The sequence below is a fragment of the Sporothrix brasiliensis genome (genome assembly GCF_000820605.1).
Source record: "Sporothrix brasiliensis 5110 chromosome Unknown Cont21, whole genome shotgun sequence".
Lineage (NCBI taxonomy): Eukaryota > Fungi > Ascomycota > Sordariomycetes > Ophiostomatales > Ophiostomataceae > Sporothrix > Sporothrix brasiliensis.
The window spans coordinates 1398049-1641841 of record NW_024467140.1 but is presented as its reverse complement, the minus strand read 5'-3'; the positions used below and the strand labels follow the sequence as shown (position 1 = coordinate 1641841).

The 243793-nt window shown below is 56.5% G+C and overlaps 69 protein-coding genes and 1 non-coding gene across 70 annotated transcripts; 40 read left to right on the top strand and 30 right to left on the bottom strand.

The window, feature by feature from the left end:
* Window positions 1–2271: 2271 nt before the first annotated feature.
* On the bottom strand, window positions 2272–2712 carry SPBR_05390 (uncharacterized protein; the record flags this gene model as incomplete). Its single annotated transcript, XM_040763667.1, has 1 exon — window positions 2272–2712. The coding sequence occupies one exon, from the start codon at window positions 2710–2712 to the stop codon at window positions 2272–2274; it is 441 nt and encodes a 146-aa protein (XP_040615506.1).
* Window positions 2713–8177: 5465 nt separating this feature from the next.
* SPBR_05048 (uncharacterized protein) lies at window positions 8178–9416 on the top strand (the record flags this gene model as incomplete). Its single annotated transcript, XM_040763325.1, has 1 exon — window positions 8178–9416. The coding sequence occupies one exon, from the start codon at window positions 8178–8180 to the stop codon at window positions 9414–9416; it is 1239 nt and encodes a 412-aa protein (XP_040615505.1).
* Window positions 9417–9873: 457 nt separating this feature from the next.
* On the top strand, window positions 9874–10539 carry SPBR_05313 (uncharacterized protein; the record flags this gene model as incomplete). Its single annotated transcript, XM_040763590.1, has 1 exon — window positions 9874–10539. The coding sequence occupies one exon, from the start codon at window positions 9874–9876 to the stop codon at window positions 10537–10539; it is 666 nt and encodes a 221-aa protein (XP_040615504.1).
* Window positions 10540–12481: 1942 nt separating this feature from the next.
* On the bottom strand, window positions 12482–13243 carry SPBR_05271 (uncharacterized protein; the record flags this gene model as incomplete). Its single annotated transcript, XM_040763548.1, has 1 exon — window positions 12482–13243. The coding sequence occupies one exon, from the start codon at window positions 13241–13243 to the stop codon at window positions 12482–12484; it is 762 nt and encodes a 253-aa protein (XP_040615503.1).
* A 2363-nt stretch (window positions 13244–15606) lies between these two features.
* SPBR_04546 (DNA polymerase zeta catalytic) lies at window positions 15607–20598 on the bottom strand (the record flags this gene model as incomplete). The annotated part of the gene is made up of 1 exon (XM_040762823.1): window positions 15607–20598. One exon carries the CDS (start codon window positions 20596–20598, stop codon window positions 15607–15609), a length of 4992 nt encoding a protein of 1663 aa, XP_040615502.1.
* Window positions 20599–21438: 840 nt separating this feature from the next.
* SPBR_04592 (uncharacterized protein) lies at window positions 21439–24903 on the top strand (the record flags this gene model as incomplete). Its single annotated transcript, XM_040762869.1, has 5 exons — window positions 21439–21461; window positions 21548–21688; window positions 21769–22241; window positions 22354–23561; window positions 23638–24903. 5 exons carry the CDS (start codon window positions 21439–21441, stop codon window positions 24901–24903), a joined length of 3111 nt encoding a protein of 1036 aa, XP_040615501.1.
* Window positions 24904–26634: 1731 nt separating this feature from the next.
* On the bottom strand, window positions 26635–28707 carry SPBR_04770 (uncharacterized protein; the record flags this gene model as incomplete). The annotated part of the gene is made up of 3 exons (XM_040763047.1): window positions 26635–26672; window positions 26733–28400; window positions 28656–28707. The coding sequence occupies 3 exons, from the start codon at window positions 28705–28707 to the stop codon at window positions 26635–26637; spliced, it is 1758 nt and encodes a 585-aa protein (XP_040615500.1).
* A 1331-nt stretch (window positions 28708–30038) lies between these two features.
* On the top strand, window positions 30039–30254 carry SPBR_05447 (uncharacterized protein; the record flags this gene model as incomplete). The annotated part of the gene is made up of 1 exon (XM_040763722.1): window positions 30039–30254. One exon carries the CDS (start codon window positions 30039–30041, stop codon window positions 30252–30254), a length of 216 nt encoding a protein of 71 aa, XP_040615499.1.
* A 49-nt stretch (window positions 30255–30303) lies between these two features.
* On the top strand, window positions 30304–30985 carry SPBR_08948 (mating type protein 1-2-1; the record flags this gene model as incomplete). Its single annotated transcript, XM_040767074.1, has 2 exons — window positions 30304–30646; window positions 30711–30985. The coding sequence occupies 2 exons, from the start codon at window positions 30304–30306 to the stop codon at window positions 30983–30985; spliced, it is 618 nt and encodes a 205-aa protein (XP_040615498.1).
* A 5941-nt stretch (window positions 30986–36926) lies between these two features.
* Window positions 36927–41534, bottom strand: SPBR_04551 (uncharacterized protein; the record flags this gene model as incomplete). The annotated part of the gene is made up of 1 exon (XM_040762828.1): window positions 36927–41534. The coding sequence occupies one exon, from the start codon at window positions 41532–41534 to the stop codon at window positions 36927–36929; it is 4608 nt and encodes a 1535-aa protein (XP_040615497.1).
* Window positions 41535–46643: 5109 nt separating this feature from the next.
* On the bottom strand, window positions 46644–47074 carry SPBR_08954 (uncharacterized protein; the record flags this gene model as incomplete). Its single annotated transcript, XM_040767080.1, has 4 exons — window positions 46644–46714; window positions 46789–46802; window positions 46869–46999; window positions 47057–47074. 4 exons carry the CDS (start codon window positions 47072–47074, stop codon window positions 46644–46646), a joined length of 234 nt encoding a protein of 77 aa, XP_040615496.1.
* A 5483-nt stretch (window positions 47075–52557) lies between these two features.
* On the top strand, window positions 52558–55529 carry SPBR_04640 (uncharacterized protein; the record flags this gene model as incomplete). The annotated part of the gene is made up of 6 exons (XM_040762917.1): window positions 52558–52588; window positions 52661–52723; window positions 52781–53426; window positions 53571–54183; window positions 54505–55191; window positions 55266–55529. The coding sequence occupies 6 exons, from the start codon at window positions 52558–52560 to the stop codon at window positions 55527–55529; spliced, it is 2304 nt and encodes a 767-aa protein (XP_040615495.1).
* A 975-nt stretch (window positions 55530–56504) lies between these two features.
* Window positions 56505–57382, bottom strand: SPBR_05223 (cytochrome c oxidase subunit 6a; the record flags this gene model as incomplete). The annotated part of the gene is made up of 4 exons (XM_040763500.1): window positions 56505–56550; window positions 56683–56850; window positions 57116–57140; window positions 57244–57382. 4 exons carry the CDS (start codon window positions 57380–57382, stop codon window positions 56505–56507), a joined length of 378 nt encoding a protein of 125 aa, XP_040615494.1.
* A 2280-nt stretch (window positions 57383–59662) lies between these two features.
* Window positions 59663–61729, top strand: SPBR_04771 (PA domain containing protein; the record flags this gene model as incomplete). Its single annotated transcript, XM_040763048.1, has 2 exons — window positions 59663–61398; window positions 61675–61729. 2 exons carry the CDS (start codon window positions 59663–59665, stop codon window positions 61727–61729), a joined length of 1791 nt encoding a protein of 596 aa, XP_040615493.1.
* A 528-nt stretch (window positions 61730–62257) lies between these two features.
* SPBR_04646 (DNA lyase) lies at window positions 62258–65183 on the bottom strand (the record flags this gene model as incomplete). Its single annotated transcript, XM_040762923.1, has 4 exons — window positions 62258–64671; window positions 64752–64884; window positions 65021–65079; window positions 65156–65183. 4 exons carry the CDS (start codon window positions 65181–65183, stop codon window positions 62258–62260), a joined length of 2634 nt encoding a protein of 877 aa, XP_040615492.1.
* Window positions 65184–66978: 1795 nt separating this feature from the next.
* SPBR_04612 (c6 zinc finger domain containing protein) lies at window positions 66979–70208 on the bottom strand (the record flags this gene model as incomplete). Its single annotated transcript, XM_040762889.1, has 2 exons — window positions 66979–69974; window positions 70067–70208. 2 exons carry the CDS (start codon window positions 70206–70208, stop codon window positions 66979–66981), a joined length of 3138 nt encoding a protein of 1045 aa, XP_040615491.1.
* A 3819-nt stretch (window positions 70209–74027) lies between these two features.
* SPBR_05032 (uncharacterized protein) lies at window positions 74028–75293 on the bottom strand (the record flags this gene model as incomplete). The annotated part of the gene is made up of 3 exons (XM_040763309.1): window positions 74028–74924; window positions 74979–75061; window positions 75197–75293. The coding sequence occupies 3 exons, from the start codon at window positions 75291–75293 to the stop codon at window positions 74028–74030; spliced, it is 1077 nt and encodes a 358-aa protein (XP_040615490.1).
* A 1041-nt stretch (window positions 75294–76334) lies between these two features.
* On the top strand, window positions 76335–77969 carry SPBR_04915 (zinc finger transcription factor; the record flags this gene model as incomplete). Its single annotated transcript, XM_040763192.1, has 1 exon — window positions 76335–77969. The coding sequence occupies one exon, from the start codon at window positions 76335–76337 to the stop codon at window positions 77967–77969; it is 1635 nt and encodes a 544-aa protein (XP_040615489.1).
* A 317-nt stretch (window positions 77970–78286) lies between these two features.
* On the top strand, window positions 78287–80796 carry SPBR_04699 (uncharacterized protein; the record flags this gene model as incomplete). The annotated part of the gene is made up of 2 exons (XM_040762976.1): window positions 78287–78404; window positions 78473–80796. The coding sequence occupies 2 exons, from the start codon at window positions 78287–78289 to the stop codon at window positions 80794–80796; spliced, it is 2442 nt and encodes an 813-aa protein (XP_040615488.1).
* Window positions 80797–81574: 778 nt separating this feature from the next.
* On the bottom strand, window positions 81575–82906 carry SPBR_05011 (uncharacterized protein; the record flags this gene model as incomplete). The annotated part of the gene is made up of 3 exons (XM_040763288.1): window positions 81575–82039; window positions 82113–82447; window positions 82513–82906. 3 exons carry the CDS (start codon window positions 82904–82906, stop codon window positions 81575–81577), a joined length of 1194 nt encoding a protein of 397 aa, XP_040615487.1.
* A 488-nt stretch (window positions 82907–83394) lies between these two features.
* On the top strand, window positions 83395–86082 carry SPBR_04674 (uncharacterized protein; the record flags this gene model as incomplete). The annotated part of the gene is made up of 4 exons (XM_040762951.1): window positions 83395–83832; window positions 83887–84552; window positions 84641–85150; window positions 85189–86082. The coding sequence occupies 4 exons, from the start codon at window positions 83395–83397 to the stop codon at window positions 86080–86082; spliced, it is 2508 nt and encodes an 835-aa protein (XP_040615486.1).
* Window positions 86083–86877: 795 nt separating this feature from the next.
* On the top strand, window positions 86878–87828 carry SPBR_05183 (uncharacterized protein; the record flags this gene model as incomplete). Its single annotated transcript, XM_040763460.1, has 1 exon — window positions 86878–87828. The coding sequence occupies one exon, from the start codon at window positions 86878–86880 to the stop codon at window positions 87826–87828; it is 951 nt and encodes a 316-aa protein (XP_040615485.1).
* A 717-nt stretch (window positions 87829–88545) lies between these two features.
* On the top strand, window positions 88546–89205 carry SPBR_05315 (uncharacterized protein; the record flags this gene model as incomplete). Its single annotated transcript, XM_040763592.1, has 1 exon — window positions 88546–89205. The coding sequence occupies one exon, from the start codon at window positions 88546–88548 to the stop codon at window positions 89203–89205; it is 660 nt and encodes a 219-aa protein (XP_040615484.1).
* Window positions 89206–90306: 1101 nt separating this feature from the next.
* SPBR_04736 (uncharacterized protein) lies at window positions 90307–92569 on the top strand (the record flags this gene model as incomplete). The annotated part of the gene is made up of 2 exons (XM_040763013.1): window positions 90307–90699; window positions 90758–92569. The coding sequence occupies 2 exons, from the start codon at window positions 90307–90309 to the stop codon at window positions 92567–92569; spliced, it is 2205 nt and encodes a 734-aa protein (XP_040615483.1).
* Window positions 92570–93213: 644 nt separating this feature from the next.
* On the bottom strand, window positions 93214–95784 carry SPBR_04687 (uncharacterized protein; the record flags this gene model as incomplete). The annotated part of the gene is made up of 2 exons (XM_040762964.1): window positions 93214–95598; window positions 95701–95784. 2 exons carry the CDS (start codon window positions 95782–95784, stop codon window positions 93214–93216), a joined length of 2469 nt encoding a protein of 822 aa, XP_040615482.1.
* Window positions 95785–96843: 1059 nt separating this feature from the next.
* On the top strand, window positions 96844–98435 carry SPBR_04931 (uncharacterized protein; the record flags this gene model as incomplete). Its single annotated transcript, XM_040763208.1, has 3 exons — window positions 96844–96976; window positions 97071–97150; window positions 97227–98435. The coding sequence occupies 3 exons, from the start codon at window positions 96844–96846 to the stop codon at window positions 98433–98435; spliced, it is 1422 nt and encodes a 473-aa protein (XP_040615481.1).
* Window positions 98436–99310: 875 nt separating this feature from the next.
* Window positions 99311–100828, top strand: SPBR_04957 (uncharacterized protein; the record flags this gene model as incomplete). Its single annotated transcript, XM_040763234.1, has 1 exon — window positions 99311–100828. One exon carries the CDS (start codon window positions 99311–99313, stop codon window positions 100826–100828), a length of 1518 nt encoding a protein of 505 aa, XP_040615480.1.
* A 1146-nt stretch (window positions 100829–101974) lies between these two features.
* Window positions 101975–104217, top strand: SPBR_04739 (uncharacterized protein; the record flags this gene model as incomplete). Its single annotated transcript, XM_040763016.1, has 2 exons — window positions 101975–102895; window positions 103003–104217. The coding sequence occupies 2 exons, from the start codon at window positions 101975–101977 to the stop codon at window positions 104215–104217; spliced, it is 2136 nt and encodes a 711-aa protein (XP_040615479.1).
* Window positions 104218–105603: 1386 nt separating this feature from the next.
* SPBR_05200 (uncharacterized protein) lies at window positions 105604–106530 on the top strand (the record flags this gene model as incomplete). Its single annotated transcript, XM_040763477.1, has 2 exons — window positions 105604–106150; window positions 106214–106530. The coding sequence occupies 2 exons, from the start codon at window positions 105604–105606 to the stop codon at window positions 106528–106530; spliced, it is 864 nt and encodes a 287-aa protein (XP_040615478.1).
* Window positions 106531–106735: 205 nt separating this feature from the next.
* Window positions 106736–107704, bottom strand: SPBR_05174 (nucleoside-diphosphate-sugar epimerase; the record flags this gene model as incomplete). The annotated part of the gene is made up of 1 exon (XM_040763451.1): window positions 106736–107704. One exon carries the CDS (start codon window positions 107702–107704, stop codon window positions 106736–106738), a length of 969 nt encoding a protein of 322 aa, XP_040615477.1.
* A 630-nt stretch (window positions 107705–108334) lies between these two features.
* On the top strand, window positions 108335–109424 carry SPBR_05124 (uncharacterized protein; the record flags this gene model as incomplete). Its single annotated transcript, XM_040763401.1, has 2 exons — window positions 108335–108387; window positions 108470–109424. The coding sequence occupies 2 exons, from the start codon at window positions 108335–108337 to the stop codon at window positions 109422–109424; spliced, it is 1008 nt and encodes a 335-aa protein (XP_040615476.1).
* A 520-nt stretch (window positions 109425–109944) lies between these two features.
* On the top strand, window positions 109945–112441 carry SPBR_04700 (uncharacterized protein; the record flags this gene model as incomplete). Its single annotated transcript, XM_040762977.1, has 2 exons — window positions 109945–110025; window positions 110261–112441. 2 exons carry the CDS (start codon window positions 109945–109947, stop codon window positions 112439–112441), a joined length of 2262 nt encoding a protein of 753 aa, XP_040615475.1.
* A 119-nt stretch (window positions 112442–112560) lies between these two features.
* On the bottom strand, window positions 112561–113654 carry SPBR_08937 (glyoxylate reductase; the record flags this gene model as incomplete). Its single annotated transcript, XM_040767063.1, has 2 exons — window positions 112561–113551; window positions 113617–113654. The coding sequence occupies 2 exons, from the start codon at window positions 113652–113654 to the stop codon at window positions 112561–112563; spliced, it is 1029 nt and encodes a 342-aa protein (XP_040615474.1).
* A 466-nt stretch (window positions 113655–114120) lies between these two features.
* SPBR_05186 (tagatose 1,6-diphosphate aldolase) lies at window positions 114121–115068 on the bottom strand (the record flags this gene model as incomplete). The annotated part of the gene is made up of 1 exon (XM_040763463.1): window positions 114121–115068. The coding sequence occupies one exon, from the start codon at window positions 115066–115068 to the stop codon at window positions 114121–114123; it is 948 nt and encodes a 315-aa protein (XP_040615473.1).
* An 872-nt stretch (window positions 115069–115940) lies between these two features.
* Window positions 115941–117862, top strand: SPBR_04818 (MFS monosaccharide transporter (Hxt8); the record flags this gene model as incomplete). The annotated part of the gene is made up of 8 exons (XM_040763095.1): window positions 115941–116000; window positions 116056–116083; window positions 116143–116824; window positions 116887–116938; window positions 117004–117013; window positions 117085–117468; window positions 117543–117648; window positions 117736–117862. 8 exons carry the CDS (start codon window positions 115941–115943, stop codon window positions 117860–117862), a joined length of 1449 nt encoding a protein of 482 aa, XP_040615472.1.
* Window positions 117863–118229: 367 nt separating this feature from the next.
* SPBR_09549 lies at window positions 118230–118301 on the bottom strand. The gene has a single exon. It is a non-coding gene; the product is annotated as a tRNA-Ala (tRNA).
* A 578-nt stretch (window positions 118302–118879) lies between these two features.
* On the top strand, window positions 118880–120085 carry SPBR_05063 (uncharacterized protein; the record flags this gene model as incomplete). Its single annotated transcript, XM_040763340.1, has 1 exon — window positions 118880–120085. The coding sequence occupies one exon, from the start codon at window positions 118880–118882 to the stop codon at window positions 120083–120085; it is 1206 nt and encodes a 401-aa protein (XP_040615471.1).
* A 1021-nt stretch (window positions 120086–121106) lies between these two features.
* Window positions 121107–121511, top strand: SPBR_05404 (uncharacterized protein; the record flags this gene model as incomplete). The annotated part of the gene is made up of 1 exon (XM_040763681.1): window positions 121107–121511. One exon carries the CDS (start codon window positions 121107–121109, stop codon window positions 121509–121511), a length of 405 nt encoding a protein of 134 aa, XP_040615470.1.
* Window positions 121512–121603: 92 nt separating this feature from the next.
* Window positions 121604–123225, top strand: SPBR_04922 (uncharacterized protein; the record flags this gene model as incomplete). The annotated part of the gene is made up of 2 exons (XM_040763199.1): window positions 121604–123026; window positions 123095–123225. The coding sequence occupies 2 exons, from the start codon at window positions 121604–121606 to the stop codon at window positions 123223–123225; spliced, it is 1554 nt and encodes a 517-aa protein (XP_040615469.1).
* A 926-nt stretch (window positions 123226–124151) lies between these two features.
* On the top strand, window positions 124152–125138 carry SPBR_05166 (uncharacterized protein; the record flags this gene model as incomplete). The annotated part of the gene is made up of 1 exon (XM_040763443.1): window positions 124152–125138. One exon carries the CDS (start codon window positions 124152–124154, stop codon window positions 125136–125138), a length of 987 nt encoding a protein of 328 aa, XP_040615468.1.
* Window positions 125139–125434: 296 nt separating this feature from the next.
* SPBR_04613 (uncharacterized protein) lies at window positions 125435–128663 on the bottom strand (the record flags this gene model as incomplete). The annotated part of the gene is made up of 2 exons (XM_040762890.1): window positions 125435–127407; window positions 127502–128663. The coding sequence occupies 2 exons, from the start codon at window positions 128661–128663 to the stop codon at window positions 125435–125437; spliced, it is 3135 nt and encodes a 1044-aa protein (XP_040615467.1).
* Window positions 128664–136067: 7404 nt separating this feature from the next.
* SPBR_04617 (uncharacterized protein) lies at window positions 136068–139289 on the top strand (the record flags this gene model as incomplete). Its single annotated transcript, XM_040762894.1, has 1 exon — window positions 136068–139289. The coding sequence occupies one exon, from the start codon at window positions 136068–136070 to the stop codon at window positions 139287–139289; it is 3222 nt and encodes a 1073-aa protein (XP_040615466.1).
* Window positions 139290–140817: 1528 nt separating this feature from the next.
* SPBR_05257 (uncharacterized protein) lies at window positions 140818–141612 on the top strand (the record flags this gene model as incomplete). The annotated part of the gene is made up of 1 exon (XM_040763534.1): window positions 140818–141612. The coding sequence occupies one exon, from the start codon at window positions 140818–140820 to the stop codon at window positions 141610–141612; it is 795 nt and encodes a 264-aa protein (XP_040615465.1).
* Window positions 141613–142084: 472 nt separating this feature from the next.
* Window positions 142085–144337, bottom strand: SPBR_04738 (uncharacterized protein; the record flags this gene model as incomplete). Its single annotated transcript, XM_040763015.1, has 1 exon — window positions 142085–144337. The coding sequence occupies one exon, from the start codon at window positions 144335–144337 to the stop codon at window positions 142085–142087; it is 2253 nt and encodes a 750-aa protein (XP_040615464.1).
* A 1889-nt stretch (window positions 144338–146226) lies between these two features.
* Window positions 146227–146821, top strand: SPBR_05338 (uncharacterized protein; the record flags this gene model as incomplete). Its single annotated transcript, XM_040763615.1, has 2 exons — window positions 146227–146436; window positions 146504–146821. The coding sequence occupies 2 exons, from the start codon at window positions 146227–146229 to the stop codon at window positions 146819–146821; spliced, it is 528 nt and encodes a 175-aa protein (XP_040615463.1).
* Window positions 146822–147370: 549 nt separating this feature from the next.
* Window positions 147371–148213, top strand: SPBR_05242 (uncharacterized protein; the record flags this gene model as incomplete). Its single annotated transcript, XM_040763519.1, has 1 exon — window positions 147371–148213. The coding sequence occupies one exon, from the start codon at window positions 147371–147373 to the stop codon at window positions 148211–148213; it is 843 nt and encodes a 280-aa protein (XP_040615462.1).
* Window positions 148214–148667: 454 nt separating this feature from the next.
* Window positions 148668–150635, bottom strand: SPBR_04797 (uncharacterized protein; the record flags this gene model as incomplete). Its single annotated transcript, XM_040763074.1, has 1 exon — window positions 148668–150635. The coding sequence occupies one exon, from the start codon at window positions 150633–150635 to the stop codon at window positions 148668–148670; it is 1968 nt and encodes a 655-aa protein (XP_040615461.1).
* Window positions 150636–152863: 2228 nt separating this feature from the next.
* On the top strand, window positions 152864–153892 carry SPBR_05150 (alpha-N-arabinofuranosidase; the record flags this gene model as incomplete). Its single annotated transcript, XM_040763427.1, has 1 exon — window positions 152864–153892. One exon carries the CDS (start codon window positions 152864–152866, stop codon window positions 153890–153892), a length of 1029 nt encoding a protein of 342 aa, XP_040615460.1.
* Window positions 153893–154310: 418 nt separating this feature from the next.
* SPBR_05193 (uncharacterized protein) lies at window positions 154311–155243 on the top strand (the record flags this gene model as incomplete). The annotated part of the gene is made up of 1 exon (XM_040763470.1): window positions 154311–155243. One exon carries the CDS (start codon window positions 154311–154313, stop codon window positions 155241–155243), a length of 933 nt encoding a protein of 310 aa, XP_040615459.1.
* Window positions 155244–155406: 163 nt separating this feature from the next.
* SPBR_08930 (uncharacterized protein) lies at window positions 155407–156771 on the bottom strand (the record flags this gene model as incomplete). Its single annotated transcript, XM_040767056.1, has 1 exon — window positions 155407–156771. One exon carries the CDS (start codon window positions 156769–156771, stop codon window positions 155407–155409), a length of 1365 nt encoding a protein of 454 aa, XP_040615458.1.
* A 50-nt stretch (window positions 156772–156821) lies between these two features.
* Window positions 156822–157435, bottom strand: SPBR_05328 (uncharacterized protein; the record flags this gene model as incomplete). The annotated part of the gene is made up of 2 exons (XM_040763605.1): window positions 156822–156963; window positions 157206–157435. 2 exons carry the CDS (start codon window positions 157433–157435, stop codon window positions 156822–156824), a joined length of 372 nt encoding a protein of 123 aa, XP_040615457.1.
* A 2184-nt stretch (window positions 157436–159619) lies between these two features.
* On the bottom strand, window positions 159620–160245 carry SPBR_05326 (glucosamine-phosphate N-acetyltransferase; the record flags this gene model as incomplete). The annotated part of the gene is made up of 2 exons (XM_040763603.1): window positions 159620–159884; window positions 159965–160245. The coding sequence occupies 2 exons, from the start codon at window positions 160243–160245 to the stop codon at window positions 159620–159622; spliced, it is 546 nt and encodes a 181-aa protein (XP_040615456.1).
* A 2280-nt stretch (window positions 160246–162525) lies between these two features.
* SPBR_04569 (uncharacterized protein) lies at window positions 162526–166515 on the top strand (the record flags this gene model as incomplete). Its single annotated transcript, XM_040762846.1, has 1 exon — window positions 162526–166515. One exon carries the CDS (start codon window positions 162526–162528, stop codon window positions 166513–166515), a length of 3990 nt encoding a protein of 1329 aa, XP_040615455.1.
* Window positions 166516–167046: 531 nt separating this feature from the next.
* On the bottom strand, window positions 167047–168166 carry SPBR_05115 (glycerol dehydrogenase; the record flags this gene model as incomplete). The annotated part of the gene is made up of 3 exons (XM_040763392.1): window positions 167047–167490; window positions 167609–168036; window positions 168109–168166. The coding sequence occupies 3 exons, from the start codon at window positions 168164–168166 to the stop codon at window positions 167047–167049; spliced, it is 930 nt and encodes a 309-aa protein (XP_040615454.1).
* A 1507-nt stretch (window positions 168167–169673) lies between these two features.
* On the bottom strand, window positions 169674–171031 carry SPBR_05005 (syntaxin 5; the record flags this gene model as incomplete). The annotated part of the gene is made up of 3 exons (XM_040763282.1): window positions 169674–170470; window positions 170546–170623; window positions 170701–171031. The coding sequence occupies 3 exons, from the start codon at window positions 171029–171031 to the stop codon at window positions 169674–169676; spliced, it is 1206 nt and encodes a 401-aa protein (XP_040615453.1).
* A 1276-nt stretch (window positions 171032–172307) lies between these two features.
* Window positions 172308–180687, bottom strand: SPBR_04531 (uncharacterized protein; the record flags this gene model as incomplete). Its single annotated transcript, XM_040762808.1, has 2 exons — window positions 172308–179881; window positions 179952–180687. 2 exons carry the CDS (start codon window positions 180685–180687, stop codon window positions 172308–172310), a joined length of 8310 nt encoding a protein of 2769 aa, XP_040615452.1.
* A 3746-nt stretch (window positions 180688–184433) lies between these two features.
* Window positions 184434–184779, top strand: SPBR_05420 (uncharacterized protein; the record flags this gene model as incomplete). The annotated part of the gene is made up of 2 exons (XM_040763696.1): window positions 184434–184472; window positions 184588–184779. The coding sequence occupies 2 exons, from the start codon at window positions 184434–184436 to the stop codon at window positions 184777–184779; spliced, it is 231 nt and encodes a 76-aa protein (XP_040615451.1).
* Window positions 184780–185816: 1037 nt separating this feature from the next.
* On the top strand, window positions 185817–187671 carry SPBR_04839 (type II pantothenate kinase; the record flags this gene model as incomplete). The annotated part of the gene is made up of 2 exons (XM_040763116.1): window positions 185817–186687; window positions 186770–187671. 2 exons carry the CDS (start codon window positions 185817–185819, stop codon window positions 187669–187671), a joined length of 1773 nt encoding a protein of 590 aa, XP_040615450.1.
* Window positions 187672–188815: 1144 nt separating this feature from the next.
* SPBR_04895 (uncharacterized protein) lies at window positions 188816–190510 on the bottom strand (the record flags this gene model as incomplete). Its single annotated transcript, XM_040763172.1, has 2 exons — window positions 188816–190019; window positions 190092–190510. 2 exons carry the CDS (start codon window positions 190508–190510, stop codon window positions 188816–188818), a joined length of 1623 nt encoding a protein of 540 aa, XP_040615449.1.
* A 5599-nt stretch (window positions 190511–196109) lies between these two features.
* On the top strand, window positions 196110–196714 carry SPBR_05335 (uncharacterized protein; the record flags this gene model as incomplete). The annotated part of the gene is made up of 2 exons (XM_040763612.1): window positions 196110–196225; window positions 196291–196714. 2 exons carry the CDS (start codon window positions 196110–196112, stop codon window positions 196712–196714), a joined length of 540 nt encoding a protein of 179 aa, XP_040615448.1.
* An 873-nt stretch (window positions 196715–197587) lies between these two features.
* SPBR_04812 (uncharacterized protein) lies at window positions 197588–199519 on the bottom strand (the record flags this gene model as incomplete). Its single annotated transcript, XM_040763089.1, has 2 exons — window positions 197588–198619; window positions 198743–199519. 2 exons carry the CDS (start codon window positions 199517–199519, stop codon window positions 197588–197590), a joined length of 1809 nt encoding a protein of 602 aa, XP_040615447.1.
* Window positions 199520–205673: 6154 nt separating this feature from the next.
* Window positions 205674–205889, top strand: SPBR_05446 (uncharacterized protein; the record flags this gene model as incomplete). Its single annotated transcript, XM_040763721.1, has 1 exon — window positions 205674–205889. The coding sequence occupies one exon, from the start codon at window positions 205674–205676 to the stop codon at window positions 205887–205889; it is 216 nt and encodes a 71-aa protein (XP_040615446.1).
* Window positions 205890–208708: 2819 nt separating this feature from the next.
* Window positions 208709–210505, bottom strand: SPBR_04853 (uncharacterized protein; the record flags this gene model as incomplete). Its single annotated transcript, XM_040763130.1, has 1 exon — window positions 208709–210505. One exon carries the CDS (start codon window positions 210503–210505, stop codon window positions 208709–208711), a length of 1797 nt encoding a protein of 598 aa, XP_040615445.1.
* A 10973-nt stretch (window positions 210506–221478) lies between these two features.
* Window positions 221479–223584, top strand: SPBR_04764 (uncharacterized protein; the record flags this gene model as incomplete). Its single annotated transcript, XM_040763041.1, has 1 exon — window positions 221479–223584. One exon carries the CDS (start codon window positions 221479–221481, stop codon window positions 223582–223584), a length of 2106 nt encoding a protein of 701 aa, XP_040615444.1.
* A 3181-nt stretch (window positions 223585–226765) lies between these two features.
* On the bottom strand, window positions 226766–227329 carry SPBR_05354 (uncharacterized protein; the record flags this gene model as incomplete). Its single annotated transcript, XM_040763631.1, has 1 exon — window positions 226766–227329. One exon carries the CDS (start codon window positions 227327–227329, stop codon window positions 226766–226768), a length of 564 nt encoding a protein of 187 aa, XP_040615443.1.
* A 41-nt stretch (window positions 227330–227370) lies between these two features.
* SPBR_05360 (uncharacterized protein) lies at window positions 227371–227913 on the bottom strand (the record flags this gene model as incomplete). The annotated part of the gene is made up of 1 exon (XM_040763637.1): window positions 227371–227913. The coding sequence occupies one exon, from the start codon at window positions 227911–227913 to the stop codon at window positions 227371–227373; it is 543 nt and encodes a 180-aa protein (XP_040615442.1).
* A 3230-nt stretch (window positions 227914–231143) lies between these two features.
* On the top strand, window positions 231144–231571 carry SPBR_05399 (uncharacterized protein; the record flags this gene model as incomplete). Its single annotated transcript, XM_040763676.1, has 2 exons — window positions 231144–231161; window positions 231257–231571. 2 exons carry the CDS (start codon window positions 231144–231146, stop codon window positions 231569–231571), a joined length of 333 nt encoding a protein of 110 aa, XP_040615441.1.
* A 4017-nt stretch (window positions 231572–235588) lies between these two features.
* On the top strand, window positions 235589–238192 carry SPBR_04683 (uncharacterized protein; the record flags this gene model as incomplete). Its single annotated transcript, XM_040762960.1, has 1 exon — window positions 235589–238192. One exon carries the CDS (start codon window positions 235589–235591, stop codon window positions 238190–238192), a length of 2604 nt encoding a protein of 867 aa, XP_040615440.1.
* A 1422-nt stretch (window positions 238193–239614) lies between these two features.
* SPBR_08939 (uncharacterized protein) lies at window positions 239615–240607 on the top strand (the record flags this gene model as incomplete). The annotated part of the gene is made up of 2 exons (XM_040767065.1): window positions 239615–239909; window positions 240570–240607. The coding sequence occupies 2 exons, from the start codon at window positions 239615–239617 to the stop codon at window positions 240605–240607; spliced, it is 333 nt and encodes a 110-aa protein (XP_040615439.1).
* A 383-nt stretch (window positions 240608–240990) lies between these two features.
* On the top strand, window positions 240991–243303 carry SPBR_04720 (uncharacterized protein; the record flags this gene model as incomplete). The annotated part of the gene is made up of 1 exon (XM_040762997.1): window positions 240991–243303. One exon carries the CDS (start codon window positions 240991–240993, stop codon window positions 243301–243303), a length of 2313 nt encoding a protein of 770 aa, XP_040615438.1.
* Between the last annotated feature and the right edge of the window lie 490 nt (window positions 243304–243793).

Below are 243793 nucleotides of genomic sequence, written 5' to 3'. Positions count from 1 at the left end.
GTGGCCTCAAAGGAACTGCCTTTGCTCAAAAACACACCTGTGCATGTTGTACCGTACTTTTACGTGGTAGCGGGAAAGGAAGTTGGAGGGTTACAGCGCGCTTGTACAAATTCGGCAACGAGCTCGTCGAAGGGACGACCCTTGTCGTTTTGCCTTGTCCGACTAATCTGGTTATGGTGGTCATGTTTTTGGACTTTCGAGAAGGCGTCCACACCCTGCAGCCAAAAAGCGAGGCGCTCCTTCCCGATAGCTTAAACAGCGTTTAAGGGGAAGAATGACCGGAGTGGTGAAGTAAAAGAACGTTCTGTGAGGCATCTCCGCGTACTCCGATACAGATGCAAATTCAGATATGTTCGAATTGTATTTAACAAACGACACGCCGGATCACGACAATACATCTTACGAGAATGATCGTTTGCCCGCATACAGAGCAATCCTGTCTCGTCTCTCACGCAGCGTATCAACAATACTTACTACAAGCAATGCCGCCTTTTGTCACTCTCCACTCGTATTGACTTCATTTTCATCTTGCTACACAATATCACGGTAGTGCATTAGGCCATGCCATATGACCACACAGTACATACTACCGCCCCTCACAATTGACGACGATGGTTGGCGGCCGGTGAGGAGATCTAGGCGCTTCCCTAACCTGACCTCGCGGGGAAAAATCATAGCATCAGCGCGAGTCGAAAGACGCTCTTTTGGTTTCTTTCATCAACACACCATATTGTGTTTCTATCGACCGTTCGTCCCTCGTGTCGATACGATGTCACGGCCCATGGTATGATCATGGGCACAAAATAAACGCCTCCTGATTCAACTCTCGACCAAGCCTTGCCGCATACGGTCAGCATCTCGCAGCTTCGCCATGAACCCGAGCAACGGGATTGATAGGAACCGCCGACGTGGACCCCAGCGATCTCCAGATGGCATACCTAGTTGCCATACCCATGATGTGCACGGGCAGATCACCCTTTGTTGTGGTCACGATGCCCTTGGCAGCCTATTGATATCAAAGTCGGAAATTTGAAAAGGATGAAGAACGAAATTACCAAATGATCACTTTTGACCAAGTCCATCTACGACTACTACCAGGCACAGCACATTGTCGGCAGTCGTTAGGCGTGCCTTCTGCGCCAAGTATCAGTTTACACGCAGTCTCGGTCTGAGACCATCCAGCCACTCGACCTACCATGCCCATGAGACCGTCATCCGCAAAGCTTCCCGAAAAGGCAAGATGAATCATTGCATTTTTGACGGTGCTGCATACAATTCGCCATATGATCATGCACAATCTGCGTCTCCTGTGGCAGTCGTGCGGCCCATTGGACGGTTTTCACTATTCTAGAAGGTCGCCCTGATAAGGACACCTTGTTCACGGTGCATTGCCGTGTGCACTGTCTTGTTTGGGTTTTTGTTCCAGAACTCTGTTGCTCCGTAGCCATTGTCCTTCTTTCTGCCCAGACAGCGACTGAGAACATCCATGTGTCGTACATTCGGCTCCCTATCCACATAAACACTGGCATGGCGAATTACACACCTAACAATTAGTTATCCCCGTATCGTGGACCCGCACTGCAAGTACTTGCGTGCCGTCTGCTCCGGATAGAATTAGGAAATACGACATACTACTCATAGTTCCACACAGGGCGTTGGGACAATTTGGTTTATGGCGACCCCGAGATGAGCACCTCTTGCCTGGAAACGGCGGTTAGCCGACTTGGCTCGGAGGAGACCTGCTCGGCCAACCGCTGAATCTCAACTGAACGAGTCTCGGGCCAAGAAATCAATGACAAAAACAATATCAAATTCTTACATTACATCTCTCTGCTCAGTTCAAAGTACGGAAGGTGGAAAATCCCGACGATCGATGTGGTCGACACCGCCAACTCCGAGATCTACAATTTACAACCCAGAAGGAGAAAGGAGAAGGACCAGCCTTTAACGTTTTGCATGACCATACCCTGTTTCTTCAACATTGCAAACGCAGCACCTACCTTGTCGGCTTGCTTTCTTCAAGTGAACTTCCGCCGATCATCACTACAAAAGTTTAAAAGGTACATGTACGTCGTATACAGGGCTTCCAGTGCTACAAACTACGGTGCACTTTCACCTTGTGCTGTTACACGTCCAGGGGCCTTGACGGCATGGTAAAACATGCGGCAAGCTGCCACGAGGGGGCCACGCGAGAGCAGGGCGGCTGGCGTCGAGAAGGCTTCTGCAGTACATCGCTGACTGCATGAGGAGCCCGCATACATGTGCAAGTCTTCATGCAAAACCAGACCCAGACTCAGACTCAGATCCAGACCCAGTCCGAGCACCGGCACGCTTGCGCGGATGCGAGTACGAGTGGAAGCGGGATGTACGGCGAGTCGTTGACCTTGTCGTTTGCATATTGTCGGTGCCGGTGATCTCGATACTGGATGTGGGCGAGGAAACGACGGAGGTGGCGACGGAGAAACTGTCTTGTGTCCATTGCATTGTCTCTGGGCTGCCAACGGTTTGGGCAGCGGCAGGAACAGCACGAGCCGCCTCCCCCGTCTGAGAGACGCCACACTCGTCCACCCAGTCCGCGTCCCAGGGCGCCTTCAGTGTCGAAAGGGGCGACAGAAGACGGCCGTCGTAGGTGAGCGGGTTCGTCGGACTGACGAGACCGTTGCCATAGTCGCAGCCGCTGCCGTTGCACCGCGAAGCCTGCATGGGCGGCATGGTATTGCGTGTTACACCGATGGAGTACACACTGCAGGCCTTGCAGCCGGTGCTGCTACCGGCGGTTACGACCCAAAGGTTGCAGGGGCGTGCCTGCATAGTGGTGAGCGGGGAGGTGCGTGTCTAGATCGTGTGAGAAACGACAAGGGGGAAGGGGAGGGGAAAAAAAAAGACAAACCACGTTACGAGATGGAGTCGACTCCTATTTTCTCGTACGGAAGAAGAATGACAAGCGAAAGAGCGAGAAAGCGAGAGGAGAAACAGCAGACTCTCGAAACTATGGAGACTGCCGAGTCCGGAGTGCAGTTTTCGTGTCTCTCGTCCTCACGATGTGAGAATGACAGTCCCGGCGTCAAAGGACAGGGGCAAGCAGAAGAAGTTGAAGAAATTAAACAGAAGCAGGGTAATGCTTAGATGACGGTGTTGGTCAATTACTCTCGCCTTCTCTTTTTTGGTTATTATCTGTCGTCTTTTCGTCTTCGTTTTATTGTCGCCTTTCCTACCCCCAGGATAGAGATAAGAACGAGATGAGCAAGTGGACGAAACCGTGCGAATGCACAGACAGACGATAATAAAAAGAAACGAAAAAGTAATGAACTCGACCTCACAAAAATGCCGTGCTTGTCTTCGTTTTCCTTCTTCTTCTAGATGTTGCTGCCCAAGTCAAAAATTGTATCCCGCAGAAAATAAGAAATATATTCAGGAAAGAAATCAAGCCGGTGGTCTATTTGTATTTGTATGGCTTTGGATGTTTCTTTGTTCTGGGTGAAAGGCATGGCCAAACAAAGGCCTTGTTGCAAAAGTTGCTCTTATGAACAAGTGAGACTGTGCTGGCCTCAACGATATACGATGTGTCAATTTTTTGGCGCACAAAGGACAAAGAAGGTTGTACAACATCCATTGTGACTGACTAGACGACATGTCGATTCAAGCAGGCCGCGGCAAAGCGAAGATCTCAAAAGAAACCCTGGAACTCAAGGGCAGCGGCAAGGCAGAAAGGACGACAAAAAAAAGCAAATTGAGGAAACACTCTGGGCAAAGACTCAAACAAAAGAGAAAAGATGTGCAAAACAGGGTGCAAACCATGAGGAACCCTAGTTGCCATGTTGAGTCAGGGAATGGACCTGTCATCCACAAAATCCCTGCACCTGCATGGAAATGGAGAATTTGAAAAAGGAAAATAGAAGAACACGGAAAAGAAAAGAATCTCACACGTGTTGCAGCGATGTCGGTATATGCCCTATGCGTAAACATGCTGGAAGAGAATCAATGCTGAGGGACCCTCGCGAGCCCTTGAAGGGCACAAAAATAAAGTCGACGTTCTCCATCGTGTTGTCATCCATACGACGCAGTGCAACGCAAGAGCACGTTGACGGGCACCGCATGGGTATTGTCGACTTGCCGGCTCGGGCAGTGATCAGCAAAGTGCATCGTTCTGTGTACGCAGGCGACCAAATGAAGGCCTCGGATCGGTTCGGGGATTTTGCACTTCGTAACGATATTTCATCCTGTCAAGGAAGGACACACGTTTTGCTCATCATCGATCGGACTCGATGGAGAGAAAATAATAACGTGGCACAGATCCAGTTACACGAATTCCAGAACTTGTACGGAGCCATACCGAACTGGTCTGTGTCTCGCCACATGCCACGTCGCATTTTGGGCGGCGGAGATATTGGGAAAGGAGTGAGGCGACTCAGGAGAATAAAACAGCGAGACGGAAATAGAGAAACAGAGTCGCCGTGTATCAAACGTCGTACGGTGTATGTCGTACGTTGAATGTCGATCGGAAGTCGGCTTCCAAATCACGTGCGACGGTCGCCACTGCCTTGGTCCCTGGTCCATGGTCACTGATCCCTGGTCAGTCAGTGCTGTGGGCGGGTCCTGCGAACTCCACTAACGTGCGGCGAAAGGGCGCTCTTCATTTCCGGGGGGCCTGGTCTCCCAATTAGACGTGCAGAATACCTCATACGGCGAGGCGCCAAACAAAACGGAAAGCACGAAAGCAAAAGCCAGGCCAAGCAGCTGCTCAAAGCTTCGTCGTGCGCAACCGAAAACACCTGACAGGCTTCAGGGAAGAGTCCCCTTATTCAGTTGACCAGGGGGACTCTCAAGGGGCGTCTCGTCCGCATCCATGTCCAGGTGCATGCAACAGGCTGTCGCGGAAGCCAGGACAAGCAAGGATGCCAGGGTTTGCTAGGGAAACCCAGGGCGTTAGAAGAGAGGCTCCGCACCGTAAAACTCTCGCTGGCAGTGCTGATTTGGGGTGGGATGAAGGGCAAGAGAGGAGCGCTGACAGCTGAAAGGCGCAAAGCTAGCCAGAGTCGTACTAAGAGGCAGGCCCAAAGTTTGCGAATAAGGAAGGAGTGTCGTAGTAAAAAAAAAAAAAAAAAAAAAAAAAAAAAACAAATCTTCGCAAAGCTGCACTACACAGCAGTATGATACACAAATTCCGAACAGCTTGGAGCTCCAGAACAACATACTCCGTATATCCGTAAATACTCTGCATCGAAAACAAGTGCTTCTCCTTCGACGCCCTAGGGATCATCTCAAGTCAACCACGAAATAAACGTCGGGACTTGGAGCGACACCGTCTGTAATCCAACGGCCGGAGAATAAAGCGCGCCATCCAGGGACGGCGCGCGTCGGCTGTCTGTGTGTCAATGGGCACTTTGGATGGCATTACTAATGTCCCTCCGGTAGTAGCCTATCCGTGTCCTGTCCGTCCACGGTGTGTCCCTTGTGCCTGTGCCCCATTTCTGTCTCCTAGAACCAAGACTCGCCCAACGAGGAAAGTCGCGCGTGTGCTCCTGGCCGTCTGCCGTGTGACTCTATTTATTATCCTGACTTCTTTGATTCTCTTTTAGACGTATCTGGCTCTACCGCACTTGTCTCATCGTGCCGTCGTGTCATCGCGTCGTCGTTGCCATCGTTGCGCTGTTTGCAGTCGTGCTTTTCGTCGCAAAGTTTACGCTACACTTCAAGTGGAGTGCACTGGTCGGTCGCCCTAATCGCCATTCACGGGCACTAAGATCAGCGGGCCCCTTTATCCAATCATCCCTAAAAACTCACCTAAATCCTCCGAAAAGTCGAAAATCTCGCACAATGTCCACTAGGGGGCCCCCTAAACTCCTCAGCGGGTTGCCCCTCAGGCCCTAAACGAAAGCTCTCGGCGCCGGCGCGTTTTCTGACGGAGACCAAAAAAAGGGAAACCATAAGTCCTACTAACTCCATACTCCCGAGCAAGCTAAATTGATATTTACGATACATCGCATCGCGATATCAACGATGGCCGAAAGTTGTGGCTCAGAGCAAGTGTGCGAGCGTATACTTGGTGCTGCCTGTGGCAGACTGCGCTGGAATTACAAAAGGGTAGTTCCCTGAAGCCTCCCGAATGTGCGCCTTTTCAGCTGACCTCTGGCGGAGAGCCGACTGAGCCAGCAAAAGGACAGAATCCTTGGACACGAGCAACATCTCGACTGCAATGGAAGTGGGCGTCGCAGGGTATTAGGAAAATGGGCAAACGGGGCGTCTCCCTGTCTGCGAGGGGGTGTGAGAGACTCGGATTGACAGCAGAAAAGCGACTGCTCGCCGAGAACAAACGAAACCAACATCGCAGCATGCACGTCTGCAGCTCTGCACACTTGAACGAGCGACACGTCACAGCTCCGCAGCCCCATCACATTGTGCGTCGTACGCTTTATGCATAACGCATCCCCCGTCCCGCGTCCCCCGTCCCGCGTCCCGCACCATGCATACAGAGGACGGAGAATGCAAGACACATTCCCACCATGGCTGCCACCCAAACCGGCCAGTGCAGCAACCAGTCCAGCGTCCCGTCCAAGGCCCCGTCCGACATTGACGAGTCAACGTGCAGCTCAGCTTTCACCCTTGCATGCATACTGCGTACATGCGTGCATGCGTGCATGCGTGCATACGAAGTACTCGTCCATCGCTACTGCAGCCACAGTGCAATGTTGCACCAGGCACACCCTTCTGTTCAGACGAGGATGGGCGAATAACGTCGCGGCATGCAAGACAGATGGGATGGCGACAGACTCGGGCGCCAAAGCATGGCCATCTCCTGAGAAGACTTTGAGAACAGGGCATCAGATCCCCTCACCAGCGTTCCAGCCTTGTCTTGTGTTGCCCGTTTGAAAACCGAAATGCATGGGGGATGGGCAAGAGAAGAGGAGGGGAAGAGGGAAGAAGAGAGGAGGAGGGAAGAAGAGAGGAAGAGGGAAGAAGAGGGGAAGAGGGAAGAAGAGGGGAAGAGGGAAGAAGAGAGGAGGAGGGAAGAAGAGAGGAGGAGGGAAGAAGAGAGGAGGAGGGAAGAAGAGAGGAAGAGGGAAGAAGAGAGGAAGAGGGAAGAAGAGAAAATCCAGAGGCAGGCAAGAGGATATGATTGAGGGGTTCAAGAGCAAAAGAGCAAGAAAGTGCGAGGAAAAAGAAAACATGCTGCATACAGCCGCTCTGGTCATATGCACTCGAGAGACCAAGGTGGGGGAGAAAGCAAGGGCAGACCAACGGGAAGGGGAAAAGAGAGACAAGGAAAGTGAAATTGACAAATGAAAAGAACAAGAACAGAAAGTGAAAAAAAAGAAAAAGAAAACAACGTGCATGATATCAACACTGGGCGGAGCGGCATGGCGGCGCGTTGCGGCGCTCTCTGCACCGACTGCATTCATTGCCCGTTTTTTAGTCGGCGATGTTCTCTTTGTGCAGCGCCGTGCAGTCGTTTTGGGGGGGGGGGGGGAGGATCAGAGTCTAGACACGGAAGAGATGCAGACAACAAAAGCAAACAACGGTCCGCGGCTCCATTGCCACGCAGTATTCTTGCTGCATGGCAGCGTCCGCAGCCCTTGTTGCTTTCTTTTTCCTTCTCGTTCGTGCCGTGTTTCGCTCGATTTCCTGTTTCCTACCTGGTCAGTCCTGTCTTCGTCTTCAGTTCTGTCTCACCTCCTGGTTCATACTGCAGCCTTCCAGCTCGTCAGTTTTCTTTCTTCTTCTCAAAGAGGGCACCGCTCGTTCGCTGATCAGATGCAGACAGAGACGGCTGTCTCAGTGCAAAAAGACCGTGCATGCTGCGCTCTGCACACTCGGCAGGCGATCTCGTAATCGAACGGTTGTCCCGATTGCATCGTGTCTGCCGATCCGCTCCTCAGCCTCATCTAATGGTTTATCGCTCCCCCAATCCAGCATCCAAGATTCTATTGTTTGTTGCGTTCTTGCTCTCCTTCCCGGAGTACTTAACTTTGGCTCCTCCCCAAACCGGCGCTTCCTGGGTATTCCAGGGTATTCCAGGGTTTTGCTCGTCCCGTCGTACCTTCCCTCGATAGCAGTTGCTTTTCAAAGCCACACACAATATTGCACGTGTCACACTCGAGTAACCCCCCCCCCATCTGTGGCTCAAGTCAGCTAACCATGGTCTAGGTAAGCGATCAACGCTACTCCGGAACACAACCATGGCCACCACGATGTTGGTCGACGACATCCCCATCGAGCGGTGCGCATACCACACCCATATTCGTGAGTGCTTCACCACCGAGATGGACCGCTACATGGCCGACCGAGAGACACGCTTCCTCGACGGCACGGCCATCAGCCACCACGATCTCGACAATGACCAGCCCGTATTCCCGGACTGCCTCAACGTGCACACGGCCGGACAGCACGACCCCCGCATGCGGACCATGGTCGAGAACTTTATGGTGGCTCGCCTCAGCATCCCCATGGGCATCGACGCGGACAGTCTGCCCGTTTTGTGCTCTGACCCGGCCACGTCCACGTCAGCGTCGCTCGATGCCATTGAGAGCGCCCGCTTGGTCATGTCCCAAAAGGTTCTGGCGAATGTCCGTGTCGACCAGTCCCACGCCGCCGTCCAAAAGGTCATCGACCTCGCCTTTGCCACCGTGTCGTACGTCAAGGCCTTGCATCGTCTGTACGACCAGGCCCGGGACCGGGACCGGAGCCGGGACCTGGACCAGGACCAGAACAGCGACCGCCGCGCCCACAGCGCGTCCAGCGCCGACCAGCGCCGCATCCTGTCGCTGCGCGGCCTGATTACCGCCTACGAAACGGAGCGCAGCGTCTTGTGTCTGGCCCGCCAACTCGTCCGAGACCACCAAAAGAACACGCAGCGCGCGCGTGTGATTGCCGCCGCCGTCGACGAGCGCATGCGCCTCTGTCGCCTCGCCCTGGCCGAGGACGAGGACGAGCAGGCCACAATCAACAAGGACGACCTGACGGCCGCCGCCATTGCCTCGCACGCCAAGTGTCTGCACGTTACCATGGCCCGGGACAATATGCGGCACCGGCAGCAGGAGGAAGAGGGCCGGGCGGCGGACAGAGAAAACGCCCCGCCCTTGAACCTGCCCATCGCGGCCCTGCTGGCGGTGCTGCGCACGGCGCCGCGGATCACCCGCCCAAGGAGACTGGTCCTGCAGAGCGAAGGCACGCAGACGTGCAGCGCGGCCACGTCCGATGCCGTGGTCAAGTACGTTGCCGCCGAGCACGCGCTGCAGGCGATGAGACAGGAGTGCCGTGTCCAGGGACTGCGCATCCCCAACATCCAGTTCCACATCTACCCCGTCCGCCACTTTGGGCGGATGGCCGTCTCGTTCTATACGAACGCACGCCCGAGCCTGGGCACGCAGACAGTACAGGCTGAGATCAAGCAAGAGGAGGACGACAAGGACTGTTGAGGCTTCAAGCACTATGGGGATCCTTCCAAGTGGCTCTGACTCAATAAAGGGTGTGCTGGAAACACCTAGGCGTGTCTTGGATATGGGTTTGGTTTTTTGTTTTCAAGTTTCAAGTTTCAAGTTTGATTTTATCTGCAGTTTTGCTTTACAAGTTGTCAAGGGTTGGCTACTACTGCCAACTCGTCTTTATTTGATTTTTATCGCCACCAAACCGATGTGCACCCCTTGTCATGAACGCAAGTAGTGATGCATGACCGGTTGGGCAGCGCATATAAAAAGAACTTGCATGAATTTGGGAGGGTGGCCAATATTGTCTCGTGGGATATTTCCAGCAGAAAAGGCAAATTATTGTTTTTGTTTTTATTTTTTTTAAAAAAAAAACCGAGGTTGCAAACCCAGCGTACAAAACACTAAGAGCAAACGAGAAAGCGCGCCCGAGGTAAGAAGCGACAAAATCATGACAAACTTGAACCCCAAGGGCCCAGACGACGATCTGGGCACCATCCACTACGCCTGGCTCGCCAACAACACCCGCGACTGGGCCGACTTTGTGCACTCCTTTGTGCGCTCCTGTGCCGCCCACCGCGACCATCGCGTCCGCCATGCACCCGCGCTCGACGGGCGCCATGGCCTCCAAGCCGCCGACACCTTCTTTGGCGACCTCCGCCTCCGCTACATTTCCGTCGTCCAAAAGGCCCAAGGCCCCTACCACCGCCCGCCCTACAAGGACATTCCCTCCATCGCGCCCCGCATGCCGCCCAGCGAGCTCGCCTTTGACCGTGCTGTCTACGACATCTTCTTTGGCGGCATCCACACCGCCCAGCGGCCCCAGCTGGTGGCCCAGCATCTGCAGCCGCACTGCGACCGCCTGCACAGCCCCTGTCCACGGCCCTCGCCGCCCGATTCGTGGACGGAGACGCCCGAGGAAAGGCGCGCCACGGCCAGCCTGCTGGCGAGCATCGAGGCCGTGGCCGGCGCCGTCGAGGAGGTGGCCCGGCGGGTGCGCAGGGCCTGCGAGGAGCACGGCATACACCCGGCGAGCGTGAGCATGGTGGGGTACGTCAGCGCCAACGGCGACGACGATGAAGATTGTGACAGCGACGAGGACTACCATTGGGTGTGAACGAGAATGAGGCAAGTTCTTTGGCGGCAAGGTGTGGTAAGTTCATAACATGGCAAGACGGCGTTGCTTTCTGGTGATTTAATTTTGAAATTAATCTGCCTTTGGTATCTTTGTTTGGACAACTCGAGAACATTTATTATTTTCGTGCATTGGACATTTGCACTTACGATGTGACTAAATTTCCCAGAGGGAAAACATACAACCTCAGTTTCAATTCGAGTTTTTTTTTTTTTAAAAAAAAAATTTTTTTTTTTCTAAGAAATTGAAAAGGCACATTTTACAAATCAGGCAAGAAAATATACAATGAAAAATAAGAAACGAAGCAAACTTATATATAAATCAAAACTATTGGTCATTTGATTTTCTTTGCTGATTTTCCGGAGCGACTGCAGGCGATCAGGACAATGGCCAGATAATGGAAGTAAACAAACCACGGGGCTTTCATTGCAGCAGCCACAATCCCAAATGCAAACAATATTAATATAACTGTATACGCTCTGGAATGAAGGGTACGCTATTTCAGAGAATAAATATAACACATTTATCGGCCTTCATTATCGGTCTCAGTTGTCATGTTGCTGCCATCGATTTTCAACATTCTTTTGTTGGCCATGAAGTGTTGGTGATTCTTCTAGCGCAGATTTAGTGACCAAGCCTGCTAGAAAGAAGCGGATTAAGCTAACGTATCCCACATGATTACATAATGTGGCTGAATACGGCGTTGTGGCTCGGTGTGCTGACTCATCCATTGTGTTGTTCACGATGCGACGTCACCACTCTCGCAATTCGCAAAGTGTGCCAAAACACTTGCCTTTTCGAGCACAGTGACAACCGTGCGTCTTAAGCACTGTCTGGCTGCAAAATCAAAATGCACGACATCATGACGTGCAGGATGCAAGACATACTTTGCAATGCGGCAGATGCGCGGGGATCGACTTTTGGAAGGCGGGACGCGCACGGGAACAACGGGAAGGGCGGGGAGGACGGGAGATGTGTTTGATGGGCAGCAGGAGACGAAATACGGGAGAGGGGAGGGGCGATGCAGAGAGAGTGTGAGGATGCGTGGCTCTGTGGCAGGAGGAATGGAATGTGCAGCACGTGGAGCCACGTTTGAATGCGACGTGGGACGGCACAAAGCGCTCGTGATGGTGGGGTGGACGGTGGAAAGTGGCATGGTTGCGAGGCGGCCGAGTAGAGAAGTAGAGTCAAGGCGGGTACAGTACCAGAGATGGATACGCCACTATGGGATCGTCGGTGTCGATTGTCTGCTCTTCGTTCCCGTGTTTTTTTTTCTTTCAAAAACGGGTAGCTGCGTAATCTTGCATTCTCATCTTGCATATCGCATCTTGCATCTTGCATCTACGATTCTCAGATTCAACTTGTCGACGGCGACCACAGCTTCCAGCATTTCTAGCCAGACACCTGCCTCGTCTTGTTTGCTACAGGTTGTCGCCTTGCATTGTTTTCTCTTGCAGAATTCATTTTTGCAAGCATCCTGGCCATTTCTCGCAGTCAAGTGAGTTTTTTGTCGAGACGGGTAACTGCGTAATCTTGCAGCTGCTTTGCATATTCCATCTTGCAGGACGAGTGTGCTCTGCACCAATCAGCGTTTTTTCAAAAGCGGCTGCCTGCCTAATCTTGCATAATTCAATTTTTCATCTTGCATATTGTGGCTGTTTCATGTTTTGCCATTTGTTTCATCTTGCCAGTGTTTCATGTTTCCTGTTGTTTCATCTGTGGACAATTTTGCATCACGGATTTCAAAGCGCAGTACTGCACCCAGTGCAGAAAACAAGAGTGATTGCAGCAAAATACCTGGGTGTTGCCACCATTGTGATTTGTATTTCATCAGGTCGTAAACTTTTTGTATATATGCAATCTATTTCCCAGAATTGAACCAAAATGACCAAGACGCTCAAACATCCAAATCGACGAAACGTGTCTAATACGAGTCCCTGTGACCCGAGATGCGGCGGAATATGTTGCTGTGCGATGGAGCCTGCTCATCGCGCCGTGTCGAGCGTCTCTCTGGGGTGCTGCGGCTGCTGTTGATTTTGTTTGCATTGTCCCTGGCCGCCAGTGCTGCATGGTTCAAGTATGCATACACACTGCTGGCCAGCACGACCAGTGTGGCCGTGCTGCTGAAAGCGTAGGCTGCTGCCAGCACACCGGCGAATGCGGCCACAGGCGTGCGAGAGACGGGGTTGCCTGGAGATTTGCCGGACGTCGGGCCGGCCACAGATGTTGCGGTAGTGACGGCCGTGATGACTGACGGGAAAAAGTAGACGACGGCGGCGGCAAGAACGGCCATTTGCAGTATCGACACGATAAACGACACCAGCACGGAGACTAGGATGGACACGGCAATAATGAGAACGGGCATCATGGGTCCCCGGAGATGGGGCCGAATGGACGCGCCGAGAGACTGCATGGTGCCGGCATGGTCGGCATAGAGCTGGCTGGCGGTGGAGTGCAGGAGGGCGAAGTGGTCGGCCGAGGCCAACGACGCGAGATTCATGTTGTTGAGGCTGAGGCTCCACGGGAAGGAGACCGCCTTGGGGGAAGATGGAGAGGCAGGCGATGTCGACAACACCGCGGCGGGTCCGAACTTGGACAGCATGGGAGCAATGTTGCTGGGGTCGATGTCGGGCGGCACGTCGAGGTCAAAGTTGTGTATTCGGGAGAAGACGCCGTTGGTGTTCATGGCGGATGTGTGGAGGAGATGGAGGTAGTGGTGATGGAAACAATGTTGGGCAGCGAGAAAAGAGGAACGAGAGAAGAGAGACGAGAGAAGAAAAAGAATGGCCCCATGCTTGATATAAAGGGCCATTCTGACATATGGACAAAGTAATACGGGACTTGGCGGCTCGGCCAGGCTCGGAAAGACCCCACGTTCGCTTTGTGGCTGTGGAGAGGCAGGCGCGAGCGATGCAGGAGGAGCGATGTAGGTACAAGACACCACAGGGACTACAGGGACTACAGGGACTACAGGGTGCAAAAGACATGCAACAATGAGGTACTACCCGGGACTTTCGATTTCTACATACACGGCCGACGGAGCTCAAAGAAAGCCCAGCTCCGAGAATAATGAAGCACCTCTGACGTAGTTGTGAAGAAGAGATAAGGGCGCAAAAGGGCCACAAAATCCAGCGAGTCACTTGAAAGACAAAAGGGACGTCAGAGACAAAAGGGTCGTGCTACCACGTTGCTATCCGAGACAGGACAAGGAACGGGCAGCCTGGAACTCTCAGGGTACAGAATACAGCTGTCGTGCAATGACAAAGGCTCGCTTGCTGTGCAGTTTCTTTGTGGTGGGAATCGATGGTAGCTTTGACTGCCTGAGTGCTTCTCAAAACCGTTCACATGGCCACAACCCTTTGTCGCTGAACGCAGGAGTCGGCGAGACAAAGAGGATAGTTACGCCAACAAAGGAACAAAGAAAGCAGAGCAAGGGCGACGCAAATGGTTCGAGGCCGACAACAAAGTACTTCTGACCCAGCGTGATCCAAAAGGACCAGAGAGAACAAAGACGAACAAAACAGTACTTTCGCAATAGCGCCTTGTCACTGAAAGCTCACCTACAGCGCCGCCCTGTAGGCGTATTTTTAGGGGATTCGTCAAGATTTTGCGCTGACCTTGTGACTGGTGACGTCGCTCCAGTAGGCGCCACAGCGCTCGTCTGGGCGCAGCAGCCTCTGTCAGCACCAGCGCCAATGCTCTTTGCCGCCCGTTTCGGCGCCCAAACTGTCAGCGTTCGCTGTCCAAACCCCAGCACACAAAGGCCTTGTGGTATACGGCGCTCTCTCGTCTTGCGCTGTCACCTTTTGTTTGACGGCTGACATAAGAAAAAGGACGACAAAGGCTGGTCTAGAACCAGAGGCCGAACATCGTGTGACTCCGCAAACATCGTCAAGAGCGACTCTCCCCGACGCCCAACCCTTACTTTCCAATGACGTCGGTCGGGGACCCTGTGAACCCTCAGGTTGTCCATAGAACCCTTTTGATTGTCTTGTCGACAATGCGGAAAACGAGCCTCAAAAAAAGGTCACGGTGATGATCACGTGACTAATATTCAGCTTGTGGTCTGTAAGTGCGCGGAGTTGGCGCTGCAAACCTCACTGTAACTCGAACACTCGACTGCTGGGAAAATACGAACGCACATGAGAAGGGAAACCATATCAGCGCATCTAGGGAAAGAAAAGAGAAGAAATGCAAATATTACAAGAAATATGAAGTGATGAAAAGTAAGACAGCTTGATCCATGGCCATAAATTGTCAAGCGCAGTAAATCTGAAAGCAATTCAAAGTCTATTCTACCTGACCGTGTCGTGCGCTCAAAACTGACGGTGATGTGACTGAGGTGTGAATGCGAGTTAACAAGCAAACTAATAAATGCTGAAATACGAAAAGAAAAGCGACGGCAACATAGGCCTCTGCCTTGAGCAATGAAGACGCTCCTTCTCATCCGTGTACAAAGTCTGTGCCATATCGTTAGTTCTTGTGTTGTTTATCGACAAATCCACCCCACAAAACTACTGGCAGTCCTTCACACGCAACAACTCTCAGGATCATGATCCATCGCCACGGACGGGACCACCTGCTCACTTACTCTTTCACTTGATTTACCACGGTCCTACCTTCTCCTCGACAGTACGGCACTCAATCGACTTCATGTCGACCTTGTGCTCATCCACACCGCTCTCCCTGCATGGGTTCATCACTTTGACCTCAACATCTCGAACGCTGGCAGCGCCTTGTCACTGTACCATAAAATCCAGAACCAAATGCTTCCCTTTTGTGCCAGACAGTCATCAATGTGCACTCACCATCAGCTGGGTCACAATAGCGTTATCTCTCACTTCGGGGTGGCTTGACAACGAATGTTTACATCAAAAGTAATTCGTACACGATATCCCAAACTCCACATACCCTTACCCGCCTGACAATGCAAACTCGCTTGGCCCATGCAAAAACCTCGTGCAATGCTGAACAAAAGCATAGACGGAAAACAAGACAAAACAAGACATACTACAACAACCCTCCTGAGCTCCAAATTGGACGACAAGGTCACCACTCGAGATCCCGCATGCCGCGTCGCGCCAGGATCGCCACCAACGGCGCCTTTGTCCGCTCGACCTTGGCCTGCACCGCCCGCTCGGCGCGCACAAAGTACACGGGGCACGCCAGGTTCTCGCACCGCACCTCGTCGCGCGGCGCCAGGCCGGCACAGCTGCGGCACCCGTCGGCCACGGCCTGGTACGCGCGCTCGGCGTCCCGCGCGCGCGTCTGCAAGTCGAGCAAGGTGCCCAGGTTGTCGCGGCCGCAGGTCTTGCAGAGGACGGGCGCCTTGTGCGCCTTGTCGTTGGCCGTCTTTGTGACCGCGCCACCTCTACCAGCACCACCACCACCGCCCATCCAGGCCGGCCACCGCCGCCGCTTGCGCCGCACGGGCTGGTCGCAGCGTGCACACCGCGCGCCCCGCAGCCACGTGTCGAGCGTCTGCTGGCCCACGTAGGCTGCGCCCACGCCGCCGCCGCCGCCGTCGGCCATCACCTGCTGCGTCGGTGCCGGGTCGGCCGTCCGCAGCGGCATGCGGGCCTTGGGCATCTCCAAGTACCAGCGCAGCACGTCGACGCCCACCAGCCGCAAGATGCGGTCCAGCGGCGGCACGAGGCTCTTCTGGATGTAGTAGTCCGAGTCGACGCGCAAGTTGCGGTTCTTGACCACGTCCTCGGGCGGCACGCACCGGTCGCGCAGCGCCATGTCCGGCGGCCCGGCCACCACCACGTAGGGGACGCGCTCCCCGTGCACCAGGGTGGCCCGCGGGTCGTGGGCCGCGCGGCGTGCGGCAACGACGGCGCCCGGTGGTGGCGCGCGATACGACGTTGGCTGGCGCACTTCTTTGGCAAAGCACAGGTCGGGAATCGAGAGCCGGTCGTTCATGACGTCGCCGAAGCGGGCCTGGACGTACGCCTTGACGCGGCTGAGGTCGGCCGTGTCAAACAGGATGCGCAGGCACTCTTCCAAAATCTTGGCCGAGGCCGGCGAGCCGTCGCGCCGGACCGTCTCGATGCCCTTGGCGTCAAAGATGGGCTCGGTCTGCTGCGGCGTATCGAACTCGTACCCCACGTACCGCTTCTTGGTGAGCAGCGCGCACGGGTGGTACACTTTCTCGAATTTCAGCCGGACCGGGTGCGGGTTGGACGCCGTCACGGCCTCGGCCATCTCGGCACCCAGCGTAAAGGCCTCCTCCCGTGTCCGGCCGGGTAGGTGAACAAACAGGCTATCCGTGTCGCCGTACACGACCTCGGCATCCCAGCGCTGCACCGAGTGGATCAGCGCAATGGCCTTGTCCAGTGTCTGCCGCCCGGTCTGGACAATGCTGTCGGCCACCTCAACACACGGCATGCGACCAGAGAACGACGCCGACGTATAGCCATATGTGACGTTGGCCAGCAGCTTGAGCGCTAGCTGCCGGTTGTTCAGCCGCTGGCGTTCGGCGATCTTGTGTGCTGCTGTTTTCTTCATGGCCGCCTTGACCATGGCCCGCGTGTCGAGGATTTCTGCCAGCATCTTGGCCAGCAACGACTGCCGCGTCCGGGCGTCAACGTACATCGTACCCGTCGGCGAGACCACGATGCCGAGCTGAGACAAGCGTTCGAGGAGTCCCAGAGGCCGTTCATATGTCGTGAAGCCCATCCGGGTGGCGGACTTTTCCTGGTGCTTGGCGATCAGGTCGGCCGTGTCACTGTCTACAAGCCCGTTGGCCTTGCTTTGGGTTGTATCGCCGCGGTCGATGTGGTTCCCGACGTTTTCGTATGCATTCGGACGTGGCGCCGGTGGTCGGCCTGCTGTTGCAGCTGACAACTTCTTCTCATGGTACAGAGGGTCCAGCCGACCAGCGTAGGTCGAGTAGCAGAGGTTGTACGCAATCATCAGACTTGGATACAAGCTGGTAAAGTCTAGCACGACGACGGGGCTGCTGTAAAAGGCGCTTCTCGGTTCCAGCACCAGCGGCGTGCACTCGGCCGCGTTCTGCTGCCCGACCTGTTCGTGGTTGGGCGATGGCATCACAAAGTTTTCCGGTTTGGCCACACGCAGCATCACCGATTCCACCTTGAACTGGGACCCGCGGTCCAGCACCGAGGCAAAGTCGACGCCGAGCACCCGAGCCTGTTCGCTGGTGCGAGATACGAGCTCGGTCGCCTCGATGAGGGCAAGTCCGATGGCAGTGCGGCGCCGGTAGTGGCGCATAAGCCGGCTAAGGTCGCCTGGCCGGCCACTCGCGGCCCAGGCGGTCAGCACTTCCGCGCGATAAAACGGCACGCGGCGTCCGAGAACGTGCCATGCCGCAGTCTCGAGCGTGTACTGCCGAAGGTCGACCATGGCGCGCATGGCCTGGTTGATCGAGAGCATGTAGCGGCCGGTGACGCCTTGGTCTTGCTCGTGGAACGGCACAACGCGCTGCTGGGGAACACGGGACAGTTCTTTCCAGAGGTCGACATCGAGCAGGGCAGCGCGTTCCTTGAGGTAGCCCCAGGAGGAGCCGATGGCCTCGTATCCAGCAAGAAGGTCGGGGTCGAGGAGGTGCACCAGTCGGATAACGAGACGGATCAGGTGCATCTCGCTATCGGCCACGTCCACGCAAAAGTCGTCGCGCAGTGATCGGCCGACAGAGATGACACCGCCGTTCTTGTCGCCAAGGTGAAGGCCGTCGATCGCGCCGTCCATGTTGATTTCGCCGCCGCCTACGCATCGCCAGAATACGCATTGAACGGCGTCTCTCTCGGGGTTTGGCAAAAAGGTGCCACGCGAATCTGCATGCACTTCCAGGCACAACGTACGCATGTCCAGTTGCAAGCCCGCCTTGGGTGTGCGGAGAGCGGCGCGTTGTTCCTGAGAGAGCTGGCTCTGCGTCATCTGCCGCTGGACCGATTCTGTTTCTAGAGACTCCTTTCGCCTGGCGGCTTCCTGTTCCTGCTGCTCGGTTTCCAGCCAAGCATTGACATCTGCTTGCGAGGGCGGGAGGAGCGCAAATTCCCATGACTTGATGGTGCCAGAACGCTGTGGTTGCTCCTTGTGGGTTTGATAAGAGACATCGATCTTTGAGCCTGGACAGGGAGAGAACGTCGGGAGGACAGGGACGAGATGTTCCGGCCCGGCATGGCTGTTCCTGTTCTTCTGAAAGTCGGATGCGTTGCTAAAGTGGGCATCTTGGTGCAGCTCCGCGTCACCGAATTTGCCAAGAGATGCCATCACGTCCTCGACAGATGGCGGACGCTGTGAAAAGAGCAGCACGTTTTCCGTCGCGCGGTAGAATGGCCCAAGGTGCTCAATGGATTCTGGTAGATTGGCATTGTCGCACACACCCGTGCCGTTGTCTGGTGATCCCGGGACGACATCGACCTCGTGTTTCTTGGTTTTGCTTTTACGGCGTGGCGTGCCCAGTTTCTCGAGCTCGTCATCGGGGGTCGAAGGGATTACAATATCCACTTCGTCCTCGTCCTCGTCCTCGTCCTCGTCCTCGTCAACGTCAACGTCAATGTCAACGTCCTCCTCCTCATACCCATCCTCACCTTCATAGTCGCCCTCGATTTCGTCTTCAGACACGATCTGCGACTGAGACAGCTTCGTTTCCGGATCGTCTCGTGCAAAAGCTGATTTGACTACTGGGAACGTTTGCGAAAGCGGACGGTGGCTGCCTTTAGCGTCGCCGGCATTCTTTCTCCACGATGGAAGCTCCTGCGATCGACGTGGTTCCAACTGTGCGTGTTGGCTGCGCAGCCATTCGTTGCTGCGCGTCGCCGTGTCGGGCGCCTTCTCGTGCTTAGCGAGAATCGAGCCGAGTTGCTGCTCAAAGTCAGGCGAAGGGGACGGACGGCTTGCATCAAGCTGCTGTGAGCTGCTCAGTCTCGCCTTCTTTGCGTAAGTACCTGGGGCATCCATGCCATTTGCAGCCGTCTCTTGGCTCTGCTTGCGACCTCGTTTCCGCTTCTTATTGTCTGACCGAGCCGACTTCGGGTAAAAGTCTTCAACGGACTGTCGAATTGTCGGCAGATCTTTTTCGAGAGGTTCTCGTACGCGCGGAGGACCTGTGTTCCGGAGTCGCTCGGCCGCAATGATGTCGGCAATCTGCTCGCGGTACTCCTCCTCGTGGATCCATGGCGAAGGCGTTCGCCGCGGGTCAGACGACGAGGCGCCGAGCTGTGCAAATGCTTCCTGGGTGCTGATCGACTCCCAGACCTTGCGCTCCTCGGCGCTCTTCTTGCCCTTCTTGTTGTACCGCGCGGCCATCTCCCGCCAGAGCGCGGCCATGCTGTACACCAGGCGCTCGTTGGGTTTGTTCGGTGTCTCGGGGAGAGTCTCGTGCTGCCAACGCTCGGGAACAGAGTGGCGGTTGCGGATGCTGAACGCAGCAACATCCACTTCCAGCGGGCAGCTTCGAACAGACGCGGCCGGCGCCCGGTACGACACGTCGGACGCTGTGGCTTCGAGCAGGTCGCAGCCGTACAGGTTGTAGTCGGTCATGAACTGGAGAAGGAACGGGATGTGCGATTCTTGGGGCATGAGCTGGGGAATGCCTCCAATGCGGCCCTTGCGCAGCATCTCGGCGACGCGAGTCATCTGGGACGGGTCGTAGAGGTAGATCTTGAGATACGGCCGAAACCCGACGTGGAACCCGTAAAAGGGGATACCACGCACAAACGTGATGGCGAGGACAGTGGCCCGGCCAGCCGCACGGTCGATGCCATTGCGCAGGGTCGCGATGATGCGGTCGGAGTCCTCGAAGCGGAAGCTGTCGTACGGAACAAAGACATAGGGAAAGACGCCGTGGATGTGGGCGCAGGCGGTCTGCCCGCTGGCCGTGGCACCGAAGACGCGGATGATGGGCACGCGCACCTCCTTGTCCGTCGCCTGGTCGGCGTCGTTGCCGCCATTCTTGCCGTCTTTGGCAGTGCTGCTGTTGTTTCTCGCGATTGGCGCGCGCGATGCTGCAAAATCGGCCTTGGACGGGGCCGCTAGACAGTAGTCGATGCAGTGGATGCGCACCTGGAACATTGTCGCGACCGACGCATTGTGTGCTGGAGGCTATGGGCAGGCTGTATCGTGGAAGGTCGTGGGTGCGTGCTGTTCCATGGCGTTGTGTTTGGGTGTTGTGTTGTGCTGACGGGTGATGCTTGAGACGTGGTTCAACAACGCGTGTAAGGCGTTTAGGCGGGACAGCCAGAAATGCGTGGAGAAACAAAACAAAGGCACAGCGCGATCGCCAATTGCCGTTTTAGGTGGCTGGCCAGGCCTTGCGGCGACTTACAGAGCCTGTGGGGAAGTTTCAGCAGCCACAGCGTCTAATGACAGCTGGTTACAGGTGGCTCTAGAGGCGCGCAGGCAATCTACAGCACGTTCCAGGCACCGACCCGTTTCGGAAGCCTGGTTTGTCCGCTCCCGTGACGTAACGTGTAAAGAGCGCGGCTCTAAGTGCCTGCCAGATTGGGCAGCTCCCGCTCTCTAGCCACCAACGCCTGTCAACGGCAGCCACGTTTTTCCGGTGGTCGGAGTAGCTGACGCCACCATTTGCGTTGCTCTACTGAGGCGGAGCTTGTCTGGTTCGAGGCAGCAGTATTCCATCCTAACCGGATCGTACCTTCCACCCCAGCCTCCCGCCAAACTCCAGCGGCCGCGACATCTCTCACCTGCCGCATTGCCGCATCGTGCTCCTTTTTGCAAGGCACGAAATTGCTGCACAGCTTCGCACGCACACTTCACAGCTTCTTGCGTGCAATTCTCCTGATCCCACGACCACCGCTCGTTTCCCGCAGTCCCCGCAGCCCCTGCGCTGTCCAAGCAAACTGCGATCGTCCGCCAGACCATCCGTCACCGCCAGGGGCACGTTCGCCCAACATGTCGACCCAGGCCCATGCAAAGTTTGTTCTCGTTGCCCATCGACTGGTGCTTGTTGCTGTCGGCTTGAAAGATGTAAACTGACCTCGTTTCTCTCTGCTTGCACCAGGACGGACCGGGAGCTCGCCGTCAACATCCAGAAAGCGACCAACCCCGAGGAGACGGCGCCGAAACGCAAGCATGTGCGCAGCTGCATTGTCTACACATGGGACAACAAGTCGTCGCTGGCCTTCTGGGCCGGCATGAAGGTGTATGTCTCTGCTGATGCGCTAGTCAGATCGATGTGAGCGCTGTCCGAAGCTAACCGTTGCTCCCGTTGCCCGTGTTTAGCCAGCCGGTCCTCGCCGACGAAGTCCAGACGTTCAAGGCCCTCATCACCGTGCACAAGGTCCTGCAGGAGGGCCACCCGATCGCGCTCAAGGAAGCCATGGCCAACCGTGGATGGGTTGAGTCGCTTGGCCGCGGCTCCGAGGGCATGCGCGGCTACGGCCCCCTGATCCACGAATACGTGCGCTACCTGCTGGCCAAGCTCGCCTTCCACCACCAGCACCCCAACTTCAACGGCACGTTCGAGTACGAGGAGTACCTGTCGCTCAAGCTGATCAACGACCCGAACGAGGGCTACGAGGTCATCTCCGACCTCATGTCCCTGCAAGACAAGATCGACACGTTCCAGAAGCTCATCTTTGCGCACTTCCGCCACTCTGCCAACGAGTGCCGCATCTCGGCCCTTGTGCCGCTCGTGCAGGAGAGCTACGGCCTGTACAAATTTGTCACGAGCATGCTGCGCGCCATGCACCAGTGTACGTGTTCCCGTGTTCTTGTGTTTTTTGTTTCTTTCAGATTTTGTTGAGGTGCCAAGGCTGCTGGTTGTTATCATTGTCTCATACTCACGTCTTCCTTCTCCTCGCACAGCGACTGGCGACGACGAAGCTCTTCAGCCCCTCCGCGAGCGCTACGATGCCGAACACTACCGCCTCGTCAAGTTCTACTACGAGTGCGCCAACCTCCGCTACCTCACATCGCTCATCAACGTCCCGAAGCTGTCGGCCGACCCTCCCAACCTCTTGGCAGACGAGGCCACCGCGCCCGCCCTCCCTGCGCGCCCCAAGCAAGAAATCGAGCGCGCCCCCTCCCCACCACCGGCCGAGCCCAAGTCCGACGAGCCCGACGAGATGTCGGAATTCTGGAAGAGCGAGCTGGAGCGCCAGAACCAGGAGTTTGCCGACCAGCAGCGCGTGCTCGAGGAGCGGGCGCAGCAGCAGGCCCTGGCGCAGCAGCAGGCCGCCCTCCGCGCCCAGCAGGAATTTGAGGAGCAGCAGCGCCTCCTGGCCGAGCAGCAGCGGCGCGAGCAAGAGGCGCTGGCGGCACAGCAGTCGCAGTGGCAGACGCAGGGCCGCCTGGCCGAGCTGGAGCGCGAGAATCTGAACGCGCGCGCCCAGTACGAGCAGGACCAGCTGCTGCTGCAGCAGTACGATGCCCGTGTCAAGGCGCTGGAGGGCGAGCTGGCGAACCAGCAGGAGAACGCGAACCGCCAGCAGGGCGCCAAGGACGACCAGATCCGCGCGCTGCAGGAGCAGGTCAACACGTGGCGGTCCAAGTACGACGCGCTCGCCAAGCTGTACGCGCAGCTGCGCCACGAGCACCTGGACCTGCTGCAGAAGTTCAAGACGGTGCAGCTCAAGGCGGCGTCGGCACAGGAGGCCGTGGACCGGCGCGAGAAGCTGGAGCGCGAGCTCAAGACGAAGAACCTGGAGCTGGCCGACATGATCCGCGAGCGCGACCGCGCCTTCCACGACCGCGACCGCCTCAAGGGCTCCAACAAGGACGACGTCGAGCGCCTGCAGCGCGAGCTGCGCATGGCGCAGGACAAGGCCGACAACCTGGAGCGGTCCAAGGGCAACGAGCTCTCGACCATGGTGTCCAAGTACCACCGGGAGCTGGCGGACCTCGAAGAGGCGCTGCGCCTGAAGACCGTGGCCCTCGACGAGGCCCGCGGCCAGCTCAGCAACGGCTCGACGGATCTCGAGCGCGCCCTGCGCGACAAAGAGGACGAACTGGCCGTCTACAAGGCCGGCATGGACCAGGCCCTCGAGGAGCTGGAGGTCCTCAAGGAGGGACAGGTGAGTGCCAATCGGCGCCATGCCTACGTATGTGTTTCATCTCATATTTTATTTGCTGACGCTCTTCTCACTTTAGTCCGCCGACCACGAAATCGACACGCTCCTCGTGGGCAAGCTGGACGACCTGATCGATGCCGTCCTCGATGCCGCCGCCGCCCGCGTCGACGACTCCCTCTACGAGCTCGACTCGACCCTCCACGCCGGCAACCCGTCTGCGCTCCCTCCCTACCTCATGTCCCAGGTCGAAAAGGCGTCGTCGGCCGCCATGGAGTGTGCCACGGCCTTCAACAACTACATTGCCGACGGCCCCAACACGCCGCCGGCGGCGCTCGCCGATCTGCCCAAGAACATCTCGACGCTCGCCAGCTCGGTGGCCGACCTCGTGCCCAGCGTCAAGGGCATTGCGCGGCGCACGACCGACGACGACAAGCTCATCAACGCCGCGCGCGTCGCCGCCCAGGCCACGGCGCGCTTCTTCCGCAATCTGCAGAGCTGGCGCCTGGACGGCCTCGACGCGATCCAGAAGACGGACGTGGTGATCAACGGCAACAACGATGTGCAGCTGACGCTGCAGGCGCTCAACAAGCTGGTGGATGTTCTCCCGCGCGGCTTCACGCTGGGCAAGGGCGGCGACCCGGGCGAGATTGTGGAGAAGGAGCTGGCCAAGGCGGCGGACGCGGTCAAGGCGGCGGCGGCGCGCCTGGCGGCGCTGCGCAACAAGCCGCGGGATCCGTTTGCGGCGTACAAGGTCGAGGTGCACGAGGCCATTCTGGACGCGGCGGGCGCGGTGACGTCGGCGGTGGCCGAGCTCGTGCGCGCGGCGGCGGCGGCGCAGGCGGACATTGTGCAGGCGGGCCGGGGCGCGCAGTCGCGGACGGCGTTTTACAAGAAGAACAACCGCTGGACCGAGGGCCTGATCTCGGCGGCCAAGGCCGTGGCGGCGTCGACCAACACGCTCATCGAGACGGCCGACGGCGTGCTGTCGAACCGCAACAGCCCCGAGCAGCTGATTGTGGCGTCCAACGACGTGGCGGCCAGCACGGCGCAGCTGGTGGCGGCGAGCCGCGTGCGCGCCGTGGGCGGCCTGGCGAGCCGCACGCAGGAGGCGCTCGAGGTGGCGAGCAAGTCGGTGGGCGCGGCGTGCCGGTCGCTGGTGCGGCAGGTGCAGTCGCTGCTGAAGCCCGAGTCGGACGAGGCGGTGGACTACTCGAAGCTGGGCTCGCACGAGTTCAAGGTGCGGGAGATGGAGCAGCAGGTCGAGATCCTGCAGCTGGAGAACGCGCTGTCGTCGGCGCGGCGGCGGCTGGGCGAGATGCGCAAGATTTCGTACCAGGAAGAGTGAAGACGGGTGGGCATTGTGCGCCCGCGTCTCTCTTCCTCACCCGCTGCGCCTCCCTGTGTTTTCGTTCTCTCGATGTTGGCCAATTATTACTTATTACATTTGACTTTTACTCTTTCAGTTGTTCATTGCTTCGATCCTTCGTTTTTACAGCTTTTTGTCTTACTGCACCGTCGCCTCAGTTTTCTCATCCCTTTCTTGTTTTCTAGGTTGTATATAGGACAGACGAAAAAAAGAGGGTGCGTTTCTTGATGCTGCCAGCACAGTATACAGGTCGTGTGCACCCATATCGCGATACACGAAACCGTGTCGATGCAATTCGACGAGCTTCTGCGGCACGTGATTTTGAACTGAGAGATCTCAACATGTCGTCAACCTTTGAGCACCCCGTCACCATGCTGTCAACTTGTGAGTCACTCTTCTGACTTGGACCGCGGTCCACCCCGTCACGGTCCACCTCGTCACCGACCACATTACCAGAGGACGACTGTGTCACTACTGCCAAGACCAAAGGAAGACCTCGATGCGCTCGTGTCCCCACACCTTCGTCGAGCTTCACCAAGGCCAATCGAGTGTGAGTGGAGACTTGCGAGCAACCAAGAGAAAGGCAGGTGGCTGGAAAGCGAGCTCCAAGAGCTTCAGAGCCTCGCGAGCGTCGTGAAAAATGTACATCGAGGTCAAGTCCCTATTGTACCTGCAGCAAGCGGAGCCTCTGGAGACGGCACTGAGGTGACACAACCTCACTTTCCTCGATTGCCCCCATTTTTATATCCTCCCCTCAATGAGCTTGCTGTTTCCCAGCCACCGCAGTTGTTGCCAAGCCACCAGGTTTTTGCACTCTCGAGTGAACGAGCGACGTAGCGAAGGAGTGGCCGATTTGCTCTTTACGGGGAAAGGTACCAGTTGATGCTGACTTGGGGGACTGGTCCTCGGACAGTGCGCCGGAAGGAGAGCGGGTGGAAAGAACCAGTGTGGTCTAGCCAGAAAACAGCAGTGGCGCAATAATGGCGGCATGCTGTTTCTACAGTGAACCTTTCAGCTGCTGTCCGCCGCAGTTTAGATGCCCTACGCTGGCTGTGGCCCACTCGAGCCACTGTAACCCCAGATCTCTAGTGGACAAGGTGGAGGCCATAGCGGAGGCGGCACACCGAATCTACGACCACGATCTGGTCCAGAGTAGAACGAGATCTGCGCACAGTCTATCTGTGAATGATGCCGGATGCTGTGCTTGCGCCCCTTTTTCGTTCGTCGATCGTGTCGACGACCTAGGCTTGATTGTTCTAGAAGGCCAAGAAGAAGAAGTACACAACGGTTCGACCAATTTAGCCTACATTCCATGTCCCACGTACCGGCGACATCGACGCAAAAGTGAGCACAGGAAATGGAAAAAGTGCCGGAGGATCTGATATTGGGTCTGAATGCCGATTGGTTGTTGCAACGACATGTCGTCAAATTAATAAAGGGAAGAAAACGTCGTCATGTTTTGTGAAATTTGTAAATTTTGAAAACCAAAATATAGAAGAAATAAAGAAGACAGAAAGAAATGAAACGCTGGCACTTGGAAAGAAAAAGTAAAAGACCCCGTCTCTGCACAAATGCAGAAATATAATATTGACAATGACAAAATCCAAAAGCAAAATAAACCAAGAGTGGAATACATTGTGTGTGCAATCTTGGCAAGAAAACACGAGTGTGCAATCCAGTTGAACAAATTGAAATAAATTACAAGAAACACTAGATCCACGGGAACTCGCTCGTGGTATCGAGACCGTCTGCCTGCTGTTAGTAACACTACTGGTTTTATAGAAATCGTTGAACATGTCTATACATACCATGACTCGTCCCCAGCTCCTCACAGAAACTCATGAAGCGGTGCATCGCCTCCGGATCCGCAAAGTCCATGTCCATGGGGGCTGCCACACCAAAGTAGTCGTCGACCTCGATGTAGTCGTCGACCTCGGGCGAGTGGAGTCCACCATGGCCCGCCGGCACCAGCGACGGTGGGGGCGGCACAGAATTGTAGCCTGCCGTGTACGCGGCGTCGTGGTTGATGGCCTGGTTGATGGTGTTGTGGTGGTCGTATGTGGGCGTGGGCAGACCGTGCGGCATGGGCGGCATGGGCTGGAGGGCGTGTGCCATGGCGTCCGGGATGGGGATGGCGGGCATCAGTGGGATGTCGTCGGCCACACCCGACATGCCCGGCAGCCCTTGCATGGCTTGCACGGTGTCCATGGCCTGGAGGTCCTCGATGGCGCGCATCGCGTTCAGGGCCTGCATGTCCTGGTAGGAGCGCATCTCTTCGTCAGAGACCACCGGCATGGGCGGCATTGGTGGAAGGCTCAGCATCGGAAGTATGCTCTGCATGGGAGACGGATGCTGCATCGGCGGGACCACCTCCATGGGCTGCGGGGCCTGCATTGAAGTCGCCGTTGGCATGGCTTGGGAAGCCGAGAGGGCAGGTTGCGGTCGTGTTGGAGGCGGTGACGGCGCTTGGGTGTAACAGACGGGTGGCTGAGGCTGTGCGGTGTCTGTAGTGGCTGTATTGTCTGCGATGTCTGTAGTGTCCGCAGTGACTGCGGTGGACGCAGCGGCAATGCCAGTCGACAAAGGCTGCAGTTCCTCCAGTTCCTGCGTGACAGCCGTCAAGGTCTTGGCCAGGTTCTCGCTGTATCCCTTTTTGAAGGAGACCGACGGACGTTCGTGTGGGAAGGGCTCGGGCGTCTTCATGTGTTTCTTGTAGCCATTGATGGCCTCGCGCCTCCTGGTTTTCTTCCTGGGGCTGATGGCGCCTTCGGGTCTCTTTCCCTTGGCTTTTTCCGATGGCTCATCGTCGGGGCCACCGTCGTGTGAAACCGCCGGATCGACGTCTTCAGGCATCGTCGGGCAGTCGCCGCCGGCCAGCGTCTCGCTGCCAATGTCCGTGCTGTCACGACGCCGCTTGCCAAGGCAGCGTCCAGACGAGCTTCTCAAGTGTCCCGAGGTTGAGGATGAGGATGGGAATGAAGCGGGCGCAGCTGCGGTGGCTGCTGCCGACGATGCTGCCAGTGACGCGCTCGCAGACGAAGCAGACAGACGCGCCACCCTGTCCATGTAGTTAGTCGCTTCGTTGTCGCTGCCCATTGTGTCCAGATGTGTCGACAGGACGCTGTTGAGGATCTCGAGACGGCCGTTGTTGGGAAATTGGCTGCTGGTAAGGGCCGAGGCATTCAGTCTTGCACTGCCGTTCGCGTCTTGGAGTGTGGTCCCGTTTGTGGTGCTGACATCGTGCACTTCGTCCGGGCGGCCGCTTCGGACCGTCGTGGACTGGTCACCGGTCGAAAGATGGTCGCCACCGACGCCGCCGCAATGACAGGATGTATCGTTGGACTCGGTGTTGTAGATGCGCTCCAGCTCTCGGTCAAGCCATTCCTTGCCGTCTTCGATAGTGGCGTTGTTGGGGCTGGCATTTCTATGTTCGGGAACAATTCTGTACTGGAGGCTGCTGAGTTCGTCGTTGTTCTCTGAGGCAACAATTGTCTCGTCATCCAAATGACCAGCCTGGCTTGCACGACGTAATATGTCCTTGACAGAACTGTCAGGAGTGTCATTACTGTCGTCTTTTCCATTGGCTCTTTGATAGGTAATGGATGATGCAGTACTGTCTGTCTCTGGCTCCAGCTCGCATCCCACCCGACTAACTTCTATTGTTTCTCTTTCACATGAGAGATCCATTAAATCAACAGCTTCTCTATGAATCAGATTGCAGCTGCTTGTACCACGTATCTCTTGGGTTGTATCCGTGCAAAAAGTGAGCGTAGGCAGCACCATAGGTTCATCTCTGCTGTCCTGGCATTCTCTATCAGCCAAAATTCCTTTTTCTAAATGCACAGCTAGGGTAAAGGGTTGCGACACATCTGTTCGCATGAGTGTTGTAGATGATTCTCCACCGCTGGAATTGGATCCTTGACGGTGAGAACTTCTCTGTCTCGGAGTTGATGGCAGTCTTGTAATTGGAGGCATTTCCAAAGTGACAAGATATGAAAGCACTTGCAAAGCAATTTCTGTCTGGCTTTAAAACGGGAGTTAGCGGAAGCCGGAGGATAAGAAATAGAATATTAGAAGAGGAGAGAAATGAGAAATCTTGCTTAAGATGTCGAGCTCTTCGATCAAGTCTGCTGTCTTGAAAGAGGTGTGAAATCCACCCTAATATGACCTCGAGTAATGTTCGGAAAGGGACAGGACAGTGGAGATTCCTAGAAGTAATGAGAAAGATGCTTGCCTATTTCAATCTAAAGAATAGGCACCCGAAGGGAATTAAAATCATCTTATAGCTGCACTGTGGGTTAGAGGATGATCGACAGACTTGTCAAATCCTTAGTCCAGAATATGTTATTGATTTCCCGATTTACCTCCAAAGAGAATGAATAGCACAGCCAAACAAATTCCAAAACGAAGCAGTTTATTTCTGCCAATAAGTCAATTTGCATTTCTTCTACTTCCCCCGGAAGTATAGAAGTTTCTGATCCTGCCACTGAACTAGCTGTTTTGCTTGCCAGATGATGTGACGTAAAAGTATAACATTTATTGGGTATCGATGCTCACGATTTGCTGTAATATGTCGACGTTGATCTAATGACTTTTCCAAGGATCCAAAGTGTTCTTTCCCAAAATTAATACTTCGAAACATATTACCTTGTCATTTGAAGATGGTATTCCTGTATGTAGAGTTGGTCTGCCCAATTTGGCAGAAATATGGGGTTTGTGAATAAACCATTTTATTTCCTCAATAGAGTACATACGCCACTAATGAATATGTACCTGGGAGTATGTACCTCACAACCCTCTCGCTGGAAACAAAGGAATCTATCCACGAGCGTATGTCTTTAAAATCTCCTGCATTTTCTCTCCCTCTTTATTTTCTCCCCTCTTCTTCTTTAACTTTCCCCCTCTTCCAGCCAATTTTTTTTTTCCAACACACTTCATTTCTTCCACGTCTTTTTCTCAACAAGAAACCTCCAACTCTAATTATTTCAAGTACTCCTTGATCATCAGTTGTCTTCACTTCTCGTCGTCGACCCATCATTCCGCTATACAAGCGAGTTCCATTTCGCCTCTTTCTAACAAACTACCAACAACGCACCCGCGCCAATCAATACGCCATGGATGTCGCACAGATGTCACCGCTGATGTTTAGCATTGACCTAAACGGTTCTGTCATCCATACTATCATTGACCCGGCTATCCTGGCTCAGTTCTGGACGAGCCTCGCCATTCAAGTCATGCCTGGAAATGACCTTGTTGGCATTCCAGGCCCTACATTTCGCATCCTTGACGACGGTGGCAAGCATTACATTGCCCATAACTTTGCTATGTAAGTTTCCGAGTCTATTTTGCATTGTTCAACGGTTAACACATTCTAACGCCATGTTCTATAGTGCTGTCGGCGAAACCATGGTCAAATTCGTGATTGATGGTAGTGGCACCCACTCAGATCGCTACTTCCTCGGCCGCGCTACTTACTTCCGCCCTGAAAACATTGTGTCTTGCGTCGGAGAGCTTGATGTTTGGGTTCCTCCTGGCTATCCTCTTCAAGATTCGACCCTGGTGTCCAGCCCTGCAGCCCCAATTTCCTCTTCCACTATTCGTCGCAATGGTCGTGGTGGTGCAATCAAGGTCCCACGCCCTCCCAATGCCTATATCCTCTATCGCAAGGATCGCCACAGAGCTGTAAAGGAGGCAAACCCAAAACTCTCAAACAATGAAATCTGTAAGTCATTGTCCTTTCGAAAATTTCAATTAACCATAGCATTTTGAAGTCTAACATGCACCAGCAATCATTCTTGGTCGTCAGTGGAATGGTGAAACTGACGAAATCCGTGTCCATTACCACAAGATGGCCGTGGATATCAAGCGCCAGGTTGAGGCCCTTCACCCTACCTACAAGTACAACCCTCGGAAATCTTCTGAGATCCGCCGCCGCGCCAAGGGCAACAACGGTGTCTACAATGTTGAGAACGTGTCAACCGCGACAACCCAGGAGACGATCCAGGAGACCAGCACCTCCATTGCTATGGCTTCGCTGCCTACTCCTCCGATGGACTTCTGAAACGACATCTGTTGTATCTCATTCGTCTCCTTCTAACGAGATGTGAATCAGAGATTATTATTCTGTGAGTAGCTATTCTGTATTATCTTTCGAACCAAAGCTGATTTGTCCCTTCTGGGTAGTTGACAGCGTTTCTCCCTTACGTATCATGGCATCTACTGCTGCTCTAAGGGCGCGAGGTTTCAGAAGATCAAAGAATCAACGAAGATATGTCAAACGAGCGATCACCAGCATTCATTGGGAAAGCTTGTTCAAATAGCCCTAAGATGATATTTTCTCATCGACCTGTGTGGTTCTCGATTGACGGCATTGACAGGACTGCGTCCGTTTTTTTCTCCTATTTCTTTTTTTCTTAATCTTTTCTAAGGTTGGCATTTTCCCTACATCATCTTTTGCCAGGTCAGGGCTTGTTTCTTTGCACTCATTAGCTATCGTCATTTCTTTTCTGTATTGCATTTTCATTTCCACACATTATGTGTGCCCGTCTGAGCACGTTTCTTCTGTCTCATCGTCTCTTACGATTTCCATTTCCCCGTCAGCAATATCCTGTAGCCGAGACTTGAATCTCGGCGCAACATATCATGTGTTTTTTCTGATTTCTTTTCTTTTGTTCAACTTTCTTTTGTGACCCTTTCTTTTCGACAGTCACTTATGGAATGGAGGAAATATGGAACATGGACGTGATGGACTTAGGGATACCTAGAATGCATGGATCCAGCATGGAAGCCACGGCAAAGTCTCGGACAACCGAGCACCAGATAATTTTCATTTTACTTTTCCAATACAGAACACATTCATCAAACAGACTGTTCTTCTTTGTAACACTCCTCGTCTACAATGAACATGCTACGAACGACAGACGACGCGGACATCCATATGGCCAAAACAGGTACTGCACACCGTTTGGAGTGTCTCCCTTTGTATTCTGTCGCGTCTGCACCACGCTGCCCTTTGTATATACAGGACTCTGTAGGAACTGGTTCGCTTTTTGTTGACGATGTGTACGGTCGTCCTCTACGCCTGTCATTGCTCTACGAGTTGCCATAGTCTGCAAGGAGAGCGACACAGCGGAAGAGGACGAGGACTTCCCCCACGTCCAGTAGGCGCTCGTCACTGGGCGCTACTGTAAACCCACTAAAACGTAGCCCTGCAGACGCCAACAGACCAACATATCCAACAGACACGCTAAAGAGCCAAAGGATGGCCGGCCGTACGACGTCTGTGTCGACTGGACGTGCTGGCCCTCTGCTAAAGGGAGAAAGGGAGAGCCGCTAAACATCGTCCCGTGCATGTTTCCATCCTTCCAATCTTTGTTCCGTTTTTGCTCTCATTTTGCTCTCTTTTTGGTCTCTTTTTGTTCTCATTTTTCTCTCTTTTTCCTCTCATCTTTGTTCCCATCTTTCTCCCGTCTTTGCTCCCATCATCTCTGGTCGTCTTCCCTCCTCGACCTGCTTCGTCTCTTCCTTTCTCAGACAATCGCCAGCCTTCTGATTTTACCTCTTTGTTTTGCCGCCACCTTTCTTCCCAGCCACCTCCCTTTTCTCTCCCCTTCTTTGCTCGCAGTCGACTTCCACTATTCCCATTTGGGGGCATGAGGCCTTCACGGTTCCCATTTGGCCCCGCTGCCTTTTCCTCTTGTGTCACCAACGCTAATCTAGCTATAGTGCTGTGTGCTTTCTCGGCACCTCGTCTGCCGGCTCGACTTCACTGTAGGTGGTTTCCCACCATTTGTCCTGCGTGGGCGCAAATATGAGCTATCTGCTCAGTTTCTCGTTCTTGTGCGTCGTACTATTTCTGAGTCTGGTCTTTTGTATCGCTTGTCACTTGTTGCCGTCGCCTGTCGCCGTCGCCTGTCGCCGTCGCCTGTCGTTTGTCACTTACGAGTATCCCTCCCACTCTCCTGGTGCCTATACCTATCCAATGTATGTCGTACCTCCTGTACGCTGTGCTTTCAGTGGTCTGTTTCCAATGTCACAGCCAGTGTTTAGCCGTCGCCTCCTCAGGCCAGCGGATATGTATTTCTGAGTGGTCTTCAAGTCGTTGCTTTCTTGATTTACGATCAATCTGCCTCAGGATGTTCTCAGCTCGTTCAACACAAACGATATGTCGTACGTTTTACACTGTACATAACACGCAGGGTCCGGGGTGCAGAACCTGTCCATCACTCCATCTGATTCCTCTGTCTCATTACATTTATAGAGATTGTGCAATTTGCGGACAAATGTCCACCAGAACGTGTCGTTTCCTGTCGCACATTGTGGTATGCTGTGCGAGGACGGCGAAGACGCGAAGCAGTAGTCCGACCCAGGATTCTATCCAGACTTCAGGATGGTCCCAAAAAAGGAACCGGTGACAGTGCCGAGCGTGTCCCCAGAGCATAGCCAGAGATCGTAGATCGGACAAGCGCAGACCAACGGCTGGTTCAAACGTCCTGTCGGCCCTTCTCTGCTCGCCGTTCAAATTCTGTTGCCTCTAATTGCATTGGGTTCTCTTAGGCAGGATTCAGATGCCCTCTTGTCTTTCAATTCTCCCCAACCACGTGCTTCGCTGCATGATTCTCATTTCGCGTCGCCTCCTCTTCTCCCTTCGTCAGCCCTGCCCTGAGATCATTAGCTCCGGGGTGAATCACCCTACTCGCAAGCGCCGGAGATATCTTGTAGAAAGTGGAAGAAACAAAGTGAGTGACACAAGCTGGGCGGCGCCTTTGTTCTCGCTGCTGAGAGCCCGGAGATGTGCTGGCAGCGACAAAGACGAACGAAAATGATGCTTATAGCTCCGGCGCTACGAGAGCGTCAGGAGAGAAATCCAAACGTCTGGATAGTGGAATCGACGTTGGTCGAGGTGTAGTGTCGAAGTTGGATGACGGAAGGAAAACAGACCGTCGAGACGAGGGAGACACAAAGATGGGAGGCGGCGATTTGCTGTTGGAGGACCACCTGCGGCCACACTGCGAGGGCCGGCCGGATGCTCGCCCTGAAGACCCAACCTCGATTCTATACTAGCACCAACACCAGCACAGCGCTTAAACCCCCTGTGACGCTTCCACTAGTCCCCCCTCCCCCGGAGGCATGCTGTTTTCAGAACGGCTGGTTTCCTAACGTTGTAGCGAGACAATCCCGTAATAGGCCCATGGCCGACAGTATGTGGAAAAATGGAGCAAGGGAAGGATCGTAAGAAGGGATACCGTCCAAATGTTGGATATATTGGGGCCTGACGGACCTGGCCCCATGCCAGAGTCCATTTTAGGCCCAACGGTCGCTGTCTCTCTGTCTGTCGCCTGCGCTATGTCGCCTGTCGTGTCTGTCGTTTCTTGTCCAGTCAGGCGTCTGCTCACTTTGTGTTAGTGGCCGGAAAGGGCAAGGAGTCCAAATAGGGTTTCCCTAGCGGGCGATCGGCGGGTTTTGGCTTCTGGGCTTGGGTGGGTTTGGTCCGTGCTGAACGTCTTAGCGCGTGCAGGGATGTGGCCTGCTGAGCTGCCGGTGGATCCACTGAAGCCGGTAAGAGGACCCCACCAAGATGGCTTCAGCTCCAGCGAGAGTCAAGAGGGCAGAAGATGGCCGCTTGAAGCACAACGACGAGCAAACTCTAGAACAGCTCTCATTTCTGAAATAGAATGTGGGTGACAACTGATATGGTGACAGACAACTGGGTGGAAAGCGACAAGAGGAGAGCAGTCAAGTTGGTCTCTGACTGCCCTGCAGGGGGTCCTTCAAGATCCCCTGCAGAAGAAGTGAAGCCCTGCTGAAAGACGACCCCGCCAATATTGCCTGCATAAAGCGGGGCTCACAAACAGGAGCTGTCTGGGCGTGTTGGTGGCCAGCAAGTGCGACAGGGGCGGGAGGAGGAAAGGCACTGGCCTGGACTGTCACTGAAACGGCCTGCTAGTGACAGCAGCAACGGCCTTGAATGGCTGGTGTAGGCGCAGTTTGACAGCATCGCGCCACTGTGGCTACTTCATATGACTTGGACAGCCGATGACGCTCATTGGAGATCCATTTGAAGGACGAGAGCGACGAAAGCGACAACAGAGGCGACAGAGGCGAGAGTGACAGAAGACGAAAGGCGACCCATCGTGCCCCTTCGTACACGCTTCATTTCATGTTGTCCTCTTTTCCTCTTTCGTCCAAAGTGGTCACTTTTCGGTCATCTCGGCCATCTCGGGCTCACACTCCTGGTATTTGCCGTCTGCTTTTGTGATCACTCGCCAAGAACATGACGTAGACAAGGGAGATGCTCTGCCGGCTCAGTTGCCAGTCGTCAGTTGGAGTCTGTCGGCTGCTGATGATAGTGCAATCTCTTGCAATCTCTCCCTTTCTATTCCCAGCAGTAGCTTAGCTTTAGCTTCAGCGCCGACTGCAACTCTTCAGCTTGGCTCCTCCCGCTGTTGGACTACATCCCTTCCGGCGGACTATTTCCCCTTCCGGCGAGTCGCCCCCAACAGGCAAAGGCACAGCAGGCACTAGAGCACCAGAGCCATAACGGAAGCAACGGCTGTCGAACGCTGTAACTGTTGTCGAATTGCCTCTTCGCCGTTGGCGAACGGCTTCGTTTCCGACCACAGAGAGTTAGTGCACTCTGTCTTCCGTACAGTGCCCGAAATCGTCTCACTCCCAGTAGCGGCCGTGCGAGGGAGGGAGCTTTCCAATGGAAGAGTGTCTGTTAGGTGTGCTCTACGCCATGAGTTGTGGCCTTCTTTGGGTCTGTCTCATAGTGGTGTATCAAGATCAAGAAAGTCACCTCTCCAGATTCACCATAGCACATTGTATCCTCCGCCTCGATTCCGGCCCGTTGGTCAGCAGACGTCGACGGTGATGTACTGTGGTAAATCCGGCCGGAGATATCTGAGTCGACAGTCCTGTGAATATGGCCTTTTATTCGCCAGAGAGCGACCTTGCGAAAGTAGTTCGTGATGGACCCAACTGAGTTGATCCACCGCAGACCACTATTTGTGCAGCCCAGTCTGGACCGAGAGAGAGGCCAGAGATCGGTACTGCATCGGCCGCTATGCGCTTGGCGGTCGCGTTGCAGAGACCAAACGCGTTTAGACATGTTTGCGAGATGGAGAAAAGAAGGTCATCCAACAGACCCGTTTCTGTTGCTCACCGTCCCAAAGTCTATGGCGTGAACCCAGGGATGGTCCTAGAAGGCTGAAGAAGATGGAAACGAGGGAGAACTCCAGACCACGGGGCTCAAACGGTGATCTTGACTGTGGCCGTTGTAACTATGAATTGATGTTGGACGGAGACAAAAGCGGAGTGGGAGTAGTAGCAGAGTTAGTGAAGTGTATTAATCACAAACGGGAAAGGATCACCTGCCTGGATATTTGCAAATGTAATTGCTGGAAACCTGAAGAATGGCTCGCGAAAAATGCATGCACATAGAAATGTCAGAGAGGAGAGATTTATTGAGTATACTAAACAAGACGAACTAAAATCAAATCAAAGTAAAATCAAAGTAAAATCAAAATCAAAGTCAAACCAAAGTCAAATCAAAATCAAATCCAAACATAGGAAATATTCCTCAAAAAGAAACAGGTCCAAAACAAATATTAAAATAGAGGAAAGGAAATACGAAGGCAAGGAGACAGGAGATACTCAACTCAAAAGTACAGGATGGGGCTCAAGACATAGGGTGAAAAGAAAATGAATCCAAACGTAAACAGTGACTGGACAGGACATTGGCAAACTCGAACATCAAGTCAAGGAAACGAACAGGATAGGAAAACAACAGGATAGGAAAACAACAGGATAGGAAAACAACAGGATAGGAAAACAACAGGATAGGAAAACAACAGGATAGGAAAACAACAGGATAGGAAAACAACAGAATAGGAAAACAACAGGATAGGAAAACAACAGAATAGGAAACAAACAGAGTAGGACAACAACAGAATAGGAAAACAAACAGAGTAGAACAACAAACACAATGTAAAGAAACAGCATCAGTACCGGTACTGATGATCCGCCCGCGGCGGCATTGGCGGCGGTGGCCAGCCACCACCACCAGAGCCGCCTCCAGGACCATGGCCGCCGTGACCACCACCACGTCCACCTTCACCACCACAACCTCCACCGCCACCACCACCACCACCACCACTACCGCTACCGTCCTCGCTGTCGTCCACGCCCTCCTCGCCGTCACACCGCGCCGGCTGCACATCCCCACACCGACGACACCACTGCGGATCCGGTGCCACCCCCCACGACGCAGGAGTCAACACCACAATGTGCCGGCGGCGGCAGCTGCACCGCCACGTCCAGTGCGGGGGCAGCGGGCGCGGGCGCCGTGGCGAGGTCGCAAAGGGCGGCGGCGGCGGCGGCGGGTTCTTGAGCGACTGGCGCGTGCGCTCCATGTAGGCGACAAAGTTGTAGCGGGCAATGTTGATCTCGTAGGCCCAGAGGGGGACGAAGTCGATCCAAAAGGAGGGCGGGCAGCGCAAGAGGAAGATGTGGGCCGGGGAGAGGGGCCCCTCCACAGGAATGGGGGGCAGAGGGCGAGGCTGCGGCGCAGGGACAGGCTCACGCACACGCACACGCACAGGAACAGGCACAGACACAGGGAGCGATGGCGTGATAGCCAGGTCGCCGACAGCACTCGCATCGCTGGCATGGGTCGACGGAAGACGCGCGTGTGCATGGACAATCGGCTCGACAGCGGCGGTGGCTGCAGCATTGGCCGTTTCCAACTCGTCATGGCCCTCATCAAGGTCGGCATCCGACACCACGGGTTCCACGGCACGCGTGTCAAGGTCGAGATCGACGCTGACGTTGACGCTGGTATCGACGTTGGTATCGACGTCGGCTTCAGCGATGGCATCCGCGATGGCATCAGGACGGTGTGCCAGCGCCATCGGTGCCGCCGTCTGCGACAGGACAGCCGCCACGTCGCCACCGGCCTCGGCATCCATCGCGGCTGACGAGCTTGTCGGATGGTTGTCGCCAGACCAGTTGTCCGTGATGGCCTGCTGCTGCTGCTGATGCTGCTTCTCGACGACGGGCCGCTGCGGGCGCGGTTCCTGGCGCACAATCGGCGTCATGGCCAGCGCGGCCATGTCGGCCAGGCGGCGTCCTTGGAGCGATCGGGCGTCGGGGAGGGCGAACGCTGTGCGTGCAGGGGCAGACGACGACAGCGGCGCCGGCGCTGACGTCGTGGAAAAGAGCGAAAGCGACCGGTTGGTGCTGCCACCAGGGGCCGAGCGCGTGGTCGAGCGAGTGGTGGAGGCCGACGACGAGCTGGCGGCCGACACAGAGGGCGGGCCGGACGCGCCAGACGCGCCAGACGACGGCAGGGATGGCGCTGCCGACGTAAAGGTCGTGGCGACGGGCGACGCTGTGGAGTCTGTCGAGCGGGAAGACGAAAAGGACGAGGACGTCAGTCCGCCAGGCGAGGGGGGGCCCGAGGAAAAGGTCGGCGGCGAGTCGGCATTGTTCGACAGGGCGGTGGGAGGCCAGGTCGGGTCGGCGCCGTCCTCCTCGTCGCTCATCTCGGCCATGTCGTCGATGTCGCCCGGCTGCTGCCCAGCCGAGGACGCACTGGCCTCAGCCCGGCGGCGCGATCGAACGGTGCGCAGCGCTCGACGAACCCGGGGTCGATTTCGGCTGGCGGGGATCCGATCTGCGCGGTTGTACGGCGGGGACGAACGGTACGACGTCGTGCGTTGGCGCCGCACGACCAGCGACGACGAAGCACGAGGGGGGCGGGACAGTGACACGGATGGAGGGGGCGGCGACGAAGACGACCGCGGCTCGCTCTGATCTGCGATCGATGCGTTGTGATCCGCGACAGGAGACGCACCAGAGGTGGGTGCATGCACGGCCGATGCCTCCTGAGGACGATGGCTGATGGAGACGACCACTTCGGGAGTGGAAGCAGCCGAGCCATGCTGTTGACCATGGGTGGTAGCGATGGGCTGCTGCTGGACTGGAAACGAGGCGGCAGGCTCCTGCTGTGCCGGGGGAGGTGGCGGTGCCGACTGCGCTGTGGGGGGCGTGTAGTACCGGTTGTGGTGGTACATGGGGTGTCGGTCCGCGCTGGGGACGTAGCCATAGATGTAGGGCTTGCTGCCGTTGACGACGAGGGGCTCGTATCGCTTGGGTGCGGGCGGATCGGCACTGCTCGAAGAAGCACCTGCATCCTCTGTAGCGGATGGGCGTTGCGAGGACGGGACAAAGGGCGCCGCCAGAGGTGAGAGGACGAAACGAGTCCGGCGCGGCGGATATGGGAAGTCTAGAGGCAGCGTCGGGAGGGGGCGGTTCACTGGCAGAGGAGGCAGGGGAGGGAGAGGGGGCATAGGTGGCTGAGGCCGTGGAGGCAGCGGAGGTCCTGGCGGTCCTGGCGGTCCTGGGGGAGGTGCTCGAGGCGCCGGCGGTGGGCCAAAGGGCGAGATGAACAGAGGCGCTGGGCGTGAAGGGCGAGTCCAAAGGGGCGCTGGACCCAGTGTGCCATGGCTGGTTCTGGTGCCGGCTTGAGTGCCAGCCAGCTCGCGCGCCACATGAGCGGCCGTTCGTCGTTGAATGCCGGCCTGCAGAGTCGCTTGCAGAGACGATGTGTGTCCGGCGGCGAAGTGAGGCGGGTGCTGTTGCGGCGGTGGCTGTGGGTACAAGCCCGGCTGGGATGCCTGGTATGGATGAGCAGGCCGCGACGGTTGCGCTGGGTGTGCTGGGTATGCTGGGTGTGCAATAGGGGCTGGCTGGACAGCATGGGCTCGAGCTGCCTGAGCGGCCAACTGGGACTGCCGTCGTCCGTCTCTCTGCACAACAGCACGAAGAGCGATGAAGGACTCGTAGAGCTGGACCGATGTGGATCGTTCTGCCGCGGGGATGCTGAAGCGGATATTGTCGTTGTTGGCAGCGGCACGCGGACGTTCCTGCTCTCGCTCGCGGCGGGCAGCCTCGTCTTCGTCTTGCGCTCTGCGGGCGCGTTCGTCTTCCGCCGCCTCGGCCGCGGCCAAGCGTGCCCGATGCCGCTGGTGCTCTTCGCTGCGTTGGCGGACGAGCAGGTCTTGCAGCCGCTCGATGTCGGCAGAGCGTCGCGCAATCTCATCGCGGTCGCGCATGGCTTGGTCCTGCTGCTGCACCACGGCTTGCTCTCGCTCTTGGGCTTGTTCATGTTCCTGAGCTTGCTCGCGTTCTTGGGCTTGCTCTCGCTCCTGGGCTTGCGCATGCTCCCGTTGCAGCTGCTGTTGGTGCTGCTCCTCCTGTTCCTCCTGTTCCTCCTGCTCCTCCTGCTCCTCCTGCTCCTCCTGCTCCTCCTGCTCCTCTTGCTCCTCTTGCTCCTCTTGCTCTTTCTGCTCCTGCTCCTGCTCATCACCCCATTCCAGGAGACTGTCCAGATCGTCGACCGGAGATCCAGTGGCTTGCAATGTCTGTGAAGACGAGGGCTCGGACGGTGCACATGACTCGACAATGTCTTTGTGTTGTGACAGAGAGTGATCGACCACCGCGCGAGGTGTCAAAGGCAGCGGCGTGGGCAGCGGCAGCGGCACGCACGGGTTCATCAGCTCGGCCGGGTCGATGCCGACCGTCTCCGTCGTGGACAGCACCATGTTGGTCGACCAGAACGCCGGCGCCTCGCTGTCGGCAAAGGGTGGAAGAGCAGCCGCGTTGGTTGTGGTCGAGCGGGACGACCGGCGCTCTGAGCGCGTGGGGCTTGCCATGGCAGCGCTGGTTCCCTGCGCGTGCCTCGCGGCCAGCTCCATAGGGCTCGACTGGTTTGCCTGGTAGTAGCGCGAGTGCTGTGGATGGTGCGGATGGAGCTCGCCGGGCACATAGTGCGGCTGCGGCTGCTGCTGGGGAGACGATGCCGCGTGCGGTGCCGGAATGGGAATGGGAATGGGCATCGAAATGGAGCCGGGGCTGCCACTGGCGGGCGCGCCAGTCGCTGGACCTGCTGCCTGGCTGGATGCCGCTGCCCTTAAAGGGCGCTGCGTGGCATAGAACTGCGCCTGCTGCAGCTCGTGCGCGCGCGCCGCGGCCGATGCAAAGGGGGGCGTGTCAAAGACGTGGCTGTCGCGCTGGAAGCCCATGAATGTGTCGCGGCCACCCGTCACAGGGAGCACTGACTGGGACGGCGAGAAGGGCAAGATGGACGCCACCGCAGTCTGTGTCGTCACGCCTGTTGTTGGGGCCGATGGGGAAGACGTCTGCAGAAGCGGACGCACACTGGGCGTGTGGGGGTGGGCGACTATGGTGGACGATGCAGCAGCGCCAGAGAAGCCGCTTCGCGACCGGTTGTGAGCTTGGAGAGCCGATGGCGGTGCTGTCCCCGCTGGGTAGTCAGAGTGGGATACAGAGCGTCGGTGGACGTTGAAGATGGCTGCTGCACTTCCACTCATGTCCGGAAGAGGGACGTCAAGATCGGGGTCGTCCATCTCAAACACCATGCCATCGTCATCGTCATTGCCGTCTTCTTCACCACCAGCCAATGCAGGGACCTGGTCCGCTGCGGAGCCGTCCTGGTCGAGGGATGCGAGTCTCGTCTCACCGGGATCCTCAAGATCACGTAGCATCACCTCGTCAAAGAACGTTTCGGGCGTGTTGCGGGATGCCATGTCGGACGTGCAAGTTGCAGGTGGCTCTGGAAACGTCTGCATAAAGGTACGTCAGCAAAAAGTTGAGAGGGTAGACAGATAAATTTGAAGCGGAAGGTCAACATAACATACCTTTGGTGCGTTGGATGCGAATGGAGGACGCCTTCGACTGACCGCCGTAAGCGAGTCCAAAAGTCGCTGAATTTGTTGAAGTCGTGATGGATATGTGAAGGCGCTGGGAAGCTCGATGAAGGCAACGACAGGACTGAAAATAGTGCTAGCTGTTGTGAACTTGGAAACAGGAGGTGCCAATACAAATATGCGAAGAAATTCAAGTTGACCGAAACTGAGCAGACGGACAACGAAAGCGAACTCACACTTGTGCAATGCGATGTGGGGTTTGTGTGTGTGTGTGTTTTTTATGTGTTTTTGAACGTTGTGTTATTTTCCAATTGTTTTTTTTTTATTGTGGTTGGTGAGAAAGGGGACGAACAAAACAAAAGAGAGTCCGAAATTGTGAAATTGCGGCGTACTGAGAAAGTCAAGTAAAAATGCAACGAACTCGATAACGCAGAAGAACAGAAAGTAAAATTTATGAAAATGTATAGGTTTTTTGTAATATTTTTTTTTGCAATATTTCTTGTTGGTGATGTAGATAAAACGCAGAGGCAATAAAGCAGTGAATACGATGAAACGATAAAGACAGAGCGTGAGCGGGGACAGAACGCAAGGACAACAAGGAAGAAAGAGAGTGTCGGACTGAGGGCTGTGGAGTCTGTGATGGATGTGGAAAGGTGATGAAAGTGGGAAGATGTGAAGGCGGAAAGATGGGGATGACATTCCGTCCTTGACATCTGTCTCGAGAGCGTGAAATCACATATACTTATATTCCAAACTACGAAAGCGTGAATCAGGTTCCGACTTGAGCACAACAAGAAAGAAAACAAGCCATGGGCACTGAAGCAAACAAAGGGGATGAGACCATCGACGACTCTTGACGGAAAGAGGCATGAGAACGTCAGGCCATGAGGAGAGGACGGGATGCAAGTCCCTTTCCACATTCAGAATGAGAAGTGAGCAGAATGGCACGGGGCGGCGCATTGAGACGGATACTGGTGACGGTTGCTGAGCGGGTTGCACATGGTCCTGTTTGTGCAAACGAAACAATACAGCGGCAAAACAAAATTCTGATGAATCATATCAGCATGGCAAACGATGCTAAATTGCAGGCAAACGCAGGCCTACAGACCGAGGGTAGAATAAAAACAGAAAAATGTAACTTAGTTTTGTACTCCACACAGAGATATGCCAGCGTCCACAAATAGACGTCCCCGGCAGCAGGGGGGAAGACCATGCCAGAGAGTTGAGGCACTCTGCACTACAGACTGCGAGCGGACGGTAATCTAGAATAAAAGCATACAGGCCCTTTTTCCACGGCATCCAGGCGGGTCGACCTTCCCGACGCTTCCCAAGTCTGTACCCAAAACATGTCTATCTGTTACCAACAGAAGGAAGACGTGAGTCAAGGGGCTGGGGGGTGGGAGAAGGAGAAACGCGGAACGTACGAGGAAGCAATAAACAGCAACAAAATAACACGAACAAGAAAAGGAAACGTTGCGAGGATGTGGGGGAATCGGTGAAGAGGACGACGGGAAGTTGCATAGGTGAAGTCATACAAGCAGCATGTAGTGGGGCGAAGTGGACGAAAAATAATGAGAAAAGGTCGACGCGGATGTGAATGCAAACAAGAAAACAGAATAAGAAGTCAAAAACAAACAAAAAAAGGGAAAATGAGAGAATAAAATAATGACAAGAAAAGAGGATGCCCATCCTGGGCCGGTAAAGAGAATCAGACCTATCAGGATCCGCGAATCACATGAGGATACGGGTTTGTAAGGAAGGTTGGACTGAACTGAGACTATTGACGGAAGCGACACGGAAACGGGAAATAAATGCAAACACTCACGACGCACACGTATACTCCCCAGAGCTGGATACGCGGCGAGCGATGATGCTGTCCTAAGAGCACAAATCTGACAACTGACAGAACCACGATGCACCCTCCTGGTCGTCGTTTCGGCCGGACTCTTGCAAAGGGAGGATGACTGACTATGGACAAGAGCCCCCTGTAACACACTGGGATGGCATGTACGTGGGTTCATGGGTGCCTGGGTGCATGTGTGCATGGGATACATCGGTTCGACTGAACTGACAGCTGATGTGGGAGGGATGTGGGAGGGAAAGACAAGACAGAACAAGACGGGGAAATAAGGCGAGGGGAGAATGCGTGCACAGGCACAGGGAAGAAGAGAGAGGAAGAAAGCAGAGCATGCAGGCGGACTAAAATCGAGAGGAGGGGAATACGACAAACGTTGTCCTACCCACCCTTTCTGCGCTTTGTAGGGAGTACAGTACGCTGGACTCCAAAGAGGAGACGAGATGAGACGAAGACAGGAAGACAGGAAGGCAGGAAGACAGGAAGACAGGAAGACAGGAAGACAGGAAGACAGGAAGACAGGTAGACAGGTAGACAGGAATACAAGCAGACAAGCAGACAAAAAGAAGGCAATCACCTCGTGCCAAGCCTTCGTTCGGGTGCAACAACAAACAGCCGGTGCGCCTTTGCAGCGTCAGCAAGGGACAAATACACAAATAAAGATAGAATGTCAAAGATAAACGGGGCGCAACGACAGAAGGAGGTGCTCTTGTAACTGGTGGGTTAACTTGGCGCTGTATCTCGTGTCGTAAAGGAGGGGAGGATCCGAAAGGTTGCGAGGTACCGCTGGTGCGTTGGTGACAGCTCCTGAAATGATGGTGGAGACGCCAGTGTATGTGAGATGGCTGTGTCTGTAAATAGAGTATGTGGGACAGAACAAAATACTGCAAACGTGAATAAGAAGGAGAAAAGAGCCTTGCCACGGTTGTGATGCCAAACAAGACTTCCATTTCGAGCTTGCTACATGAGAAACCGGCCAACGCCAGAAACGTCCCAGAGAACACACCATGCCTCGCGTGGAGTTGTCTGTTCTCCCCTGCGGCAATTTGTCTTCCTTGTGCCGTTGGGCAATCTATTTTGTGCAGGTTGTGCAACATTGTCACAAATTGAGTCGGTCAAGGAAGCCTCACGTCTGTTGTCTTTGGGCAGCAGGGGTGCTCCTCTGAAGTGGAGGGGAGGTGCAAGTTCAGGGGCTAGGTTCAAAATATGTGATGGTTGTGAAGAAGTGATTGACAAAGTAGGGCGGAACCTGAAGTGCTTGACTTTTGGAACTCCTTGAGTGCTTCGGGTTGGACAAAGCTGGAAGCATATGCGCCTGGATAGAAAAGGTCAGGATACTAGATAATAGTGAGTCGACGTTCGGATACGACGGCTTAAGTCAGGGACAAAATAATAAATGTGGGTATCAAACTGAAGGGAAATTGAAGACAAGAGACAAAAAGACATAAAAGACGAAAAAAAGAGATACATACGGGGATGCCGGCTAGGCTCGGGGTCGGACGGAATGCCGATACGAAGTGCAAACGACAGGAACAGGGCGAGTCTCTGTTGTCATTTTTTGTCGCAACGAATCATTATCATCGGAAGCGAAAAGTGCAAACGGCTTCCAATAGGACTGCACCCGGCTTCCCTCCGCGATGGCGAGGTGGTGTCATATGTGCTGGTATGGAGGGGAAAAGTCCAAAACTGAGAATCAAACGATGTGCACGAACAGTGGCCGCGGCTGAGCCCATGGCATAAGGCGGTGTGCCATAGGCGACACAAGAAAGCAAGAAAGCAAAAAAGGCAGCGTTATGTTGGTACCCGTGTCGGTTGTGCGGGCTCTGTAAGGAAACCGATGAGGGCGTTAGGAAAGATGTACGGCGTATGTCCAGAGTGGGATGCAGTTGACTTGCTTCGGAAGCGACTTGTAAAAATGAGAAATTCCCGTCTCTGGAGGTGCATGTAAACGAAACCTCAGAGACAAGTGAGACAAAACAGACAGCACAGCCTGCCGGGAACGTGCATGGAGCGAATGAGAAACCGAAAGCCACAAATGTGACGATACGGAGGCTTTATGTGACGCGAGGTGTCGAGCTCTTGACAACAATGACGAAGGGCCGCTGAAAGCCGAGTGTGGTTTTGTCATGTAAACGTTTGATTGGCCGACGACTCCCTCCGATAAAAGAAAGTAAACTGTCTTTCCTCTTTTGCGTCTTTCTGTGTTGCCAATTTGTTAACCCTCGTCTGGTCGACTGCACCAGGTCACTAGACTGACGTTGTGTTCCCCCACAGTGCAGTTCGATGACTTTCTGGTTGAAAGCGTGGGGTGGCCAAGCGTGTAGTTGGTGAAGGAGAGAAACAGGGGCTGGCTTAAGATTAGAAATGTCAGAAGATAAACATTAGCAGACAGACCAACGTCTCATGCCCAGGGCGTCCCAACCTACCATAGGGAAATGAATAAAATGAACAGTGACTTTGCCAAAGCCGGTCGGGAAAGTTTCTAAATGTAGTCAGTCGGAAGTCCATGGGCACACAACCCCATTTGTGATTCGGAATGTCGCTTTGCAAGGTGTAGTTGGCTGTTTGCAGTAATTGTTGTAACGGAAAAGCAAAAAGTTGGAATATCCAAAAAAAATAAAAAAATCACGTCTGCCTAAGATTGACCAGCTGGCTGGATATGCTGGATGCGCTGAATGTCAACAAATCCCTGCACCCAAGCGATCTCTGAACCAAGATGTTGAAAAGCGGACTACATCACCCAAATCATCGTCGCTAGTGTCTATCAAGGCCCGCCCAAAATAAAGGGTCCAAAAACGCAAAAAACTTGAGAGAAAAAAAGATACGAGTCTCCACTGTCTTCGGGAGACTGGTGCTGTAGCAGAGTAGCAATGCTGCCGTACTTGGCAAGGAGGGTCGCTTACCAAGATGCATAAAATCTTGGGAAATGGATGGGCGGTGAGGTGTGAGCCAGTTAGAGACGGTGGGTTGCGTCGCCTTTGGTGTTTTGGCCCAGCTGAACCATCGCTGGTGCATGTCTATGTTGTATTCATAAACTGCAGTTCAACTATCGAATCTAACTTTGGGATACAGCGACTTTCTGCTTGCCGCTAACCAACGACAGAGTGGGCAGTCTATCCCGCTTGCCTTGCCACTTATTTCTCGAGGCGTGATGCCATAGCCTTCCTGGCCGCGATATACGCGTTACGCCTCACTTTGCAATTGCCTGTAGAAAGGATAGAGCAGTTAGATTGTCATTGTGTTTGGATAGACGTCGTGAAGTCTGCATTTCATACATACCGCAGATATCGAATCTGTAATGGAAGGGAAGTGAGGTTAGCAAAGTAGTGTTTTGGGTTGGTGGCATATGGCTTTCGTACCTGTATTCGATCTTGACGATGGCGTCTTCTGGCATTTCGCACAGCCTAGAAAAGCACCGCTTACCGCGCTTCATGAAATCTTCACAGAAATTGTGAAATATATACTGCTCGTGACCACAGTTGAAGTCAAGCTGACAGCGAAGTTAGCCAGTGTGAGACCCGTAACACAAATTGAAGTGATGGCGTACGTAGATGACGGTGCACATGGTGACAGATTTGGAGAGATGCGGTCTTGGATAGCGAGTTTGAGAATTGTGATCGGTACTTGGTGTGGGCTCTTCTGAGAAGCGTGAATCGAGGACATAAACGGTTGCTGGATATGAACCATTTATACAGAAAAGCAGAGCGAGAATGGCCAGCGGGTTCCAAGCGCATGGCTTCCTCACCAAAAACTTTGTTGATCTGGACGATGGAGCTAGCCCAATTGTAAATTTGTCAAGGGCAGTCAAACAGGCACGCAAAGACCGCTACAGCGCTGCGTTTTCGTTCTGCTTGCCCTCTTCTCTCTCTGACTTTGAGCATACTCTCACATCTCGGATGCTCAAACGGCACTTCCGCTGAGGGTAGCATCACTAAGAAAGACTTGAAAAAAGTAAAACAGAGGTTTGGTCTCACAAATTGCATCGCATGAGCCGATAAGGTCACTGTCATCCAACGCGTGTGTCTGCGGAATGGCGACCGCCTGTTGCGGCGAGAACGAGAGCCAGAGCGAGTCGAACTGCAGATTCGATGACCGCCTCGAGAAAGTATCCAGCCGGAGGAGAAAACAAAGACATGGGTGCATCTCTGCTCTCTGCGTCTGGGTCGTGTGTTCCGGCTGTTTGTCACATTGCGTGCCGACTTGGACGGATCCACCTTGAGTGGCCGTTGGGCAAGGTGCCAAGTACCTCGCCGTCACTGGCATTAGAGACAAACATTTACTCTCCCCACAGGGCAGCATCATTTCGCGTGACAGGACTAAGGCATCTGAAAAGCAACGGCATCTGCCTGTCCTCTTTTGAATCAATAATCCCTGTCTTGTTTGTTAGTGATCCTCGCCGCACTGTGTAGTAACGGTGATTTGTTTCCTTCCCCCCTGTTCACACTATTCTGCCAATCACTGGGCTAGCAGAGGCTCGGCCCGGGTGGTGCGAAAGTAGTGTTGGTGGAGAAAAGTGTGTCCTGACGTCGCTCACTGGTGGTTTTCAAATTGAGCGTACGCACTAACCTGCGAAGGGGAAAATAGCGACTTGGCAAGGCCGTGTTGACTAAACTGATGAAGCATTGAGAGCAAACGGGGAGAAGTCGAAGGCTGGCCAGCTGAGTCGAGCCCTGCATCTGCCAGCACATCAGCCAGCTCCGAAACCCCGCGCGCCATACTCTGTAATTTTGTCGTCTGCGTGTGACGCTGGAGTCATGAACTTTATTGCAGGGGTGCAAAATTGCCTCTAGATATGCAATATGCCGTGATTATGTTTTTCTGTTCAGCTTTGCGGGCAGTTGCAGATGGCTCTCACAGCACGTCTAACTTCATAGAGAACGTGTGGCAAGAGTGAGAAAAAAAAGACCAGCGATTGGACGGAAGACGAGAGGTGCAAAGAGTGTGTGAAGGAGCCACCCACCTAGGAGATTTCTGAAAAGAGAAAGAAAAAAAAAAAAAAAAAAAAAAAAAAAAAAAAAAAAAAAGAAAAACCAACGACGGCTGCTGTGCTGGCCACACATAGCATGACACCCGGGCGTGCACTGAAGACGGGATGGCACCTGCGACTAGATGGACAAGCAGAAGCGGTGCTGCTACTTTTGTCATGGATTTGCTGTCGAAAAAAGGCTCATATGACCACTTTCGTTTGCACGCTTCGGGAGCTTGCAGGCAGAGGGGCCACCGAGTGGCAAGATAAGAACAAAAACAAAGTCCTAGCTGAGCCAGTGCCCAAGGACAAGCGGTGGACCTAACGTATTTGCAACTCGAGGCGTTTGACATGGGGCTTTGTATGACACTTGTCTGTTGGCAGAAGTACCGGTTGTACATTTTCTAGGAAATTTCTTGCAACCATCGAGTTGCTAATGGTAGAGGGTGTGAAGTTTTCCTCCGAGCTCAATTGGTTCCACAAATATTGAGGGACATAATTGCCCGGTGCTGGGAGGTAAACAAGAAACGACAGGGAGACACGATAGGAAACAGGGGTGAGTGCTGTAATGCACTGCTAGTCGTTGCAAGCTCGATCATTATTCGACCTCGTAGGGGGGTATTGAGGATGGGCCAGGTCTAAACCAACCGGGGAAGCTTGCGAGCGTCTTGAAGCAAGCAGAGGGTGGGGGACAAAGCCAGTCGATAAAGTTGGTTCATATCGGAGCCCGTATTTGCTCTCGAAAGCCCCCCTTTCCCCATGCACCCTCTCTTGCTATGTCTTGCGCTGCATATGCCTTGTTACTGGTCAGCGGAAGGCCGTCCAAGTGGAGAATGCTGTCAAGAGGAACGCTGCTCTTAAGCAGAGGTGTGGAGGCATGTTGTCCGTATGCAGTACTCGACTCTAGTGCAAGCTTGAACACACGGATGGAAAGAGTCAAAAGCCATCACGTCATCCTTTCTGGGATGCAGTCCCTTCAGGGCTATATATTGTTGCATAGAGATATGAGCGATTGTCTGTACCAGCAGTCCGACTGTCTGGGTTTCCACAAGTGGGTTTGAGAATGTTAGATGGGATGGGAACCTTATCTTTATGAGCCTCCGTAATACCTTGTGCTAACCCTTGTAGTGCCGGCACCGTGGGCTAACGGTGATTGTAAAGAAGCGTCACTTGCGGACTCCCTGTCGCGTGGAGAGGGTCTTAGCATGCAGCGCCGTTATTGTGTTGTATCGCTTGCTTCGGCCCAGCACCGCAAGCCACTAACGTGTCGTTGACTAGGTCAAAGAACCAGGTAGCAAGGGAACACGGCGCTGTGTCCTGCACTCTGCACGGGTAAAATCCGACTGCAAGCCCATTAACCAATCTGCATCTTGGAACTAAAGGATGCAAGGGGGCTGTCTCTGTCCCGGAAGAGAAGTACAGTACAAGCGCCGCAGTTCTGGGGAGCTTTTATTTTTTTCAGAAATCGTATCTCCTGCTGCGTCAAGGTTGGATAAAATTTACTTACCAGCTGTGTTCGTGTCTTCTCTTAGCTTTCCGTATATTGTGCCTCTCGCTTAAAAGTCGGTAGTATTGTGTTTTGGAGATAAGTCTTGTTCGCGGGCGAAGGAAGAAGTAAACGAAAAAGGTTGGGCAGCCTCTCGGAGCAGCCCCTATTCATCCCATAATAGTCCAGGAAAGAGCCACCCACTATGTCAAGGCAAGATATATGTGCCTCGTGCTGAATTTTACCATCGTGCCTGCCCTACAGAGTAATTTTCTGCGCCGCAGTGTGCTAATTTGCACCTTTCACCTGCTGTAAGGATGTCTGCTATGGTTACTGTGGGCTGGATTGACCTTATTGTTATTCTTTCCGTTCCTGGCCCGCCATAGTTCGTTCCTGCCAAACACTTTGTCTTCCCCCCACCACTAACACGGGAAAGAGCGACGGCTGTCTCCCCTCCCCTAGAACCCCAAACAGGAAATAGTGCTCCGCAACTGAGCTGAAAGCCACTCACTCTTTCCTCCAAACACAGACGACATCATTGAAAAGCAAAACCTCAGCTTCATTTATTTCCTGCTCGAATTTCGCCTCATTTCTTCCTCTCCACATCCCATCATATTCCCGCCATCTGGGCCCGGGTTGTTGTCTTCTTGTTGCGAGTTTTGTGTCGCATTTCTCACAATGCCCACCTCTCTTCACATCGAATGCTTCATTGGCCCCTTGACATCGCACACGCTTCGGATCATTCGCTCACATTCTTCGTTTTCACCTCTTCCTTTACCCTTGCCACGAAGCACAGCCGTGCATCTACCCGTGTGACACGCCGAAGAAGCCCAACATCAACATCTCGCCGGCCCCTCCTCCCTACCTGTTCTGTTTGCATCTAATTTGCCTCGGGCAACACAGTCCTCTCGTTGGCTGACCTGTCCTTGTTTCTTTTTCGATACCTCGTATGTGGTTTCCTATGTATGAGTTCTCTGCTTCAGAAATCATATATCACATTTTCTTCGTCATCAGGTGTCACCCCATGAGCGGTCTAGACGAATGTTGTCTTCTTACAGTCCCGTCTCTCGTTTGCATCACCTCCCTCTTCACTTTCTCGCTCTTTTCTCTGCGTCTCTCTGCGCTCCTGCATTTTCCTCCTTTCCCTCAACCTTCTCTAGCACCTCTACGCCGTTTGTGCTTTCTCGCGTTTGTTCGGATTTCCTCTTTCAGACCCTAGCACACGACTGTGTGACCCAGAGGTTCCGATAACTCCTCGGAAGACCCTAGACGTCCACGTCGAGGTGCATCCGTCGCCGTTCCTGGGTCATTTGTCACACTTCCCTTTTCCACGTCTTCTGGCCCATTCTCCCCTCCTGTCTTGTTTTTTCGACTTTCTGTGCGTTTCCCGTGGCGTTTTCCATTTTTCGTGTAGTGATCCAATTGCGTTTCTCTTCCCCTGGTGCTCGTTCTAGACCTGTTTTGGACCAACTCCCACATACCACGGGAAGCCGCCGTCCGTACGGGACCAACAAGGCGAGACATCCCTTCTGTGGTGTTCTACGGAGTACACGAGCTCTACTACTACAGCATTCGCCGAACATAATCGATCACGTTCACAAAACAACAGAGTGCCTTTGCTAATAGCTATTGTCTTTCCAGATATTGCAAATTTATCTCGTTTGATGTCTTGTTTCATGACGGTTCTGGTTGGTTTCTGTGCCAAATCAAGAGAGACAGTCTCCAAGGCTGGCTCCATCTTGGTTGACATGAACGCACACTGCTTGCTATTCATCCTGTGTCGTATTGCTGTCCTTTCTATCCTTTTCCTCTCATAAATATTGAAGGCTGACGCAGAAAACATGCTTGCTACCAAATCCTGTTCCCTTTATTGTCTACTGTTCCCACGCTTCTGTTATGCATAGGCCCCTCTCTGATTAAACCCTCTGTTATCTATTTATTTTAGGGGATCACTTGTTTCTTTTTTCTCTCCTCCTCCTTCTGGTGATTAGGCCGCAGTTGCCACACCGCCTATCCCGGCAGACAGAGCGTGATGGGAAGACAAACAAACAACACCAACGCCGCTGAACCACATCAATAGTATTCCGTCTACGCACAGTCTCTCGTCATCTAAGGTTGATGTTCTGTTGTCAATCAAGTATCTCCTAGTACGGTCATCCTTTATCAACGATATCTTAGTTCGACCACCATACTTCTCGACTTTCACTTGTTCTGTCCCACACTCTGAGCATCCGTCAAGTTGCTCGTCACGTAATTCGTTATTTACCGTGCGGCATCCGTACTCTTCCTTTCAACGTCCAGTTGGTGAGTTTATTTTTCCAATATCTGCCCCTCCTCCCCGTTGGTCATTCCCTTCTCCACTACCGAAATATCATATATCTACTTGTGGTCCCCTCACTCGCGAGTTGGGTAAATATTCTTCGGCCTTTCTTTCTTTTCTTTTTGCTCAAACTCTGCATCTCTCTGCATTCCTTCTCCAGTATTCTTTTACCTTCTTTTTTTACCCTGCTGACGATAAAAGAGCATATATACGGGTACGCCATTTCTACTCTCTTCAGAAAACAAATCCAATACAAAATCTTGCACCTTTCTCATTATGGCTGTGACCCCTGGCCAGTATAAACACAGTAACACCAACGGCTGGGTATTTCAGCCAGATGGGCACGGTGGAGGCGCGTTCACTCTGAGCCTCGGTTTAGAGAACATGGGATACACGATTCCCCTTCAGCCGGACCAAGTCGCCATCGTCAACCAAGCGTCTGGTCACGACGACGTAGTGCCCCCGGACGGATCCTCCTTGCCGCAGAATACTGCGGTAGACACCTCTGCCACATCTGCATCGAACAACAACATAAGCAACACCAGCAGCATGCCAATCAGCACTAACGCACCGGCTGCCACAACTGGCACGACTTCGTATACCATCCCGAATACGGCTTGGTCTTCGTCGCCAACATCGACATCTACAATGGCCAACTCGGCCAACCCAGCCACCACTTCTTGGTCTACCACCACCACTCTCTCGTCTGCAGTTGCCCCCCAGGTCGAACCTAAGTGGACTGATCCTGCCAAGTCCATTGACATGAAAACGAACGCATACGCCGGCGCCTTTGGTCCAGACAGCAGCTTCGAGGATGCCGCTTATCCTGAGCGCCGCCGGAAGCAGTCTAACCTACAAGACGGTGCTTGGAATGCCACTGTTGAAACAGGCGAACGGTCCGACTCCGCCATGTGGATTGATGAAACGAAAAGCACGCCGGCGGCGCCCACTGCACTCGTGGCACCCGCTTCCTTTGCCTTTCCCACGCCCACACAGATGAGCATGAGCACTGCGAATATGGGCGGTGCACCTATGGCGGCACCCATGGCGGCACCCATGGCGGCACCCATGGCAGCACCGACAATGCAGACATTTTTCGACCAGTTTCCCATAGTACAGCCTATGAATGACTCGTCACCAACCACGTCGTCCTCCACTGAGGTAACGGACATTACGGACGTGTCCTCGGGTCAGATGCACATGTCTCCACGCTTTTCATCTGGTGGCTTGGTGGAGGCGCCCGCTGCGGTCACGACTACAAGCTCAGACACTATGAACTTCACTCCCAGTGACATCACCATGTACGGATCGCTCATGGGCCACAGTGACCTGCAGGCTTATCTGCCTCCGGCAACTGCGGAGACGGCAGCCTTTGGTGCAGTACCGAGCAATATGCCCTTTGTGGGTGCCCAAGATTCCAGCGTCCTTCAGGCAGCACAATGGAACATCCCCTTTACTGTTGCACCCGCCACGAACGTCTTTGCACCCGCCACGACGCAGCCGACAATGGATCCAACCATGAATATGTCCATGGACATGGCATTCGCCAGTGCAGCGGCGAACCCCACGCCAGCATTGGTGGGTGCAGGGCATATTGGTAATGTCGGCTACGCGCCTGTGCCACAAATTGAGCCAAACTCGCACGGTAATTACGTCCCCTTTGTTCAGCAGCCCAACATGCTACAGGCACCCGCCCAGTGTGCTCCGACATCATTTGAGAGCAGTTCTGTGAACTTTCCGTGGCTGCCGGTGGCAGAGATTACGACCGTGCCCTTTCCACCTCCACTTCCTTTTGATCCTGTCGGGCCTCTCCACCCCCAGGTCCCCGTGACTCCTCAGACTCCCCAGGTTCCCAAGGCTCCCCAGGCTTCCCAGGCTTCCCAAGCTCCCCAGAGTCCCCAGGTACACAAAACCAAACCCAAGCCCAAACCCAAATCACAGCAGCCTCGACGAGTTTCTATAGTGCTTGAAGATCCCAAACCGAGCTCCAGTACGTCTGAGTCTCGCGTCGGCCAAGCCAAACGTCCACAATCCCGCCGCGTCTCGCAGTCTTCTGGGACTGTACATCCTGTGTCTGGTATTAATCGCCGGAAATCTATTCCTCCTCCTCCTCTTTTCAATGCCGTCCCCGCACCCCAGAAAAATGCTGTGCCTAGCACTGGGATCAAATTCCTGCCTCCTGTCTCTGTCCACGTGCAAACTCCGACCTCGTCGTCTCCCCAGAAGCACACTCGAGTGGTCGAGGTCGAGGGCGATGAGTCGTCTCCATTAAAGCGTGCCAAACAACAGCCATCACTCAAGGCCCAGGCATCGCCGCAGCAGACACAAACTCAACATCAAAATCAGGAGAGAGAGAAAGAGACGGAGATCTGTTACGACCTGGATGCCAATGATCAGTACGATGCCCGGATCCCTCGCTTTCCCACGGGGCCCGGTCAAGTACCGCCAACCCTCGGCCGGCCATGCGTTATTCCCACACCTGTTGGCGAGGTTCTTATCCCCTGTTTCAACGTCTACGCGGCAGAGGTGATTGCCAACTCTGACGCTACCACAACGTCCGAATATATCTTGAAAATGTCCCAAGGCCTAACTGAGCACTCCCGCCGCAACAAACAACCGCTCTCGGTCGAGAGCGAGATGGCCCGCATAGCTAAAGCGCAGAAACGGGGCGAGGCCATTGCCAAGGCCCGGGCCAAGGCCGAGGCGAGAGGTAAGGCTCAGGTTCCCCAAGTGAACGAGTCTGTAGCGACGCAAGCAACAGACGCTCAATCTTCCATGGCTCAGGACCACGCTCCATCTCCTTCTGAGCGGACCACCATTTCCCAGTCGCTGCATGGCCAGCCCAATCAGCCAATGAGCACCGCAGAGCTCAATGTTGGCCAGAATGGTACCTTTCCCATGTTTATTGTGGTGAGTCTATCTCCGCAACTAGTAACACGTATTGAACGATACTTGCGTCGACATGTTACTGACATCCTCTACAGGGGCCACAAGCAGTTCATGCGGCACCTGGCCCGCCAAATAGGCCGGCCCCTACTACTGCCAATATGGCCGGTAGTGTGGACGTTGGCACATCAGCGGCTCAGTCGTTCTCACGTCCTGTGTCCCGTGTTCCGCTGCCTGCCACTGCGATGACAGTCCGGCCACAGCTTCCTATCGGCCGAAAACCTCGTACACGGGCCTCGACCAGATTATCCACCTTGCCCAGCATTACTGGACGTGAAGCCAATGCCAGCACCGGCGCGTAGACTGGTGCTACCGAGTGAACTGTAGTGGCAGGTGAGATGCCTGGTGCATCTTTACCATTGTTTTCTTTATATTTTCCGTGTTACTTGCCCGATTCCTTATTGTTCGTCACCCCTTTTACCTGTCTCTTTTTCCTGTTTTTGTGGTTCTCTTAATTGGTTCTGTTCCAGTCTTTGCACTCTCTGTTTTGTTTTAGTGGTTTATTTTCTTTGTTCTTGCTCGCCGTTTTCCTTTTATTCTTTGTTTTCTCTGATTTTAGTATAATGCGTAACGGGTAGCTTATGATTTTCGCTATAAATAAAATATAATTTCGCTGGTCGACTCATGCTCTCCTATGTATCATAGACCATGTCTAGTTTCATACGCCTCTGTGAGGTGTTCCGCTACACAACTCATCTTCGAATGAACAAAAACATCCCGGTGTTTCCCCAGAGGCAACATAACTCAGAAAGGGTAGGCGCAGAAATCGATGCTGTCTGCAATTAAGAAACTCACAGGGCAAAGTCCTGTCCGACCAACTCACGAAGCTTCCTAAGCAAGCGTTGTACAGAGTTTAAAGTGCAGGACGGGATCGGGACGAGCTTGCAAATATACCAGTCTGGGGAACACCAGAGCACTCTATCTCGTTCGTATTCGTCGTGCGTCACTCGCCAACCGACCTCTCACAAAGCGGCAATGCCTGCCAACAGACTTGGCGAGGCGTTCTTTGTCTTTAGCAGATGCTTTGTATGGATTGATTTTCTGATGATATTAAACGACCCGTACATGTAGGGGCCTTCATGTGACGTCGTTGTGTTTGCTTGCACAGCATCCAACATGCTCTGAGCAAAGACCACCCAATACAACGCACCACTCTATGCAAAACCCTCATCTTCCCACACTCCTCACCACTGGTCGGTCAGCTTCCTCTTTCCCGCCAACATAGCACCACAGCAGTGCTACATTGGTCACTTTAGAAGCAAGCTCAAACGGCAACTTTAAGCGACCTTGTCCTTGTTGTGGTAGTTGACCTTTTCGTTCCAGCTAAACGGGAGAGTTAGTGTCAGTTCATATGGTCATCTGTCGTTCTCGTACCGTCGTCTCGACTGCTCGTCTGGTCGCTTCCTCGCCTCTGGTCTCTCGTCTTTCCACTTGTCTTCCCAACTCAATACTTACAACAAAGTCTTGTCACCATCACCCCACACGAAGTTCTTGGTGCGGATGTTCTGGTATGGGTACTCGGTGCGCTCCTCCAGAGGGGGGAGGTGCTCCCAGTGCTCCCAGTGCTCCTTATACAGGAGATAGGCGTTGTAGCCCGACGCGGCCAGGGCAGGGATGGCGACGCTGTTTTCCGGTGGTTAGCAATGGTTAAAGAAATGTGGAAGTGATATGTGAACGGTCGAGCGGCGGGATTGGTCGAAATTATCGTGAGCGCAGCACGAAATAAATGCAGCGGTTTGTCGGCGAGGGACACGTCGGTGGGATCCATATTGTTCGCAAACGATCCGCGATTCGATCACTCGGATGGTTGGACGGCTCGTTATCGGCAGGGCGGGTGACGGAGAGGGCAAGGTTGACGGCAAGGATGTAGGATATAAAGGGAGCTTACAAGATGGAGATATTCTTCCACAGGTCTAGGTATACGGTTAGCGATGCTGTGCCATTGACGTGCGCTCTTCCAGCAACAGAAGACACCCCTATTCATGCATCATGGGCCATTGCAACAGGGCTACTCACTGGTCGTCTGGGCGGCGTGCTCCTTGACGGCGCGGCGCTCGCGAACGAACGCGTTCTCGCCGGCAGCACCGGTGGTCGGCGTCGAGTACATGCGACGGGCAGCCGGGCCCGCGCGGCGGGCGATGGCAGCGCGGAGCATTGTGAATGCGATTGATACAGAGGAGTGGCGATGTGGTGTTACGTTGGGTCGTGGTTCGTTGCTGGTGAGGCAATCTTCAATGGACGAGGACGGTAAGCAGGTCAAGAGCGAAAAACCACCGGCTCTCGGGAGACGAAGCTTTTCCCGCAAAAGCACCACACTCAAGCGTACGCCAAATCAGGCCACTCCCAATACCGCGCCCCACCAACTGTACTGCGTTGTGATTGGCCAACTGACCAAGTCTTGCTCCGTACCGGAAAAACACTCGGTCCGCTCCAGCCATGGGCATCTGAAATAACGTCACTTACGCTTGGATGGGCCACTCTTGCCTGTTTTGGGACCGCTGGGCATTACGCCTTTGTTTTGCACAAGTGACCATTCAGGCGCCACCTGACGACCCATCACCAGCGCACTGGTGCTCCCTGAAGGAGCCATCCCTCAGGCGCTGTCATCAGCGTGCCCCTCTCGCGTGCCTTGATCGACATCTTTCGCAGCACCTGCCTTGTCCTGCGTTTTGCTTGACAGGTTCGTTCCTGCCGCGTGAGTCTTCTTCCGTGCCTTGCACTTGCTATTCTAGCTCTCTAGTAACTCCGTTTTGACTTCTTTTCTGCATCGTCTTGATCTTCTGATCTTCCTTTTCTTTGTCTTCTTCTTATTCTTGTCTTTCTCCCCATTTCACGTCGTAGGCTTTATGTTGCGACCCTCAGCATCCGCCCTCTCGTGCTTCTCCACGGCTGTTAGCGGGCTGTTGGTCCCCGAGATCCCACCTGTTGTCGTCTCATATTGTCTCGCCACTTTCCATATATTTGTTTTCTTTTATCTTCTTCCCTCTTGTTGCATTTTCAGCCCACTCGAATTCAGCGTGTCGTCCGACGCATATTTCCACTTGGCGGCCTTCCTTCGCCCCCGTTGGCAACGCGCGTTTTAGTCTGATAGCGCCTGCTGCGACCGGATATCTTGGCAAAATTGCTGCGCGGTGGTTCGCTTGCGTGCGTTGCCCAAGAGCCTCGTCCGCCTCGACGCCTCCTTTGATCGATATTCTCCACCGCCATCCTCCATCACCCACGTCTTATCGTCACCTTGTGCTTGTACATTTCGGCAGCGTTCAACGCCGCACCGGCCTCTTCCGTTCCTTTTCTCGTCGTCTCTCAAACAAGCCCTCGTCCAACCGACGTTTTCCGTCCAACGGCCGATGTTTTCGTGCTGCCGTTGCATGCCCTCTGCAGCGACTTAATATCGGGCTCCCGTCTTGTGCAACCGTCTGCCTCCCCAACCTCTCTTGCGAAGCGACAAACATCCTTGCCCTGTACGACAATTTCCGCAGCCGGAACCGTCCTTTTCCCCTCGCCTCTCACCGACTCGCCCTCTGTCTCCGACATCACATATCGCCACCGCTTTCCTCTCCCGTCACGCTTGCTGCCTTGTCCTGCTGTGTCGCAGCACATTTGTGTACAGCTTCTTGCATCTTGAGGTACCACGGCCAACCAGCGAGCCGCCCAGACGGATCCGTGCATGGGCATTGCCCACAGTACGACCGCAATCGAACACCTGCAGATACGGAGGGGAGGGACTGCAGCGCTGGTCTGCTTTCGTCGCTGCTCGGTGTTGGGCATCTCCCCGGCCTGACTTGAGTCTCGCTGTGTCGTGGGCGCCGCTCTAACGACGCCCATACATCGCTCACCGACATCCTTCCACCAGCTGCAGCACGGCCGGGCTTGACCAAGCCTGGGATGGTCGTACCTCGTGTTCGCTTTCGCTGCGCACCATAGAGTAAGTCGGAAACATCAAGGGAAACGAGAATGGCGAGGGGCAGGCACGACGTACCAGATGAGGGGTCGGACAGAGCCTGCATACGATTTCACTCTGTACCCCGTGGTCTATATCTGGGCCTCTGTTCTCCTGTATCTTGTGTGCTTGTGTTCTGGTCCCGCTTCCTTGTCGGCCCTGCTTTCCTGCCAGTGATTCCTTGAGTGTTGATTTTGATCTACCTACTAACACACTGTTGCTAGATTTCTGCGGCGCCTTATTGCCTCGTCTTTCACACCTACCTTGTGCATCTCGTGGCTTTACTTAGCCAGACTTTCAAACCGATCTTGATCTGTTCTCAAAACACTTCAGCGACACCAGTTGCGCATTCGACAACATTTTTCATTAGCCTCGTGTTGCGTATACGCACCCTTACACTAAGCCGTTTTTTCGTTCTTGCTTTTACTTTATACCCCAGATACGCTCTTTTTTTATTTTACTTGTCCTATTCGTTTTTGCGGATATCGCTTCACCATGGCGCTTCTTGTTCGCACCCTTTCTGCGCTGGCCGCGAGCACGGTGACAGTGTTTGTCATTGTCCGCGCCATAGCTGCCGACAGCTATCCCGTGCCCCCTCGAAATCACCGACCTCACATCTCCAGCGTCCCTGGTTTTCAGCTGTTCCCACCGAATGCTGCCATCTCTCTCACCGAGGATAACAGCACGTTCTTCCCGGCCCGGCCAGCCACCTTCGGCCCCGAGCTGCCAGAAGACGGCCTTAGCGCAGCGCTGTGGATCGGTGCGGGCTTTGGTGAAGACGGCGTCGAGCCCCAGGGCGAACTCGGTTGCAGTGACGTCCCTGGCTGGGATGGTAAGCGTGCCGCCGATGGTAACCCTGTCTTGCCTGCCGACGGCTTCTTTGACGACGGCACGGACAATTACCTGGAAGACTACTCCTCGGGAACGTACTTCCGCAACCTCCACAAGACCGTCCATGCCAAGGCGGGCGTCACGACCGGGGGTCGTGACGGCAGCCGCAAGGCCGCCGACGGCATCACCGCAGTCGGTGACGATGTCGATGTTGAAGTTGAGACTAGTGCTGCTGCAGCTGTCAATGCTGCTGGTGTCAAAGGCGACTCAGCGCCGACAGCTTCCGACTTTACTGCGGGTGCTGAGCCCTATGGCTCAGGCGGATCACGCAAAGATGTGTCCTGGAAGGACCCGAGCCGGCATGGCAAAGCAGCCAGCAAGGTGCCGCATCACAGTGATATTCAGTCTCTGCAGGAAGGAGCTGAGATTGCCGGAAAGATTGTGCTCCTTAGGAGGGGCGGCTGTGGGTTTCTGGCCAAAGTCATGTGGGCCCAACGGCGCGGTGCCGTCGGCGTGATTGTGGGCGACGACCGCAAAGGCGGGCCTCTCATCCAGATGTACGCCAGTGGGGACACCTCGTTTGTCACCATTCCGTCCGTGTTCACAGCACACACCACGGCCCATTTGTTGACAGCGCTGGTTGAAGCCGTGCAAGACGACGAGACGGGCCTTAAGAAAGCTCCTGGCATTGAAACCAAGACCAAGACCAAGACAACGACAACAGCGCCCGCGCCCGAAAAGACGGATGCTGCTGACGACAGTTGGTTCTGGAAGACCCGGCCGCGGGAGTGGGTGCTTGACGAGTACATTCCCACGTCCACGTCGACCGGCACTGGTGCCGACCCCACATCCACAGGCTCTCCCGGCAAGGGCAACGGAAAGGTGCTCTTTGTGACCATTGCACCCACACGGAGCACCCTTCCCCTCCTTGACACGCTGCTGGTTGTCATTGCCAGCCCCCTCCTGGCCATCATCGTCATTACGGGTATTTTGATCTTCATCCGTACCCACTACCGGTACCGCGCATGGCGCGCCCCCAAGGCCGTCGTCGAGCAGCTGCCTGTCCACATCTACGTGCCGCCGGGCGCAGCACCACCGGCCCCGATCGCCGTGCCTCTCGGCTCTGCCGTTGCTAGCCCACTCTCCTCGCCGGCTCGCTCACCTAGCCCGCCGACACTGGAGCCTACACTGACGACTCCGCTCTTACAGCGGCCTCGTTCGCGCACGACGACAGGCGTGCCAGGCGATGAGCGCCGTGTAACCGTGACCCTTCCCCCGGCCGAACCACACCCGCCGTCCCGGTATTTCCAGGTCGAGTGTGTGGTGTGCCTGGAAGATTATGTGGCCGGCGACCGCGTGATGAGCCTACCTTGTGGCCACGAGTTCCACGAATCTTGCATGTATGTATTTGATTTTGATTGCCCCTGCCTGATTGCTCGATATGCTTCTTTCGCCGTGCTGCTCATGCTGACATGTTCTAGCACCCCTTGGTTAACTACACGCCGGCGTACCTGTCCTATCTGCAAGGGCGATGTCGTGCGTGCAACGGCTGGCGAATCAGCATAGACAAGATGTGCCACATAGTCCGTGACACGCGCTCTGCACAACGACGCTTTCATTTTCTTGTCGTCTTTTTTTTTCTTTTTGATAATCTTTTTGCATGGACCATTTGACAGCACAGCCGGTACTGTACAGCTTGATTCCACGACATCGAGCCGTGGCTATGATTAATTATTTGTGGGATGTTTTTTTGTTTGGGGGAAATGGGTTTCTATTGTTCCGTATTTGACGATTTTCTGCCTAATGTCATCCATCAGTCATCAGACACTACGCACGGATTGGAGTACCTTTATTTTGTTATGTCATGTGTACTTTGGCCCTTCCCGCCGTTTCATTTCCTCCTTGGTTAACGTCTTATTATCAGCTCTCATGGCGTTGGAATTTTCAACTTTGGTTTATATTTTGTTCTTCAGCGTAGTCGTTTAGGCTGACTACGTCCAATAAATACAAAACACTTCTCAGCAGCAATTGAGCGTCTCCGTACCGACGACTATTCTCTCATAGTAGATGCAACGTATGGTTTATGGTAATTTTCAGGTTTTATTATATTTAAGGAGATAAATCCGTTTTTTTTTTTTTTTTTTTTTTTTTTTTTAAAGAATTGTTTTATGTATTTACTTTCAACTTTTTTAAAAGAAGATAAAAACAAGTGCATAACGGTATGTCCTTTCATTTGAATTATTGTAGTGTACAATGGTTCTACTTTGTTTCTACTTCTGGCCGGTCCGGTCGCCAGTCGCGGCACCAGACAAACGTGGTGCATTGCCACGCCGTGCCCTTTTCGCGCTTGCCCAGCGGACCCGGCGGCCGGGCACACATGTAGAACGAGCGCCCGCTGTTGACGCCGGCCTTTTTGGTCACAAATGTCTTGCAGGGCTCGCCGTGCTCGCACAACGGCGTCTGGCGCTGGCCGAGGCCCAGCCGCGACCACGACGCCTTGGCCGCGTCGAGGCTGCGGAAGGCGGCGTCGACTTCTTCGGCCGTCATCCACATGTTGTCGTCATCGTTGGCGACGGCGGTGGTGGCCGCTTCGTCGAGAGCAGAGTTGACTGCTTCTGCTTCTGTTTTCGGCGTGGCCGGCACAGCTGATTGGTTCGGGTCCCCTTTCTCTTTCTCTGTCTCTTTCTCATTCTCCTTCTGTTTGTTGTTGGCAGGCCGTGCGGTGAGAAACATATTCATGGACATTTGGATGCCCGAGGACGCCGGGGCGGACGTCTTGGCCTTTTTGGCCGGCCGGCCGGAAACAGAAGAAGACGACCGAACGGACGATGTGTTTGAGCCGCCGGTTCCACTCTGGGACTGTGACAGACTGCGACGTGTCGTGCCTGTCGGGAGAAGAGACGGAGTCGACGACTGTGATGGAGGTAGGTTTGCTTTGGGCTTCGGAGTTGACGACAGCAGCGATATGGCATCCCCAGAGTCCCCGGAGCCCCTGGAGCCATTCGTGTTATCTCCATCATTCCTTTGCTCGCGACTATTGACAACGCCAGAGTGACCACCCCAAAACGACCGGATTCGGCTTGGCTTGGATTCTGACAAGCTGCTCTCCCAAGCTGGCGGTCTTCCCATCCCGTCTTCAGAGGGAAGATCTGTCGAGTGAGAAGGCTCGTCATATCCGCGGCCAGCCGACGTCTCGCTCACATGTCCACGTTGGCTTTCGTCAGCAGCGACGTCGTCCGTCTCGGAGAGAGGCCGACTCGGCAGGGATGGCGAGACGACTGCGGATAATGTGTTTTTGTTGTTCGCATGAAGGGGAGGTGGCCGTGATCCTCGGTCGTCGCCGCGTGCTTCTGTTATGTCGCTCGGCTGCTGCGTAGAGTCTGCTGGCCCTGCAACGGATTCAGGTTTCTCGTCTTCGTCCTCCCCCTCCTCCTCCGCCGTCACGGCCACATCGTCGTCCTCAATCGTCCCCGCACCGCCATCTTCGTCGTCGGATTCGACAAGCTCGACAGCTTCTGCTTTGAGGATCGCGGGGAGCTCGGGGGCAGACGACTGCACCCCTGCGGGACCTTTTCTAGCACTGCCATTCTTTTGTGACGGATGAACGGACGACTTTGTATCTTGCGTAGCACTGGTAACCGAAGCAGTAGCGGGGGGTTTGGGTGCCTTTTGGAACATGCTCGCAATGTGTCTTCGATTGGAAAACTGCGGCATGCGACGAGCGGACTGTGGGAAACGCGTTTTCAGCAGCGCAGTGTCCTCGTCTGGTGGCAGCACATTCTGGCCGCCGACGAACCGACTAGGCGGGTTGAGATAGTCGAGACTGTAGGTTTTTCGTTTTGTGTGTGGGTCGTCCTCTTTCTCTTCACCACGGTCCTCGATTGCCGTCTGCAGCACAGCGTAGACCGGGCAGTGATCCGAGCCAAGGAGGTGCGGCTGTATGTCTGCTTCTTGCACGAGCTGCATGACCTTGGGGCTGCACATGATGAGGTCAATGCGCGACCCAAAGTTGGCCGGCCGGTGATTTTTGCGCGTGTCCCAGCAGGTAAACATACCCGTCCGCTCGGGATGCAGTTCGCGGCATGTATCGTAGAGCACAGGCGGACGCCGCGTCTCCACCGCCTCGTCGATAAAGGGCGTGCCGGTGTCGGAGACGGTACGGCTGTTGAACAGCAGCTGGCTCAGCAGTTTGGGCGCCCGCATGGTCATGTAGTTTTCGTCAAACTCTAGAGCCTCCGAGAGCATCTTGTGCCCCTGGTGGCCCCATATGCCGGCTGTGTCCAGCTGGTCGCGCATGATGTTCAGGTCACCGCACAAGACGACGTTTTTCCCGGCGGCAGCCAGGTTGCGGATGCGCACATCGAGGGCGAGCAAAAAGGTGTTGCGGTAGCCCGTGCGTTCGTGGTTGCGGCGTGCTGGGCAGTAGACGTTGATGAGGACGAAGAGAGGGAATTCGAGGATGAGGCACCGGCCTTCCGAGTCGATGACGTCGCGGCCCACGGCGGCCCTGCGCAGTTGTCTATCGGTCGGGTAGCCGCCAATCTGTTTGTCCGGTTGCGCGTCGACATACCGCGTCTGTGTGCCGGGGATCTTGAGGACGCCCGTGACGCCCTCCTCCACCCGCAGCGGAACGCACTTGCTGTCGCGGGTGTAGACGGCCACGCCCGAGTAGCCTTCATAGCATCTGTCAGTAAGATCCGTGCGTCGGAGCGGAAAGGAAAGGTACGATCGGGAAAGGGCGGTTGTATCGCACCTGTGAGGGTGTGCGGGAAGCTGTAGAATGTGTCCCAGCCGTCGACAAACACGAGATCGTCGGTCAAGCTCGCTTTGGGTGTCTTGACCTCCTGGAAACAGACAATGTCCGCCTCGAGGATGTCAAACATGGCCTGGGCCTGTCAGCATAAGGTCTGTGGTGCGGCTGTCGTAATATGAAGAGGCCAGCCAAAAGTGAGCGTGATATCAAGTCGAAGGCGATCGGACGGAGGCACAGTCGGTCATTCGGCTTGCTGTTTTGTTTCGTACCTTGAGGCTTCGGTCCTTGTTCCATGGCGAGTACTTGAACGGATTTCGAATGCCATTGACTGGGGAAAAGGCGTTAGCGGCCGCAAAGTCTAAGCAATGGGAACAACGACACCCAGCAACAGCCGTGAACCATACCATTCCATGTGACGATGCGCACCGTCATCTGCAGGTGCCGGTTAGCCGATGCGGCAGTTCACTCATGGTCCGCAGACCACACTATGGGGTAAGAGTCGTGTCCACGAGAGGGAACTCTGCTTCCCCCGGACCCCGTAAACAAAGCGGACACGGGGACAAACGTGCCTTGGCAGCATCGCATGGCAGCAGAGGCGTTACAGACAGCGGCCAGCTGGAGAGTAGACGGCGATGGGCGGCGAGGGCGGTTTCGAAGACACCATCGAGACTAGACGAGGCGGGCGTGGCCCGCAGTCTCTGGGGCTTGACGGTAACTGGTGGCCGTAGTATGTGTCTGTTTTACGTGTGTTGAGGCTTCGGGCAGTCGGTGAGATCAACAGTCGTGAACGTGTATATAAAGCAGCTACCGGAGCTCGCCGAGAAGGTGGCGAGCATTCATGGTCAGGGAATGACGTTGCGCGACTCAGACTTGATCCCCTTGCCGCGAAGTCACGTGCCAAATTTTGGGTCGTTCTCCCAAACAGACCATAAGCTGACCCCAGATCCATGCACACGTGATTTACGTCATCTCATCTGTCGACTTCATTTCACCCGGTTGTGAGAATGAGCGGCAAGACGGACGGCACGTAGGGCGGCCCAGATGGGCAGCAAACTCCACAAGCAAAACGCACTCCGCGCAGGCCAACATGGACTCGGATCCCAAAGAAGTAATACGAGATGGGACTGATAAAAAAGGACCTAGAACCCGGTTGGCAAGCCAAGGGAGAAGCGTTTTTCGACGAGTTGCGGATCCGATCGACCGTCTACGGCGTACGCTGCAGGCTCCTTGTTATCATGTGGTTGTGCATGTGGCCATTGCACTCCGCCTGTGGAGGGTGGCAGGTATGGGCCGTGACTGGTTGGGAGCCATTGGGACGGGAGTTTGTCTTGCAATTGGCCGCCGAAGATGCTTTGAACAGCGAGGAATACTGCTAAAGGATCTTGAGTGACTCCGTAATCTTAAACATGAATTAATATCAAGTGAGATGAGAAGACAGATGGACAAACAATACGCCCTTTTCTGCCCACCTTTCTCACCCCTCGGTGGATCAAACTGGCATAATACGACATGTGTTGTATTTCGTACAAAAGGGAACCAATATCCAAGACACGAAGTGGAGAAAGGCAACAGGACAACGACATTCACCTTGAAACTGAATGCTCATAACTTTGCAGAACAACCCCATAGAAAACTTCAAAAGCTTTGCGACTCTGTCAACTGTGTCCATTTTGTGTTCAAACTCGTCAAAGCACCCAAATTCCAAACCTTTAGCCATCATAATTCAAATGCTTGAAACACCTAGACACCAGACACCCAGACATTCAGACACCCTCAAATACATGACCCGGTAGTGTTGGAAACGACCCTGTGCATCCCGAGTCCGGTACTTACAAGACTTATACAAGCAAAGCAACCCAAGCCATAGGCGCGAAAAATACAAGAAAATAACACCCGCTCAGCAAATCAAAGTCATACCCTCAAGGCGCCCATTCCGCTGTCATCGAACGACAATTCACCACGGAGAGCACCAAAGTCATAAAAAGTAAGTATCCCAACGGCAAATAAGCACAATCATCATAAGCAGTGGACAACCAATTTCATCCGTTTCTCATCAAGCCCGGAAAACACGCCAATAAAACAGACAAATCAGCAAAAGTGACTACAAAAAACAGTCAGCGAATAGTAAGCGTCGCCATGGCCGCATAAGCGAAAGAAAATAACCCCCAAAAACGCAAGAAAAGGACGTCAGTCGAGCAGGAACCGAAACGACGGCATCTCGACGGCCTCACACATTCATCGCGCGGAACAGCACGGCCGCCACATTGCGCGCCATGTCCGACTTTTTGCCCAGGTACCACAGCGCCTGGATGCACTCCTCGCAGTGGCGCAGGCTTGCCCGGCAGGCCGCGCCTTCGTGGCCCAGCAGGTCCGCCTCCCGGAGGTGGACGGTGGCGGCCTTGGAAAAGGCGCGGATCAGCAGAATGGTCCACGGCTCTGTCAAGATGGTGCCCTCGCGCACGGCATGGTGGAAGTCGGGCATGCTCGGGTCCGCGTCGGCGTTGGGCATCAGCGGCGTGGCGACGCGGGCGACGTCGGCGAGCTGCAGAGCGCTGGAGCGGCGGATGCTGGCCACGGTGTGGGCCTGTTCCCGCATCGCCCGCGACGCCGCCAAGCCGAGGCGGTTGTCGTCCACCACGGCCATGACGTCGGCCAGCATGAGCGCGGCGAGGTGCCAGTGGGCCAGGATGCACACGAACCAGCCGCGGATGCGCGTGGGCACCGTGGGGTAGTGCTGGATCAGCTCGCGGTAGAAGGCGCCGTACGTGAGGTTCCAGTAGCGGTAGATCATGAGCGTCTCGCTGATGAGCTCCTCGATGGGCTGGCCCTTGGTGAGGTACGGCTTGCGCAGCATGTTCTGCAGGTAGAGCACCTGGCGGTACAGCAGCACCTTGACCGGCGCCGCGCGCGTGATGATGCTCGCCGCGTCGTCGTACGCACAGGGATAGTGGTACGGCGAGTGCGACATGCGCTCCGGGTCGTCCTGGATGAACAGGTCGATGCGCCACCGGTTGTTCTTCTTGCCCGGCTTGCTGCTGGCCGCCATATTGGCCGGGTCGGTTCCGTCGCCGTCCTTGCCTTTTCCGCTGCCGTTGCTGTACATGGCGTTCCGGATGTCCTCCATACCAATGTTGCTGCCGTCGCCGTTTTCACCAGTACCACCAGGACCGCCCGTCTCATCTGGACGAACCTCCTTGTTGGGGAACATTATGTCGTGCTCGGCAGCCTCGTGTTGGCTCTCATCGTCGGCCAGGACCACGGGGCGCTCCGTCATCGACGCGGAGATGGTGTCGAACATGACGGCCAGCCAGAAGAGCAGGCCGACGGTTTGGCTTTCCTCGGAGCCAAGGTAGGGCGACGACGTGTCGGTGACGTCGCGCGTGTAGCGGCCGTTGCGTCTGTCGTTCTTGGGCATGCTGCCGGGCGGCTGCTCGCCCAAGAAACCCAGCTCGTGGTTGTCAAACTTGAACTTGAGCGCGTGCATCTTGCGGGCGGCGCGCTCGATGAAAATGGGCGGTCCGTCCTTGTCGATGATCTCGTTCAGCTTGTCGAGGATGGCCTCCCGACGGCGGCGGGCCTCCGCGCCACTGTCGTTGGCGACATCGTCGTCGTCGTCGCCGGCCGACAGCGGGCCGTTGCCATACTGGGCGTTGCTGGTGGTGATCTCGAGCTCGGCGAATTCATACTCGTCCCAGGGACGCTGGGTCATGCTGAAGATGAGCTCGGCACAGACGACACGGTACGACTCGATGTCGGCGCATTCCTGCAAGGCCATGCGGGCCTGCTGCCACAGGGAGCGCTGGATGCTGCGATCAAACTCCTCGGTGGTGGCGTAGTTCATCGTGGCGAAGCCGGCCGCATAGGTCTCGCGCTGGCGCTGGCTGCCCTGGGCCCATTGGGTGGCAAAGGCCATGATGACGAGGTGCAGGGCCTTTTGGCTGGCTTGGTTCTGCGCGGCGGTCAGGCGCATGATGCCCACCTGCTGCGCGAGCTTGTCGAGCTTGGTGACGCGGCGGTAGATACGATTGGACCATTTGGGACCAAACTGCTGTTTGTAGTTGGCCTGCGGTGCCCAGGTCCGGCGGCCGCCGACAGCCATTGTGGGAATGTCGCCGTTGGCGGAGTCGTTGGCGAGCGACCTGACGGGCTTTTGCTTGGGTGGGCGGGCCCAGACGTTGTACGGACACGTCTCCTCGGTGATCCAGCAGGTGAGATTGTGCTCGAGCACATCGTGGTAGATCTGCAGCAGGTTCTCGGAGATGCTGTGGTTGTTCATGCGCGTGGCCAGCATAAACTCGACTTGGTTGGGTGTGGGCGACACCAGGGAGTATGAGGACACACGACGCATGCCGACCTCGCCGTATTGCGGCTGGGCAAAGGACGAGCCGTGCTGGATGGAGTAGCCGTCGTTGATGACAGACGACGACGCACCGTCCTCCTCCTCGCCATTGACCGAGGAGAAGACCTCGGGCGGTGACAGGTCGAGCATGGCCTGGCTGGTGGTGGCATTGAGGTTTGTCTGGCCTGGTATCACACCCCATAGCGCTGTGGGATCCGGCGTCACCATGTTGTGGAACGCAGGCCGTGAGACAAGCTCTGTTGTGGTCGCAGGCATGCCGTTGAAGGGCAGACCAATCAGGCCAGCGGTACCGTCCGTGCTCACACCGGCGTCAAAGCCAATCGTCGATACGTTGACGTCGTTGGTGAAGTTGTGATGTTGTTGCGGGTGATGCGGGTGATGCGGATGATGTGTGTTAGGGAGTGGTACAAAGGGGTCCAGAGGATTCGTCAAGGCCTGGAACGGTGACGGCTGGGCGGTACTCCAGAATGCCGACATATCGACGTTGGCCGTCGTTGTCGTCAGTGGAACGGAAGACGGCATACCGCTGATATCGCCGATTTCGGATGTTGTGCGCAGAGTCGACGTCGATGACTGCGGAGGCGAGGGGAAGATGGATGCTGATGGCAGTCCCGTCGGCAGTGCTGCTGAGGAGGCCGGCGGCGCCGAAGCGAATGTGGCAGCCGCGGCAGTATGTGGTTGTGCTTGCTGTGAGTCCGTTGCACGATGCCGCTTCTTCTGGCGGAGCTCGACGGTGCGGGTGGCCGCCGCGGATTGTGAGGCCTGCAGCTGTGAGCGCGCCCAGTTCAGGGTGCAGTGCTTGCTGGTCTTAAGGCAGTACGAGCATGGACGGTACTCTGTCTCTGGCATCGATGCGCCATTAGCTGTTGGTGTTGGGTTAGGCTTGGACGACAGGGGAACAAGATTACAACAATATTCAGTGAGGAGGGCCGAGGAGCCATATCACGACACTTACCATTCGAACCCTGGCCGAGCAATGCATCGCCCTTGTCGGAGTCGGCGAGCAGGCTGCGGCGTACGGACTCACGGAGGGAGGGGGCGTCGCACGCCCGCTTGGCCTTGCGGCACTGATCACAGGAATGGTTTTGGCGTCTCATGCCTGCGGCGGCTGGGACGAGAAACGGATCCGATAAGGACGGGAACGAAGCGCCGGGATGCGACGCAGGTGGGTCAAGAAGCCAAGAACGGAGGCGTGTGACGTGCGAGGCGTATTGGCTCTGGGATCACACGACAAGATGATTAGGTAATCGTTGTCGTCGTCGTCTGCCGCTGAGCTGTGATTATTGTTGTGCTCTCGTAACGTCGTATTGTTGCTGCCGTGCTCCGGAGAAAAGACTGCAGCGACGTCCTCTCGCAGTGGAGCGGGCCGGGTAGTGATGCGACAGGCAATGGGCAGTGCCTGGTTTTCTCGTAGCTCAGTCCTTGTCGTCGTTGTGATGTGCGGCTCGTTGGTAGCCGAGGGCCACGCACAGTACGGTTGGTTGCGCAAGATGTAAAGTTGGTGGTGCGTGTTTTGGCGCCGTTGGATCAAAAGTCAACAACGCGAATGGTGACAGGCGAGAAAGTCAGGAGCGGAAGAGGAGCTGAGACTGGCAGGGCAGGCGCAAAGGGAGAGCAAGACAGCGAGACAGACTGGAGGCGAGGCCAAAGGTGCCAAAGGTGCCAAAGGCAGGAGCCAGCGGGTCTGGCGACAAGTCGTCCTGAGAGTGAAAGAGCGAAGGAAAGACCTAGCTCGCCTAGGTAGGTGCTAGTGGGCAGCAAGCCAGGGCAGAGTACGAGAGGCCTGGCCGAGTCTAACTATTGGAGTATCCGGTGCGCCGAGAACCTCCACTTCCCCGCATTTATACTGAGCTAAACAGGGCCAGGCCGATCTTACATCGAAAGCTTTGGGCATTGAAAACAATTGAGCCAGCAGATTGGCTCTGGGGTGACGACGCGGAAAGGATGGGAAACGTACGGAGAGCGATCGATCCCACGGCCGTTGCAAGCGAGGCTGTTGTGGCGGTGAGCCGGCGACAGAGAACGGTCCAAAGCGGCTGAACATCGCCCCATGGAATAGCACGTCATGGAATATGCATCCGACGATGGATGGGACGACGGCGATCGGAGTATCTGGAGACGGAGCACAGCATTGTAGACGTCCAAACTGACGAACAGACCATGGCGGAAGGAGGGAGAGTGGGCGTTTCCCTAGGATACCGGCGGTGACGCCTTCATGTTTGCGGCATCACTGGCAGACGATGCTGCCTTCTTTTTCCTGCGTCATGCATGTCGACAAAGACTGGTTTCGGCAGCAAGCGAAAGGGGGAGAAGTAGCAATGCCCAGAGGCACTTGTTCTCTGAGCTTCTTCCCGTTCTGGGCCTGGCTATCAGCGATGTCCCCTGTCACCTCCTTGTCGTCGCTTCTTCATTTTGTCGCGTTACTCGCTTTCGACAGGATTAGCTCCTCGGCCGCCCTCCTCCTCCACCACCACCTCTAATCTGTACAATATGTCGAACTTCATCGCACGGTGCCCATCATCTCCAGTTTCGTACGCCACCCCCCGGCCTCTGCAGACAATAGTGGCGCCTAAAGGTTCAGCCGCAGTGGCAACAACCAGACCTACCAAGCAAAAAGAAATAAAACGGCGAGTCACATTAAGGGAAGACGAACATACGGTGAGCTTCCAGAGAAAAGCCAACAGGAGAGCCTCTACGACGTTACGTCCTACTGTTTCGACCGAGCATCATGGAGGGCAGCAGACCGCACGGAGTGCATGCCATGGATCGTATCTGGCGAGTCGGATAGCTTCCAACGGGCGGCCTTTTCGGGCACAGGCATTTAGTCTACACGTGACCTTGAAGATCGATGGACATGGATCGAGGATGCTTTGGAGGAAGATGGTATGCCCCCGCAAAATAATGAATTACAGGCGTCGGACAATTTGGCCGTTATTCTTTGGCGGTTTGAGATAGAATAGCAGGCCTATGAAAGGAGTGGCTGCTGAGGGGCGGCGACGCTGACACGATGTGATTATTTCCTCCGTAATACAACCTGTCAGGACAAATATGCAAAGAAGAAGGAAAGCACTCGCAAAATGGGGTGACCAAAAGTTGAAAACCGGTGAAAATGCACACATCGATCAACAAATTCCATCGAGACCTTTGCATTTCTGGCCACCTTGACCAACATGGGCGACAACGTGTCCGGCAAGAAGTACGAGCCGTGTGCTGGGCCGGGGGCATTCCTGCGTATGTCAGTGAATCCGTGCCGCACTCGACGACATGGGCGGTTTCGAAGTGGTGATGCACTAAGCCCTGGGATGAAAATGAATATGTAAACAATAGGGGGGATATGATATGCAGAAAAAAAAAAGCTGTATTTTTCCAATCTGTGATTTACGCCTTTTATGCAAAACCTGCACTGCTCCCTTTGACTAATGCCATGGGCCTTTTGAATTGATGTTGACGTCTTCACATGAGATGATGAGACTTGTTGAGAGATTGACTTATCTTGTACACGCGATCCACACAGTTATGTAAATCTGAAGGAGCACGGTATTAAGTAATTTAGTGAAACTCTATCATGTGACCAGATACCAATAGTCCTTCTCATAACGTTAAGACGCCGGGATACGTTCTCGCGAACAAGCGCGTTACCAACTTTTAGAATACATCTCACCTTGGCCTTGTCTCTTCTCGACCCTGTCCCTTATGGCCCATTAACAAAGCAGGTGGGAGACAATCTGACCTTGTTGACCTTGTTGGAGGCCGACCTGGCGGGCTAACGGTGGCTAATGTTCTGTGCATACAGGTGTTTTTAAGATGCCCTCTACGCTTAGAGTTCTACTCCATATCTCTTCGAAAAGCGACCACTATTGCAAAGCATGGGATGAAATTAAGAACGATGAGAAAAGTGAAGTCGTTACGGCAGCAGTGCAGGCGCTGATCAAATGTCGTGCCGTGGACAGTGATAACGAGAGGATACAACCTCGGGTCATGGCAATCAACAGGTGGCCCCGATTTATCCACATCGTCTTTGACCTCTTCTATGACACGTACGATTCCAAGGCAGGAGATCAGTTGGAGAAAAATAGGTTGCCGGTCTACCGTATTGATTTTACAAAGAAAGATGGTAGTGAGACATGTTCTCCTTCCCTAGTGACGGACGGAATACGTCATAAAGTAACGAGGAGATTATGAAATTCCATATCTTGAATGGGTATGACGGGGAGCCGCCCTTCTTTGAGGATCATACGAATGGAAATGTGCCGGTATACAGGAATCCGAGGAGACGGATATAAACAAGTTATTATCTCTTATTAGACACTCTATTGAATAGTGTTACGCCACCATGTCATCAATCCGACGGAGTCGGCCTTGGATAAGCGCAGCTGTTGCAAAGTGCACGCTTGACTTCCACATATATTATGCCACTCCTGGTCTGTTTGTAAAATTGTAGATTGTGGCTTAATCGGTCACGAGGATCACACATTGACATTATGCATGTACGTATAAGAAAATGAAGATGAAAAATAAAGTATCTATAGAAGAACAGATGACAAAAAAATACTGAAAGCAAAAGGAAAAGAAAGCACGTCAAAGAGAAAGAATCAAAAGGATCAAACAAAATAAGCCGAAAATAGATGAAAAAAACCGAAAGCAGATGAAACATTTCTCTCCAGGCACAGTGCCGCCCTCTGACCACCCACGTTCCTTTTTGCCTTCCTGGAACAAGTGATATACCATGTCGGTGACCCCGCAGTATTGGTCAGTAAATAAAAATAAAGGCGTAGTACGAATAGCAAGGAAGAGAAAACGCAAGCGTCAACGGGCCGCGAGAATGTGAATACTAGGAACAAATGGATAGCACCCTAGATAGAACAATGAAGAGGATTGTTTGCGCCGTGTACAACCAGTTCCGCCTGGACCTGCATTCAGTAGCCTCTAAGCTCACGACGGCCTTGGACACGGTAGCCGAGCAGGGTGCGTCCAGCGGTTCGGAGGGCAGCCGACGTCATCGGATTGTTCTCGTCATCTTGTGTATACACGTCGTTGTTGAGATCTTGCAGCTGGATGGCCCTCTCGTAGCGTGCACGGATGGATCCTTGCCGGTGACGAACAACCGGACCAACAAACTCGTTGTTTCCGGGCGAGACAACGTGCACCATCCACTCCGGAGACGTTGGGGTGGTATTGGAGTAGCCCATATTGTGCCAAGAGCGAACTGTGACACAGCCCGGTTCGGACACCAGCTCGATGTCGGTCGGACACCTGCGGCACGAGAGATGCTGCTTTGCAGTGATGCCCATGTTGGCATTGGCAATGGCGTTTTCGATGGCCGAGTTGGTGACGGCCGCGATGTGGTCCGCGCCGGTTACGTTGGCATGAGGGCAAATGTACAAGTGCCCAATGGAGATGGAATCCAATGGTTCGCTCTGTGGTCCATCATGTCGAGACACCTGTGTCGACCGATACAATAGGAACGACGGACAACGCTCCGTGACAGTGACAATGGGCCGGACAAATTGCCTGATGGCAACGTCACAAGCATCCGGCTTCGACGAGATTTGGTAGGGTCGAAGGAGTCTGTGGCGGTACTCCGGAAAGGTGCCGGATATGCTCATGTGCACGGCAAACACCATGTGGTGGTATTTCAGTCGGTAGCCCCAGGCCAAATCGCCAAGAACAAGGTCGCTTTCGCCGTGCATGCAAAAGGTCGCAAGACGAGCCTCGGCTGACTTCACAGCCGGGACATCCCCGGTGTTTCCAACATGAATGGCGCCACAGGCAGCACAATCGGCCTCGGCATCGTAAATTTCCGTTTGTGTAAACTGAAAAACACGTCAGAAAAGGGCGAGGAGCAGATTGTTCCACGAGCTACTTACAGCGGGATCGATGCGGATCGGCGGCTCATGCGACACGTGCTTAGGTGTGTCGATGGGGGCATGATGAGCATGGCCAGAGTTTTCTGTTTCTTCCCGAGTCAGTTGATGTCCTGGTAGCTGCTCGTAGGGCTGAATTTATACAAGAAGAGACAACATGCCGTTGACGGGGACGGGGACGCGTGCATCGTGAAGTGGGAGTTCATCGACCTCGTCATGACCTTGAGCTGTGGCCTCGAGCTGCCGCGTCGCTTGCTTGTAGGCGTTGTAAGCCATGATGGATATGTTGCCAGTGGAAGTGATAAAGTTGTGGTGCATGCTAGTGTCACTGATGCTGAGGTGTCGATGTTACAAGGCGCAAAATGGTCAAAAAGAAGCAGAAACCGCTCGATAAAAGTAGCAAAAGGAACACTATGGCTGAGAAAAAAAAGAAGGAAGAAGAGAGACAAGGAGAGAGGGAGAGAAGGTCACATTTTATCTCTCGGGAGTTTTTGACATCCACTTTACCTTGGAGCCTTGGAGACCAAAAAGGAAGGAGCGAGGCCTCTGCACATTTGTAACAATAGCATAAAAGCTCAGAACAATGGTAAGAAGAGACGAGAACACCCAAGGTGTGGTGGCTGGGACAACGGCGAGCTCCAATGGTGACGAGGTGCCGAAAAGGCTGGAAAAGCAGACATCAGACGACTATGAATCACCACCAGGTATTCCTCACTTTCCGTGCGTTCAAGGTTCCGAGCCATAAATTTACCATAGATATGTCAAATAATTTCACCGTGTTAATGAAATACATTCACGAATGTCCTCCAATTTTCCCGGAAGTCATAGGGCGACTTGACGTCAAATGGTCAAACTTGAAGCATCTTGGACGTTTGGACGCAACTGGCAATACTCTGTTTCAACGCCTCCATTACTCCCACGCTACAATTTTATTCCAGTCCCTTGATAGCGAAAATACTTCCACTCCATTCAAATACAGAAAGAAGAGTTGGATCCGTTTTCGTGTGCTGTCGATTGAACTTGAGATCATCGCCGTCTCGTACGTGTAGATGTATGTTGTTCGTCTGACTAATCAGAAAAATTACTGCCTTTGGACTAGCGCGATCTATGGTCCTGTCAACAAACCCCCACTTTGTTTACTTTCCAGATGCCGTTTGCAGAATCCACCTTTCATTCACTTCACCAGCATCCATTAAGGGCTTGCATACAGCGGTCGCTTCCAGAACACCCAGCAGCCGCGACATTCCTTTCACCCTGACTCGACCTCCCATCACGACATATCCCTCCCTCGACGCGTCTCGTCTTTGCAACTCGACCGAACGCGTTTGCTTTTGGCTGCATACTCGACACGACCACACAATGCCACCTCGCACACGAACACAGTCCTCGGGCGCGATGTCAGCACGATCGACGCGCTCAGGTTCCTCCCGCCGCTCGGGCGGGTCGACGGACGCGTCATCCGTTGACCTCGGTGCTTCAACACGCGCTTCGTCCGTCTCTGTGTCGGCGTCGACGTCGGGCTCGGCCTCCGGCTTCAACAGCTACGGCTCCTCGCCGACACCCACAGAAGGCGCGCCGCTCGTGCCGACGACTACGCCCGTCGACATGGGCCTCGCTTTCGGCTCGGGCTATGGCGGTGCATCCCTCGACGCGCTCTACGCGCCAACGGCCACGTACGTCAACCTCGTGCACATGGACCAGATGGCGCAGTACCTGCAGGCGCCCGAGACGCAGCAGAGCCTCGACACGCTGCTGGCCGTTGTGAAGGTGCGGACGGGGAAGAACGGTGACAACGACAACGACGACGACAACACCCCAGACTATCATACGGCGCTCGACGAGCTGGACTACCTCGAGGGCCTGTTCAAGAAGCTGCGCTTCTCGTACAAGGAGCAGTTGACAAAAGAGACGGTCGTGCGGCGGATTTTGGAGCTCGAGCTGCCGCTCCTGACCGCCGCCGACATTGACCGCATCGTGCAGAGCACCGAAGCCGAGCGGCAGCGGCTGCGCCAGATCAAGAGCAACGGCCGCGAACAGGGCGCTGCCGCCGAGCGCCTGGTCCGCGACCTGGCGGCCGAGCAGCGGTACCTGGCGATGGCGGAGGCCGAGACAATACGCCTGCCGGACCGGGTGCTGCGGCTGAGGCACCGGCTGGCACGCCTGAAACTGGCGCTGCGTGCCGAGCTGGACGCGATCGACCGAGCCAGTTCGGGTGGTGGAGGCGGTGGAGGTGGTGGGAGGACCGTGCCGCCTGCAGCCTCCAGCTATCCGTGCACCACGTGCGGCCGCAGCTTCTACTCGGAGGCGTTCCACCAGCTGCACCAGGCCATGCACAGCTTGGAGAAGGGCCAGAGCGCCTCCGAGAACGAGACGAACAGCCTTGTCGATTTTGGCGACGAGGCCGCAGCAGCAGCGGCCACGTCTGCGACGGCCATGCGGCGGTGCCACGGCTGCAGCCAGATGGTGCCGGCCCTGTTTCTGGACAGCGCGCCGCCCAAGGGCGAGTCGCACAAGGCCTTCCACGCGCGCATCCAAAAGGCCACGGCCGAGGCACACCAGCAGCTGGCGGCCGCCTCGACAACGTCGGCATCGACATCGAGCTATGCGTTGGTGACGGACACTGGCAATGGCAGCAGGCTCGACCTCACACCGCACGCCGAGACCGAAGAGGCCGTACGCCAGCTCCAGCGCAGCGAAGCGGACTTGGCCGCCCTGGAGAAGCGCGTGCGGGCCGAGGCCGAGCGGCAGGCAGCGATTGAGGGCGAGATGACGCAGTCGCTGCAGCACTTGCGTGAGTCGGTGGGCAGCATCCGGCTCGAGATGGCGCGTATCGAGCAGGAGGCCGACCGCATGGTGCAGTACATTGAAGAGGGTCGAACTTACTTGGGGCGGTCACTGCAAGAGCAGACAGACTTGTTTGATGTATTATTGTTGGGCGATAATGATGAGGAGGCGGATGACGACGGGGATAGTGATGAAGAGATGCAGGACTAGGGGGTCCGGCAGATACTAGCAAGACCTCTTGCACGACTATGAAGACATGTGTATGCTATTTAGATATGGGATACCTTTTTATACAATTTATGTATAATTTATTTATGATTTTACAGAACTCTGCTGGTGCTCCTAAGTAAGGGTATAGATGCGACATGAAAGCAACAAACCGAAAACGCAAATCCCATGCTATGACATCCCGTCCATGCCGTGAAGTATGCAGTCCCCCTGCCAAACGCCAATGTCCATGCTGTATTATTTCCATTTCCCTTTTATCCTACACCCCAATACCTCCCACCTGTTGGGCCACCGACAGGATGACCTGCCGCTTCATCGTGATCTCGTGGGCCACCGTGCGGCCGCTGCCCGCACGGTCAAAGCACGCCTGCGCCTGCCCGAGATACCACCACGCGCGGCCCATGTGCTGCTTCATGCGTCCGGCCCTTTTTGCTGACGGTGTTTGGGGGGACGGCCCCGCCTCCGTGCCCGCCAAGCCCATGCAGGCATCGGCCAGCGACTGGTACAGCAGCGCCGACGTCTCGGCATGGCCTGTCTCGAGCGACCGCGGCAGGGCGAGGCCCAGGAGCGTGCGGGCGGCGCGGAACTCGCCCTCGGCGACCAGGAGCCGCGCGACGGCGCCGACGGTCTCCCACAGCAACACATGGTAGCGGCGGCGCAGGCAGGCCTGGAGGGTGTGCAGCAGCAGGGTGACGGCACGCAGGCCGCGGCCGGCGCTGGCGTACAAGGCGGCGCGGGCCAGGGCGATTTGCAGCAGCACGTGCAGGTCGCCGACGCCCTTGTCGTAGGCGGCCTCGAAGCGGTCGAGGGCGTCGCGGGCGGCGACCAGGGAGCCGCCGCCGCCGGTGTCATGACCAGGCCCCCCAAGAATGCCAGTGCCGGTACGATCCGCATCGTCGCTGGCCGCCGCGTCGCTGCCGTCGCTGCCGTCGCCGGCCCGCCGGGTAAGGGAGGCGACGTGGAGGAGGGCGACTTGGGCGGCCAGGTCCGGGTCCATCTGCGACGGCCCTTGGGCCTGGCGGTCGACGCGGGTGGGCGCGCACGACGGGTAGCCGGCCGTGGGCAGGCGGCGCAGCAGCAAGTCCTCGGCCTCGTCGAACTGGTGCGAGCGCACGGCCCGGAGCGCGGCCACGTAGGTCAGGACGTGGCGCACCATGCCCTGCGGCTTGAGCGACGTCAGCCCCTCGGGGTTCAGCTGGTCCAGCACTGCCTTGGCGTGGGCAAACTGGCCGCTCTGGGCGTACTGCAGGGCGAGGCGCGAGGCGACGCGCACGGCGTCGTCAAAGGGCACGCTGTCGTGGCGCGTGCGCATAAAGGCGCGGCCGTGCACGACGGCCAGGGGCCCGTGGCCCATGCGGTCCCAGAAGAGCATGCGCGTGCTCGTCAGCTGGCCCTCGAGCGTGGCCTCGCCGTGCTGGACGATGCGGCGGCTGGCCTGGTGCAGGCACGTCTTGGCGAAGAGGGGCGGGCGGCCGTCGCCGATGGCGACACGCGCCTCGAGCAGCGTGGCCAGCGCGTGGTGGCCGTGGAACTGGGAGGCGTCGGCGTCGTCGCGGACGTAGGGCAGCACCTGGCGGCCGTCGGTGGCCTCGCCGGCCAGGCCCTGCAGCTGGTGCGGGCGGATGTGGCGCGGCAGCACGCGGGCGTACATGTAGAGCCACAGCAGCGAGAAGCGCAGCGAGTTGTAGTCGCGGGCCTCGCGGCCGGCGTGCACGGCGTCGAGCATGCTCAGCAGGTCGTTGGAGTGCTCGCCAAAGTCGCGCTGGATGACGCCCTTGTTCATGGGGCCGACGTTGTAGCCGAAGGCGGCGCCGACGCCCTGGCGCGACACGAGGTCAAAGTAGCGGTGCAGCTGGTCGTAGGCCGTGTTGATGTCGCCCATGCGCCAGGCGTCGAGCAGCCGGTAGAAGGTGGCCTGGGACGGGATGGGCGTGGCGCTCCGGATCACCGCGTCGGCGGCGTCCCGCAGGACCGGCGTGGGCCGGAAGCCGATGCGCTCGCGCTCAATCAGCATCGTGACCAGCTTCTCCGTCTCGTCGTGGCTCGCCGACACGGCCGCGTCCTTGAGCATGCGGTCAAACACGACGCGCGCCACGGCGTCCGTGCCCGCGGCGCCCCAGTCGGCCTGGCCCTGCGTCAGGACGGCGTCAAACAGCAGGTCGTCGACGCCAAAGTCGTGCGGCCACAGGATCTTGAAGTCGGTCCGCGTCGGGTTGCGGTAGCGCACAAAGTCCTCCCACAGCGCGCAGCGGTGCGCAAACGACAGCTGCTGGAACTCGCTGCACGCCTGGTAGACCATGAGGCCGACGGGCGAGCGGCGGTCCAGCAGCAGCAGATCGTCCGGCGGGTCCTCGATGCCCAGGTCGCGGTGGGCCCGCAGCTCCGCGTAGGTGGGCGCAATGTACATGGCCAGCTGCTCAAAAAAAGCCCCCAAGTCGTCCAGCGCCGTCAGCCGCAGCCAGAGCCGCGCGACCAGGTCGTCCCAGAGCGTCGCGCACAGCGGCACGTCGGTGCCCGGCGGGGCAAACGCAATAAAACAGCGCTGCAGGGCCGGCCGCAGGCTGTGGAGGTGGCCGAGCAGGTCGACGCTCAGAAAGGCACGCTGCCAGCGTGCAAGATAGCGCTGCCGCTGGTTGGTGGGCCGGGCGTAGGTGTCGGTGACGTAGCAGGTGATGAGCTCGAGGATAAAGTCGTCGTCCTTGTCGCGGATGGCCTCGCTGCAGTACATGTCGACCAGCGTCAGCAGGGCAATCCGCCCGGGCGATATGAAGCGACGCATCGTGGGCAGCTGGCTGTGGATGAGAATTGAGAGGGAGAAGGAAAGGAAACTGTCGAGGTGGTCGATGTAATGACAAAGAAGTCGAGGAACGAAGAAGTCGAGGAAGTCGAGGAAGGCGAAATGTCAACAAACGAAGATGCCGCCGGTGACTGGCCAATGGCCATATCAATTGAGCGATGCGGGCGACAAGAGACGCCGAGATAAGGATCACTATCCCCAGTCGTCGCTAGTAAAAAGGTTATGAGTGATGCCTCGCCAACCAGCAGCCGTTGTCGACGCTTGTTCGTGGTGGTGGTGATGCTCGATGTTGTAGCTTCGATTTGGAGCTAGGGGCCGGAAGACGCGTCGCTGAACGCGGGGCACGAAATAGCAAATTTAGCGCTACAGGCGGTTGACGCACTGTCAAAGCATTCAGGGTGCTCAGGACAGTAATAGTGGATCCACCACATTGTCGAGGTTGTCCGACGAGGACAGCTTAGCCATCACGAACACCGACCATGAACACCGTGGAGCTGTTTGAACTCTTTGTTTGCAAATGTATTTCACCTGGCAAACAAACCAGTTTCCTTTGACGTTTTATGTGCCAACGCTTGTACTATGATACAAAGAATCTATGCAACATCTCCAAAGTGCGACACAGGTCATCACAAAAGTAATTCACTTTTTAAAAGTGTCAGCCGGGAATAAATCCTGTTGAGCTTGCCATGGAGTAAATGAAAATAACAAAATGGGTATAACAACCGGATAGAACAGAATGGGCATAAAACAAATGGATATCGCGAAACACGCAACGCTCTTCCCCCACCGATCAAGATGAAACCGCCCCGTCAAGCCACCCACCCAGGCCCAGCGTCACCATTTGTCCCAGGGCTGAAGTCCCGTCGCTCCGTACCACGTTGTCTTCCATGTCCCGCAGCAGCATGTCGATGTAGAAGCCAGCGCCCGACAAGTGCAGGATGTGCGCAATGGCGCGGTGGACGGCCAGGAGGCGTGGCGAGGGCGGGTCGATGGTGCGTGTATCGGTGATGAACAGGGCACGTGTCACGGGCAAGCCGAGGGCTATGGGCACTGGATGGAACGTTTCGATGCGGTATGTGTGCTGTGTGTCGGTGACGGGTGTAAAGAAGACGTCGAAGGAGCCGAACAGCTGGTGGAAGCGCATCGAGAGGGTGAGTGCGTTGCGCGGGCGGTCAATGTCGACGCCGTTGATAACGTGTGCGACGCCGCTGTCAAACATGTTCAGGATGGCCAAGGCCGCTTCGCGCGATTGATTCTGTTATGCAAACCCGGTATCAGTACAGACCGCACAAGGAAACAAACGACAGCTGTGCGCAATTGACACATACCAACTCGAAATTGGTATTGGACTTCATCAGGGCGTGTGGCAGGATGTGTGCCACCTCCAGACCATCAAATAGACTGGGATCCTGCTCGGAGAACAGGATCCCGTCGTCATCACGAGCGTCATCGCCGTATTGCCGTAGCCGAGCAATAAATTCGCGGTCGCTGAACTTGCGAGAAATCACACACCGGTGGCGGTCCCGGACGAGACACGCGCCCCGAAGAGAGGACAACCGCTCAGGTGTGCCAACGAACGCCGGCGTCTCGACTCCCTGTGCGCGGAGGACGGCGGAATGGTAGGCCGGTGACGGCTGCGGCGTGCGTCGCGTCGATGCTTTCACTGCGGTTTGTTAGCGGGCCGGGTCTTGTGCGAGAGCAGAGGGTCGAGATGCTGAAATGCCGTACATGGCAGGAAGAAATTGTCCATCAAGTAATCTGCAAAGCCCACGAACAATGGCCTCAGCTCCCCAAAGTCCAGTTCTGGGTCCGGATCGTCGCCCCCTTCGGCCGCATCGAGATCAAGCGCCATGGCCTTGAAAAACGCCCGCAGGAAGATGTCGCGAGATTCTTCTGACCGTGCATACTCAAAGGTGAGCCGCACCAGCAGTGGCTGGCTGTAGGTCGGCGGCCGGGCCCGCGGATCGATTGGAGGCTCGGCGGCTTCGAAGCGCTCGGCGATGCGATAGAAGATGCGTCGCGCGCGGGCCCGTTGGCTGGGGCCGAGCGGCGGCTGTGGAGACAGGTCGATCACATCTTCTAGCGACGCCTGGTGCCGGTGGTGCGGCACCGGGGAGGTCATCGTGGTGTTCGAGAGGGCGGTGCTTTGTGCCAGTGGTAGTTGGAGATTGGTGATGGACGATATTTCGAAGTTGGCCTGCCAGAACAAGCGCGATTTCTCACGTGCAGGTCCCCGCTTTTTTTCTTGCTACGTTGTACACCAAAGACGCCGCATCATCTCGAAATGCACCTCCAACATCCAGTTTGACAAGAATACGTACGTCCTCCACCAGCTGGACAACTACCTGCAAAATGGCTGGAATTGCCCTGTCCCCAGCGTCCATGTGCTCTGTCGGGGAGTAGGATGATGTGGTGGAGTGCAGGGCATCCCATCCCAGTTAGGTATTACCACAAACAATTCTTGTCAGACATCCATCGAATCAAATCGCAATAAAAATGCGACAGTCCGACAACATCTTGATTCAACAGTGCATGGCTCTCACATGATCCGTTTGGTAGGACCGGGCGTGAAGGCCGTACCAGCCTTCGATGTGGCGACATTGTTGCAACATGGACTTCTCAAGACTTCGCCGAAGCAATCTTCATGTTGCCGTGGAACCGTTTTGCATATTGTGCCGGCGACGCTTTCCTGCACCACACCGCGACTGCGATTATGTCGGCCGAACGGACGCGGCCCAAAGCGGGTGCGAAGACTGGGAGCTGGACGTTCTGGGCGTGTTTAACACCACCATGGAACCCCTGTCCAGTTATTCGCTTCACATCTTTCGCAGCGATCTGCACGTCGATTCTTGGCCAGGCCACTATGAAACGCGGTTTCGGCTGCGCCGCAAGCCTGACGATCGGCCCGGCGACAGACAGAGCAGACAAGACGGCCCAGGCAGACCGTGTCAGCGGCTGAGCGTCGGCCTCAGCTCAGGGACCTGCACCGACCCCGAGTATCGGCCACAGCATGTGCTGTTCTTCATGCACGCCTGCTGCTGGAAGGTGGTTCGTCGATAGTGTCCAGGCCTGTCCTTCTTGGCTCTCTACAAGCTCGGCCAGCAAACGCAGGCCATTCTGCCGCGCAGTGCTCGGCAGCAAGAACATGCGGACGAGCACATGCTGTCAGGACTACCCCGACCTGAATGGATGGCAGAGACAGTGCTGTCGTCGTCGTCGTCGTCGTCGTCTTCATCTGCCTCGATGCGCCGCTTTGTGGAACGCCTCACAGACGTCATGCCATTAGAGCTCCAGCTCTCCATCCTTTGCTATCTCAGCTCGTCAGGCCTCGTAACCGCGCTCTGCCGAGCTCTTGCGACAGCGGAAGTCCTCTTGTCACGGATAGATACTCGGCCAACCCCGGTTTTGACAGTCACGGAGATTCTGCCTCCCGAAGCTAGCGCTGCCGATAGAGGACTGGCAGGCACGCTCCAAGCTTCGTCTGTGTCCATGTTTCGGCATACCTACCTGCATAGGATAGCGTTTTCCCGTTCCCGGGACAGATCGGGCGCCAAAACCCACAACACAACCCATGCATTCGCCATTCCAGTCCGAGCCTTGCCTGTTGTTGGCGCAAAGGCCTGGTTGGGCCCGCACGGCATCCAGGCTCTCGTCCTTGTCTATGCCGATCGGTCGACGTCCCCTATGCTCGGCACCCCCGGCCAGCCAGGCATGACCCATGTGTATGAGGTCTACTATCCCGAGCGCACGTTGCAGCTACTGGTCGATGTATGTGTACATGTGTACATGTGTATTAGAATGACATGCAGTATCGCATTTTCCGCGCCTACATCTGGCAGTATGCTGACGTTTGCAGGATCTTAAAGTCAATCGCATCGGCCTTGATTTGCACCCCTCGATGGCAAAACGAACCATCGCCTGGCCCGAGTGCACCATGCTGAATGCAGAGAGGCCGATCGGGCGCTTCCGCGACCTCTATATGGTCGATACCGAGAGTCTCCCAGGCCAAATCCTACACTACGCCGACTGGCGTATTTGCGGGCATCTGCCGCTGCGACGTCCTAGCGACGGCATATACGCCACGAGTCTTACGGCGTACGGCGACAACCGCGGCGTCTGCGGACTTGTCTCTCACTTTGCGCCGCGGCGTGCCGGACACAGACAGTCTGCCAGCTATTATTCGGTTGGCCATGCACGTGGTCTGCCCGTTCATGTTCCGCTGCATCCGGCTGAGCGCATTGTCATGGTCATTTTGCCTGCCACTCCGGAACGCAGCGATCTCGGCATTGGCGGCAGTCGAAAGGAGGGGCCCTCTTCCCCCCCCCCCGGATGCCAAGGGCCAGAGACGGCCTGTTTCTCGTCTTCGGTACGAGTCTAGGCCGCGCTCTGTTGTTTCCGTCTCAGACCAACGCGTTTCGTTTTGGAGTAAGGTGGTCTGTCGTCGCCAGCGCCGGCAGTGGCGCACAAGGAATGCAGGAAATGCAGGAAATGCAGGAAATGCAGGAAATGCAGGAAATAACAGGGCTTGTCGTCGACATGCAGACGACCGAGCTGGACGGCCATATTAAAAGCACCGGCGTATGTACTGCGGATAGACCAGTCACTAGTCATGGAACCGGTACAGGTACTGCTGCTGGTCACAATACAGGGGCCACGCCGCAGTCGTTCCTTCTCCCGATCGTCTGGCCATACCCACTCGATAAACATCCGATTGTCGGCGCTATTCGCACAGCGTGGCTCTCCTGCGGGGGCATCCGGCGGTTGCATATCCAGCGGCAAGGCCCGCGGTGCTCGGGTCTACGCATCGACTACGTCAGCGGCTATTCCGAGGTGCTCGGCTGTTGGCGTCCTCGCGGTCTCCCCATCGAGAGCGAGCGTATCGACGTTCGCTTCATGGCCACAAGTGCGTCGCACACCGGCCGTCCCCTTGCGAGCGTGACCGAGGAGATCCTTTTTGACGTGGACCGGCCGGTTGCGACGATGCCGACGGCCCAGCCCACCGCGTTGACGTTCCGCTACTCGGAGCCCAGGAAGCACACCTGTTTGTGCGAGCGGTTCGTGCGGCGGCCACGAGACTGCCGTTACGTGACGGACATTGTCGTCGGTCAGAGCACAAAAGGGCCGCACGACGTCGTCTTCTCGTGGGCGAACGCGCCGGCCGGGATTGCCTGGGCATACAACGACTCATGCGACCTTGTGGAGTCGTGGGACGGAGCACACCGCACAATTCCAAGGGACCAGAAGAGCCTTTGGCCGGCTCGGCCGCTCTGGCTCGTCGAGACGGACATGGCAGACTAGGCTGGAAGTCTCCAAGTAGAGATCGGGGTCCTAAATACTCCTTACAAAGAACATTGCCCGCTCAACCCAACGTGTAGGACACTTTAGGAGAACCCAGCAACTGACACGCTACAAGAGTGCACACGGTTTACAACGTTGCCAAAAAGAAAATGGTCCGTTTTGACGATTCTCCAAAAAATTAATAAAAAAATTAAAAAAAAAATCGAAAACAGTGTCATAAATACTCATGGCCACAGTATTCCACGCTTAGGTTTGTTGTGGCGTTGCGGAACCCTATCATAATTATTTATCCGCCCCCTTCTCTCCTTACACCACTCCGCAAAAGATGAGATAATAAACCAACGACAACAATTATTGTCAGCTCATGACTGGACAAACAGTTACAGAGAGTATCGAGGCGTGCGTAAATAGTAGTCGTGAATAAGCAGGAGGAATATTTAAGGTTCAAGTGAGTGGCCGTTGGCTAGACTAGTCGGTCGTGTATTACATTATCAAAGTCACGTAACTTCATATGTTTGATCGAAAAGGTACATATGCACTCCTTGACAGTGAGTTGCTACTTTGCAAACGCACATCATGTATATCAGATTTCAACTGCTACATAGATTGATGAAGGGCTTTCACTCGCTGAACTTTAAAACGTCTACGCCTTTATATGACTCTTCTCTGTCGATTCTATCTTTTCCTTACAAAATAAATTCTCCCACTTCTCTCAAAGCAACACTTTATTCCGATATTGCTTTACCACGCGTCGCTCTCTCAATCTCAGCACTATCTAACTCGACAACTGTCAACATGGACGTTACGGAAATGGACGTTACTGAAGTGGACGTTACGGAAATGGCCATTACTGACACGGACACTACCGACATGGACACCACTGACATGGACATCAATCTGGACACCCCAAATGAAACAATGCCTCTACCGATCGACTCTCAAAACAACACAAGCACAACACAAGAAGATCGGCAACCCTTCGTCTGGCCGGCAACACCCGCTCTCCGGCCGAACGACCCTTATTCCGAAATTCCACCCATCGAGCTTCCTGAGATTCTCGCGTCTGTCGAGACGGATACGTACTTTATCGAGTCCCAGATCTCGCCCTTTGATCAGCTCCGCCACCGGCCGGCCGGCTATCTGCCACCGCGCGAGTCGCCCCCGCTGCCACCTGGTGCCCTGTATCCCATCCGGAAGCTAAAGTCGTCCGAATTCGTCGCAAAGCTGCGGCAATGCGGCCTGCAGGATCGTGCTAGCAGCGTGGACCGCTACGACTATGTGTCGTCCCGGCCCGTGCACCAGCTCGACGGGTACACGAGAATCAAACCGCCTCCATGGGACAAACTCAACGCCGACGTGGATCCGGCCGTCCAGCGTGAGGCAGCGCAGCGGCGCGAGGCGCAGGACAAGATGATTGTGGCGGTAGCAGACTACGATGCCCGCCGGCCGGTGTCGGTCACAGACCGCAAGCTGGTCGACGGGCAGCCGACGATGGGGCCGGCCCGCCAGGAAATCCGGGACCAGCTGTCCGAGCGCGAGCAGTTCTTCTACGTGCTGCCGGCCGATGTCAGGAAGAAGAACAAGGACGAAGCAAAGAAACAGAGCGAGGTGGAGGCCGCACTGCGAAGAAAGAGACTCATCAAGATGCTGGAAGAGCGCAAGGCGGCGAGGAATCAAGAGCACCAAGAGAGCGAGATGGAGGCCGAGGCAAGGCCACTAAAACGAAGACGGCATTCGATCCAGTAATGTAACTAGTACAGACAAGACAGAACCAATAGCAATTGAATTAATTCCAACTCCGTGATGGGTTAGTGTTTGAATATCGGGACAAAGCAGAGAAGAGTTCGTCTGCAAATATGGAATACGACTCGTTGAACTTTATTTGGATATCGTTTAAAAAAAATGAAGCCACTACGCTTAGACGCCAGAGTAAGCGGACCGCAGGCAAACTTGACTGGCTCCGGGTTCGATTCCCGGCCGACGCATTTCCTGTGTTTTTCTCTCCTTTTGACTTTTTATGTAAATACATGTATTCTTACTGTACTTTCCTTTATTTTTTAGGATTTTTTTAATCTTTTTTTCTTGAGTTTTCTTGAGTTTTACTATCCTCCCTCTCTTCGTCCTTTTGCCAAAACAAAAGCATTGAACAGTGTCCTTTGAAAGATTTCTCCGTCTTTGTGCAATATCAACATGCGAGACAAACAACAAACTCGTCTGGCGCACAACGCGCGGCAGAGAACATACTGCTTTGTTGTGAACACCGTAACTAAAAACAATGAGATTCGTCTTGTACAGCCAAACAGCCGCAAGATGACGAACAAGACTGGATTGCACACTCCTTATAAATACTGCCTCTGTCTCACGTCGTCCATTTCTCATTCGAAACCAGCAGAACCACCCTTTCAGACATACAACCGTCTTGCATTCCCTTACAAACAGCACACGTATTTACTAAGAAGGAAAATGGCCATCGCAGCGGTAATCACTTGCACGTCGTCGACCAAGCGCAAGGCGAGTGCTGACGCGTCCGACGGCGACACGGAGCGCAGAAAGCGCAGAGTTTGGTCCGCCAACAAGCCGAATTCGACCTCGGACGGTCTTCTGACGCCCGCCGTCTGCGATTTCAATGCGCTGTCGCTGGGATCGCCCATGCCCATTTCGGGGAACGGCGCTCTGGCCCCAGTCGCTCAGATGGACGTCAACTGCCAGTTCGACTACCCATTTACTTTCGACTGTCCTATCCGGAGCCGCTTCAAAGCGGACGCCTTGGTGGGCAACCACAACGGTACCGACTTTATTGTTCACAGAAACGTTTGTCTGGGATCACCCGTGCCTTTTTCAGGGAACGCAGCTCTGGCCCCAGTCGCTCAGATGGAGCTCTACTACCCCCTTCCCATCGACTGTCCTGGCCAGAGCTACCTCACAGCGGACGCCTCGGAGGGCCACCACGACGACAGCGACCTTTTTGTTCCCCAAAACGACGATTGTCTCGTCATTGACGTCGGCGACGACGGCTACAAGCTGCCGCCCGACCTGGAGCGCGAGCTGTTCGGCCCTCCCGTCGAGGAGCTTCTGCGCATGGATGCGGAGGCGGCTGCGTCGTCGCGGCCCGTCCAACTCTGAGATGTTGGCGACGCCCAACTGGGCGCGTATGCCACTGGTCTCGTAGGATCGTGCTGCCGCTGTAGCTGCGAGCAACAGGAAAAAGCGCTCGTAAGGTTCGGTGTTTCCCAAAGGTGAGTTTTGTAGGCGTAGAGTTGTAGGTGCGATTGGTCTGATTCTCTCTCCTCTCTGTGTCATTTTTTTCCTTCGAACAAATAAAAAAAAATATAAATTTGTCTGCTGCTGGTCAGCACAGACGCTTTTTACAAAAAAAATTGTCCGTTTCCCTATTTTCGTAACTTGTAACTGCTTTTGTTCTCACAAGCAAAGATACATAGGTAAAACGTGAGAAGCTTAAATAATACAAAATACCTACACATAAAACACCAAAGTATGATTTCCTCAAAGACATATTGTCACAAGAATTACCGTAAATACTCGCACATATCGTAAACTTCGTCTTAAAGTGTATGCCGTAAATGCTTGTAAGTCCAGGAAAAATGGGGCAATCTCATTCACTTGAAGATATCGAGTTTGATGGTAGCAGTATACTTTTGGATCTACACCAGACGCTTCCGGTGAAAGTATCGAGTTCACAAGCTCAGAAAGCCGTGAACAATGAGAACGGACAATTCAGACCATCCTCGTAGAGACTTTTCATCGATTATGATTTTCACGTGGTCGTTCTAGCAGTATGGCACTGACAAGTGCGCTACACGATGCTGGCGTGGGCCACTAAAGCAACAAAATAGTGGGGTGGCTGGGCGGGTGAGTGGGCTGTCCTGGAGCCATCGACGTCATTCATTCTCGAATGTTATACATTGGTTCTAGACGGCGATGGAAACAATACGAGTGAAGACAAAGACACGGCCGTCAGGGATGTACTTTGTTCAAAAGTCAGGAGACGCCCCTGGATTAAATACGTAGTATTTATTGATGGTACTGTACCATTTTGCTAGATTAGCGACCATGCTGCGATTCCATAGCTTGTAGCGATCAACGGCGTCGTTTCTTTTGTCACCGCACAACACAGGATAGACAAAACTACAGAATCTACAGATCAAAACAGATCAAAACAGATCACTACAGAGCACATAGTATCTTCCTCACCCACCTTCCACTATGCCGACGTCCATGCTGGACATTGACAAGGAGGCGGCACGCCAGAAATCGCTGCTCGAAGACAACGGCGCCACGCGGGCCAGCAGCACAAAGGCCGACAAAACCATGGGCGAGCAGATTGTCGATGCCCTGCCGATCCCATCGACGACGGCCCCCGTCACGGACCCAGAAACGACAGCGCGCGGCAACCATGTCACCGACACGCCGACACTGTCCCACGAGCTGGCCGTCGACGGCCAGTCCGAGCACGACAAGGGGGCCGCCCAGCAGGCGCACAAGACGAACGAGGTCGCCGATCTCGGGTGGCACGACAGAAAGCAGGACATTGTGTCGCCGCTCGTGGGCGGTCTCGGCAACGAGGAGCTGTGGCTGCTCACCCGACGGTTCAACAAGGTAGGCCGGCCCGGTCCTAGAGCCTGTTATTGACCAGTACTCCTAACCTCCATGCCAGCAAATGTACCACGTCAAGGCCGTCGAGACGCCCGTCCCCGGCAACCTCGACCTCAACATTGCCGACGAAGAAGAGTTCTCGCCCGACAAGCTGCGGGCCAACCTGGAGCGGCTGTACATGACGGTCGGGATGGGCATGCTGGCGGCGTACAAACACGTGGCGCGGATCCGGTCGTGGCGCGAGACGCCGCGGACGGCGACGTTTGCCGGCGTGTACCTCGTGGCCTGGCTGCTCGACTGGCTGGTGCCGCTCGGCGCCGCGACGCTGATTGCGCTGATCGTGTCGCCGTGGGTGCGCGAGGTCATGTTCCCGCCGGCGCCGCTTGCGCTCGTGGGCAGCGACGGCGGCGTGCAGAAGCCCAGGGCCGGCGTGCTCGGCAGCCATGACAGCGCCACGGGCGCCCCGGAGAACCACAAGGGCGAGGCCGCCGAGGCCGAGGCGACCAACTTTGTCAATACGGTGGCATCGGTGGCGCTGGCGAGCGCGGCGGGCAAGCATCCCCAGGGTGATCCCGACAATGGCGACGACGGAGACGACGACAATAATGGCAAGGACGGCAATGAAAAGAACAAAAAGGGCGGTAACGATACAGCGCCGGACCCCACGGCCATCGCTACAGGTGTGGCCGACGCCAAAGACGTGGCCCGCGGCGGCCAGCCCAGCGCCAAGCACGACAAGACCAAGGTGCCCATGGAGACGGCCGTGTGGACCAAGATGCGGCCCGCGATGCACGGCCTGGCCGACGTCGCCGACACCTGGGAGCGCATGGGCAACGCGCTGTGCCCGACGCCGCCGTTCCCCGGGCAGATGTACCGCCTGCGTCTGGCCGCCGTGCTCGTCCCGCTGTTTCTGGTCTCGCTGTTTGTCTCGTCGTACATGTTCACCAAGGGCGTCACGCTCGGCGCCGGGCTCGGCTTCTTTGGCGACCCGATGCTGTCGCGCGGCTTGTCTTTTGTCAACCGCAAGTTCCCGCGCTGGCAGAAGCTGTTTGAGCTGCGCAACACGCTGCTCAAGGGCGTGCCGACCAACGCCCAGCTCACGCTCACGCTGCTGCGCATCGGCGAGGCCAACAAGGCCCCCTTGCCGCCGCCGCCGCGCCGGCCGGCCGATAATGCTCCGCCGCCCATGCAGCCGGCCGCCGTCACGGACGCCGACTTGCGCTCGACGGGCGCCGGGCCGCCGCTCAATGCCACGCCGGCCGAGCTCGACGCAGCCATGTCCCATACAGAGAGCGCACGTGCCGCCAGCAGCAACACGGGCGAGGCCGACATCAACGCCAGCAAGGACGCCAGCCACGGGAAAAAGGGCAGCCGCCTGCTGGGCCTCTTCAAGGGCACCACCAAGGGCACGGTCAAGGCGGCCCTGGGCACCGACAGCCTGCGCGCCGCGCTGGGCTCGCGCCACGCCAAGGAGCGCCAGGGCGTTGTGGAGCCGGCGGGCGGCGATGCGGACTTGACGTCGGGGCCCGTGGAGTTCCAGGCGCGCTACGAGGGCAAGCGCGGAAGCGTGTACATCACGGCCAAGGCGACCATCCCCGCCGTGGCCTTCAGCACGGAGGTGTCGAGCGACCCGGACACGGTGCACCCGCGGTGGAGCATTCCCATTGGCGACATTCAAGAGCTGAAGAAGATTGGCGGCTTCGGGTGGAAGACCAAGATTGTGGTCGGCTGGTCGCTGGGGCGGGAGATGGCGGACGGGCTGGAGATTACAGACCGCACGGGGACGACGTACAAGGTGACGGCGATTCCACTGCGGGACGAGCTGTTCAACCGGCTGGTGGCCATTGGCGGCCAAAAGTGGGAGGCTTGGTAAGAGGGTGTGCGGCGGCGGCCTTTGGTTGGCTGTTTGTAAATGACGCCTGTGACTGAACGAAATCTGATTCGCTCACCAAAAAGCAAGTACTCAAAAGCACCAATCATGATGAAGCGACGCAGTTGCGTCAACGCAAACATCGAACGACGCAGCTGCGTCAAAACGTCCTGTTTGGCTGTGACTGAAAGAAATCTGATTCGCTCACCAAGTATCGATGAGAAAGCAAGTACTCAAAAGCACCAATCATGACGAAGCGACGCAGCTGCGTCAACACAAACGTCCTGTTTGTAAAAAACGCCTGTGACTGAAAGGAATCTGATTCGCTCACCAAGAATAGATGAGAAAACTAGTACGTCAAAAGCACCAATCACGATGAAGCGACGCAGCTGCGTCAACGCAAACGTCGAACGACGCAACTGCGTCGACGCAACTGCGTCAGGTCGCAACTGCGTCAGGTCGCAAGTGCGTCAAAAAGCGACGTTCACGTCTGCGTTCTGATTGTTGTGAGGTCGCATTGTGTGGAAAAGCCGAGAGCGTTGATGGGGTTGCGTCGCAATCGTCATCTCTGCAGGGTTTGCTTCACGTTGAATGCAGTCGTCAATGATCAATCATATTTTATTTCCAAATACGCCGTACGACGGCGACTACGGCAGCCCGTCGATAGTATGGAACAGCTGCGTGGACCACTCCATCGAATCAAGAATCTCGAGCGGCCATTCCTGCCAGGTTGTGGGGTCGTCTGTTTCCATCGGCGCCGGGACAGAAGCATCTGGTGCTTGAGAAGGTGGTGGTGCAGTGTTCGTCGCCTCTGCCGCCGTGTCGCCTGGGGTGTCTCTCCCATGCATATCCCTCCACCTCCATGCCGCACCCCTCGCCTTGAGCCTCCGCATCATATCGCGCGCCAGCCGGGCACTCTCTGAATTCGGACTCAGTGCTTCAAAGACAGTCAAGCACGTCTCGGCGTCGTCCTCAAGGGCAGCGGCATCCAGAGCGTCAGCGTCGACGGGCGTGGACGTTCCATCAATGCCGAGATTGTCGTTGCCATCACCATCGCTACTGTCGATTTGACTGTTGCCTTCACCGGCCGTATTTCGCCGCGCAAAAGCACTTGCAACGACCAGAATCGAGCTCGCATACACCAGACACGAAATCATCTGCCACCAGGGAAAGTCGTGCACAAGATTCTGCTTGTCGACGACATGGTGCAACAGCTGGGCCGTAGCGCGGGCTTCGAGGATGCAGACGGTCTCGTAGCGGCGGGCGATGGGAGACGTGATGGTGGACGCGCCGTGGCCTTGGCCCTGACCATGCAGCAGCGGCAGGCACAGGTACGGCCGGTGGATGACGGCGCGCAGGTGGTGGAACTTGATGGCGAGCATGTTGCGCTGCCGCCTGAAGATGGCGGACGTGGCGGGCGAGGCCTCGGCGGTGTCAAAGGCGTGGCCAAAGTCGAAGCGCAGCTTGCGGGGCAGGGCGCGGCGCCACTCGAGCAGCTGGCGGTCGAGACGTTTTGTTGTGGGGAGCAGCCAGCCGGTGAGGGTGTCGTCTTTGTCGAGGCTGGTATCACCCGTGTCGCCGCGCAGTCCGTTCAGGCCCCGCGGGCTGTACAGATCGCGCAGGACATATCCGATGATTTTGGACAGCGCAATCATGTGGACAAAGTAGTCGCCAACTGTCGGCACGCCAGCATCAGGAGGCTGCTGTTCCGAGGTCGTTCCCAGCCAGTCAATGTCCCCATCTCCTAGCCGCGAGGGCAGCAGCAGGTGGCAGTCCTCATCGTGGATGGCCGGCGGACGGCCTAGCTGCAGCGCCAGAAGGCGGTCTAAAACATACACGGAATACCACACACGGCGACGCAGCTCGGCGTTATGGAAAGCCGCAGCGCTTACTGCATCGCCGTCACGTCGTTGGCCCTGGCCATGCGTGCCGTGTGGAAGACAACCTGCGTCTACATGCAGCCCGATGCTCTGGGCAATGCGCACCGCCAGTCCCAGCGTGGTCCAGCACTTGTCGGTGCGGCACACGGCCAGCAGATAGAAGCACTGGGCCAACAAAAAACTGACTTGGTGCAGCGACCGCTCGAGGGTGTCGGGGTGCATGCTGGCACCACTGCTCCGATGGACACCGGACGAGAGCGCCAGGGCGTGGCGGTAGTATTGCTCGTGGCGGGCGTCCTCGCTGCCTGATGCGGCCTTTTCGTAGCAGGCGCCAATGGCAAAGAGCGTGTACATGGTGGCTAGCCAGGTGTCACTGATGTCGGCAGCGGCACTGTTGGGATCCTGGCCTACGTACCGTTCGTATGTCTTCATGAATAAAGCGCGCGGCAAAAACGGATAGGCGACGTGGATGGTGGAAAAGTAAATGTCCAGATAACGGCCGGCGGCGTCGGCGTCGGGGAACTCGACCATCGTATCTTCGTTTGTTGCTGCGCCGTCCTGCTCATAGCTTTGGAGAGCATCGTCGTCGTTGGCGCCGGTCGAAGTTGCTACATCATGGATCACGGCCGCCAGATGCCCCGATACCTGAGACGAACGGTTCCTCGGTCCCGCCAACGCCCGGTCGACGAGGTTGAAGAAACGGACATCGCTGACCTCGCCCAGATACCGCTCCACCGACCGGGCGGCCGTGGTGGATGACGCGTTCCTCGTGGGCGCTGCAGTGTTTGGCGCCTTGGATGCAGATGCATGCCCCAGACTTGGACGAGCAGGCGCCCTGATTTGTGCTTCATGTACGACTCGCTCGTCCAGCTTCTCTAGCACGTCGAGCACAGAGGGCTGCTCGGGCTCTGGCAGCCTCTGCACCACGGCACGAACCAGGCTGCTGTAGTCCCGGGCCGTCAGCTGTAGTGCTGCAATTGCGTTGTTGTGGGACTCGTCATCGTGGGATAACGGCAACGGCAGCGATGCCGACGCCGACTCTGCCGATACTTCGTCGATGCGGTGGCGTTGGTTGCGTTTCCCGGCATAGCCGTAGAGGCACTTGTACCCGTACCCCGTACACCGGCCGCAAGCAGGACGGGCTCCGTCACACTGGAAGCGAAGAACGTCAGCAGGGCCGAGGCCACAATCGCATTTATGTAAGTAAGGATGCAGGTAGCTGTAGGCAAAGCTTGGCTCTGCTGGGGCGTTTACCTTTGACTTCATGGCACGGCACGAGTCGCAGGCGCGAAAGACTCGCTTCCGCTTGGAGCCCTGGTCCCCTGCCAATCCGGCCATTCTCCAGGCTGGCTTGCAAACACGAAACCAAATGAAGGGAATATTGGGATAACTCGGAATGGTTGTCGTGTTTATTTACGAGCGGGTCGCAGTTGCCGGTTGTGCAGGTACGTGAACGAGACTGACTGACCACGGCAGGAGCAGCCCATCACCGGATTATGCGAGTTATGCGATTTATCCGGCTTAGACGTATCTGGTATTGCATTTGATTGGTGGCAGAGATTAGGCTCTGAGACCCACCCTAGGAAGGCGCTGTAAAGCAAATACTAGGGCGGCCCAAATCCGCTAAAACAGTTCATGTCCGGGCTAGTCAGGCTTTGTTCCAAGGCTCGACAAGCAGGCCGGCATGGCCCAAATCAGTTACTTTGTAGGGGCAAGACCTGGAAGTCTCCTTTGACAGACAGGTGCCCAATCGCCGCCCAATTGCCGACTCACTGGGAAAGTGGGCCCCCAAGATCCAAGATCCCAAGACTGGGAAAAAGGTGGGGCGCGTTGCCCTGGAATTGGTGGAATTTGCCTCAACCGCCTCGCCCCAAAATACCGCCCAGATGCCGGCCAGATGCCGCCTCAAAATCGAGGTTTGTCCGTGAATTTGGCGAAGTTGGGAGGAGTTCGGGCGGGTCAAACAGCCTTCCTCGTGTAAGTCGGGTTTTGTGGAGCCGAAATCCTTGTCGCGTTTGGGCGGTGACGACGGCTCCCACCGTTGCCCCCCTACCGCACGATTCCCAGAACTTGGGATCTTGGAACGCCACGGCCGATTTTCGTAGTTTAGTTTGCCCTTGCCGATTCACGTTTTGCGTGGGTACTTTCAGCAGCGCGTTCGGCATTGGGCAGCGATCGGCATGTTCAAAAGCACGGGGCATCTCTTGGCTGTCGAGGGCGTGTTTTTCATGGCCCGTCGGTGTGAAGCCAGTGATGTGTTTCAAATACTTTATGCTGCTTCTCGTTTCTTGACCTTGCTCCTGACATATATTCTCTACCACTTTTCTCCCCGTCTTCCTTTCCATTGCTCTCGTCTGACCGTACACCATTATACCGCAAACAACATACACACACACAATGAAGCTTGCCTTATCAGTCAACAAGCCCTTAAATGGGCACGTCTTCCAGGCCACTGACAAGGTCCAAGGCCGCGTCGATGTGCAGATGGACGACGTTTCCGAGACACCAGAGGTCCGGGTGGTATTTCAAGGTGAGATCTGCCGACGAACGGTCCAGACTGGCTTGACGGTGATGGAGGGCACAGCAAAGAGTCAAAACTTGGATTAACTTCTGACATCCTGCAGGCATTGCCAAAGTCACACTCAAACCAGGCTTCGACGCAAAGGCACAGGTCGGCGATACCCACAAGCGACAAAGTTACAAAGTGAGTCGACGTCTCTGGTCCACGGGGTCCAGTACAATATTCCACCGAACGAGTACGCGTCTTAACAGTCGTGCAGATCTTCACCTCCATCCAAGTCTTGCATCCGACGCAAGCCAACAACAACACGCTGTCCGCGCCCTTTGCGTTTGCTTTTCCCGACACCGCCCGCTGCTGCGGCCGGGCCACCACCGCCAAGTCGGCCGTCTGCCCGCTTCCGCCATCGACACTGCTCGTCACACCGAGTGTCAAAGTCCGTGTCTCTTATGGCGTCACAGCCGTGTGCCGTCGGCCGGGCAGCGGCTTGTACCACCGTCTGCTGCACCGTCCCGTGACCGCCCGCCAGTCAGTCACCTACGCACCGCCCGTTACCGAGCAGCTTCTGTACGGCACGGCGGCTCCATTTCAGTCCATACAGCCGGTACAGGCCCGGCCATCCACGGTGTCGCTTCCGTTGTCACCACCGCAATCGCCGCCCACATCGCCCGTGTCCATCGTGCCCGACCCCCTTCTGGATGCCCACACCGACGTCACCGATACCGCCTCCGGTGCCCGCCAGCTCGTCCGCAGCACGGCCTGGATGCCGGCCAGGAAGCTCGGCATCGAGGAACGAACCAGCACCGACGCCGCGGACGCGTGGACCGCCAAGGCGCAGAATCCACCGCTGCTCCCCGGCTGTCTGCCGGCGTACTCGCCGGCCATGTCCCTCGAGATGGTCATGCCGAACCTGCCCGTCATCACGCCCGGCCAGCCCCTCGACCTGGGCCTGTTTCTGCGCACGCCGCGGTCGCTCCTCGACACGGTGGCCGACACCGGCTGCACGCTCCAGCTGTGCAGTCTGTCGGTCCGTCTGCGCCGCCAGATCCACGCACAAATCGGCGCAGCCACGCGCGTCGACGACACGACGTGGCCCCTCTGGTCGGTCAAGGGCAGCGTGCCCATTCGCCAGGAAAAGGTGGACATTTCGTGTGGCGGCAGCGGCAGCGGCGGCAGCGGCAGCAGCCACGGCGATGACAACAACAGCGACGACACGGCAGGGGGCATCCATCTCCCCCCAGCCACCATCGCGGCCATCCAGGGCCAGCCGGGCTTTGCGACGTGCTTTGCCTCGCGCGTCTACACGCTCGAGGTGGCCATGGGCGTGGCCGCTGTGACGACATCGAGCACGCCCCCAGGCAAGAAGCCCGTCGTGCCCAAGGCGGACATTCAATACACAAAGACGGCCCTGCGCGTCATTGTCTCGGAGCCGCCACCGGACTACGAGTGGAATACGAGCGATGGCGAGTGAGGAGGTGACAAATGACGCGGCGGAAGAGAGCAGAAAAAGAACAAGCGAATTCCTTCGGAGTCCTCGGTTTGAGTTTTGATTTGAGATACCATTTGTGCAGGTGCAGGAGCATTTTTCGGCGTTTACTTTTCCTTTGTTTCCACATAGACATTTTCACGCTCTATTCTCGTGTAAGTCATGCAAACGCTGCAGGTCCACCGTCATCTTTACATTCCAATCATACGTTGAATGGTCATCTTTCTGCGAAATCAGTCATTTTCGGTGTTTGCTTGTGAGAAAAAATAATACAAAAAAAACGTGTTAGCACACCCGTTAGTACGCCGTTAGTGGCAAACGGCAGCCGACGTCGGTGGAAGGTCGCTAGAAGTTCAGTAGAACGCCGGGAGGATTGCCCTGTGACGTATCGTCTTGGACAGTAGCGTTACGTGACCGCTAGCACCACCACCCACAAGCGACTTTGCCGACTTACACATCTGGCTAGTCCGACTTAGCCGGTCCAACCGACTTTTCCGCTCAGATCGATCGCGACAAAAAAATGTGAAAATTGACCCTCAATCGTGCTGTCATATTTACTCGGAAACGGGAGCAAATGGGGATAAGAGAAAGTCTACAACTCATCAACTCAGTATCATCAATTGAAACTGACTGTTCCATCTAATTCTACCCATCAAACCGGCAGTCGCAAGCCACCGGGGGCTCTTTCCTGCAGCATTCCTCGCGCCCGCCGACGCGGCAGAGCGCGTCTTGCCCCAAAACAGCATTTATTTACTTCCCCTCTTTGGGAGCAACATAATACATGCATCTATACCCACGACATTAACCAGAGAGACTACTACCAGCGCTGGACACTGGCCGGTGGCCCGTCCCACAAGGCCATGCATCGACACGGTGTCGAGGCAGGTCGGCAACGACGAGGCGAGAGTGGAGACACAGAGACTGGAGATACCCGCGACGAGGCCGCTGACAAGCCGCAACAATATGACGTCCCACTCTCGTACGTCAACCTCAACGAGGCTGAAGCCCCGCCGCCCGTCCAGAACCCGGATGAGCTGTCTGTCGCCGGCTACCGCAGCCTCGAGGAGAACCGAGAGGAGGATGCCCAGCTCGAGAGGGATGCACAGAGTCAACGAAGGGCCGCCGACGCCTCAAGAAAAGGCCGCCGTCGCTATGGCACTGCCGTCCCGCGACCGCTCGTCGAGCTCTACACCGTCGCCTACCTCGTCTTCTTCTCTCTCTGGGGTACACTCGCCCGCCTCGGCCTCGCGTCCCTGACGACCTACACCGGCGCGCCCGTCTCGATTGGCATCTTGTGGGCCAACTTTGCTGGCACGGCCGTGCTGGGCTTCCTGGCAGAGCTGGCGCCGCTGATCAACCGGGACCATCCTGCGGACGAGGAGGAACAGAGCGAGGCCGATAAGGAGGACCAACGCGACAGTAACCGCGATGTTACCAATGCCGGCCCGGTCAATGAGGTTAACGGCGCACCAAACAACGCCGCTGCCGTGTCATCAGCACCTCCGGCACCACCAACTGCCGCCACCGCACCCGCTCCCATCAAACGCTCCAAACCAATCCCGCTCTACGTCGGCCTGGCCACCGGCTTCTGCGGCTCTTTTACCTCCTTCGCCTCCTTTGTGCTCGAGGTCTTTGAAGCATTGGCCAACACCCTGCCTGCGCCACGGTACCATCCGGGCGACAATGACGATTCTACACAAGTCGCCAGCCGCGGCGTCGGTTACGACATTATGGCCCCTCTCGCCGTTCTCTTTTTGACCGTCGGCATGTGCTTGTCGGCACTCAAGCTCGGCGCACACCTCGCCATTGCTGGCAAGCATGTCGCTCGTCGAGTAGGTCCCAAGTCGTGGGCACGTACTCACACTACTGCACTCCTCCGCATCGCCGACAACGCCGTCGTCTTCCTCGCATTTGGCTGCTGGCTCGCCGCTGTGCTCCTAGCCGTCTTCCAGCCCGGCCCGGCCAAAGCCAACCACTGGCGCACCGATGTGCTCTTCGCCCTCGTGTTTGCACCGCTTGGCTGCCTGCTGCGCTTCTACCTCAGTCTCAAGCTCAACGGCACCTTTGCCACCTTTCCCCTCGGCACCTTTACCGCCAACATTTTCGGTACGGCTATGCTGGCCATGGCCTGGGACCTGCAGCACGCTTCTGCCGTCGCCGCCACCCGTCTCGTGGGCTGCCAGGTCTTGCAGGGCATCATGGACGGCTTCTGCGGCTGTCTCACGACGGTCAGCACCTGGATGGCCGAGCTGTCGGGTCTCCGGCGGCGGCACGCCTATGTCTATGGCGGGGTCAGCCTGGCCACGGGTCTGGTGGTGGTGGTGCTCGTCATCGGCACCCCCAAATGGACCATTGGCTGGCAGGAGCCGATTTGTTGAGTGAATCAGGGACGAACAAGGAACATCCAACTTAAAAAACACAGTTTAAATAATGAGCGTCGCATGCTTGCTTCTTCGAAATGCTAGCTGTTTAACGAAGCTGGAGTATTACTAAACTGCCAGATACAGTCTAAATAATGTCAATTACATTATAGCATATCATGGTATCAATTGTGTACTAGACAGATTTGTCGACAGACATATCTCGTTGCTAATACCCAACCTTCTCGGTACCGTGGCCGTATCTTCCGTCTGCGAGGCCGCAGGGGAGAGACAGAGTCTGTCTTTCTCTGCGGTGGATTTAGCATTGACGGGAGCTAATGCGAATTCGAATTCAGCTGGATCGCCGACGACGGGCAACGGTGGATGCCACAGTCGTACCAGCAGCTTGGTGGTTGCTAATTTCACCCTTGCCGCTGTTTTCCTTCACCCGAAGCTGGTTGTTCTTTCGTGGTTGCGGATGTTGTCCCGTTCTTCATTTTCAATGCTTATGTCCGATCCTCTATCATACCACTTAGACAATTTTGGCGTCGCAATCGGAAAGCCATCGGTCCTCTAATAGAGTCAAAGAGACGGACGTGGCGCCGTGGTAGTGAACCACAGTGCGATTGTTTGGAAGAACCTGCCGCTCGATGAAGTTCTCTTCGGTTGCTTGGGAGAAGGCCGACAACATTTGGACAAGGCTGTTGTGTGGCCGAGTCGAAAGTGTAAAGCGGGAGAACAGAACAGTTGCTGTACGTTGATATGGGCGTCAGATGTGGTCCGGTCCAGCCCTGGTTTAGCGCTGGGGGCAGCATCGCTACGCGCCGTTACCGGGCGGGTCCATCTCGGGCCCTGCCTAGCGTTGAACACCTACTCGGTCGTTAAGAAAGGAGACACCAGGGCACCGCCCGTTCCATACTGCGCTCAAAATCACTCTCATCCAACCATAAATTTTTTTTTTTTTTGGATGCGTGGTCTACGCGCTCGACATGAGACCGCAATGTTGGCCGTCAATGCGAGATGGAAGAAAAAAAGTCTAGTTCGCTCAAAGGCAGGCCATTCTCGTGGCCGGCGGTCTTTCCGAAAGTTTCTTGCCCTTTGTTTTGTAGCTTCTCTTTACTTCCCAATAATTTGTGTTTTGCTGTATGTCACAACCGACTCACGATGGATCCCAGCATCTTTGCCCTCATTCTTCCCAAAAGTGCCATGAACGCTTTGGGGGCGTTTTCTTCTTCGGCGAACAAGCAGTACTTTGCCCCCGGTAAGGAAAGGATGGTCGACCGCAACAGCCGCGACTCTACGCCGGATATAGGTTCAATAGTTGAATCCGTCGATGACGAAGAAAACGACCCCAACCACAGCGCCGAAGACCGACTCGTGCTACGGTTGGACGACGATACGGCGCTCAAAGATCCGGCCGAGGGCTGGCAGTTTGGCTACAGTACCAGGACGTCCGATATTATGATTTGCCTCCCACAAACCTTGGGGGTCAGTCGCCGGCACTTTGCAATTTCCATCACGCCAGAGTTCCGCGTTCAGTTTCACCAGTTGACAGCGCAAAAATCTCGAGTAATCTACCATGCCAAGCCAGGCCACCGTCACGAAATTCGTCCGCAGCAAGGCGATAAGTTCTTTATTTGCCTTGGCCCGTCGGAACCACAGTACTGGAGCAAAGTCGAAGTTGGTGCGGCCGCGCCGTCGCAGGAAGTTCAATTTGAAATTGTCTTCCCTAATCATACAAGGGAGGCCACACCCGAGTACTACGCCAACTTGAAGCAGTGGGTGCAGAAGACAGCACTGGCGGTTCCGCCTGTTCTTGGGCCGGCAGGCCTAGACAACAATCCATTGGCAGCCGCTCCAAGTAGTCCGTCACCGACGCCGCCTCCATTCGGCAGTCTGTGTTTTCAGAGGACCATCGGCTCCGGTGCCTTTGGGGTTGTCGAGCTGCTTGTCGATGTCACCACGGGCGATACAGCGGCTAGAAAGAGGCTGTTGAAATTCAACAATCCAAGCACATCGGCAAAAAGACATCAGGTGGAGGCGGACTTTTGGAACGAAGCCCGCATGATGCAGCAACACCCACATGTACGTTTCGACGGCAGTAAGATGAAAACCGGCCTGAGAACCATCTATCGTACCTCCTTTCCTTTCTCTTTTTTCGTTTTCTAAGCTAATGCGTGCTTTCGCAAAAGCCAAACATTATCCAACTTCTCGCACTCCAATCGGACGGGATTCCGGGACTGCTGATGCCATACTACCCACACGGCAACATGTACAAGATGTCCTTACGCCCGGATCAGCACCGCAGCGCCTTTCGTCAACTCTTGATCGTCCTGGACTATCTGCATAAGCGCAATGTGGCCCACCGTGACCTCAAGCCCGAGAACATCCTCGTAGAGAGGCTGGATCCCATCCATATCATCGTCACTGACTTTGGTCTTTCCAAAGAGGCCGTGCCAGGCAGCCTCATGACGACATTTTGCTGTACGTGGCTGTACGGTGCCCCAGACGTCTTCCCCAGCCACCGACGCGCTCAGTCCACTCAGGGATACTGGCTGTCCGTGGACATTTGGTCCGCTGGAGTCATGATGCTCGAGTGGACGTACGGCCTGCCAAGCACCCGCGGCATGATGCGCCAAATGGAGAGAGCGTGGATCAAGTTCTGGTCGCGGACTATTCTCAGCGCAGTCCAGAAGCATGACCAGGATCATCCCGGTGATCCCGTCATTGATCTCCTCAAATACATGCTGGTCATAGATCCCCAAAAACGGTACAAGGCATTTGAATGCCTGCTTCGAGGCTGCGCCAACGGTCTGTTCAAGATGACACGCAGTGGTGACATCATTGATGGAGATGACGACGATCCAGAGGAACCTGGAGCTGCGGTACTAAATCCGTCTGTGGCATGCCTCAAACCGCTGTCTGAGACGGACGACAAGCTTCCATACAAAATGATGCCGACCCGGGTCGCCACAAGGGGGTCAGAGGAGACACAGGATCGACGCACACAGGATCGACCAACCGGATCCGGGAGCAACAGCCAACGCAGCCTAGCATCGATATGGGACCGGTTCATGAACTTTGATCTCATCCCTAGCTGTGACGTGGGACCTATACTAGAGCGGATGGACATGGATGCACAGGAATCAGATGACCTTTCCCGGGCCAAAGAACAAGCCCCCTCTCCCCGGCATGAGCCTGTCCATTTGATTGAGGAAGGCCCAGGGACGTCGGTAGCAATCATGCCAGGAAAACAGTCTGCACCTCCCCCCACTGGAACAAAACGGGCACGGCATGCCAACACGTCTGTATCACGGCCAACGTCGTCCTTCTTCTCGTCGAGGGACGATGCACGGCTATCAAAGAAGATGAAAATTGCCAATGTTGGGCACAACGGTGATTTGTGACCAGATGTCCTAGGATCACAGCCGAAGCTGCCTGGGCTGGCATCAACTCTTAGTCGGGTCCTCCCCCCCAATGCCGTTGGTTATCATTCCACGGGACGCCATCACAGTTGTAGATGCGCCTATCACCTTTATTTCATGCCTCCCTTTCCTTGTCTTTTATTATGATGATGCATATTTCGTTATTTCTAGTTAGCCTCTCTGGATTTGTATCATATTTCTATATATCTACGGGCTTATGTTGATGTCATTCGCTAAAAGTTAATAAAAAGTGCCAGTTTTACGGCCACTCTACTCGAGACCATGCGTGGATGTACCTAGCTCGTAATTCAATGTGAGATGTGTCGACGGGACAAAACCAAGTAAGAAGCAAAATTATGGGATTGGGGGAACTACAAAAAGGTATGCAAAATATACAAACTGACTTTGAACATAGTGCGCTTTGTCTCCCAGTCCTCATCACCGGCCTACATTACGTTCTCATGTTGGGCGCGTAGACATTGTGTCAAGAAAATATGGTTGGATGAGAGTGATTTAAAGAGACGGATGATGCATGATATTCTGTTTCGAGTTGTCTATTTTTGGGACCGCTAAGTTTAGGCGCTGAAGTCTAGGCAGGACTCGGGAAATACCCGCCCGGCGCTAAACATGGAGTAAATGAGAATGGACTTATATGACGTTTAACAGCCGGACCTTATTTGACTCCTAATCCTGTCGCACAAAACACAAGTCCTCTTCTCCCTCTTCACACTTCATTGCAAACAACTCATACGCACAATATCATTGCCAAAATGCTGACTGCCTTCGCCCAAGCAACGAGAGAGAACTTCATCGGGCGGCAGGTTCTCTCAAACAATCGCACGCTGGATCACTTCCACGGTGTCACGTCCGTCCCCTTCCTCCATCAGCGGATATTTCGCTTTGCGCCGACTGCAACGCTAACATTTGCCTAGTATTGTAGAGGACCCGAACATAAACATTGAAAATGAAGAAGAACGGCTTGCACTTCTTGCAGAACTACAGTATATTCCCACTTGCCTTTTTATGTTCCAGACAAGCATTTGCCTTTTATGCTGACCGCTGCCCTTCTCGCGCGCCAGGGCGCAAGCAGTCGTTCCCCAAGATGGAGTAAATCTCGACGCCGTCAACGAGCGCCTCCAGGTCCTATCTGACGAGAATACGGAATTCCGTCCACGAACGCCCTCCGAAGTGAGCACGATCGACCCTCCGTCTCCACTCGAAGGTGAAGAGCTCGTCCAGTTCTACAGAGAGGAGGAAACTCGCTTTCGACAAGAACTCATCGAGACTGGATGCCCTCCATGCCACCCCCCTGACTATACGTTTCCGTACGACACAGAGGACAGGTTGCCAAAAGAGCATCCTGCTGCCATGTTTCACATCATCAACGAGCGGAATGGCCATGGCTTTATGCCGCTTGTTGACCAGCTACGAGAATGGGACGAGTTTCGCGACTTCCAGAAACGAGTACGGGAAGACTTTCAAAACGATCCAAAACACCGCACACCGGAGCACATGCTGGAGGAATACATGCTCGACGGCCGCTACCTGTTGAAGCGACGCAAATTTAACGAGTCGGCGTCTCTCGTCGACTGGTCGCTTGATGTCGCAAAGCAATCCCGCGTGCAGAACTGGCTCGAGTACCAGGTGAGAGAGATAGGGCTCCGCAAGTCAATGTGGGCCATAGCAAGGCATAACATCAGAGGCGCATACGACGCGGAGGATCGGCAGTGGCACGTAAATTACGAGAAACGCCGTATTGCCGCACACGGGGCGATGGTGGTCTGGATGGAAGAGCAGCGGGTCATCATGTCTGCGGCAGAAAAGAACGGCACACCATCCACAGCAACGAGAGAGCAACCGGTCCCGGACGAGGAAGGCACTGGCCACGCCGATACCAGCGCTCACGAAGCCGCTGGTACGGCATTGGCATCAACCCTTGCCGGCTGTCGGCGATCCAGCCGACTCCGAACTCGCCCAGGCTCTACCGATGCGGAATCGAACGAGAAGAAGAAGCAATCTGTGTCTCCCTTGCGCCCTCGACAGACGTGGCACAAGGACCAGCAGCAACCCACGGCTGCTGTCATCTCGCAATCACAACGGCCGCAACCGTCACCTGAGACAAGGCAACCGCCAGCAGTGCCCGGCATCAAAGCAGCGACACGCCGGCGTCCTCGTCCTCATGGGGCTCAGAGGATGAGTGCCGGCATCACGAAGAAACAGACGGCCACTACACGTCCCGTCTACACAAGATACGGACGGCAGATACGACAACCGGACCGACTGGGTTGGACGTAAGTCGGGCGCGACAAGTTATGAGATGCGAGATATGAGACATGAGAAAGAAGGGGAAGACTGGCTGGCGCACACTTTGTACTCTTACATTTTGTACATTATTTTAAATATACCTGGTTGTTTAATACTGCCTGCGCCTCCATGAACAGCAAAAACGTCAAAGAACAAACGCGTTCCAGACGACCACTCGATCCGCCGTGCCCCGTCCTCAACTGCTCGCTGCCAAGGTCGCCTTGTAGTCCCGCACCGAGTCGACAAACGACGTGTCCTGCTTCATGCCCAGCGACAGCGCCAGGCTGTTGTCAAAGTCGTCGGCCCACGAGTACAGCGTCGACTGGATCTCGGGCACCTCGCGCTCCTCGACCAGCGCCCGTGCGGCCGCACCGCCCTCGGCCTCGAGCGCATCCAGCATTTGCTGGACGGTGACGGCAAAGCCGGGCATGTTGACGGCGCGGCGATGCGGCGGCAGAGCGTCGAGGGGCAGCCGCAGGGCCACCTGCAGGTTGTGGACGAGCGTCTTGGGCGAGGACATCCAGTGGCGCCAGGCGCGGTCGCGCAGTGGAAGGACGCAGGGCGTGCCGGCCAGCGGCTCGCGGATGACGCCCGACAAGAAGCTCGAGATGGCCGCGCTGGGCGCACCCGGCCGGACCGAAATGGTGGGGAAACGCAGGGCAAAGCCGTTGATGAGACCGCGGCGGGTGTAGTCGTTGATGATGGTCTCGCAGATCAGCTTCTGGCACCCATAGGACATTTCCGGCGCGGGGATGTCGTCTTCGGTGACGCCGTGCTTGGGCACCGGCCGGCCGTAGACGGCCTCGCTGGACGCATAGAGGACGCGCACGCCGGGGCACGACTGGATCAGGCGGTCGAGGACGGCGCGGGTGGCGTCGACGTTGATGCGGTAGCCGAGTGCGAGATCGGCCTCGGCACCGGAGGACATGATGCCATGGAGCAAGATGACGGACTGGAGGTTGTCGGCGACAATCGAAGCAACGTCGTCGGGCCGCGACAGGTCGGCCCTGACGCACCGGGCGCGCTCGGGATACTTTGTGCCGGCCGGCACGGGAGGTTCGATGACATCGGCGAGCAGGACGTCGCTGTATCGCTCATCGTCGAGCAGGGCCTTGGCGGTGATTTGGCCAATAAAGCCGGCCGCGCCGGTAATGAGGACTCTCATAGTAGGTGCAGTGTACGCTGTGGACTGTGCGGTGTAAACTGTGAGCTGTGATTGGTTGCTGGTGTAACAAAACAATACACAGCGAGTGCTGTCGTCGCCAGAGAATACTCCAATTCTCATCCAGCATCGGTCCCCTCATTCCGTTACATATTAATTCACTTGCACTCAACTCTTCACCCCTCCTTCCTTGTACTTGTCACTTCTCCTCCCACGTCGCCAACAACGGTTGAAGGCTTCCGTTGACGGAGTCGTTTGTTTAGCGCCGGGGCATCATTACCCGCAGGACGGAGTGAGGGTGAGAGCTAGTGTCCGGCGCAATGACAGTCCGCCTCCACACCTCCATCGACACCTCCGCATGATCTCGTGTACGCCTCTGTTCTTCCTTGGCGAGCCCCAGTCTTCACTTCAAATCACCTTCACCTTTGTCGTGGCCTAGATATTGCATGGCGCCGGACATGAATCGGAGAGGAACAATAAGAACAGGGTATATAAGTGCAAGAAGCGGGTTTCTACAAGGAGACTAGACCAACAGTTGCTGTTGACTACGTTCAACTTGCACAGACACTGCATAGGAATCGACACCCAGTACACATACCTGATAGCGTCAAGCAACACGCGTCCACTGCGACCATGCCGTCCGCAACTACACCGTCTGCCTCCACCAAGGAGATTAGCAGCTTCAAGTGAGTCCTGTCAGTCCGTGTTGCCTACTGGATCCCATGAACCATAAAGACTCAACACCCGCTGACATGTGTGTTCCTCCAGAATTCAAAACCCCGGCGGCGACTGGCGCGATGAACTCGAAAAGAAGGGCTACACGGTGGTCCGCGGCGTCATCACTCCGGAACGCGCACAGTACTACCAGCAGCAGGCCTTCCAATGGCTGCAGACGTTCGACCCGGACTTTGACCCCAAAGACCCGACGACGTGGTCCGAGGAGAAACTGCCGCTGCAGACGGACAAGAACACGTACGAGCACTACAGCGTGATCCACGAGCGCTTCATGTGGGAGGCGCGCCAGGAGCCCAAGCTGATTGAGGCGTTTGCGCAGCTCTGGGGCACCGACGAGCTGCTGGTGTCGTTTGACTCGCTCAACGTCACGCTGCCCAGCTTCAAGGCGCCGCGCGCGCCGTGGCCGCACGTCGACCAGGCGCCCCGCAAGCGCGGGCTGCACTGCATCCAGGGCATCTTGAATCTGGGCCAGGCGGGGCCCGACGACGGCTCGCTGTGCGTCATGGACGGCTCGGCGGCGCTCGTGGAGGCCTTCTTTGACGAAGAGACCGACCCGGCCGACTGGGCGATGCGCGACAACCGCTACTTTTCCGCGCAGGACATGGCGTGGTTCACCGCGCGCGGCGTGCGGCCCGTCCGCGTCGAGGCCGCGCCGGGCGACCTGATCCTCTGGGACTCGCGCTGCATCCACTGGGGCGGCGAGCCCACGGCGGCCAGCACCACGATCCGCACCGTCATCTATGCGGCATACGCGCCGGCGTCGCTCGCCTCGCCAGAGGCCCTGGCCGAGAAGCAGCGCGTCTTCCGGGCGCACGGCGGCACCACGCACTGGCCGCACACCAACATCAAGCTGCGCGAGCTGGCGGCGCGGCTGCCGGACGGCACGCCGGACCCGCGGCACCGCGAGAAGCCGCTGCAGCCGGCCGAGCAGACGGACAAGCTGCTGAAGCTGGCGGGCGTGAAGGCGTATCGAGAGAAGGTATGCTGAGAGAGAGAGACGCGCGGAGGATATGAAGAGCGGGAAAATGTGATGGTCGAAGACGATAAGAAATATTGTCGACTGTGAGAAGGCGGCATCAGATGTATGAATAATGAAAATGAATGACAGTAGATAGGTTTCCAGAATGTCAACATACAGGCCTGTGTCTTTATATTGCATTGTTCTGCTTTTGCTAGTTAGAGTAAGAAAAGAAGTGTATTTTGTAAATGCCCTGTAAACTCGGCACGCGGCCACGCTTCTCCCTCTAATCCACTAACGATTGCCGAGGATGCGGCTGGCAACTCCCTGCACAGATACCACTAACCCGCCGGCAGCCACTGTATGATAGTGCACGCCAACACTTTGCTTCTCCTTACTGCATACAAATCTCCTCATTCCCTACTCCACGTTTTCATCGTCATTGTTTGACACCGGATATATACCATACTTGTTTGTCAGGTTGATTTTTCCTTCACTTTCAGTCAATTATGGTCACAAAACCCCGTCCCTTTAACCGATGCCCGTCCAAATGAGCGACGCCGGTGACTCTGAGACAGGCGATGGAAGGCGGATGTTGCGGAAGCCGACGCGCATGATGTCCAAGACGTACGTGGGTGGCCGGCATTCACTCCCAGTATCCCGTTCTCACGCCTCTCCCTGACCTCCCTAGATGTGAAACTTGCAAGGCCAAAAAGTCACGATGTGACAGCTCGCGGCCACAGTGCGACACTTGTCGACGAAAAGGTGTTTCTCTCTCGCCACTGACCTCTCTCACCCCTGTCTCTCACTGACTCCATGACTTACAAATGACAGGCACTACCTGTGTCTACAAGGAGAGAGGCCAGCCCGGTCTGCGGCCGGGGTATGGGCGAGCCGTCGAGGGCCGGCTGTCTCTCCTGGAAGAGAACGTGGAGAAGATGGCCCAGTCGATTCACAATGTGCTGCAGCACGTGCAGGCGCAAGGTGTGCGGAGCGGGCAGGTGCCGTCTGTTGACATGGGCTCTGTCGCGCCTTCCAACAACAGCGAGGATGCGCAGCAGCTGGCCCAGCAGCTGGGACAAGCCCCAACACAGCTGAACGGCCCTGCATCGTACAATCCTCCCCTTCCTCCCTCACAGCAGCCTCTCCCCCTCCTGGAACCGCCGCTCGATCCCACGCTGCCGCCCCGCGCAGTCCTCGACGAGCTCGTCGACCTCTTCTTCACACACGTCTATCCATGGGCGCCGCTCTTTCACCGCCCGACCTTCCAGGCGAACATGCTCCTGCCGGATCGTCAGCTTCTGCTGCACGGCATGGTTGTCCTGGGTTTTCGCTTCTGGACGGCGACCCGAGACGGGCAGGGTGGTGGTGTCTGGCCGTCGGCGGCGGCCCGCGAGCAGTACGTCAAGGTCTCCCGGGACCGCTTGCTCGTGGACACCATCAACTCGGCGGCGCTCGTCGCGTACCAGGCGCTGGCCCTGCTGGCCATCGATGCCATGGGCGACGGTCCCGGCCCGCGCACGTGGAACATGATGGCCATGCTCGTGGCCTGTGCACGGCAGCTGCACCTGGACCACAACCCGTCACCAGTAACGGGGGTTATTGGCGTGGGCGTGGGCGTGGGCATGGGCCTCGGAATGAATACGAATATGGGTCTGGGTGGCGGCGGCATGGACAGTGCGAGCGGAAGCGTCCGTGCCGCGTCGCCATCCTCGCCGCTCGTGACCAACGACGACACCGAGGAGAGCGCGGCGACGGCCAACACCCTTCTCGGCATGGCCTCGTCGGCCCCCTCCTCCTCCTCCTCGTCGGCAGTCGAGGCCGAAGAGAAGCGGCGCCTGTTCTGGACCATCTACAACCTCGACCGCTTCTCCAGCGTGTCCCTCGGCCAGCCCTGTGCCATTGACCGCCGCCGACTGCGCGTGCAGTATCCGGCCCGCGACGACGCCTGGGGCCAGCGCGTGCCGCTGGCATGGTTTAGAACGAAGACCGGCACCAGTCCCGACACCACTCCGTATGGCATGGCTGGAACAGCCAGAAAAGCCGGATCCCCTCCCACCCTCTGGCAGTGCTTCATCGACATCCTGTCCCTCGTCGACCAGTCCAACCAGCTGCTCGTCCAGCCGACCAACCTGTCCCTGCCCGCCCAGTGCCAGGAGTGGCAGAGCAAGTTCCGCCGCATCGACATCCTGAGCCGCACCTGGCGCGAGAACCTGCCGCCCGACGTACGCACGCCGCCGTCGCCGGCCGCGCCGTCCGCTGCCACCACCGTACCGTTCGACCCCATGTGGTACCTCGTCCACGCCACCTACGCCCTCATCCACATTCGCATGTACACCGTCGCCTCGTTCCCGGCCACCGCCTCGCCCTACATGCGGCCCTCGAGCTCTGCCCGTGCCCAGCTTCGCCAGGCCGTCGATCAAGTGGCTGGGCTGGCGACGGGGCTGCAGCCGGCGCAGGTCGGTCAGCTCGGGCCGCTGTTTGCCTTTGTTGTCTGGGTGGCCGCGCGCAGCTTGATCATTTTGTGGACAACAGGCAACACGGCCGACGGGGTGGCCGATACCACCACCGCAACCGCATCGTCTCCCTTTGCACCGCCACCCCACCTCACGACGCTCGTTGCCGTGCTCCACCAGTCGGCGCGGTACTGGCCCTGTGCACAATGCTACGTCGACATTCTGCAGCTCATCCTGGACACGAAGAACAACCCCGGTGGGCCCACCGGCCTCGCCATCTTTAACGATACGCGCCGCACGGCCTACGGTCTCCGTCGACGGCTCGGCTCGCTGGCCAGCCTCCGTGGTCGTGGGCAGTCTGGCATGACGCAAGAATGGGACCAAGCTCAGAACCGGGACCGGGACCGAGACCGCGGACTCGACTTTGCGCGCGATCACGACCTCTTTGGCGCCGCCACGGACGACTTCTTTGACGGCGTCTTTGCCGGACTGATTGAGATTCCGCCTGCAGGCACGCCCCAGCAGCTTGGCTCTGGTTTTGGCTTTGGCTTTGTCAACCCGTCGCCCGACTTTGACCGGGACTGGCTGTAGGAGAAAATGGTTTCCATGCAGCGGAATAGCTACACGTCTCGCATTCTATTTTAGCATCTACATTTGGTCTATCTTGTGTCATGAACTCTGTGAAGTCTGTCTCCTTGCTCACGTCTCGCTCACGTCTCCTGCGCATCCAAATGCCTCTGCTCGGGCACCGGCGTCACCAGCTTGCCCGTGGTCAGCGCCGACCGCACATTGCTAATGGCCAGCTCCTCCATCTGCGTCTTGGTCTCGACCGTCGACGTGCCCATGTGCGGCAGCAGGCACACGCGCGGGTTGGCCACCAGCGCCGGGTGGATGTTGGGCTCGCTCTGGTAGACGTCCAGCCCGACCGACGACACGATGCCCTTGGCGAGCGCGTCGACCAGCGCCGCCTCGTCCAGCACGCCGCCCCGGGCCGTGTTCACAATCACAATGCCGCGCTTCATCTGCGCGAACGCGGCCGTCGAGACGATGTTGCGCGTCCCCGCGTTGAGGGGCAGGTTGAGGCTCAGCACGTCGCTGCGCGCCAGCAGCTCGCCGAAGCTGACGTACTCGGCACCGCCCGCGTCGTCGGGCCGCAGGCGTGTCCGGTTGTGGTACACAACCTCGGTCATGCCGAACGCGGCCATCTTGCGCTGCAGACACCGCCCAATGCCGCCGAGCCCCAGGATCCCCAGCACCTTGCCCCGCGGGTCGCGCCCCAGCGGCTCCGGCGGCAGCAGCCCCGTCCACGTGCCCTGCCGGATGGCCATGATGCCGTTGTTGAACTCGCGCAGCGCCGCCAGGATCAGAAACACGGCCGTGTCCGCCGTCGCCTCGTCGACCACGCGCGGGCAGTGGGACACCCGGATGCGCCGCCGCGTGCACGCCGCCACGTCAATGTTGTCGTAGCCGGCGCCGTTGTGCGCCAGGAACCGCACGCTGGCCGGCAGCGCACCAATCAGCTCCTCGTCGAAGGGGCCCGTCGTCGACGTGCTGTGCGGCGCGCGGTCAAAGATGGCCACGACGCCGTCGAGGGCGCCGCTGCGGCACTCGGCAAGAAGTTCGGCGCGGGAGGTCGCGGCAGTCGTCACGAGGTCGACGGGGTCGGCGAGGTCGGCGAGCGCCTGCCACGATGCCGTGGCGCTGAAGAAAAAAATTGTGAGTGGTTGACTGAGGACAAGAATCACACAATAGCAGAGACAACGTACTGGTCAATGCGCCCCAACAAGAGGGCCTTGGGCTTCATAGTGTCGACGGTTGGCTGTACACATCGGGCCATCCGTGCCGCGTCGATGCGAACGTGACGCCCAGCGGCGGACAGTTATACTGACACCTATGCACGTGTACGCATCGTCGCACCCACACTTCCACAGCTTCACGACAAACCCGTTCAATTCCCCCGTGGCACACCCCGCATCTCCAGTTCTTCGTGCGGCGCAAAAATGCGCCGTGTCGGGGTAGGTCCACTTCACTTGCCCGCCGGTCTCACCTCCACCTTGCTAAAAACCGCACGAGACCGATGCGCAGCATCATTGACCCGGATTTTACGACATTGCGGTTTTCAGCGACAATGGCGCGAACCGTCATCACAGGCCAAAACCATGGACAGACCGGTTCGGGGAGCATGGCACAGGGCGCTCAAAATAAGGACATTCAACTTGACGATATTCTATTGGGTCTATCTTTGGGAGGACACATCCTTGGCGTGCCGTCTATGCCGCCTTCCCCACGCCGCCCGCCTTCCCCGTCGACATCAGGTAGTCCATGTGGTACTCGACGACGTCCTGCATCGCCTTGGTCTGCTTTTCGACGAGCGCCGTCAGCGACACCTTGCCGCTGAGCTCGCCCTGCACCTGCGTCCACGCCGCCGCCACAGGGCCGTTGATGTTGACCTTGGCCATGCCGTGCTGGATGCACGTGCGCAGCAGCTCTTCCTGGAAGTAGCGCTCGTGCGCGCCGTGCAGCACCAGCCGCACGCGGTCGCCGACGGCCGCGCGCACGCTCGTCAGCAGATCAAACCGCAGCTGCGGGCCTTTTGGGCCGTACACGCCGTGCACGTTGCCAAACGCCGGCGCCAGCCAGTCGATGCCGCACGCCACAAAGTCCTCGGCCTCGGCGGGGCCCGTCAGGATCTCGTCCATGTCGCCCGTGTCCTCGATGCCGTCCTCGACGCCGTTGATGCGGCCCGGCTCGGCCTCTGTCACGATCCCCCGCGCGTGGCAGTACGCCACCAGCTCGCGCGTCAGCCGCAGGTTCTCCGCCTTGTCGTAGTGCGACATGTCCAGCATGATGCCGTCAAACCCGCCGAGGTCGGCCGCGCGCCGCACAATCTCGGGCGTCTGCGCGTGGTCCATGTGCACGCCAATCGGCACCGACGCCCGGTCGGCGGCCTCGGCGGCCGCGTGCAGCAGCAAGCCGTCGGCGTACTCGATGGCCCAGGGGAACAGCTGGATCAGCGCCGGCGACTGCTTGGCCTCCGCGGCGCGCACCGTGGCAACAACGGCCTCGAGCGTGTAGCAGCAGACGGCCGGGATGGCATAGCCACCGGCGGCGGCGGCATCGACGATGCGCCGCGCACGGTTGTTCTTGAGCTTGTCGGCCATGCTGACGGAGTCGTTGGTGCCGTTGGTGCGGACACCGTTTGTGCCGTTTGTTGACATGATGCGGAATCGACAGTGAGGCTGAGTGGTAGCTGTTGGGAGTGTCTGTGGCAACAAACGAATGCGAGCAAATGAAAAGACAACAAAACCAAATGCAATTATGGGACGAATATAAGTTGAGCCATGTCAGCGAAACTCGGCGTCGATAACAGCAGAACGGGCCGAACGGCGACAAACAGACCGACTGGCGAGAACGTTGTGTCCAGTCGATGTGAATGACGCCCTAGTCAAATGCCGGACCGGGATATCATTGAGATGCAGCTCTCACACCGTGACACCGCCAACCCCTGCTAGTGCGGAGACGGTGTAAATGGAGTCCTGGCATCTTGGCTTGCGACCGAAACCAGTTTTCCTGGTTTTTACTTTCCTTTCCTATTTCGACCTCTTTTACTAATTCTCTCTTCTGTCCACTTCATCCCAGACGCCCTCCGCATCTCCGCATCTCACGTCCCCATTTTGCGGGGTGCCAACTCTGGGGTCTTGGGATTTTTGCTCTCTTGGGCATGCCAGACAATGATCTGCCGGGCCTTTTGCAACTACTGCAACGTCATCTGTGGGCGCACCGAGGGGAAGAACCCGCCGTTATGGCGATGGTTATCTGCATTACCGAGCCTCCTGTCAACTGCTATTGATCGTCCTTGGCTTCCGTCGAGAGAGAGAGGAAAAGGGCACGGCCGTTTCTCATTTGTATTAAACGTGTCGTGGCAGTCTCCGCCTTCGCTCTCCGACGTGGTTCCATTGTTTGCTCCGATTGTTGCTGTTTTGGATTCTTTAAGCGATTACAGCGTGTCCTCTCTGTATCTGCCCATCTTCAGCCTTGGCATCACATCATTGTCGCCAATCAACACGATCAGCACGGTCAACTCGCCAGGATGAAGGACGCATATCCCATCCTCGTGGCGGCCTTTGCCTGCATGGGCACCTTTCTCTATGTACGTTGGTCCATAGCACACGTCTTTCACACGACGACAACGGCTAACAAAATAGGGCGTCGATACGGGCATTGCCACTACAAGTGCGTCGAGAATGCAACACGTTGTCTCCTTTCTCCCGTCCACTTGCTGACATCTACAGCCATTGCCCACCCCAGCTGGGTCGAGTACATGAAGCACCCGTCCAATGGCCTCACGGGCTCCGTCGCAGCCATCTACATTGCCGGCGAGGCCATTGGCGCCGTCAGCCAGGTTCTGTTCGCCGATCGCCTCGGCCGGCTGCGCTTCATGCAGCTGCAGTGCGTCCTCGTCACCATCGGCTGCGCGATCCAGACGGGCTCTGTCAACATTGGCATGTTCCTGGCCGGGCGCGTCCTCGCCGGCATCGCCGTCGGCGCCCTCAGCGGCACCGTCCCCGTCTACCTGTCGGAAATCAGCCCGCCCAACATCCGCGGCATGATTGGCGGCCTCAACGGCGCCGGCCTCGCCCTCGGCACCATGGTCTCCAACTGGCTGGGCTTCGCCTGCGGCTATGCGCCCTACGGCCAGGTCCAGTGGCGCCTCCCCCTCGCCCTCCAAATCCCCTGGGGCGTCATCTTGTTCCTCGGCCTCGTCACCTTCATGCCGCAGTCGCCGCGCCAGCTGATCCAGCGCGGGAAGCTCGACGAGGCCCAGGCCGTGTTTGCGCGCATCCGGAGCGACCTGCTGTCGGACGCGGTGCACGGCGAGTTTGCCCTCATGAAGGCGCAGATCGAGTACGAAGAGCAGCGCGAGATCCCTTCGTGGCGGGAGATGTGGCGGCTGTACCGGCACCGAATCCTAGTGTATGTCCGGCTGTCGTGTCCCCCTTGTTGAATAGCCGCTGTACTAAGCACGGTATGCGCAGGTCCGTCTCTGTCCAAGTTCTGACCAGCATCACGGGTGTCAATGTCATCCAGGTAAGAAGGATGGGCCAGTCTTTTCTCATTGCACAGTTCATTTTACTAATCCTTGCTCGTCACAGTACTACCAAAGTGAGTTTGTCTCATCTCATTAGACTTACATGAAATCTACAAATCTGCTACAGTATCTTGACCATCGCCAGCCTCCCTGTACAAGTCTCTCGGCATCACGTCCAACACGATCCTCGCCCTCGCCGCTGTCTGGGGCACCTGCGCCTTCCTGGCCACGGCCGTCTCCATCGTCTTCCTGCCCGACCGCTGGGGCCGCCGCAACATGCTCCTCGCCGGCATGGCTTGGGTCGTCTGGACCGAGGCCTACAGTGCCATCCTCCAGTGGAAGTTCCAGCACTCCGACAACAAGGTCGGCAAGGGCTTTGCGCTGCTCGGCATTTACTTGTTTGTCGTCGGCTACTACTGCCTCATCAACCCCGTCACCTGGATCTATGGTGCCGAGGTCCTGCCCATTGCCATCCGCAGCCGCGTCATGGGCATCGCCGCCACCTGCCACTACGTCGTCAACGTGGGCAGTACGTTCCCCTGTTCCCCTGCCCCCGGATGCCCCCCGCTGCACCCTGTCTATGAACATCCCCTAACTGTCCAGTCACCGAGGCCGGCCCCAGTGCGTTTGCCACCATCGGCGAGAACTACTACTACGTCTTTGTCGGCTGCTGCGTCGTCTACTCCTTTATCATTTACTTTTACTATCCGTGCGTGCCCTCCTCTCCATTTTCCTTTTGGTGCCACTTGGTTGGTGCCACATAGTTCCTCCACAGCCCCCACTAACACATGGTCAGCGAAACAAAGCAAAAGACACTCGAGGGCATTGCCGCCGCCTTTGGCGACCACGTCGTCTCGGTCAAGGACGACGGCGAGCTTTCGGCCGATCAGAAACCAATGGTTGGACCGGAGCACATTGAGTAGGCAGTGGTATGGTGGTGGGTGGACGTGTCTTGTTGTCACGGCCGAAGATGCATCCTCATCTTCCTGACGTGACCTTACTTGCTTGTCTGCGGCGGACAACTTCTAGAACAGTTAAGAATAAAACTACTTGACACAACGCACGCACACACTCGACGCTTCAGACAACCTGATCTAAAGCCTCAGCTTGGGGAGAACACGAACGTCGGGTAACGGAAGCCACAACATCCAAAAGACATGACAGCGAAACCTGCCGTAACCCCCCAAAAACTCTTCACCCTAATCAGAAAGGCAACAAAAGTGGAGTCACCAAAAAGTTCACGATATCCTTCCAGAAAGGTGGAATGCCACAAAAAGACAACAACGCTCATGGACCATCTGGGAATCGAACCCAGGACCTTTCGCATGCTAAGCGAACGCCATACCACTAGACCAAAGGCCCTGTAACTGGTTTGACAGCGCAGCCGTGATGCCGAATTAAATGGGCGACTTTGGCGATGCGAAGAACGTCGGAGCCAAGTGGAGGCAGTGCGGAAAGCGGGTCTCGGCAGAACGTACGCTAATTTACGCTATCCACACAACAGAACCCCCAGGCATCCCGAAGACACAAAGACGCTGATCTGGTGCAATGTCAAAGTCCAGCATTGTTCATACTTGATAGTCATGTTTGTTGTACGAGATGCCATTGTTCCGCCCACCTGCATACCAACGAGAACAGCACATCATGGCATCCTTGAAACATGAACAGCTGCATTGTGTAGTCAAACAGCACACGAAAAGTTCACCATAGCAATGTGCCGTTGAACTGCCATTTGTTCAGTAGACTTGCATCTGAACATGCGAGGTGTTCTCACCAGCAATGCAAACTGGCATATATAGATGCCATGGCCCCCGACAAGGACCTGGCGTGATTCTACTCTTCAACAACAAAAAGAAGGTCATCAACGCAGCAACAATTCAGCACCTCGACTCCGTACACCATCGCACTTTAGAATCTCTCTCATACTAACAACCGCCAAAATGAGCTTCATGTCTCCTGCTGGCCTTGCTAACAAGGTGGAGGACAAGGGTGGGAATGGTGACTTGACTCGTGATGCTTCCGCTTCCACTTCGTCTGACTTGATGACTTTTAGCCCCCCGCGTCCGGCCACGCCGCCGGTCCAACCTATTCCGTCCTTTGACGACTTGCAACTCTCCACCACTTCCACTTCAGGTTTGGTCGACGAAGACGACAACAGCAACAACCAGGCTTCCGACTGGTTGGACAATGACCAGGACTTTGAGGTATACGAGGACGATGAGACGGATGCGCACGGCGACGTGGACGATGTCGCCCGCGCCTTGGCCGATCTGACCATTGATGAGCTGAGCTCTTTGTCTTCGGCTGACCTTGGACAGGACGAGCAACAGCAGGCGATGCTGGCTCGGCGGCGCATGCGCCTGCAGATGGGTGACATGGCGCGGTCGGCACCGGACCGCATGGTGGCGGACCGCTGGCCGCTGCAGCGCCCGGCGCAGCGTCTGGCGCCCGCCTCGGTGCGTCGGCGGAGCCACGGTGAGTTTGCCAACGACACGCAGGAGCCGTCCCCTTCGCTCCCGTCCTCGCGGCCCGCGCGCCCACGCAACCCGTCCCCGCCGTCGGATCTGCCGTCGGGTCTCCTCTCGTCGGATCTGCCGAGTCTCCTCTCGTCTAGCCTGCCGTCGGGTCTCTTCTTGTCTCCTGCGAGCAAGTCCGAAGATCGTGACCGTAGCCCTCCCGGATCGCCCGAGTTCTTGCGCAGCATGGACAACTTTGCGCAGGACGGCAGCGGCTTCACGCCGCAGGCCATGCCGTCCCCGGCCGACCACCAGCAGAACCGCGAGCGCAACCGGGACGCCCTCGACGCCCGCGCCGCCCTTCTTCTGCGCCGGCGCACCCGCCGCAACCTCTACAACGACATTCTCTCGCCGCTGGCCCGGCGCGCCCATGTCGACTACGACGTCCTGGACCGCGTCGAGGACACGCACCACCTGGGCCGGCGCCCCTTTTTCAGCGCGGGCGACCCGTACGCCACCGACAACGTCGAGCTGCACCAGCCGCCGGCCTTTGACCTGGGCCCCGGCAGCCTGCAGCGCTTTGAACACCGGACGGCGCCGCCCAAGGAGGCGGAGGACGAGACGCCGGAGACCAAGGGCAAGGGCAAAGAGAAGATGGTGATCAAGGACGAGGAGGACCCTTTCATGTAGGCATGAAAGGCATTCCTCCACCTTGGGACTCGGCGAGAACAAGTGTTTTCGCAACTCACTTTGGTGAAGCAGATACTAGTGTAGGGCAGTCTCACTTTTGTTTTTGCTTCTTTTTCTTTTTTTCCCCTTTTCTTTTGGACTTTACTACAAACGGATCCTTTTGGTAAGATATTACATCTTTGAAATACAAGTAAAAATATTAAAAAATTAAAACCAAACAAATATTCTATTCACCAAGACAACAAAATGACCAACGTGAAATGTAAAGTGAATTTTATCCAATGCAATTACAAAATAAAACATATTGACAACGCGGCCTGCTGGCCGCTAACGCTGTCCGGTGGATTTACAGCACTCGTAGTTATGTGTGCAGCTTCTCAGCAGCGCTGTAAAATAGTTCTTAAATCACATTCTCGGCCGTCTTACTTACTTCAACCGTTCGTACAAGAATGCAACATCGGTTCGCTTGGTCTCTATGCCGTCCGGCACGAATACGAAAAGTACGTCTCTTACAACAGAACTCCATAATTCCTCCATTCACAGCGGCTAAACCACATCCCTGGGAACCATGCCGCCGCAGGCACCCGCCCAGCCGCTCTAGCGTCTGGGGTGCCTAACTAAATGACCCTGAACGCTTGCAAATGCCCCACGAGAGCTCCTGCAGTCCCCACTAGAGCCGAAACCATGGGCCAATAACAGCTCACTATCTCCAACTTCAGCCTCTCCCCACGGCTGGCGTCGTCATTCGCCCATTCGTTCGTCCTCCCAAGTTCTGCCTCTCCGAACGAGCCTCGCGACCCATCCGGACCAGGCTGCGCAGACACTGACCCCATCAAAGGCTGTTCTTATGGCCTTGCCATTCACTCGATGACTGACACCTTGTGCTCCGCAAAGCACATTTGACGCTCGACGCCCTCCATTCTCACGACTCCGATGTCTCTCTAATCGCACGCGACCATTTCCGTCGTTTTCTTTCCCTCTCTCGTCTGCCGCCCGGTTCGGCCCCCCATCGACCGCGACAATGGACTTTGACCCAAAGCACGACCAGGCGCTGGACCTGCCGCTGCGCTTTCCAGACGACCCCGTCGACGAGCCGCCGCCGCCGCCGCAACGGCAAACGCAGCCACCGCAACCTGCATCGACGTCGATGCGCCGGCAAAAGTCGCAAGATCCGCAGCAGCCGTCGCCATCACAGAAGCAAACCACGCAGTCGCCGGCGCCATCGCCCGCCCTGCCTGAGCAGCCACCGCCCCGGTACACCGTCTACATTCGCGTGCCGGCGCCGCGAAACGGCTTTGTGGACCCGCCCGACGTCGACTGGAACAAGGACAAGGACGACGCCCTGTGGCGCATTCTGTCCCGCGCGTCCAAGAACGATATTAATTGTACGTCTTTCCGTCCGGGAATCGAGGTGGAACAGGACTAACGCGTGTACCGCAGGGGAAGAACTGTACGACCAAACAAGCCCACAACGGCCTCTCTGCGCTCCCTATTGCCCCGCATCCCCCCCCCCTTGTCATGCAGGGACCCGTGCTAACAACGATTTCTCGCAACAGAGCACAGACGTTCGATGCGACCGTCGACTTCCTCCTCGTCCAGGCCACCGTCCTCACCGAACGCCACGTCTCCCAGGTCCGCGCGCAGACGCGCAAGGTCGCCACGCTCGGCACGGCCAATCCAAACACCGCGGCCGGCCGCGACTCGCCGGTGAACTCGCCCTCGCTTACTTCGGAAGCCATGGGACGGACGTTGTCGAGCGGTGGTGCCGGTGCCGGACCGTCCGGCTCCGGTGCTGGCGCGCGGACGGCCTCGGCAGAGACCATGCGGCGAACAGCTTCGGCAGGCAGTCGTGCGGGGCCAGGGCCAGGGCCAGGGCCAGGGCCAGGGCCACGAACCCCGGGTGCCGTGGGCGGCAGCAGTGGCTCACGTCGCCCGTCCATGGAGGACAGCCAGATTCGCCCGAGCCGGTCCATCCGGTCCATCCGATCAACCCGGCCGACGCTACAAACCATCTCGTCGTTTTCGCCCCAGACAGCTGCGGCTGCGGCTGCGGCTGCTGCTGCCGGTGGCTCTACCGCATCGCCCGTGGGCCGCGGACTGTCCCTTCGCCCGGCACAACCCACGGATGCGGCTGGCGGGCGGCAGGGGGCCTACGACTCCGAGGGCGAGGACGAGGACGAGGCCTTTGCACCCTCGTCGCCCGCAGCCACGTCGGACTCGAGCTCGTCGTCGTCGTCCACCCCGTCGGAGCCCGTCATGTCACGCATCTTCCGACGCCCTCCAGGGCATGTTCCACAGCAGCAGCAGCAGCAACAGCAGCAAGCACGAGACCGGGGCAGCAAATCACACGCTGCAGGCGACGGCGACTTTGGCGTGATTGGCCTGGGGATCTCGTCGGGCGGCTCGGACGACGGCGATGCCGATGGCGATGGCGATGCCGATGGGGACGGCGACGAGTCTGAAACCCAGGCAGCCTTTTTGCGGTACAAAGCGAGCAGCAAAGCGAGCAGCACAGCGACGCATCCAACGGGCACCGGTAGTGGAAGCAGGCCGCATCCACGCCATCAGCACCATCAGCACCATCAGAAGCGGCACTCCACTGCCGACTCCGCGTCGCCGTCCTCGTCTGCCTCGGCGTCACCCACTACCAAAGCCTTTAAGACGCCCACCGTGGCGGCCGCGGCAGCAGCCGCTGCTACTGCAGTGCCGGGCTCCTCTTCCACGGCCAGCGCCAGCGCCAGCGCCAGCGCCAGCGCCAAGGCTGCCGCCCGCCTCCAGTCGTCCCGCGTTCCCGGCATCCGATCGCCGCCACGCCTCCAACACACGCTGTCTGCACGCAGCCCGGCCGTCCGCGCCGCCCGGGCCGCCTCGGGCATCTCGCGCGAAGGCAGTGAGATTGGCACCACCCCTAGCATCGGCAGCAGCTTCAGTGATCTTGATGGTACGTTTCTTGTCTCTGTCGACTCTTCTTCTTCTTTTTATTTTTGCACACCCGTATTGACTTTCTAGACGTTTCGTTCACACAGTCCGTTTTGGATGAGGCACTCGCCAGCAAGGTGGAGGACACCGTCGTGACGCCCAACCCCAACAACAACAATAGCGACCCCATGGCGTCCTCGGCAACCCGCCGGCAGCGGTGACCTTATCACCTAAAGATACCCAACAGCTGTCCAACATTTGCTACTGACTAAGCACGCATAGCTCCTTCTATTTTACTGTTGCTACCTTTTTACTCGAGTACAACGATATCACAGTATCATTGCATGTATACGGCGTTCTATTATTGTTGTCGTTATTATTATACCACACATCTCTTACTTGTCACGGATACTTTGCTGTATTGTTTTATTCTTTTCTACTTTTGCAGACAGTATAGGGACAGTGGCGACGCCTTTTTCTGATGGTAATGCTTACGACTACTCACCTCTTCCCATAATGATAGACATGTTCTGTTCTACGGAGAAAGAGACTTAACATGTCCACCCAAGATTTCCACCGCAGTCTTGGAACTTCAGAGTGTTGCTGACAGGACAACACGGGCCATCGCCATGTACTGTGCTCTTACACATGTTCCCAGTCCCGGGAGTATGACAATATGTCAAAGCGGCACTACGCGTAGTCAGCCAGTGTATTTCAGCAAATTTGTGCGCACACTACCATGGATATTTCCAACAATACTAATTTTGAGCTCGCGCCAACCTATCCTCAGAAAGTTCAGACTGTACCATCTTCACTTGACATTGTCTATTCGTTCGCATAACAAGACAAGAAGAGCAATACGACCGAAAACCATCAACAAGACATATTGCTGAGGATATCCTTGAGACAAACGACCAACCTACCTTCCATTCTTTTCGACTACTACGCCTCGTTATCGACTCTACCTGTTTCTAGATTCGAAGGGAGCCATCAGAACAAGAGTAAACTCGTCCGCGGAGATCAAATTGGAACGACAAAGAAACATGAAGCCCGTTTGTCGGTACTTTCAATAGAGTGATTTTTAAACCCTAAAGTCTACAGGTGCCTGCAGGAATCCAAACGCTCATCAAAAGCATTCATCTGTATGATGGACAAAACATCGGGCAATGTGGCTCGTCGAGCCTTTCGCCGCGTGGCCCGAGGCGTCCAGGCCGCCACTCGGAAGATGTTGTTTTGGCGACCGAGGAAGAGTAATATTATCAACAACAATAACAACAACAACAACAAAAGCAACAAGAAGAAGAACAACGGCGAGAACAATATCTATAACAAGAAGAACAACAGCTACAAAAACAAAAACAACGACTACAACTACAACAAAAGTAACAAGATGAAGAACAAAGGCGAGAACAACATCTATAAGAACAATAAGAACAACTACTACAACAAGAGCAACTACAACAACTACAACAACTACCACGACTACTACCACAACAACTACTACCACAACAACCACAACAACTACGGCAGAAGACTCCAATACAACCGCACGATGAGCCGGATGCATCGCAACAACTACTTCGCCGGCATTGCCGCGCGAGCCGGTCTCCCCCCCGACCTCCAACCACCGGCGCAACAACACCTGCGACGACCGGCACCGGCCGCCAAGCAGGCCAAGCAGGCCAAGCAGGCCAAGCAGGCCAAGAAGGGCAAGGAACGGAAGCCCCGGCCGATCCGGGCCATCTACAGCCCTGCCACGGGCCAACTCCTGGCCCCGGAGCCTCGGCAAGCCTACCTCGCATGGTACGACGAGGATTTGGAGCACGCGAGGGTCGTACGTCCGGCACGGCCGGAGCCAGCAAGACAGGCACGGCCAGCACGACCGGTGCGACCGGTGCGACCGGCGCGACCGGCGCGACCGGCGCAATCTCCGTCTGCGGCTCTGGCACCGCGGGCCCCTCTCCCCAGGGTCCTTCCGAACCGCTTGGAGGCCCACAATGGGAACAAGAACAGGCGCAGTGCCGTGCCAGTGGCTGACGGCGCGGTGGACGCGGAGTCGCCATTGGACGACAGCGATGACGAGTCGGTGGTGTCAGTTCCACCCAGAATCCAGGGCCGGGCTTACTCCATCTAAGGGGATGGCGGGACATCATTGCACGTTTGGTTAGTGATTTGGAATACTTTGGAATAGAATGCAATAGAATTTACGTGAATAACTTTACGAGTTCGATGACGGTGAGTAGTGTGTTTCATGCTTTATGACTGGGCAATGTGGTAATGCAAGCATGGAGATAATCGAGATATGAGCCATTAAATAAACTATCATGACATTGTGACAAACATAAAAAACCAAATGGTATCTCGCAAAGTGAATACCCGCGGAAAGAAAGCAATGGACAGCACAACTCAATCACAACATAGAAAATCAAATCATCCATAGAGGGTCTCGTCCTCGTCAGCATCCTGACGACTGGAGCCAGGTCCATCAGCATCCCGTTGATCGTGAACTTCGGCCCCATTTCTCGCATTAGCGATTGCCGCGCGCAGCGGCGAGGTAGAAGACGACACCGCGGCGGGGCGGACCGGAAGACTAGATACATCCCCGAACGCAGGTCGGTTTTGAGACACGGTATACAGCGGCGGCTCCGTATTAGCGACATCAGGTGGCGCATCGTCGACGGTGCGGTGGCGTGCAAAGGGGGGTATGTAAGAGACTTCTTCATCTTCGTCGTATCGGGACAAGACAGGCACGCTTGGGTAGTCGTCTTCTTCGTGTTCCGGGTCGTCATCGTGAACATCAGAAGCCACATCGGATTCCTCATTCGCCAGCCCCGTGTAGGTGTTGAAAACGGGATCGCCATCGTCGTTGCTCGGCGTACGGCTCTCTCCGGGTGTCGAATCGCGCTGTGCCCGTCTCTGCGCGTCGGCCTCCTGCAAGACGTGCGTGTGGAGGGTCCGCAGCAGGTGGACCTGGTGCCGGTGCTGCATGTACTCCAGCTGGGCCAGCTGCTCTCTCTGGATAATGGCCTGTTGCGTGAGAATTTGCCGCTGGTGCTGCAGCCGTTGCTCTTGGTAGGTTTGCATCATCCTGTCTTGTTCCTGGCTCTGCCGTTGGAGCTCGAGCTGGTACTGCTGCTGTTGGTGGTAGCGTTCATACTGCTGGCGAGCCATCTCGTTCTGTTCGGCCAGGGGGGCCGGCGGTAGAGCATGCAGAGCTTCGAGCAGCGTCGAATAGGCCTCGGTACGCGCACTGTCCCGAAGCCGGGGTTCAATCAGCGATCTCGGCACGGATGTGGGCGGCGGAATGGCGAGGGCCGGCAGCGTTGGCCGAAGCGGCTGTGGCGCGACAACTTCCGTCTGGTCCAGTGATGGCAAGGACAAGTTGTATGGGATCGGAGGGCCAATGGCAGGCTGCAAACGCTGACTTGCCGGCTCGTACGGCGGCGGTGGTGCCGGCATTGACGGCGCCGATGCATGTTGCGGGTAGTTCTGCCCGAATGGTTGACGCAGACGACCGGGCTGGTTATGAATGTGATAAGCAAACGGGTCCGGCGCAGGCGGTGCAGTAAAGATGTTGCCAAAGTTGTTTCCGGTGTATGCAGCACTGTTGTATAAGCTGGGGATGTCAATGTAAACATAGCCAGGTGCGTGGGAGCCACGATTGGTGTCCCTGTTGCCACTGTTGCTGTTGCCGTTACTGTTACTATTCCTGCTATCACCATGGTTGTTGTTGTTGCTATTTCTGCTGCTATTCCCGCCGCCGTTGTCGTTCGCTCCAGTGCTGTTCGCAGCCGGGCCCTGAACTCCGGCCGATGCTGTACCTTCGGCCGTTGCTCGGGCCGGGGGGTGAGATTGGTGGTGGCTGTAGTAAGGCGTACCACGGGAAGGCCGCAGACGAGCAGCCAGCTCCCGTCGGCGTTGCTGTTGCTCACGATGATACAAAAGATCGGTGTGTTGCTGTACAAGATTTTCGAGGCATCGGGCGCCGTCTTCGCTCACATTCTCGTGGAAACGAGCCACAAAGTCGAGAAACTTTTCGTGCAACTTATTCTCTTCTTTCAGCAGCTCGGAGACATCCCCACAGCTGATGGTTGCCAAAGGCGGCACCCGGCGACGGGTGGGTAGTCGCCCATGGCTGGCTCTGGCCGGCCGAGGCGTAGGTCTCGAAGCGTCGGTGGACGGACCACTTGGCTGAGAGGAGTCTTTGATGACTTCCGACGCTGGTCTTGCGGAGCTGGCGTCTGCAATCGTGACCTCGGCAGGAGTGATTGGAGGATCAGTGGTTGAGGAGCGTTGCTGAGTTCGGTCAGTCATCACCGGCGAAGCCGACGTCGAGTTCGTAGAGGGAGTGCGGTCTTCTTGGGCGTCTGCATCATCTACATCATCTGCATCATCTGCATCATCTACATCGCTTTTATTGTTAGTGTGAGTTCTGGTAATAGAAAACAGGTTCGTCCGGCTCAAAATCTTGGTACGGCGCTTCATGTGATGACTGACCCGACGACGGCTGTGGCACATGCGGCGATGCGTTCGGCGGATACGCGGTGACTGGATCCATGCCCTCGTCCGCACCGCCAATGTTTTCCGCAAGTAGCAAAGGAGATAGACCAAAGAGCTGCTGAGGCTGTGTTTGGGGCTGTGCGGTGGAAGCAGCAGGAGCGCCGTCGTCCGGCACCTCGATGCCTTGGAAGAGCCGGTCAAGACGGTGCATGGCGAAGTTCAGGGAGGACCCTCTGCGCGCAGACGGAGAAAGGGCGAGACCGGCGCCGGCTTTCTCTGCAGCTGCTCGAGTCTCCGCGGCATACACCTCCATGGCGTAGCTGACCTCGGCGCGGGTCGGGAAGACGCCAGAATATGCCAGGGCACCAGTGGCGCCGCGCTGGGCACGCACTGTGGACATTAGCTGCACACTGCGGTCCAAGAACGGCTGTGCCCTCAAAAATTCCTCGGAAATGGTGCTGGAAAGGTCTGCCAGCGTGCCGTATATCGTCCAAAAGATTTCGCGGCCCTCGGTGGTACTCCGTCTCATGCCACGGCGAAGACCAAACGCTAGCATCAGCGATGTCGGTTGGCATCCGACAAGATTGATGACGGCCATGACTTGGCTCTGGTCAGGCACTGGAAAGCTTGTGCCGGCTTCGTTGGGGTCATAGTCAAACATGTAGCAGTGGGCATGAAGCAAATGGAAAACGTCGCCCCCCGATGTTTCGGCATCCGCGCTGTGAGCTTGGCGGTACGACCATTGGTAAAAGACACATTCTGGCGGGGGGATGTGGCACATGTCCTCAAAGGTCGCCCGGAGATGGCCGAGACTGGACTGCGCGACTTGCTCAAGGTCGAGAGGCGTGGCAGCGGGGTTGCCTCTCTGGTAGGCCGTGAACTTATCTCGAACCTCCCGGCAGAACTGGAGGTCCTCGTGGACTGTCGGATACTCGAGCAGACCCAACCGCCGTTTTCCAGTGCTGGACTCGCCCGACTGCACGGAGTGTATGGAGCGCGCAGACGGGGACGGCTGCCCGGTGCTCCTGGAGTAAATGGCACTGGGGCTGTAGGCCGGATGCGTATCGCGAGGCGTTAGGGGAGACGATACGGACTGGGCATCGGATGCAGGCGTCGAGGTCGACTCGGCCGCATCCGGGGTGAAGGCCACATGTGCCATTTTTTTTCAAGACGACAGAATGTTTGGCAAGGGATGAGAACCTCTACCGTCAAGAAAGAAAGTCAGTGGCGAGATCCTGACTGTATTTAAAACAAGACGCTGTTAGGGGAGACGAGCTAGAGCGAGGCCCAAGAAGCCAACGAAGAAGCTAGAAACATCAACGCGAAAACGACTGGCTGCATGCCACGGGCACAGACAAACTAGAGGAACCAGAGACGGCGTACAAGAGACGAACGCGGTGTGGCACTGTTATGGAGCAGGGCCCTTGCAATGTGCCACGGAATGGCGGAGAATGGCGGACAGCTGCGATGTTTGGAGCGGTCGGTGGTGGTGCAGATAAAGCAATAGAGTGAAATGAGACCAGTGGCAGGGTCGAGCCAACCAATCTCGTCGATATCCGGTCGTCAAACAATCTCGGTGAACGTAGACGAGGTCGTGCAGCGGGCTCAGCAAACGCACGGCCGTTGGCAGCGTTGGGTGAGGATGTTGAAAATGAAAGGCTCGAAAGGTCAACTTGGGTCCCTGAGGAGGGGGCACGATGCTACTTATATTACGGAAGGAGGAAAAGGGAAAACAATACGAAAAAGCAAAGAAACGGGAAGGCAACAACGCGATGCGAGGGAAACGGCCATTCTACCATTCTAGGAAAGAGCGCTGGGGGCCAAAAGGTAATTACCACGTCCCGAATCGACAGAGAAGGAGCCAGTGGATGCTGTGTCGTCCACAAGGAAGGAGCGACCACGGGCGGCCACGGGCAACAACGGGCAACAACGGACAAGGAACTCAAGAACAGCAAGTGCGATGCACACATTTCTTTTGCAGAGTCCTTGTCAATATGTTGACAAAAGGAAACCGCTTGCAGATGGGGCGGGATGCGACGTGCAGCAGAGTCGGCGTACCAGGTAGCCTCATGTGCATAAAGAGAGGTGTGCCCTGTCCCTGTGTGTGGGTGGGGCCGACAGTGCGACCGCCCACGCTGCAAAGCATGTCACAACGGCCGCTGTATCTGGCCGCTCTATCTGGCCGCTCAAGCTGCTCTCTTCCGAAGATACGGTCTGGCTGATGGGCCGCTCGCAAGGTGAATTCATGGAGAATTCACGGAGCGAGGAAATAGCAAGTGGCCAGCAAGAAAGGGACAAACCCGCACGGAGAGCACAGAGAGCACAGAGAGCACAGAAAGCCCAGTTAACCAAACCCTGTGTTGAGCCCGCACTGGCGACCTCCAGGCAACTCGGACAGAGCAGTTCACCAACTATACGCCTCCTGTACACTGTACTTCTGTACGCCTCGTTCTGTGCTGCTGTGTTCTTGTGCCCTGTTCTGGGATCTCAGCACTTTTGCCTTTGATTTGACTGGCTGCTGTCTCACCGCCGTCGCCGCCCTTTGCACACCCACTCGCAATGCACCCACCCGCAAGGGTGCACAGTCGGCGAGGACATATTTTCATTCACACTCTTCCTTCTTCTTTTCGTACTTTGTTAAACGAGCTGCTTCGACGAAGCCCAGCCATCTTGTGTTAAGTCTCTCTCTCCTCGGTCGAATATTCTCCGAAACGTGGCCTAAAAATGGAAAGGATAAAAGATAAATGCAAAGGATGAAAGCAGACTACGAAAAGAGTCGTCGAAAGAAAGCGAACAGAGGATAGGGCCAAGCAACTGCGGAGTCTCTTGGGGATGCACACGGGATGTGACCAGCTTGCCGCCGTGGCTGACGATTGGCTGGCCAAAGCGAGCTCGTGAGCAGCAGGCCGCAGGTGCAAGCTGTGGGAGCTGTCGTCGGCTGAGGTAGGAGCGGCGGCTACAGCATGCAGGAAGGGAGGTTGTTGGCTGGGCCAATGCCCAAAGGGGCCTAGACCGGTGACGTACTAGCAGGAGGTGTGAAGGGCAGGTCAACTAAAAAATAAAATAAATAATTGACTAAAAAAGTGAAAAAAGAGAGACAGAGAGAGAGAGGAAAAGAGAGAGAGCCAGGAAAAAAGAGAAAACGAGAGACAGGGAACACAAAATTCAAAGATATGAACAAAGGGCATGTGCGACATATTGGCAAGTGACATGGTAGTTGATGTGTGACGGAAGAAAAGTAAAAAAAAAAAATTGTGTATGGTTCGCGCAAAGTGATAAATGAATTTCACGAGCCATCAAATACGACATTAGAGAGGCAGCGAATGAGTAAAATAGAAATTAGACGTTTTTAGACGTAATTAGATGTTCATTATCCTCTACCCTATTTATTCTGTACCACGATACACAACAGAACAATAGAAAATACGAGCAGAGGACAAGGCAAGAGACCCCGGGCCCCGTTGGTCCAGCACTTTGTGTCACCAAACCAGTCACGATTTTGCTTTGTTTCCTCCCGAGTGCAACCGTAGGACAAGTCCCTCGTTGTGGCAACGGTTCTCCCTCTTTCACACATCAGGGCGCCCCCTTTTTGTCTCTTTCTTCTATTCTTTTATCTTTGTCTTTCTTCGCTCGCTTAAATTTATCCGTCTTCTCTCATTTTTCTCCCGCACTTCTGTGCATCGCAAGTGTGTCTGTTGGGTGAACCATCTGTTGGTTCTGGTTTGTTCCGGTTTGTTCCGGTTTGTTCTGTTGTCCTGTTGTCCTGTTGTCCTGCTGTCCTGTTGTCCTGTTGTCCTGTTGTCCTGTTGTCCTGTTGTCCTGGTTTTGTGTCATTTCTCGCGGGAGTCTGCTGGCCCGCCCCATCTGGAGCCTCCTTGTTGCGTCCTTCCCGCGGAAAATACGACAGCCAACGGCCCTATCTCACGTCTCACGCAGAGCTCTTCCTTCTGAATCGGATAAACCCTACGAAAAAGAACTACATGACTATCGGAGCGACTGTTTCAACCTCGCCGCCAGAAAGGACACAAATGACCGCATATGGTTTAGCCCTGTGAGGCCCGATGCGCAATCCGTCCTTGACCATCCCCCCCCCCCCCCCAAATGTCTTCCCGTGGATGCCCTACTCCAACTTGTCATGCCTCCTTCATACCCACCACCTTCGACGTAATTTTATCGGATGCTGTTGTCCGTCAAAGAAGTGACGACTGATAACTCTCCGTCTCCACAAATCACAGCCGCGCTCGCGCTTTGGTTGTTGACGCTGGGAAGCTGGCTGAGGCGGCCAACATACGTTTAGGTGTGGGGGTACCATGTTTCTTTCAATGTGCTCTTCTGTTGTTTCTAGGCCTTCCTGGGTAGTTGTGCAGGGGTGCTACAAGCAACGACACCTAGATACTTCTTCACCGAGTTAGCACACATCCTTCGTATGGGTGTATCAAAAAGGCCTCGTCAGGAACAGTAGCATCCCCCCACTCGTTTTACAACAAGAAAGAGTCGACTTAGTCACAGTGAAACAGAAAGCAGTCCGATAACAAATGCGACAATTGTGGCTGAGAGAAGGAGGGACAAGAGAAGGAAAGAAACACCGCAAGGGACGATAGACAATGTCAGGAGGACGACGTGCGCCTTCACATGACCTCAAAAGTGCACAAATGGCTGCACAATATTCAGCACATGCAGCTAGTCTTACACTCGTGTGGGGGGCCGGTGAGAAAATGAAGAAAAGCGGTCAAAACAGACAGTGTCTAGAGTGCGAAGGCGACAGATGAATAGCTGCCATTGCCTGCCGTAATCCATGCAGACAACTTTTTTACAAAATACGACACATCCATCATTCTCTGTCTCTGTTCTTGCACTCTCTCCCTGCAGACCCATAAATTTCAGGTCATCATTTGTACTGCAGCCTTGTCAGGCCAGGCCACTCGGAAACAGGTTGGCTGTAGGGTCTCGCCAGGGCCTGGATCGTGGTCTACAGAAGCAGTCCCCAGTTGCACGGTTCAAGGCCGGTACGTCCCGCCCAAGTTGACTATGTCCAGTCCATACTAGAACGCGGGCCAGAAACCCTCAGAATGTGTTCTAGAAATCTCAGTTCACGGCTTAGATCCGACGTCATATTTTAGGCGTCGATCATTAAGTAAATGAGACTTGACCAAGATACTCTTTCGTATAAATGTGGTGTCACTGCTTTACGGCATACACGACGATTTCGTGGCCGACGCTTTTCTTCGCTGGAAATACAATAACCTTTCGGGTTGATCTGTGGCATCGATGCCACCCTTGGTCCTCAACGCCTCTATACTTCAGCTCCCAACAAGGACCATGTACTTTCCAAAGCTGCAATTTTCTGCAATTTCCAAGTGGCGGTGAGCGCCAAGTAGACCTGTAAAAACCACACCAAAACGCACCTTCTTTGAGCTGCAGCTGAACTGTCAAGTCTGGTAGCGATATTGAAATGGCTTAATGCTGGTTCAGCTTCGATTACCACATTCTGTCCTACCCAGGGGATTGTTCAGTCTCGGCAAACCATACTTATGCACTGAATCGTTCGCGCATCACTTCTAGGACCTCAAGTTTTTTAATCATTTACCTGGGATTATTGAACGTTGCCAATTATGATAGAAGTTGTCACATTTCCGTCACGCATCTCAGTTGAATCAACACAAAATATCCTCGAGTTATCGATCAAAGATCCGATGACCAAAGTACCGGGAAACATCGTACCAAGGTACTTTTGTGTCCCCTTGCCCTTGTCAACAAAATCCCAATGGTCTAAATCCCAGAAGACCCATTTAAGCGGTCCGAGGCGATTGTGGGGACGCTAAAAACGACAAAGAAACATCACGACACTCAATCTCGGGATCTTTCCGATTTCTGGAACTGCTTTCTCGGCTGTTCTTTGCAAGGCGGCGCCTATATCCGTGCAAAAGAGTATAGGACTTCAAGACAGCCAGACGGAATAAAACCAATTGTACAGAGTACCGAGTTCATAATAGAAACGGTATAACAAAATTGAATAGGAACAAAAAAAGACAAAGGGGGAAAGGCAATGCAGATGACACCATCCCTCCAATATCCCTTCCTGCAACTCATGAATACGAGATGCATTTTAAGGGATAGTGTGAGCTGCAGGTGAAAACGAATCACACAGAGGCCATCTGGGAAAAACAAAAGAATGGGAGCGAAGCAAGTCGAACCGCTGTTCTTAAACGTTGAGGGCAACCAAATAGAAGGACGATCCGTCTCGTCACATCATAGCTCCATAATTTCCTCTTGCCTCCCTTTGCTCTAGCCTTTTTCCTTCTCAGCCCTCCTCCACACGGAATCTTTCCCTGTCGGATCCACACACATCGACTCCACTGCTCCCACCTCCCTCGCGTCCTTGAGACTCGTCTTCTTTTGGTTGCTCAGCTTCACCGGTCTTCCCTTTCTTCCCAGTCTTCCCAGCTCTCGACAAAAAATAAATCAGCCTCGTTAATACTTGCCCTTTTTGAGAAGTTAAAATTCGTTCAGCTGTAGAAGCCTGGTCACTGTGAGGGGGATTCCCAAAGTTGTTGCCCCCCGCTATCCTGTTGCCGCCGTTCCCTTCACGCATTTGCACTTTTGGAAATACTCGAGATGCATTCGTTCTCATTTGAGACATATATGTTTTCATGCTCCCTCGGTTTGATGCATCCAAAACCGTTGTCTATGCTCTTCATATTTTCCCTCTGTATTTGTGCTCGGGTTTCTCGTATGGCATTCGTTGCAGCGACAAAGCATGCAAGTGAACGTCTGGCCGTGACGTGAGTTGCGGCTTCACCGCCTTGAGCTACCCACCGCCTCGTACTCTCCCCCCTTGCGTCTTGCTGGCCCGTATTGAACACCATTGCAAACTGCCAGTTTGTCCTTATTAGTCCTCTCCGTAGAACATGTCTCCGAGACATGTTGACATCGACTTTGCCCTGTTTGGATGTAAATTTCTTCCGACCCATGCCGGGCCCGGTCTCTTCCCACCATTCACCTCGTCTCATGTCGATTCGGCGACATCCTCTTTCCATGTCCACGCCCCCCTCTTTCGTCTGCTTTGCCGAAAAGGTCTCCACGGTAGGACACAGAATAGGAAGTCGCCGACATCATTGGTGGCCTGACGCTCGTAGCTGTTGGTGATGGACAATCTTTCCCTTATCTACATGCTGTGTGAGACAACAGACTGAGCTGTCGTCACACACCTCTCAGAAGAGGAAAGAAGGGAGTCGACTGGAGAAAAGTATGCATGGCAAGTGACCGTATGACCTGGCCAGTTCGAAGCAACCATGTCCAAACGCAGTACCAGATCACTGTTTTGTTTCAGGTGTCTGGTTCACCACGACTTGCTCGCGTCAATGGTGTCATAGTATCTGAGAGGACCAGCTGCATGGGAACCACTGCCAACACGAAAAGGGCCGTATTCTGGCGCTTCTGGCATGGCCCGGTCTACTTCCTACGTTTTTGTTCTGGGGCACAGCTCCAGGTTGTTTTACTTTCTTTGCTTGCTTAGTCTGGCTGTTTCTCATCTGGACATGGCCATGACGCCAGGGAGACCAGCCAGCCAGCCATCGGAATGTCCCCGCCGTTGACCACGCGGCGAAGTAAGCCAGAATGGTTTATTTTGTCTCAAAGACCATCATTTGAGCGCACTTGGCATATTGTACGGTGCATTTCGTCCTCGGAGAACACGTTTTAGGAAAAGGCTACGGAATAGGAAGTGCAGTCTCTCAGTCCCTTGCGCCTTCCGGATTTTGACCATTCTCAATTCCGTATTGATGTTCCTATTGGCATCCACGAGTTCACCAGGCTCGCACTTTCCATCTACGTCGTATGCACCTTCCTCATCCTCATGCTCTCCTTCTGAGCATTCTTCGCACCTTCCTTTCTCCCGTCGTCCATCGACCGTTGCCCTTTTGGAATATCATAAGAAATAGCATCCCGATTCTCACTCCTCTCCTGAGTTGCTCCGTTCTCAAGTTTGCATATGCTCCGCTGGTCCCGCGACACTCGTATATTGCTCTGTTACTCCTCCCAAAACTCATCCATTGTGACGAGCAGTTTGATACCGCCAGGCATTTTACCCCTTTGTCCCTGCGTCTTTCTACCAGACGTTGGCACCATTCCACACAAAGCCGGTAGTTACTTGCAGGGTTACACTGCCATTCCTTGCAAGGACTCCGCCTTTCTCCAAGTTGCATCGACCTTCAATCGCCTGTTAGCCCACGATACTCCCTGCTGAGCCCGTCTTTCTCCGTCCGTGCAGACCAGGGTTCCAGCAGCAGTTCATGACAAGAAATACGGCCGGAAACGACAAACGTTGAGCTGACACTCCATCTCCCGTCGTATTTTTGTGCATCAGCTCTGAGCCATGGCTGTCCCATCGTGGAACGACCGTGTGCAAGCCAACAGGTCCGATCATGATTGTCCTTTCGGCGAGGATAGTCTCGGTCAGAGCTTGCAATATCGGCCCCATCGTCCTCTGCCTCAATCTTCCGCGTCGAATATTTTCCCCAAACGCAACACATCCGCCAATGGCACTCGCACTGCCGTCCTTCCCATGTACCAGAGCCAGACGAGCCGAGGCGTGCCCATACCACTGCCTCGTGCCGTCCTCGACGCCGCGTACCCAGACAACCCCGACATTGTTGATGCTCATTGCCGCCTCCGCTTGAACGGCGATGCACCACGATGGGGCATTACTGCCAAGGAGACAAGCCAATTCATGTCAGGCTGGGACCAGGAGCAGTTTACGGTTAACCTTTTGCCTATACATGACGGAAGCAGAGAACCGCCACCACCATCCACGTCGTCGGAGTCTGATACTGCGCCAGGTGGAGAGATACGGCGCCCTGAGGGAAGTCGTATTTCCCAGGTGCCGGAGCACGCATCTGGCCAGAACGCGTCGACACCGGCAAGTCGGATGTTTGGCTCCGACGCCGATGGTTCTTCTGCCCCTGCTCTCGGCTCGACGAACACTGCCGATTTCAGGTCATCAAGTGCCCCTGATGTTCTCCTGATGACTCCTGTCGAAGGCGAAGATGGCGAGCTGGATAACGTGTACAGCGACGGCTCCATGGCTTTTACACTTGCCGCTGCCCCATCATCGCCTCCGCAGACGGTGCCCGCCGTCGATTCCACCTCTCAGCATGCCATCAACCCGGATGACAATATTTCGTCGTCGTCACATTTAGAGAAGGCGACGCCGCAAGTCTACAATGCTGAGACAGAAACGGCCATTGAAACCGCAGTCCGGCTAATTGCCAAAGCCCGTGCAGCTGCCGCTACGAGATACGATCGGGCAAAGGCAGCGAATGACTGTGCGGTATCTGCAACTGCCCAGATCGAGGAGATCAAGCTGCCCGTCAAGCCTTCGCAGCTATCACCATCTGCGCCCACCGTTATGATTGCGTCGTCTTCCTCTTCCTCTTCATCGTCTTTTGCCTCCGTCTTGACCGCAGCTGGTGGTAAAGCGGACGACATCTTTTTTCACAAGATGGGCGAAGACGCACATAGAGATTACCGCCTCTATACGAACGACGCGCACAGCGACAGCGACAGTGGTAGCGACAGTGAAGAAGAACTGGAGGCTTTGTTGATGCAGCTGAGTGACGGCGGTGGTGATGACAGCAAGAGCACAGCCAGCAGTACCGTCACAATCACTCAAGAAACAGCGGACGCCCGAGCGGCGGCAAGGACAGTAGCTGCTGCTGCCGCCGCGTCAGTGAGCTTTCCTGAGTCCAAGTACTTTTTTTTACAACAAGACGTTCAAATCACCGCCAACGCTCCGTCCGAGGCTTCGTCAGAAACTGTCACGGTGGGGCCATCTACACCTCCCCTGGCACAATCGGATCTGCAACCACCGCCGCGACCGTCCCTGATCTTGCTTGCCGATGACGGTGAGACGTTCCCTCTAAGCGAGGGGACTGAAGAAGACCACATCCAAGCGATCCTGCGGTGCGAAGAGGAGCGCGCGACGGGTATCCAGCTGAACCGTGACCCGGTACACTTTGCAATGCGCCCGCCAGAGACTGGCGTGAGAGCAGCCCAAGTCCCTTTCCCCTACAATCTCGGACCATCGTGCAGCTGGGCACCGTACTTCTTTTATGGCAAGCCCGCTGCAGGGATGTTCATACCTACCACGACGCATGTGGGAGGGAACGGCACGGGTACGAGAGATCAGGATCAGGTCCCGATGCCCTACATCGAGCATACGAATCTCTCAGACTCGCCTCTTGGTATGCCTATGGGTACGCGGGTGATTAACTTCTTGCCCGACTTTGGAACACACTCACCAGTTCGCTGCTTCCTGCACACGAGTTGCGATGGGCCGCCGCCGGCAGCTGTAGCATTACCGATGTTGGCTTCGCTGCCTTCTTTTGGAACCGCAACCACAGGAGCACGTGTGTCGACGCTGCCAACTGAGCCGCCACCATTGCAGCCTCCACCTCGGCTTAGTCAGTGGAATCAGACGCGCCGCCCGACAAATCGCGAGAGCCATGACGCACGTTCGCCCACGGATAATGGCTGCGAAGACAACAGCCGTGCCACCAGCTTGGCCATATCCGAGTATGCAATTGCCGTGGGTGCCTACAAAGAGTGGACGCACACGTGCATTGCCCTACATCAAATTGCAGGCCACGTGACGTCCTCTCACGTTGAAGCGGCGGCGACAGGGCTGGCTGATCTCGTGCGGCATCTCGTGCACAACGCGGAGAAAATGGGCCTTCTGTCACGGTCTGTCTACCAAGCTGAGCTGCCAACAACGGCAGTGGCATCGCCATCGCCCACCACACCCGTTGCAACTTGTTACAAGCAAGTCTTCTGGGCCAAGTTTGTGGCGCTTGCCTTCGCTGTGTTCAGCGAGCACGCTCTACGCATGGATCTGGCCGAGGGAGCCAGTGACTGGGCAAAGACGGTTCCTGAATCTGTCACCGTCGAGGCACTGACGATTCCGGACCGGACCCAGACGCCGATACCGACGCCTCTCACAGGCCGCACCTACCGTTTGGAGAGCTGCGAGAGTCCCGCCAACATGACCCCGGAGTTCTGGTGGCGGCACGGTCGGCAGCTCGACCTGGAGTGGGAGACCTTTTTACACGACTGCAAGACGAAACAGTCCCAGCCACGTGTCTACAATGACGATGAGGCCGAGAAGCCATACGAGCCCGTTCCGGCAAGCGCCCGGCTGCCCGGCGAGGAAGACGAGGCTCAGTATGCCGAGTACGATGTGTACAAAGACTTTGGCAACCACGACGGCATACACTCAAAGTACGATACGGCCGAGGGCCAGAACGGTCGCACAAATGGGGATGGCGCTCAAAACGATACGACGCTCAACGAAAACGACATCGTCCCCAACCCCGAAACGGAGAAAGACCACATTGACGGGGACAAAAACACCCGACAAAGTGGCGGTGTGCCCGTCAACGGTACAATTCAAGAGCAACTCGTGGCCTCTCCCAGCAACCTCAATCTCATAGCGCAGTTCACAGCCGTGCGCCTCCGAGGCGGCCTACGCACTCTCGCCAATGTGATCTACGGCGGCGGTGATGACAGTTGTGGCAGGCACCCCATCCGGCCAGATGCCGATACGGTTCTCGCGCGTGCGCAGTTTGACATGCTGCAGGCCATGGCTGACGACACAGTCGAGAGCTACGCGCGAATTCTGCACTGGCGCCCACGCGAAGGCCCGCCGTCTCACAAAGGCATTCGGGCTACGAGGCAGAAGCTGGCCCGCACGTACCGCCATCCTCTGGAGCTGTACAGTTTGGTGATGTAAGATCTTGGGACTCGTTTCGAAGGGGCAAGTGTTGTCGACTTCCTTTGGCGCATTTTTCACATGACTGTATTTCTTATGACGTTTTATGCTGTTCTACGACATTCTATATTGTTCATTTATGTGCCCATACGCTTACACAGTTACACACTTTCTATGCGTAGTAATATTTCACTTAATATCGTTCCAATAGGACGTCATTGTCCATCACCGTCTCCAGCCTTCGCAGAACAGCAGTTGGTGACTGTTCCCTCGTATCCAGGGTTCACGTCTTTACGTGCGTCGATGAATGAGCATACGAGCAACGGGCAAGTCTTTTTTTGTTTGCGTCGTCACCTCGGAGAAAAACAGTGCGACCATCGAATCACATCCGGCCGTCTTGTGACCATATTTTTTTTCGATCGCGATGCAAGTCGGGCGGCCAATCAGAGTGCAAGGGCTTATAAATAAATTTCCTATTTGGGAAACCCCGCTTACAGGGGGACGTCACATCATCCAGTCATGAAACGTCTCTGTGCTCGTCACGACGGACCAAACCAGAGTATTGCGAGTAATGTTGCTGTTGGTTTATTCATTTTACTCGTCATTTTTGTTTCCATTGGGTTCTGGTGTCGTTTGCGTGCGTGGCCGTCCTCGTTTCTGATTCGCGCTTTTCTCCGTATCATCTCGGCGCTTAAAATGGAAGAAAGATTGTGTTGCGTGTAAAGTAAAATAAATCGCAGCTTCTTTCTGTAGTAGCCTTTTGTTTAAGCATGAAATCGAAGATACTAGGAAGCACAAAATAAGAAAGAACAACGGAGAGTGAAATGGCGACCTGAGATGCGATGGAAGATAGTGATCTACAGAGTCCCTCGACAGGTGCGTATGTCGGGAAACAAGATGGGGTATCGCAGACGTCTACATGTCTACATGTATAATGATCATATCAGATATTAAAGCATGGGTGAGGATTCAAGTATGTGCATTCGTACGTCATGTCGAAAGGTCTCTGCTCAAATGTTGTATGTCGTCACGAGCGCCCAAATTAGCTGCATCGAGGAGCCAGTGCGATGCTCAAATGTTGTATGTCGTCACGAGCGCCCAAATTAGCTGCATCGAGGAGCCAGTGCGATCAGTAACGAATCTGGAGGCCATGATGACGCCGATGTCCTTACACACGTCCCTGTCATGAGGCACCGTTTTGGTTCTGTCTGCTTCTAGTGCAGAGAGATGACGATGCATCGTCATCGGCATCGTCATTGCTTTGGTTTTGGGACGCTGGCATGCATCATAAGCTAGATGTACGTACCGAGGGCGATGAGTTGACGCCCTCGTCTTTTGTCTATATAAAGCCGGCCTCGTTCCCTCCCAAGGTGCGTCTTCTTCTCTTCCTTCTCTCCCAAGGAAACAAAAAGTTGATCGTCTCGTTCCAAGTTCGTCTGCTACTCTCTTACTGACTTACTTGTTCAAACCCTTGACACCTGACTTTGGTTTTTCTTACAACCCTTCAACCCTACAACCCTACAACCCTACAAATCACACAACTTTCAAAATGCACTTCCCTTCGCGCCTTTTTGGCAAGAAAGAGAAGGCGGCGAGAAGCAGCCACCGTGGACCCCTCCACATCAACTTCTCTGGCCACGGCTCCGAGGTCGGCGGCGACGAGGCCACGCCTCAGACCAGCGAGGGCAGCAGCGCGAGCATCCTCTCCCGCCCAGATGTCATTCTGGCGCAGATGCTCGTCATGCCCTTTGCTCACCAGGCTCCTGAGGTGCCTCAGGCGCCTGCCCAGCCCATGACGCCCGTCGTGTCTGGCTCAGTCAGCAGCGACGAGGCGCAGGAGCACGATGCTGCTGTGGACGGCTACTTCTATGTCCACAACGCGCGCGCCTTCCGCTCCATGATGGAGCTGCGCGCGCAGCAGATTCGTGATTACGAGGACCAGCACAGCGTGCGTCGCACCACCAAGGGCGAGCGCCACTCTGTGGTGCCGCGCACCACTGTCAAGCCTGACCTCTTGACCATTCCAGAGGAGACGGAGCCTGAGGAGCCTGAGGCGCCCGAGGCAGATGCACATGTCGCTGACGAGGACGACGCTGCCTCGGATGCGTCTTCGGTGCTCAGCGACCTCTCCGATGGCGCGCTTGTCGCTGGCGAGGACGAGTGGGCGTACTTTGCGGCACAGGAGGGCGTCGTGCTGGCCCGCTCGCCCTCGGCCGCGTCCGCCGGCTCGCTGACCTGCTCCTCGCTGCACTCCTTCGAGTTTGGCGAGGGCTGCGTGTCGTTGCGGGCCCTCGGAGCGGTTTTTCGCCGCGGCCTGCGCGCCCTGGTCACTCGACATCACTAGTCGCTTGGAGCAAGAAAAGGCCCAAGCGGAAAAAAGTTGACGTCGAGACAAAAAAAATATAAAAAAAAAACTTCTTAAAAAAAACATAAAACCTCCCAACGGACAAAATAAACAGTGGCATCCTCATCCGGGTCCCACAATGCCAAAAACAATAAAAAATCTACAATATATCACAAAAAAAGGGAAATTTAGGTTGTGTTTTGGATGGCTTTCGATTTTTTGGATTGTGGATCTTGTCTTCTGGTCTTCTGGTTTCTGGTTTCTGGTTTTCTGGTATCTGGTTTTCTGGTTTCCTTTTATATTGTTCAGTCTAGTTTGTATAACAAATTGCTTCCACTCTTTTCACTCTGCATCTGTCAATCTGAATCGTGACTATGAACTATGAACGTGTTTCTATCTTCGCAGCCATAAGACCGAACGCAAGACAACCACTTTTGAACACAACAGCGATTGCTCTCCATCTCAAGCATGCCTAGCTGGGCCTTCCATTGCTGCCGTACTGATTGCTTGCCCCACGGCAATCGTCGCAATAGCACGGATTTCCCAGCCCGACGGCTCCTTGCCGCTGCGCCTCCTCTGCCGTCGGGCCCTCCCGCACCGCCGTCCAAGCCGGTCGAGCAGTCCCAAGAAGCGACCGGCCGGGCTGGTGGGTGTATTCTCCGGCGGTGTTGTAAAACTGCGGCGTCTCGGGCGACGACGGCGACTGCGTTGGCGGCCCGGCCTGGGGCGGCGGCATGAACGGCCAGCCATCGCGCTGCATGCCGTTGCCGTACGGGCGGTCGCTTTGCACAAAGGAGGTTGCGGGCATTGCTGCCCCGGCAGCAGCAGCAGCAGGAGGAGGGTGCTCATAGGCAGCAACCGGTGGTGAATAGGCCGCAGGGCCAGGTTGGAGGAGCTGCCCGGACATGCTGTTGATGGGAGGCGAGGACAGAGAGCTTGTTGCCATGGGTGGTATTTGGGACGCCTGGGATGCTCGGGGCGCTTGGGACGCCTGGAATGTCGTCGCCTGCCCCGGCGACAAGACAAGACCGCGCGGATCGCGGTCCCAGCGCCAGCCCCGCATGCGTTGTCGCTGCTCGACCTCGTGCGCCACGCGCCGCATGGTCTGCTGCCGCACGTCCTCCTCGTAGTCCTGCATCCGCTGCTCGTTGGCCTGCCGCAGCCGGTCGTGCTGTTCCTGCAGCCGATGGGCCCGCCACGCGGCGCGGTCGTGGGCCGCGGAGCCGCTGCGACGGCGCCGGTGGCCAGCGGTGTCGGACGTGTCGCCGGGGCGCGCAAAGTCGGCATGTCCGGCCGCATGTGTCATCCCCGCAGCCACGGCACGGGTGACTGCGCTGGTTACCGCACTGCTCATGGCGGTCGCTACGTCCGTGGCAGCCGCGGTCGTGGCTGCGGTGCTCGCGCCGTCCGGCGTCGCAGTTGTTGTGGTGCCTGCCGCGTTCGCCGGAGCGAGACCGGGTGCCGCCGCCGCCGGTACTGACGTAAACGTAAAGGACCCGCCTCCCGAAAAGGAGACGGTGTTGTCGAAGCTCGAGGCAAGCGCGTCCGTTGTCAGCGGCGAGAGGGTCGACTTGGGCCCGTGGAACCAGACGTCGAGGCCGAACCGGATGACGTTGTCGTTGGGCCGCAGCTCGCGCGTCGAGTGGTTTTGCTGCCGGGCGGACCCAGACAGTGGCAGGCTGCGACCCGGCGCAGCGTCGTTCTGGGTTCGGCCACGAGCCCGTCCCGTTCTGGTCCTCTTCTGTCCCGCCGTCGATTCACCGCCGGCTCTCCGCTTTCTCTTTGGCGGAGCCGGCTGCTCCGGGCCGAGTTGAGACGCAGTGCGTATGTCGCCGTCGGCGTCGTTGCGTCGCGGGTCTGGCTGGGGCTCTGTGCGCTGTCGCTCGTCTTGTTGCCGCTCGGGTGAATGGGCAGACCGAGCATGCTGCTGTGAATCGCGTGGCCACTGTTGTTGCTGTTGTTGTTGCTGTTGTTGAGGCGGTGCATCGCTCTGTGGTGCCTGTCGACGCGGTGCTGGGAAGTTCTGTGACAAGTCCACATATCGGATCGGCCGCGGATATGGCGGCGAGAACGATGTGCCCGCCCCGTAGTCGCCGTGTGGACGCTGCCACGATGGCTCTGGCGACCTGCTGTGTCTTGCAAAACCTGGTAGTCGAAAGGATCCTCGGGTCTGCGGACCATCTTGCTGCTGGTCATTGTACAGGGCGGATGGCAGTTGTTCTCCGTCGCGATGATGGACGACATTTGGCTCTTGCTCCGGTCGAGGAGCGGCTTGCCACGGCACAAGCGACTCGATGCGCTGCTGAGGTTGCGGCCGAGCGTGCAAAGTATCCTCTGCGGGAGGAGGAGGACGATGTGGCGGCTGTACTAGGTTCGGAAACCGGATGGCTCGGTCCTCCTGCTTGACGCTGCTGGCCGCGTCGTGTTCGATTTCCTCCTTTGCCGCTCTCAGTGTCTGTTGCCATCCCGTATCCTGCCGCTGGCTGGCCAGCTCGACCTCTTGCTTGATGCTCTGCACGTCACTCGTCACCCTGCGGTCGAGCCCGTCCATCTCGACGGACCGCAGCGGGCACGCCACCGGTGTCGGCGGCCGTATGGGCGACGCATCGCCCGGAAGCGATGCCTCACTGCCTTCGGATCTCGCAGCGCTGGCCGCGGCTTCGATGCTGGCCATGCGCTCTCTCTTGACCGCACGGGGGCTCCATGGTGTATGCAGCTCGTCCATGTTTGTCTTGCCCAGCGTGTACGGCAAATCGCCCGCTCGGAAAATAGTGAATCGTGCGAAAGGCAAGACGGGTTGATGTTGGCAAAACAGACGGACCTCTCCAGCCTCGCAGCAATGTTTACTGGCTGAAAATGATGATGGTCAAACTGGAGGCCAAGTAGGATAGTTTTGTCGGATGTCGTAGAGGACCAGAACGTAGGATCATGGAAGGGCAGGGAGACACCAGCGTGCGCCAAGCAGAAGAAGAAGAAGATAAAAGAACTGACAAAGAGGAATTCCTTTCGTCGGCTCGTGTCCCTCGTCTCACGTCTCATCTTGCCCTCCGTACGTCGTAATGGCTTTCTGTTTCTGTCCTTTCCGGGCCAGCTGCGTCTGTCTTCTGCAGACTCCCGTGGAACAGCGTGCCGTCAAGTACAGGCGTTCGGCAACGTGCAGGACAAAGCTGAGAACAATGCATGCCGAAATGAGCACGTAGGACATGGTTGCTTTTTTCTGCCCAGCGCCCAAGCAGTAGCAGCAAAACAGCGGTGACCTTATCCGCTGCAGCTGCGGCAACCCCCCAAGCAAAGCAAAAAATAAAAAATAAAAACAAATACATAGAAAGAAAAGAGAAGAGAAAAGAGGTGCTCGGCACGAACAAATCAAGTCAGTCGTCACAGCGCCACCAAACAAAACGGTGCCCACTCACATCGCCTCGCAGCCGTCGAGAGCAGTGTCGAGTGCATGAGCGGATACGAAAAGAACGGCTGCCTGCAGCTGCACAGTCGTATTGTCTGTTGGTGCAGTGTGGCGTTACACACACAAGAGAGAGTGGGAAATACGGCAAACGAGCAAACGAGGCGAGTGGGGGCATCGGAACACAAGAGGGGAGGGGAGGCAGAGATGCAGCTGCAGGAAAGCACATTCGAGAGGGCGTGAGGTGTGAGGCGTGAGGCGTGAGGAGTGGGAGGGGTAGGAAGAGGAAGGATTTGGGAACGAGTGATGAGAAACGACTCTGTAACGTGCTGCAGTGGAAATAGCGTTGGACGCTATACAGATGCATGACAACGGCTAGGTGCACATTTCGACTACGCGTAGGACGTACAGGGAGACTCCGCAGCTGAATAAACATTGGGAAAAAGTGTCCGACTGTTGACTGTATTATTGTGTAGTTTCTTCGACAGCTGTCTCAAGTACCAGAATTCGCGTTCTGATCTATAAAGTCCCGTCGCTTACACGTTCTACCTTTTCCGTTTGCAGCACTGCCAAATGCTTAGTCTTGATGTCTGGTCAGCGTCCAGTCCGCGAGATGTAGAAGAATGTCCGTGCAGTGGAGGGCCCTGACACCGATTTTGTTGCGCGACGTACGAACAAGACAGGGCTCGAGCAACTGAGCACCTAGTGCTTTTCTAAATGCGTTGTCAATTCTCCTTCTCCCACGAGGTCAACAGAAGAGTTAATAAGCAAAATGTCGGACCGGACATAGTCTTTACGTTTTAATGCCAAAAGAGGAAGCTAACCGGGCACCCTTCGCTTCGCAATGGCGCGCGTCCGGATGTTGTCCTTTAAGTCCATCGCGTGCTAGCAAAAGACAGGAGGAAAGGCGCGAGGGGATGGGCGCGAGGAGAAACAGCGCGAGGAAGACGGCAGCTCCGGACATAACAACTAAATCTCGGCGAACCGCACGCGGCCCCTTGATTTTACCGGTGTTTAAGAGCGGTGTTTAAAATCAACAATCAGATGCAAGGAAATAAACAAGCAATAGGATGTCCAGAAGCAAGGACTGCGTGATATAAGTAAACTGTCTCGTCTCGGCGACTCTGTAGAATGTAGACAAAAAAAAAAAAAAAAAAAAAAAAAACACAATACAATACAAGAAAGTAAATAAATCACCTGCCACCCCTCCCCCCATGGCTCCCTCTGCGTTCAAAAAGCTCCAGGACCGCCACGTCCTCGTCATCGGCGGCACGTCGAGCATTGGCTACGCCGTTGCCGAGGGTGCCCTGGCGGACGGGGCCCGCGTCACGGTGGCTTCGTCGACACAAGCCCGCATCGACACGGCCGTCCGCACCTTGGCGGCACAGTATGGCCCCGCAGGAGCGGTCCAGGGCGTCCAGGGCGTCCGGTGCGACCTGGCGTCGGGGGACGTGGAGGCCCGCCTCCTCCCTCACCTTCACGTCGGGCCAGGCCTCGGAGCTGCCGCCGCCCAACTGGTCCGTCGTCGTCTTTTTCACGGGCGGCACCGAGGCCCTGACCAAGGGGCTGGCCATCGACATGGCCCTTGTGCGCGTCAACACGGTGCTGCCGGGTATGGTCAAGACGGACCTGTGGAAGGTGCTGCCCGACGAGCAGCGCGACCACTTCTTTGCCGACATGGAAAAGCGTCTGCCCGTCGGCGCCATGGGCCGTCCCGAAGACGTGGCCGAGGCCTACCTGTGGCTGATGAAGGACCGCTTCGTGACGGGCACCATGGCGCATTCCAATGGCGGGTCGTTGATTATTTGACAGAGTCCTTGTGGCAGGACGTATGTCAAAAATTCATGATTCATGACTCTGGAAAATGAGCCGGAGGAAATATCCAAAAATAAAATCTGAAAAAGTAAAAAAACTGTAGGAACTAGACCGCTACCACTATGCCAGCTGGAAAACAGGTCTGAAGTACCGTTGTCCAGCAACAAAAAACTCATTTCATAAATGTCATGTAAATAGGCTCCTCGTCAAAGGCGTGTACCAAAGTATCGCACACCACCATTAACCGTCCATGATAATGGGTTGGAATCATCATCCACGCCCGCTACGTTGACGTCAAAATATGTGTGTAAGCTGAATTCTCATGTATTGTTCCAACAACATCACCAGTGACGCCGTACGTCGATGCGATGACATTGGAACTGCACGTGCACTATCACGTGCATTACTTACAGCCGTAGTTGGCGGTGACGGCGCAAGAGTGGGGCGCTATCGCAGGGAGCGGTCGCGGCACGCGGGGCGTTGATGCTGCATCTGCCGCGCATGGTCAATCTACCTCTCACGACCAATACAATACACTGCGAGATGGCCGACGAACACGCACCGCCACCGCGAGGCACCTCGTCCGAGGACGCGCCCGAGGCCCGCGTCAACAATGCCGACGCCAAGCGCTACTGGGAATCCATCAGCGCCGACGACCACGGCATGCTCGGCGGCTTTGCGTTTGTGTCGCGCGCCGACCTGCGCGGCTCGCGCACCTTTCTGGCCAAGCTGGGCATTGGGCGCACCGAGGGCCGGGGGCTGCGCCGGGTCGCGCGGGCGCTCGAGGGCGGCGCGGGCATCGGCCGCGTCACCGAGGGCTTGCTGCTGGACGTGGCCGACGAGGTCGACGTGATTGAGCCCGTGGCCAAGTTCACGGCGGCCCTCGCGGGCAAGCCGGGCGTGCGGCGCGTCTTCAACACGGGGCTCGAGGGGTGGGCGCCGGAGGCGGACAGCGTCGACGGCGGGGCGGCGCCGGGGCTGCCGGTGTACGGCCTGGTGTGGACGCAGTGGTGCACGGGCTACCTCAACGACGACCAGTTTGTCGCGTACCTGCGGCGGTGTCGCACGGTCCTGGCGCCCGGCACGGGCCTCGTCGTCGTCAAGGAGAACCTGACGACCACGGGCGTCGACGACTTTGACGCGCAGGACAGCAGCGTGACGAGGTGCGACCTGGACCTGTCCCTGCCGGCTGGTGTATGCTTGAAAGACCGCGCTGACACATCTAGATCCGAAACGTCGTTCCAAACCATCTTCGCCAGGGCCGGCTTCCGCCTGGTGCGGTCCGAGCTGCAGCGCGGGTTCCCGCCCGAGGCAGAGCTGCTGCCCGTCAAGATGTACGCTCTCAAGGCTATCGAGGAGGCAGAGGGCGCACATGCGGCGAGATGAAGACATGCAGAGCAATGTTGTGCCTCTTGATACAAGGAAGAAGCCGAGCCAAGTCGACCGCTGGGTCCTCCGTACACGATATGACGTTGCTTTGCTAGGATGGCAACACACTGCAGTGTCCATTCCATAGACGTGGTCACGAATAAACAAAAGCGTCCTTTCGAGCAGCATTGTGCATATCGCTGCTCAGTATCGCCAGGGGCAGGCCCTGACGGTGTCCGTGCCCGCTGTCAGATTGTCCGTTCCAGGACTTGCAGTGTCAAAGACATAAACAACAGACGGAGCAGGGCAAGACGGCAAGTTGTCTCTTTGTGACGACTACATATGATGACACAGGCATTATCGTAAAGTCTTCCACGGATATAAAATCATAGATCAATTACACGTCGTTGTTTCTCTACTCATTCTCTCATTATCCGACATCCGTGAAACCCCCCAACTCGAACCAATCTCATCACGACGGATGACCGTCTGGATGCACAGGGTGGGGAGGCTGTTCTGTCGACGCCGTCGGTGGAAGCGCACCGCCGCTGGTGTCCGGGGACGCCACTTCGACCGGGCCAACAGGTGCCGGCTGCCCATCACCGGCCTCGTACACGCCCGCCTGCAGTGGCTGTTGCTGTGGCTGAGGCTGACCGTAGACGGGCTGCCCAGCCACCGCCGCATAGCCAGGCTGGGGAGCGAGGGGCGGCTGACCGGGAACCTGGCCCGGTGCTTGGTAGTACTGCTGGTGGTACTGCTGCTGTTGTTGCTGCTGCTGCTGCTGCTGTTGCAGTTGTTGATGGTAGGCTGCTGCGGCGGACTCGTCGGCCTCGACGATCGGCGCCGGGCTCGGCGCACCACCACCACCACCGACAAGCGCTTGCGTGCTCAGCTCGCTCACATTGGTGGTGCCGGTCGTCTGCGACACGAGCTGGGACGCGGGCGTGGCCGACGAGGGCGCCAGGCTGGCGCGCGGGTCGGCGTAGCCTGGCTGGACGTAGCCCGCTTGGGCATAGCCCTGCTGGGGGAATCCCGGCTGTGCATACTGCTGCTGGGGATACTGCTGCTGGGGGTACACATAGCCACCAGCCGGCGGCACCTGGGCCATGCCCTGCGGCTTGTCGGCGTCGTAGACCAGCGGTACGGCCGCCGCGCCGGCGACAACGCCACCCCCGGGGGCGACCGCCTGTGGAGGCGCCAGCTGGCCAGCAGGGGCTTGCAGTGTCTGCGTCTGCAGCTGCTTGTTCTTGCGGCGCGCGCGGAACAAAAAGAAGCTGAGCACCGCGAGGGCGGCCACGACGACAACGGCGGCGACGGCAATGCCGGCAATGGCGCCCTTGGACAGGCCGCCCTTGGACGCGACCGGGTAGCTCATGGCCCAGACGACGTTGACGACGGCCGAGGTGGGCTTCTGCGTGTTGGTGGGCTCGCCGACGAGCCCGGCTGTGAGCGTGGGCGCCTCGGTGACGGCGGGGAGCGACGAGTAGCAGGGCGTCTGGCCGCCCAGGTCGCGCGTGAACGGCCAGTAGTTGCTCGGGCAGCACTGGCCCGAGATGCTGTAGTAGTCGGAGGCGCAGGCCTTGAGGACGCCCTGGTCGCGGTTGGCGGGCTGGGGAAAGGCATTGAGGGCGACGTTGGTGCCGGTGGCGCCAGGCGTGCCGGTGGCGGTGACGGTCACCGTCGTGTCTTTTGTGACCGTGGCCGCGAAGAACTCGGACGACGCCGTCCAGGGACAGCACTGCGGCTGGTTGCTGGCGCAGCCGATGTAGGCGGCCCAGTAGACGGTGTTGCTGTCCTCGATGAGCGTGAACTGCGTGGATGCACACTCGTCCTGCAGCAGACTGCCCGTGCTCTGGAAGAGCGGCGCGTACGTCAGCGCGGGCAGCGGCGGCTGCGACGAGGCCGTGACGACGTGGACGGACTGCAGGTCCAGCGACACGACGGACGGCGGCGTCGATTCTTTCGTGGTCTTGCCGGCGCCGCCGCCGCCAAAAAGAGTCGGCGGCACGGTGCCGCAGTTGTCCTGGAACCAGTAGGACTCGTAGCTCGTCCAGTCATAGGTGCCAAAGTAGCTCGTGCAGGCGGCGTTGCCGAGCGCCGAATAGTAGCAGCTGAGGTATTGCACACCGTAGTTGCAATAGCATGACGAGATGCCGCTGCCCAGCTTCGAGTAGGCACCGTTGTTCGTGGCCGTATTGTCGGGGCCGTAGAACTGGGACTCGACGCCGTCGATGCAGCTGATGTACGCGCCGTCACACGAGAGCGAGGCGATGTAGTCGAAGCAGGACAGGTCGGCGCTCGCAAAGTTGGTCGAGATGTCCTGGCGCAGCTCGAGCATCCGCGCGGCAAAGGCCGTGGTGGCGGGCAGCTGCGGCAGCCGCGTCAGCGTGGCCGCCGTGGCCAGCGTCGCGGCCACCGTGGGAGCCGGAGGGACCAGCATGGGTGAGCGGGTGCAGTGAAGTGTGGGTGGAAAGGTCCAAGGGCGGGAAAGGATGCCAAGACGGTCGGATGGGACGATGGCAGCCTCAATGGTGAGATTGGAAAGTAAACAAAAGGCAGAAGGTCGAAACAACAGCAGAGTGGGAAAGCATGTCACCGACGCGAGAAGGAATACCGCGTCGTATATAACGGGCGGCTCTTGTGGACCAGCGTTGTGCAGGTATCTCTGGTTGGCTTCCTCTTTGCCTGCCTCGTCCTTTATTGATTTCCATTTTCGGCTTTGTCTCTTTCAGCTTTGTCTCCTTCGACTTTGCCCAAATGACCGGGCACGGCCCACCATTGTGAATTCCGCACCAGGCCAGGCATTTTCTATTCTCTGTGTTGTGTGGCATGGGCGCGGAAGCGTGTCGTCTTTCTTTTCTTTTCTTGGTTGCTGTCCCTTGTCGTTTGCCCAATGCCGATTCTCCTTTTCTCAGCCGCACGGGCATCGCTCGTCACTCTCGCTTCGGGCTGGCCAACCAGAGTGCGAGCCAAATATTGGCATAGCCATCAAGACAAAACGAGTCTAGAACGCGATGGAGCGGCGTGGGGAGGTCGATGTGAGAGGAAGTCCGGAAATGGATGCATCCAGTGGGAGGTATTTACTCCGTAGAAAGAGACCAACATTGGCCCGTCTGGCTGCTGCTGTCTTTGCTGTCTGACACAGAACGACGCACATACCCACATACCGTCGACGGACATCAGTTGAGCCTCATTCGAGACGGCTGCACAGCAATCGACGATGCCCGAAAAGGAGCATGCATCGCGAGACGACTGAGCCGTTTGATTCGCTCCGAAAGGAGAGCAATTTTGCAATTTGGTGGCGTCGACGGCAATGTGGCTGTTCAGACCAAGACAATAGTTTGTTCGCTGGAGGCCGTTGGACAGAATACTGACACATGCAGGGGATGGAGAGACACAACTCGACAAGCTGGACAAACACATGCAGAGGAGAAGCGGCCGGCAGCTCTGACAACGGATCGTGTCTGCCCTGTGCCAGCAACGGTGTCTGGGCTAAAACAGGGCTGCCTTGCTGGGCCACCACGACAGTGTCACCAGGCCTCCTTCCTGCAGTTCTATGGAGTATGTGGTACGACGTAAATCTCCATTAAGAAAGAGCGACGCAAATTTGTGGCTTGCTGTGGGGCTTGTGATAGGCCAACGTACGGTGCGCATTGAGCAGGTGCTTTCCGATAATCCACTCTGCAGAAAGAGCGACCAAGGCAGCCTAGACAATAACACTCGTGGAGGAGAAAGAGCGGCTGAAATAAGGGAAGGCACGGGAAACAGAAGGAACGGGAGACAGAAGGAGCGGGACACATAAGGAACTCGTGATCGGGCATGCACTGTCCACTGCCTTCAGTTGAGTCGGCGATCCAGCCTCAAGAAGCAACCGACAAATAACACGATCACGATACGCCTGTTGCTTTGTCGCAGACGGCCTAATGGCTGCGTGCCCAGCCTAGCTAGTCTGGTCAGTGCCAACTGCCATGTGCCACAGGCTGCGAGCACCGGAGGACTGACTCGACACCGAGATTATGGCATAAGACGTCGACGTCGGCGTCGACTACAGAGCTCTGCATACTCCATACAATCACAGGATCGACGCCGGCAGTCACCGATATCCTCGACGGAAACCTGTCGTCTCCCCGGCAATGACAGCCGCCCGATCCCCACCCGAATACCAGGTCGGGGGCTCGTCAGGGCCCAGCGCTAATCGGACAGGAGAATTTCGAAAGACTCAGTAGGCGCATCGGCGGCAAAACAACGTGACAAGACCGCCGCAGGCCCAGAGTGACGTGCAGCTCCGCAAATAGTGGACTAGGCAGTCTTGGGTCGCGGGAGGGTAAATGGATAAATGCACTGGCGGGGGACGGGCTAAATAGGACAAGCGACGCCGATGGGGCTGTTTTGGAGAAATGGGGGGGTTTTGCGTGGTCTCCTCGACGCTTTTTCTTCACCAGCGCACGGAAACGCGGGGCTGCACTCCGGACAAGACGCGGCCGAGGAGCCAGCGGCGGGAAGGGGAAAGGTGAAGAAGGGTCGGCTGGGCGAGGCGGTGGACGATCGAGGGATCCTTAAAAGCAGTGGCCGCCCATCCGTGACGTCTTTGCCTTGGAACTGGAGCATTGCACAACATTGACACAGCATTGGCCACACTCTGAGCAGAACCCCAGCACTACCGCCAACATGCCGCCGCCGCTCATCACGCACCTCTACACGGCCGACCCGTCGGCTCACGTCTTCGAGGGCAAGATCTACATCTACCCGTCGCACGACCGCGAGTCCAACGTGGCCTTCAACGACAATGGCGACCAGTTCGACATGAACGACTACCACGTCTTCAGCACGCCGTCCATCGACCCGCCGGCGCTCGTCACCGACCACGGCGTCGTGCTCAAGGTCGAGGACGTGCCCTGGGCCTCCAAGCAGCTGTGGGCGCCCGACGCCGCCGTCCGCGACGGCGTGTACTACCTCTTCTTCCCGGCCCGCGACAAGGACGGCATCTTCCGCATTGGCGTCGCCCGCGGCGACCGCCCGGAGGGCCCCTTCAAGGCCGACCCGGACTACATCCCGGGCTCCTACAGCATCGACCCGGCCGTGCTGGTCGACGACGTGGCCGTCGAGGGCGACAAGGCGCCCGCCTACCTCTACTTTGGCGGCCTCTGGGGCGGCCAGCTGCAGTGCTACCAGGGCCCCGACGGCCGCGGCGACGGCAACGCCGAGACCTACGACGCCGGCTGGCTGGGGCCCAAGGAGCCGTCCGGCGCGGGCGTCGCCGCCCTGGGCCCGCGCGTCGTGCGCCTCGCGGCCGACGACATGGGCCGGCTGGCCGAGGCGGTGCGCGCGATCCAGATCCTGGCGCCCGAGACGGGCCAGCCGATTGCCGCCGACGACCACGACCGCCGCTTCTTTGAGGCGGCCTGGATGCACAAGCGCAACGGCCTCTACTACTTTAGCTACTCGACGGGCGACACGCACTACCTGTGCTACGCGACGGGCACGAGCCCCTACGGCCCCTTCACCTACCGCGGCCGCATGCTCGAGCCCGTCGTCGGGTGGACAACGCACCACTCGGTGGTCGAGTTTGAGGGCCGCTGGTACCTGTTCCACCACGACTCGTCGCTGTCGGGCGGCGTGACGCACCTGCGCTCGGTCAAGGTCAAGGAGATTTTCTACAATGCCGCGGGCGACATTGTCTCGGAGCCGGAGAAGTAGGGGCATTAAAGGGGGGAGGACAGGAGTGATTTCGAAAATAAAAACTAGCATAGAATGGAACAACGGAAATACAGAAATACAGCGTTTTACTTGCATCTCGCACTGCCGCGAACATGACATTGAACATGACGCTGTAATGGCTCTTTGGCGTTTGGTGTTTGGCGTTTGGCGGCGGCTGGTCTGCACCGCTAATCGATGGCACAATAATGGCTACTGCATCACGCAACCGCACCATCACCATATGGAGACCCCGTCGTGTAAGTGAGAGCAAGCGAGCAAACAAAGACAAGGACCATATGGCATAAAGACGTCGGGCCGCCCACTTTCGCTCGCGATCCAGACTTTTGATAGACCGACACACACGCCATAGTCCACATCACACTTCTGCGGTGCGACACAGCTCCCACCATTCGACAACATGCCCTCCGCGACAGACGCGTCCTCGGCTGACGCCGCAGACGCGGCGCCGCTGCCCGTCTACTTTATCGGCCACGCCGGCGCCAGCCTGCTCTTCCGCGAGGACCGCAACGGCGCCGTCGTGCGCCAGAACCTGCGGGCGATTGGCCGCGAGATCCAGGCCATCACGCCGCCGCCGCGCGCCCTCTTGACGCTGAGCGGCCACTTTGAGGCCGGCGCGATCCACGGGCCGGGCGTCGTCGAGGTCAACGTCAAGCCCGCCACGCCCATCCTGCACGACTTTGTCAACGACTTCCACGACACGCGGCCCGCGCTCTACCAGGAGGCGTGGCCGCACCGCGACGACCCGGCGCTCGCCGTCGCCGTGTGGAAGCACCTGCGGGGCCGCAAAACGCCGGACCCGATCGCGGCCAAGCGCGTCGAGCGCGGCGTCGACCACGGCCTCTGGGTGCCCTTCAAAATCATGTTCCCCGAGGACGCGCCCCTCGACCTTCCCGTGGTGCAGGTGTCGACGTTCCACGGGCCCGACCTGGCGAGCCAGGTGCGGCTGGGCGAGGCGCTCGGCGCGCTGCGGCGGCAGGGGTTCCTGATTGTCGCCTCCGGCATGGCCGTGCACTCGTTTGCGTCGCGCGCCGAGGTGGCCGCCGCGACGACCGACGCAGGCCGCGCGGCCGCCCACGCCCGGGTCTTGCAGGAGTCGCGCACGCTCGACGACCACATCCGCGCGGCGACGCTGCGGCGCGACGCCCAAGACCGGCGCGCGGCGCTGCTGGCCCTCGAGCCGCTGCGCGAGTTTCGGCGGTCGCACCCGACGGTCGAGCACTTTACGCCGCTGCTCGTGGCGGCCGGTGCCGCGGGCGATGCCGACGTCGCGGTGCTGGGCGAGGACGTGGTCGAGCCGGGGTTTTCCTACATCAACTTCAGGTTCACGTGAGATGCGGTCAAGGAAGAAACAAACAGAAACGGAATCGTATTCAAATATGTATCGTGCGAGACAAAAATAACAAAAACCAAAAGACTAAAAAAGGCAAAATGGATTCAAACGGTCAAAAACTCTACTCGCATGCTAAACTCGCTCGGCTCGGTCGGCTCGCTCCCTACTCCTTGACCGACGCCATCACGCTCTCGATCCACGGATACACCGATGCATTCGAAAACGGGTAGCCCATGTGCAGCTTGCCCGGGAAGAACCGCGCCTCCTTGGGCGACCCGTGGTCGAACAGCAGCAGCGAGTCCTCGATCGGCATCAGCCCGTCCTGCGTGCCGTTGATCAGCAGCAGCCGCGTCGACGGCTGGTCCAGGACGCCCGTCGCCAGCAGGGAAAACCGGGCCTGCACGCCCGCGACGTAGTCCTGCGCCGTCGCGAACCCGTGCTTGCGGGCCAGCGCGGGCGTCAGCTGGAACGGGTACTCGTGCCCGTCGGCGCGCGCCAGCCAGGCCGGCTCGAAAAAGTGGTGCACGCCCGCGCCCTGCGCCACGGACCCGGCGAGCTGCGCCCGGTGCGTGTGGGCGATGCGCACGGCGTAGTAGCCGCCCGCGCTGAGGCCCCACACCACGATGCGCCGCATGTCGAACACGCCGCTGAACGCCGCCATCCACGCAAACAGGCTGTCCCAGAGCCGCTCGGGACTCGTCGGGTCCGCCGGGTCCGCGGGGCAGTCCGCCGTGCCCGGGATCTCGAGCACCACGCTGGCCCAGCCGCGTGCCAGGAACTCGTCGCAGCGGCCCGTGTTGTCCGGCCGGTAGCCGTCGAGGCCCGTGAGCAGCACAATGACGGGCACCGGCCGCGGCGCCAGCGCCTCGGGCGGCAGCCGCAGGTACACGGGGATGGCGTCGCCTTCCACATTGTGTGCATTGCCACTGCCGTCGTTTTGTAGCCGGCGCCGGTGGATGTGCGGCACGAGCACCTCTTCGATGGGCACCTCCCACGTCTTGGCCGCCTTGAGGTACGCCGCCTTCTGTGCCGTCCATGCGCGCCACTTGACCTCGTCGTTGACAGTCGGCGCCGCCGTGATGTAGGGGAACCGGGCAATGCGGTAGACGGCGCAGGCCCGGAGGTAGAGGGCGGACGCCGCTTTTTGGGCCTCCTTGTCTTTGCCGTCGTCGCGTCCGTCGGCGGCAGCGAGCAGTTGATCCGCCTGGGCCGTCAACGCCTCGGCGGTCGGGAAAAAGGCCTCCGTGTAGGCCGCCGACGTGCCGTCGTTGATGTCGTTGGCAATGAGGTGCGCAAAGATGGGCTCAAAGTCCTCGTACTGGCCGTCGTGGAACGGGTACACGCTCTGCGTGCACGGAAACTTCCACTTGGTCTCCCACAGCGCCTTGATGCCGCTGTGGTGCGGCATGCGCGCCTCAAACGCCTCCTTGCCCATGATCCACGACCGCTCCGCTTCGGCACGGCTGCTTCCACCGCTCGTACCGTTCACGGCACGGCTCTTGTCGCTCGCCGATGTATTGGACCACATGTTGTCCGTTCACGTCCCCTGCTTCGACAGTTGGTATAGGAAAGGATGGCTTAGTTGCTGAAAGAGACCGTGCGGGTGACGGTGCGCTTCGTGAACTGAGCAGGCTTGCCAAACTGGTGGACGGGCGTGACCTTGGAGTTGCGGCGGCGGACAACGTCGCGGCTTGTGTTGGTCTCGAGCTTGTCACGGGCCCTGCACGGGTGGTTGAGTTAGTTTATACTGTCGGCTTGCCACTGCGGCCGAGGCCGGCTGCGAGTAAGAGTGAGGAGTGAGAGTGAGAGTGAGAGTGAGAGTGAGATTGATTCTGCTGTATATTTCGGAACGATACACGGCAGTCGACCACGACAGAGTCAAGGCGATCATCAAAAAAACGGACAGGAAAACTGCAGGAAACTGCAGGAAAACAAGGGAGGGTAGCACAACACCAAACGTACAGCAGACGGATGTAGCCCAGACGGATCTTGGCCAGCGCGTTGTTGCAGTGCGCCGTGAACTTTTCGTTTTCGTCGAGCGACTTGACCGATGCACGACGATTTTGCGCGTTCCAGTTCCAGTTCCAGTTCCAGCTCGAGTTCGAGTTTGCGTTTGCGTTTGCATCCGTGGGAAGGCTCGGGAAGGGCGTGGTGCCCTCGGCCGTATATGTACGCAGGCGAGGCGACTCCATGGCGGCGGTTGCTCTTTGCTGGTGCGGGCGGAAGAATAGAACGAACAGTATGGGACTGGGGTACACTGGTATACCTGGTGGCCAGTCGGGCTAGTTGGCGACAGAGTCGAACAATAGAGTGGTAATATAGGCGTTTCTGAGACCGGAGTCGTGGTGAGGATAAACAAAGGGGGAGCGCTAGAGGGCAGAGGGCAGAGGGCGTGGGATGCAAAAGACAAAAATAGATGACGAGAAGGAGGAGAAGACGGAGACGAGATTAACGAGAGGTTCAGATCTGACGGCTCGAGGCTCTGTTTTTCTTTGCACGACGCGGGAGCGGGATCTGGGTTGGGGATATCCGACGAGTGTGGAGGGCAGCGAGAACCCGAAAGTGCGGAAGCAGTGGACGGTCACAAAGAACAAGGAGAAGACAAAGGAGAAGAGAAGAGGGAGAGGAGACAGAAGTGCACGCCACGACAGGATATATACGCACAGTGAGTGGGTTCGCGGGCGTGCCAGTCGTTGTTTCCTCATCCGACAAAGGTTCCTTCCTTCCTTTTTGTCGAGTCGGGCTTTGTGTTTTCAGTCGTGTGGCAGGTGACGTGTGGTTCGTCACTGCCCACAATGGGGTGTAATTACTGTGTAAGTGGTCGCTTCCTGCCAAAAATACCCAAGGAGCACTGCCCAAAAGGGGAAGGAAGCACCCACACCCGACCGGGGCCGGAGCAACGCCACACGCCAGCCAAAGCAATACGCCGTAAAGTGCAGCAACATGCTGAAACATGCGAGAGAAAAAGACATGTGATTGTCCAGCATTGCGTGGCACGGCTGCGGCATAGTGCCTTGGCCCTTTAGAAGGGCAGCCAGTGAGTGAGGGGAAGAGCCACCAAAGTACGACATACTACGAGCCACGCCCAGACGCTAAACAAGCCAAACCCAGGCCTGAGAGCACCAAACGGACGGCAACAAAGCCCCAAAGGCGTGGGGTACGACGGATATCCGCAACCAATTGTACTTGAAGGATCGCCGGAACAAGACGCTTTGGGAACCGGGCAGCGGAATGAGAGGATGCGAAAGGGGATGGAGACGTTGGGAGGAAACCAAGATGCGGGCAATCCAAGTATTGACAGGTCTTCTTGTGCTGAAAACTGATGATCTCCGAGTTAAGAAAAGGAAGGCAAATAACATCGGAAGGGTTCTTTTCCTTTCAGGTTGAGGAAAGGATCATCTCAGCTGGCGGGCTGAATGTCGTCTGCTGCACGGCATACGGTGTCATTCTGCCACGACAACGAGGTGCAGTGGACTATTGCATGGATGGTAGTACGTCGGAATTCCGGCCAAGACTCCATAAAATCGAGGATGCCCAACACCAACAGACGTATACGACACTGCTGTGTACGAGACACGATGCAGTACCAAACGAGCGTCACCCAGTCCTGCCCTCAATACGAGTTGGGTACAAGACCCGTCGCCAGTCTTGGCCTGGTCGATTTATTGGCGCTTTTTCGAGGCACACCAAATGGCTGTGCCCTATGACGAGCAGTTTGACGGAGCATTACGACGTCGTAGCAAATACTGCATTGGCCATAAACTGCCGCTTCAGTTTCAAATACGCAGGCGGTTGCAATATATTGAATACGACGTAAAGAGTAACATGGGAAAATACGCTTGCTGCTGTATATTGATTGTCAATAGCCGAGTAGATCCGTCTCTGCATGGCTCTGTCGACCTTCCAGTCCTTGTCGACTCGTGCGAAGCGCGCCTCTAAATAGCCACAAATGGAAGAAAACGTCTAGAAATAGATCATGTGCGAGACGAAGAAACCAAATCAAACACGTATGCTCGTGCGCCAAACCATCACGGCCGCTGTGTGTCAACAGAGGACCGGAGAAAATGCAAATAAAAATAATAAAAATCAAAAGAATCGTGAGGTCGCCATTCAATGACCTTGACCTTGCAAGTCCACCCTCCCCACTACCACCAGCAACGCCGCCATGCGCCGCGAGGAGTGCCCTCGTCACGTATCCCTGCCGCCGTGGTAGAACCAGGCCCGCCCGCGGCGGCCTGCGTCAACTGAAGCAAAGCTCACAGCTTGTCTAGAGTGCGTCGAAGAGCAAAGAACCAAGTCAGCCGCATGCCAAGCTGCGGACGTGGTGCGGTGGGAGGAGGGGCAAAGGCAAAGGAACGGTCGGGGACGGGGGTCTCTTATGTACTGGACTTGGCAGCAACGCCGTTGGTGTTGCCGGCCGTGTTGTAGTAGTGGGCCATCTCGAGGCCGGCGCGCCGGAAGCCGCACTTGACGTAGAAGCCCTCGTTGGCCTCGCTGCAGTCGAGGATCGTCTTGTAGCAGCCGACCTTCTCGGCGATGAAATCGAGCGCCTGGATGATGCGGAGACCCAGTTTCTTGCCCTGCTGGTCCTTGGCGACGGCAATGTCCTCGATGTGGCCGACAATGCCCAGGTTGTGGATGCTGGTGGGGGAAGAACGTGGTTAGCAACGGACACGCATGCACAGTCTACAGTGTGCAGGGGGGGACATGTGTGGACTCACAACTTCCGCTCCACGACGAGCGCACCGGTGCCGACGACCTTGCCGACGGTGTCCTCGATGACGAGGACGTAGTAGGTGCCCTTCTGCTGGGCAAAGTAGTTGTAGCGCTCGACAAACGCGGCCTCGGTGATGTCGCCGACCGTCGTCAGCACGCGCAGGCAGTCGAGAAAGCCAGTCGCAAAGTCGGTGGAGCGCAGCGAGCGGATGCGGTAGCCCTCGGGCAGCTGGGACGAGACCTCGGGGCTAACGAGGTCGTCGCCAAAGAGGCCCTCGGCTGACATGGCGAAGACGGTGTGTGTGAAGAGGTGGGTAAAAGACAAAAGGCACGGATATGCGAGGAGAGTCGTCCGTGCGTGCTCAGAAAGGCGGCTGGACGCTGTTGTTGGGAAGTAAGGAGAAAGACGGAGGAGGCGAGAGAAGGACGGAGCAGAGAAGCAAGAAAGGGTATTTATATTTGTCAAGATGAGCTGGAGAAGGCAGGTTCGTGATGTAAAGCAGGTTCGTGATGTCGAGAAAGAAGGAGCGACGGTCTGGTTCGAATCGGCCGAGGAAGGAGCGCGCGGGAAGCTATATTATCGTCGCGGGCAGGCGGAAAGGAGGGTGCAGTCGAGGAAGGAGCGACTGGGGTCCAGTCTATGGAGCAACGAGCGTGGGAGTCAGGCGAGAGTGACGGCAATGTGAATGCGAAGTGAGGCAGAAGTAAGAAGCAAGAAGCAAGCGGGTGCACGACGATCTTTAAACAGAAAGGAGACAGCCGCAGCTCAGAAGCTAAAGGGAGAGAATAATCAAGAAGCCTTGGTTCGCCAATCCGCAATTCAACAGCTTGTCTGTTCTTAGTGCAGCAGGAACGATGGACGGACCTCGCGACAGGGCCAAACAAGCCAAATAATCCAAACAAGGTTTTGGCAGGAGCAATCCGCCTGCCGTCCGCCTGCAACGCAACGGCAAAAGCGTGCGACGCAGCCAAAAGAACGAGCACTGCCCCACGGACCCCTGGGCTAGTGTGTGACAGTGCTCGATAGGGCGAAGCTGGCAAGCTGGCTTCGCTGGCCTTCTAAAAATACGAGCTCGCGGAATAAAAGGTGAGCAACAGACCCAGAGAGAGCCTTGGTGGGGCAAGCAGGGCAGGAACCAGCCTGGTGGCTGAAGCCAAAATAAGCAAATCAGGGCCAGGCTGGGCGAGGCGTGCCAGGCTTCCAGGCCAACGGCGAATGACGACGCTATTTGGGACTGTGGTGAGATCTCACGCTTTCTTAAATTGGCATGAAAGGAAGGTCGTCCTCTTTGCTTACCGGCCGTGCACTCAGACACTCAGTTTCGACAACTTCCATCAGATTGACTTCGTTTCATAGAAATGGAAGGAAATATGAGCAATGCTTGGTTAAGTTTTTTTTAGTTTTTTTTTTTTAATTTTTTTTTTTTAAAAAAAAAATTGCATATAAAAATAAGAAAAGTTACAAATAATGATGAAATACATGAAAACGATAAACTGCCCACACATCTTTAGGTTCCCAAACCTCTGCATTCTTCCAGTGCCCTTCTCAACCTCACACGGGACTGCAGTCTATGTACTGCGACAGGCTAGGTGCCGACGTCGTACAGCCGTCTATTTGTGTACCATCGATCGTCGCACAAAGGTATACAGAGTACGGAATACCTCTGTCCCCTGTTACCTCGCGTCTTGGGCCAGCTCGAGCCTCGATGAAAGCTGCTCAGAAAGCAATGCCAAGAGCGACAGACCTTTTGCTCAGGACATGGAAGAATGTTGTGAAAACTAGAGTGGCCAAGATGGGCAATGTGACTTTAAGCTCGCTGGATCTACGCACGTGACTTCTCACCTGAATGAATTCGCATCTTGCGTGTTAGTTGCCACTTTCCCAACAAGAAATGCCCCCCACTTGAGTCGGCGGCCTAGGGCCCCTGGAACACCCGCTGAAACAATATAGTGCGCTGTCACATGCTTCTGCCCTGAGTCCCGGTAACTGGTCGCCCTTGCCCCTGGGGCCAGACACAACAAAAGCGTGCAAAGCGTTGAACAGACGAGAATTCCAGTCGATTTGCCTTCTCGGGCCTGTTGTCCTTTGTTGTGCCCGACGCGACGCACTCGAACCTTGCCACACTGCCCGACAGGGACGAGACGAGGACGGGCCCGTCGCCTGCAAGACCGTTCGTCGTACAAGTCGACCGCGGTCCGCACCTTTGGGGACCTGTGAGGCGAACCTCTGATCAATGTACGTACGCAAACACCTGCAGTTCAGATCTCGTTTCGATCGGGCCCGGCACCTGCGAGTGGCACTACCGACATTGTCCACTTCCTCGGGGCGCTCAACACACGTCTCGCCATTCTCCCATTGTACACAAAGTACCGACGACTGAACGTTTGACTCCACCGGCTCCACGCGCGACCCATCGTGACATCATCTCCAGCGCGTGCTGAGTACGGGCTGAGAGGCTCCAGAGCATGGCACGCCGGGCAGCGGCTATTTCAACACAAGGACGCCTTTTCGATTGTTGATTGCCGTGTCTTGGCATCTCTCCAACGCTCCCACGCCGGCACAACAATGGAGACGGACCACGCCTCAGGCGAAGAAAAGGAGAATTGGAGCGACAAGGACAAAATGGACGGCAGCCACATCGCCCATCCCGCCACCGCCGACATGCACGGCCCGCCGCCGCCGGAGCTGGGCAGTCCGCTGCTTCCGCCGTCCCTTGCACGCACCATCACCTTGGGCACCGGCACCATTCGCGGGGCCGTCCGCACGGCGCGCTCGGTCGGCCGCGTGCCCTTTTACGCGGCCCAGTACACGACCGCGGCGGGCATCGAGATCAGCCGCCGCGTGCTGGACGCGACGCTGGGCCAGACGGGCCGTAATCTTTGCGCACAGTGTGTCACCGTGGACCGGGGCGCCGGCAGCGGTGGTGGCGATGGCGATGGAGAGAGTGACGAGCATAATGACGGACAGGACGGAGACGCCGACCGCGCACGCATGGAGTCGGTCGTCCGGTCGACGTCCGAGGCGGCGCAACGCGGCTTCAACTACCTGCAGCTGGTGACGGCGGCGGGCTTTGAGCTGACCGGCAGCAGCGTGGCCACGCTCATGGACGCGTCCGAGGTGCTGCTCATGCTGCTCAACAACACACTGGGCTCGACCGAGTCGTCGCGGGCCCTGCGCAGCATCCTCAAGTTTCTGTCGCAGGAGTTCCAGAACCCCGCCACGGGCCTGCCCGGCGAGCGCGTCGGCATGCGCGATCTGCTCTGGGGCGTGTGCGGCCTCGTGTACCTGCAGTCGGTGTGCCGGCAGCAGGACGAGCAGCTGCGCGTCAGCCAGGCGCTCGAGACGGTCGTCTGGGACGTGGTCGTCCTGGACGGCCAGAGAGTCGACGTGCACGAGAGCAGCCTCTACGGCATGCACCGCGGCTCATACCAGCCGCTGCGCACCGAGCAGAAGGAAAAGGGCCACATGGACGGCCACGTGGACGGCGCGGGCGACAACGAGGCCGACAGCGACGAACCCGACCTGGCCGAGTCTCTTATCCGGAGCCAAGTGCTGGCCGCCACATCGTCCGATGCCCGAATCACAGTGTCCACCACCACAACCAAGACGGTCACCGTCGACATCACCGCCAGCCAGCCGCCGCCTCCCATCGCACCACCACACGGCGTCGAGCTGGTCGAGCTGGGCCCGCTGCGGTCCTACCAAGACACCGTCGCCGGTTCGCATGCAGACCAGAGCCCGACGACATACCGCATTGTGTTCCGCATAAATATGGACGGCGAGCAAACAGGACCCGACTCGCCAACGAGCCCGGCCCTCGAAAACACGATACGTAGAATTGAGCAGGTAGACGACTCGTCGTCCGACACACCAATGGAAAACGCCGGCATACCCTCGACGGAGAAGACGACTGCACCGACGACAGCACCTATATTTCCAACCAGCGAAGCCGACCGCAGCAAACCGTTGCCTGCCTCTCCGACCACGGCCGCAAAGGGTGCCGGCCATACGCGGTATCCTCTTGAGACGCTGCAGCCACAGCCATCTGTTGCCAACCAAAAGAAGGTTCGTCAGCCAGCAGCTGCTGCTGCTGCGTCATCCACCCAGTCACGGACGTCTTCCAGCAGAACGCCCGTCGTTCCTGGCCGCCGCTCGTCGGGCCAGGCGACAACGACGATGACAGCATCTACGAAACCGGCGACGACGGCCACCGACAAGAAGGCGTCGGGCGGTATTCGTGCCGCATTCAAAAAACCCGCGCTTGGCAACCTGCTCCACAAGGAGCCACCGTCGTCAAACTCCCAGTCCAAGTCGGCAACCACAGAGCCAGCATCGTCCACGCTGTCCACGCTGTCCTCGACCGCCCGCAAAAGCGCCACCACCCGGGCTCTCTCACCCCCTGCATCACTCGTGCTGCCGAACAAGAAGAGCAAGACGAACAGAGGCAAGGCCAGCGACAAGGAAAAGGCCGACAATGCCACGGCCCCCAGCGCGCCGCCGTCGCGGACCAGCGCGGCGAGCAACAAGACCCAGCTCGTACGGACGCCGCTCACGTCCGGGGCCCTCTACCGACACGAATCGCCTCCGCTGCGCCCGCCAACGCCGGCCAGGGACAGCGACATGCCCCATGCCTACGGCAGCGTCCACCACCGCAGAGGGAAGAGCACCATTCCCGACGACCTCCGCTCGATTGCCTCGTTTGCCTCCTTGGCCTCGTCGCTCGCCGACAACATCTCCATCCACACGACGCAGCATGACACAGCACGTCCTGGCACCGCAACCAGCCCCAAGGGCCATCGATCACGGGCGCACCGCGGCAGCATCTACACGCTGCACACAAACGACTCCCAAGCGTCGCTGATCCTGTCGGCCTACGGCCCCGGTCGGAGGAGTTACATGGATTCGGGCGGCGGCGGTGGCGGCGGCGGCGGCGGTCCACCTGGTGGCTTGGGAAGCGACGGGTATGGTCACGGTCCGGGGGGTCCTGCTGGCAAGAAGGGCCACCCGATGCGTCCCTTTGACATGCTGAGCGAAGTGCGGCGCACCGGACGGGTTCCCGGCATGTTTCCGCAAGCCCCGCTGGCGCGCAACCTGCAGCGGTACATGCGCTTCTCGTCCGCCGCGTACGGCCGGGACTTTCTGCGCGCGATGAGCATCACGTCCGCCGCGTTTGGCCCCTACGACGGCAACGACCCGGACGGCCGCAAGCAGCGCGATACCCAGAACGTGCACCACGAACTCGTGTCGTACGCGCGGCACACGGGCGTGGCCCCCGCGGACATTCTCATGGCCTCCTTCATCGACGTCAAGGGCGGGCCCGACGCGGCCGGCCTGACGCGCATGCCGCTCGTGCACTACATCACGCTGGACCACGCGTCCAAGGCGGTGGTGCTGGCCTGCCGCGGCACGCTCGGCTTCGAGGACATTCTGGCCGACATGGCCTGCGAGTACGACGACCTCTACTGGCGGGGCCGCACGTACCAGGTGCACAAGGGCGTGCACGCCTCGGCCCGCCGCATTCTGTACGGGGGCGACGGCCGCGTCTTGGCCACGCTGCGCGACGCCCTGCTCACGCACCCCGACTACGGCCTCGTCCTCTGCGGCCACTCGCTGGGCGGCGCCGTCACGGCCCTGCTGGGCGTGATGCTCTCCGAGCCGCGGCCCGTCCACGCCGGCAGCGCTGGTAACGCCGGCAACGCATCTGGTGCGAATGGAAGCGCATCCGCATCTGCCTCCGAAACCGCATCCGCGGCGGCCCTGGGCCACTACTGCTTCCAGACCAAATCGGCGCCGCTTCGTCTCCTGGCGAGTGCTGCTGCTGCTGGCACCAGTGGTTCAGCGAGCGCCAGCCGTGAGGTCCCCAGCCTGCCGCCGGGCCGGCCGGTGCACGTCTTTGCCTTTGGGCCGCCGGGCACCATGACGCCGGCCCTCTGCAAGATGACGCGCGGCCTGATTACGAGCGTCGTGCAGGGCAACGACCTGGTGCCCTACCTGTCGCTCGGTGTGCTGCACGACCTGCAGGCCGTCGCCCTGGCGTTCAAGACGGACAAGAGCCACGCGTCGGCGGAGCTGTGGAGCCGCATGTGGCACAAGATGCGCACCATGATGACGGAAAAGGTGTTTGGCAAGGCAGCCGCGGCGGCGGCGGCAGCCGCGGCGGCCGACAGCGCCAAAGCAGCAGACAATGCGGGTGCGTTTGCAGCCGATCCCGGCAGTGGGCCTGGCGTCGGCATTGACGATGCATGGGCCTACGCGGCGCTCAAGACGCTGCGCGTGAGCATGATGAGCCCCAAACTGCTTCCGCCGGGCGAGGTGCTCGTGGTCGAGATGCAGCGCGTGCTGCAGCGGACGTCGTACGGTACGGGCGCACACGCAGGCGGAGGCGGAGGCACCGACGCGATGCTCATGGTCTTGCCGGCGCAGCGGGTCGTGTTCAAGCACGTGCGCGACGTCGAGGCGCGGTTCCGGGAGATCCAGTTCTCGCTGGCCGCGTTTACGGACCACAGCCCCGGGCGCTACGAGAAGGCACTGGACCAGCTGGTGGCCGGCGTGTGATGACGTGGGCGAAGGGAGGGAGGACTGGACAGGTTGGGTTGGCGAAATGTTTGGACGAGATACGAGTCTATCGAAGATGGAGACGACGCAATGAATGATACCCTAGACAGGAAAATTTATAATGGTTACACAATAGACCTGCGATAGCTACACGACACAAAATACACAAGATACAACATTATCCACATTTGGTAGAAGGCACGGTGCAAACGCGGACCGCGGCCGACGTCCGGCCATCGACTGCCCGCTGGCCCGCGCTCTGCATTTTCTAGGCGCCTCCATTGGATGGAAAAATTGCCGACAGGGGTTTTGACTCCACGTCCTGTTGTCGCTGTCCTGCTAACGGCTCGGCACAGCCAACAGTGCGAACCCTACAACGGAATAGTCAAACCTCGGCGCATTGGCCGCCGAGACTACTTTGAATTGTTGCGTACTTGTGTACTGTTTTGTTGGTGTGTATTTTTGCAAGTCCATTTTTGCGGTAGATTCTATGTCGTTGAATGCGTTTTTGCCTTTGCCGGCACCTCCCGTCTACGGCTTGTCCGGGAAGCCAAAGGGAATGCCAAACGGCGGGTACACAAACCGCTGCAGCTGGCCGTCCTTGGTCAGCTGGGCCGAGTACGCGTCGAGCGCCGCCACGTCCTCGGCGTCCAGGTCGACGACCGTCTTGTTGGCCTCGATGCGCGCGTCGCTGACCGACTTGGCCAGCACGGTGCTGCCGCGCGCCAGGTGGTAGCTCAGCAGGACGGCGGCGGGCGGGACGCTGTGCTTGGCGGCGATGGCGGCAATGGGCGCGGCCGTGAACAGCGGGCCGCCCGTGCTGCCAAAGGGGCTGTAGGCCATGACGTGGATGCCGCGCGCGCGGCAGAGGTCGACAATCTCCTGCTGGGGGAGGGCCGGGTGGTTCTCGATCTGGTTGACGGCGGGGACGACCGTGGCGACGGGGAGCAGTTCCTCGAGGTACTTTTTGCTGTACTGCCATGCGAGCGAGCGACCGACCGAGCGACCGACCGACCGAGCGTTAGCGAGGGAACGAAGAAAAAGAAGCAGAAGAAGACGAAGAAGAAGAAAAACAGTGTAGAGAGGAGCGTACGTTGGAAACACCAATGGCCTTGGTCTTGCCGGTGCCGACGAGCGTCTCCATGTTCTTCCAGATCTGGATGTGGCTGTAGTCGCGGATGATGTCGCGCTCGCCGTTGGGCAGCTTGGGGAACCGGTCGTCGGAGCCCTCGGGGTTCATGAGAAGCGGCCAGTGCACGAGGTACAGGTCGACGTAGTCGAGGCCCAGGCTCTTGAGCGTCTTGTCCAGGCCCAGCTCGACGCGCGACGTGTAGGTGGCCCAGACCTTGGACACGACAAAGACGTCCTCGCGCTTGACGCCCTTGGCAAACGCGGCCCGGAGGCCCTGGCCGACCTCGTCCTCGTTGCCGTAGCAGTAGGCCCCGTCGACGAGGCGGTAGCCGTGGGTGACGGCGTACTCGACGGCCGAGGCGACCTCGCCGGGTTTCGATTGCCAGGTGCCTGAAAGGAGTTAGAGAGGGAAAGACTGACAATGCCGCAAGGCGTAGAAAGACGGCTCAAGCAGTGACCTACCCAGACCCAGCGCGGGTATCTCGGCGCCGGTGTTGAGCTTGAACGAGCGGTCGGTCATGGTGTCGGTGGAGTACCGTTGGTGGGAGAAGGGGAGATGAGCAGAGTTGGTGGGAAAAGGGCGAGTGATGCGTGTTTGGACCAAAAACAAGGATCGTGAGATGGAGCGTGAAGCAGTAAACCGACACATGCAAGAGAATGTTTATGGGGAAGGAAGACCAGAATGGACCAGAATGGGGCAGGAAGGAGAAAGAGGAGCTGCGAGGAAGGAACCAAGGGTAGTAAATAGGCGAAAATAAATACTAAAATAAAATAAAAAATAAAAGGCAGAAACGGCCAAGAAATCGGCAGGAGCTCAAAAGCAAGAAACGGCAAGAGGTAGCATACCAAAGGTACAGGAAGCCACGATGGGCGGCCCACGCGACGGAGGGGCCCCCAATTGCATCCACTCCCGCGGGTAAATACCCCCCGATGACGTCCAAAGTGGTCAAGATACGCTTGTGGGAAAGGGCTAGGGACTGCCAGACAGGGCGCTATCGGCCGGTAGGTCAGGACGGCCAGGGACAGATTTTAGCGGATGCTGTGCCTCTGCGGGCAATGTTCGGCGTCCGATACGTAGTTCGTCCAGGCCAAGCTGCCGCTAGTTCTTCTTCCTCGCCCGCTAAATCGGGAGTCGGCGGACGCTGCGCCAGAGTGGCCGAGAAGAGGGACTGGACAATGGACGAGACGTTGTGGTTAGGGATCATCTTTGGGCACTCTCTCCAACCCAAGCTCGTTATACTAGACGATGGTGAGGCAGCGAAAAGATGTGTCTCGAACTTTGTCGATGTCGAGCAGGTTATAGGTCAGATGAAGTGGCTGTGGGCTGAAAAGATTGTGGCTCTATATTCGCATGAATTCAGTAAACATACACTTGTACGACATCCATACTAGCAGGCTGACTGTCTTTATCGGCTCGCGGAGCTCGCACAGACGCAAACGACGCCATATGCACTAGTCCGTGATGGTAGGATCTGGCGATGATGGGCACAGCGGCACCACGACACAAACAAAACCGGAAATGGTACCGACATCCGGGGCTAGCGACGCTACGGGAAACGCCCGAAGAACACAAAGCGTATGAGACCGGGGAGTGAGATCATACGCACGGTACTCGGGTGTGCTTTGGGAATGGGGATTTGAGGGTTTATCACTTTGAGGAGACGTCTCCTGCGTGAAGCTTCAACATGTGACTGTCTATTGTATTGGATTCAGCGTGGGGTAGATGGTTGTTTTAGCCCTGTACTCCGGTCGATGCCTGGTTAAAAAACACAAAGGAAAGGAAAACAAAAAAGACGGGGAATAGAAGTGAAGAAAGACAAAGGGAAAGGGTGAATAAAAAAAACACAAGAAAGTAAATCCTGGCAAGCTGCGCCACCCGGCCTAATACTACAAAAAAAAGAGCCCCCTTCTTCTCCAGACTCCAGATTACCACTGCCGTTCCTGCTTTGTCGTTGTTGACATGTCGTTGTTGACATGTCGTTGCTTGTCGTTGGTTGTCCACTGTCGGCCCCGCGTCCTGCTCTCGCCTATCCGGCAATCAACACCCAGAGCAAGAAGAAGATCATCAGGACGCCAAACATTTTGGCAATCAGCCAGCGGTTGCCCGACACGCGGCCCCAGTACTTGAGCAGCTCCTTCTGGGCGCCCTGGACGTTCTCGACCACAGACTCGGTGTTGGCGTCGATGCGCTCAATCATCTCGGACTGCTCCGAGACCATGGACGCCAGCTGGCTGAAGATGGAGCCGAGCTCCGAGATGGTCGACTCGATGGCCTCGATGGCCTCGCCGCGCTGCTGGATGTACATGTTGCTGGGCTGCGCCTCCTCCATGAGCATGAGCTGCTGGTCGCTGACGGCGGGGTTGAGCGACAAGAGGCCGCCGCCGTTGCTGCCGCCGCTGCCGCTGCCAACACCGCTGCCGCCGAGCAGATCCGGTGGTGCGGAGCCGGACGCGGCATTGCGGAACGTCGGGGTGTTGCGGCCGCCCGTCGCGGCGGCGCTGCCCGATGTCGAGGCGGCGTAGAGGGGCGATGCGGACTGCTGGTGGAGGAGGGCGCCGGGTGGTTGATGCTGATTTTGTTGTTGCTGCTGCTGCTGCTGCTGGACGGTCTGGGCGACGTGGGAGATGAAGTTGTCGGTGCGGGCGCGGGTGGACTGCAGGTTCTTGGTGCGGACCTCGAGGACCTCTTTGAAGTTGGCAGACACGCCCGTCAGGCGGTCCTGCAGCAAGAAGACGACGTTCTTGCGGTGCTCGCCCTCCTCGGTCTTGCCCTGCTGCTGCCGCGTGAGCGCCTGCAGGTTGGAGATTTGCTGGTTGAGGCCGGCTACGAGCAGTCAGTATATGTACTCGAGGTCATTCCCAGGGCATCGACAGTTCACCGGCCATCGTAGGAACCTACCCAAATTCTGCTTCACGACAAAGGTCAGCTCGTTGACCTCGGTCGACTTGTCGTCAAACATGCTCTTCCGTTTCGCCACTGTGTTGTTAGTAAAGTGTCAGACAACCTCAACCTGGCGTTTGTCCCATTCACCAAGGATCGTCAGGGCCACCTACACAATGCCAACCGCTCCAGCTTCGCCATCGTCGACGAGATGCCCCGGCCAATCTCGGCCGCGCGCCGCGCAAACTCGGACCGCGACGACACAGGCCGCGTCCCTGGCGCCGCTGCTGCGGCGGCGGCGTCTGGATAGCCGTCGGCCGACAGCAGCGGCTGCGCCTGCTCGTGCCGTTGTGCGTCGTTGCTGGCCTTGCCCAGCAACATCATGGAGCGCTTCGCCTGGGCTGTGGCGCCGGCGCCGCCCTTGGCCTGTGCCTGCCGCCGCGCGGCCTGCTGGACGACCGCCTGGAACTCGACCGTGCGGTCCTGGATCCGCGAGACGGCCATTGCGAGGGATGGTGGGAGGGAGGGGAGCGCGGTGGGCGAGTGTGAAGAGCGAGTCGACAGAGGTTGCGACGCCGAATCGATGGGTCTTGTCTGCCGTCTCGGATGGATTCACGCGCGGAGATGGGGGCTTCGTCACGCGTCGGCGCCGGTTGCGTCTGGTCTCGTCCGTTGCAGTGCGTTGTCGCTCGGGGGTCTGAGGGTGGTCGCCGTCGTGTTGTGTCGTTTGTGGTTGTTGAAGGTGTGTCGTGTTGCGCGCAGTCGGAAAAAGGGGAAGGCCAACTCAATCTACGGCCACGTCGGTTTCGTCAGCGTGTCCTCTGCAGCCTTGTTGGGGCGTTGGCCGGGAGGAGAAGGCGCAAGAACAGAAGGAGCGAATGAGCGCAACAAGTCAAAAGGCCAAGAGAGAATATCGCCAAAACAGACGTCACACGGGAAGGAGCGACTGAAGATGAGCAAATGCGAGAGTTTGTCGAGAAGGAAGTGTCAAAGTGTCGAAATGATGATTTGTTGGCATGTGCGACCCAGAGCCAGAAAAGACCCAAAACAGGAAGGACGTTGGGGGTGACGACGGGGCGCTGAGAGAGCCTAGTTTTACTTGCTTTTGCTGCTTTTGCTGCTGTTGCATCCGTTTTGGCATTTGCCCCTTTCATTGTTTCCCAATTTTAGCAGGCGAGGATGGCTGTGCCGGTAGCACCTGCCCAATAAGAGCGGTCCCGCGTTACGAGCAGGAGCCAGCGGTTTCAAAGAGACACAGCAGCCTGTTTCGCCCAGTCCGGGCACAAGTTGGTGCCTGAGGCAGGAAGTGCACTAGTGCTGACGTGAGTGTACCTGTACATATCTTATAGTGTTTTTGGTGTGTCGATCCATGTACCACTACTTAATTTAATTGCAGTGCACGGTCGGTACGGTCCAACCCGTATTATTCAATACTGGCTACGAGAGGCTAAGGAGGGCAGCGACGGTGGCAGTCTTTCCGTCTGTAGTCAGAATTCAGTCAAGTTCATGTTTGCGCAACGGACGCTGTTGAAACAAGTCATAGATTATGGAATCAACGTTTCCTCGACGCTGATAGATATAAAACGAACAAAAGAAAGCAAAGGAAATAGCTGCAAACTATATGGCACGCAGACGCAAGGAATATCCAAACGAGAAGCGGACAGAAAGATAAGAAACAAATGAAACCAAAACGGAAATCAGAAGAAAACGAAAGGATATCAAAAATCAATCTACGATTTCTCTCCTCCCTTCTCCTCTCTTCTTTCAGAGTACACCGCCCCTACTCATCGTCCACGTAGGCAAACTCCTCGTACGGGTTCCACTCCTGGCCCGGGTAGCTCGTGGCGGACATGGCGGGCTCTTCCTGCTCTTTTTGCTTTTGGGCTTCCAGCTCCTCGTCGGCCTCGGGCACAAACACGGGGATCTTCTCCTCCAGGTCCTTGAGCATCTGGCGGCGCTTGTAGTCTTCAAACTGCTGCGCCGAGGTCTGGCGGATCGTCTTTTGGCGCGACACGGCGTCGCCCTCTTCGCCAGAGCCGCCGCCGTTGCCGTCCGATGCACCGCCGGCCGACCCGTTGGCGCCGGCCGACCGGCCGAAACCGCCGGTGGCAGACGGCTTGGCCGAGGGGAAGCCGTACTCGGTAAAGTCCATGTCGTCAACGGGCGAGGGCGGTGTAATGTTGTTGACGTCGGGCTCGCCGGACGCGGCGGGGCCAATGGGGGAGGTGATGTCGGCGGCCGCGCGAGAGGCTGTGGCCGGGATCACAACGGCAGGTGAGGTGGGAGCGGGCGAAGTGGTGGCAGTCGTAGCAGTCGTAGCAGTCGTAGCAGGAGCAGCAGGAGCAGCAGCAATGATAGGCTCTGCCGTCTTGGCCGCTGGAACAGCAGGCACAGCATCCGAGGGGGCTGCCGACTCAACAACTAAGGGAGTCGCAACAGGCGCCGCAAGCGCCGCCGCACGCTCCGCCGCACGGCCAACAGGCGAGGCTGGCGGGTCGTCGAGGATGGTCTGGTCTTCCGACACCTTGTTGGTCTTGTTGGCGTGCGTGTGGGCGCTGGGGTGCAGCGGCGTGGCGTTGTAAATGTCCTCGTCCTCGACCGGCACGTGCTGGTTTGCTGCGGCCGTGGCAATGGGCGACAGCTGGGCGGCCTTGGCGGCGGCGAGGGCACCGTTGGTGAGGGGCGTGTCCTTGGCCGCGGGTTGGATCTCAGTCTGGGCCGGGGGCTGGGCCGAGGGCTGGGCCAGAACCGGCGCAGCATAGACGGGCTCTGCCAGTTGGACAAAGACTTGGCTCTGCGGCTGAAGTGCAGGCGGCTCGACTTTTGTCTGGACGGGGCTCCTGGGCTGCTCAGAACTGTGCACGGCTGGGCCCTGCACGACCAGGGGCGCGGGCGCAACGACGGCGTTCGTGGCCGCCGGCGTGGTCGCCGAGGGCGTCGGGGCGGTCTCGCTGGGCGCCTGGCTGGTCTCCTGGCTGGGGAGGGCCTGGCTGGCGGACGCCGAGGCACCCTCGCTCAGCTGGGACGGGTCGGGCTGCGGCGACGGGTGGAGCGACGAGACGGGCGTTTCCGCCTTGACAGGGAGAGCGGCGGCAGCGACGCTTGCAGCGGCAGCGGTGGTGGCGGCGGCAGATACAGGGATGTTACGGCCAGCCACGTCGCCCGTTTTGGAGACCGGCGGCGGCGAGGGCTGCAGGGGCGCGGGCACGGCATCGGCGACAATCTCCTCGTCAGCAGAGAAGCTCGACGTGGCAGGCGGCGGGGGCGGGACCATGAACGCGACGGGGTGCTGCTGCAGAGGGTGTGCGGGCGCTGTCGCAGCTTGACCGGCAGTGGTGGTCGCTGGAGGCGCAGGCCCAGGGCCGGCCGTGCTCCGGGAGGCAGCCTGGTCAGCCTGGGTCTGCTGCGGCGACTGCTGCGGCGCCTGATGCGGGCCGCCGTGGACCGCGTTGGCCTGGACCGCGTTGACCTGGACGGCCTGCTGACCAGGCTGTTGCTGAACTTGGAACTGGGGTTGGCCTTGCCCTTGAGGCTGCGTACCGGCCGAGTTCCACACCTGCTGTGGTTGCTGTGGTTGTTGTGGCTGCTGTGTCTGTTGCTGCTGGAACTGTGGGTTCTGCTGAGGCGGGAACTGCTGGTGCTGGAACTGCTGGTTCTGCTGGGGCGGGAACTGGCCATATGGCTGCTGGAGTTGCGGCTGCTGCGTCTGTTGCGGCTGCGGCTGCGGCTGCGGCTGGCGGCCCAGATTGTACTGCGAGGGAGCGACGGAGCCCTCGCCGTGGACAGCGGCATAGCCGTGCGGGATCGGCACAGCACCGTAATGGCGCTCCTGGTGCGGCTGATACTGCTGCTGTTGTTGCTGCTGTTGGTGCTGCTGCATCTGGTGCAGTTGCTGTTGCTGGTGGTGCGGCAGGCCGTGGAAGTGGTGGTGTTGCTGTTGTTGCTGCTGCTGCAGTTGCTGAGGAGGGCGCTGCTGCTGACCTTGCCCTTGACGCTGGCCGTGAACCTGCTGCTGAGCCTGCTGTTGGGGCTGCCGCTGGGGTTGCTGCTGCTGCTGAAGCACCTTGGGCCGGAACAGCGAGCCAAACGTGCTGTGCTGATGCGGCTTCTGCTGGGACGGAGGCTGGCCTTGGGGACCCTGCAGTTGCTGCTGCTGCTGCTGTTGATGCTGTTGATGCTGTAGAGGCAGCTGGTTTGGTGCCACGGTACTTTGCGGAACCTGCGGCAGGGGAGGGAGGTTCTGCTGCTGGCGCACTTCGGTGGGCGAGATCTGCTGCTGCAGGGCCTGCTTGCGAGCACCGACGGGCGAGTCCACCGACGGCACGCTGTTGGGCTGGACGGGGCCGGGGAACTGGGCGAGCCGCTGGTCCTGGTACATGCGGTGGGGGCCTGGCAGGACGCCGCCCGTCTGTTGACCTGTCGGCTGGCCTGTCGGCTGGCCTGTCGGCTGGCCTGTCGGCTGGGGGGTGACGGGCGCCGGAGCCGTGGCCGTGCCGTTGGACACGGGGCCCGCAACCTGGACGCCCGGCCCGGACGGAGACGGCTGGCCCTGCACCTGCGGCACGAACTGGTTCGACCCGGGCCGCTCCAGCTGCATGCTCGGGCGCACAGGACCGCCCGGCGGCGCATGGCCGGGCGGGTACTGCGGGCCACCGGGCGGCGGGCCGTTGGGATCGTTGGCGGTGTTGTCGCTGTCATGGCTGTGGATGGCATGGCCGTGGCCGCTGGCCCCGTTGGCCCCGTTGGCTCCGCTGTTCTTGCCGCCAGCCACGCCGCCCACGACACCGCCGACACCTCGGCGGAAGCGGCCAAAGAACTTCTTGGCGCGTTCCATTTCCTTTTCGGTGCGCGAGACCTGGCCAGGCGCACTCGACTGGTGGGCAGCCGGGATCTGTTCGTGGCTGGCCGCAAAGGAGACGGTCTGCTGGCCATGCTGGCCATTGTTGGTCTGGGCCGGCTGCAGCTGCTGCCCGTCTTCGCCAGGACGCTGGAACGGACCGCCGGTCACAGGCGGCTGCGAGGGCGCGACGGTGGCGCCGGACGAGCTGACGGGAGGCTGCATGCTGACCATGGAGACAGTGGGCGAGCCGCTGCGCGCGGTCGAAGCGGGCGCAATGTCGGTCAGGGGCCTGCCACCAGCCTGGGTCGAGGTGCCAGACTGGCCGCCATTGATTGTGAGCACAGAGACGGTCGACACAGGACGCTCGCCAAGGCCCGGCGGGCGACGGAGCGCCGCCTGTGTGGGCGTCGCAGCGCCATCTTGCGCCGTGGCATCACCTGCGGGAGGGGCTGGAGGCTGGGCTGGAGGCTGGGATGCTTGCTGCAGGGGCGACGGCGCTGCATTGACAGGCTTGCGCGACAGCGGGCTGGGCGCGTTCGGTACCGACGTAGACGGGAGGCGGCCGCGGGCCGTCGGGACAGGACCGGCAAAGCCGGGTGCGCCAGCGTCGATGCTGGCGCGGCCGGTAGGCACACCAGAGGCACCGGCCGGTCCGGGAGGACCGGAAGGACCAGAAAAGGGCGACTGTGCGCTGGTCTCGCGGGTCAGCGGCGTGCCGACATTGTTGCTGCCACCGGAGACGGGCGACGCGACGTTGCTGCGCACAGTCGAAGCCGATGCAGGGCCGGTGCCTGTCGCGCCGCCGGACACGGGTCCGGCCGTGGCCGGGCTCTGCGTCTGGTTGGGGTCGCCGGGGCCTGCTGCAGGCAGACGGTTCGTGTTGATGGAGAGCGGCGACGGCGAGGAAGCCGGGACGGCGCTAGGAGCGCCAGACGGTCCAGAGGATGGCTGCTGCTGGGGACCGCTGTTGGGAGCCTGCGGGGCCTGCGGCGACTGGTGCTGCTGCAGTTGCGGCTGCGACGGCGGATGCGGCTGCGACGGCGTGGCTCCGAGCGACGGTGCGTTGGATGCGGCGCGAGGGCGGCCAAAGGGACCGTTCGCAGCGCCGCCGACGGGCGTCGACGGGCCACTCAACGACGGCCGCGGCGGCTGCTGGAAGGGCGGCTGCTGCTGCAGAGGCGACGGCGTGCCGTGCGGGCTGCCCGGCAAAGTGCTAAAGGTCGAGGCATGCGAGAGGCCACCGCCGACACCGCCGACACCGCCGATACGGCTGCCAACGCTGCCTTGTGGGTATTGCTGCTGCTGCTGCACCGGCACCGAGCCGGCGGACGTGCCCGGCCTGTTCTCCTTGTCCTCCTTGTCCTTCTTGTCCTTGTTGCCACGCACTTTGCCCATGAAGCCCGACAGCAGACCGGACGTGCGGCGATTGGCGTTGCTCTCGTTGGGCACAATGCTGCCAAAGGTGTTGGTGCGGCTGAAGAAGTTGTCCGGGGTCGGTGGTGTGCCCTGCGTCGCGTACTTGGTCAGCGGCGGGCCCTGCTGTTGCTGTTGAGGCTGGAAGTTGGGCTGCTGCTGAGGCTGTTGCGGCTCCTGTGGGAGCTGGCCTTGTTGAAACTGGCCCTGCTGGAATTGCTGCGGTTGGAACTGGGGCTGGAACTGGGGCTGGAACTGGCCCTGGCCCTGACCCTGACCCTGAACCTGACCCTGAACCTGGTTCTGGACAGGCTGGAACCGGTTCGGCTGGAATTGCTGCTGGAATTGCTGCGGCGGGCCCTGGTACTGTCCCGGGCGGAACTGCTGCTGCTGCTGTGGGGGAAGACTGCCGTGCGGTGCACCCGGCGGGCCAAAGGACTGCACGGGTCTCGGCGGCTGGAAGCCGTTGGGCTGGACCACCTGGCCATTCGGCGCAGATGTGGCGACCGGGCCGGGACCAGGCTGCGTCGGTCCTTGTGCCGGTCCCTGTGCCGGTCCCTGTGCCGGTCCCTGTGACTGTGTCTGTGTCTTTTGGGCCGCAGCGTCCTGCGGGCCCACCGACGGAGACGTCTGCTGTTGCGGCTGCACGGGGCTCGTCGTTGTGGCCGGGGCGACAGAGTGCGCCGGCGACTGAGTTGCCGTCTGCTGCAGCGGCGAGGTTGTGGTCGTGGTCGTGCTGGGCACAGGCGACGACACGGACGCACGCGGGCCCTGCTCCGGGGCCGGGCTTTGTACATCGGTCGCGGCCGGGGCCGGAACCGGAGCCGAAGCATGGGCCGGAGCGGAGACGGCATCGGCGACGGGCCCGGAAGCCGGGGCTGCGGTCGTGGCCGATACAGGAACGGGACTTTGCGCCGACGGGACGGGGCTGACAACACGCTGCTGAACTGGGCTCTGCGTGATGCTGCCGGCCTGCTGCTGCGACGGCGGCGGCGACGACGCCGGGGTCGCCACAATGGAGCTGGACGGGACGGGCGTCTGCGACGGCGTAGGGGCCTGTGCCTGCTGCTGCTGCGGCGGCGGCTGTTGGAAGCCTTGCTGGGCAGTGGGGAAGTTCTGCGGCGTGCCATGGCGGCTCTGGGGCGAGACTTGGTACGAGGCAATGGAGCTGGCCGGACCCGGTTGGCCTTGTTGGCCTGGTTGGCCTGGTTGTCCTGGTTGTCCTGGTTGTCCTGGTTGTCCTTGGGGCACTTGGCCCTGGGCTCCCGGAGGACCTTGTTGGAACTGAGGCTGGAAGCTTTGCTGAGGCTGCTGCTGCTGTTGCAGCTGCTGGAACGGGGGCTGCCCAGGCTGGCCCGGCTGGCCCGGCTGGCCCTGCTGGCTGGACTGCTGGTACTGGTAAATGGTCGACAGCGGACGGCCTTGACCTTGGAACGGCAGCGGCTGTTGTTGCGGCTGCTGCGGCTGCTGCTGTTGACCCTTGCTGCCCTTGCCAAACGGCAGCAGGTTACGGATCTTCTTGCCCGTGTGTTGTTGTTGCTGCTGCTGCTGGGGTTGCGCCTGTGGTTGTGTCTGTTGTTGAGGCGGCGGCTGCTGTTGCTGGAACTGCTGCTGGAACTGTTGCTGCTGCTGCGGGATCCGCTGGCCTTGTCCCTGAACCTGTCCCTGAACCTGTCCCTGAACCTGTCCCTGAACCTGTCCCTGTCCCTGCTGAACATTCTGGAATTGCTGCTGCGGGAAGCGCTGTTGTTGCAACAGCTGCTGGTGCTGCTGCGGAGGCACGTTCTGGTAGATCTGGCTCTGGCCCTGGTTCTGGCCCTGGATCTGGTTCATGAATTGCGGATTGAACTGCAACTGGCCCGGCCGGGGCTGCTGTTGGAGCTGTTGAGGCTGGAACTGCGGCTGTCCTTGTTGTACTGGCCGACCTTGCTGGGGCAGTTGCTGGGGTACCGGCTGCTGCTGCTGCTGCTGCAACAGCTGCGGCTGCGACGGCGATGGAGAAAGGGCGCCGGCACTGCTGCCTGGCGGCACTGGCGCCTGCTCTTGTGCCTGTGGCGGCTGACCCTGCGCATTCTTGTTGGAGTGCGACGACGAGGGCGGTGTCGAGGACATGCGCCACGTCGAGATCTTGGAGAAGCGGCGGCCCTTGTCATCGGCCGCTGCTGCTGCTGCACCAGCCGGTTGCGGGCGGGCTTGGACGGCGTTGTTTTGCTGTTGGCCCTGCCCCTGACCTTGCGTCCAGACTGGACCAACGGGCGCGACAGGCGACTGCACGGTTGGCTGCTGCTGGAACTGCTGCTGTGCCTGTTGCTGGTCCGGGGACAGCGGTTGCTGTTGAGGCCGTTGAGGCTGTTGCGCCTGCTGGGCCTGTGCTTGCACCTGAGCCAGAACCGGTGGCGGCGCCTGGAGGGCCGATCCCGATGACGAGGCACCCCACGTATCGGTCCCCATCGTGCCCATCGTGCCCATCGTGCCCTGGCGCGTCAGCTGCGCCTCGGCCGAGTTGAGCCCCGTCTCCTTGTCAAACGAGTACGACTGGCCGTCCGGCGTGGAGTCGGCCGTGGGCGACGAGCGGTGGCGCGTGGACGCCAAGGGTTCCTGGAGGTGGGACTCTTGGAGGTTCCAGTTGCCGGCCTTGGGGAGGAAGCGCTGGAGCGGGTTGCTGCTCTTTTGGCCCTGGGCCGGGGGCTGCTGTTGTTGCTGTTGCTGCGCCTGCTGCGAGGGCAGTTGGTTGTACGCGGGGGCCGTGGGCGCATTCGTGTGCACTGCGAAGCCCTGCTGGACAGGTTGCTGCTGGGCAGGTTGCTGCTGAGGCTGGAAGGTCTGCTGTGTCGTCGGCGGGTGGCTCTGGAGGTTTTGCACGCCGCCCTGTGGCTGCTGCTGTTGCGGTTGTTGCGGCTGTTGCGCCTGCTGTGGGAAACCCCACGAAGCTGTCCGCTGTTGCTGCGCAGGGCCAGGACCAGGATGGCCGGGTTGCCCAGCCTGTCCAGGCTGCTGCTGGATAAAGTTCAGAGGGGTGCCAAAGCGCCGAGGTTGTTGTTGCTGTTGTTGCTGTTGTTGGAGCTGTTGGGGTTGCTGCTGCAGCTGCGTGGGGAAGAAGCCTATGAAAAAGAGTCAAGTGTTAGCAAAGGCCAAGTGTCGGGGGTCTATCATGTCGAGATCGCCACTCACCTTGCTGGCCCTGCGGCTGTTGTTGCAGCTGCACCTGTTGAGGCGCCTGCTGAAGGGCCTGCTGAGGAGCCTGCTGAGGAGCCCGCTGCTGACCATCCGTCGACGCCGGCTCGTCTGTCGACTTGCCCTTGTCGTCGGTGCCAATCAGCGAGGCCAAGTCAAAGTCCAGCGTCGACGTGCGGCGGACGGGCGGCAGGCCGGTAAAGGACGACTGCCGTTCCAATGGCAGGGGCGGCAGCGGTTGTTCTTGTTGTCCTTGTTGTGCCTGTTGGCCTTGCTGTCCGTGTTGTCCCTGCTGTGGTTGCTGGAACGGCTGCTGGAATTGAGGCTGTTGCAGCAGCTGCTGCTGCTGCTGTTGAAACTGTTGAAACTGCTGCTGCGACATGGGCACATATTGAAACTGCTGGCCGTTGGGCCCCTGGACCGGCTGCTGCTGGTAGATGATGTTGTTCTGGACCGGAACAAAGGTGCCGTCGGGCAGGCGGGTGTACTGCTGCTGCTGCTGCTGCTGCGGCTGGGGTGGTTGCTGTTGCTGGAAGACTTGGCCATAGAACTGCTGCTGCTGCGGCTGTTGGCCATTGTTCTGCTGCGCGACCGGAGTACTGGGCCCTTGGCCAGGGCCAGGACCAGGACCAGGACCAGGACCAGGACCAGGAGCAGTACCAGCAGCAGCTGCACCGGCGGCCGGAGCACCGGCGCCGCCGACTATGCTTTGCTGGCGCGGTCGAGAGAACATGGTGGAGGCGCGTTGAGGTGGAGAGTCGAGCCAAACAAGGCGACCGTCAACAGGACAGCGCGAGCTCCTAGTATATTAAAGGTGGGCGAAGAAGAGATGCGCCGCCGTCGATGAGGCGCGAATTAACGAGAGCAACGCGCGTGCAAAACAAGGAGAGGGAAAAAGGAAAGAAAAGACAAGGACGAAAAAGAGAGGAAGAAAAAGAAAGTTGAGGGAAACGAGATAAACGAGATAAAAGAGTAGGAGCAGATGGACAGAGAATGGGAGAATCGCAGAATTGCGACAGGGACAAAAGAAGGAGGGGAAAGCCTCGGGTGGCTTGGCTGCTTGCCTGCGTTGTCTTGCGAGTCTTGATTGTCTTGCTTTTGGGGCTGAATGTCAGTCGGTCGCGAGAAAAGAGGAGCCAGGTACAAATGGGAGCAAATGGGAAAGGGGAAAAGAACACTGACAACAGGCTGTTTGATTCTCGCCTGCTTGGTGCGACCACAATCTCTTCTGTTGACACTTGCAGGGAGGGGGAGAGAAGGGAACAAAAGGAAGAAGGAAAAGTAGGAGACAAAAGGATGCTTGGTTCGTGATGGTGTGAGACGAAGGAAACAAATCTCGAGGCCCTGGCTTGTTTTGTTTCTTTTCGTCTTCTGCCCCCTATTTTTTTCCTCTATGTTTCTCTCTCTCTTCAGCTCGTTCGTGCTGACGACACGTTGGCATCTGGGAAATACGGACGAAGGATGCAGGAGACCCCAAGCACGGCCAGCCCAGACGAAGCTGGGTGTGTGCGTTGCCTGCGAGAAACAACACAAAACAAAAAGAGGGTACCGTTGCTCGAACGTGATGGAGAGTGGTTGGGGGGAGAGACACAGCAGGTCGGCGAAAGCAGCGAACGTCACAACAAATCAGGGGACAGGACAGAGACAGAAAGACAGGGAAGGTGCCCTGGAAGCCTGTCCTCCTGTGTATCCTGCCAGGGGGAGTGGGTTGAGGCCCCGCAAAAAGTCAAGAGGTCAGCACCAGAGAGTGAAATGGAGCCGCAAGAAGGCACCGGGGCCTCTCCAAACGATGGGCAGGAATAGGAAGGAGGCTGGGAAGCATGGAAGACAGGCGGAAAGGAGCTTGCAACGGGTGCCATACGATGTAAGTACACAGCATCGAGCCACTCGACGGGTTGTGCCTGTCCAGCCTGGAGCTTCTGGAGCTCGGAAACGAGCCCTACGGCAGGCGCTAGCCCGTCCAACAGTCCGTCCGCTGGAGAACGAAGCGGCCCTGTCTCCCTGTCCCTCGTCCCATTCACCCAGCCATAGCCCTGTCAGACATGGGTGGACGTCTGGTGGGGAGTGCTGGTGAAATGAGAGTGTGGGTCGTGACAACGCCAGGCCGTGTGCTGGCGTGCTGCAACTCTGGCGTGTTGTGCTAAGCCGTGGCGGTGGTCTGCAGCGGCGTCGTTTCTTGCTAGGCTGGGCAGAGATCGACAAATGTCGCCGGACGAGTACTTAGCATGCACGCCTCGCCTTGGATTTTGAGATGAAGGGGTTTGGACGGGTCCATTTCTTGGCTGGGGATATCTTGGCCGGGGTCACACGCTGTTGGGAGAGAAGTGTGTCGTACTTCGTACATGATGACTGTCATAATTAGGCCGTACTCCGTCCTCGCAGTGCACTTCGGGCATGGTAATCACTGTCTCGACACGCATCCACACCGTATTGCCCGTATCGAGTGCGACGTCCAAGTTGGAACAGGAGGAGGTGAAGAAACCGGGCATGCTAGTGGAAGAAGGCGTATTCTGTAATAAGCTCAAGGTTGGACTCGATGCACGTCGGCAGGTCGGGTCCATCATTCGCACCGAGTCGACATGCAGACGTCTCGGACTCGAAGACGAGCCAGACAAACGACAGGAGTCCAAGTGAAGGCCGTCGAGGATGCGGCAGCAATGGCGAAACAAATGGAAACAAACGCCAGAAACCCAACAGACGACCTGAGACTGGAGACCCTCAGACCCTGCAACCGTGACCCTGTACCTTAACCTGCAGGCCATCGTGGCTGACGTCCCGTGGCCGTCCCGGAAGAGGATCGAGGGAGGCTGTGCATGCTCGGAATAGCAGTATGCGCACGCTAACATGTGCGTTGAGCAGGGAGCAGACAGCGCGACAGCGTTGTATTTCCACTGCTGTCAACTCTGTCCACTATATTTTGCCGGCGCCGACCGCCTGTCAGGCCAAGCGTATAGGGTGGAGCCCAGCGCTGAGCCGCATCTCCATAGGCATAAATTCATATAGTCTAGTGGGGCATCTCTTCAGGGCTGACCAACCGAATAGACGAGCACTTTCAATGACCACTGTCAACGAAGTATTGTCCAATGCAGCCACTGCCCCAGACATGAGAAGGAGAAATGCACGATGCAACATGCAACATGCACGACACGAACAAAGAACCGAATGCAAAAATAGAAACGACTTGCCGCATGCCGACGACCAAGCGCGAAGGCTCGAATCTGCGCAGGATCCCAGAGCCGCAAAACGCAAAACGCAAAACGCAAAACGCAAAACGCAAAACGCAAAACTGCAGAGCCAGTTGTCACGTAGCCGACTGACGATCGAGGAAAGGCGAGCATCACACGTGCAAGCGCGCGGGCGCCACGATCGAAAGGGCCTCTTCCCTCTTTTCTACGAACGAGTGCATCCAGCATCTCACGCCGTCCGCGCTGACGTGCATTGCATTTCAGCCCGCTCCTTCGACTGCACTGGCCATCCATGGCCTGGCCTGTCCTTACCTGTCCTGATTTGCCTTCTTTGCCTTCTTCCCCCGTCGATCGTCGCCGTCCCATCTCGCCGCGCCTCCAGCCTGGCGGGATTCATTTGGAACGAGACAACGTGCCAGGGTTCACACGCGCAGATCGGCTATCAAAGTGTGCCTTGCCAATTGACCCAGTCCGGCAGCTCGTACGGCATTGTATTGAATAGGGTGGAGAGAGACGTGATGCCGGCTGCCCCGGCAGAACTGGTGAACAAACCGTACCTTTTTCTCGCAGCCAACAACCTCAGCATCGGGTGGGCGGTTGCAGACGAAGCTTTAATATCAAGGTTTCCGCGTTGGAAAACACACAGAGTGTACAAGAACGCACACGCGAGTGAAACGACTCGGAAACAAAAACTCTTGTGTGTCGCTCGGTCACCAACACAAATCAATCTCTAGAAGTTCACAAGTAGATTATGGTGCTCATGACGCTGCTCTTGACAGCTTGGGAGTTGAAAGAACAAAAAGAAAGAGAGACAAGAGAGCTAGTTAAGGTGTAACAAGAGAAGAGCAGAAAAGTAGCAAAATAAGAGAACCAGATAACATAACTGTAAAGACGATGACAAAATCATACCGTCTTGTTTTGCTTCTTTTTCTATATGTATCTTTTTTAACAAAAATTATTTAAATAATTGAAAATTTTAAGCTCTTCTCCTGTTTTTTATTTATTTTATTTTTATCGGCTCGCTTCTTTCTTGTTCCTGGCCTTCTTTTTATATAACGTTAATGTTTGAGATTTTGCGTGATTCTTTAGTCAAAGAATACAAAATAAATAAATAATTATAGGAAAAAAAACCATCAGAATGACACCCATCGAACAAACCGACAAAGCCCGCGTACGTCGTTTTCTTGGATACACATAATCTGTAAATGTAGTCCTCGTGTGAAACGACCATGAGACCACGCCATTATCATCGTCTGTTACACGCCAACCGCCGCTGCGCCGTCAAGAACGCACCATGCATTTCTGGTGCAATGCCGCAAGCGGCACGTACGAGGTACGGGTGTCTGCCGAGCGGCTTCCGCGTCATGATTAATGATGATAGTCGTCGTGCATCACCGTCGGCGCATTGTATTGTGAGCTCGGTAGAGGTCCCATCATGACCGAGGCAGCGAACGACGGGCAACATCCACGAGCGGTTGTTCGACGTACGGCTGTCAGGGAAGGGCACGGCCCTCGAAAGGCGCGAGAGTGGCAGGCAAAGCGAGGCACTGCTGTGGAGTGCGCTGGAGTCCACTGGAGCACTTCAGAAGGTTGCCGAGCTCCCCAGGAAAGGCCCCGAAAGCCACACTTGGACCACGTAGAAACGGCCGCAGGAGGCAAAAGTGCGCAAACCAACAGGCCGTCGACCGACGAGGGAAATCCTGGGGAGTGGCACTAGCTCGGCTTAAAGTCTTTGGGGAGCGTCTTTGAGGAAGAGCTAACCCTCTCCCCCTATTACGGGGTGAGTCTGTCGACTACGAGGGAAACGGCGTCTAACTTGGTCGGTTTATACGACGGTCCACCGCGACCGGAAAGTGAGCCAACATAAGCCAACAAAGCGCCGCCTCCAAAAAGAGGGCCAAAACTTGCCAAAACCGGCCAAAAACTGACCAAAATCGACCATGAGGACAACTACACTGTACTTGTGAGTACGACAAGAAAAAACCACAGAAATGGCCACAGAAAATAGGAGAAACCGAGGGAAAAGGCGAAGGATATGGAGGACCAGGAAATAACAAAGAGAGACGTTGGCCCCAACAACTCAACAGGCTCGGGCGAGCGGGCAATCCATCTCTCTCCACGTAGATGCAGCAGAGAAAAGACAAGACAAAAGGCACACGACAATTGAACAAGACAGCGCCGTCCGCCATTCACGCTCAAGCCGCTGTTCGCCGAGGCCGAATTGCTGCCCCCAAATCGCCCAGTCGCTCAATCGCTGCTTCCTTCCCCGGCTGCCGGCGGCGCAAGCTAGTGCACACGCGACCAACAGCCGGAACAAAGGCAGAAAGAACAGAATCGATCAGGCGAGGAAGGCACGAGCGACTCGCCATTTCATACGTTGGCTAGCAACGGGTCTGGACAATCATTTTGGGTTTTGGTCTTTTGGTCTTCTGCAGGCAATTTTGGGTTGAACGCGACAGCAGACGAGCGTCGCACCCTCTTGGCAACCATCAACACCGCCGAGTCCGCTTCAGCCCGGACAGCACTGCACTGCAGAGAGCACTGCAGAGAGCACTGGGCCCCCGGCGATCGACCACAACCTCCGACCGCTGACCGACGACAATCCGACGCCGGTTTTCCTCTCCGACTCCTCTCCTTTCCCTCCCATCTTGCCCCCGTCCGTCCCTTGCCGCACACAATGGCCGACCGGGCTTTCGATCTGGCGGCCGCCGCGGCCGAGCTGCAAGCTGACCCGGCTGCCCGTGCGCGGAAAAGTCCCGCCGAGGAAGACGGCGACGACGGCGGCGGCGTGTCCCTGGCACGGCAGCTTCAGACGCCATCCCCGTCTCCGCTGTCGACGCCCCGGCCACAGCAGGCATCACACACCACATCCGCTCCAGCACCCCCGCCAAGCACAGCGACACACACCGACGAGGTCGTCCCGCCGCGGCCGCGCACCTCCACATCCACCGCCGAGATCGACAGCACCATTGCGCGGCCCGGTCCCGTGCGCATCAATGTCAAGGGCGCCTTTATTGTCGACGAGGAGCCGGCGAACGGCAATGGCAATGGCAATGGCAGCGCCAACGGAAGCCGGTCGCCGACGGGGTCCGTCCGCGGCGCCGACAAGCGGTCACAACGGACGGCGTCGGGCTCAAGCAGCGACTCCGCCCACGGCCCGGCCTCCGCCCCCGGCCGTGCCCACTCGCCCTCCGAACACCACTCGACGTTCGACATCCGCCTGCCCAACCACCACGCCGTCGTCTCCCACATTGCCGTCGACATTGGCGGCACCCTGGCCAAGGTCGTCTTCTTTTCGCGCGAGGCCCAGTCGACCGAGCCCGGCGGCCGCCTCAACTTTACGTCCTTTGAGACGGACAAGATTGACGACTGCATTGACTTTTTGCTCGATCTCAAGCAGCGCCACATGGACCCCGAAAACGGCGCCCGCTCCAGCGAGCTGTGCGTCATGGCCACCGGCGGCGGCGCCTACAAGTACTACGACCGCATCCGCGCGCGCATGGGCATTGACGTTCTGAGCGAAGACGAGATGGAGTGTCTGATTATGGGTGCGTCTGCCCCCGTCCCCCCGCCCCCCCCCCTGTCCCTGTCCTCCTTTCTACCCCAGCGTCCGCTAACGGACCAATGCAGGCCTCGACTTTTTTATTACCGAGATCCCCCGCGAGGTCTTCACCTACTCCGAGACCGACCCCATGCACTTTGCCGCGCCCAGCGACGACATCTACCCCTACATGCTCGTCAACATTGGCTCTGGCGTCTCCATGCTCAAGGTCTCGGGCCCCCACAAGTACGTGCGCGTCGGCGGCACCTCGCTCGGCGGCGGCACCCTGTGGGGCCTGCTGTCCCTGCTGACGGGCGCCCGCTCCTTTGACGAGATGCTCGAGCTGGCCTCGCGCGGCGACAACTCGCGCGTCGACATGCTGGTCGGCGACATTTACGGCACCGACTACGGCAAGATCGGTCTCAAGTCGACCGCCATTGCCAGCTCCTTTGGCAAGGTGTTTCGCATGAAGCACCTCGCCGAGACCGAGGCCGAAGACGGCGTGCCGTCGCCGACGACCACAAAGGACGACAGTGACAAAAGTGCTACCAACAACAGCACAACGGCCGACGGCCCCGACGGCCCCGACGGCCCCGACAACATGTACCGCGGCGCCGCCTACAACACCCACTTCTCGGCCGCCGACATCAGCCGCTCCCTCCTCTACGCCATCTCCAACAACATTGGCCAGATCGCCTACCTGCAGTCCCAGATCCACGCCCTCGACCGCATCTACTTTGGCGGCTCCTTCATCCAGGGCCACCCCCAGACCATGAACACCCTGAGCTACGCCATCAAGTTTTGGAGCAAGGGCACCAAGCAGGCCTACTTTCTGCGCCACGAGGGCTACCTCGGCGCCGTCGGCGCCTTCCTCAAGCGCCAGCCGCGCAACTGGGGCCGCCGCGGCAGTTTCGAGGGCGGCCTGGAGATGCGCATGACCGAGCGCCTGCGGGAGGAGCAGCAGCGCGCGGGCCCTCTTGCCGACGAGTGACGGAATGGATGCGAATGAAATGGCGGCGTTGAAACGGACAAGAAAGAAGAAGAAAGGAAAAAAAAAAAAAAAAACGACTTCGGATCATAAAGACGTCAACGACCATTGCACATCATGTACAGGGCATCTACAAGCACTGCCAACCGGAACACAGCGTACATAAAAGTATATAAGCATTCATATATTTTCATATATTACAAAACTAATAAAGATACCTAAGGCTATGCACCCGGCAAAGACTACACAGACGAGAGACAAGGTCAAACATAAAACGTATAGAAATGAAACGATATAACATTTTAAAGCCTCACATAAGGTCAAAACGATTAGGACAAAACGGGCACAAGACACACAGCAAGCTTGTAGTCTTAAGAGTCAACGTCAAGTCCGTGTAAAGTGGATAGGTCATAATAAATTGCAAAAACTGTAACTCTCTCTTTCTCTCTTTTTTTCTTCTTTTTTCGCTTGTGTATAACATTTTCGTCCCGAAACTTCGGTTTACAGAAGCACTCTGGTTAGTTTTGAAGGGGAAATAGGAAACCGCAATTGTTTCCCAGTCGCGCCGAAGGTATCAAGGAAGGAAATAATAGAAAAAGAGAAAGAAAAAGAAAAGACGCAGCTAGTGTGAGAACATGGCCGGTCCACGGCCGAATGACCATCGGACCAGCGTTTCCAACCCAACGAAACCAAGTACAATACGGAGCAAAGAACAGGAACAAAGAGAAAAAACGGAACGGAACGCGACGACAAAAGAAATTGTATAACAAAGATTGAGGAAAAAGACGAAAGTAAATACAGAGCAGCGGGGGGAATCAAAGGCTCGTGTGTAGAGAAGTCGTGTGCGCACAGCACAGGCATGAAAAGAAATAAGATGGTGGAGAGACCCGTCCAGAAAGGACAAGAGACCCCCCTTTTCGAGTGAGTCTGAATCCGCTCCCTCATACGCGTGCTTTGAGAGTAAGAAAAGAAAGAAGACACAAAGAAATAAGAACGAGTGAAGGTCAGCCACAAGACAATGCGCGCCCCGCGCCGCCATGATGAGAGTAGAACGTCATCCCAAACAACCAAACTCGCCGGCAGCCGAGGTTGCGTTTTTTTCGTCAGCATCATCTCAGGCCACGACATCCAGTCGTCGCCTGCTGCTTTATCGGCGCAGGGACGTCCGGGTGTTGCGGCCGCCCTGCTTGAGGCGGCTGGTCCGCCAGCCCTCGTACCATTGCTCGCGGCTGGCTTCGCGCAGCTCGCCACGCCACTCCGTGAAGACGGCATCCTTGAGGCGCAAAAAGTCGCAGTGGTCTGCGTTGTTCGGATCGGCGAAGCCCCAGGGGAATTGCCGGCCAACAACACCGGGCTCATAGATATCCGGGCTGATGATCGACATTGGGATGAAGGGTGGCTCGTCGTCCTCATTGGTGTCTAGGTGCTCTGTGTCGCGTTCGCGGTTGCGACGGCCAGGCGTCGACGACAGCCGCTTGGACGACTTGGGCGTCTGCGAGGGTGGTGTGTAGGACGCACGCACTTGGCCCTGGATCGGCAGGCCGGTCTCGCCGTCCGAGAACGCAGCGACGTCCATATCGCTGTTGTCGACGGGGGTGTGGACACCACCAACCTCGGCGGCGGCCGTCTCCTCGTCGCTCTCCTCTTCGATACGGTTGGAATCGATCGTGCTTGCGCCATCGTCAAGGTCGTCCAGGCCGAGCGACTCAAGAGGGTCCAGGTTCGACCGCTTAAGGCTGTCTGCGACCGACTTCTTCAGCACGCTCATGTGCTTTGTCGTGATCGTGTCGGCCTTGGAAATGACCGGGATCACCGTGGTCTTGCCCTGCAGCGTACGCAGCACCTGCAAGTCGAGGTCCTCATCCAGCGCACCCAGCACACGTGCTTGCGGGACGTACTTCACAGGGCCGCCATTCCGGTCCACGCCGTTGCCGTTCATGTTCTGCTCGTTCTTGGATGCGGCAATGTTCCGGTCCAGGCGAGCGGGGTCGAGAACCAGGAAGACGGCGTGGATGTGTGTGTCCTGGACGCCGGGGGAGCGAACAACCTTCATCTCCTCGTTGAAGGTGTCCTCAAACTTGCTCTCGAGGAAGGCAGACATTTCGCGCAGCTGCAGGTCGACAACATTCTTCTCCAGGCCTTCCGAGTCCCACAGGGTCATGCCAATGCGCTCGCCATCAATCTCCGTCTCCAGGAAGTGGGGGACGAAGTTGCCCGACGGCGGTGCGGCGGGCACAAACTCGTCGGCGTCAAAGGTCTTTACGCGCCTCTTCGCGGGCAGGGCTAGTGAGGTCTTGAGGAATTCCAGGAAGGACGTCTTGCCAGAACCCCGAGTACCCATAATTAGGATGCTGTAAAACGCTTGGTCAGTACTTGTTTTTGCCTGTTGCCCACGAGCACCATGGACGGGAGTCACCACTTACTTGAATGGCGTCGGGTCCTTCCTCCGGCGAACGCGGCGGGGGCTGTTGATCGTGCTAATGGCGCTGCTAGCATAGCTGTAGCGGCCACGGTGGGTCATGCTCTCGGTGCGGGCATAGGGATCAACCCAGGCGCCCGAGGGAACGGGCGGCATGATGGGTACGTTGGCCACGGAGCGGCTGGGCTCCATGGAGGGACGCGGTGTGTAGTTGCTGTTGTAGTAGTCGGTGGGAGCCGCATCATGAGCGGGCTCGCCAAAGGAACTGCCTAGGTTGGGAGCCGGGGCGCCATTATAAAGGACGGGAAGACGGGGCGGGGACTTGGGGATCGCAGCCTCGCGCTGACGCTGGAGCTCTTGTTCACGCAAAGCCTGGGCCTTCTTGCCCTTCAGCTCGCCAGATTTGCTTCGCCGTAGCAACATTCCGAAACTTGAACGTCGGGCAGTGGGCGAGCTCATTCTTTGGTGCTGGTAAACGGGAAAAAGGGTTCCGGATCCACGACAAAAGTGCGAAGCGCTTTTGAGGTGGATTGTTCACGTGGAACAGAGGTACGGAACGAGGAGCAATAGAAGAAACAATTTCCCTTCAGCCAAGGGCGGAGGGCTGCCTTGCCGTAAAGATCAAGGACAAAGGTTGTATCTTATCACTGGCGTCAGTTATCCCGTGTCTTTATTTGGCACAGTTGCGTGTTGGATCTAGATGATGTTGGCAGACGGGAAGCGCTAGAACAGGAAGCGCCGTTGGTAATGGGCAGCTATTGGTACCTGATGAAATGGGCGTTGGTCGCAATGACAAAGTAATTGCCAAAGTCAGGGGCCCAAATGTTTGTCTGCTGGGACGAGCGATCAAAAAATACCGCGAGTATTGGCTCCGCGTCCAGAAATTGGTCGAGGAAGCAATTCCAAAACCGGCTTTAATGGCTGTTTAAGTGATTGACGAATATGCCTGGAAAATGTGGTAGATCCTCCAGGTGGAGAGCGGGAATCTGAGGGTCGCAGACAAGTGTCAAAGCACACAGCAAGACGGCGTAAGAGTGAATGACGAGGTGCTCTAGAAAACTCTCTTTCACGATATTTAGACGTCGGAGTCCTCCTGCTTTTTATTCGAACGAGAGTGGGGATCCTTTCTTTTCAGCGGTGGGAGCTGGTAGTCGCGGTTCGCCGTCTTGGATAATCGTCTCTTGCGTGGATGGGGGATGCAACGAGCACGTTTGGTATGTGAGACTGCCGTGCTTAATTTTGTTGATAGCTTTGTCGACAGAAGCAGAGGAAAGGGGGGACCCTAAAATGCAATACCGCGTCAGTGACAATGTAACCTTCTCCAAACTGGTCGCATTCTGTAAAGGGGTCCTAGAAGAAGCTCTAGAGAATCCGGCCGATGCGATAAGAAGGGCAAAAAAAAAAAAAAAACCAGGTCGACAAAAGAAGTGAATGGCATCGCAGCAGTAGCGGGAGGAGACCGAGTGGCAACGACGCAAGGGATCGCGGCCGTGTCTGAGACAAACGACGACTACGGAAGCTGGCACGGCAAGCTAAGTGTCAAAGTTGCGGAGAGGCACCCCCAAACATCATCTTTTGCAGCCCAGTTCTCCGTTCGTTTGCTACGGTCCTTCGTGCAGCACCGTCAAGGTCGGTGCTGCCAAACGACCGATTCGCATCATCGTCTCGATGCATCCGGCGTGTTTGTTGGGAAGCGCCAGGGTCGGCCATAGTGTCCGGGTGTACAGGAGTACAAGATGCGGCGGCAGGTGACGCTCAACCAGGAAAAGGGACCTGTCGCAGAGGGAATGGCACTTTTCCCCGGCGGGGGATTCGTAGGTTCTTTGGGATGGTGTCGAGATGTGCTGTTTGAACAGATGCACGCGTGTGGGTATTCACTCACCTTTTGTTACAAACAGGTCGATCCTTCCTGGAATGCGAAGGGGGAGCCGGTGTTCTCGTATAGAGGGTGGTGCGCCTTTCACAGAAATCGCCAAAACGGCGTAGGATGGAGAAAGTTGACGATGAGAAAGTCGACACGAGGATGGCGATGCCAAAGACAGGCAAATGAGGTGGTGGATATTGTAGGAAAAAGGGGAAAAACACAAGAGCACCTCAGATGGCCCTAAAATAAAAGGGGGGCGTTGGAATAGAGGGGAGGGCAAGAGTGCGCGGAACGAAGAGGGAAAGAGCGAAGGAGAAGACGAAGACAATACTGTGGTAGTACCGCTGTTAAAATGGGAGAGGAAGGAAGAGGAGGGCAAAGAAAGGAAGGAGCGACGCGTGAGTGGAGCTGGCGCACGATATGGAGTTGGGAGCATGGGAGCACAAGCAGCTGGGGGGCAGATCAGAGGCAAAAAGACAAGAGAGGGAGCGAGACAGAGTGTGGATGGCAGAGACAAGTGCTGGAGGGTGTGGAAAAGGAGGCGTGTACGTGGTACCCCGAACGGCAAGATGCAGATGGTCCTATTTCGGATGAGGCAGGGCGGCAAGCTTGGACGCGCTTGGAATAGGGGGCGGACGAAGGAGCGAAGTACAAGAAGGGGGCCAGAGAACTGCCCGTCGTAGCTGAACCCGGGCATCTAGATGAGATCGTGTAGGCTTGGGTGCAGGCCAATGGTGATGGCACACGGGCAGGCCTGTCGGTTTCGTTTCTGGGATGGCAGGGAGCGATCAGGCGAACAGCCCAACGAACGAGTAAACCGGGAAGACGAGAGAGCAAGAGCCATGCGCCAAAGAGTAGACAGAGTAAAGGGGACGGAAGCCAGCGTAGCAGCTACGAGTGTGTTTGCACCTTTCTGAGCATACGATTACGAGGTTGATATTGAGACGCGGAGCTGTTTCCGTTCCTTTGAGATCGCGAGTGCTTTTCCCGATACAATGAAGACTCTTTGGTCGCCGCCGCGATGGCAAGACGTTTGTCAAAAGATCGTTCTGTGTATGTACATTGACGTGCGTGACCGATGCCTTTGCTCACTCGGGAACTTGCAAGAGTTCATGGCCAGGAAACTCTGACCTGTCGCGACGAGAAGCTCACCCCTCACCATTGCATCGTAATAATTACGGGCAAAAAAAAGGGGAAGGGACATCTCGAAAATAGGGGAAGCAGGAGATTGGCAGCTCTCATTGGCCAGAATTTGTGCGCTAGGCCAGTTTGGACACCTTTGTGGATGGCAGTCGCGCGTGGGGCATCCCAAAGGTTCCTTCCTCAGTGGCTTCTGTGGCCCCTGCCCTGCCAGGAACCCGCAAAAGTGGGAAGGGTAGCGCGTGTGAAGCAAAAACGGCCGGCGCTCCTGCCTTTGAAACGAGTGGAGTCGCATGGCTATGGGGAAACGCACCTGGTAATTAATTCCAGAAGGGCAAGAAGGCGAGAAGGGCACAAGGGCACCGTCCACGGGGGAAAAGAGGGGTGCTTCAGGTTCGGCGTGCTCAGCGGCCAGCGCTAGTCTGGCGTTAGTGGGCACAATGCTAATTTACGCAGGAGCGACTACGGGCTGACTTTGTTTTCACTGTTTCCAGGGACTCGTTCCAGGCACACATCCCACCACCAAAGCATCGCCATCGCCGCATCTTCAGTCAGGGGCTACAAGGCGCCCTGTTGTCTTGTCGTTTTCTCGCCCTTGCACCCCATTGTCTCTGTGCGACGCCCGTCTTTTCGTGGACTGCTCTTTTGTCTCCTGTGGTTTGCAGCGTGCCCTGAGGCTTCAGGGGCCACTTGCCGCCGAGCCGTTCCTTGCTCTCCCTTAGTCGTACGACGGTACCTTTCTCATCCTGTCGTTTTCTTTGTCTATCTTCTCGTATTCTTCCATTGTTCTTTGTTTCATGCACTTCTTCGCACCAGAAAGCTCCACACAAGGCTTGCATCTGTGCAGCAGACGCAACGCTTCTTTCTCAATAGGAGGGTGGAGGGTTGAAGAAAACAGTTTAGGATGCGCAGCAATGCTTCGAGACACGTGCGTTTCTGCCTCCTGCCTCTCCTATCCGCTGTCCAGACCAAGGTCTACGTCTACTCCGTACGGTGCTTCTGACTGTCGCTAGATGTCTCGGGCAACGACAATGGCCCGTTCCTCTAGGTTTTCGGCGCCTCATATCCCAACCACGGCTCTTTTGGCTTGTAAGCCGGCCCCTTTTCGAGACGGTTGTCGACAGATCGTACAACGTCCCGTGCAACCGGACAACTGCAAAAGGCAAGAAGATACGCCGGCAGTTTCTTCTGCAGGTGCATGCCTCCTTTCTGGAAGACACCAGGCCGGATTGGCCCCCTTTCTTTTGCAGCAAGGAGCCGGCACTGTGGTGCCTCTTGTAGGACAAGAGCAGAGTAGAAAAGCAGAAAGCTATTCAATCGCGTCGCGCCGCACAGCTCTCTCAAGCAAGGCACCACAGAGTGGAACCGTGCGATTCAGGTGCACTCGGACCACTGCACCTAACGCGATGCAGGTTAGTAGATCCTTCAGCCGGCCGATTCTGCAGGTTGAGCAGCCATCGGGGTTGAAAGGGAAAATCGTCAAAACGGTGGTCGAAATGGCATTGTCGTGGATGTGGCTCAGGCACGGGGAGCGAACGCACGTCGTAAGTGTATCCTGCCTGAGGATGACCCAGCAAGTCCACTTGTCGATGCAAAGGCTCTTACCATCCAAAGCGAGCGACGCAGCTTCTCGGTGCAGACAAGGCAGAAAGGACATGGCGCACTGTCCCTTACCTCGTGCCGGGCTGTCGAGACCTGGACCCAGGTCTCGTCCGAGGCCCTTTTCCGCTCTTCCCTCGTTTGTGGTTCTGGTAAGAAAGTTATGTTTTGACGGCGTTAAATAAAAGAGCTACGAAGGAAGATACTGCCCCGGGGTACCTTCCTTTTTTACACGTGTGCCTTCCTCTCACGACGTCTTTGTCTCACGAACCCTTCGTCCCTTCCTTTTACGAGCGCCTTCCTTTTACCACTCGTACCTCTCTTTCCTCATTTTCAACGCCCTCCAAATCCCAACTTTGGAAGATACTGGCCCCGAGCACCTTCCTGTTTTCTCGACGCCCTCCAAATCTCAACCTTGTGGCACCCGGCTTCAAGAACAAGAAAACTTCCGCAGAGGGCCAGGTTCCAGGATCCAGGATCCAGGTTCCAGGATCGTGTTTGCCTGGCTTCTGGGGCCGCCGAATAATCTGTATGGGGCTTTTGGAGCCTCCTGCCAGAAATAGCCGGTTTCGAACCGCATGAAAACGACGGGCAGAACGTACCGATACGCGACGGACGCGGTAGAGAGGCGCTCGATTTGTTACAAGAGAGTGCAGAAGGAGCAATCACCGAACAATAAGGAAGAATCAAAGAAGGACACTGGAAAAGCTGACCGCAACAGACATCCCTGTCAAGACCATCGCGGCCGACTATTAAAAGGACAAGAGTTCCTCTCGGCCTTCTGTGCGCAAACAATACGACGTTTGCACAGACCGATCATCGTCCAATTTTGGGCTTACATATTCCTTATGAAGTAACCTGGCGTCCACCCGTGCGCCCTTGCAGCTTGTCTGATTTCTGGTACGTGACATTCTCGCGACAAAACCAGCACAGATGAAAAGTTAAAATTGTGCTGTCGGTATGATGTCAGTGGCCAATGACGGTTCCACGTCTTGTCTCAGAGTCATTGTTACTGTGCATCGTACTCGACGAATAAGAGAAGACAATACAGCCAACAAGAACCGACTTTTGAATCCTGCGTCGTACTTGTTCAATTCGATCAACTCCTACATTTGCCTCGCGGTGTCTGCGATGTCGACCTAAATTGCCTAATTTGGTAAAAAGAGGGGCCGGCCTTTGCCATCAGCGGCTTTGGGCTGCGCTTTGGTCGGGATTAGTCACGGTCTTAGCTCGCCGTCAGACGCCGAAGGGACGTCACCGAGAGGATTCTCAGAACGGGGAGAGATGCGCTTGACATGAGAGAGGTATATAAACTGGGCCATGACGTGGCCAATTTGAGAGCTTGAGCAACAGAGACACAACGCCTTGTCTCACCTGTGAACAAGAAAAGCAACAGCAAATATATACTCCGTATAAAGCATGGCCTCGTCGACTCCAACCGCTGCACCGGCCCCAGCCCGGCCTCCGTTTCCACCGTTCACGCGCGAAACGGCAGAAAAAAAGGTCAAGGCCGCTCAGGATGCCTGGAATACAAAGTGAGTACCTTTGAGGCGCGTCAGACAATGTTCGGGGTGTCCCTGCTAAGCTGTTGTGGCCAAAGGAACCCCTCGATCGTCGCCCCGGCCTACACCGAGGACTGCATCTGGCGCAACCGCGACGCGTTTTTGCAGGGCCACGCCGCGATTGTCCGGTTCCTCGAGGGCAAGTGGTCGCGCGAGAGCGGCTACCGCCTGCGCAAGGAGCTCTTTGCCTTTACCGACGACCGCATTGCCGTGCAGTTCTGGTACGAGTACTTTGTGGAAGGCAAGGACGGCAAGGGCGACGGCAAGGGCGACGGCAACGGCAAGGGCGGCGAGAAACAGTGGTACCGGTGCTATGGGCTGGAGGACTGGACGTTTGCGGCGGACGGGCGCATGCGGAAGCGCATGATGAGCGGCAACGACGTGGCGATTGCCGAGGACGAGCGCTGGTTCCGCGACGGCGTGGACGTCAACACGGTGCCCATCAGTGAGAAGCATTGGTAGGACAACATACAGACACGCAGGCGCCGCCGATGGAGAGACGCCGACATGGTGCGTCGGCACGGCCGTTTGCTGCATTCAATTGATCACTGGCATTGTATTTCTTCGTTTGGCTGCTGCCGCAGTTGAAGACGTGTAGTTATCGTGCTTGTGGTGTATTTTTCCCATAGAGCCTTGCTGTTCATGTTTACATTGAAATTACAGATAATAGGTACGAGAATAGGAAGGGCCAAGGAAAGAATGGGGGAATGGGAAAAGGCAAGTAAACAGAGTGGTCAGAGTCGGGTAGCAGGGAAAGAAAGTCGTTGAGACAGGAACATATGTTTTCTAAAGGGAGATGCTCAAACCCGAAAGCGAGACCCTTATCCGTCTACATTACAAAAAAGACGAACATCATAAATAGGAAACCGCCAATGGTAGGTAGACATGAGAAAGAAAGTGTATGAGTCAGCTGTGACATTAAAACCATGTAAGGGTGGTAGAATGAGAGACATGAAGAGAAATGAAAAAAAAGAAAAGAGGCGTAGACGAGATGAGCACAGGAGAGGTGCAGAAATGAAATGAACAGGCCAAAAGAGTGTCAAAGAGAAGGGGAAAACAGAAATTGGCAACCCTGGTTTCATTGTTGTCCGACAACGCAATAACTCCGTCCATGCAGTGAGAGGAAGTGGAAGAGACATAGGAAGAGAGGATAGAGAGCGAGAAAGAGAGAGAGAGCCCGTACAAAAGCAAGTTCCACACACCCAAAACCCGTGAATACGTTGAAAACGACGATACATTAAGCAAGACATTAGCAAGCCGTCACCTTTTCTATTTTTTTTGTTTCTTAAAAATGGTGGACGGGGCTTGTCAACAAAGTCATCAACCCTCCCTCCTCTATGCGCTGTAGAAGGCCTCAAAGAGGTAGATGACGCCAAAGATGAGGAAGGAGACGGCACCGCCCACCGTGACCACCTTCATGCTGACACGGCCGGCCAGCGCACGGCCGCCAAGCACAGCAACGCTCGTGCAGCAGGCGTGGCCGACGACGGCGCCCAGCGTCACCCACCAGTAGTCCTGGCCGGCCGCCATGGCAATCGTGGCGATCTGGCTGCGGTCGCCCCACTCGCCCAAAAAGGTCATGACAAACGTCTGCACCCAGGCGGGGCTCAGCAGCAGCGTGGCCAGGTTCGACAGCCCGCTGCCCAGCGTCTTCATCGACGAGGCGAAGCCGCTGTTGGCCGAGCCGCCCCAGCTGCCGCGGCCGCGGGGCGGCGACAGCGAGGACGAGGCGCTGTGGTTCGGGGTCGAGAAGCGCGACTGCGAGCGGGGCAGGCGTCCGTTGGATGCGCCGGCCCCACCGAGGCCCATCTCCAGCATGTCGGGCGAGAGCACACCACCGGTGCCCGCGCGGCTGCTGCGACGGCCGTTCTCGCGGGCCAAGTGCTCCTTTTCGGCCAGCTCCATCTCGACCTCCTGCATCTCGGCACCGACGCCCTCATGGGCGCCCATCGCCAGTCCCTCGCGCAGCAGCTTGCCGCCAAAGGCCAGGAAGAGGCCGGCGGCGAGGAAGTTGGTCACGCGCTTGGGAATGAGGGCGGGGACGGCGTGGCCGAGCACCGTCGACAGGATGGTCATGGTGACGAGGGCGCTGAAGGCGGCCGTGAAGACGACGACCCGGTCGTGCTTCATGGCCATCAGGGCGGCCACGAGGAAGGTCTTGTCGCCGACTTCGGAGAAGAGAATCATGGTCAGGGAGAGGAGGAAAGAGTCCGTGGGATGAATCAGAGTGGAGTCGTCGTCGCCGGCGGGCCGCGCGGGGAGCTTGGACTTGTCGGCCGGGGTCTTGACGTCGAGGTGGTCCTTCTGGGCGGAGCCGGGGAGGGGGATGGCCTTGTCGTGTGTCTTGTCGGGAAGATCAGAGGGTTTCTAAACAGAGGGGTTAGTGTTACTGGAAGAGGCTTGCCCCTGAATTGGAAAAAAAAAAAAAAAAAAAAAAAAAAAAAAAAAAAAAAAAAAAAAAAAAAGAAAAACGCAGGGGGAAAAACGTACCCCGAATCCGGACTTGTCGTTGCCGGCTGCGTCCTTGGTCTTCTCGTCCTTGCCGTCCTTGCCGTCCTTGCCGAGGCCCTGGCCGAGGATCTTCTCCTCTTCGTGGTGCGGGAGCGCCGGCACCTCCTTGGGCGTTTCGGGCGTGTTCTCGACACGCTCGCCGGTCTGGCCCTCCTTGGCCTTGCGCTGCTTGTCCTTTTCGGACACACCGCCCGTCATGCCCGTCGTGCCGTGCTTGGGAGCCACCCGGTTCTTGTCGTCCATGACGCCGTCGTTGCTCTCGGGCACCTTCTTGCCGTCAATGTACACAGAGGTCTTTTCGCTGTCTGACTTGCGCGTGTTGTCAATCTCAACAAAGGGGCCTTCGTGCGGCCGGCCGTCCTTGCCATCAAACGGGACCTCTTTCGGGGCGGTAGCCGCATCGGCCTTCTTGGCGCCACCAGCGGCCGGAGCCGCGACACCGGCGCCCGCAGCCGCAGCAGCACCAGGGCTCACAGCCGCCTCGAGAACAGCAGCGGCGCCCGATGCGGAGAGGCTGCCGACAACGGCATCGGCGGCAGCGACGGCGTCCGCCGCCGTGCCGACAGGATCGACGGCCGCCACGGGCTTCGCATCAGCGACGCCGACAGCAGCGGCAAATGATGGTGCGACGAGCAAAGGGAGGATGGCAAGGGCGAGCGCGCGCCGCCGTCGAGATGACGAGACACGATGGGCGGAAAGGTGTTGGGAGGTCCGTGATGGGGGATGCGCCGAGGAGGCGTTGTGTAAAGAAGACATTATGTTGGATGGAGGGAGGAGGGACGTTGTGAGAGTGCGCAAGGAATTGAAAGGGAGGCGGTTTGTTCTGGACCTTCTGGATCAAATGCTGCCGCTGAAGATGGCCAGGAGCAGACAAACGCTTCGAGTAGCCGTGTACGAGACCGGAAAAGGGCTCGCTTGTGAAATGCCTCGTATGGTCGACCGTCTCGTTCCAACGACGAAAAATGGCAATTCGATCGAACACTAACGTTTGTACGGGTTGGGGATGACGAAAGGTCAAAGTCGTTGGTCGTTCTTGTGCTTGGCGAACAAGCGCAATGTGACAAGACGCCTGGATTTGGTGCTTGCGCCGCACAGCGAAAGGAGAGGCAGAGAGGGACAGCCGAGAGCAGGCCAAGTCGAGTTTTGCGTTGTGGCGATGTAGTGACAGAGGAGGGACGGAATGGGGGTACCGAATGTCGAAAAGGCACGCAATTGAGCCAACAAGACAGAAAAACGCTCTAGAAAGTCTGCAAAGTGGAAGAGGGATTCGATTGCTGCCGACAAACGACGAAACGGCGATGGAGAGAATGAGAAAAAAGGTTGATCGGAAATAGGAGACACAAAAGGGGAGAGAAAAGCCAGGTGACGCTTTACGAGAGAGACAGGGAGTTGGTTCCTCTTTTGCGTTGTGCGTGGAAAACGCGTCTCTTTTCCCCCCTTTGGGCAAGAGCACAGAAAAGAGAGGGAAAGGAAAGGGAAACCGGGGGGGCAGCTTTAGCGGAGGTGGATCCGTTACAGTGGGCCTGGTACCTAAAAAAACGTTTAAGGGTGGGAAAGAACGGCAATGGCCAGGGACACAAGAAACGGCAGGTGCAACTCCTAGGGAGGGCCTCCGTCAGCGCTGCGCTGTTGGCCAGTTTTAAGAAGCAAGAAAATGCTCCAAAAACGTCTGTTCAAGGGATGGTCTCTGGCATTTGTGGCAGCACGGATACTTCTTTCCACTCTGGCGGAGGCACAGACGTGTCAAACGAGGACTGTCAGACGAGGACTGTGAGAAGACGCGCGTGCAAGCTATGAAGCCACCACGGAGATGGATGCCAGGGACGATTGTGGCGATAATGGTCGCTTGGGGCATGCAAGAAAGCAGTCCGTCGAGCCCGTCGAAGGCCCCTGGGAATGACTGGACAAGCGGTGGTGGATGGGCATCACTAATTGACACGCTGTACGCAGTTCTTTGCGCATACCTTGATGTCACGTCGAGTCTATGTTATAATGCCAATACTGGCCGTTCCTCCCCGACATATTTCTTTTTTCAACTCGTCGTATATGGCCGTTCCTTGCGGCAACACAGATCTGTCGATGTGGTCGTTTCTTGCGACGCATGATTGGCCTTTGGAATTGCACTCTTGCCTGGGTGTCCGGCCTGTCGTTGGTGAGCTTTGCCCCCTTGACGCAGGGAGGAGCGCAAAGCCAAATATTGCAATCACATTTTGCAGCCAACAAATTCGTTGCCCTTTGGCGTACGTCATACGCTGCAAGTGGATGGCTATGTGCACAGCTTTGGCCTCCCGTCTGTGGGTGCCTCGGTCTGTGTGCATTGCGCATAACCATCAAAGGTTGGTCTAGATCTCGTGTTGCCCCTTTCTCCTGTCTTACCCCTTTTTCGCGGCCGTTTACTGGACCACCTCAGATTCTTGGCCCCGGCCGTCTCACATCGCGACGCGACGAGTTGTTGGGAGTACGCGATGGGGGACTTTTTGTGTTTCTGTGTTTCTGTCTTTCTTGTTGAGCGACGATCACCACTTCTTGCCATCGCCTGTATTACTCAGCGACTTGTGCTGTACGTCGTCATTGCCATGGCTGTATGTCGTATGCTGTACGAAGTACAATGGCTCAATGGGTATGATCGCAGCGGCTCGCTTGTTCCTTCGAAGGAGTCCTCTGCCATAATGCGACATGGCATGAACCAAAAGCTTGCTTTTGGACAACGCTGCGGAGTAATACATGCTGCAGGTGGCATGTTACCAATTACGGCGGTGTATTAAATACGTCGCCGAGGCCGCGTCCGAACGACCCTGAACGTCTTGGACACAGCATGCTATTTTACGCTTGGCATGGGTTCTGACCCAGGGAACATCAATTTAAAATTAATCTGGGCGCAGCACTGCCCGCGTCGTATCCACGATGATATTCCCATTGCTTCTCCAATTCTGCACGTTGGAATTGCAATGGGCATTCCCGGTGCAGCGTCGGCCAGGGGCCCTCGTCTGGTCCTGCATGTGAACAAACGACAAAAGTAGGTCCGGGGGTTTGAGGGTCACACGAGCTGTCGAGTCAGTTAAGTTACGGCAGTGAACTGCAATACATGGTTCGTTCAAGTCCACAAGAGACCAGAGACTTCGTGCTACTGACCTGCCAGGGGAAGAATCTCGAGAGGGGAATGAAGATAAAAACTGGGGAATGGAGCATCTGATCTCGGGACGTTTTGTGGGTTTAGCCTCATCGCAATTTAACTACGCCATTCTGGCAGGCCATCGTGGCCTTGTGAATTTTATTCTCTTTTCTATTTTTGTCGTCCTGCCAATCCTTGCCCTTATAAAGCACTCCGTACTGTCTAGTACGAAGTGCAGAATTGAGTCTCATGTGTCGTGTGTCCGACTGTTCCATCAAATCTTGCACATCTGCAAGCACGGAATCTGGATGAACTGCTGCCACCGTCCCTCGTCCATGCCAGTGGAAAGCGTGTAAGATTGTTCGTCGTACGATGTACCTGCAGGTACGACTTGCAAGCTCCACCTCATTCGGGGTCAAGTCGTCGTCCCGTTACAATGTACGCTCGTCTTATTCGGCACAAAGTGATAAATTCTACAAAAATGGCCGTTTCATATTTTGTTCTCCGCAGCCTCGACATGCGCGCGAAATACACACACATGCGCAAACTAACGATAGATCGTCAGACTCCACAAGCAAGCTGTTGGGGCTCTTGATCGAACAACTAGTGAGTGACCTTGAGAGAACCGTTTTAAGAGCGTTTTCAACCTGCCCTGCCAAGCTTGCCGAGAGAATAAAAAGTGATAAGAGAGAGACAGACGAGGGCTCCACCGCAGCTTTCTTTCTGGACGGTCTCGCTCCTGGTCTCGAAGCTGACAACCCGTTGGCAAAAGGGCGTCGGAGTTTGTTGTCTTCCTCATGTACTCGACAGAGCGATCCTACACAAAGGATGACCGGATTTAGCAAGCTGCATGGGAGCGTGGGAGGGACAGGATATAGCCACTTTCCGTACGAAAAGAGCACAACAGTCTTCTGGCCGTGATCAGTCCCTCTATTCTGTACAAGCCCACACAAGATAAGAGCAAAGTGGCGCAATCCATAGCAAAGTTGGTATCTGACGTTTGTTTTGTGAAAATGTCTGTGAGTTTGTCTCGCAGTCTGTCTCCCTGGTCCTACTGCAACGATCGTCCTTGTCCGCGCTTCCCGTTCCGAGAATGGCGCACTTTGTTCACATCGTTAGTCTCCGCAGAGTATGTCGTACTACAGAGTAATTACGCATTAAGCTACTGAGCTACTGAACTACTGAGCTACTGTTTTGGAGCTACGAAGTACACTTTTTGACGGCCAAGTACCAAACTCTCTTTCACTTTCACTTCTTTTTCTTCGTAAGACAATATTGGGCGTACAAAGACGTCCTGGCCTAGGACCAAGATGTGATACGGAGTATGTCGAATGCCGTACGGCATGGAGATCGTTTGGGACTGCTATGTGCTGCCGATGGATCACACTACAGAATGAACACAAAAGAAGAAGGCATTCGGTCATTGGCATTATACATTGTATATTTTTTATAATACAAGAAGGTCAAAGAAACAAACCAGACAGGAGACGCGCAGGAATCTTGTTATCATCGTCATGCCTGTGAAAAGTATGCCGCAGATTTATTGCGTTGACGGCATTGATTACTCTGGGGCCGTCCGGAACCCAGGACTCCACGATTCCCCAAACCAGAAACTCCCCGTCTCGCCTCGTCCCTTCTCAATATAAACCATTTCCGTCCGCCTAGAGCCTCAATTTGACGGACCGCTGAGTGGCCAGTGTTTGTCTTCTTCGGCGTTTCCCCTCACTCCATTTGCTCCGTCGTCGGACCGCTGCGTATCTCGTTGCTGTCCCTGGGAGGATTTTCTGTCATTTTTGCCCTCACAACGTCCTTTGCCGCATGCCATTGGATGCTTCTCAGCCTTTGTTGCATCTAGTCGCCGTTCGAAATAGCCAATGCACATTCTCCGTGCCGTTGTTTCCCTGTCTGATGTGCAGTTGCTGAGGGTTATCGCAACCAACTAGCAAATGCAGCCATCATCCTCTTCTGCGTTATGGTTTCTTGTGCCGCCCGCCTTGCCGCGACCAACAAGAACGCAAGAGGTGAGAGGTCTTCTGCACCTTCTACCATCTGCATCGCCTGCATCGCCTGCATTGTCCGCATCGTCTGCAACTTATGTATGTTTTTCTTTCGTTCTTTTCGTGCGTCCTTGCAACATCGTTTTGCACCCCTGGTCCCATCATCTGTCCTTCCCCTCCACTCTTTTCCGTCCCTCCCCCACCTACCTATTGACCCCTGCTGTTCCCCTCTTCTCCTGTGTCGTTCTTCGCTTCCTCGTCCCTCTTTTGCTCCTTCCAAAAGCCACAATTCAATATTCTGGGGCTCCATTTCGTTTCTGAGAGTTGGTTTGTTGCTTCTGTCTGTTCGCCACGGCCATAGGCTGTAGACCTGGACCAAGACCCGTAGTAAGGCCTTTGCATGTGCAAAGTATATGTCGTCTGCGGAGCTCTGCAAAGTCAATGTGCGAGTAAGATTTCCGTGCAAAATAAGATCGAGGCAACTTCAGAGACAGTCGGTGCAAAGTACGGGTCGAAAGCCGACGCATGTTCGCCGTGACAGGCAGACAAATCCACCCGTAAACCGGACGTCTCCAACATCAACGCACTCGGCTGCATTCACGGCTGGGTTGACGAGCCGAGCGGCCTGAAGAGTCGGCCGGGTGGGGTTGGCGACAGGAAGGGGGTGTGGGACACGAGCAATCCAGGGCCTGGCCTGACGAACCAGCGTCAGGGATGTGGGTATGCATGTGTGCATTTGCACGAGTGCGTGCTCTGCGGCCCTGTGTGTGCAACCATGGGTGCCAGTGTGTGTTGTGTTCTGTGGAGACATGCAGCAAGCTGCACGACTGTGTGTGTGTGTGTGTGTCTGTCTGTCTGTCTGCGCGAGTCTACGTGTGCGAGTATGTGTGTCTTCAAAGGTTGTTCGACGGACGAGCTGTCCAGGCACTCTGTACGTAATACGACGTACTTTCTGCCGACTGGACAGCAGTCCAGTCTGCCGTGTCTGGGACGTGTGTCTCGACAATATTCCGTAGAAATGTCCCCATTCTTTGGTTCTAGCCCTGCGTTCCACAAGGTACGAAGGTACTTGCTGGTTGTCGAGAAACGCTGCGTTGTCAGAGCTGGTTGGGAACCGTCGTTGTTCGAGGCCATTGCTCAGACAGCCCCGAGACGCATCTAGCCCAATGGAGTGACGACAAAAGAATAGAAACATAATAATAAAGCGTCTGCAGCTGGGACTCTCGTTGGAGGTGCGCCATGCATTGGGAAAGAGGAAAGAGGGTGGTGGCCTGGTAACGCACCAGCGTCAGTTGCTTTGCTCTCAATCGTCCATCGCTCTTGCCCTCGTTGCTCTTGCAGAAACAAAACCGCCGCCCTCCGTTGCTCCTTCCTCTTTTTCTCCTTCGCTCCTTCCTTTTCACTCTCGTTTCACGTCTTCGTTCGTTTGCAGGTACACATAAATAAATCCAATTCGACTCGGACCAAAAATTTCCTCTTCTTCTCTCTCTCTTCCTCTTACATCCTCAACAAGATCGGCACCTTTCCAACCAAGCTAGAGCTGCATTACCACACTGCACACTAACCTACTTCCTATCTCACTGTATGTCAATGCCAATCGCCTTCCTCTTCTCTACTGCTTTGCCTCAGCACGCGAAAGCACGACTTCTAACTCGATTCAATAGTCGACAGTCGACAGACTCACAATCCAAAAACCACACGTCTTTTGCCTCTTACCGTTGACCCACGGCTTCAACTCTGCGCTTTCCCCCCCTCCCTTCCTAGCAGTGTCGAGACAAACCATCACGACCGACAGCTCACCATGGAGTCTCAGTTCCACGCTTTCTACCAAGTCTCTGCACAGAGCATTGTCGACAAGGCTGCCTCGAAGAAGGGCCAGACCGGCTCGAGCAGCAGCTCCGGCTCCGGCTCCGGCTCTGGTTCCGGCTCCGGCACCGGCAGCACTGACACGTCCCACACGTTCTCGGAGAAGTCCTCTGCGTACACGACGTCGTCGGGCCAGACTGGAAAAAAGTAGGCCATGGACTGCCACCCCGATGAAAAGCAAACCTCGGAACGGACCAGGGACCATGAATCGGCATGGGGAAGACCCTGCTCCGGTGCTCGGGCGAACCGCTGAAGAATCGGGAGCTTGGCTGTTGTTTTTCTAACAAGTCGCACTTGGGGAGGAGCAGCAGCCAGCAAAATCCATGCAAACCCCGACGGACCGGTGCGACTGACATATCACTTTGACACGTCAGAGCCACCCTGTCTGGGTCTTACTTCCTTTGTTTATCTCTTGTTCCATTCGTTTTGTCTCCTTCTCTTTTGCATCTAGGGCCACGACCTTTTCTTTTGTTTCGCTATCTGTGGTTTTTCGGACCGGATATTGCTTTCAAGCTTGACTAGGGATATTTTTTTTTGCGATTCTGCGCCAGAATGTTTGGGCTTCCCAGCACTGCCCCGTCTTTTGAGGACCAGGCTGTTGGCGATATACCTCAACCCTATGCTTTTATGACCAGGGAAGGATCATGGACGGGACTATTGCGAACCAAATAGTTTTGTTTTTCTTTTATGCTTTTTTTTCTTTTCCGTGCAGCGATTGCAATTCGGTTTGCAAAAAGGGGACATTGGAAAAGGGAACAAAGTCGGGAACATGGGCGGGCAGGCAGGTTTTGCTTTGAAAGGTTTTGTGGACTTTTTCGACCACCGAGCGCTATAGGCCTTTTCTCCTCAATTTCCATTCACTTTCTCCTTCTCTCAACCTTTTTGTTTCGATTTGCTTCTCTGTTGCCACAACACAACGGCGACCCTTTCGGCTTCCATGGCAATAATCTCTAGTCTAATAACCTATTGACGGCTATCACAAGTCTGCTTTTTCGTCAGTGTGTACCTCCTCGTGCATGTATGTCGTACTAATTGCTGGATTCCCCTAGACCTCTCTCCTCCTCGACTACCGTAGCCACTTGACTACCGTAGCCAGCTCGCTAGGCCTAGATCCATCAAGACAGCAACTAAATTGGTGCGCTGGAACCAAAGACGGGAGACCAAAAGTTAGTAGGCGATCATTGCGCAAACAGCTGTTTATTTTGGGCGGGCCGTCCCACAAATGGGTGATCGCCCCCTGCTCGTTCTTGGAGGCCAGCGTTGAGTTGAGGGCGAAGTGAGAACGGGGGTAAGGGGTCTTGGACTTGGTCTAGGTCTAGCTAGGTCTATAGGTCTATAGGTCTAGGTCTAGGTCGAGGCCAGGCCGTCATTCAAGTCAGAATCATCCAGGGTGGATTTTTGGCCATTTGTGTTTCCATCAACACTATACGCACACACACAAACGCACAATCCTGCCACATGTCCCATTCCACGCAAAAGCAAGCCACGCCACGAACCATGCTCCATACTTTGTGCTGAATACGTCAAAAAGGCCTGCAGGACCCCGTGTTTCGTGGACCGCAGAAAGAATGGGACAGTGGGTGTACGGCATGTCGAGTTTGACAAACGTACAACAACAAAAAACCGGTTGTGGTTACATTAGTGGGGGTTGCCATGGAACAGAGCGAGGAGCGCATGACAAATGGAGTGGGGTAAAAGAGCAACAGAATTAGACATACTGACAAAAATATTGAAAATGACAAACGGCAAAAGTGACAGCTGGCATCCGCACATAGTTTGTGTCGCCGTCGCACTGTATCTGGATTGGGGGATAAGATACCACGATGACAACACTGTGGAGACTGGCAATGCTTCTTTAACTCTGTTCGGCGGCCAACGTTGCATGGAGACTACGATCCGATCAAAGGGCACGATCATGTCAACTTTATCTTTGGGTGTAAGAATAAGGTTCGATTTGCTTTCCTGCATAGGAGTAATCAATAAACTTTTGCGAACTATCCTCGCAGCGGACTGGCAGATGAAATAAAACGGATGAGTGTGCCCCCTCTTGGGCAACTGGTGTAGCTCGAGCCTTTGTCGGCGTTACATGAATGCGTTGAGGCCAGTGGCCGTTACAGGATTGTGGGGAGAGAATCATACAGACCATGATTCAAGCTCAAGTTCATAGCGAACGGGCAGAACAGAAAAGAAATTAGAAAAAAGACAAACCCGAATTAGAATGCGCAAGCGTACAGAGTGCGAAGCCGTGACAAACCCAGAGGGCGACGCAAATGTGGCGGCGGAACAAGCAATAGCAGGTAGCCGTGTGGTGGAGAAAACGATCAAGGTAGAAAGAACTAAGCGACCCTGGGGAAAGACGAAAAGGGCAAATAAGTATATGGGTATAATACAAACAAACGTCCGTAGGGTGCAGGATCAAGAAGCCGTGGAAAAACCGGCGGGGAATAAAGAAAGAAGCAGCAAAAACATAGAAAAGGCAAGAGTCCATGAAGTCCGTATCCACGTAAATCCACGTAAAGAGTTCCTCGATAACATGGCAAATGAGTGCCTGCTATCACAATAAAAAAGGCATAGCAAAAAGCCTGGGTATGAAAACGATCAAGAAGAAACAACGTCCGAAAGGACTGGGGTAGAAAGTCATCGAGAGAAAGGAAAAGCCACATAGAAATGGAGCAGAGGAAGGGGCACAGAAGAAAAGGGAATAAATAGCAGAGTCCGTTCAAAACAAGAAAAGAAAAGAGAAAAGCAAATCCGTCGCAGTCCTGTGCGTTCCCTAGAACCAGCCCGTCTGGTCGTTCCGTGTTCCATTGTCCATAACGCCTGCGCAAGTGTGCGCCCGTTTTTGTGTGTTTCGAGGGTGACAAGCCGAGTCTTGTCTCCTGCTTGCGGCTTGGTGATGCGATCATTCATTCATACATGTTGTACATATGGGGGTGAGGAGAGCTGGAGCTGTCCGAGCGGGCTGCTGCTCTACCACCCCTTGGCATGGTAGCCGTGGGCAAAGTTGTAGCACTCGTCTTTGGCCAGCTCCGCTGCGAGGTCGACCTCGGGAAGAGAAGGCTGGTCGCGGAACCCGTTGTGCTCCCGCGCCTTTCCTTTGCCCTTGCCGACGTAGACGTCGTCAAGGCTGTGCATGTGGAAGGTTCTCTGCGCGACACTAGGTGCAGAGCGTGTTCGATGGATCGGCGGGGGTGAGAGCGCTGTCACACAGACGTCTTCGTCCTTTGCGATGACTGTCAGGGGTACGCCCGTCGACGGTCCAGCTTGCGTGCTTCCAGCGAGGCGGCGGCGAGGGGGACCATAGTGGTTGAAGCGGTGACGGGAGTTGTTCTCCTCCAGAATGTGACCGTGCAGGGACGAGCTAAGTTCGGCGCCCAGCAAATGGCTGCTAGCCGATCGGACAAGGGCGGGACGCATAGTGATGCCGTGTTTGCCGGGGATGGTCAAGATGCCAGTGGCATTGATAATAGCTTGAAGGCTGCTGTTGCCAAACGGCTGGAAGGAGCCCACAGTCCCCATGATGCGAGCAATAGCGCCGCCATGTGTCGTTGTCGCCGACGACGTCTCGGGCGACGTGCTGGGAGCGGTACCGGGAGCGCTAATGGGCGCCGAGCCAGACGAGGAGCCAGCCCCGGATACCGTGTTGATGGACGAGGAGGCTGAGGTGCTGGACAGGGCCGTAGCCACCGCTGTCGCCATCGAGACCATTGCCGTCGATGGCGACATGGGAGGCGTTAGGGCGTTGGGCCGTGATGTGGATGTGGTAGACATGTACCGCGTGGCCAGCAGTGAATGGGGCGTCGAGGGAGGAACCGGAGGCGGCTCATGAGGCGATTGAGCACCGATGAAGGGGGGCGTCAGAGGGGGGGTCACCGGGCCTGGGTGGCACCGCAGAGGATTCGGGAGGCCACCCTCGTTTCCCAAGCCAAAAGGCGAGCCGTGAGGAGCGGCAAGCGCAGCCTCGCTGCTCCGACGGCTGCTCGAGGCACTGCCAGCGAGGCTGTTGTTGCGAGAAGCAGCATCAGCGGCAGCCGTCTCTTCGGCGTAGCGGCGAAGCTGAACACTGAGGTTCGAGACGAGAGATCCATCGGGATTGCGGGCGTGCTTCACAGGGATGCCAACAATGATCAAACGACCCTTTGCGTCGTAGAGCTGCGAGGCGTCCATCTCGGCGGCCAGCTTTTTTGAGCGAATGTAGCGCTGGTACTTGCTCGGAATCTGCACCTGGCCGCGGCGGACGGCGACGGCAGTCTTGATAATGGCAGTACCGTCGGCGTTGTAGGACATGCCGGTTTCGTCCTCCCAGTCCTCGTCAGAGTTAGCAATCGCGCACGAGGAGTCGTCCGGCTTCCGGTCCTTCATTTCGTCGTCGTCCGAGTCCGTGATGGCACTCTCTTCGTCGCTGTTAACAACGGGGCCGATCACGTCGTCGATGGTTGTGGTTTGGTTGTCGCTGTCGCTGTTGTCGCCAGTCGACGCAGTCTTGCAAAATTCATTGTTGTCGGCATCCGCATTGCCATCGTCGACACAGTAAACGTCGACATGGCCAACACGACTGGGGAAATGTCCTTCCTTGTCACCCACGGGCATGCGAAGCCGCGAGGTGAAAGCCGTCAGCGTGGCCGGAACAAAAGCGCTGGAAAGCTTATCCTCGACGCTTCGGTACGGCCGTTCGCCCTCGAGGGGCAGCGCTGCCTCTTTGATGATCAGCGCATCGAGCTCTGGATTCATGTATGCGCGCATGGCTGTCAACGTTTTGACATCCATGGCGGCAGCTGGTGAGGATGTCGACGCGTGTTCTCTATCTTGCGTCTTGTTTTGATGGTTTATTTTGCTGCGGCAGTGCTGAAAGTGAAAAGGAAGTGATTTGTTTTGATGTGTTTCCGATGTTTTGTGACTGGGGTGTCAAAAAGGCAGCGTCAACGGGCGATGGCAACGAGTGAATGGGCGAACGATACGTGAAGAGAGAGAAATAGAAAAAAAGACGACGAGTCCACGCTGTCCAGATCAACGTCGCGAGATGGGAACTTGGAGATGATAAAAGGGCAGTCGTCCGATGGAGGTCCAGTCTCTCTGCAAGAGAAAACGGGAGCACTTCGAGGCGGGCGACGTGGAGAGGGCAGGACAGGGGGTCAACGAGAGCTGGGAAACAGTGGCCTCGAGCGCACTTTGTTGATCAGTGTCAGAATCAAAAGAAAGTTGCAGATCTGCTGGGGCGTGAAAATACTAGGAGGTAAATTGTGTGAAGGAGGGCCGGAGAAGAATACTGTGGTGGATCTGTGTGGAAACCCGGAAGCTAGTACCTGCAGTTTGCTACAATAAAAAAGAAGGGAAAGTGCGAGCTGCCTGGGAAGGAAACAATAGTCCAGGTTTTCACCCGGGGAGACAAAGATATAATATTTTGCTCGGGGGGCTGGGGAGGGAGCAAACGACAAAGTTGGAAAGAGCGAACGAGCGTGTCTGATAAGGAAGGAGCGACCGTGTATGAAGCGACAAAGACAACAAGATGGCGACGGGCAGCTCCAGGACAGTGGGAAGGCGCGTTTATGATACAAAACGGAAGGAGCAACACGCCACGTTGAGGGGTTCTGGCCCGCAAAAGGAGGAAAGAAGAGAAAAAAAAGAAAGAAAACGGAGAAAGGAAGAAAAACAAAGCAAAATACAAAACAGGATCTGAGGTTGCCCGAAAGACAACACACAAGCAGTACAGTAAGACGGCGAGAGACATTGAACAGCTCGTGCATGCAATACGCAAAACAAGAAAAGAAAGAGGTGGCAACAGGAATGCAGGGAGTCTGTGGTTTGACTTCTTGTCTCGCAGCTCCTTTGGTCTGGCCTTCTTCCCATCAAGTGAACATGGAGTACTCTCAGCTTTCAGGGCAGTATTGCAAGAAACTGCGTGGGGGTGAATCCGTCGCCATTTGTCAAGGAGAAGAGTGGAAAAGGTAGTGAAACAAAAAAAGTCACAATATTTGATTTTATTCTCACTCTGTCATCTTCAGAAAAAAGAAGAAAAAATGAGATATTACAATAATGAGAAGTATTTGGGCAGCTCTTATTAGACACGCTGAAGCAAGGGAGGCATGGAGAGGGTCAAGGTATTGGGAAAACGAGAGGGATACAAAGCATGCTCAGTGAAAGTAATTTGACTGGCTCACTGGTGCTTACAGAAGCCACATTTTCTGTCAGTTTTTCGAATTTTACTTTACGACAAGCTCTCGTAATACGGTGGCTTTTGCCTCCTTTTAACTTTCTTTTTTTATTCATGTCCCGTTTCCTTGACCACTCCACCTCGTCGCCCACGTTCAGGTTTCTTTCTTTTCCGACACGCTGGTACCGCGCCTCCATAGTTCCGGAATTTGTATAACCTTGGGTGATGGGTAAGTGTAGGAAGCTACCTTTTGTTTTTGTTTTTTGCTGCTTTCTTGGGCTTTGCTAAAGGCAAAAGGGTATTGTCCGTCTCCATGTCACGGTTTTAAGAAAGAGACGCCCAGCTGTCTGAAGCCTTCATTTTTATTCGGCCACTATTTCACCTCTGTCACTTTTCACCCCATTTCTCGAGTCCTTGTTGACAATGCCCATTTTTGTTTTTATTTCCGCCTGGGACTCATGTCGCAGCGTACCCCCCCTCCCCCTCCCCCTTTGCCTCTCCTCCATTTCCCCACACCACCATGCACACAAGACAGTCTATCTCATCCCTTGGCCTGGCCACACTAGCTCCCGGCTTCGAGCCGCGGAAGCACCGACCCCTGCAACCCAGAACCAGGTGCACCATCCCCTTGGTTTTCATTGGGGTACGGCTGCCACCCTGGATTTTATCATTTTTAACTTTTACAAAATAAACCAGAAAAAGAAAACAAGTGCTGAGGCGTTAATCCACCCCCTTCCTAGCGCACCCGTCCTCCTTCTTAGCTCTGCCGTTCTCAAGTCCTCCTCCGTCCTCTTTTGATTTCGCTGGTATGTCTCACATACGCGCACTCGCCACCCCTACGCATTGCGTCTCCCTTGCTTCTTTCCCATGGTGTCCGGTTTGATCTGTCCATGTTCGTTCGCCGCCCAACATCGCCATGGAGGCCCTTTTCTGCCTCTGGGAAGTCGGCCTCACGGGACAAGGACGAGGACAGGACGACGCAATGCTCTCTGGTTGCACGGCATTATTACCAGGTGATGCAGCACTTCCGTTGTACGTATACACGCTGAATCGTTCAGACGACATCGCGCCAGCCGTACCTCGTATGGCGTACAGAGTATTGTGTACTTGATGGGGTTTCTGCATGTCTTGGCCCAGGCCATGTTCACGCAACATGCAGCAAATCCCGAACATCTGTTGGCCATCAACCCCTCTTGCACAAAGCACTCCACGCGACGATTCTCCGCCTTTTCTCCATACGTTTCGTACTGGCAACTTCTTGTCTAACAACTCGTTTTCTGGCTGTCTGGATGTGCACCCCGTCCTCTTGGCCTTGTGTATCCTGCTTGGACCGACTCCTCTCTATCACAAAATTTCGAGTACTCGGTACTTGATACTGCAAACTGCAGTTTCCCTTACGTAGTCTTGAACAACTCGTTTCCCCTCTGGGATGCTATTGTGCCGACCCTTCAAGCCCTCTTCCCCTCCCCATCCCTTTCGTTTACTAGCCCCTTCTTGGAAAGGTTTCTCCGAGCTACACCAAGCTCTCTTGGACTGTCCCATCAGCTTGTCCCTCTACCGTCCATGTACCTGTTCATCGGTGGATTCTGGGTGATTGGCGATGAACGATGGACCGTCGTAGTGCAGCCGTCGGCTGATCCGCTAGGACCCGACCTCTGGAAACGAAGCCGGCGGGGCCAGTGGACGAAGACAAGGACAGGGAAGCTTGTATCTTGCAAAGTAACTCTATGAAGTAACGCGAGCGTTACTTTACACATACGCTTCGAGACTTGAGTATTTCATTTTATGGAGGAACCTTTTCAACGGCTCCTTGACAAGACGGCAGCCCGACAACCAAAAGTTATAACCGGTAACGGAAAGTTCTGCTGGCCGGCGCAGCTCCATGTTTTGCCCTATTTGGAGCCCAGAGTCATCCTTCCAGTAGTTCCACTTTTTGCTTCTTGGGGCCCAAGGGGTTGGGTGGTTGTCCTCCGTATTCTTCATTCGTCGTGGCCTTCCCACAGGCGGCCGGAGCTTTATTTGTTTTTGATGCTTCTCGATCGCTAACATCGTGCATCCACGGCAATCGGAAAGCAGAGAGAGGACCATCAAGTACCGAAGAATGCTTGGTCGAAAGTGCTTTCACTTCTGGACTGTTGGTAATAATAAGTGGCGCTGCTTTCTTTGGCAGATGGTTCCTTCCTATATCTCCTAGGTTCTGTCCTTTTCTTGCCGCTTCCTGGCCACTCCAATCGTTCTTTCCTTTGCCAATCTCTCACGATGGAACTCAGCATATTGTGTTCTTTCCTTAACCACAACGTACAGGGCTACTCTTTCCAACTCCAGCGCTCCGTGCCGTTCCTTCCGAGTCGCCCATGTAGGCCAATTCTGTTGTTCCTAGGACGGCAGCTTCACTTGTGACCGCTCGTTTCTTTATTCACCGCCTTGTTATGGTGGTGATGGCCGTCCTTGGTTTCTAGACCGGTGAGCGCTCCCTTAACAACCCTCGCATACTCCCCCGCACGACGTACACACAAGAGAAAGGGCTCATGTTTTCGGTGTTTTCCAGAGATGGCGGTATTTGAGTGGAGAAGGGGAGTGTAAACTCCATAGTCGTACATTCGTACAGATTATTTGTCAAGTGCAAAACAAAATACGACGAAAAGGTGTGGTGGAGCACCATGGGGGTACTCGGCGGGAGGCCAGGTCTGTCCCCGTCGTCACAATTACAAGTGCGCTCACACACACACACACACACGCTTCTGCGCCAAGAGAGACACTGTCTCTGAGCGGTTCAGCTGGAATGGTTTTACCGCTAGTTGGTTTACAGTGGGAAGGGGAAGCAACTGTTTACAATTTCAAGTGAGAGAAAACCAGTGGCGGAATCGAAAAGAAAAAAGAGTATCTCGGAGAATTCTCTGAAGTCTTCCAGTCCTCTCTTTCCGTCGTACGAAGAATATTTTGCCAGTTTCTTCTTCTGCTCTTGATAGACAGAGCGCGCAGCAGTTACTCCGTACGGAGTGGGAGCACCAATCCCTGTCAGGCTATCTCGGGAGGGCTAGAATGGGAGAGATGAACACGACAATCAAAATTTAGACCAAGGTACTTGCGTTGTGGCATCCGGAAGGAGAGAAGCGAACGATCTTCCCGGGTAATTCGTAGCTTTCTTTCGTTTGTCGATCACTTTGTTCTTCGGCCTACGGCTGGGAAGGATGCGGCGTCGTGTTTCGAGCTACGAAGTACGCGTAGGTTTCAAGGCGGACTCATACAGACCTGCACGTCGTATGTCGTACTTTGGCCTACCATTTCTTGATGTCCAATTTGGATGGCGGGTTTTGGAGTTAGCGCCCGCTTGTCCCTTGTTCTTGGATCTCGCATATCGTGCGGTGCCGTCGTTCGGTTCGTTGAAGCGGAACCGGCCTTTTTGTTAGTGCCAATCAGGCCTCCACTCAAAACAAAAACACACTTTGGACAAGCGTGCGGGAGTGCCCATCGACGGCGTCCTTTTGCTTAGGAGGCCGGATCCCTGTTCTTCCCAACGTTCCCAATGTCTGTGTTGACGGGGCTCCAGACAAGAGGCCCGGAGGCCCAGACCGCTGGGCTTCTGTCCCTTGTCGTGATTCATTTTTCGGCCTTTAATTTGAGTAGGATGGGCTGCTCGCCGAGAACAAAAGAAACGATACCCTGTCTCCATGGATATATCAAAGTGGAGCAGACACACACGACTTGAATGAGGGTAGATATGCAGAAAGAATGGAGCACTACCATTGGACTGGAAGAACGACGTGTAGCTACATGAGTCTGTACAGTTGTGTGGCAATTCACCGCTTTTTTCTTTTCCCTCGCTCAACCATGCCGTCTGTTTTGTCCACCGCAGGCTGTGGGGTACAATTTCCGTCGTGCTCCCGCTGTGCTTCTGATGATCGGCCTATTCTTTCTAGATGGCACCTGTGGCCTTTGCTATTCAAAGTGCGGAACCACGCATCTGCAACTGTGCAGGACGCTTCATGCTCGACGAACGTCGTACGCCTCAGCGGGCCATGAAGTGGCCTCATTAAAGCCCTTGATATCAACGCGAGAGGTGTCAACAGTTGAGACAAATGGACGGAGAACTGTCGTAGTTCACGCCAAATAGAGGCGACAAATGCGGAATTATACCACAGACATGCATCGCAAAAACCATTGCCACCACGCCATGTGCTTTGGTACGCATCGCCACATCTGCAAACGTGGAACATCGCACTTTTGAGATTCTCGGCAGTGGCCGCCACTGACGTTTGAATCGAGGTTTCACCGCTCCGTCCATACAACACACTGTTTGCCACCAGTTCTCACACCGTCCATTGGCCACGGAGACGGGTTGAGGCAGGGCCTGTACAGCTGGACTCGAAACCGACTGCATGTACGAAACTAATCGTCAGTACGGCCCGTCCCCCCATCTCCAACTTGTCACGATTTCACATCGGCAGTGCCGGGCCTGCTAATGGACACCTCTTTGTTCCGCTTAGGTCAATGGAAAGCATAGTTTGCCACGAACATGTGCACAGCTATATGTGAAATGCATAGCTATATGCCATCTATATTCAGCTCACATGAACTTGCGACGTTCTCGACGTTCGGACCGTTCTACGAATCTTATTCTTTTCCCTATGAAAGTCTGTTTTACTGAAAGGGTTCAATGGCTGTAGGCCATTTTCTGTTGCACAATTGCGATGCAGCCACTACCACAGGTCCTTGTCAGCGAGAGTTGCAAGAAATCAGCAAGAAAAGCAGCAAAGCATCTCCAAAAACGAGAATGGCAAACCTCCAGTCAGTCATGTCCGTGTTGTCCGCAGGCGAGGGTCTTACGCTCTTCTCAGCAGTCAAGCATTGTTAAATTTTGGAAGTCATCATACAGAGGTTGCCATTCCCGGGGTTGTTGCGCCATGTTGTCTGAGCAAACAGGAAAACACAATGACATACCTTTACGAGATACTCCTTGGAGCAGAACCGACTACTCTGGCTATGCGTTTGTCGTGGCGCACAATTCTTCCATTTTGGGACCATCCGAACGTCTAAACATGTGAACATCTGAATATCTGGTGATGCCGTGGCAGCAGAAGACTTTTTGTGCAACCTGGTGTCTGGAGTCTGGAGTCCGGAGTCGAAGAGCAGCGCTTGCAGGGGTTGCTAGAATCTGGGCCAAGTTGCGTTGCCCCTCCACCGAGAGACACGGTCTCGACCCGGACATTGCGCATGGCAAATTTGCAAATGTGCATATTGTGCCCAGAACACGCAGGGGGGGTTGGCCACGGACGGCAGGGGGACGACGAGGCAGAGACTGGAATGCGCGGAAAGGCAGGGATTGAGCAAGCCACAAACTTGTCATTTTTCTTCTCGGCCATGTCACAACATGGGCCTTGATGTCTTCCTCCACTCGGAGAATGCCGTCCCGGTACATCCTTCCCATCTTTGCAGAAATGAGGCTCTCGGTTGAGCCAACCTACCTGTCGCAGTTTTGCTCGCCGGAACTCAGTCGTCGTCAACGACCTTTCAGGAATTTTTGGTCGTCAAAGGAGCACAGTCGGCAGCCGCCACCCATACTTGTACCATGACTTGGGACGCATCGAACGAGCAGTCACTTGAGACATTGCAGAAAAGCGAGGGAGAAAGGACGTGGGGGGGTGAAGAGAAGCTGGCAAGAAATAAGAAGACAAAGATAAAACGATGAAAAGAAATAGAGTGCAGGAGGCCGTGCTGGCCTTTTCGCTGGGAAAGCGCGCAGGCTGCACATTCTGTCGTCGAGACGCTGGCAGCTTTTGGTAGAGAACAAAGTTACGATTTTTTTTTGGCTGTCGAAAATTTTCAGTTCGCGAAATGAATCAATCGCCAGCAGCTGTGGAGCGCGATGACTAAGCCTGGACGTGGAAACGCGCTACGGCTCGTTGTTTTGCTGGAGAAGAGGCCCTACTTACACTGGGGAAGATAAGATCGCCAAGGCTTAGTTTGGAGCCAATTCACGCTGGAAAGTTTAATACAACACGAAAGGTGAAAACTGCAAGTGAACGACACGGAGAACATGTCTAGAAGCATGTAACCATGCACAACACGATCGTGAGTGGGACGAATGATGGTGAAAAGGCGGGGAAATGGGGGCAGCATTCCACGGCCGTTGCTTTTTTGAAGGCATGAGGGGCCTGCGGACTGGTTCAGTACGACGTACGCTGCCATAGAGAGGCCGATATCTGTATCGTGTCACAAATGTACGATGCCGTGCCGTTCTCTTTCATTGTGGCAGCGGACGAGAGCTTTTGCTCGTTGTGTAGAGAGCTCACTGCGTGCGCAAATATCGAGGAAAGGGATGAAGGGATGTCCATGGACACAGACTTTGACGGTCAAAATATATGACGGTCAAAATATAAACCAATTGTTTGCTTCCCAAAGGTTGGGTACGAGTGTCAAGCCCCTGTGGAAGCTAAGGGGGGAAGGACAAAGAGAGAACCAAAACGAGATGTCGTACCGCCGAGACAGAGAAGCGTGTTTGGCCCTGTCTGTTTCACTGCGGTTCCGCCACATTCTGCTTTCATGGCGGGCATGTATGTTGTACAGAGTACAAATAGCAAAAAGAAAAAAAAGTAAGCAAGGAGGACGTGGGAGGGGGTTAAAAGAAAATAAGAAAAGAAAAAAAAGGAAAGAAAAAGAAAAGAAAAAAGATAACGGTAAGATGAAAACTTGAATTTACGAGAAAAGAATACGATGAAAGCAAGAACATTTGCATGATGCTTCCGCATACTGCTGTACACATGCCCTGCACATGCACGTTGACGTTCTGAGCCCTCTGTTGGTTGGCCAGCCAGCCACCAGCGACACGAAAATCGCTGATTGGGTTGATGGAGTTTGATGATAATCACCGCTCCACCCTTTGTTTCTCAACCGGTAAGTTGGCAATCGCGAGGGATTTCGAGATGAAGAATATTAGATCCCTTGCCCAATTGGGTACCATGCGATTGTTGGCCACCAGGAAGGAGACTCCCGTTGTGCTCAGAAATGCAGTCAGCGATAAGCAGGGAGAGTCTGGGCAGAAAAACCTTTTGTTTTGCATTTGTTTTGGCAACAATGCACTTTGATCGATGCATGCACCGATCTTCATTGTGTTGACCGCCTCTCTCATCACTTTCGTTTGTATCTTATCAACAGCCGGCCAAATGGGGTTAATATCCAATCCGATGCTAACTGCGGCGAAAGACTTCCCTTGCCTGCAGGCAACGTGCGTGTGCATTCTGTCCTTTCTGGTACTGGCCCTTGAAAGTCTTGGAACGGACGAATTTTAAACCATGTTCTAGACCTGTGTTGTCGTCCGGGGACGTCGGAAATAGGGTGAAGCTCAATTGGGAAGTAGATGAACAGAAACAAGTGACGGGACAGGAAAGGAAAATAGGAAAAGAGGCCCAAGATAATGTACAGCGTATATACGAGCTTGACTGCCTCAGCATCCAAGAAGGCCTGCCGCGTGTGGCGACATCCTCTGTTGAGGCCGTGATGCTTCTTTTTCGCAACTCACAATTGCCCTTTGTTTTCTCTATAGTTTGTCATGGTTTATCCTTGTTTGTTTAGACGGGTTTGCCGCCAGACGGTGCGGGTGTCTAGACTGTACGACCCAGTGGCTCTTGTTTTACGTTTTATGTGGGAGTTTTCAGTTACATGGATCCATTGTTTCTGTTTATATATCGTACAGACGCGACGCGTTCCATTTAAAGTGCTACGTGTCGGCCTATAACGGCAAATCGTATTTATTGCAGCAGGCTGAGGCTGGCACTCTCAGGTCGACGACGTAGGGCCACGGACACACAAACCTCGCCAAATCGACCGAGCTTCAGTGCCATGTGCTTTCATCTGTGTCGGACAGTAGCGGCTCTCCACACTGACGCAGTTTCAAACGCATCGCTGCAGCGCTGTCGTTTATTTTCCAAATTCAGCCTCGTCTCACTCATGCGCTGTACGGCGTTGCGACATACACATTGTCCAGACTCGCCCTCAAGCCCTTGCGAGCCAGTTCTGTCTCCTTTCTTGGCAATTCCCATCTCTCTCGAGCTGAAACGCAAAGCGACGGTCAGCGGCAATTCCTGTCCATGCAATGGCACTGTAACGTATTTCGTACAGAGTATCGTATGCAGCTCTGGGATTGCCCAGTCGGATCAGCCGCTTTCCGTCTTTCCGCTGCAAACGAAAGACCTGGTCTTGAAGCACACGCTACTGTCCGCTCCAAACGCCTCTTTTCGGCATATTTTCCTGGTTTGGCCTGCGTCCGAAGTTTGGTTTCACCTGTTGTTCCCTTGATTTCTCTCTCTCTCTCTGACCGCTATTTGACTTGGCCATGTATACTTGACCATGTAGAGGCTCTAGATTTATCTGCAGAGCACACAACATGCAAGAGATAATTTGGTGTTGTAGATCGTGCCTTGAAAGCTTGACGAGCTGTGCCCACGGTATAAACTCGGATCTCCGATTCCCATGTCAAGCCCATGGTCTGCACCGTACGGTTGATGCGCGGGAGATTGGACGACGAGGAGGTAGCTCCCGTACCAGAGTTGATGATTTCCTGGTCAGTCCCAGAGTCCGAGTCGAGTTTGCTTGTGGGGTGTGCTGTCGATGGTGTATTGTTATGATTATGATTTTCATAATAATACATTCTACAATGACAAACGAAACTGGCGCGGCACAATATGGCTTAACAGAAATACGTTGTGTAAGGTGTTACAAGACGAAATCAGAAATGAAGCAGTGTCTGTCGAAAGTAAAACTAAAATAAACCGCGCTGCAACGGGCTTTCTGCACGTAAAAGACAAACAAAGCAGGCACCCTAATCCACCAACCACACGAGCATCCTTGTCAAGTTTGGTTTACCCCCCACGCCTTGTCGACAGTACAGCCTGTCCGCGTGGCTGGTACTTTGCTGCTGCCCCCTGTCCCTCCATGGACCGACTGTGATAGCTGTGATGCCTGACTTGAAGCCACCCTATGTAATTCGTACCGATGCCGCTTCGAGGCCCAACGACTGCGTATGGCAAAGCAAACGAAACGAGGTCACAAGAACAACAATGGTGCGGTGCAAACGGACGGCTGCACCAACACTGCGCTGTGAAGAGCAGGGGCCCGAGGCTGGGCATGCTGTCCTGCTGAGAGGCAGGCGGGCAGCCGTGTCCATTTCACGTCGCTCTGCCTTGTCAGTTTGTGTATGGACTGACCGTTGGTCGCAGGAGGGAGTGATGCTTGTCAAGGCACACAGGGGATATGATTCTCGTTTGTCGAGGGACAACCGCAGGGAAAGACGTACATGCACAAGACAGTACGAGTTGCAGCTGGGTGTAGGTCGGCAGCCGTTTGTATTGTTGGACATTCTTTTCTCTTCTCCATTGTTCCTCGAGCTCTGCGTTTACGTCTTGCGAATGAGCCCGCCTTTCCCGTCTCCCACCATCGCTGCCAATACACTTGAAAGAATTTGCCTGTATATAATCCATTGTATCCCAAGGTCGACATTGCGAGACGTTTTATCGTTTTTGTTCCCGTCTCCATCGTCATAAACCCCAAAGAACTACCATATACGAGCGCCGTAACCTCAACTCCGCCCATCATGCTCGCTCCTCCCCAACCGGGCATCTCGAGCGAGGCCTTCACTGCAAAGCCACTCTTGTCTTGTTCGCCGCCGTCAACGTCTGCTGCGTCTCCTCCTCCTATATCGGCCAGAGGGCTCCCCACACCAGCGCTGGACAAGCGGCCCCGACCTCCCACCCCGCGCCCATCGGCATCACCCACGCCTTTGCCGCCACCGGCGGATTATTGGGCACAACCGATGAGCACGCGTTCTGTCTGCCACGAGTGGGTGCTGGAGAGCGAGATTTTTGGAGTTTCCCGCGACCAAGGAACCAAGGGCGACGCCAAGGGGACGGGAGACGGGCAGGAAGAGAGCGACGAGAAGGAGGACAAGGAGGACAAGGAGGACAAGGAGGACCAGGAGGCAGACACAGTCGACAGTCGCCCGTACAAGCGGCAGCGCGCGGGCCAGTCGTCTCGGATCGAAACAATGACGTACGTGCTGTACTGCCCCAATGGGCGCAAGGTGCTGCTGCCGACGGTCGGCATCGTCGGCGTGGCCCAGCTGTGCCTGTGGGCCGAGGACGGCGAGAAGAGCAGCAGCAGCAGCAGCAGCAGCAGCAGCAGCAGCAACAGCAACAGCAAAAACACCAAGACAGGAGATAAGCCGCCCACGACAAGACCCATTCCGCTGGTGCCCGCCGGGCCGCCGCAGCCCATCCGCCTGTCGCCGCACCAGCGCATGACGGTGCGGGAGCTCGTGCGCATCAGCCCGCGCTTCCACTTTGTCATGACGCCGCACACGACGTCCCTCGCGCTGACCAAGGCCCTTGGGCTTGTGAGTCCCGCGGCGGCCGCTGCGATGCTCGCCAGCCTCAACACGACGTCCACCACAGCGGCCGCCGCCGAAACGGGCCACCTCGTGACCCACGTCTCGCGGCTGGTCGGCGGCCGGTGGTACTGCCGGCGCGCGCCCCTTGCGTCCGTGCCGCTCCTGTGGCCGGCCAACACGACGCTCGCCCTTCCCATTTCGCAGCCGTTGCCCTTGCTGGCTCTGCCGCGCAAGATGACCGTGCACGTCGGACCCGAAACGGGCCCCGGCGCGCCGTGGCCGCCCGAGGTGCACGAAGAGGTCCTCGGCGAGGGCCTGACGTGCCTGCGCTACGACACGGCCAACTCGCTCGCGGTTGTGCTCAACCCCCTCAAGGGCCAAGTGTTTACGATGCAGGGCGCGACGAAAGGCGCGACGAAACGAAAGGAGAGGTCCGGTCCGGCACGCGGCACCAGACGACGCAGAAAGCCGTCGTCCCCTGCGCCGGCGTCGACAGCAACGTCCAAGTCGCCTGTGTCCAAGTCCCACTCTACATCGAGATCGACACAATCCCCTGCATCGGCGCCGACGCAGCCCTCGCCCATGGGCACCCGCGCGCCAAACGCAGCTGCCCAGTCTCCCCCGCCGGAGAAAAAGCGTGGGACAACGTCCCGCATCAAAGCCGAACCCGCCGCCGCCCACGAGCCACTTCGTATACAGGACCGATTTTACGAATACGTACCACCGCGCGGCCGTGACCTGGTCCTGGACGTGCGCAGCGACAAGCCCGTCCCTCTCCCCTTGCATCCAAAGGCTGCCTTTGGCCCGCGCAATCCCCTCACGGACCGGCCACAGTCCCAGTCGCAGTCACAGTCCCAGCCACAGCATCAGGCGGCCGACCCACGACAGCGCGGACCAGACTTGCCACCGCTGCTCGCCGACGCGCCACGGCCGCACGTGCCCCAACGACTGCCACCGCTGCGCGGTCTGCTCCAGGAGGTGGAGGCACAATGCCGGGCGCAAGGGCCAGCGGCGGCGCGACCACCGAGCCAGCCACCCACACCCACATCCACCCCTGCGCCCACACCTGGCCCGGCCGTGGCCTCCCACCTGCCGCAGCATCTCCACCAGTTCCTCCGCCAGGCGCCCGTCGGCGCAAGGACGGTACATGGGCGACTGCTCCCTGCAGGCAAGGGCGGGCCGCAGGGCATCACCACCATGCAGCAGCACATCAGGAGCTCGGCGCAGTCGCGGTGGCTGTGGAACGGGTCGGTGGATGATGATTCGGATGTGCCCACGTCGGTCCCACGTCGGGCGTTTGGGTTGACTAGGTAGCCTGGTAGCATGGTAGCCTGTTCAGGGTGCATGTATGCACAATGCCCTTTTCGTCCCATACGTTGAGAATGTACTTTTAATGCTCTACAAACGGCTACGCAGCCCCAGAATACACATCCGTGTCCGTGCATTATGCAAATGCAAATGCAAGACGCAGCCTTTGTATGTCCCAAAAGGGAACCAAAGGGCGCGCTATATCATACTCCCAAATCCCAAAACTGCATGGACAACATACACTGTCCCTGCAAAGTGAAACATGGTCGACTGGTCGCCATTCTTGACTTTGCCGTTACACCAACCAAGGTTGCAAAGCATGAGCGGCCAGTCACATGAGCAACGCGCAATCCCCGTATCAGGCAGAACTGCCCAAACTGGACATGTTCCATGCTGACCGCGGAGATGATGTGACTGGGAGATTGCGGTGTGTGGAGGATTGGGCATCATTTTGTCTTTTTTTTTTTTTTTTTTTTTTTTTTTGCCTTTTGTGATGTCTTGCGTTCTTGTGTTACACAAAGGCAAGGCACGATGGACAATGCACATTAGCAATGCCCTCTCTTGACTGGTGCAAATACGACGTGCACTGGACTGTATCTCTGTGGTTTCACACCCTCTTTTTGGTCCATGTGACGCGTTTGCTCGCCGAACCGTCTGAGACCCGATTTGCAGTACGTCTCGCCCTTTTTTTACGGGGCGAGGGACGCACCGAGGAAGAGTCTGTACAAAGTACTCCGTGCATCGGCAAGTCGGACGCCGACGGCCTTTGTGCACATCCTTGCCGGAACGGGTGCAGGCCGTGAGCAGCCAGGCATGCCCCGAATCTTGTGTCCCAGATCGTCGTAGCAAACAAAACAGGCCGATCCCTTGGTGAGATACCGTTACAAGGCGCAAAGTACTGTACATACGAAGATACGAAGATACGAACTCGGAACGGGCATTCAGACATCCCCGCGAATGCAATGTCTCCACGAGGCATGCTTGGTTCTATTCGTATGCCCTGTCGGCGCTTTTGTTTACTCCACAGAAAGCACGTCGTTTTCTTCTGTGCAGAACCTCCGCAAAGTGAACCTTTCCAAGACACTGGACTCAGCACAGACAGGGGTCATTGACAAATACATGTACGAAAGTACTCTTTGTGTGAGATTGTCATGCAGCCTCCGCCCTGTTTTCTTATTCGCCGTTTCCCCTCCTCTCTTCCTGGTCTCGGCGCCTCGTTTTCAGGGCCAGGGAGCCGCCCTGCTCGACGTTTCTGTGCTTGCTCTTTCGACCCAGGAAATAAAATAGGCCCGTTCGGGCCCGCGGATGATCAGCAGCTATTCTGTATACTTCGTCCCAAAGTACAGGCATTCCCCCCCCTTCCTTCTGTCCACTCTCCGCTGTGGACCTGGACGGCGAGGAACGGCGGCATCGTATCTGGGACTGGTTAGACTTTACACACTTCTCTGGCCCTGTCTCTGCAAGGACCTTGTGAGCGGGGGAGAGATGGCGCATCGACAGGGAGGGCAACGGACATGGGCAAGACATCACGGAAGAATACAAAGTACAAAGTACACACATATGTCGTCCGTTTCGGTTGACATGACGGACTTGGGAGAGCACAACCCGACCTTATCCTGTTGAACCGAGCGTCTGCACGTCGTTGAAAGGGCGCACAAGGAAAACAAAAGACAAAACGCATCATCACGTCGTCGACCTTTCCTCCCACCAACCTCTTGTTTTTCTACATACTTGACGACATCGCCGACGATGACCCAGCAGGCTGGGTACAGAAGAAACAACAACACCCACATCGCTATGGGGACACGGCCATGCTCGAGAGAAAAGTACGGAAATAAGGAAAGGCCACGACTGCGTACTCTGAGCTCCGCTACCCTGCCAGCCTGCTACCAGTGTCATGGGTTCGAAAGGGGCGGACGGCCAAAGAGGGACGACCCTTTGGGCTTGATGTTGCAGGGGTCCTGGAGTGTCCCAGCTGAGAAAAACGCCACCAAAGTCCACCAAGTCAACTAAATAGGCGCTAAAACAAATGGTCCAGGCGACACTGGAAGCTAATGCTAGCCAACTTCAAGTCCCTCCTGCAATGGCATTGGAACGCCTCTCTGTTGGCCCGTTTCATTTTCCTGTTCATTTTCGTCTGGACCATGTCCCTGCTAGGGCGCCAACCCAAGGCACTGTCCAAGCAGCCTATTGCTTTAGTTCGCGGAGGGGACTATGCCTTTCAAAGTAACATGCCGTGTGCTGTTATCGCGTCTGCCCGGTTTCGATGTACCTCGCTCGAGCTGTGGATGATGGCATAGAAAGTCACCGTCCTCGGGAGCAAAAGTACACGGAATGCTGATTCGAATCATGCTTCGCTCTCATGGGGGCGCATAAGCGCACTTCAAAGGGGGTGGCCATATCCATCAAGGAGAAAGCGCAGTCGCAAAAGTGACAAGACAGAGAGAAAATATGTGACACGCCAATACGAATGTAGATGTGCCCTGATCGGGTCTTGGCGCTCCCTGGTAGGCACTCGTGACCGAAGGGGCAATCGAGACGGACGAAAAGGACGGCCGAGAGTCGAGGAACGAGGAACGAGGAACGAAACGAGGAACGCGAAACAGGAGGATTGAGGATGGGCTGGTTGAAGAGGGTTGAAGAGGGAAAACGAGAAAGTCCCCGCGAGATGCCAAGAAACAAGGATCAAAGACAAAGGAAAAGAATGAGGAAACGAGTGTGCTTGTCCCGTCGTTCTGTCAATTCTGTCGGGACGTAACCACTACCCAACTGACGAAGTGGAAAAACGGCGTCAGGAGGGGGGTGTCGAGTCGAGGCGACGACGAAAGAACACTGAGACATGCAAAGCCCCTGTGTGGCGAGCTGAAAGGGCCAAAGGCTGCTGTGTTTTCCGTCGTCGCCGGAGCACACCCTCTTCCGGGAACGTACACCGAGAATGAAGGACTTGAGCATCTGAGAAAATAAAAACGGAAATGGGCAAAGAAGAACGGTGCAGGCAGTATGCCCTTGCTTGGGCGTTTCGGATATGATGCTCGAATTATGATGCTCAAATTTACCATGGTCCAAGTATTGATACATGCAAGTACAAGGTACAACTACAGAATACAAGATGTACATACAAGATGTGCTTTGTACAGACAAGAATATACAGAAGAGTAATAGCGTGCTGTGTTGTCGTACCGCCGCATCACGGTTGCCTGGCCTCTGCTGCCTCTGCTGCCTCTGCCGCCTCCATGGCCTCCCCCGCGACCAGTGACCGAATCGCCGGCGCCACCATCCACGGCTTGCCCAGCACGCGCTTCAGCAGCCGGAGCTCGCGGTCTTTGGCGGCCAGCAGCCGGAAGAGGTCCGTCACGGTGGCCTCGAGCTGCGTCTGGTCGGCCGGGCCGGGCACAAGCCGGCGCGGCCCGGGGTACGGCGCCCACAGCCGCCGGTGGCGGACGTAGACGGCGCCGTGTTCGTGGGGGGCGCCCTGCTGTTGCAGCGCCAGCCTCTGGCGCTCGTTAAACTGCAGCCGGTGCACGACGCGGGCCACTTTGGCCGTGACCGCGTCGAGGCTGAGGTTGCTGTCGTGATGGTCGTGGTCGTGGTCGTGGTCGTGGCGGCCCTGGCCGCGGCGGTGCCACTCCGGCACGGGGATGCAGTGTGTGCCGAGCGTGCAGCCGGCGCAGGCCCACAGAAACGTGTCACTCCAGGGCCGACAAGGAAGCGACGCCGCGCCGCCGACAACATCGCCGGCGGGGAGGGCCATGTTGTTCCACCGCGGGAGGAGGGACGGCAAGTCCGCAGGCGTCACGTCCGGATCGGGGCCCAGGGAACCGCCCGCGCCGTTTTTGTTTTGCCGCCATCGCTGCCCTCGCCGTAGATGGGCACGTCCACACAGGCGTGCGTTGCCGGGTTCGGCACGGCCTCGACGCGCTCGACGACGTTGCCGTTGCCGTCGCCCATGCTGACCATGCCGCGCAGCAGAAACAGGCGCGTGGCGGTCCAGACGCGGTCGATGCGGGCGGGCAGTGTCGACCGGTCGCCGCCACCGTCGTCGTCGTCGTCGTCGTCACTGCCCTCCGACTCAATCTGGTAGAAGCCCTGGGCAACAAGGCAAGCCTCGTGGAAGCCACGCCCGTAGGAGCGGCTGCTGTCGACATCGGCGCTGGGAGTTCGTTTGCGACCGTGTTCGTACGACAAGGCACACTTCATCAGCCGCGCAAGATCGCGGTGGAAGCGGCCGGGCAAAGCCAGAGCGTAGGCGAGCTTGAAGACGTGCGTTGGAGAGAGTGGCGGCGTGACCGTGCATGTTGTGGTTCCATTTTGATGGGCGTCGTATTTTTCAGACATCGTTGCATTTGTCCTGCTGCAGTTGTGACTCTGCCAAGAGAGACGTATATGTTCTTGGTTTGTGATGGGCAGCCGTGGCTCGTGGTCGTCAGAACGACACACGACCTCCACCACCGCATCATCCACGGACATGCGTCGTACAATATACTCGGTGCTCGGTCCTCGTTCTTCGTCAGACGGCCTCGTCCGTCTCCCTCAATTCGGCGTATTTCCGACAGAACATCGACCGAGCTCTCCTCACCGCAGCTGAGCATTGCATCCCTTGCCAGTCCTAGTTTGTAAATTTGTAATTATGTATTGCTTCCAACAGTCGCCCTCGGCCTCTGCAAATGGCATGTACGCAAGCCTTGCCGTCAAAAGAAGAAAGCAAACTGTCCCATCATCGCAGCCCGGAGAGCTGGATGGATATGCGGCACGGCCGTCCCTCTCGTTCCTCTTTGAGATGCCTCTCATTTTCCACGACCGCCACCTGTTGGCAGTTACCAGAACGGCAATTTACCATGTCCGACAAACTCCATGCTCCATGCTCCATGCTCCATGCTCCAAACACCTTCCCAGCCCCAGGCCCCTGCATGGGTGTTCGAGGCTGACGCACCAATGGAGGGACCAAAACAGACCAGTGTCCTGTTTTAGCTTTTGAGAGCAGAGAAGAGTGAGACATGCAGGACCAAACGAGAGCGGTCTAGACTTTTTTGTCGCCGACCTCCAGACGTGACTGTGGGAAATGTGGAAGAAAAGGCTGGTGACCCAGCTGAAGGAAGCAGCGGAGATGACGAGGCGAGGTTTTGGAGGGCAAAGAGAAGAGAGGAGGGTGAGGGTGCAGAGGGTGGGACGTGCAAGACTGAGGGTCTTGTCCCAATAGGGTAGCGAAATGCGCGTAGTACAGTGGGATTTGAGAAGGGGGAACAGAGGGGGGGGGGCTTTTGTGATACGTCGTTTTCCAGACTTTGGCGACTACATGGTAAGAAATGCACATTTTTACAGAGGCTGTCCACGACAGTGAATAAGATGAAAGAAAATAAAGAAAATGAAAAATATAAGCAAGAGAGGGAACAAGAAAAAAGGAGAATTAAGGTTGATGTACGAGTTGGAAAGGTATCACGGCAAACCGAGTCTGTAAAGCGTGAGATACGACAGAATAAAACTCAAACTCCTGGCGTGGGTATATGTGATGCACGAACGAGGGGCAAACATACAAATAAAAAATGACCAAACTCGAACGAATGCAAAGTAGAGAGGATACGCTGCGCTGACACGAGGCGGCGGGTACAGTCGCAATGCGAGAAAAGCAAGCAAGCAACAGTACGGCAAAGGCACGCGATTCTGACAACACACCACATTCCATATACACCTTCACTCCGTACGACGCACTTTCTTCTCTTAGGGAAGCAATTCGTTTGTCGTACAAGACATCATTTCCATGGCTCAGTCTGCCTCAGGGGACTGCCGAAAGTAGAAAACGAAGCGTTGCATTGGGCGCGGTCAACCCGAATGCCTGGGATTTTGGCCCGTTGTTGCGGTGCTATTTGTCTGCAATGTGCGGCACCCATCACAGTTCATGGGGCCCCAGTCCAAGTGCAACGGCGGAAACGAGCCGTGTGCCTGGCCCGGACGAGCTGGGTACCATCGAGCGCGGACATGTGCAAATTCAACGCCAGATTGCCAAATACCATTGCCGTCTCCCCCGGCGATCCGGTTCCTCGTATATCTGTATCTCTTTTTGTATCTCTTTTTGTATCTCTTTTTGCATCTCTTTTTGCATCTCTTTTTGCATCTCTTTTTTGCATCTCTCTTTGTTTTTATTTCTCGTTATTTTCAGTAATCGTTTGAGCACGCCCGCTTGGCCAGGCCGGTCCCCGCCAGACAATGCCTGCTCCTCTCGCTTGACAACTGCGATGCTGCATCTGGCAGAACTGGAGCCTGCAGTATGTTGTACTCCGCACAGCGAACGGACGTCGTCGCTTAAACTGTCTGTGCCTAGACCTCTCCCCCACGTTGCTGGACCACTTGGCCATACATAGCACACGCTGGACGTGTTTGGAAGGAGGTTGCATGGCGACTCAGAGCTGAAGGAGCGGAGTGGACATCTGACATCGCCTTTAACTCTGCCTGCCTTTGCTTCTCTTTTCACTCTTTTCATCATTGTAAACTGCTAGCTGTATCTACGTCGTACGTATCCTGTAATCACGTCGTCTTGTGAACCCTCCCGTATGTCCAGAGAGCACCTTGTGAGAGTGAGGCTGGCACAAAGCCTCCCACGCAACGTCTCCATCTGTGTCCGTTGGCACCGAGAATGTTTCCATTTCCATGCAAGCTGGCAAGTTGGCGCTGCCCCTTTTGTCTTCGTCCCTTTCCCACGTCCCACCCGAATACCAAAATGATATTGGAGAGACGACCATCTGATGGTCCTTATGGGCGAGTGGACCCATTCCCAAGAAGCCGTGGGCTATCTCGTCCCCAGTCCACTTACAGACACTAACACCCTTGCAACATCCGCCGGCCACACCCTCTTCTTCTCTCTGTCTGTGCACGGCACATTCCCTTGGGCTACACCCCCTCTCCCCCCTGGACCGCAAGGTGGGAACTATTTGGAACTGTTTTGCAGTTTGAAATTCGCAAGAGTACGAAATGCTGCGTACACACAATATGGGGCAGGAAAAGATACCAAAATCCCCATGTACGGATCCCCAGCGCTGGGTCGGCAAACGTTGAGAAGCGAAAGACGGAGAATACGGACAGGGAGTGCAAATGAAAATGTGACGACATACCTTGTAGCACCGAGTACACATGAGGACCAGGGGCGGGGCTAGAAGGCGACAAGAGACGTAGAAGGGCTGCCAGTCGTGCTATGGAAAGACGTCGAAGCAAGGGACAAGGACGACCCAAGAAGAAAGCAAGTCGAGACCAAGGCACGAAAGAATAAAAGAATAAACGCATAAAAAGAATTCCAGCAAAGATCCACCGGCCACAGTCACAGTCCACTGTCACAGTCCACTGTCACAGTCCATGGCCATTGTTTAAGAAGACCCCATTCCCTCTCCACCTCGCACAATACTTGGACATCCTTTCGACATCCCTTCCCGCTCCACCATTGTCGACTCTCACCGTTCACCTCGCCTACGACTCACGTTTGGTCTGTCCACCTTGACGTCTGCCTTGACACTCACCCACACTCACCCACACTCACCCACACAACACTACACAAAGGCCAACGACCGACAACCGCCACCATGTGCAAATGGATTTGTGTACGTCTCTCGATGGAGCACCCAGTCTCTCTTTCTCTCTCTCTCTCTCTCTCTCTCTCTCTCGTCAACACAAACATCACTAACCATCCATCCAGAGACACTACGACTGCGACCACAAAAAGTACATCGTCTCCAGCTTCTGCCAGCGCTACATCAAGTCCCGCGGCCGCATCTGCCACGCCATCGCGCACGTGTACTACGACGAGAACTACCTGGGCGAGCTCTGCCCCCAGTGCCGCAACGTCATGACCGACAACCACCGCGAGTACATGTTCAAGATCTACAAGGACCTGAACAAGAAGCACCCGGACCGCAACTGGGACAGGGTCGTCGCCGCCGCGCGCTTTCCCACCAACAACACGCAGGCAAGAGCCGTTCAGCTCCACTACCGAGCGGTGCAGTTGTGGTGATGTCGTGGTGATGTCGTGGTGGTGATGTCGTGGTGGTGATGTCGTGGTGGTGATGTCGTGGTGGTGATGTCGTTGTGGTGGACTGTTGGGCACGGCAGAGGCCCGGCACTCACGTACCCGACGGGCGTTGACTGGATTTGGGTTGGATTTTCTTTTCCCTCTACCTCTTTTTTATACGTTTTCATGGATGAAACATTGCCAACAGCGATACGGCAACGGGCCTTGGGTCTCGGGACTCAGGACAAGGAACAAAAGACAGGAACAAAGGACAAAGGACGGGGAAACAAAGGCGCGATTTGGGACACAGACACACCAACGTCTGACGGAGGATCTTTGACTTTTTGGAGTCAGTCGACTGTGACTACCACAGGGTGCCACGGCTGCGAATGTACGTTTTTGTTTTGCTATACCAAATTGCATGTTGTTCGTGATGAACCTCTGACGTCTTTCATTCTCGACGTGCGTCCACCTATGACATACGGTCCTACTCAATATGTTGTGTCAATGTGGTGCCAATGTCGTGTCGAGTATCGGGCAACGAGGCGTCTTGACCTACTGGTTGACGCTGGCCCTTCTGCTTTGCTGTCCTCGTTGCACGGCCTTGTCCAGCACTGACGACCAACCGTCGTCGTATGCATGCCATCCTCCATAATGTCGTCCTATCATGATGAATGACAACTCTGTGGGACAGCACAGACCCTCACATTGTGTATTGGCTACGAAAACCGCGACATCATCATGGCGAGCATCGTGCAAGTCAACGTGCTGGATTTCTTAGGCCGCAGGAGTACCACCACGTACAATGATGGTTCTGAATGTGCAAATGTGTACTTTCAAAGGTACCATGTTTCACATCAGAAATACAGTAGAGTAAGACGCGCGTGAAATACGGCACAGATACAGGCTCGCAGCTGACGTGCCGACTCAACTCTTTCAAAAGTATCGTGAGATTCGAGATTCCGAAGCGGTCCAGTAATGCGTTATAGGTTACGGTGGGACATCAATCTACAGTTTTCGATTGTCATTTTAGTTGTTGTGTCATTAAACCAACCTGTGACGAGATTCTCGCCTTATCACGTATCGATATTGATATGTGATCATTGCGATCAATGACCATTCAATCGACAAGAGCCACACTGGCTATGTTATTCTCTGATTCTTTTTTGTCCGTAAATCTCTCGTTCTCAACATTCTACGCGGCCTTGCCACCTTTAAATGATTCTTGTTTAGCACAGATCGTCACGGATTCCGTCATTTCTGTAACCGTCATTTATGAGATGCAGTGTGGCAATGTGCCCAAGTCTGGAGACAATGTCGCACATACGGCCAGTAAAAGGTCACGAGGGGATCGAAAGGCAATGGGGAATTGGAAAAGACACAGCTAGAAGAGAACCGGACGTGAATACACAAGAACACCATGCGATTCTGCGGCACAGTCTCTTGGAAGGCTTCGCAAATACGTGCAAGATGCTTTGGCTCATGCATCAGCATGTTAAGCAACTTACGTAACCAGCTGCCTTCCTACGATTCGAGGACTTGAGATGGCACAAAGGCAGCAGAGGGATGCTCTCACGAATCAGAGACATCGTCGTCTTTGACAGAAAACGCCATGCCACTTGCAGCGACAATTCAAGGCCCACGGAAAGGAGCAGCGAACGGGATGCAGTGATCCATGCGGACCGTTGAGTGTGGCAAGCGTGGACGAATCAGAAACACAGTCCAAAAAGTGAGGCGACCATGCATCGACCAGTGGGAAGGATGGCGTCCATACGGGACCCCAAATTCAACAGAAAAGTGAACGACATCCGGAGTGTGGTGCAACGAGCAGGATGCTACGAGAAAGATGCCAGGCGACGGAAGTCAAAGCCATCACCGTGCTCAACCTTGTTCTTTTAGGTTTTCTTGTCCTTCCTACTCGTCGCCCCGGACCGGTCCTCTATCACAGCCAACGGTTACATGAGGCCACAATCTCCAAACAGCACAAATATACGAGGCAGGCCAGCAAGTACGGAGTACATGAGAAATAATGCATCCAGTCCTCCGTGCGCTGTACTGCGACAAGACCACCTCCCTGTCGACCGCGTGAAAATGCGTGAATCCTCTCCAGCACCTTGATAGCTGCACGTTCGCTTTCTCGGCACTTTATTGCACATCCCAGTCGCGCGTCCGGTCGGGGGGTTTCAGCCTCATTTCGTGATGATGGGTCCATCCCGAGCTGGATGCCACGGCCCCGCCTCTGCTGCCTGGCAAGGGCATCGTGCCACTTTGGAGAACATAAACAGATTGAAACCTCCAGTCGATTCAATGTGTCTTGATTGACTGCATATGGCTGAAGACTATGCACTCGTCCAGGCTTCGGGCGCCTGCCTAGCGACTCTGGCAGCGACGAAAACCCCCACACCGCCAGTTTTCCGTGGCAGAGCGTCATTTCCGCGCTTGAGATGGCGGGCAGACGGCATGGCGTCAAATTGGTCCAACATGGCCGGTCATTGAATATGATGTTCTCTCCGACGACAGTCAAACGTTCCATTTCTGATTATATTTCTGTTCCCAATCTTTTGGAAGACGGATAAGTTCATATTCAAAAGGAAGAGCCTTCACACCAGACGCAGAGAACGTGGCAAGTCTGCCTTGCGCTATGCGATGCCAACAGGGCAATGCGCTTGAAGCGAGGTTCAGTAAAGTGGCGGGCCTTTTGAAGAGATGGAAAGGTAAATACATTACAATACAGAACAAACGAAAACGGTACGACGAAAGACGGACAAAAGACGGAGGCGGCTGGCCAACGTCCGCCGCATGCAGATCGCTTGTTCTGCCTCGCAGCCGTGGCTCGCCCTGTTTCTGCACAGAGTGTCTCTGCCTTTTCCTTGTCCTTTTTTTGCTCTTGTTGTTCCCCCCCATGCGGCTCCCATTCGATGTGACTCTGGCCACCCACCTCCTCGATGGCGAGACCCAGTCTCAAGCGGCCTCGACTGCCCTCTCTCTGCACTGTCCTGCCTGGCCCAGTCTGCCAACCTCGTACAGTTTACCTGCGCAGTTGACGCACGCCTGCAGTGTGCCATCCTGGTGCTGTCTTCACAGCCAAACACCACCCTCCATGGACGTTTCTCTTCCCGTCCCCAACAGACTTGCTGCCCACACAGAACTCTGCGTTCTGCCCCACTTCAGCTGGCTGCCTGGACGCATGTAATCTGATCACATTCACAACAGTGCAAGAAACGGGAGAGACAACAGGCGGCACCGGTCTCTCTCTCTCAACCCGTCTCTCGCCCAGGCGGTGGTCACTTGAGATGGACGATAGAGGCGATGGCCATTTGCGAGGAGACTCCATTGAGAACCACACCAGGACCAACAAAGCTGCGGTCAATTCAGGCACGCAAAACGAGGTACCACGGCACAGAGAATGTGTGTGTGCCATTCTGTAGGGTGGTGCGCTGTTCTGCATGTACCAAGCAAGCCAAGAAAGTTCCCCTCTTGCGCCGTCGCCATTCACGAGGGCCTCGACCGCAAGGTGCAGACAACGGGCGTGGCATCGCGTCGGGTTGTGCACCACCCAATACGGTCGAGAGTGCATGTCAGCAAGACGCGCCACGTCGTCCCGAATTGCACGTTGAAGCTGCACCATTCGTGCTGCACGTCTCTTTCTGTACACATTGCCCGCTGGCCAACAATATTGAGGCGGACGCGTGAGTGTGGTCGCACAAGAGAAGCACGCTGCACGCCGCATTCCGGCACCCTGCTTACCTTCCCTTCCCTTCTTCTAGGTTTACCATCCTCGGCCAAGAAGGAGCGGCACAAGCAAAAGGCACACCAAAACGTACATAAAGAGAGCATCCTTCTGCCACATCGCCCTCTTTTCCTGTTTACTTTCTCACTCTCTCTCTTTCTCTCTCTCTCTCTCTCTTTGTTTCTCTCGTAACGAAGGAGTTCTATTACACCCTTCCTGTCCTTTTTCTTATTTTCCGTGGTGTGTTTTGCATCTCTACTCTGCGTCTCCCCAGTGTTCATCTGCCCATCATGGACCATTCCAGAGCCAAGATGACCGTCTTCCAGTACCAGCTGTTCCAGTTCTGGTACAGTGCGGGCTTCATGCCCCTCCTGGGCCTCGACGACGAGGGCATTCTGGCCAAAGCGCTTGTCCGGCTGCTGCGCGTGCTCGAGGACAATCGGGAGCTCGCCGAGATCGGCGAGTCCGGTGACATTGCCTTTGCTGGCTGGAGCCTCAAGAACACCATGCTCGACTGCATTGAAAAAGCCGAGGCCCTGTTGGACCGGCAGCAGCGGCTGCAGCAGCGGCTGCAGCAGGAGGTGTCGGAAGGGTATACCATGGCGCCCGTGGCGCGGGGTCCAGCCACCGCAACGGCCTCGCTGTCGGCCCGCCTCGTCGAAATCTCCATTGCCGTGTCCGACATGCTCGCCCAAGTCAAGTCGGCCCAAGAAGTGCAGCATCTGCAGGACCGCATGAAGCAGGGCGTCAAGACAGTCCATTCCCACTCAGGCAGCCGCTGGAACATTTTCAGCAAGACCGAGGCGCTGTCTTTGGCTTCGGCGCCGCCTGCTGACGCACCGCCGTCGCCGACGCCTCCTGCACCACCACTGTATCGCCCATGGTCCGTTCGGGCTCCGGCGCCACCGTCGCCGTCGCTGCCGTGGTCCCAGCGCCCGTCGGCCATCGCGCCGTACAATCCCAACGTGGGCCCCTCCATGCACAGCACCGACCGCAGCAGCAGCTCCAACAGCGACGAAAGCGCGGACAAGGACAAGACAGACGACATACCTGGAAACACCGTGGTGCTGCGCCTCATCAGCAACCACTACTTCCAGGGCGCCGCGCGGGCAAGTGACGCCATATCGGCCGAGTGCCTCTTTGACATTGTGCGCCAGATCGCGCCCGAGGGTGCCTTTTCGTACGAGCACATGGTCGCCGACAACAACCTCGAGGCCCTTGTCTGCGTCACGGCCGGCTGGGCACTGGCCCAGAAGGGCTTCCAGATGTCGCCCACGCGCATGGAGAAGCTGTCGTACCCGCAGCTCGCCAACCTGCTGGTACTGTCTGGCAACCAGCTGTACCGCCCGGCGGCCGTCTTGCCCCTTCCCATCCCGGTTCCGGCGCCGTCGGCCCTCTCCTCGTCCTCGTCTCTGGACACCGGCAGCGACTACCACACCGTCGCGAGCTCCGTCAACACGACGGCCACCAACGCAGCGTCGGCAACCACGGCCACGACGACCACGAAGGCCACGACTGCCAACAAGCCACCCATTTTCCGTGTGTTGGCCATCGCAGCGGCTAAAGCGGCCTCGTCGTCGACTGACTCGTCGTCCGATGGGCCCTCCTCGAGCCCACCCACTCGGCTGCCGCCACCCGCTCGTCCCTGGTCGTCTGGCCCTCCTGCCTATGCTGGTCCTCATCGCCCTCATCTCAATGGCACGGATGGCCCGAAAGGCATTCCGCCGCATTTATTGCTTCGTGGCGGGGCCGGTAACGGTTCCTTCCCGCAGCGGCTCCCGCTGGCTCAGAATGCGCCTGTCGTCGGCATGAATCGTAACGCGAGGAACATCCCGGTACAGCCGTACAACTTTCTGGCAAACTCGTCGCGTCACGGGGTGTCCGGGGTGCGTGGGTGGTGGCCCACGCCGGTGCCCACGAGCATGAAAAAGAAGAACAAGAACGGCCGGGGCCGGTATGCGCGCTCCCTAGACGCAAGCACTGTCCGGAGCGACAGTGTGAGCACCAGAAGTGTGACGAGCGACAGCGAGAGCAGCAGTGGCAGCAGCAGCGACAGCGACAGTGACAGTGACAGTGACAGTGATACCAGCTCCGTCTACGCCCGCAACAAGAAGACAAGCAAAAAGTCAAAGAAGACCGGCAAGAAGTCGAAAAAGTCAAAGAAGTCGAAGAAGACCAAAAACAAGAAGGACGTCGACTCGGACGACTCGGACTGGGATGCCGTGAGTGACCGGTCGGTCGCCCTGTATCCGGCCTCGGCCTCGGACTCGGACGCGTCGTCGTCGTCTGACTCGGAGGTGAGCTCGGGCTCCGACTCGGATGACTCCGGCTCCGATTCGGACTCGGACGCCGTCTATTCCTCGGATGGCTCGGTGGCCCGCCGCAAGGCCAAAAAGGCAAAGAAGGCCAAGACCAAGGCCAAGGCCAAGGCCAAAGCCAAGGCAAAGCGTCGTGCTGCACGCAAGGCTGCCCTGACGGACAGCGACTCCGGCTCGTCGGATTTGGATTCGGACTCGGACTCAAACTCCGACTGCGAGCCAGACGCGCGCAAGTACCCGGACTCGGACGCCACCGGTTCCGGTACCGACTCGGACAGCTCCGACAGCGCCGACGACTCGGATGGCCGGTCCGTCTCAAGCTCGATCGCGCCACGCGACCTCCATCGCAAAGGCAAGCGGTCCAAGAAGTCGTGCCGGCGCAAGAACGAGGTTGACGAGGACACGGACGGCATCATGGCCGCTCTGCGCAAAGCAAAGGCCAAGGCGAAGAAGGCCAGGGCCCAGGGCAAGGGCAAGGGCAAGCGCTCCAAGAAGACCAAGAGCAAGACGGCCGGCAAGGGCAGCCGCAGTGCCAAGACCAAGCGTCGGGGCAGCTTTGTCGTCGTAAAAGCATGATGAGGGACGGGGGAGCCCGTCGGTGGGAAGGTGTCGGTCGAGAAGGCAGTAAATTGGGCTTGAGTCCTCTGTCCCGTATGTCAGTGATTCTGTATTTGAGATTGAATTTGGCTGTCCCATGGTTGCTTGGGCATTGCTTTCCTTTTGTCCTGATCTGTTTTTGCTTCTTTCGTTTCATCGAGTCTCGTGTCAGCTGCTTCCCAAGTATGAGAATAAAGAAGGTCCTTTAAAAGTCAATCTCGTACACTGTCCTTGGCTTGAAAGTGGACGTGATTGTAAAGTCAGATCGACCTCAGCGTCAGGTAGACTGCTGGTTGATGAAGCGCATTGTTTATTGATGGCGAGGGAGGACTCTACAATCTATATTCGCAGGACGTCTATAGCTACTGGTAGGTCTTGTTATGGGAAGGCACGGCCACCTTAGTTACCACAGCATGACGCTTTTCGCGCTTTGCTTTCATACTACTATACCACCACGGCGACAACGACCACCAACGCCGGTCCAGAATGCAAACTGACAGCCCGTACCTGAAGGCCTCTTCCCGGGCGTATTACAATATGTAACAGACAAAGAGGACAATGGCGTCGGCTATGAGAGCATCTCGAGGCCTCAGTAGCGAGGCCTCGAGGCTGCGAATGTGCATAGCAATGCCAACAATACGCTTCCAAAGGCATTCCTCGACATCTCACGACACGCACTCTCTCTTCGCCACTGGTTGAGTCTCTCCTTTGCTATCCGTCGTACGTCCTAACCATTGTTTTGTTATGAATCAAATACTGAGCATTGCTGGGCAACGCATTTTGTTTGCAGAGCTGAGGTCTCGCTCGCTCCTTCCTCAAGTGCACTCCTTCCCCGTCTCGTGCTGTTTTGCTCCCAACTGCCCCACCCAATTTTCTCTCATATTTATATCCCATCTGCTGCACCCCTCCTCTCAACTTTTTTCTTCCCCTCTCCTTTCTTCTCTTCTTCTTCTCTTCTTCTTCTTCTTTTCTTCACACACTTCGCTCTCAAAGAGAGTCAACTTTATCGCGACTCCCAAATCGTCTGCGGATCGGAGGCTCCCTTACGACGCTTGATGACGGGCTACCAGCACGCCATCAAGCACCGTAAGGGAGCCGCAAGTACGACCCAGTCGAATTACGAGTCTCTGACCGTAAGAGCTCGTACAAAACCTGTCGTGGCGATGCTTTGGCCTTTTCCTGGCCGACATTACCGGCCCGACGCAGCCGCCGAGGTTCCTGGGGCCATGCTTTGCGTGGGTAAGTCAAAACTCCCTTTGAACAAGAACAGCCGCACGACAGCAAAACATTCTGACATCGTGATTGATTCTAGCCCCACTTACCCCGGCGGCGATGATGTGTGGGTTTCCCTCTTTCTGAACAGACGCAAGTACGGCGGGTTTCACCCATGCCTTTGACGCCATGCCTCTGGACAGCGACAACGACAATGCTTGGTCTCTGCGCTGCGTGCGCGGCGTGGCTACGAGATGCCAGCGCTGCGAAAGTCGTCATTACTCCTGCGAAGAGGTTTCCGCGCTTCGTATGGGTAACGTGCGCGCTGCTCTGCGCTCGATCGCTGGGGTGGTTGACCTCTCGCTGGGACCCGACGAAGAGACGTCTTGGGCTCTACTGCTTATCGCGGGGGAGTTTATGCATCGGCTGGTGGTCTTGGTTCGCGGCCACAAGCGTGCCTATGGGCTGACTACTGGCCCCAATGGTGCAGCGAGTCAGGCCGCCTATGGCGGAGTCGTCATGGAGGCGCGCGTTGATTCGGCTGCAATGCGATGGCAAGAGTTTTCTCTTGATTGGGCACTTGTCAGACACTCCCTTTTTTCAAAGGGGGATTTGGCAAGAGTTCTCTCTTGATTCTCTGCCTCGCCGACTCTTCTTACAAAGATTTGTGGTTCCCGGTCCGAGACAACATGGGGTGATGGACAGTGCCTTTCAATGACAATATCGATGGCGGAAGCAAGACTCGGGAAACGTTGGGTACTTGCCACATGCATCATTTTATCAACCATGACTTCAGTCTCAATGAGTTTCTGTTCTCATGGTTGGTGGTTCCCTTTTTCTGGACAAATTTACCTTGATATCTTTTCATCTATCTTTTCTTGATATAGCTCGTCTTTAAAATCATGATCTCTGTTCTCAGCAACGGCGAAACTTCTAAAAATCCCTACCAAAACAAACGCGATACACAGCAACGTCATAGTCACGACCATATGGTAATCCACCAGTGTTTCAAGCATTCGACTCGAAGACGTTAAAATAGGGGTTTTGGTGAGAGTAAACAAACGTGGAGCTCAAGCACGCCCTGAACGCGACTGCTCTAGCGTCCGGCGCGTGAAGGCCTGCTGACATAACACAACCGCACCAGCGACGTTGCGGGACCCCGTGCCTGTCTGTCGCGGCTAACTCTAGCGGATACGTCCCTTATCTTGCTTTGCCTGTTTTGGCCACATGCCGCAATATCTCCAAATCTTAAATGCAACCCGTCTGCTATTGCGCAACGCATTCTACAAGCCACAATTCCTCACGAGGCCCCAACAGCACCTCCACGACGTATGTCTCGACGAAGAAGCGGGACGAAGAAGCGGCAACAGGGTGTCACACCTCTCTATACGTTACGAGCACGTGCATCGGGGGTTTCCCCTCGTCACTCGTCTGTCCAACCTCCTTTCTCCTCCTCTCTACCGCTCTCTCCCAGCTCCAACTCTATACCAACCGCGCCGTTCGTTGTGCCCTCTTACGGACAGACCGATTAGTACAACGGCCGTAGGGCCGGAGCGAGAGCGACCATGCCCTCCTCGCCAGCCACTCCCGCGACGGCCGGACTCTCGGCCGCTAAGCCCCCCTCCGTCTACTCCGTCACCAAATCACCAAGCACAGGACCACACAGCGGCGCGGGTCCTTCTGCATACAGCTCCGGCTACAGCTCCTTTCCCAGCGCCGCACAGTCACCGCCCACGACTGCCTCGACGATGCGCCCCTCCCTCTCGGGCCTCGCGCCCGGTTCGTCGACCCCCTTTGCGCCCGTCGCCCCGCCCCCGCCGCGCCAGGCCTTTGCCTTTTCCCACGACGACACCGACCGGTCGCGCCTCGCCTACGAGACGCTGTCGGCCAGCGCCAAGGCGTACCGCGTGGCCCTCGGCCAGGTCTCGGCCGCGGCGTCCAATTTTGGCAGCGCCCTCGAGGCCTGCGCACGGTTAAAAGAAGCTCGTGCGCAGCCCTACCCACCGGGTCCCTCTGCGCGGGGCGGCGGCGGGAGCAGCATCGGCGGTGCCGGTCTCCTGAGCAGCGGCAGCGGCAGCAGCCTGCACGAGGCGTCGTGCACGGCCGACGTGCTCCTGGCCACGTCCGGGCTGTATTATCTCATGGCCAACCAGCAGGGCATCCTGGCCGAAACAGTGTACCGCGCGTTTGAGCTGCCCATTGTCCACGAGCTCGACCGCTACGGCGCCGACGTCGAGGCCGAACGGGAGAGCTATGCGGCCGGCATGCGCGACGCCAGCCGCGAGATCCGCCGCCTCGAGAAGGAGGGCGTCAAGCTACGCAAGCCGCGGCAGCGCGACGTCGGCCGCATGCGCGACCACCTCGTGGCCATGACCGCGGCCCTGGACGCGCTGACCGTGCGCCAGGCCGAGCACGCCGTCACCCTGCTGGACCAGAGCCGCGACATGAGCGGCACCGTGAGCCAGGCGAGCCGCAACCTCGTGCGCGCCGAGGTCGACATCCTCGACAGCCTGGCCCGCAAGGGCTGGCCCGGCGGCGGGCTCGATGTCGTGCTGGACGGCGCCGTCGACCTGTTTTCGCGCAACGGCTACGACGACGACGACGACGACGACGCTTTGGGCGGCGGCGGCGGCAGGCTGCTGCTGGGCGGCATGTCCAATGGCGCAGGCATTGTTGGCAGCAGCTCCCATGCCGTCGTGTCGGGCGCCGGTGGCTTTCTGGGATCCGGTGTCGCGCCGAAGCTATCCTTGCTCGGAGGCGGCGGAGGCGGTGGTGGCGGTGCGCCGTTATCGAGTAACACTTTGGACGATGACCTGGTCGACAACGATGCGGATGCTGGTGACGATGGGGGCAACGACGACGTCGGGATTGGCGACGACGAGGCGAGCGAGGTGTCGACGATCAATGGAAATGCCAGAAGCAGCAGCCGTGCCACGGGAAACGATGACGCTACTGCGTCCACCAGCGGCGGCGGCGGCGGTTTCTTTAGTATCCTGACGGGTGGTAGCATACTGGGTCGCAAGCCAGACCAGGATCAAGAGCGCGGTCGCTCGCCGACAAAATGGCAACGTTCGAGCCTACGGTCACAGCAGTCACAGCAGTCACAGCAGTCGCAAAAATCACAAAGGTCACGGCAGTCCCACCAGTCGCAAGACGCGGCCAACGAGGGAGCATCGATAACGGAGGAGGAGGAAGGAGAGGATGAAGATGAAGACGGCGACCATACCCTCACCATGTCCTCGAGTCAACCGGCTTCGGCGTCACGCGAGCAGCAACAACCACGCCAGGCGCGAGCCGACAGCCTGGCCGTCGAGCCGTACCAGCATCAATACCAGAGTCTTGACAGCCTGGCCTACGCCGAAGCCGAAGCTGCATCGGTCACCGGCAGCGATGCGGCTTCTATCCAGGGACGGGCCGCGTCGGCGTCGCGCAGAAAAGCGCACCAAGGAAAACTGTCCAAGCCGACAATGACGCCGGCCAGCAGCCGCGGCCGGTCGAGGCCCTTCTCGCCGCAGCGCGTCTCGGTTGACCCACAGGACGACCTGTTCTCGGGCCAGTTTTCGAGTCCCGAGCGGACGTCCCTCGCTTGGCTCAAGGAAGGCGAACAGCTAGATACGCCGCAGGAAGAAAAGGACGAGAAGGAGGTGGGAAACGCGGAGGCTCCGGCCGACGACGATGCCGGCGACGAGCGGCGGTCACAGGCGAGCGCCACGAACAGCAGCGCGGACAAAGGAAAGGGCAAGGCCAAGGCAGAGAGCGGGCGGACAACACCAACGGCAGCGGCATCGGCATCGAGAGCGTCCTCTACGAGGCCGACACCAGACAGTAAGCACGACGAGACGGATGAGGGCGTGTACATATGGCGGCACGAGGGCTGAAGTTGTTCTTGAATCGGATTTTTGTACTATTTACTGGCATTTGCATTTGGTTCATTAGCATCGGTCTCTTTAAGTGTACTCGTATAGTGGCGGCGGGTGTACTTCCATGTCCACCAATATATGTTGTGAGTTGTTGTGAGTTGTGAGTTTGTGTATTTGGTCAATACCTTTACGAGAATAAGTGGAGGTGTTGTAACTCGTATTTTTTTTTTTTTTTTTTTTTTACAAAAACCTATGAAAGTTAATCCTCTATATTTCAATCTTTAAATATACAGCTCATATTATCTATGTCAATAGCTCTAGTGCCTTTCAAACCTCGATTTTCGAAGCAAAAAAGTTTCTCCTTGGACAAGGAAAAGCTCAGCCTTGTTAGGATGGAAGTACTTTGATTTTAAGCATAATAATAATTCGTACACGCTGTGAACCTTTCTTACTTCGGATGGCTTGGTTCGGTGGGCTGTGTGTTTCTGTAAATTTCCACATGCTGGCG